The sequence below is a fragment of the Chrysemys picta genome, chromosome 2 (assembly GCF_011386835.1).
Source record: "Chrysemys picta bellii isolate R12L10 chromosome 2, ASM1138683v2, whole genome shotgun sequence".
In the NCBI taxonomy this organism is placed as follows: domain Eukaryota; kingdom Metazoa; phylum Chordata; order Testudines; family Emydidae; genus Chrysemys; species Chrysemys picta.
Window position 1 is genome coordinate 152626512 of NC_088792.1, and position 266044 is coordinate 152892555.

The 266044-nt window shown below is 45.4% G+C and overlaps 3 protein-coding genes across 4 annotated transcripts; 2 read left to right on the forward strand and 1 right to left on the reverse strand.

Annotated features, from left to right (window-relative positions):
• Positions 1-7347: 7347 nt before the first annotated feature.
• Positions 7348-54752, reverse strand: TGFA (transforming growth factor alpha). The gene is made up of 6 exons (XM_005285215.4): positions 54100-54752; positions 38737-38790; positions 19856-19973; positions 18682-18831; positions 15840-15949; positions 7348-12842 (listed from the first exon to the last, which is right to left on the reverse strand). The coding sequence occupies exons 1-6, from the start codon at positions 54137-54139 to the stop codon at positions 12835-12837; spliced, it is 480 nt and encodes a 159-aa protein (XP_005285272.1). The 5' UTR covers positions 54140-54752; the 3' UTR covers positions 7348-12834.
• A 79191-nt stretch (positions 54753-133943) lies between these two features.
• On the forward strand, positions 133944-235095 carry LOC101939408 (pyroglutamylated RF-amide peptide receptor-like). Of its 2 annotated transcripts, none has more exons than XM_005285214.3 (6): positions 133944-134777; positions 220154-220312; positions 222901-222962; positions 227083-227318; positions 229173-229270; positions 233004-235095. In XM_005285214.3, exons 1-6 carry the CDS (start codon positions 134435-134437, stop codon positions 233408-233410), a joined length of 1305 nt encoding a protein of 434 aa, XP_005285271.2. In that variant the 5' UTR covers positions 133944-134434; the 3' UTR covers positions 233411-235095. The 2 variants fall into 2 exon arrangements, with proteins under 2 accessions (XP_005285271.2, XP_065440492.1); XM_065584420.1 differs by lacking the exon at positions 133944-134777 and adding an exon at positions 181539-181677.
• Positions 235096-240114: 5019 nt separating this feature from the next.
• On the forward strand, positions 240115-242265 carry LOC135981541 (uncharacterized). The gene is made up of 2 exons (XM_065584419.1): positions 240115-241045; positions 241643-242265. Exons 1-2 carry the CDS (start codon positions 240508-240510, stop codon positions 242143-242145), a joined length of 1041 nt encoding a protein of 346 aa, XP_065440491.1. The 5' UTR covers positions 240115-240507; the 3' UTR covers positions 242146-242265.
• Positions 242266-266044: the final 23779 nt, after the last annotated feature.

Genomic DNA, 266044 nt, shown 5'->3' on the forward strand with positions numbered 1-266044 from the left:
GACCTTGGATAAGTTACTGTGCTGCTTTCTGCCTCGGTTTCCCCATTTGTAAAATGGGGATGATGATACCGATCTCCTTTGAGAGCTACCGATGAAAGGAGCTTCAAAGAGGCAGGTATTCTTATTATTTTTCCCAGCTCTGTTACAAACCTCCTTTGGACCACTCATTTCACCTCTGTGTTTCCCCTCCCACCCTTTGTTTAACATGGCTATTTAGCTTGTAAACTCCTCAGCCCCTGGACTCTCTCTCTCTGTGGCCCTGGTCCTGAAAGCTTTGCTTATGGGACCAAGGGCAGGCCCTGGATTCTAGCCCCACTGGGACCTGTGCCCTCTAGTCACCTGTAACACAAATACGAGCTTTGCCTGGACTTGTCTATGATGATTCAGCTCAATCCACTTTAATATAGCAGTTCAAACAGCCCATCCTGCTCGCTATCTTATCTTAGGTACTTATATGGCCCTCATTACCACAGTATCTGGTGATCCTTCCAGCACCCCCTTTACACATGGGGAATAGAGGCCCAGAAAGAGACTAAGGGTACGTCTACACTGCAATAAAAGACACACAGCATGGCCGGAGCTGGCCCGAGTCAGCTGACTTGGGTTTGTGGGGCTAGAAGTAGCAGGGTAGATGTTCAGGCTTGGGCTGGAGCCCAGGCTCTGAGACCCCATGAGGAGGGGGTGGGTCTCAGAGCCCAGGCTCCAACCTGAACCTCTACGCTCCTCATTTGAGCCCCCCAGCCTGAGCCCCGGTAAATCGGAGATGGGGTGCCCCAGGTTTTCTGACTGCGGTGTAGACATTACCCTAAGTGACTTGTCCAGGGTCAAACAGGGAGTCTGAGGCAGAACAGGAATTTGAACTCTGTCTATGGCCCTAACCACGGGCTCATCCTTTCCCCCCTTCTTGCTCAGTTACACTGGTTTAAATCCAGAGTAGCTCTACTGAAGAAGTCATTGCAGCCCTTCTAGATTTTTTTATACAAACCAGCATCCATACTGGTTCCTATCTTCTTCCGTCTCCTGGCTCTGCAAACCTCACCCCCTGCTTCTCCTCTGACAGCCAATAGCATGACAGGGGCCTTACTCAGCAAAGAATTAACCAGATTCAAAATGCATTTCCCGCCTAGTCGCTCTCCAGTTGTCAGTGCATCTGCAGCCGTTCCTCCATTGTTAGCCTCTCGCCCGACCGAGTAAAAAGTTGTTACTTCTTTGCCCCACCCCCAATGTCTGTTTTAGAGTCTAATGAGAAAGACAACTCCGCCCTGTATGTTACTCTGTACATTTCATATGGATGGTATTGTCATCATTAGGCCTGGGACTTCCCATGGCAACAGAATGCCAGGCCAGGCTAGGGGGAACCCGTGTAATTCTGCTTCAGTGGCTCTTCTCATCTCATCAATGCTAATGAGCTCCCTTGTGATTTAACAGCCTCTAACACCCGGCCCACCGGCTCCATTCACCGGCGCTTTAGACTTAATGCAAATTATTGACTGATAACGCACACAAAGAGAAAGTAGGGCAACCTTCCACTGGGAGGGGAATTAAAAAGGCTGCCAAGCTCCGAGCTGGGTGCAGGGATCTCTTGCTACTGCTTATGAGGCTCTGTCTATCTGCAATGAGCTTATTGATGTGACTATAAAAGGGAGCTGGGCTGCGTGGTTTGGCCAGGAATTTAGATTTTTTTGTTTTGTTTTAAAAATGGCGAACTTAATTGGGGCTTCATCTTGGGGGGAGCACAATGGGAGCTGATGCATGCTCAGCCCTTCATCGCATTAGACCGTGGGTCAATCAGGTACTTAAGCAAATGTCCAACTTTAGGAACCTGAGCACCGCCATTAACTTCGGGGGGCCTGCTTACATGCCTGCTTAGTGTTAGAGGGGGGAGGGATAGCTCAGTGGTTTGAGCATTGGCCTACTAAACCCAAGGTTGTGGGTTTAATCCTTGAGGGGGCCACTTAGGGATCTGGGGCAAAATCAGTACTTGATCCTGCTAGTGAAGGCAGGGTAGGGTGACCAGATGTCCCGATTTTATAGGGACAGTCCCGATTTTTGGGTCTTTTTCTTATATAGGTTCCTATTACCCCCCACCCTTGTCCCGATTTTTCACATTTGCTGTCTGGTCACCCTAAGGCAGGGGGCTGGACTCAATGACCTTTTGGGGTCCCCTCCAGTTCTATGAGATAAGTATAATCTCCATATATTAATTATTATATTACAGCTGCTCAAATGCATGGGCTAACATACCATTGCCAAAGCAGGGCCCAATCCTGCACCCATTAGTTAAAAAAACCTCCATTGATTCCCATGGGAACAAGAACAAACTGTCAAATTACAGGGGTTGTATGCAGTGATGTAACTTAGTGGGGAGTCACCGATCACGTAGACCTGCCTCTTCCCGGGGCTGGTGTGATTCTCTGGCCTGTCTCCGGTTCTTTCAGGTCCACAGTAACTAAGGAGGAGCAAGAAACTAGCAGCAGCAGCTAATCTTTGCCCTCCTTTGTTTGTGTCCAGTTTCCATGAGCTGTATCAGCAGGAGCAGCCAGGAGTCTGAACGTTGGGAACAATTATGATACTGTCTGCAACAAAGGGAGTGTCTGATGTCAGAGGCCTCCCCCATTGCTGGGAAGCTCTGGTTTGTAATCGTGCAGAGGGACAGCTTGTTACCAATTTCTCTCTTTTTTTTTTTTTTTTTTAAAAGAAAAACCCTCACCCCGATGTAGCTTCTGCCATGCTGTGCTGCTAGAAAGGACCCAGGTCACTGCTAGCAGGATCAAGCAGAATTCCTGGGGAGCCATGGGCTGGCTTTGCCACCTGAGAAAAGTCACTGTTGTGAGAAATCAGGCTGTTTTCTAGTCTCTATTTTAAAGTTTGAGAACCCCAGCTACAAACCTGCCCCCAGGCTAGGTTTAAATGTCCCAGCTGTCCTTATTTCATTTGCCATCATGGGTTAACCTGTGACTGAAAGACATAAGGGCTAGTCTACATTAGTGTAGCAGCATTGCACCTGTGCAAAGTACAGATGATGCAATGTAACTTCTCCCTGGGCCAGCCAGGCCCATGCACTGCATCGATCCCGGGGCTTTGCACTATCCTGAGACCAAAATCCCTGATGTAGACAACCATTAGTAACAAGCTGTATTCAAAGCGACGATCAAGGAGGCTCCCTCCGTCGCTTGGAGCGTTTCAGTTCCGAGCGGATGGCTTTCCAAATGGGACACGCTCAAGTTCCACCACATGTGAGCTGGTGGCCAGGTTGTATGGTTCTGCTTTGGATGCATTGGGTTCAGATCTCTCCCAGTCATGTGGCTCTAACCTTGACAGCCTGCCTTTGTGGCGAGGGGTGTGGTGGACACCCCATTGCTATGTCACTCTAAATGAAGAATGGCTGTCTTCCCAAAGGATCTGCTCGAGCCCAAGAAGCAGTTATGGCCTTGATACTTACACTATAGCTAAGCAAAGGACTCCCTCCTGCAAGGCTCTGGGGTCATTTGCCACCTTCCACCATCACTGAATTCCCTACGGGTACGTTTACACTGCAGCTGGGCACGAGCTTCGCTTTCATTGTGCTAGCGCGTTAAAAATAGCCGTGTAACACAGGTGGCAGGTAGGGCTAATCGCCTGAGTACAAACCCACCCAGAGCTATCCTGAGCTGATGCCCATGCGACCCCTGGCTACTCTGCTATTTTGAGTGCACTAGATTGAGCAGAGTTGGCGTGTGTGGTCCACCCACCCTGGGAAGCATGTACCTAGCTGCAATGTCGATGCACCCGATGAAAAATAGATCAACTGTTCATTAGAAGTGTATAGAAAGATGGAAGCTCTGCTCTTTGTTACGATCAGATTGTACATGATCGCCTTCAAAAATCCCGTTTGGAGGGTGTGGCTGAGGAAGGAGATCAGACTTTAAGGTCAGAAGGACCCATTACAATCATTTTGGCTGAACAATCCCTGCCAAATGAGCTCACCTGTTTGTAGAGCACTTAGCCCCGTGCGGTGCTGGTCCATGACTGGGGCTCCTGGGTGCTACTGCCAGATAAACAACAATTGAGGCTATAATTTAGCCAGCCGCCTCTTATACAATCATTCTCCAGGGCCTTGCAAGCCAAGAAGTCAGCTGGCTGAGCAAGGCCTATTCGACACCCATAAGGGCTAAGCACCATCAAAATGGTGTGGGCTGGTTTGTGATTAGTATCTCTTTGAAACAGGCACTGCTAGCAACCGTGGGAAACAACTCAAAGAGGAGAAAAGCCAGGCCAAGAATGAGGCCTCTAGATTCTCACCCACTTTTGGAGGTTGTTTAAAAAGTGCTTCAGGAAGACACCAACGTCTCAACTCCATTTTGTATTTCGAGATTCAGCAAGGACACCTACAGTACAGATGTCCCCTGCACTAGGCTGCTAAAGGACCTTAAACCTGGCCTGCAGGAAAGGACTGACCTCCAGGGGTTGAGAGGCTAGTTATTATTTATATACAACCATAATCCCAGGGTAATCCTGTCTTGGCCTTACTACTGCAACTCTCAGTTAAGACAAGGAGACTGGACAATTACAAAGGAGAGAGAGACCCTCCATCCATTTCAATGAGGGCACCAAATGAAATGCAAAAACTCACTCACCCCAATTCTGGATTGAATGGTCGTTGAGCTGTGAAAAGTTCTGTGCTTGCTTTCCTAAACCAGCTAACCCCTCATCCACGTTAATTGTAGATACCGTTGTTGTTTGTAGTGTTGGTCAGAGTATAAGAGACAAGGTGGGGGAGGTAATATCTTTCATTAGACCGACTTCTGATCCCATAAAAGATATTACCTCCCCCACCTTGTCTATGTAATTAAATCGCAGCACAGAACCAGGACTGGTTCTTTCCACCCAGAACAAGGATCATTCCTTGTAAATGAAGTCACTACAGTATAAGATTCAAAAGGAACCACAGTTGTTTATTTATTGGTGTATTTCAATTGAGGAGCATTTAGAGCAGGGCGATAAACCACACCATTTGGATCCAGATCTTGAATTCTCTCCGTGGATCTGAGAGGTGTTTGGATCAGATTCATGTGTGGATCAGAGGAAAGTCACACAAACAAATACACACCAGCAACAGAGGGTCCTGTGGCACCTTTAAGACTAACAGAAGTATTGGGAGCATAAGCTTTTGTGGGTAAGAACCTCACTTCTTCAGATGCATCTGAAGAAGTGAGGTTCTTACCCACGAAAGCTTATGCTCCCAATACTTCTGTTAGTCTTAAAGGTGCCACAGGACCCTCTGTTGCTTTTTACAGAGTCAGACTAACACGGCTACCCCTCGGATACTAAACACACACCAGCAGTCTCAAACCCAATTTGGTCAGATTGGGTCCATTTGCTCTTCCACCCCAACTATGGATGGTTTTCAACACAAGTTTGCACTATTCTCAATCAGAACCCAGAAGGGAAAAAAATGACATCTTTGGGGGAAAAGAGTGGGGAAGGATCAGCCAGAGACCCTAATAGGTAGGGGCAGCTACAGCAGCAGCCAATGTCTTTGGACATTCAGAGAACTTGCTACAAATTTGACCAGACTTTCACTGCGCTGCTTGCTCCAATCCTCTCCCACCCATTCTTTTCACTTCAGCTCCACTCCACACCTGCCCCTCACCCTCTGCTCTCCTGCCCTTTTCTCCTCATCCGCTTCCCTTCAGTGCCCACCCCCATCTTCACTTTTCTGTAGCCAATTGCCTCCCAACCAAACCCACCCTGTCCCCCCCCAGACAGTGTAGAACTAGCACGACATTTGCCATTCTCACATTGTACAGCCTGTTCATGTGTGTTATAGCCCTTCTCCCACCCACGTGCACCTCCCCCCCCCCCCACCTCAGATTTGCTGCTTGCCTGGTACGGAACATACGCACATGGACTGAGCATGCTCAGTAACACTGCAGAAGACAGCTGGGTGGAAGGGGGTCTTGGACTCAAAACTGAGTCAGACCCCATGCTTAGTGTATGGTGTAGACAGACCTTCAGGGGGCAAGCTTGGCCTGTACTCTGTGCACCAAATTCTGCGCTCCGTTACACCAGTGCAACTATGATGGCGGATTCAGAAGGGGCTGAATTAGGCACCTCCAGAGTTAAAAGCATAAACCGCTACACTTTAGGCTGAACAGCCAAGGCTCTCTCTACCCAGGGGCTGTAACAAACTCATGTCTGCTGTGGATAGGCACAGCCTGGGCCCTGTTACACACACTCACTAGCAGCAGTGCAGGTGTGCAACAAATGTGGCATTACACCTAATTTAAGACAGTGACTAATCGATTTTCAATTGCCTTCCTACCCTACCATCATTCACCATGACCCTCTAATTACCAGCTACCTCCATCCATGTTTTCTTCTCCATCATATTCCAATAAAGGGAGATGTGAATAAAAATCCTTAGTGTTTGAATAGTGCTTTACGTATCTTCCCAGGGATTGCACCAACCTTCGCAAACTGGCTCAGCTCAATCCCAACCCCGAACCTTTACCTATATCTGGAATTGAAACTCGGAGCTTGTTCAGATTGTATCTCAAAAGAGTGTAGACCTTTAGCAGCTAGGCTTGCCTTTACACATGAACCGGTGTGCAAAAAGGACCACCACGGTGGGCAGCTGCTGAACCAAACTTCTGCTTTGCTGGATTATAATTTATTTTAGTAGAGCTGGTCAACATTTCACATTTAAAAGGTTTTTTTGGTTTAAAAACAAAACAAAACCATGACCTGTTTTCAATTAATTTTGTGAAGAGCTTTGAATTGAGTTTTGTTTTTTTAAAATGGAAAAATGCTTATATGGTTGAAAATAACCCATTGAATGGTTTTGCCGACTCCTAAAAAAACCTCATGGTATAAAGAGCTATGACCAAGAATACTTGTAGGATGGAGCCCTTACATTGTAGGCTAGCGTCTTGGAGGAAATGGTGAAGTAATATTGGGTCATTTTAAACTGGAGTGAACATAAGCACTGAGGACTATACTGTAAGGAACAATCTCGCATTGTGCAGGCACGTGGACTAGACGAAGGGCTCTCAATCTCAAGAGGAATTCTAGAATTACTCACTTTCTGTATGGCTAGATGGAAGATTGAAGCTATTTTTACTGATGTAACAGTGGTTAAGAGCAAGGAAGAGATTGAGAACCATTGGAGAGACAAGCTGATAAAGAGTTTTAGCATCTCTTATCTCCAAGGTTCTCTTGTCTAATAATCCCTCTCAGCATATTTTAATATTGTCACACCACAGAAGAAAATCCATTCATTCTGGGACCAAGGAACATTCAAAGTTTCAAGTAATCCTCAGGTTGCTGGAGTTCCTTTCAAAGCAATAAAAATGCGACAAAAAAAAATCTGAAAAAAGTGTACTTTATCACTCTAAGTAACTAGAATTCAGGTATTAAAGAGAAAACAGCCAATCACAACATAGTACAGAAATCAAAATTAATTTAACCACACAAAATAAATTAAAACATTAAATATTAACTTTTTCAGTGCAACATATACAGATGACAGAGTAACCATGACTAGAAAAAAAAGCTTCAGGTTGGTTATTTATAATAAACTTAGAGACTAAAAAAAGGTTAACAATTCAACTGGAGGTTAGAGTACCAGCTGGAGGAAGTTTCCTAGAATTAAAGCTGATTTTATTATTAATAAGAGATCATCGGTCTCAGATGAGCATGGTCCCTGCAATGAGGTGGTAGTTCTGTCCTAGTGCCATAAAATTTCGAGACTGAATAAATATGTGATATTTTAAAAACCGAACAGCAGGTTTTTTTGGTAAAAATATCCAAAATTGGGGGGAAAATGCAAGTTACACATTTCAGGCAATTTGTCAAAACATCAGGGACACTGGGTGAAACGCACACATTATGGGTGCAAAAATGTTCCAAAAAGTGGGGAGATTTTCAAAAGGCACATGTAGAAGTTGGGTGCCCAACTCTCACTGACCTTCTGTGGACATTGGGCACAGATATCCTTTGTGACTTTAAAAATCCCCACCCCTCCCCACTGAATCACATTTATTGATCTTGAAATGCCAGCTCCAATGAGATTTTTTCCCCCGTAGTTAAATTATATAGACCCTAATTTTGCTGTTAAATCTGGATTAACCCCACTGATTTTAAAATATCTCCCCCATGAATGGAGTTACTCTGAATTCACACCAGAGTAACAGAGCGCACTCTAGGCCATGCGGTCTTCTTTTGTAAACGCTCAGGCTGAAATCTCGGCTACACGGAGGTTGAGGGCAAAACAATGGGACCAGGACTTAATGTGCTGAGTCACCAGAAGTGCTCATCTTTCCAACGTTACATTCAACGAGACCCTTTTGCAACATAATTCCAGATTGCCTTAGACCCATAGAGCCGAACCCCTGTGCCAATGAAGTCAACTTCAAAACTTCCATAGGTTTCAGTGACAGCAAAGATTCAGCCAGTAGCTTTTTGTTTTCCTACCGCCAAAAGTCCACAATTTATTTCATCTCCTAGCTCTCCCTCACCTTGCATTGCGACTTTACCAGTAAAGAAAAAGTCGAGGAACAAGCATAATTTTAAATCTCTTATCCTGGAACAGTTTCAATTAATTTAAAGCCTGCAACACAGCACAGGATAGACTATACTTATGTGTATGGAAAAGCCATTGTGGGGAAAGAAAAGAGGAATTAAGATCTTCATTTTAAATTGTGAACCTAATACCCATTGTCACACGAACCTTTATTTCTCCCCTGTCCTTTCCACTCCCTCTTCAACTAGGCAATGATTTTTTTTTAAAAGTACATTCCATATTAATGAAGTGTGATCCCACTTTTTGAGTCAAATATCTAGGTATCTTCTTAAAAGCACCACCATTTTAAAAATCAGATCCTGGAAGGTCAAATAATTGCAAGGAGCAGATCCCAGAATGGATTAGGAGATAGAATATACACATGGTCCTTTCGAATTGCTCTTTAGTGGGGTGTAATTGGGGGGGAGAGGGGGGAGGAGGCAAGGATTCAGTGCTGGAAAGTGTCTGAAAACCTAGATTAAATCCTCAGCTGGGATTGCTCCATTTAAGTGAATAGAAATATGTTAATTCACATCAGCTGAGGATCTTTCCCCCTTGTTTTTAAAGATCGAATTAGTGGATGCATGAACATTCCCACTAGTGGGTCAACTCAGGAGGCATGTGTGAGCTTCTTGCCTATCAATATATTTCTAGGTAATACAGAGGGACAGAGCTGCCCCTAGGGGAGACATGCCTAGTTGAGTATCAGATACCTGTGTGTTAGTGCCATCTTAACATGCGAAACATCCGAGTTGGATGTTAAAGCAGCAGTCAGGCTTAAAACCATGCCGCCATTAGGGATGGGTGAAGAGTGTCAGATCATCATCCACAAGGCAAATCTGACTCGGGCTTTTGAATGAATTTCTATGAACTTCTTGGGGTGCACCCAGCGCTAATGGCAATACATCTTCCTGAGAAGGACCATCCCTGGAAGGTCTGAGGACAAGGTGGGGCGGTCAGAGAACTACAAGCCCAACTGTTAGTCACAAGAACCATCCCTCTGCTCATGTATGTTGGTACGGGCTGCAGGGTCAGGTCTATGAAAGGAACAAGGCTTGTGAAATAAAGCATAACAGCCCCAATGGGCACGTGCATCAAGGCGTGAAGAGAAGCCTAAATAATTTAGGCTACAAGAAATCAATTCTTTAGTCTTATTCCCCATATAAAAAGCAAAACAGAGAGAAAGAGCACTCTCCTGCAGGGTGCGGAGAGCTGGCCAGAGGCAACATAAGGGACTTGGCCCCTTGTGGAATTGGCCCCTCAATGCACAGCTTCCATAAGACATTTTAATGCAATTTTTTTAAAAAGCATCAGCGTGCTAAAAACACCATCCCCCCTCCTCCTGGCTGGAGCATTCTGCATGTTTTACGGTGAAAAGGGACACTAAAAAGGAGGTTGAACTTTTCTTGGGAGCCCTATGTTAGAGGTTAACGCCCGTGTCCTAAAAAGCAGGGCTAAGCTATTTATACAGCCATGGAATTATGGCCATCAGCAACGCCGCTTCAATATTAAGGGCTGAATTTGCCACCAACAGAAATGGTCAGCGTGCCACTGATATCAATAGAATTTATGGCCACTTATGCCAGCAGGAAATTTGGCCCCAAGTTTCCTGAAGTGCTCAGAAACCAAGAACAGACCAATAGGGTCCCTCCCTACAAAACAGAGATTTAAGGGATCTCAGATGGAGCAGAATTATTAAGCTGCTGCAGGACAGTTACATGGCACTTCAGTTCAGATATTTCTTCTCCAGTCATTTTGAGCCAACAGAAGAGAGGGCCCTCGAATGTTTTAGAAGATATCGGAGAAATGTGGGTAATTCAGTAATTACTCCCCGATTCAGGAAAGCGCTTAAGCATCTGCTTAAAGTTTTTAAGCAACTGCTTAAGTGCTTTGCTGATCAGGACTGCTTTACAGAATCAGGACATTAGATGCGTTGGGTTTTTCCTCTTTGACAGACTCCTAGAATCACTGATGGAGTCACATGGACAGCTCAGAAATTGACCAGACCACACACCCTGCTGCCACACCCTCAAGATGCAGTGCCTGCAGCTTCACTGCCAAAGGGAATAATCCAGATCCACCTCTCAGACAGAGATGCTGCTATCTTAAAATTATTTTTTCAAATCAGCTTTAAAAATAAATCACAGAATTAAACTGAGTGGGGGAAAAAATCCTGGGCAGAGATTGACGAAAGCCATCTTGGTTGGGGGTCAATCTGCCTCCATAGGAAATCAAGGGGAGTGGACTTAATAGGTGTAGAATCAGGTTCATTGTAAGTCTGCGTCAGACTCCGAGTCAAGGCGCAAGGTCCAGCAAAGGGTTTAAACATGCTGATCTCTCTCAATTAAGATTATGGCGCAAACCATCACTTGTGTATATCTATTTTGAAATTTCCTCTGGTGCCAGTTGTTAGGTTGCTATATTATAGGAAACCAGAAGTTCATAAGATTGTCGTTTCCTTTAGGTAAGAGTTTGAAAATGAATAAGTAAGGCAGTTGTTTCTCTATACAAGATAAATGGGAAACAAAACTGTTGTTCCTATTTTCCTTACTATGATCTGGGTTAAAGTTGCAAGCATTCCTCCTGTAACATTTTGCTTCTAAACAAAAAGGATGAAATTATGCTCTTCAACAATCAGGACAAACCTAGGGACAAATTCCCCTGTTTACACCTGTTGGGAAACTTCACTGACATCAGTGGAGGGATAGGCCTCACTTAGGCCCATAAAAGTGAATTTGGCTTTAGGACTGTATTTTGCCAGGCAGATCTGGAAGGAAAGTTCAGATCAACATTCAGAAGAATATTTCACAGGTGGGACTGTCAAGTTTGTTATCCAATTGCATCATGTACAGTGTGTGTTTATCCTCTCAGACTCAAAGACCGACTAGGTGTGTGTAAACATTTACCTACAAGTTATAATCCATACTCCAGGGAATAGTCCTATTTACTTAAGAGGACCTGATTCTGATCTCACTCTAGAGTAAACTAGGAGTAACCAATGGAGTTACACCAGTGTAAGCAAGATCAAGATCAAAATCAAACCCCCCTTATCTTATCCAATTACATCTATTCCCATGTGGAAGGGTTTGCAGGATTGGGCCCTAGGTTTTCTGCTGTCATAACATAGCAACTCCTAAAGTTTTCTGAACGGTCCCTAGTGAGCATAAAGAAATGCAAAAAGCCACAAGTCTAAGGGCCTCATCCAAACCCATTACAGACATTGGAAAGACTTTAATAAGCTTTGGATCAGGCTCTAAATGCCTAGATTTCCACCACCCCAATGGCCGCCATTTTGTTATGGTTATCATCTCCAGGTCCCATTTTTTCAGCTTTCCAAGAACACCAAAGACATTTAACCCCCAAACACATTTTTCTGCCTCAATAACTTGGAATATTTTCTGCCATCACATTTAAAATGCAAAGGATTGTGGGGCGTGAACACATTTCGCCCCCCCCCCCCCCCCACACACACACACACTGGCTCAAGCGTTGCTATTTTTCTCTTGCAACTTGTCTCCTGATGAAGAGGAATTGAATATCATCAGAAAGGGACAGGATAACCCTGGCCAGTTCACCTCGTCCCGTATTACCCCCCAGATCTCATCTGGCAGGGCGAATGTCCCAATGGCAGCAGCAGCACAAAGGAAAAAAAAAAAAAAAAAAATCGCAGTCAGGCAAATAGGATGTTCCTTCGAAAGCGTTGGGTTCTCCCTTTTGAAAACAGAGACCTGCAACTGCTCCTCCCAATGAGTATGTAACAAATGCATGAACCAAAGACCCAGCCTTCAGGTAAGTTCCGTAAAGTCTCAAAGCAGGACAGATACTGACAGACTGTTCTCATAAGCTATCTCCAACCTGAACTGTACACACTTTTCCCCCCCCCAATCACTGGTGTCAAACCTACTCCCCACCACACAAATTGTCACATCTACATAAACATGAAGCTGACCCACGTGCAGTTCTCTTGTGTCCGAGTCTGAAGTCTTGTAAAACAGTCTTTAAGATTCCATGGTTGCGGAGACGTGGTCTACTCATTAGTTCATGGCTTCACATTGGGTAGCCCCATGGAGATGGTGCCCTCGATTTGGCAAGGTTCTGAAAGCTCAGCATATAATACAGGATGCATATGAAGAGTCAAGGTAATGTAGCGTATGCTTGATACTAGTCCCCTCCAGAGCATTTTCTTCCGTGGAAAAATGTTCTTCTCTGGAATGGGGTAGGCCTCCTTTATTATACTGCAGTAGTCCCATCTGGCCATGGCAATTAATATATTGGTCAGATCCAATTCTCCTTCAGACCACTGCAGAATAAAAAACACAAGGATTAACCTACTTCCGTGGGAGCAAACGAGGGCATAATTTGGCTCTAGTCTAGCATCAGAAGGCAAGAGTCATAAGAACGGCCATACTAAATCAGACCAATGGTCCATCTAGCCCAGTATCCTGTCTTCTGACAGTGTCCAGTGCCAGGTGCTTCAGAGGGAATGAACAAAAACAGGGCAATTTTGAGTGATCCATCCCCTGTCCAGTTTCTGGCAGTCAGAGGTTTAGGGACACCCTGAGCACTGGGTTGCATCTCTGACCGTCGGTGCTCCATGGTTAAACACATTAGAAATTCCATTACAGCAATAACCCAGAGGGGCTAAATAACTTATGATTTTGGGTGCCTAACTTATGGCATTTAAGAACAGTCTGATTTTCAGAGGGTGGGTGCTCAGCACTTTCTGAAGACCAGGCTGCTTAATTTGGGCAACCAAAATCACTCAGTCAGTCAGTCAAATTTTAATACAAAGGACAGGGAGTAGATAGCTTGTTTTTCCTTCTTGCTCATTCATAAAAGTTCACGTTCAAATGACATTGCTGTTTTACTGCCTAATCTATGGATAAGGGCTCCCCGTCTCTTGATGGAAGTCTAAAGCGCTCTCTCCTTCACCGTATGAAAAAGTACAATACCTCCCCCTACAATCTGTAGCACCTGATATAGCCACAAACCGCTCAGGAGACCACTATATAAATCCAGGACAAATAAAGGCACCTTAGCTGCCATTATAAATAGATCTAATAATCTAAACGCAAAACACTAACAATAAGAGGAGTACACGCTTTCTACAGAATTCTCAGTCTCCTTCGTGAGTGCAATGAATAATCCAGGCTGACTAAGATAAATAATTAGAGCAGAGACAAAATTAAAGAAAAACAGGAAAAGATCCAGAATAACTCTGGCCCCTGCCTAGACGGTATGTCATATGTCACCTTGAATTTATTGCAACGTGTTGTGCAAAAAACCCCTACGCTGACAAAGAAAACGTTGTACCGAACTGCCAAAAGCACAGAAGCTGTATTTTCAGAGATGCTAAAAAAGGTTGTGATTTATTTCAGTGTCATTGGAAATCTCTTGCAATCAATGCTCATTTAGTGCCACAAATGAGACTTGTCTACACGCAGATGCAGTAACCCTAACTAGGCATGCCAAATGGTTTGTAAATCAATTTTAAAGGGTGTAAAAAAACAAAAATCACTCCACATTCAAAAGATGCTTTACTATAAATTCAGGTGGTCTGTAAAAAGGGAGACTCTGAAAATATCCCCCTAAAGATGCAATTTCCCAAGGTTGGTAGCTACCATTGCACATTTGAAATCTTCCCTCAGTTAAATAAGATTTACTAATTTATTAGATTATATTACTTCTCACTCTATGTGCTTTACTATTTCCATTTCTCTCAGCATGGGGTCTAAGCCAGCAACGCTTATTCACATGACCAGACCCAATGGGGCCTGATTCAGTGTTACACCAATGCCATTTTACAATCACCTCCTTTTGATCCTTTGGGGATTAAACATCTTCATCTTTATGGCAACATTAAGATATAGTGAAATAACTTCATTAGGCACTGAACCAGGACTCAGGTGATCTGGGTTCAACTCCCTGCTCTGCCACTAGTTTGATAGGTGACCTTGGGAAGTCACTTCCCCCTCTGTGACTCAGTTTCCCTATGTGTAAAACTGAGAATGATACTGACCTCCTTTGCAAAAGAGCTTGGAGATCTATGGATGAAAATTGCTATATAAGAGCTAGGTATCACCACCCTGCATCTTGGAAATGCCAGCTAAACTCACTTAAGAAACAAAGTTGCTCAGCAGTTCTAACTTACCTGGTAAGTCAGCCTCACCTATCCCTCCCCCAAAAGGTAGGAATGCAATAAAAAAAAAATTTAAATGCATGAAAGGTTGATCTCAGATGCATTCCAAGAGGTAAACAGGGCCATTCTAATAGAGGACGCTGAAGGGTGAAGTGTACTGATGCTCACATTACCTTACCCCATTGATCCTGCTCCCATAACTGCCTACTGCAGATATAACCCCCTGGTAAGTGTGTTACAGGTTGTAGGCCCGGCGTGACATGAGTCATTAGACATAGGTGAGGCCTCATTTCTTGGGAGACAAGATTAGCGAGGTAAATGGAATGGGAGGTTGGGAACAGAATGTCCATGCTAAAACTAAGCTAGGTTAATGGGTCAATAAGATAAGAGACAATGTCTGTACTAGCTAAAATGAGGGGGAACACCCAGGGAGCCATTTACAATGGACAAAATAAGCCTGGAACGTAAAGAGGAAGTCATACATGGACAGTCCGTGTCTAGAGCACGCTGTACAGGGATTGGTACCTCTGCAGTAACCAAGCCAATCCCCAAAACAGTAAATGCAACATAATGTGTATATGTATATAAAAAGGAAGAGGTTTTTTGTGCAACTTTGGGTGTGTGGTATGCTCTATATCCACCCCCTATGCTTGAATCTGATCAACTCAGCACAGCTTTGCTGTAGGCCAAATAAAGATACTCAAGTGAAAAAATCTGGAGTCAAACTGAGTTCTTGGGCAGATGAATGGAAAAAAAAAAAGTCTTGGAGGGAATCCCAACACAGGCCCGCCTCCGTGCCTGATCCACCTAGGATAGGAGTCTGTTGCAGCGCTAGGCAGCCTGGACTCTTTAGCTCAAAAACTGTAGCAGCTCACGCTTTTAGCTGTAGAGGTCCCCGGGTCAAGTCCCCGGGGTGTTGACCAAGATGGTGGCACCTTCCTTTGAAGAATCTGATAATGTCTACTGCCAGGCTTCATACATCATCCATGGGTATGGAGAGAGACAAGTTAAATAATAATAGAAGAGGGATCATTTGGACTTTGCCTGCTACCGACGCCCGCTAAACGGAACTCAGCTCCTTAACAGGATCTCCATCTCCACGGCCAGCCAATGAAACTATTAGAAGGAAGCCGTTGGTACGACAATTGTTCCTCCTACCTGTCTCTGAATGGCAACAGGAAGTTCCCCCCTTCAGGAGCCCGCTGGGCTTCTCGTGTCTGCAGATGAAGGCTCGGCACCACTCACAATGTTTTCTTATCTGACAGCAGCTGAAATGCAATTAAGGGCAGGGGTGTTAGGACGGAGACAAGGCAAAGAGCTTGTGCACAACAATGAAGAGGTCTCTATTGTTCAGCAATAACCATCTCACAACATATTGGGTTTAGTTCTGCTCTCCGCTACCCCAAAAAGCTCCATTGACTTTAGTGAAGATGCCAATGCAGACTGACAGAATAGACTGCGGTCCATCACACACAGCATTCACTTCGCTTAGCACCGAAATGCAATTTCCCCACTGGGGGTGGGAAATGACAGGCGTTACTACAGCACCAACAACGCTACATGAGTGTCTTGATGTAAGGACAAAGGATTTGCCTAATAATTGCAAAGCAAAAGGGGAATTTAGATAGGCAAAAATGGGACAAACTCACCCCTGGTGTAGCTCCATTGATGCACAGGAATGAATTTAGATCTTGTTAGTTACCCGAGATCTGGAATTTGAACCAGACACTGGAGACTCAAAACCCTACTCTTAGGAAAAGTGCCATGAGATCTTTCAGGATCTAGTCTAGACAGGAAAGAATCTAGAGAGGAAGGACAGCCTGACGATGAAGGCACCGGTCCGTGACTCAGGAGATAGGGATTCGATTCCTACCTCTGCCAGAAACCCATTGTATGATCTTAGATAAGCCACCTACTCTCAGTCTTTGGCCCCATCCAGGAAAGCACATAAGCATCTGCTTGATTTTCAGCCTATGCTTAAATGCTCCCCTGAATCAGGGCCTCTGTTTCCCCATTTGTGAAATGGGGGTGATGCGAATACTTCTCTCTCACCCTTTATCTATCTATCTAGGATTGTAAGAAATTGACTGGCACTACGCAGCTGTACAGCTCCTACCGCAGTGTGATCCTGATCTCATTTGGGGCCTCTAGGTGCTACTTTAATACAGATAAATGAACCACAAGTGCTCAGAAACTCTGGTTTAGACCTCAGACAACTGGAGGGGATAAAAGCCCTCAATGAATTTGGAACAAAATGTACACAGCAGCCAATCGCACCAATGGATGTGCTGTTGAAAGATTTATTTACATTTATAAGTATATATCAGCCGCGAGAAAAGTGACAATTATGGCAAGACAAACACACTGGTTTATTGCAGCTGTACCGACTGGTTTGTTTGTTTGAGCCCATCGTGAATTAAGAGTTAAGAGCTAACTGAAAGAAGAGTTAGGACATGCAGAGAGACTCTGAAGCAATGTGTCTCGTAACACAAGCCACTTGAGTTGGGAAATCAACCACAACAACACTTCCTTTAAATTACACAGTGAAGACAGTATTGTTATCTTAACAATATACGCATGTTGCAACACGAGTATATTGTCCACCTGCCCTTAGAATTAACATTGAAGTACTTTACATCAATAGGGATGAGCTGTTCTGTGCAACTCCAGTTATCCACAGAAATGGGCTGTCAAAAAGTGGGGGGGAAAGACATGGCCCTGCACCCCCGGCTTCCTGCAATTCACCCTAACTCTCAGCCAGCCAGTAAAGCGGGTGGTTTATTTAGACGACAGGAACACAGTCCAAAACAGAGCTTGCGGGTACAGACAACAGGACCACCCCCAGTCAGGTCCATATTTGGGGCCAGGGATCCCAGACACTGGTTTGGGCTTCCCTCCCCTTCCCCAGCCAGCTCCAAACTGAAACTCTCCAGCCCCTCCTCTGCCTTTGTCTCTTTCCTGGACCAGGAGGTCACCGGATCTTTGTTCAACACCTTCAGTTGGCGCCTTTGCAGAGGAGGGGCCCAGGCCATCAGTTGCCAGGAGAAAGGGTGTTGGCCATGCTCTGTGCAGACACCATCACACTGGCCCTCTCAGGCTCTGCAACAATCACACCCCCTTATCCCACCACCTAGATACTCAAGAACTGCATAGGGGAAACTGAGGCACCCACACAGTATTCAGAGAGAACATTAAGAACATTCCCACTTCGTCACATGGGCATTCGCACAAGTAATGTTTCTTGTATCACAATAGCAACCAGAAAGCTTTCTACCCTCTAAGAGGGGCATGCAGCGGTCTGCATTTCCCCTGCAACAGTTCCATTCACTAGCACATTAAACGGAATAGGGAGCTTCATCTCATGCACTATTTTGTGTGTTAGTCGTGGCATCAACTTTGGCTGGGGGGGGGGAGGTGAGGGGGAGGGAGGAGAGGTCCAATCCTATTCAGGGGCTCAGCACCACGAAGGGTCAGGTCTAGAGTCAGCAGCTGCCATGAAAGCAATTTTCCACTGTCTACCTGCATAGGGCCAGTTCAGAGAAGAATCTGAAGGAGTCTAGTTCATGTAACCTATAGCTTCTTCCAGTCCTGTAGTATACAAGTTACACACTTTGGATGCCCTTATGTCCATTTACTGATGTAAACAGGCCCCCTCCCTTTTATACCTGTGAATTTGGCCCATATTTTGGTATGGCGTTAAGAACCTAACACCTAGTTTTTAAATTAGCTTTTCTCTCTGGCACTGGAGGTTTTTAAGAGCAGGTAGACAAGCAGGGATGGTCTAGAGAATACTTAGCTCTGTCTCAGTGCAGGGGACTGGACTAGATGACCTACCAAGGTCTCTTCCAGCCCCCCGTTTCTATGGGTCTGTAATGCACGGCAGAAGGGGACTTAGAGTCTGTGTGGATACTTATGCACGGCTAAAACAAATCAACAGAATCTCACCGAGACCCAGTAAAAGTAGTACGCTCGTCCACAACAGCATGTAACGCAGACTTACTGTATTAGTACACAAGCCACAATAAGGATGACGGACGCTACCACTGAAACCACCACTAAGGCAGTGATGGTTTGTTTCTTCTGATTGGCAGCTACCACTGCAAGGAGGTCTGCGTGTTCGCATCGTGTCCCGACGAACCCAGAATGGCAGCTATGAAGAGAGGAGAGAGGTGAATTAAAGAAGAAAGCACAGAAGCCCATGCGCACCCAAGAAATAATGATCCAGTCACTGGGATTCTCAAAAGGCATTTGGCAGTCAGATCCAATGGGAGTTAGGCACCTCAGTCCCCTAGCCAGAGAGTAAAGAGTGGGACAGTGACAGGCTAGCAATACTTCAAATGCCAATTAAGGGGTTGATCCTGCAGCCCTTACTCTGGCAAAGCTCCCACTGAAGTTGTACCTGATCAAAAACCTGCAAAGTAAAGCCCCGAGCACGTACTAAAGCAGCAGCTCCTTGCAGCCCTCCAGGCAAAGTTTTCAGGCCTCCAAAAGCCATCTATTTAGGCTAGATTTTTAGAATGCTGAGCCCCTGCAAACACCCATTCAAGTCTTGGGACCAGCTGGGGCACCACTGAAAAAAAAATCAGGCTAGTAATTTAGGTTATGTCTATGCTGCAGTTTAAAAACCCGTGGCTGGCCCTTGCCAGCTGACTCAGGCTCACGGGGCTGTTTAATTGCAGCATAGATATCTGGGCTCAGGCTGGAGCCCAGGCTCTAGGATCCTGTGAGGTGGGAGGGTCCCAGAGCTCAGGAACGTCTACACTGCAATTAAACAGCCCTGCAGTCTGAGCCCTGGGAGTCAGAGTCAGCTGGTGTGGGCCAGCCATGGGTGTCTAACCGCAGTGTAGACAGACCCTTAGGTAACCAAATATGGATTTAGGAGCCTAACTTTAGGCATCCAGGTTTGACCTTTTTCCCCTTTGTGCCATGAAGGACAAGGGAAGGTGGGTACTCCATTCTCTCTGAAAATTCCAGCCGGTGTGGTTTCCTTAGAGGTAACATGCGACTCCAAAGATAATGCAACAAGTTATATGTGCCAGTTCTCATCCCAAGGGAAATGCAATGGGCACTATACAGTTACATAGGCCTGCTGCCCTGAGGAACAGTGAATCACTTCTCTTCCGTTTCACTTGTGCTCACACAAGCAAAACACTTTGCCACAGGAAGAGACTTACACACATGCTGGCTTCTCCTCTTGCACCAGAAACCTGCAGGTTCCGTGGAAGCAGAACTGACTGTGGGAGTCGGGACAGTCGTTAAAATGGGATCGGACTGCGGCAGCCACTGGGGGACCTAGATGGGGTGAACAAACAAAGATACATTTTTAACTCCATGTGTAACCCACACACCTTCGGGGTGTGGTGTCCTGCCCCATCTAGTGGCACCAAGACCACTAAGAGAGAGCTAAATAAGTTTGCTCTACAGCCTTGGCTAAGAGCCAGTTGACTTTTAGCTCATGCAGTAGGGGCTCATGCACTAAGCTCCAGATGCCCCCAGGTTCAATCCTGCCCACCGACGACCGGGGTCTCTCGATGGGACACATGCATTAGCCAAGTCCGAGACAATTCTCTGCCCACCGGGTTGCGCTCAGCCATGGTTTAGATTTCGCATGATGCAGAGTTTCCTGGGCACAGCACACACATGTTCATAACCCACACAGTAAAGCCCTAAAGAGTTTACTAGGAAAGCATTAACCTCTTTAGAGGGGTTTTCCCCCCCAAAACCACCCTCTAAAATTTAAATAGATAATTGTATCCCTGCCACAGAATTCCACCAGATAGGTTTTCTGAACTATAGTGGTGTTCTCCTTTTCTATTAAGCACTGAAGAGTAATTTTTGTAGACTCCTCTTGGTTTTGCTAGACATATTCAAAGCTACCCAGGAGATTTAGATACCAGATTCTTGTTAGTATTAATGGAAACTGGACACCCAAATCCTTTAGGTGGCTTAAAATAATCTCAGCGTCTCTCTTTAATCAATTCTCCCATATAGGCAGGGCCCTTATTACTATGATTTATTTCTATTACTGTAGCATCTAGGGGTCCTAGTAACAGATGAGGATCGCATTGTGCATGGTACTGTATAAACAGACTCCTCCATTGTGATTTGAGCTCTAAGACTAGCGTAGTGCAGGTGAGGGGAAGGGTGGGCATGAGGGAGGGGCCACAGAAACCAGGATGCACGACTGGCAGCACCAGAGTTTGAAATCCTCCATGGAGCCACAAGAGAGATGCAAGATGGAGCAGAGTAAGGTTCCCCCATGCCACCCTGCCAAGGTGCTTCAAGTCGGTCTTGAAGGAACCACCTCTGGGATGAGAGGAGAGTTCAGTCTCCATGGCCCAGCCAGTTCTTGGTCTCTCTGTTTAGGCTGCCAACAGAAGGTGCGTTTTAGCGACAGCTTGGTGGTCGTTCTCTCTGATGGATGCTTGCCCATGGAGAACCAGACTAAGTTCCCCCATCTCATTTCACACAGGCTACCATATCACCCAAGTAACATTTGGGCACTGCTAGGCTGGTCTGAGTGGGTGATTTAGAGAACAGAGCCCTTTGTTTCTATTTACCAATTCCTTGAGCCAACAAGACACCTTCCTCCATAGATTCCTAGAAACATGGAGGAAGGGAAGAGTTCTGTAGGAGAAGAGCAAATTCCATTTCCCCTTCCAGAGAAGTCTCGCTAATACCACTGCAGGATTGGAGATTTTTAAATAGGTATTTGCAATCCTGCCATTCAGACTGGTGTAGATGGGACAAAGAAGCTGCATCTGTTGACACCAAGTGTGAATTTGGCCCAGAAGCTGTAATGAAAGTGATCGAGACTGCAGGCTGAGAAAAGTCGGGAGAGCCCAAAGGGAAAGGAGATTATCCACTGAACGGGGTCTGGATTTGTTCTTCCAACCCTATGAAATCAGAGGCAAGAAGCAGATATGTTTAAGGGGCCATTAGTGGATCATTTCTGATACACTCACAAAATAAGCCTTTGTAGCACTAGAAGAATTTAGTAAACAGCTTAAAGCTTAAAATTCTTAGCCTGGATGAACTTGATGAATAATCAAAGACTCATGCGCTTAGAGAGTACTTGCCAAAGCTTCACTGCACTCTTCCATTTGTTTTCTTGTTATGAAAGCACCACCACCACAATAGCGTGTCGCGGAGATGTTCTAGGTAGAAGACACTCACAAGAAAGGGGGTCTGCTTTAAAAGGGACCTCTTCCACCAAGCGTGATAAGCACAGTGCTGGCAATTCTATATAATGAAACATTGTGAAGTCAAGTCTCAGTAGTAAGGACAAAGCAGAGCAGAGGAAGAGAAGTGGGACAAGAATCCATCGGAAAATACAAAAGCTTCCCTGCCCCCCCTAATTGCTACACTGTTTTCCATTTTGTCCTGTGCTGTTTTAAATTATCGTTCACAGCCGATACGGAAAACCAATATCCTGCTTTTGGATTAGCCCTCGTAGAAAGCACATCCGATCTCCGTCATTTCAAAGCCCCCCTCGGGTTCCTGTTTCCACACATTTCTGTCGGCCATGGTAATTAAATCCACATCTCTCAAAAGCTCCGGGTCCCAGGGAGATTTTAAACCCGTTTGTGTGTTAATCAAGGATATTGCGCGTGAGAAAAGGTTTTGTTCAAATCACGTATTCACACAAGGTGGCGGCTGGCAGCCTGGTTTGGTACTTGCGCAGCAGTGGGCCAGTATTGCCATGTGGGAGAGACTGATCAGATTTCCAGCCCAGATTGTCTCATGACACGGGTTATAAGTTCTCCATAGATTTGAAAGCCAGAAGGGGCCAATATGATCATCTTGTCTGACTTCCTGTATACCAGACCTCAGAATTCCACCTAGTAATTCCTTCATTGAGCCCTGGGGAGGAGTCAGTCAAGGAGCAGGAGTGACTGCTTCAATCCCTCTTTTAGGGAAGGAGCATCCCCATCACAAAATAAACCCCCATAACGGAGGAAGGCACCACTGGTAACTCCATTGTTACCAGCAGCCAATACTGCGATAGCGGATTTTCTCAAAAAGGGACCGATCTCCCCCAACTTTACTGGCATGGAGAAAAAGCATGGGCAAGCCTTTAGATGGAAAGCAAAGAGGCCAGCCAGCCTCATATCAGGATCGAATAGATTGTACAACAGCTGGTTACCATTTTCGGAATCTGAATACATACAGATAAGAGTCAGGGGGTAGTCATGTTAGTCTGTATCCACAAAAACAACAAGGAGTCTGGTGGCACCTTAAAGACTAAACAGATTTATTTGGGCATAAGCTTTTGTGGGTAAAAAAAGCTCACTTCAGAAGCAGATAAGAGGTTGATCAAACACAAAATGGGTCTTATAAAGGTACTACATACAGATTAGGACAGAGATTGGTTAATAGTGGTGTGCAAAGTTCATGTAAGTTAACAATGAGAAAATAGGGTTGTCTTTAAAAATAAAAACCTCTAATTGGCAGGCAAAGGAATGAATGGGTCACTGTACCGGACTTCTCAGAAGCAGCCCCACACAGTCAGAGAAAAGTTTTTTTCGGAGCAGGGACTGTCTTTTTGTTCTGCTTGTACAGCACCTAGCGCAGTGGAGTCATCTAGGATTAAGGCTTCAAGGCACTGCCATAATACACATACAATAATAATTGACATGGAATGGCAAGAGTGAAGCTTACAATGCTTAGTCCTGCCATGAGCACAGGGGACCTGACTAGATGACCTCTCGAGATCCCTTCCAGTCCTACAATTCTATGAATGGCCAGGACCATGCTGGAACAGTTCTTTGGATAAATGGAGGACTTTAGAGCCATCAATCCGGCAGCTTTTGCCAACAAGCAATTCACTGAGCAGCAAGCAGCACAAATGGGCTTCTGAATGGAGTCTGGCCTGGCCTCTTTTAGCTAAAAGAACAGTGGATGTGATAAAACTGCCCCCCTTCTCATAGCCCAGGCAGTAGGGAAGCCTGGCTGTTTCTAATAAGGGTTCAGAGATACACACACCCCGACCCCCAAGGAACATCTGAATATGGAACTGAAACTTCAGAAAAGGAACATGAACTAAAGCGCATTGGTAGAGGTGGTCCGAAATTTTCCAGTGAAACGTGTGTGTCTGGAAGTGCAGACTTGTTGGAAGCAGAACTTTTTCGTGGAAGTCTTTTTATTTTATATTATTCATTCAAGAAAGTGTCTGAAAGAAAAATTGGGGTGGGGGAAGCTTTTTTTTAAGGTTGAAACAGAACGTTTCGATTTTCCATGTTAAATTTTTTTTTTTTTTACTATAGTATAAAATGAAAACAGAATGAAAATGTTTGATTTTTATCTAAGCAAAATGTTTCAACTGACCTGAACACACACTTTAAAAATTTCAGTTCATGGGAATATTTCAAAAATTGTTCTTTTAAATCCATTTCAGAATAAAACAAGATTTTGAAATCAGGGATTTTCCCGCAGAACAAAATAGCCAGTTCCTGCCCAACTCTGCTCATTACACACTTTTATTATTGTTATTTGTATTAGAATCATAGAAGATGAGGGTTGGAAGAGACCTCAGGAGGTCATCTAGTCCAAGCCTCTGCTCAAAGCAGGACCAACCCCAACTAAGTCAACCAACGCCAACAAAATCACCATAGCACTTCTCTTCCCCTCAAAAGGATGAGAGGTTAAATAGACTCTGAATCAGCAGAATACTAAACAGAAGGTCGGCTTTGTTGAAATCACCACTGTGGCTTGGATTCTTCTCAAATGACTAGCAGTCTATTACAACAGGGCACTAGGTTTTTAAGATATGTGACCCTCAAAGCAGCACAAACATCCTTTGCAGTTTGGATGCTTCTCTGAAGTTCATCTAGGCTTAGGATGACCAGATAGCAACTGTGAGAAAACAGGACGGGGAGGTAATAGCTGCCTATACAAGAAAAAGTCCCCAAAAACAGGACTGTCCCATTAAAAAACGGGAAATCTGGTCACCGTATCTAGGCTAATCAATCTGTCGTGCTTCTTTTTGGTCAGATAATAAACCACTGGAATGAGACATTTAAAACAAATCTTGTCCTCTTCTACAGTGTTCTCCACCTAGACATCTCATGAAACACCGATCAATTAAAAAGTGAAGAAAAATTATCCTCTTTAAAAAGGTGTGAAAGAGGCAAAGGGAGGGGGGGCGTGCGTATCCTCAGCTGATGTAATGTAGCTCCATTGAAGCATCAACATCAAAGGCTTTACATTGAGTTATGCCAGCTGTGGGTCTGTCCTAGAGTTTACAGCTTAGAATTTTCTAAGGTGCCTATTTCCTTTAGGTGCCAACTGAATCAATGGGGACTGTGGGTTCTCAGCTCCTCTAAATTAGGCCCAAAATGTCAAGTTCGGCAGCCAAAATTAGTGTCCGCTTGTGAAAATTTAGGCCTAAGTCACTTGCTGTAGATCACACTGAAAGTTTGAGGCAGAGCTGGGCATAGAGATTGTCCCCTCCACTCTGTTCTCCCTGCATTACCCACAAGGCCCTCCCGTCTCCCTTGATAGTAGCATCCTGGTTTAGCAAAACTTGGGACAGGCAATGCAGACCTGGATGTCATTTTACACCGATCCCCTCAAAGGGGTGGGAGAATTAGCAGGTCCAGTTTTAAGCCATCTCCATCAACCCCCTTGATGATGAGCCACATCGCACATGGAGATTAAATGTAACTTCCGTCCTCCAAACAAAACTCCAGGACATCTACTCTTGTGTGTAATGGCAGCAAGAAAGGAGCAGTCCCTACCGGGATACCTTTCGCCAAATGGGCCTTTAACTTCTTTGTAAGAAAGAATGAGAGGGCAGCTTTAGTTTACGACCTTGCCTCAAGAAGCTGCACCAACTGCAACTTTTATTGTTGTACCAGCCCACATCAAAGGGCTGGGACTTTCATTTTGTTCCGCCAAACCAGAGAGCTTTTCCCATCCTAATTACAATCCCTTGGGGACCATCCATAGACCAGCCGTTTAATCTTCTATTTTAGCTTCACTGGCTTTGCACCATAACAGTCTCCCCATGAGTATTCAGAATTTTAGAATAGAATTCACTGACCATCTGCTTCAGGATTCCTTTGAACTGTGTTGCAGACTGGTAGTTCTGAGTGGTGGAACAAGACCCTGCTGAAATGCTCGTCTACCATCTTTCAAATGGTATTCTATAGATAGTTGCCACATGCCTTTGTGGGCACTGATGGGGATAAGACTCATGTACTGACCTTGGGAAAGCAAGACGGACAATGATACCAGTGTAGCCTAGCCTCCCTGAACTGGTCTTCAGATGAAGCACCCTGCATGAGGCCCCCAACAACCTCGTTCTGTTCTTCATCATGCAATGTCCAACCATCTGGCCATCTCAGCATCTTCATTTCCGTGGTGGAGAGCATCCTGATTTCTTCTCCTGTGGCTGGGCAAGTCTCTCAACCCATCTTAATGTATGGAACACTTACAGTTTCACAGTCTTTGTCATGGAGAACTGGGGTTAGCTCCTACCATATGTGCCACACAGCTTTAGTACGATGCCAGGCATCACTCAGGAGGGCACCATTGTCAGCAACCATTAAACCGAAGTATTTAAATTCTTTCACTCTAAGGGCTCTGCCTGTGATATACTTCATGATGGGCCCTCCTCCCTTAGTTACCATAGCCTTGGTCTGACCAGCTGCACATTAAGCCCAGCCCACTCAAAACTATGTTACCACTATTCAAAGTTGACTTGTAGGGTCTCAATCTTCCATGCATCACTAAAACATCAGCGGACATCTTGTTCCAAGCTGGCTCTCTTCCATATTCTCACTTAGCCCATCCATGACAACCAGAGACAAAAAGGAGCCCTGACGTAGGCCAACATTTATGGGAAATCCTCTATTGTCCCCGATTTGGTTTTGATTGCAGTAGTCATTCCCTCATATGTACCCTGGAGCAGATGGACATATCCTTCTGGCATGCTTCTCCATCACAAGCTCTACCAAACTAGCTCTCCTGGTACATGATCATATGCTTTCTCCAGATCCACCCACAGTCTCTTTTCTCTGAGCTCCTCTATGAAGACTGGTAGCAAAAATTAGCCTCAGTTGTGCTCCTTCCTGGCATGAATCCATACTGACCTTTCCAAATTTCAACCATCCCATGCAGACGCTTTTCAATAATCTTCTCCCATACTTTCATCGCATGCAACATCAGCTTAATTGGATGATAATTAGCACATAAATATCTCCTTTATGTTTAAAAAGGAAACACACTACCAAGCTTATACACCGTTCAGCCAGCATTTTCCCTTTAAGAACACTGAAACTTTTAAGATACTTGAAGCCTTCCATTTCCAATGACTTCACCACATCCATTACTGCTTCATCTGGCCCAGGTGCTTTCTCCATTTCCTTAAATGCCTCTGCAACCCCTCCTTTTTATGCTATCATGACCGAGTTTGGCTTTCATATCCTTAATTCTTCCATTGGGTTCTGCTCCTTCATCCCTCTTTCAAAACGATTATTTTACTGATTGAGTCACCATTCATTTGCAATAGAACCATGTTCATTTATAATGCAGCAAACAAACTTGTTCAAATGCCTCATCGTTTTCTCGCTTGCCTTGGTGAGTCTATAGATGGTCTTCTTTCCCTCATGTCCACCTAGCCTGTTATATAGCTCATCACAGGCCACGCTTTTAGCTGTCAATGCTCTTTGCCTCCATGTATGACATCTTGTCGCTGCTGAAGCCACTGGCCTACCATTTTTCAAAAGTTCTCTCTCCCCCTTCCCGCCCCCAAATAAATTCTTTAGTTCAAGGACTGCACCACCAAGTCTCCCTTCTTATCCTTCCCAGCACTAGGCCCATTGCTTCTAGGACTTCATGTGCTATTTCTAGCAAAGCTGACTCCAGTTTGAACCAGTTGTCCTCCACACCTTGTGTAGACTTCCTGACTACACACACCATTCAGTGTTTGTGAAGATTCTCTCCTTGCCATCTTTAAGTTTCCCCCACTTGAGGCCCTCTGGCACACACAGCTTCAGCTACTTCTCGGGCTCTGCATTCAGAAATTCACCCGTCAGAGCCTGGGGGGTGGAGCTCAGAGCCAAGGCTCCCGCCGACACTTGAACATCAACACTGCTATTTTCAGTCAGCTAGCGCAAGCCCAAGACAGTTGACCAGGGCTTGGAGACGCGCTGCTGCAGGTCCTTTTTGCAGTGTAGACATTACTTCAATGAATACTTAAGGTATCATACAAATTTGAGTAAGTCAGGCTGTGGTCAAACTGGGTTCTAACAAGCTGCCAGTGTGATTGGCACCAAAATGTTTCAGACCACCTCTCCTCTTCCCCCGCTTCCCAGCAGGGTTCCAGCAGAACCTGGCCTTGCTTGTGCTAGACAATCAAACTAGGTTTGAATCCACAACCAAGCCACAGTCATGGTGCAATGACCAGGGACATGCCAGAGCCAAAAGTTTCATCCAGATCTAAAACCTCCCCAAAGTTCAGGGTGCAGCACTACATGCCAGGGCTTTGGATTGGCCCAATACATTGAGAAGAGCCAGAAGCAAAGCTCAACTGCTGATGCCCAAATTTCTGGGGAGTCTACAATGGACCTGTTCTCTAGAAAGTACTCTACGACCTGAAAACACCGCAAAGTGCTCTGTGATAGCACAAGATCCTTTTTCTGTGCCTCTTTTCTCAGCACTCAAGAGAGCAGCCTGTCCACTGACAAATGATGCTACGCAATCCGACAGTTTGTTGCAACCATGTAGTAACATTTGCATTGCCCTTGATGCTTCAGTGTTACAAGAATGCCCCAGCAGGGGAAAGAGTAAAAGATGTTTTGCCTCGTTGAGCCTGCATCCTTGGCAAAATGAGATCAGTGTGCCTAGTCTAGGTACCCACAGCTGACGGTGTTCTCAGACCACCTCTTATGAAAGGGAGGAGCAGCAGCAGAAGGAACATTACTGGGATATATTCAAGCTCCCAACCACCTTTGGGTTTCACACACCCATTTTCCTCCCACCTGATTCTCCCCCTTCCAACTGACCCACAGCATGGCTGATTCCCAGAGTCTGGGGAAGGTCCTTACAGCGGTGAGATCTTATTGAGTTTTCTATTTTCAAGTCCCCCACCCCTAGGGGCCCCTCACCTTCCCCTCTCTGGCTGTGTCCTAGGATGACCAGGTAGCAAGTGTGCAAAAATCAGGATGGGGGTGGGGGGGTAATAGGAGCCCATATAAAAAAAAGCCCCAAATATTGGGACTGTCCCTATAAAATCAGGACATCTGGTCACCCTACTGGGTCCTCTCCCCTCTTTTGCTGGTATATGCCCTTTCTTGGGATCTGATCCAGAGTCCACTGAAGTGCCTGGGACTCCTTCCACTGATTTTGGATCACGACTTTGGTTACTCTCATAGCAACATCGGAACTGCCACACTGGAATCAGGACGAGTAGCCCATCCAGTCCAATAGCGGTCTTAAAGCAGCTGGTACCCGATGCTTCAGAGGAAGGCTGATACTGTTCACAATGAACAATCTGCACCAGTGCCCCTCCACATAGGCCATTCCCAAATCTACTGGTCTAATCCCTCACATCTCTGGCTACAGTGGCTCCAACTCAGCGTACCAAAATAGGCTTAACATTGCTTCTTTCTCTCTCCCCAGATGGAAACCCCGCTCTCCTCCTTGCCAGCTCAAACTAAATCACGAATCCTTGGCATGAGCAGTCTGCTTGCAAGGAGAACAGCCAGGAAAATTCCCCACTTCTAAGCTATCTGATCCCTGCCTCTAGCCCCCTTTCCCCCTCTGCAACAACTTCTCAACCAGGGAATAGATTCCTCTTTCTCGCTCTCTCCCCTCTGCCTATCTTCTGTGGGTTGCATGATCAATGCAACCCCTCTTACAACAGGCCACTTCACTGTATGCAGTTTCAAGACCTTTTCATGGCTTCCCCTCTTTTGGGATTTCCACAAGTCAGTCACCTGCTCAACACTGCAAAGGGGCTGCCCATGACTGACATTGTTCACATAGCGCCAAAGAGGCATATATGGAGAAATCACTGTCTAAAGATCTAATCAGAGCTGAATGTTCACCAGTTTTCCTCCTCTAAGATTTTGAGACACCTAAAGCTGCCCACGTCATGGTACCCATCTGTCAGAGAACCAGAAGGCTCTGCCACTGACTCGGACCTTGAGCAATTCACTGCTCTTGTACCTCAGTTTCCCCATCTGTACAACAGAGGATATTGCTACTTAACTCAGGGGGGTGGAGAGGATGAACCTGTTCTTGCTTGCAAATCATTTTGAGTTCCTCAGGTGGAAGACGCTCTTAAAGAGCGTAGCATTGTGATTAAGAGAAAAGGGAGACATTGCAGGGTTTAGAATAGAATGGGTCTCTTAGGCTTTTGTTATCATGCAACCAACTCGGTCACAGTAACTATGTGAGCAGTCCTTCGGATCTCTCAGGTTCTTGGGCCTTGGCCACACTGGCACTTTACAGTGCTGCAACTTTCTTGTTCGGGGTGTGAAAAAACACCCCCCTGAGCGCAGCAAGTTACAGCGCTGTAAAGCACCAGTGTAAATAGTGCCCCAGCGCTGTGAGCCACGCTCCCAGCGCTGGGAGAGAGCTCCCAGCGCTGGTGACGCGACCACACTCGCACTTCAAAGCGCTGCCGCGGGAGCGCTCCCGTGGTAGCGCTTTGGAGTTTTGAATGTAGCCAAGCCCGCAATGAAATAGCAATTACCTCAAACTACCTTTGACCAGCCCCTCAACTCCTGTAAACTCAAGCTCTATTGAGTTCAGCTGATGGGAACTGAGGCTCAGGGAGGTGAAGTGACTTGCCCAAAGTCACACAAGGAGTTTGTCACAGAGCCAAGAACTGAACCTGGGTCTCTCAAGTCCCACTCCAGTGCCTTACTCACAAGGCCCCTCTTTTTTAGATTAGCATCACTATATATAGAGTAAAAGGAACAACCTCCCGCCCCACCACATAAACCACTGCATTATTGCCATTAATAAAGTGATCTTAAAGATAAGAAATTTACCAAGGGTTGTGGTGGATTCTCCATCACTAGTAATCGTTAAATTAAGATGGGATGTTTTCCTAAAAGCTCTGCTCTAGCGCAAAGAATTAATACAGGGACGTTCTATGGCCTGTGTTCCACTGGAGGTCAGACTGAATGAACACAGGGGCCCGAGGCCAGAAGGGAATCTGTGAAAAGGGTTTTGGATCAACCCATATCAGAAAAGGGCTGGAGCTGTGAAGTTCAGATCCAAACTGAAGTTTGGTTCGTGCCTCTTTCTAAACTTAAAAAAAAAAAAAAAAAACACTGTTTTCTTAGCAAGATTCAGATTTTTTGCTTTGCTAACGTCTGTCCCACAGTGAAATCGCACTGTGAGGCTACATAAACTCAAGGGCAAGCTCTCCGCTCTGCTCAGAGCACAGAGTTTTCTTTTACACACACTTTTCATTCAGCCGGACTCCCAATCCCTTCAGCCTAGAAAGGAGGTTTTATTCCATGGCCAGGAGTGATATTTACAAATTTAACTTCCAAGAGACACAAATGCCTTTCAACGTGGTGCTGGATAAATAATCAGGTACGACTGAATTGGCCCCTTACAAGCCTTCCAGAGTTCCTCCCCTCCCCCCCGCTTTGAACACAAGTAAACCATGAAAGAAAAAAAAAAAATAGATTACATCCAGCTTATTAAGTCTCCATCATTCTGGCCAAAGGACAGGACAAACCCCGTACACATGTGCTCTCCACACAAGCTGTATTTCTTAAGCTTCAGAGGATGCCAGAAAGAGAACGCGTTGACATGTTTGTAGCCCTTTTAAAACCCTACTCCAGCCCATTCATAAAACCCACTTGAGGTTCTGTGAAATGGAAAAGTTATTGGGGGGTGGGGGTGGGAAATCATTTTGTGTTTCAGATTTCACAGTTATTGTACCCGTTTTATGAATGAAGCCATTGATCTAGCATAAATCGATCGGTTACAATGCAAATCGGCACTGCCAACTAAGAGACAGTGCTGGAGCCATGGTGCATCTAGTGCACAACATCCTACTTCTGGCAATGCAGTCCTTGGAGCCAGGTCATTACACAGATATTTCCTTTTCTCCCTAGAAAGGCAGCCAGTGTCCTCCTCCTTTGGCTGCAATGCAAGCATGCAGACAGCAGGCTCTAGCGGGGGATTTGTTCCCCACTGTGGCTTGCTTTTGTTCTTTGGCAGCCGCATTAAGGGACTAGGGGGACAGTGGATACCAAATCACCTGCCATGATTTTCAAAAGCAACTGCTGGTTTTGGGTGCTCCATTTAAGACCTAGCCCTGCACGACAAATGTCCATCGGTGTAACGCTCCAGAGCGACAGTAATACGGACCTAACTCCCAGTGTAGACAGTGCCAGGTTGATGAGAGGGCTTCTCGCGTTCACCTAGCTACCGCCTCGTGAGGAGGTGGATTAACTACGCTTAAGGTAGCGTCTTCATGCTGCTTGCAGAGGTGGGGTTTTTTATGCTGATGGGAGAGCTCTTTCCTTTTGGCATAGACGTGCTGCAGCTGTACTGGTACGGCTGCACCTCTGCGGTGCCGTGTGGATAGACTTACCCCAAGTGGAGACAAGCCAGCAGTTTTCAGACAGTGCTCAGCACTCACTCTGAAATTCAGACCCCTTTATGGTACCTCCGCTTTGGCACCCAAATGGATAACTACAGGGCCTTCTTCCTTACGGAGAAAGCAGTATTTTGAGAGAGATAGATAGCTATAGAAGAAGGCAAAACTCCCATCAACTTCAGTAGGGCCAGATTTTATCTATCTGGTCTACGTCTCCCCGTCTTTGGAAACCAAGGAAATGAAAATAGTAGTACCTAGAGCTCTTTCATCAGCAGAACTCACAACACTTGACAAAGGAGATCAGAATCATTGTCCCCATTTTATAGATAGGGAAAACAGAGGCACAGGGTGGTTAAGTGGCTTGCCCAATGTCACCCAGGAGGCCAGTGGCAGAACCAGGAACTCAACTTGGGTCTCCCAAGTCTCAATCCAGTGCTCTGTGCAGTAGGCCACATTGCTTCCAATACCCATCTTCAGAGACCAGACTGAGTTTGCTCCAAAACACTGCCCATTGCAGGACCTGCTCCAGAAAGTCTGATTTGTGCAGAGGAAGACAAAACTAATTTCTTCTGTTCACCCACAGATATTACAAAGTGTTTGATTTCATGCCCTATGAAAGAGTCAAGGGGCAGTGACTCCCAGACGGCCTATCCAGTTATAAGAATAAACATTAAAAATACACACTGAGGTTGCGGAAAGGACACAACCCCTCATGCACCAGGGCACATGCCAAACTGCAACTATTGGGAGTCAAGAGGAAACTTCCCCGGGGAGTAGGTTATTCTAAACAGACTACTGCAGTCTTTGCGCCTTCCTCTGCAGCAGCTGGTACCGGTGTCTGCTGGAGACAGGACACTGGATTAGACTGACCCTGGTCTGATCTGATCTGGTCCTTCAGACATTCAGTTTGGGATCTCCAATAATACACGTGGTAACGTATCATCTTTGGGGAGTTTGGCTTTCTTAGTCTTGTCTAATGATTGATAAGGAAGATTTTCAAGGTGCCTAACTGACCGCCAATGGGAACTGGATGCCTACCGGCCACATGGGCCTGTGTGTGTGGGGGGGGGGGGGGGGGGAGGGGGGGGGGGAGAAATCACCTCCCACAACTTACGATATCTTCTGTCCTATCATTGGTTCTCCAATGTCAGGAGAAAGGTACAGGCAGGCAAAAGAGCATATTCTGCATAAGCAGAGGTTTTCTAATCGCCTCTCACACTCAGCCAGTGTTTACTAGCTGCCTTATCTAACATGGTCTTAATCTTGGCTGTATTTTTATCCCCTTCCTTACCTGATTACTCATAAGTCCATTTAGCCTTGCTCTGCATATTTCCTGATCGCATCTACACTCCCTCACTCTCGCTCAGAAGCCCAGAGCGACTCTGTGGCACCAGCTATTTCCCAGCTCTGCTTTCAACTGCCACTGAAAGTAGAATTTGGTTCTTGGGCCTTGCTCGAGCTAAGATCCCCACTGCTGGTGTAGCTGCACGAGCGCAAACCTCTAGTGTAGATGCCAGTGCAGCTCACGCTGGTTTCAAACTGGGGTGAACCAGACAGATGGGAAGGCTGCTGCACCACTTCAAATTAGTTCTCTGCTGGGGGGAAACCGGATGATTTACACGCTTTGTGAAGTTTTTGTAATGAAACGATTTCCCACTCACTGGTTACAATTTAAGGATTATACTTCTTTTTGTCGGGGGTGCAAGAATTCCTAGTGGCTGAAATGTACATGAAAACACTGGAAGCTATTGAAGCCACGGGGCTTGATTCCCCTCCCCACCAGCCCTCCCTTAGATGGGTGTAAGCCAGGAGCAGCTTCACCGAAAAATCGGTTGTGTTGCACAGGTGGAAAACAAAACAGGAGAATCGGGTTCATATTCCAATTCCTAGGCATAAGGGTTCCACTAAATGAATAAAAAGCAACCCCTTGCATTTCTCATGGCGATCCTGCCTGATCCTAAATGCAGGAAGCTGCTCTACCAGCCCTCAGTGGTGGTGTGGCATACGGCAATCGCTGTTAGCCAGACACAGCTTCTAGTGACCTATTACGAGGGACGAGCAAACCTTCCAAGGCTGGGAACTTCAGCTAAGCAGCCTCCCCTCCCCCCAATTCTGACCCTGAAATCCAAAGCGTGCAAGTCTCAAGCTCAAAACAGGATCGTCAGGGTTAGAGTTACCTGGGCCTTGTCCCTTAAAGTATTTGAAGTCTGCTGACCGGCTCAAAGGAGATAGCTCTGGAAGGACCGAGCAGCAGTGGGGCTTGTGCAAGCTCTGCATGTGTTTTTAAAAAAATAAAATACTAAGTTTAATAAAACACCAGTTTTTAAAAGACTTATGTTCCCAGACTAGGGACAAACCCAGACCAGAACGTTCATGAGAACAAACGCTCTTGAGGGATTTCCAACCCTTCGGCTGCTGAGGGAGGGAGTGTGGCCTAGTGGATAGAGCACCAATCTGGAACTCAGTACACCTGGATTCTGTTCCCAGCCATGCCACTGACTTGCTGAGTGACCTTGGGCAAGTTACTTCCCCACCTGTGCCTCAGTTTCCCCATCTGTAAAATGGGGATATGGACACGGACCTCCTTTGTAAAATACTTTGAGACCTACAGATGAAAAAATACTATGTATTGTTATTAATCGATGAATGGTCACCCTTCTGAACTAGGCTACTAATCCGTTACCCCCCCAAAATGGACTGTTTTTCCATAAAACCCCCTTCTTGCATTCAAGTGGCAACATTTGTTTTAAAACCAAACAGTCCCCTGCAGCATTTGCAGCCCAATATTGCAGACCTAGTTTAGTGCAAATGAAAAGGAAGTGGACTAGAAACTGATTGTACGCCAGGTGAAACTGACGCATCTGTTCTGGATGTCCGCATTCAGACCTCAACAAGAAGTGAGCAGATTGGATTTTTAAGATTCCTTCAGTCTTAATAAGCTAAGGCCGAATTAGTAGGGCAGGTAAGGTACAAAATTCTTTCCCCTACTGCATTCCCTTGATATTGTAGCAGTGTTGATTGATTTGGGGTGGAATTTTCAAAAGCACTTAAGTGACTTAGGACGACAAGTCTCATTTTCGAAAGCAACTTGGCACGGATGAGCCATTGACATCACTGTCGGCTGGGGCTGGGAGGGTCGCTGGCTGCCACTGGCTATGTAGACATATCTTAAATCACTTGGGATCCCAAGTCCCACATACAATGCTTTCCATCCTCGCGAGGCAGCCCCCCCCCCCCCCATCATAGAGGGCTGAATTTCAAACCTACAGAATTGACACCTCCACACCTTGTCTTATCTCCCCTTCTGACCAAACGCTGCCTATGCACCAGAGGCAGTTTCCCTAAGTTAAATTACTCGCATCACAGCAGCACCCAGAAGCCCCTACTAAGATCACAGCCCCACAGTGCTAGGTGCTGTACAGACACTGCTCCAAAAAGCTGACGGACCGGACAGACAAGGTGGGAGGGCAAATATAGGCACAGACATATGGTGACTCACCCCAGGAATAGCACCCAGGTCTGCTGGCTCCTTATCGGCCACCCTGTGCTGACTACACCAGGCTGTCGCAAACTTTAAGGGGTGCTCTCGCTTGTTTTGTTAGATGGTAATTTTTGGAGTTCGCTTCAAATCACAGGCAGGTGAGATCTATGGATGGTTGGTCTCTTTTGGGGCAAGCTACCGCCACTCCATATGAAAATCTACATGATCCTAACGCTGGGGAAAAAAATCAGCGTATTCAGGCTGAGATCTCCTGCAGGATTTATTGTGTAGACAACGAATGACTCCAACAGCTATGAGATATCCTCCCCCACCACTCCTGCACCCCCCCAGCTTTGTTTGAGAAGCCTGGAACTTTGATTATTACCAGACAGGCACAAGCGAGCCCAGAAACTACCTCTCACAAGTTAGATCTGGGCTTTGATCTCTGTGCCATTATTGACTCTAAAGGCTTTCACAGCTTCTTATGTCCCCCCCCTTAGGGAAGTCAGGCTAACCATAAACTGAAAACACAGCCGCTTAAATACAGACGGGACTCCCTTGTGATTAGAATGAGGTCATCACAAATGGGGAGGGGGAAATCTTTTACAACAAAACATCACCTCATCTCGCACCAGTGGTGACTTCTCAGGACTTTGTGTGTTTCCATTGTGGGGCAGTGCAAAGGGTGCTATCGGACAGAATAGAGCCCATCGTTATGAATGGTCATTCAGAGATAAGTGATCCTTGAATCTCGATACCAAATTACTTATTACTTGCCTCATGGTAGCGCCTAGAGGCCCCAAGAAGCATCCTGTTGTGCTAGGTGCTGTACATGCATAGAACAAGAGAGAGGTGCCTGACCTAAAGTGTTTAAAATGGGAGTTTTGCCCCAACTTCAATGGGTGCAGGATCAAGATGACAGGAGGTTGCCACAAATGGGGGAAAACACAACTAACAGTGGACTCAAACATCTAAACAGGAAGCTCTCTCCTTCCTCACCCATCTGAAATGCAGGACCCTGAAAAGGGAAAGGAAGAGCCCCACATGTACAACCAAAGAATCGCGAAGGGCCAATGATTAGAATCAGGCACAAAAACAGGGGGTGTAGTTTTGATTTGGGTTATCATTCTAAAGCCACAGGTCATTCTCATCCATGGGCCATTCTGCCTGGGTGGAATGAAAGAAGCTGTTTATTCAACCAACTGAACCGGAACCAAATGCTTCCTTTCTAAATTCACGAGACGAAAGAAAGCTGAGAGCTAAGAGGACTTGAGCGATGTAGGGCTTGACCCTCCTCTCACGCCAGTACAAAATTGAGGGCAACGCCACTGAAGTTAATGTGATAAAAATGAAGCAAGTACAAGGAGAATAAATGCATTTAGTATCTAGGGCATGGCAATTCCAGAGCAGGTAACACATACCTGCACAAGAGAGATAAGCTTTCTAATTTTAGCACAACTCCAGTGCCTTATGGGAGAAAACCCAGGCAGGGAATGGAATGGAGAAGTTGTCGGGAATTTGGAAAGGTGATTGTTGAGCAATAGTATCTCACGCACTGGGACTGGTGTCTGGCTGGCCCACGTTCCACCTATTTGCAAGGCAAAGTAGGTGTTGCAAAAATATCACATTCCTGAGAACTCCATTGCGTGCGTGCATACAACTGCATCCCCAGCTCGCAGCACTTCTCCCACATACTGGTTATCCTGGTCTACTAGGCAGTATTGGACCCAGGAGACTGGATCCAAGTCTCCGCCAGAACTTGGAGGACGTTCAGACCAAGATATGAACTTGACCACTCAGTCCCTTTCAGAGCCAGAATGAGCCACTCTAAGGGCTGTGAAGGAATGGCACTAGTAGTTCCCAAGTGTTTTTCAGTGTGTAAATCTAACAAATCCAATATAGACGCAGGCACTTAATGTTTGAGCTATGAAGAATCTCTGTTAGCAGTATGAGGACTATGACATGCAGTTGAGCAGATCTGATTCCATCCAGCAGAGGGTAGTCATGTTCCCCACACACTAGCCAGCCCACTAAAAGATGCATTCATGTAAAAGAAGGTAACCCAATCCCCTCTTTGCACCACCCCAGACACAGATACCATGGAACAAGGCCACATCCCAGGGGATCATTTACACATGGGGCTACTAGCATCCCATCCACACTGATCAGCAAGGCTCTTCATGGACCCTGTAATTAACACTACAGTAGATCTCAAAAGCCTCAACTGGGATTATGCGAGGTATTGTACAAATACATCAGAGATTGTCCCAAAGGGCTAGCAACAGCATTGTTTGCTCATGGGTACAAACCAGCACTCACCCTGGAGAAGACCTTATTTCACTACAAGCCAGCACTCGGTTAGGAGCTGGAGCATAGGAAAAGGCTATTCTGTCTGTTGGTTATTTTAAATAGCTAGCAGCAGGCTGGAAGTGAAAACCTTTCTGGGCTGGATAAGCAGCACACAGACTAAAGTGAATTCTCTCCTCTCCCAGTGGCTTCATGCTCAATAGGATGGAACGAGAGGCAGAGAAAAGAAATGACCTCTCCTCCACATGGTTCTCTTAAACCAGCCCTGCCACGTCACACATGTGATCTATCCACTTATTAACATGGCCTAGATTAATACATTGAAGGTAGGGTGTTAAACAAGAATCAAATTAGGCCCTGGGGAAGAGGCCAACATTACACTCAGTAAGATAACCACTAAACGTTTCTGGGTTGTTGTTTTTTTTGCACTTTCAAATACAGATCTCAACCCCATGGCTGAGCATTTTCCAAACATCTGTGCTGGGGAAGGGGTCATCTGAGCTGGAGGACTACTGGAGATGGCCAGGAAACAGAGTACAGGGATGATGCGAACATCTGTGGGGACCACTGGGTATGATTAGAAAAGCCAGAAGGGGTGGATGAGAGAGCTAATTCAGAGCTCTGGCTGCAGAAGACATGGTTGAAATTACTATGCAAGGTCTAAGGTTAATATATTAGATCAGTGAACTTACCACTCAAGGCAGATGTTGTGTTCTCCAAGGCATGGCACACAGCTAGTAAAATACCTAGGGAAAAATTTCAAAAATACAGGTCACATACAATACAACAAGCAAAACATTGATTTAAACAGTCAAAAGAGAGACACACAGAAGATCTTATTTCTAGCTGCAGGGGCAGAGTCAAAGATGCAGAAGACCTATAGGTTTTAAAAGGAATCAACAGCTTTTGGGACATATCCATATATTTTAAGGCCAGAAAGGATCATCTCTAACTATACACACACATACACCCAAGATATCCAAGTTTACATCCTTAGACATAGAAGGCAATATACACACACACACACCTGATCTATACATGAATCAGTGGATGGAAGTATTTTCCCAACACAACATACAGTAGTAGGAGCAGCAATAGTACTTTGAATATCCATGGAAACTTTCATCCTAGGATCCCAAATCATATTGAAATATTAAATCTCAGTACCCCGCGTGGTATTGTTATACCCAGGTAGAGATTAGGAAGCTGACACACAGAGAGGTTAAATAACTTGCCTAAGGTCTAGGGTTTGATCCAGTGCCCATTGTGGTCGAGGGACAAGTCAGTTGCAGAACCGGGAAAAGGACCTATGAGTCCTGACTCCCAGCTCCCTGCTCCAACCAGTGGCTCAAATCTATCCAGATGCAAAGAACTGTGTGTACCATAAGCTTTCTTATCCAAAGATACCCCACCTAAATTAAATATCCCTTTATTTGAAACCCGGTTTATCGCATAAATTCCACACTCCCCAATCCTGTTGAGATAAGTAGAGTTCCAGCTCTTATGTTACCAGTTGTAAACAACTGTTCATAAAAATGAATAAAATGTGCACCAGAAACGCAAAGTGGTGGCAACAATGTAAGCACTAGCCGAACAAGAAGCCTACAGAGCCATATGGGTCTGAATGTGAAGGAAGGATTCTAAACAATCCTTGTTTTAAGAGGATTTAAAGGGGGTGGAGGAGGGGAGAAAGCTAAACACACTATATATTTCTGAAGGTCATTCTTTTTCCATGTGGAGAGTTAGGAGGAGGAAATTGACCACCAGAAGCAGAACTAATAGCAAATCCAGAAAACAATCGGGATTAATTTAGATTCAACTTTCTGGAACTGCAGGCACAGTGGAAATGCAAAGCCAGGTTTCATTGCTCTAATAAGACGGGTCCCTGAGCTGGGGAAAAACAACAAAGGTTGGAGCCAGGTTTTGTTCAGGCTAAAGTGCTGGTTAGACCCATCAAGTTTAAAGCCAGAAGGGACCACCAGATCATGGAGTCTGACTTCCTGTGTATCGCAGGCCAGAGGATGAAGAGGGGTACGGTTTGGATGGCTTACATGATTTTGGAGCTTTTGCTGTGAGACTTCAGTCTGAAATGGTGGCTATTTCACCAGATCAGCTTCTCTGACAGAAGGTTAAGCAGGGCATCTCACATTATCAAGAGATGGGTCTCCTTGCAAGAACAACCCACCCTGGGAGATTTTTAATTAAAAAAACAAAACAAAAAAGCATTGGAACTGACTTTTATTCTCTCTTGAAAATAAGGCCATGACAGCAAGCTGGGATCCAGAAATCCGGATGCAAATACCCCTTCCTGAAATGTGGAGGGGTTCAGATTGGAGGTTCTTGTTTGGGCCCTAATTAAGCAGAGCCATGTGAAACTCAACCGTTTCCAGTCTGCAGGATTCTCTAACCTTTTCTTGGTTTCGGTTCATAAAGCATTTAAATCCCTCCCTCCTGAATCTTGGGTCAAAACAAACCCCAAACTTCAACCAACACTCAGCTGAAGCCAGCTAGTTCTGCTGGCTTGGGGTCAAATCCACCAAGACTCTCACCAGAAACCATTCAATGCCTCTTGCTCATTCAAAGAGCTCATAACCCCTAGTGAGATTGGTCTGAGTACTAGTCTGCAATGAAAAACACAAGTCAGATAAGCTGGGAATGTCACAGACAGGTGCCCAGTTATGAACATTCAACTGCCGAGTTGAGATTGGAGCTATGTTGCACCCACAAAAACAGAAGCAGAGATTCAAAGAACAATTGTATGAGGAGAAGGACAACTCACTCCGCCTCCTAGATGTTACACACGTTTGTTTAAAGATATGGCCCTCGGAATGCTGGCATTTCCCCAAAACTCAGCTAGATGGAGCACCCTGCTGGACTTCCTGGTGACAGCACACAGAGTGTTAACAACAAGCATATCCAAACTCAGCTGGGAACCTTTCCAGCACCACCTTTGCATGATTTGCTTCCCAACAGATTCTGCTTTTAGTCTTGGGGAAATGCCTGTTTTGACATATTGGGCCAAATTCACCCGGTCGCAACTTTCATGGAGTTGCGCAAGAGAGAACACTAGCTCATAGACTAACACCTCCACAAGTCACCCTCTGGCTAAGCCAAGCTGTGACCGATAGATATGCCACCAGCAGGTACAGACTTAAGAGCAGAAGGGTTTATACGTCCTTCAGCTTCGAGCTCACATACAGATAGGAGATCCAAGAGAGAGAGAGAGAGAGAGAGAGAGAGAGGTTCTCTCAGCTGGGCTTTAACTCCCATGAAGAAATATAAACAAGCAAAAATTATTAGCTAGATCAGGTGTTGGAACCTGTTAAAAACTGATCATCCCACCTAGTTCAAATATGTGCTGCTCTCTGTGGAGTTTTGTAGCAGGGGGTAGCTGTATTAGTCTGTATCTACAAAAACAACAAGGAGTCTGGTGGCACTTTAAAGACTAACAGATTTATTTGGGCATAAGCTTTCGTGGGTGAAAACCTCACTTCTTTGGATGCATAGAGTGAAAGTTACAGATTCAGGCATTATATACTGACACATGGAGAGAAGGGAGTTACTGGTTCTTCACTTGCGAAGTACCAGTGTTTACAGGGCCAATTCAATCAGGGTTGATGTCGTCCACTGCCAATAATAGATGAGGAGGTGTCAATTCCAGAAGAGGAAAAGCTGCTTCTGTAATGAGCCAGCCACTCCCAGTCCCTATTCAAGCCCAGATTAATGGTGTTGAATTTGCAAATGAATTTTAGTTCTGCTGTTTCTCTTTGAAGTCTGTTTCTGAAGTTTTTTTGTTCAATGTAACTTAAATCTGTAATAGAATGACCAGGGAGACTGAAGTGTTCACTTACTGGCTTATGTATGTTACCATTCCTGATGTCAGATTTGTGTCCATTTATTCTTTTGCGGAGGGACTGTCCTGTTTGGCCAATGTACTTGGCAGAGGGGCATTGCTGGCACATGATGGCATATATAACATTAGTGGATGTGCAGGTGAATGAGCCCTTGATGGTGTGGCTGACATGGTTGGGGCCTCTGATGGTGTCGCCAGAGTAGATATGGGGACAGAGTAGGCAATGAGGTTTGCTACAGGGATTGGTTCCTGGGTTGGTGTTTAATTGCTGGTAAGTATTTGCTTCAGGTTGGGGGGTTGTCTGTAAGTGAGGACTGGCCTGCCTCCCAAGATCTGTGAGAGTGAGGGATCATTTTCCAGGATAGGTTGTAGATCGTGAATAATGCGCTGGAGAGGTTTTAGCTGGGGGCTGTATGTGATGGCCAGTGGTGTTCTGTTACTGTCCTTGTTGGGCCTGTCCTGTAGTAGGTGATTTCTGGGTACCCGTCTTGCTCTGTCAATCTGTTTCCTCACTTCCCCAGGTGGGTATTGTAGTTTTACAATGCTTGATAAAGATCTTGTAGGTGTTTGTCTCTGTCTGAGGGGTTGGAGCAAATTCGATTGTATCTTAGGGCTTGGCTGTAGACAATGGATCGTGTGATGTGTCTTGGATGGAAGCTGGAGGCATGTAGGTACGTATAGCAGTCAGTAGGTTTCCGGTATAGGGTGTTGTTTATGTGACCATCACTTATTTGCACTGTAGTGTCCAGGAAGTGGATCTCTTGTGTGGACTGGTCCAGGCTGAGGTTGATGGTGGGGTGGAAATTGTTGAAATCCACATGGAATTCTTCAAGGGCCTCCTTTCCGTGGGTCCATATGATGAAGATGTCATCAATGTAGCGCAAGTAGAGGAGGGGCACTAGGGGACGAGAGCTGAGGAAGTGTTGTTCTAAGTCAGCCATAAAAATGTTGGCATACTGTGGGGCCATGCGGGTACCCATAGCAGTGCCACTGACTTGAAGGTATAAGTTGTCCCCAAATCTGAAGTGGTTGTGGGTGAGGACAAAGTCACAAAGCTCGGCCACCAGGCTTGCTGTGGCCTCATCAGGGATACTGTTCCTGACAGCTTGTAGTCCCTCTTGAGCAGATGGTGTAGTTTCTTTTGGTATTCCTCAGTGGGATCAGAGATTAGTGGCCTGTAGAATGTGGTCTTGGAGAGTTGCCTGGCAGCCTCCTGTTCATAATCCGACCTGTTCATTATGACTACAGCACCTCCTTTGTCAGCCCCTTTGATGATAATGTCAGTTGTTTCTGAGGCTGTGGATGGCATTGTGTTCTGTACGGCTGAGGTTATGGGACAAATGATGTTGTTTGTCCACAATTTCAGCCTGTGCACGTCTGCAGAAACACTCTATGTAGAGGTCCAGTCTGTCATTTCGACCGTCAGGAGGAGTCCATGCAGAGTTCTTCTTCTTGTAGTGTTGGTAGGAGGGTTCCTGTGGGTCAGTGCACTGTTCAGTGGTGCGTTGAAAATATTCCTTGAGTTGGAGACGATGAAAGTAGGCTTCTAGATCACCACAGAACTGTATCATGTTCATGGGGATGGTGGGACAGAAAGAGAGTCCCCAAGATAGGACAGATTCTTCTGCTGGGCTAAGTGTGTGGTTGGAAAGATTGACAATGTTGTTAGATGAGTTGAGGGTACCACTGTTGGAGCCCCCTGTGGGGGATAGAAGTTTAGATAGCTTACTGTCCTTTTTCCTCTGTAGAGAAGTGAAGTGTGCATTTTAAATGGCTTGTCTCATTTTTGTAAAGTCCAGCCACGTGGAAGTTTGTGTGGAAGGTTGGTATTGTATGAGAGTCTCCAGTTCTGAGAGCTCATTCTTGATCTTCTCCCATCTGCTGTACAGGATGCTGATCAGGTGGTTCCTCAGTTTCTTTGAGTGTGTGGCACAGTCTCTCACCATAGTCAGTGTAGTATGTTGATTGCAATGGATTTTTTACCTTCAGTCCATTTGGTATGATGTCCATCTGTTTGCAGTTGGAGAGGAAGATGATGTCTGTCTGTATCTGTGCAAGTTTTTTGTTGAGGTTGATGGATTTCCACTCCATACAGCTAAATTTAGTGCCTTGCATGGTGTCAAGTATCAGGGGGTAGCCGTGTTAGTCTGGATCTACAAAAACAACAAGGAGTCTGGAGGCAGCTTAAAGACTAACAGATTTATTTGGGCATAAGCTTTTGTGGGTAAAAACCTCACTTCTTCAGATGCATAGAGTGAAAACTCTGTGGAGTTTTGTAAGGCAGCTGAACACACACACACACACACACACACACACACAGTTTGATGTTAGACAGCCAGTGATCTCTTGAAACACTGTGCTGCTGACTGCTCTAATTACAGTTTGCAGCGTTGTTGTATGTATCTGCATGTTGGTCCCAGGATATTAGAGAGACCAGGTGGGAGATGGAATCTCCTATTGGTCCACTTTCTGTTGGAGAAAGACAAGCTCTCCTGCTATGTAGAGCTGGTAACTGAAGAGCAGCTCTGAGTAGCTGGAAAGCTGGTCTCTTTCACCAACAGACATTGATCCAATAAAAGATATTACCTCACCCACTTTCTCTCTCCAGCTCTTTAATTAGGTGGGGTTATAGCCCCCTTTGATTGTAGGAACATAGGGATTGCTAAATCAGATTGGGCTCATAATCCATCCAGACCAATATCCCATTTCTGAGAGTGGCCAGCACCACTTGCTGCAGAGGAAAGTGCTAGAAATTCCACAGCAGGAAGATGTGCTCTCATCCTAATCACTAGGAGTTAAAGATTAGTTTCAATCCCAAAGCATGAAGTTTCACATCCCTTCCAAATCTTTTAGCACTATTCTAATTCTTGATATTCTTGTTATCCAGTCAAGATTATTATTATTATTGCACAGTCCCTCTTCAGCAAGAGTCTTGCCCACCACAACATCCTGTGGCAATGAGTTCCACAGTCTACCATGTTCAGAAAAAAATATTTCCTTTTACCAGCTTTTATTTTCTCATCTCTTGATTCCACTCAATGTCAAGAGGGGGCTACTGGAGGGAGATCTTCTCTGTGGCTTTGGAATTCTATACGCCTCTTTGTCTGAAACAGCCCCAACAGGATTACTTTCAAAGCATGTCACAAAGCACATCTTTTCCACCGGCTGCTGGAAAACTGAGCACGTTTGGAAAAGTGGGGAATTGTTAGAGAGGGAAAGTCGAGCTTTTAACTTGTCTGGCTTGATGGTGGCAGGTTCTACCACATTGTATTGTACTGCATTATTTGTGATGCACTTTCAAGTTACATTAAGGACACAGAGTTTATGTATGGCTGCCCCTTATACAAACACTGAAAATAAGCCCCCAAAGCAAAGAAATGAATTAAGCCACAGTTGAAAAAGTTATCCCAATCCAGGACAGCACTTATGCATAGAATCAGAGAAATGTAGGGCTAGAAGAGACCTCAAGAGGTGAATTAGTTCAACCTCCTGCACTGAGGAAGGACCAACTATACCTAGGCCATCCCTGACAGGTACTTGTCTAACCTGTTCTTAACAGCCTCCGATGATGGGAATACTACAACTTCTCTAAGTAACCTATTCCAGTGCTTATCTATCCTTATAGGTAGAACATTTTTCCTAATATCCAATCTAGTTCTCTCTTGCTGCAAATTAAGACAATTATTTCTTGCCCTACTCCCAGTGGACATGGAGAACAATTGACCACAGTCTTCTTTATAAGACTTATCACCTCTCCCCAACCCCAGTCTTCTTTTCCAGACTAAACTGGCCAATTCTTTCAGCTTTTCCTCATAGGTCATGTTTTCTATACCTCTTATTTTTGTTGCACATGCCCAAGTCACACTGAAGTCAATGAGTGCTTAAAGTTAAGCACGTGCTTCGCTGGATGAGGCCCTAACACACTGCTTTAGAGCAACACCGTGCTGAAAACATACCAAGGCAGACAGCACAAACTTAGCACTATTCTAATTCTCGACATTCTTGTTCTCCATATTGACACCAAATCCCTCTTGGTAACCAGAGATGTAAATACACCTCATCCAGGATTTCAAATAACAGGACCTGCCAGGGACATTACCACCTTGGGCCACAGGTTCCTGTTTCTCATTAAAGGATGGACTTTTCCACTTCCTCCCACAAGTTAGGTTTTTATCCTCTCAGTATCCAAAAGCTTACGTTCACTAACCACAGACTGCCGAGGTTCAGTCACCCTGTGATTGCTTGAGGTCAGTGATTCACACAAGTGAAGCCTGACAGCTGAGTAAATATGGTTTTAGGTTACCTAGAGCAAACTATGGCAAACATACCCGACAACACGGCAGCTAGGGTGGTGAATTTAGGTATGTGCACTGTGGTAGCTGTAATGCAATCTACTGTGGCATCACACTTTCCCATGCACAGTCACCTAGATGGGACACCGGCATTAGATAGAAAGTTGAAAATACCAAGGCCGGGCTTTTCAAAGTAGCCTAATGGGATATTCAGTTCATATGGGATCTGGTTACCTAACACGCTTAAGGTTCTTGGAAAATCTGCAGCTCTCCCTAGACAGAGACTGAGTTTTACAACACGAAACCCTCACCACCGGTTGCTAGCGGGGATCGAACCCAGGATCTACGCCTTCTAAGTTACAAGTCTCTGCAATTTGAGCCAAAGGAATAATGTCACCTGTGTTGCTGGTCCTGAAGGGATAGAACCTCACTGATGACCTGCAATAAGTAGATGCAACAGATACATGGACATTAGGGATATACTGAGACCATCGCCCATGTGGTGAGGCCCTCAGAACATAAGTCCTAAGTAAGATGTGCACTAGAGTAGGCCACCTTCCCCAGAACTCACCCTCTGAGGGGTCTAGGTCTACCACATTAAGACTTAGCTGTCATTGGCTGCGCAAAGGAGGTTCCCTATTTGCATCCACTTATCACGTTTTCCATTTTAAGTGAGTGCAAATGAATAGCCCAACCTATCATTTACTGAATTACAGGGGTCCCTGCACACCCAAACTAAGATTGAGGTCCAAAGAAGTTACTCAGGGCTGCCCTACTCTAGAAAGTTAGGTCAACCTAGCTACACTGCACACAGGGGTGCGAAAAATGCACCCAAGAGACATAGTTAGGCCAACTTAAGCCCCAGTGTAGAAAGTGCTGTCAATGGAAGAATTATTCTGTTGGCCTAGCTACCGCCTCCTGGAGAGGTGGACTACCTACAGCAACGGGAAAACCCCTTCTGCGGCTGCAGCAGGAAGGATCTGTAATACAGCAGGGAAGCGGCAGCACTGCTGTAGTGCTTCTAATGTAGAGGTACTCTCAGAGGTCTAGCTCATTAGAAAGGGTCTTGCCTCCAGAGTAGAGCTCAGCTCCCTCGTGGGCAATGATTATTAAAACAGCAAAGTTCACTTGAAAGTACCACCGGGAATTAAATGCAACCACCACTTGGAAATCAGGCACTTCCCTCCTTTCAGCATAAAGGGCAGAGAGCCACTTGCTGGCCTGAGCTACCTTCCTTATCACAAGGGAGAGCAATCAGCTAAGAGTTTCCAAAGAAAACAAGTGGCTTAGAAGTCTACATCCCATTGACTTTTAATGGGGCTCGGGTGGTTTTGAAAATTGGGCCCCATCATTTAAGACAAGCGCATTGCCTCTTTGGAAAGAAGGGATGAGAGGATACAGGAAAGGGCCAGGGCTGGGGGAAAAGAGGTCCCGGCAGGAAAGAGGTGGTGGTTGCTAAGAGAGGAAGGGAGAGGAGGGGGACTGGGGTTGTGAGAAGAAGTTGAGCAGCAGAGGGGAGGAGGAGAACAGGAAGAAACATGGTGGGAGCAGAGCAGGGGTGGGAACAGTTATTTTTTGAGCACAGGTGCAGGAAAGGGCATCACCTTCGTAATCTATTGGTCAGTGCATTATATGTTCCCTTCTGTGCCTGAACCAGGGAGGATATGAGGCTGTTACAGCTGCCAGCAGCAGAACCAGCTGAGAACTGTAACAGACCCATCTCCTCGGTGTATCGAGCACAGACGGAGGGTGCGTAACATGGTGAACAGTGGATTATTCCTGCACCGGTGGTTGGTTCCCTTTGGGTCAGCCCACTCACAGCCTTAGCATTACCAAGCACAGGTCCAATCTAGCCAACCTTCTGCTGACCTTTTGCACCTGGCTTAGTGAGCCGGCTTCCCGGAGCCCGGGCTCCCTTCAGTAGCTTGTGGTTTGCAGAGCTGCTGAATTCCAAGCAGGCTCTGCCATCACTGAGCTGCACACAGGTTCTGCGCCAGCAAACCTATTTCAGGAACCACCACAGCGCGTGGGAAGTGGTCTTCGCGTAACAGTTCTGAGAGAAGATTCACACATGTTCGTTATGTGGCAGCCCAGAGGGAGACTCCGATGACTCCAAATCCTTTTATTTATTAAGAAAGGGAAAAGCCATAAGAGAAACCAGGAAATATTAGCCTTTGAACAACCCTATATAAAATTAAGAACAGTGATGCAGTCCACTTTAGAACAGTCCCAGGGAAATCATCTTGCAAGCAGTGACCGGCTTGGAAATATCTCCCCAATGCAGTCTTCCCTATAGAACTCCCAATTCCTAAAACAAACCTCAGACCACACCTTTTTGAAAGTTGTCTTGATCCATTGTATTCCCTCCGCTCCAGTTCTGCTCTGAATTTAGCCCTGTATTTGCTACCAAAGGTCTCTGGGAAACTGGCTATTAATCCTGGTGCAGCATGAAGGATTTCTTAAGGACCCTTCGCATTCTTTCCAAGACTGCGCAACATTGCCAGACAATTGTGGCACCCCACTCCAGAGGTGGCTGCATTTCAACGCTGCTGTGTGTGAGGAGTTTGTAAAGGGCTTTAGGATCGTTTGGAGCAAAGGGTGCTCTAGAAGTATACTAGATTAGTAATAATAATAAAAAAAAAATCTATGTATCCAGGCAGCTCCAGTAACAGGAGACCAAAGAAAGATGGATCTTTCTCCGATTCTTACTTCATGTTTCACTGACTCTTGTTAAGGGTTAGTTATTAAAACCTTAGCCCATCTAGATGAACTTTAGTGGGACACAGGGTGAAATTCACTCTTGAGCAGATCATCAGCACAAAGACCTAGGAGTCCAGTCTAAAGCCCTCTGAAATCAGCAGGGCCCAGACTCCCAAAAGGTATTTGGGCTCCTAACTTCCATACATTTCAATGGGAGTTAGGAGCCAAAATTCCTCTGGGGATTCCAGGCCCAGGAGTATTTCAACTGACTTCAATGGAAATTGGACCAGACCTTGTGTCTCCAATTCAAGATGAAGATGCAGATACAGTCTAGAAACAGTGTCATTCCAACATGTTTACTGTTCCCATGTAAAGGAACATGATATTAACATCCTGTCCTTTTAATTATAAGCAGACAACAACCCCTCATTAAATTAAATCTGCCTTGCAACGAATTAAGAGTCTGAGTGGCAGTTCTACTTAGCAATCCATCATCAAAGACCATCCCTGCAAGCAAGGAGTGGCTGAGCAAATAACCCAGAAAGGGACTGAAGCCAAGTGTCCATTGGGTCTTGAATCGAAGGAACTAGAGATTACTTATCTGAAAGTGCATTGTTCAGTTATTATATATTAGTATACAACACAGTAAAAGAAACTGGTTACAGGCATTTGTACAGCGGTGTGTTGGTGCCATAATTTTAGTTACCAAGTTTCATTAAATAGCAGTATTGGTGACAGTACAATAGGATACATACGAAATGATGGGGTCTAAATTAGCTGTTACCACTCAAGAAAGATTTCTCTCACGCTGCAATGGCTCCATTACATGTACAGCAATAAAGAGGTGGACAATAAAATATAAGGCACTATACAAAGCATCAATATAATACTACAACTCTTGTTTATTTAAACAGGGACACATTTTTTTGATAAAAAGAACAGGAGTACGTGTGGCACGTTAGAGACTAACAAATGTATTTGAGCATAAGCTTTCGTGGGCTACAGCCCAGTGCTATAAGAATATAGCAGACGGTAGCATTTTGGAGATTGCTTAGCGTATAGAATTTGGACTAGAATGAATTCTACAAATGAGTCTACAATTCTAATTGTAGCACCCAAGCTCTATTCCGCACACAAAGATGTTTCTCAGTCTCTCCCTCAGAGGCACGTAAACTTGCATTACAAGGCTCTCTTTTCGTGTCCAAAGGAACCAGCAGCACTTTTCACAAGAGCAGGCGTGTGGAAGCCTCTATCATAGCCAGACTGTAATGTGAAGAATTACATTCCTCCTGCCTGAAGTTCCCCAGAGAACTCAAATACTTTGCATATAATACCCTGGTAAACAAACAGTTCAAGTTCCCTTTGGAACAGTCCCTCTTTCCAGAGCTTGGGCTCCCTCATGCAAGATGCTGAATACCCTGCATTTCCTATTTCAATTGCGGGAAGCTGAGCAGGACCTCACAAGACTGAGCTCAGGCAGAGGATGGAATGTTGTTTTGCAATTAGGACTATAGGTAAAATATTAACCCTCTGATTGCTCTTTGGCTGTGGCTGCTGGGATAGGCAGTTAATTGCCAGCACCTCTCTGAAGTTCCATTGCTCTGGGAGATCTCTAGACCCGTTGCTCTGACACACGGGCTTCAGATCTGTAAGGGCAATTCTGCTAATCATACATTGGGATGCAGGTAAACTTACTTAACTTTGATTTTCTTTTTAACTTCCATTCTATTTTGACTTTTAAGCTCTGGAGAACACAACCCCATTTGCAGCAGCTGTAATTATGAATGATAAATGAACGCTAACACATTTAGGAGACACCAGCTTTTCAGAGCAGGTGCAGAGGAAATTCCTGGTCATCACAAGCAGAGACAATACATGAGAGAGCGCTGTGGACTGAAGCACCACACACGCCATGCTCGACAGACAATGATTATGCGGTGTGTTTTACAGTCTCATTGGGCTGAATCAAGCTCTTCTATTTGAGCCAGAAGAGTTCACGGTCCCTTTTAATAGAAGCAATAGAGTTTCTCTGGCTAGGAAATTCAGACCAATCAGATTTTCATTGCTAACAGAGTTCAAAGACCATCATCCTCTTTCCTCCTCTTCCATTTTTAAAGAAAATTATTCATTAGATGGCTTTCCTTGCTACAAGGCTACCACGATCTAACTATCAATTGCACAGATGCCTGGTCTGAACTTCCATCCTTACACAATGTACCTTATAAAAGCACGCAGAGCCCAGAGAACAGCTTTAGAGAGGTGGACCGCTACATAGGGACGCATTTTCAGAAGGGCTGAGCACCTGCAGACCCTACTGATGTTAACAGGAGCTGCCAGTCATCAACACCTCTGAGTAAGCAGTCCCGACCTACACATCATTTGGCAGCCTGGATCAAACTGCTGGCCCATCAAGGCAATACTTGATTCTTCAGAAGAATCAAATTGCCTCATCGTGCACCCAGAATTTTAACTGAGCTCAGTTTAAGTTTAGTACTCCCCAGAACTGGAATTCAGGCTCAAAACAGCAGTCCTAATTCTTCTCTCTCAACCCTGTATAAGTCAGGAGTAACTCCATTACCGCTGACCTACAACAGCTCAAGTGAGAGGAAAATCAGGGCCCACTTTCAACACTTGGCTTTTTTTTTTTTTTTTAAATATATAATCATCAAAGCAAAAGGCACATTCTGTGCAGATGCAGCTCTCCACAGAGTTGCACTCAGGGCTTGTATGCCCTGGTGAAGACTCCCAGCGTAGACTTAGTGCACTGATGTGGTTTCAGCCACAAAGATTTTGCATAGATACAGCTACCCTGGTACAAAAAAAAACAAACAAAAAAAACAAAACAAAAAACCCTCCTGTAGACCAAGTCTCAGTTACACAGAAATAAAACCAAAAGGGGCTGGAATTATTCCAGATTTACACCCCTGTAAAAAGGGATATCAAAATCTGACAGTGTCCCTAGAGGCTTCTGATCTGGATTTTCCTCACTGACCTCAATCGAGTTATTCACAATTTACACTGGTGTAAGGAAGAGGATGTAAAAACCCAACACAGCTAAGTAAATGAGGCAATGTTTGTACATCACCTAGTATACCAGGATTCCTGGTTCACGACTAGGGCTCTGAAGTGCTAGGGTAATACAAATAATAAGTAATACCTCTCTCCTTGGCAGAGCAAGAAGGTTATTTGAACTCCTGACAAGCACAGTTTTTCTAAAAAAAGAATGAAGTAAACTGCAGCAACTCATTGAAAAGTTCTTCCCGGTGTGAAATCCACAATTTCCATGACAATGCCTTCCTTGCAGCAGCCAGGGAGTCACAGAGCTTCCAGGCCCACTCAGGGGAGAAGCAGACAGATGCACTCAGCCCACAGCTTGGTTTCCAGGCTTTGGGGATTTCTAGCCATGTATTCTACCCCCAACCTACAAAGGCCTGCAGCAAAGGAGGGCAGGTGCAAGAACTGTGAAGACATTTGAGGCATTCACTCTACTCAGGAGGCAGTTGCTGCTAAGGAGACATACCCACTTGATAAGCTTTACCTTGCAATGTTTTAAAGCCGTAGGGACCAACCTGCCACTGTTCCTCAGTGTTTCACCTTCTGTACGCAAACCACTGTGAACACTCACCCTCAGTAAGACTGGGCCCAGCCAAAGAACAGACCTAGCTATTAAAATCTGACCCCTTCCAGAGTATAATGTTGAAACCAGCCATGCACGGAGCTCCCACTGACTACAGTGGGCACCAGAACATCCATTGGGCTCAATTCTGTTCAGAGTTTTTACACCAGTGTAACACAACTGATTTAAACCAAGTTAATCCAAATTGACGCTAGTCAAACAAAGAGCAGGATCAGTCTTTGGGGACTTCTAGGAACTCCTTGTGCAGTGTAAACATTCATGGGGTTAACCCTTTACAGGATTGGAACCTTAATATTCCACTTTTCACAGGGGCTCTTTCAGTTACAAGGGAAATAAACATACATGTTTCCAATGCAATAGGGGAAACATGCTTCAGTTCATAGACTCTTAGAAGATTAGGGTTGGAAGAGACTTCAAGAGATCTAGTCCAATTCCCTGCTCAAAGCAGGGCCAACACCAACTATGTTCAATATGTAACAAACTCTCCTCTTGTGGCTGACACACACACTAAATTTTGTGTCATGATCTTGCTTTAAGTTGCCCAGCGCTCATTACACACCTAGTTTAAATTTTAAATGAACATTGCTAATCATCTGGTGCCAACCAGACCCAGTGGAGAGCAAACATGCCAGGGGCAAGCCACACAGGAAATAAATAGGCAAGCAAAAGATACCTAAAGGTATTTGCGTTGTTAAATTCTCAGCCAACTGCTTGTTGACAAGCACAAACTCGAGGGGGGGGGGGGGGGGGGGAATCACAAGGGATCTCACACACACTGGACTGACATTCCAGCCTCCTTATTCAGCCTTGTCAGAAAACAATTGGGAGAACACCCTCTTAAAAGCCATCAAGGAGAGAGACACATTGCAAACTGGACATAAAGGTTTGGGGCACTGAATGGGCATAGGCGAGGGGTAAGGAAATAGTAGCTGGCTGAAAAAAAGTTAGATCTTCTAGATGAGTGATTAGCAAGTACCATATTCCATCTCTCAGCAATTCCGGAGTTTGGAGGGGGGAGAACCCCCTCCGCACACAAATGAGAACACCCCAAAAGCTTGGGTTCTCCCCCCCCCCCCCCCGCACACACGCACACACACACACAGAGCAAGGTTTTAATTTTGTTCTCCTGCTTATATAATTAACCCCCAAGTCCCCTTGATTCATTTAATCCCCCCCCGCCACCCCCACCCCTTAAAGGAGCAGCAGTTGAATAGGCTGGGGTCAGAGTTCTCCTTCCATGGGAACCAGAGAAAGAAGCTAAAGCAAGCGTGTGTGTTTATGGCTGTACGCAGGAGCGAAGGCATGGACCGGGACATGCCACCTGAGAAAGGGAGTTTGGAAAGAAGCGTGCGAACTGGGGGCTGGAACGGGGGTGGAGGGAAGGAAGAGGGGGAAAGGAGCAGAGGGAAAGGGAAGGAGCGAGGCAAAGTGGAGAATGCAGGAGTGGGAAAGCGGGAAATAAAGTGACCGAGGGAGAAGGGAAGGCACGAAAGAGGGGGAAAGTGAGGAAAAGGAGAGAAAGTGAGAGAACAAAGCCAGGCAGAGGCGCCCAGCGCCAAGGGGCTCGACCTACCCAGAGCGACCACTGCAGTCTCCCCGGCGGAGCTGACCATTTTGCAGGCGTCCCCCAGCCCTGCTGCGCCCGGAGTGGCGGTGCGCCGGCTCCCTCTACTCCCTGCGGTGGGCAGGGCTCCGTCGCCGGGCGGAAATGGAGGCGGATTCACCTTTCAACCACTTGGACCTGAGCGGAGCCGACCATCACTCTCCTGCCCTCTCCGAGAGGGGCGCGGCGGGTCTGGCGAGCGGGGGGCGCCCGGGACCCGCGGCTGCTGGGGACGCTCCGTGGAGTCCCGGGAAGGGGCAGGCGCCGGGGGAGAGGAGGAGGAGAAGTGGGTGGGTGCGGGGAGAGATTAGTGCCTAGGCGTGGGGCGCAGGGAGATGCACTAGCTAGGGAAGGGAGATCGGCCCCACATCACTAGCAGCTGGAGAAGGGGGAGAGAGCAGCGCGCACAGGGGCTTCGTGCGCCTCCGCCTCGGGGAGCCCCAGGGGCGCAGCGCGCTAAGGCGCACGCCGGGTCCTTGCCGGGATGATAGCGAGCGAGACTCCTTCACCAACCCACGAGCCCTAAAGTTTAGCAACTCCGGGGCCAGCAGCTGTGCGGGCGCAGCACATGGAGATTTTTATTGGGCAGCCGTGATCGGTTTCCCAGTGGCTCCCCCTCCTGCCACCCACGGCTCTGGCCATTACACCATAGATAGGACCAGCTGGGAGCTACCTCCCACGGTCCCTGTGAGTAGCTGGGATTGGGCCTTTAAGACTGTGGTTTGATCAGCCCGAGAGCTATCTCTCTCTCTGAAGCCTGCCGTGAACTCTAGGCGGCAGGAGAGGGTCAGAAATGTTCTGCCTCCTCTCATCTGCTCCCTCTCCTGACAGCCGGACCTATCTAGACTGGACAAGGCACTTTATCACTTGACTATCTACGGGCTTGTCTACACTTCAGATTGATTGACGGTCAGCCTGAGAGGTTTGGCGTTAAAGTGTCTGGCCTCCACCAACAAAATGTTGTGTTGCCACCCGTCTGGCCCTGGCACATAGGCCATTCACCTTCCTTTGGAAGAGGGTTTCGGGGTTTCACCCGCAGCCAGGCAGATGTGGATGCATCCTAAGGTTTGAGAATTAGAAGGGTTGGCGAATTGCAGGTCCTAAGGCGGTTTCCAATCCCTCTGATCTCTTCCCATGTGTACAAATAAAATAGGTGTTGTAACAATTATTTTAAATTGATTTTTACCATTAACATATAAATAGAGACCTACCCAAGAGTCAGGGGATCAATGCATCCTCCCTGAAACATCCATCAAAGAACATAACATCAACCTTTATATCCCGGTATTAGCAAACTCATCACAGGAATAACTATCCTGCATTCATTTTGCCTGGTGCTCGTTGCCAATGGGATTTGTAGAATTATAGTTTCAAAACTGACCCACTTTGATCTTCATTTTAGCACATCTTCCATTTCCACAGCGCTTTTCATCCTGAATGATCTCACAGTGCTTCACGGCAAATATACAGACATGCAGCCACTTCTGGCAACCAGCCGCCACATAACCCATTGCACAGGTGGGGTGGAGGGGAAATTTTGCCTCGAGACAAACGCCGCATCTCTCTTACAGAAAGTGCTCTGAAAACTTGAAAGTCCACCTGGGTCAGATGGGGTGGCAGCTGACAGAGAGCCCCCTGTCCCCCCAAAAAGCACAAAGGATGAAGGGCTAAGATCACCAAATGAGAGAAAAGAAGTTCTTTGGGTTAGGGTACTGGACCAGGGCTCAAAATATCTGGGTTCAGGTTTTTACTTTGCTATAGACTTCTTGTGCAAATCATTTAATTTCACTGGCCCTCAGATCCCCATCTGTAAAACAGAAATCATTTCTTTTGTCTGTTTTGATTGTAAGGTCTTTGGAACAGGGGCTGTCTCTTACTCCCTGTACGTGCAGCCCCTAGCACAATGGGACCCTGACGTTGGCTGGACTCCCAGGCACTACAGTAATACAAATAAATATGACTGATGCTGAGATGTAAGCTTATGCATCTAAGGTGTTTCAAAGCCAAAGGGTAGATGGTGCTCTTGTGACAAGGAGGTGGCACTGCTCTAATCACAAACCGTAGCTTTAGATACTGAAGTTGCTGAGAATAAATAGGAAATGCAACATGAGCCTGGCCCAGGAAAGCGTGTGTTATTGGGAAGCTATCACTAGGGTGACCAGACGTCCCTATTTTATAGGGACAGTCCCAATATTTGGGGCTTTTTCTTATATAGGCGCCTATTATCCCCCACCCTCTGTCCCAATTTTTCACACTTGCTGTCTGATCACCCTAGCTATTACTCAGCTTTGCTCAGGACTCTTGCAAATCAAATTTCCTTAGAAAAAGAGTACGCACTGAAAGGGCTTTGCCCTCTGTGGGCTGTGGTTAGTTTGTAGGAGGTGGGGATCAGGAGGAAACCAGGGAGCAGCCCTTCCCTTTGTGTATGTATCACAGATCCAAGACTCCCAGATTGCATAAGCCACAAGAACATTCTTTCATTTAGGGCTGGCCAAGTGACTACACCCCTTCCTCTCAGAGGCAGCTCTTACCTTGGCAATCCACGCCTTCGTTACCTCTAATGCAATGGGCTGGGGCTGGCCCTAGCCATGAAAGCCACCTGGAAGCTCAGGTTTATGCCAGAAAGCAGCCGCAGTCCTCCTGCGTGGGGCAGGCAAGAGCATGACATTTCATAGCTTATATGGCTGGATGGAACCAGTGTGATCATCGAGGTCTACACTACAGACCTACGTCACTCAGGGGGGTGAAAATCTCTCCTGCCGGCATAGAGCGGCTACACGGGAGACCTTACAGCGATGTAGCTACGGCTGTGCCACTGTGAGGACTGTAGTGCAGACAAAGCCTCGGAGTGTCTTCATTAAAGCGCTACAGCAGTGCAGCTATATTGATGTGGCTGTGCGGATGCAGCATTTTAAGTGTAGACATACCTCTAGTCTGATCTCCTGTGTAAAACGGGCCTTAGGACCACCCTGAATTAATTCCTGTTTGAATTAGAGCCTAGCCTTTAGGAAAGCATCTGATCTGGATTTTAAAAATTGCCAGTGACGGAGAAGATGCCAGCCCTCGGTACATTATTTCAGCGTTAATGACCCTCACTGCTAAATATTTGTTTAAACTCGTCCAGCTTCAAATTCCAGCCCCTGGATCTGGTTTTACATTTGTGCCCTAGGTCGATGAGCCATCTATCATCAATTCACTGTTTTTTTTACTGGCTGACAACTGACTGCTGGGTGGAATTCACGACATACAAAGCTCTGAACAGTGCAGACCTAGGTTACCTTTAAAACTTGCCTCCCCACTTTATAGACCAGGGACGGGCAAACTATGGCCTGGGGGCTACATCCGGCCCTTCAGACATTTAAATCCAGCCCTTGAGCTCCTGCCAGGGAGCGAGGTCCAGGGCTTGCCTCACTCCATGTGTGCTGTGACTCCGCGCAGCTCGCGGAAGCAGCAGCATGTCCCCCCTCCGGCTCCTACATGTAGGGCCAGCCAGGGGGCTCCGCACACTGCCCCCGCCCCAAGTGCTGCCCCTGCAGCTCCCATTGGGCAGCAACCGTGGCCAATGGGAGCTGAGGGGCGGCACCTGTGGACGGGGCAGCGCACAGAGCCTCCTGGCTGTGCCTCTGCATAGGAGCCGGAGGGGGGACACTGCTTCCGGGAGCTGCTTGAGGTAAGCGCCACCTGGAGCCTGCACTCCTGATCCCCTCCAGCCCCATGACCCCTGCCCCAGCCCTGATCCCCCTCCCACTCTCCGAACCCCTCAGTCCCACTCTCCTGCACCCCAGCACCTGCACCCCCAGCTGGAGCCCTCACCCTCCCACCTGCACCCCAACCCCCTGCCCCAGCCTGGAGTCCCCTCCCACACCCTGAGCTCCTCATTTCTGGCCCTACCCCAGAGCCCCCCAGTTTCATGAGCATTCATGGCCCGTCGTACAATTTCCATACCCAGATGTGGCCCTCGGGCCAAAAAGTTTGCCCACCCCTGGTATAGACTGTGTTTGTCTAGCATATCATATCTAAGTCAGCTGGATTTTGTGAAGCAGGGTAAATAGCAAATCCAGCACTGGACAAATTCATGCCAGGAGCTACAAGATTCCAGCAGCAAAGTCCATCTGGAACACCTGCTGGATTGTGAGATTGTAGGAGTGCAAAGAGGCTGCAATTTCCCCTGGGTCAGGGAGTGCTGCAGGCTGCCTGCATTACCCCCAAACTGGATTGTGCTAGCGGGAAAAAAGGGCATAACCGGCGTGGGGAAGGGGTCAGCATGTTTCCCCAAGAGCATCTTCCCCGGGAACAGTCCAGGAGTAGCATCTCCAGTGATGTGATGGTAAAAAAAAGAAAAAGAAAAAAGAAATGGGTAAACTAATCTAACCTCCATATTCCCCAAATGAGAAGTGGGTAAACCTGAAGTTATCCTTAACTCCAGTACTTCACTACTCTAACAGCAATGTCGGTACCACTGCTTCCCATCCTCCACTCCCCCCCCCATGGGTGAATTCTCTTCTGGGGTGCCCCATGCTGGCCTGTCTCACCTTGTGTGAATCCAGCTCCTCATGCGGGGCACTGAGAAACCTCCTTTCCACGCCATTGCCAGCTCCAGACATTTTCTGACAAATCTTGTGATATTTGGTGTTTTTCTTAATGGCTCAGCCCCTAGAATCATGTGATTACAAGAGAATCTCAGCTTTCATGTAAATAGAGAATAAAGAGAGTTTCTAGGCCTCAGGGCTAAGCAGAAAAGCCAGGGAATGTGAACCCTAAAGTCTCAGAAACTAGAAGGCAAATAATCCTCCCTCCCCCAATTCGAGATTTTTGCAGGCCTGACTCAGAATTTTGGGATGTTGGGGGCTGGCCCTATGACTTCCCATTGCAAGAATCTACTTTCCAACACCTACACCCTCTTTTTAAAAAATATTAGTAGTAGTAGTATGTTGCTGTGTTCCATTTCTTCCTTTGGTGAAACCCCACACGTCATCAGGAAACGGGTGACTATGGGGGGCGACTTTGGAGGTTACTGATGCCAAAGAAGTCCCCGCTGTGTCATGGCTTGTGTGGCCATTACGCCACTGAGGTAACTCCCTGGCAGGGCCGTGACATGAAATGTCTCTGCGCTGGATTGCCCAACAGATGCTCAACTTTCTAGCCACTGGCAGACAAGCCCAAAGAACCACCCTGATAACATCATTTAAAACACATACAAACACAGTTATGTTATTTCCCCCTGGATTTCCTTCCCAGCCCTGACCCCCTCACACATGCCGCTTGCCACACAATTTATTTGTAAATAGAAGCTTCCTCCGTTGCAATCAGCCTCCCTCTCTTGGGCTGATTCATTTGTGGAAGTGCCTGCTGCAGCCTCAGAATCACTGAGCAATACTCAGTGAATCAGGGCAGATTAGCGAAGCTGTTCAGAGGGGTGGGTTGGGGGAGATATCTTGATAACCAGCGGTGAGGAGGAAAGCATCCCCCCTCCTCCACAGCGTGGGAATGATACGTTGAATGGGGCTTTGATTGGGCAGAAAGTTTTGTAAAGCTAGCTGCAGTCTGTGTGTGTAAATCATAATGTTTATTTCTCACACACCACTTTTCATCCACAGATCTCAAGGTGCTTAACGAAAGGTCAGTAGCAGATGTCCGATTTTATAGAAGGGGAAACTGAGGCACGGGGGGGGCAGGGGAGAGCTCATGCCCAAGGTCACCCAGCAGATCAGTGGCAGAGTGGGTAACAGAGTGAAGTTCAGGCTCCATGGCCTACACTCAAGTCTCTCTGCTGGGCCTGCCAATTTTGGAGATGGTGTTTCTGACAGTAACAAATTCCTGCTCAGGACTGAACTGAAACTACTGACTTATTGCATGTCGGACCTTGCACAGCCTTCTGATGACCTGAGTTTGACTGAGTACCAGTCTGGGGTGCCTTTGACTCAGAGACCAAGACTTTCAAGGCACTGTAGCCCATTACCCGAGCAGTCCTTTTAGTTTTTACATTTATTTTGGATTTTTACAATTTATTATGAAACAGCGGACAATTATTTCCTTGTTTCGCCCAGTTCTTGGCAAGTCTTAATTAAAAGGCTAGAAGCATGCTCAGCTTTCTCCCCAAATACTTATGCCTTTGTTCATGGTTTGTTCTGTGTTTCTTGGTTAGAGCGGCTTCTTTTCAACAGGTAAGAGAAAACCTAAGGGCCAAGTTTACTTAGCTCAAAGGTTTGTTCCATTTCAGTGCTGACAAACTTGAGACCAAAAGTAACTGCCATCTTGTTGTCTAGTGAGCCCATGATTCTTTAAAAAACAAGGAAAGCAATTTTACAATGATGAGATTCGTTACTTGTATCACAGTAGTACCTAGAGGCCCCACCTGAGTGGGACCCCATTGTTCTAGGTGCCATAGATACACATAGCAAGAGGGATTCCTTGCTTGGAAATGCATACAATCTTTATAGCCCGAAGGTGGAGGATAGGAAGTAGCAGGGCCGCCCAGAGGATTCAGGGGGCCTGGGGCAAAGCAATTTTGGGGGCCCCTTCCATAAAAAAAAGTTGCAATACTCTAGTAACATATATTTGGAAATGTAAAAAATAACCAGTGAAATACATTCAAAAATTAATTTTTAATAATTTGAAAATACACAAAATACATTATTTAAAAACATTAAATGCTTTAATGGTATGTATACATTTGCAATTACATAATGGGCTGTCACTGGGTGATGGTGATGGTTGGTGCCAATGGGCTGTCGCTGCCTGGGGGTGGCGCTGCTATTGCCCAGGGCTGGGTGGGGAGCTGGGCTCTGGGTCAGTGGGTGCCCAGCTTTGAGCTGAGGGTCTGAGCTGTGGGGAGGATGGGGTCGGGGAGGTGCCTGGCTCAGAGGGGCTGGGCTCGGAGCTGGGGGTCAGGGCTGTGGGGGGATGGGGTCAGGGGGAGGTGTCCAGTTCAGAGGGGCTGGGCTCGGAAGTGGGGGGCAGGGCTGTGGGGGGAAGGGGTCAGGGAGGGCCCGGCTTAGAGGGGCTGGGCTCAGAGCTGGGAGTCAGGGGGTGCCCGGCTCAGAGGGGCTTACCATGCCGCTTGTCCCCACCTCCCAGAGCCTCAGCGGGCCGCGTCCAGGAGCTCCTGCCGCTTGGCCCGCTGGAGCTTGCCGCCCCGCCCCCTTACCACATGGCCCCGAGCGGGAGGACCTCGCCGCTACAGTGCTGCCCAGGGCCATTCCTGGACGCAGCGTGCTGAGGTGCCAGGGGATGGGGGAAGGTGAAGGCGGGGGAAGCCTCCGACATTCTTGTGGGAGCCCCTGTGGGGCCTGGGGCAAATTGCCCCCCTCCCCCCCCCTCCCCGCCCCCGGGTGGCCCTGGGAAGTAGTATCACCTCCAGTTCACAGATGGGGAACTGGATACTGACATGAATGGGGGTGACTCCTTTGCTCTGGAGAGTTTTAAGGAGACAGTCATCTGGGGACATTTCCCACAAAGTCGCTATCAGGTGACAATTATGCTATGTCCAAAGAAAGGGCCTCTCTGCAGTCTTATACTAATTACAGTCATAAGAATGGCCCTACTGGTTCAGACCAAGGGTCCATCTAGCCCAGTATCCTGTCTTCTGACAGTGGTCAGTGCCAGGTGCCCCAGAGGGAATGAACAGAACAGGTAATCATCAAGTGATCCATCCCCTGTTGCTCATTCCCAGCTTCTGGCAAACAAAGGCTAGGGACACCATCCCTGCCCATCCTGGCTAACAGCCATTGATGGACCTATCCTCCATGAACTTATCTAGTTCTTTTTTGAACCCTGTTATGGTCTTGGCCTTCGCAACATCCTCTGGCAAGGAGTTCCACAGGTTGACTGTGCGTTGTGTGAAGAAATACTTCCTTTTATTTGTTTTAAACCTGCTGCCTATTAGTTTCATTTGGTGACCCCTAGTTCTTGTGTTATGAGAAGTAGTAAACAACACTTCCTTATCTACTTTCTCTATACCTGTCATGATTTTATAGACCTCAATCATATCTCCCCTTAGCCGTCTCTTTTCCAAGCTGAAAAGTCCCAGTCTTATTAATCTCTCTTCATACGGAAGAGAGATTAATAATGCAGAGGCCAAGATTCTGCCTAAACTGCTCTCTGCTCAGTTGTACGGATGGATGCCCTAATCATTTAAACCTTATCAGATGGGATTTATCAACGTGAAGTAGGAGTGATATTATTCAGCTTCTTTGCATGTGAGAAGATACCAAATTCATGGCAGGGGGGTTGAGGATATGAGCTAAATGTCACTTATTCTGACTGTTCTCTTGGGGTGAAATTCACCTAGATGCACTACAAGGCCTATGCACTGCTTAAGTTCCACTTAAGGCGATATGATTGACGTGATGCAGTGTCATTGGGCTGGCTCTCAGCACACGGGTGAATGCCACGCTGTAGAAGAGCCAGCCCTCAAAGACAATCTCAATTTTCAAGACATAAGAACGGCCATACTTGGTCAGACCAATGGTCCATCTAGCCCTATATCCTGTCTTCCGGCAGTGGCCAGTGCCAGGTGCTTCAGAGGGAATGAACAGAACAGGGCAATTATCGAGTGATCCATTCCCTGTTGTTCAGTCCCAGACTCTGGCAGTCAGAGGCTTAGGGACATCCCCAGCATAGGTCGCATCCCTGACCATCTTGGCTAATAGCCATTGATGGATCTATCCTCCCCAAGACACAACTCCCTGTAATCTGTGTTTAAAATATTCTGAAGTGGCAGTAAAAGAAAAAGTCCGTCTCGACCCTGTAGCAAAGCAGCGCTTAACACGGGGGCTGTGTGTATTTGCCCAACATAAAAGACTCCAGCCGTGTGTTTATTTTGGATTATAAATGTGAAAATGAGGAAAAGCAAAAACACTGAGTTTTTCATTTTAACCCCCTCCCCCCAACCAACCTCTTGCACAAAAACAAATTGACGCCAGCTCGATTTTTTTGGCTTGCATCTTGAATCAAAAAAATCAGTCAGTCTAGAGCAACCAATGGAGTCTTAAGAAGTTCCCCCTGTTTATTTTTTTAATGTATGATTTTAGGTTAAGATAAATATTATGCCAAAGGTCAGGACACTGGTTGTGTTGCTGCATTGTCTATTTATGGGTACATATTTCCATCCCCTAAGCCTATCAGTATAGTGGCCTTTTAACTTCTGAGATAAAGGTCTCAAATGACTGTGCAGAGTTTTGAGCCATGTCATCCTCATTAAACCCAGTGAGGTTCATGAAGTTAAAGCACTGAGCAATGCCCTCAAAATGTACTGACTAGACTAGTCTTTGAACCAGTTTCATGCAGTGTAGCTCTCCCATGAATGAATTGTCTGTCACATTTACTCTCCTCCCTACTGGATCTCAAAGCACTTTAGACTATTCATAGATCTTAAGGTCAGAAGGGACCATCATCTAATCCAGGGGTTCTCACAACTAATTTTTTGGTGGCCTCAAAGTGCGGCCACCAGCTCTTGCTGGTGGTCACGCTGACAATTTTTCCTAAAATACTTAATTAACTTTAGGAAAAACAAATAAATATGGACATATACATGTCCAAATCATTGTAATTTATTTATATAGGGTTTTTTTTGAAGACTCAATAATAAAAATAATGTACAGTTGTCTCTATTCTTTACTGGACCTAAACAGAATAGAAACACAAATAAGGTGCTTTGCACATTCTTGTGTTTTTTGTTGTTTTTTTTTGCTCTTGGGTTTGTTTTCTTTAAACGTGCTGGCTAGTAAGCCTGCTGCTGTGAAAAGTGATACTTGTATGTTAATATCACTTTTCACAGCCTCCCAGCTAGCTACTAAGTCTGCTGTGAAAAGGGATATTAACAACACACAAATATCACTTTTCACAGCAGATTTACTCAGCCTCGGCAAGACCAGGGACAAATTAAGCCCTGGATGGGGAGGTGAGTAGGAAGGCAGCAGGGGCCAGAGGCGATGGGAGGGGGATGAGCCCCAGGGTGAGAGCCTGGGGGCCAGAGCCCAAAGCCCTGCACCTGGGGGGCGGGAGCCTGTCACCGCACTGTGGGACCCCAAAGCCCCGCAGCCTGAGCCTGCTGCCCGCCACCCCAGGGCTGAAGTCTGACCTGACCGCCTCCAGGAACTCAGTGGCTCCCTGCTCCTCTGGTGTTTGTCTCTTCAGAGGGGGGCAGGGCCTGCTGGTGGCCCCAGGGCGGGAGGGGCCACCCCCCATCACCACCCAGGAGACTGTGGCCACAAGAAAATCCCCTTGTGGCCACATATGGCCACGGTGGCCGCATTTGAGAAACACTGGTCTAATATAATCTCCTGTGTAAAACAAGCTATAGAATTTCACCTGGTTTCGCTTGTGTTTGACTTCAAGCATGTCTACCAGAAAGGCATCCAGTCTTGAGTTGAAGACATGAAAAGACAGAGAATCCATTACTTCCCTTGGTAGTTTGGGCCAGTGGTTAATCACCCTCATGATCTGAAATTTGTGCCTTATTCCTGGTTTGAATTTGTTTAGCTTCTACACTGGATTAAAGAGCCCTGGAGTAGCCAGTATTTTCTTCCTATGAAGATATTTTGAGGCTGTAATCACGTCACCTCTCAATCTTCTGTTTGACAAACTAGATGCTGGCAACATTGTTTGACAGCATTTCCTGAGCCCTTCAATAATTTTTATGGCTCTTCTATGCACCCTCTCCAATTTTACAGCATCCTTTTTAAAAACGTGGACACCACAACTGGATGCAATATTCTAGTGTCAGTCTCACTAATGCCATAAACAGAGGTAAAATCACCTGAGCCATCTCAGGATCAGTGGTCAACAGATTGGAATCTGTTCCCTCTAGGCATAATTCACACCAGTGTGGAAGGCTAGCATATGGCCCCTATAAACAAACACCCAAAGCCTCCAAGATATTTAGGCACCTAACTCCCATTGATATATCCCTTGGAGGATCTGGGCCAAAGAGCCTTTCATCTGTAGATTCCCCAATTTAAATCAGGTCCTGTGTCAGTATTAACCAAAAGTCATTCATCACCACTTGAAAGCTTTTTGCTGGTCCATGTTAAATAGATTGGTTTCAGTCCAGTATCTAATGAATGGTTTCAGAGTAACAGCCGTGTTAGTCTGTATCCGCAAAAAGAAGAACAGGAGTACTTGTGGCATAAGCTTTCGGGACTACAGCCCACTTCTTCGGATGCTCTAATAAATTTGTTAGTCTCTAAGGTGCCACAAGTACTCCTGTTCTTCTTTTATCTAATGAATGAATGTCAATGGTGAGAGGAACTGGTCGGTGTGTAAGCATATCCTGCCCTCTGCTGCGTGGAATCAGAACTGCCCAGTTGTGATTCATAGCTCCTATATGCTAACGGAGATTTTCCATCTACTCAAGGGGTAGGGGCTTGGGCTTTCAGAGAAGGATTTGAGCTCTAGCTGTTCAGTTGCCACCGAGTGGCCATGGCGAGTAACCAAGACGCCACTAGGAGACGGTGGGTTTTGTCACATCCTCACAGAAACCACTTCCGGGGGGTGGGGGGGGGGGTCGTGACAGCCTCAACACCAGGATCGAGGTCTGAATGGGCCATGAAGACTGAACTCCCTCCCACCCTTAGCAGTGCCAGGTTATGGTGCTGGAGTCCTTCCACCCAACACAGGTTAGTGGGACACTCACTACTACGGGGCCTTACACCAAGGCCCCTTTACACTGCTCTGGCACCCACTTTAAGGGCCCCAGCGTGGTGTAAAGGGGGCTTTGTGCACATGAAAGTCAGGCCCTGTGGCTAAACAGAGACCTTCAGTCTCCAGGTCTGTTAATCCAGCGCGAGGGAAAGGAACGGCCGTGGGTCACAATGCTGGGTGAAAGTTGGAGCTTTTTTTATCTGTCCTTGTCCTGCTTGTGTATCTGTCACTCACACTGTGCCTGCCTCCTTCCCCTGCTCCTGGCTCAGGCTGCTGACATAGCTCTGAGAAAGCCAAGTCAGCTAACTGCTTGAGTGCCCACTTGCCATGTGATGACCTCCTATACAGTTAACGAGAACCCTGTCCTCCAGGGGGCTAAGTACCTTCAACTCCCACTTCCGTCAGTGGGAACTGGAGGTGCTTGGCCCCTTGCAGGATCGGGCCCTGGGTTCCTGTGTCTCAATATTTCAGTGGAACTGCCTGTCCACCCTCCAAGCTGCATCAGCCCATTACAAGGAAACATGACCACAGCTGATGTAAGGGAAGGGACAGAGCCGCCCAGCGCTGAGAAACGTGGGAAAGGAAACACACCGCCTCTCTCAGGGCAGCGTGTTAACCAAGGGTTAAATGCTCCTTCTGGCCTGGCTCCAGCAGGAATGAGTCACTGACTGGAGCCACCTTGGGAGCAAAAAAGGGAGGAGCCAGGAGGATAACCGATGTGACTAAGACACACTGGAATGGTCGGAATTCCTGCCAACTATACATGGGCACCATTTCCAGCTTGGCAGGGAGTCCCAACCCTCGGCTTGCGCAACATGTCTCGCTGTGCCCTGAGAACTGACTCATCCGGCTTTGGGGTGGGGAGGAGGGAAACCCTAGAGATCTGAAAACCCTGGGCATTTCAGGCAACCTCTGGGAGCTTTTAGGGTGCAGCACATGCTTTCTCAAAGAGTAACAAACCACTGGGAGAGTCAGATGGTATTTGCTTTTCTGCAGCAGTCCCCTGAAGCTCACTGACCCTATGAGATTGGGGCCACAAAAGCACCCTTAGTGTAGACAAAGCTTTGGACTACCTCAGACCCATAGACACTACCTGTAGACTCATAGGCACTTGTAACTTACACAAATACTCTGAGTTTGGCCCACAAGGTTTGACTGAGACTAAAAGGTATGTCTACACTACAAAATAAATAAAAAAACCCTGTGGCAGCTAGCAGGGGTTGGAATAGGTGATCTCCTGAGGTCTCTTCCAACCCTGATATTCTATGATTCTATGAGAGCCTGGGTCGACTAACTCCGGCTTGCAGGGCTCATGCTACAGGGCTAAAAATGGTAGTATAGACGTTCTCACTGGAGCTGGAGCCCAAGCTCTGAAATCTGGCGAAGGGGATGGATCTCAGAGCCTGGGTTCCAGTCTGAACAGAGATGTCTACCCTGCTATTTTTAGCCCTGTCTCACAAGACCGAGACAGCTGACCCGGGCTCTCAGACTCATCACCATGGGGTTTTCTTTGGCAGCATCGACGTACCCTCAGGCCGGTTAAATTGGTGTAATTCACATTCTGTCGGGGCCAGAAGAAGATACAGCAGCGTAGCCTCCTTTAGAATCACTTTGGCCTTCCTTCTGCTGGCTCTAATCCAAGGGTTCTCAAACTGGGGGTCGGGACCCCTCAGGAGGTCACAAGGTTATTACATGGGGAGTTGTGAGCTGTCAACCTCCACCCCAAACCCTGCTTTGCCTCCAGCATTTATAATGGTGTTAAATATACAAAAAGTGTTTTTAATTTATAGGGGTGGGGGTGTCGCACTCAGAGGCTTGCTATGTGAAAGGGGTCACCAGGACAAAAGTTTGAGAGCCACTGCTCTAATCCGTCACTATCTTCCTAGGCAGGGAGCAGATTTTTTCTCCTCTCTCTTCTATGTCAGTGATTTGCTTTGGGCCTGATCCTGTAAGGCACTGAGCCTCCGCTGACTTCACTTCGGCCTGGAGGGCGTTCAGCCCTTCTCCAGATCAGACCCTGCGTTACGCCACCGTACTTACCTTATTCTGCACTTTGCAGTGAATTTCTCTGCTCTGAGAACCAGTCAGTGGCCGGCAGTGGGAGTGTATTTTATGTAAGCCAGAAGGATAATAAACTGCCCGGGACAGCGTCAAGGTAGGTGGGACCTGCCTGGTGGTTGATTTTGAAGCATCTGTTTGCAAAGTCCAGAAAGTGACGTGGAGGTTCTGGGCAGGAGACAAGATACAGGGAGCGTTTGCTGCCACTCAGCTGCTTTTCATTCAGAGTGCCTTTGAAGGCCTCTTGCCCACAGGTTTAAGGGGTGAACGTCACTGCAATGCAGGGCCCAGTATCAGGCCTGTGCCCCACTTGAGGCCTCAATATGAAGAAAAAAAATCACCCAGTAAGGGAAGACCCAGGACTCTGGGTGGAAACCTAGAAGCTGAACGGCCTATAACTGGTGCATAGAACAAAAACGTGTGCCTGATTCAGCACTGGGACCCTCTGGCTTAAGCTGCTGTCAGCACACTGAGGCCAAAGCATGACTGGAGTGATGTAGCAGTGAATTGGGCCCTGCATGCTTTGGTTTCAGAAGCAGATACAGAGTTCTTTATTAGCACTGTAAAGCAAAGGGGATCGGCTGCGTTTTTGTTTGCAATGGAATGGAGCACGTCTTCCTGAGATCAATGAAGAGCTTATTCAAAGCCGGAGCCAACCTAATGATATGTACCAAGTCGACTGTGAGTGCACTTTCATAGCACGGGGTGTTTTGCAGACGCACATCACGGTCTGACCCTCTCAGTGTCACATCCCCGTGTTTTTAGAAATGGAACAACAGCGAGGGGAGTTGGGAACAACATGCGAGTGCAAACATTTCAGTTGGAGCTGACGGGGAAAGCTGTGTTTTGTTTGCATGCTCACATAATTCAAAAACACTGCATTGATTTTGCTCGGAGTTTCAAAACAAAATTCACTCTTGGGCTGTGACCAAGCATGGAAAATTTCAGTCTGGAAGGAATTAGTTTGACAAGGTTAGGAGCAACTGATAATGGTGCACATGAGAATGGAAACTATATATAAGCTCTGTACACATTATTACGCTGCATTTTTAATAGATAGATAGATAGATAGATAGATAGATAGATAGATAGATAGATAGATAGATAGATAGATAGATAGATAGATAGATAGATAGGGTGTATGGGGATAGACAGATAGGGTGTATGGGGAAAGAAAGAAAGAAAGAATGGAGATAGATAGATAGATAGATAAATAGATAGAGGGGGTGTATGGGGATAGAAAGAAAGAAAGAAAGAAAGAAAGAAAGAAAGAAAGGGGATAGAGAGAGAGAGCGCGTGAGAGAGGGGGGGTGTATGGGGATAGATAGATAGAGTGGATGGGGATAGATAGATTAGATTAGATGGATGTCTATAGACACAAGTCACATTGCAGTCACCATTGAAACAGTCATTCTGAGCTGGAATGTACAATTTGAAATTGTGCAGCAACACTATACTGCAGTTTAGGACAGGAAGGGGAGAGGAATATTGACTTCAGTTGATGTGACAGGAGGAATTTGGGCAGGGAGAATGGAATAAACTCAGCTACAATTTGGACAGGGTACTGCTGCTAATATGGAATTATTTTAATGGCTACAGTTACTTGAACCTTGGGTCTGCATCTGAATGATGGCCCTGTCAGCACCCTTTCGCCTCCAGTACCATCCTGGAGTACTTGTCCATGCTGGTTATTTGTTGCTAGACAGACATCATCTAGTGTCCTGAGGGCAGGAGTGGGAGTCAGGAGTTCCACAGCTCCAATCCTGACTTTGACAGAGACACCCTCTGGGACTGTAGCTCTTAGTTTCTCCATCTGTGAAGCATCACTCGCATCTCAAGGTGCCGCAAAGCTTAGCCAGGTTAATTTGCAGCAAGGGAAATTTAGGTTAGATAGCAGGGAAAATGTTCTAACTATTAAAATAGTTAAGGGTACCAGTTACCTAGGGAGGTTGTGGAAGAACAGGTGAGACAAACACCTGTTAGGGATGCTCTAGGAATACTCTATATCATCCTGCCTTAGCGCAGAGAAATGGCCCAGATGACCTCTTGAGGTCCTTTCCAGCCCTACATTTCTATGATTAGTAATTAAGGTCCATAACGGGCTTTGAAGATGAAAAGTGTGAAATATCATCAGATGTAAGTGAAAAGGCAATTCCACATGTTTTGCTAATTACATCATGAAGGGTAAATCATCCAATTGGGACTTCCCAGCTGTCATGATTCTGCACACTATGGTTACCCAAGACTTCATGGTAAGGAGGGATGGCATTCGGGTGCTTCTGTTTCCAGTCTAAAAGAAAAAGGCCACTGTCATAGTTAAAAGAGAATTCTCCTTAACTGTAGCAGTACTGGGGCCAGGACACACATGTGCACAGCTCTGACATTCCGTCCCCCATAGAGTAGTGTTAACACATATGTCCAACGCTGTATATCACATCCAATAACAAGAGCCCATGTCACCAATTTCACTGCACCTTTTGACAAAAGTGATTATTTTCTCAAGTCGACAGCTCTGTTGGGCTGAAGGTGCAAATCCAACACTCTCCTTTTTGAACATGCCGTGGTGAGGGGGCGGACAATGGTAATCGCCCCCGAACCGGCTGTCTGGCTACCTCAGAGGTAGTCGTTTAAAACCACGGCAAAGAAACCAGAGCGCAAAACTCTGCAGACCATCACAAAAGGAGACCTGACGTCAATACGCTGGGAGGTGAAAGGCTCCAGGCCAAGAGAAGGGAGGCTGTGTTTGAAAAATGACAATTTTTGTCTAGGAAATGTACGGTTCTGAAAGGAGCCCTTCTTCATGGGTTTCCAGGAGCCAGAGACCAGAACAAGAAAAGCCTTTGAATAGCTATGTAAACTATTCAGCAGGCTGCCAGCAAGACTGGAGCTGCTGAAGCCTAGCGGAAAATCTATCTGCACGCTCAATTGCAAAGCTCAAAACACATCCTAAAGCGGTTGGGGAACTCAAGAGGCTACCTCCTGGGATCCTGCGTGAGGCTGTCCTTCATTTACCTTAGGAAGGGAAAGTTTTGGTCCTAAACAGACTGATACAGTGCTCCCCACTTTTAATTTTTTAAAATATTCTTTGATGGTTTCACATGCAGCTCACAGGTGCACGCAGCAGCAAGATAAACACTCTAGGAACAGTTTGTGGACAGAAAGCACTAAGGTCAATGGGCCTTAAGCGTGTGCAGGAAGTTCAGCATGTGGCTAAGGGCTTTCCCGAATCAGGGCCTCTCTTAGCATCCTCAATGCAACAGAGAAGAGTGTGGTTAGCTCTCTAAAAATTAAACTGTAGAAGATCATAAAAGGATTGTAAGCTCTTTGGGTCCGGGACTGGCTTTTCTGGTGTGTGTTTTTTACAGTGCCTAGTACAATAGAGTCCTGGTCCATCACTGGAGCTCCTAGGCACATATAATAAGTTCCTGGCCAAAAGATAATTCTGAGTAATACGTGTGTGTGTGTGTGTGTGTGTGTGTGTGTGAGAGAGAGAGAGAGAGATGGTACAGCACACATATAGGCCCTGATCCACCAAATCATGAAAGCATTTAAGCATGAGCATTTTGTATGTGTGCAACTGATTATTCCTTCCAAAGTACTCCACTTAGGAAGGAACAATCAGTTGCACACATACAAAATGGGAAATGACTGCCTAGGAAGGAGTACTGCAGAAAGGGAGCTAGGGGTCACAGTGAACCACAAGCTAAATATGAGTCAACGGTGTGACGCTGTTGCAAAAAAAACAAACATCATTCTGGGATGTATTAGCAGGAGTGTTGTAAGCAAGACACGAGAAGTCATTCCGCTCTACTGCGCTCTGATTAGGCCTCAACTGGAGTATTGTGTCCAGTTCTGGGTGCCACATTTCAAGAAGGATGTGGACAAATTGGAGAAAGTCCAGAGAAGAGTAACAAAAGTGAATAAAGGTCTGGAAAACATGACCTATGAGGGAAGATTGAAAAAAACTGGGTTTGTTTAGTCTGGAGAAGAGAAGACCGAGAGGGGACATGATAACAGTTTTCAAGTACATAAAAGGTTGTTACAAAGAGGAGGGAGAAGAATTGTTCTTCTTACCCTCTGAGGATAGGACAAGAAGCAATGGGCTTAAACTGCAGCAAGGGAGGTTTAGGTTGGACATTAGGAAAAACTTCCTAACTGTCAGGGTGGTTAAGTACTGGAATAAATTGCTTAGGGAGGTTGTGGAATCTTCATCATTGGGGATTTTTAAGAGCAGGTTAGACAAACACCCGTCACAGATGGTCTAGATAATACTTAGTCCTGCCATAAGACTGGACTAGACGACATCTCGAGGTCCCTTCCAGTCCTATGATTCTATGAGTTCTATTAAAGTCAATGGGACTACCCAGAACCTTAAAATTAAGCATAGATTCTTTGCTGGATTGGGGCCATAGAGAGTAATTATGCATAGGGACAACAGTCAGACACTACAATAATGGGGGCCCATGTCAGTATCTAGCCAGCCAGCCACATGGAAGAAGTAAAGGCCCTTCTTTCACAAAGAACTGCTCAAAACTTTTAAGCATGTGCATTAGTACCTTGCTGAATCAGGGTCTGCTGGGACATCCAGGCTCCTATGCTGAACAGAAGAGGGGGCAGCTTTCTCCACACTCCCAAGTTTATAATGTCCTCCCTCTCCTGAAAGTAACTTTTTTCATTTCATTTGCCACAGAATCATAGAACAACAGAAACAGGGGGAAAGACCACTAGGATTGGTAATAATAGCATAGAAATCAGCAGCTCTTACATCATGGTTTCATCCAAGCGCTTTACAAAGCTTTGTGATTCCTGTGTCACGGATGGGGAAACCAGTGACGTGACTTGACAACGGGTAACCAAGCACACTCATAAGGCTGGCAGTGGGGTTTGAACCCAGTACCTACAGAGCCAAAAGTAGGAGTCGTCTCCACTGCTTGAGCTAAAGAAAAAAGGCCAGTTAACTAAGGGGTGTAGTAAGATGCTCAGGTAGTGCAGCTATTAGAGGGGCACAAAGACCACCCCTGGGTTTGTACGGGATATACAGCAGGTCGATGGCAGAACCTATGACTCCTGACGGCCAGTGCAATGCCCTGAGCCTGCTGCCTCCCTATAATATATTTTCTAGGGCATTGACCAATCTAGGTTTAAATAACAAATAAGATGGCGCTTCCGCTTCTCCCTTTGGGAGATTGTTCCTCAGGCTAATGGAACTTGGGGTTTACAGCGTTCAGGCACTTCAGGATGGTTATCACATCCCCTTTCTACTTACTCATGTTACGTCCAGCCAAGCTAGGCATGTTTCGCTTTCTCAGGCCTTCCTACTCAGTTAACACCTACATTTTGTACAGCAGAGGGTGTGTGTGTGGAGTAACTAGGAAAGCAGGGGGCAGTTAAATGGCTTAGCAGGACCCAGACAACCACTGATTCCTGCAGCTGACAAAAGCCAATGGATTGTAGCAGCTGGGATTTTCAAAGGATGTGTAAGGCACTTGGGGGGTGGTCCTAATTCCCTTTGACAATTAATGGCAGCTGGGTGCCTAACTCCCATAGGCTCCTTTGAAAATCCCAATCTCAATGTCATAGTTGACACCAAAAATCATTAGGGTTTGGCTGGGCTTTTCCTCGTCAGAGTCATCTGGAGCACGGTCGCAGAGGCTGGAAGAGCCAGGCTCTCCTTGAGAAGAAGGGGCAACCAGAAGCATTCATTCAGCTCAGACATGAAACAAAAGGGGGGGTGGATTTTCAACTGAATGGAGCGAAGAGCATCCAGGCCCAGAGGAAGGGCAATGCAGAGTGTTGACAAGGTTCCCTGGGGAAGTGGTGGAATCCCCTTTGCTTGAAACATGGAATACAATAAAGGGATTATACCTGAGCTCACAATCCTGCACTGGCTGGGGGATCTATCATATTTATAGCATGCCAATCATTGCGTGCTAAGATATTCAAAGGTGCCTAGGGGCTTTGGATGCCTAATTCCCATTAAATCCCCTAGGTGGCTTTGAAATTTCAACCACAGGCATCTTGAACTGGAGGAGCTAATCATCTAGCAGGTTTTCCCTCTACAGTGTCTATGATTCTCTGCAGTTAAAGTTCAGGAGGGGCATATGAGAAGTACTTTGATGCTCCAGAAGTTCTCTTGTTTGTTACTTCTTTAATGTTATTTCTTTCATTGGCTATTGCAGATATTCTCAGCGGAGAACTGTTTCTCTCGGCCTTCCCAAAATAAAATACGTATTCCCTCGCATTAGCATGGCTGCTGTTGCATGGTATCTCAGCAGACCGTCCATTATGGCATTAATCACCCGATGCTGATACTTCGCCGGATGTTCCCTGCAGATAACAACTGAATTCCTGGGTCACGTTGCTTCATTAATCCACAAATTAGTAACTGCAATAACAGACCTGATAAGATTCAGGCCAGAGAGTCACAAAGGAGTAGGAGGTTTTGATATATGGAATGGGGCAAGAGGCATGAGTAAGCATGAGTACAGGAATGGATAATGGCAGAGTGGCTTTCCGTGCTGGGTGCTTTATCCCACTTTGACAGTAACCACATGTAGCAATGAAAGGTATTAGATCCAGTTAAAAACACACTTCAAAGAGCCCCCAGATTAAGCCATTATATTTGCAAGCTTTTTGCATGCATTTTTTACTGATACTGTATTCACTTACTTATGGGAGGCAGGCAGCGGAGTCTAATGGTTAAAGAAAGGGAACTCCGAGGTTCTATTTTCTAGGGTGACCAAACGTCCCGATTTTATCAGGACTGTCCCGATATTTGCTTATTTGTCCCACGTCCTGACCTACCTTCGGTCGGGACGCGAATTGTCCCGATATTTTGCCTCCGCTCACAGGTGGAGTGGAGCCCAGAGGGGGTTCGCGCCCCCCCCCGCCCCGACTCCGCCCTCTCCTTTCCCCATTGGATCTCTCCCCAAATCCCCGCCCTGCCCCCTCACTGCCCCATTGGATCCTTCCCCAAATCCCTGCCCTGACCCCGCCTCTTCCCCAAGCACGCCACATTCCTCCTCCTCCCCCCTCCCTCCCAGGCTTGCGCTGATCAACTGTATGGCGGTGCAAGCGCTGGAGGGAGGGGGGAGGTGGAGATGGAGCAGAGGCAAGCTGGTGTGGGGGGCGGGGCATGGAGCTCCAGCGACCGTTTTATTTATTTATTTGCTCTGCCGCCCGCATCCCGATATCTCACCTGTGTGATTTGGTCACCCTGTTTTCATCCTTTCCACAGATGTTCCTGGGCAAGGCAATTCTGTTCTTTGTACTTCAGTTCACTAGCTGTGGAGTGGGGATCTCACCAGTTTTGTAAAGAGAAATGGAGGTAGTCGGATGAGAAGTGCTACATATCAATTGGTGGAGGGGCATGAGTTTGAGTTCTCCTGGCTTGGATCAAGAGGGGGTTGGTTGGCAGGGCGTTCTCCATGAAACACCCGCTGTTGGAAGCAGAAATAGCTCTCCCCTCCCTACCATCTAGTAATTGTCCCATGGGCACCTCAGCTCTGATCCAGCAAAGCACTTAAGCACATGCATAAATCCACTCTGAAATCAACGGGACCATGCACATGCTTGAAGTTGTGCATGTGTTTAAATGCTTCCCTGGACTGGGGCTGCTGCTCTCCAGCTGAGGAGGTAGAATGAGTGAGCCCAGGGTAAGGAAGGGCAGGGCAGAGGAGGCACTGGGGTGCATCTTCCCCTCCCACCCACACTGCAAGCTCTGGTCTGAACTTGGCTCCGTTGTGCTTCCCGTTTCGGTGGCTTCCAAACCATAATGAAACAAGCCACCCACCGGGTCACAAAGCCAGTCCCCAGCACCCACCCCGAGCAATGGGACTGTGTGCTGGGAAATTCCACAGAGCTTAGGAGTGGGAGAGGGAATGGAGAATCCTACTTCTCTAGGCTATCCATGGGTAAATCCCTGGCCTTCCTTTATGGTATCTCAACCTTGGCCCAGATCCTCAGCTCCCTCCAATAGGAGTTAGGCACTCAAATACCTTTGAGGAGCTGGGCCCTTCTCTCTCTCTTTTTTTTTTAATAGGGAGATATACCTATCATAGAACTGGAAGGGACCTTGAAAGGTCATAAAGTCCAGTCCCCTGCCTTCACAGCAGGACCAAGTACCGTCGCCAACAGATTTTTTGCCCCAGATCACTAAGTGGCCCCCTCAAGGATTGAGCTCACAATCCTGGGTTTAGCAGGCCAATGCTCAAACCACTAAGCTATCCTGCCCCATGGTAGGTCTATGCAGCCACTGATCAACCACCCCTAGGCCTCACTGCATGGCAGTGAGCGATGGCTTGCAGGGCTCCCCAAATCCTCACAACATCCCTGTAAAGCCGGAGTGAACCCCACACCTCCCAAGGCAACAATGCTGGTCCCCTGCCTGGGTAATCCCTGCATGTGGGACCATCTGACCCTGTCACAGGCTTCTCTCCCATTGTCTGGTATGCGCTCCCACTGCATGGAAGAAGGAACATGCGGGGAATCAGGTGTGAAATGCTAGAGCCAGTGAAGTCAAATATTGGGTTCATTAGCCCCCTTTCAGGAGGACAGTATCAACAGGGGAGTTTATGCAGAACTCCAGTTACATCATCCCAGGTGTGGACGTTTAGGCCTGGTCTTCACTACAGAGTTAGATCAACGTAAGGCAGCTTATGCCAACTCAACGCTGTAATCATCAACGCTGAAATGTAGCTCCCGCCGATGTAACTCGCCCACTACACCCCCTGAATTAATAACCTCACCTCCGCAAGCGCTTCAGTGGATGGAGTTAGGTCAATGCAGCGTCAGTGCAGACACTGCACTGCTTACATCGACTGTTGCTGCCTTTCTGAAGCTGTCCCACAATGCCCCACACTGGCAGTTAAATTGGTGCAAGCGCTCCTGATGTGGGCGCGCACCTCCGACCCAAGAAGCGTAGTGTGGACATGCAAAAGCGACGTAACTACTGTGGTGGCCGTACGTAACTTAGGTCAACTTAATTCTGTAGTGCAGACTTGCCCTTAGTGGCTGGCAGTTTCCCAGCACTGGAAATCTGAGCGCTTTCAGTGGTACAAGGCGATAATGAACCAAGTCTTCTCTGGGAGCTTAAGACAAGCAGCAAAGAATTGTGTTAATGCCTGTCTGTCTCCATGTAACAGATGCCGGCCAGGGGAACATGAGAACCCTGTACCCAGTGTAACATTGCTCAAGGCTGGCACTGATGGGATACTCCAGTGAATTTGAACCACACAGATGAACTCGGTGTGGGGAGAGTGCCATCTGCTGGTGGGCAAGGGCGTGTTCTGTTACACAAATCAGGTTTTAAGACCAAAAGGGACCGGTTATGATATCCACTCTGACCTCCTGCATGACATAGGCTAGAGAAGTTCACCCTGCTCACACAGGTTTATTTTATCCCCAATGTGGGCACATGGGGCCCAATCCTCAGATGCTGTATTATCAGCATTACAGCGACAAATGCAGATTTGGTTTGACTGAAATATTTTGCCAACTCACGTTAAATTTGCTGACTTGATTCAGTTGGGGAAGGGGGGGGGAGAGATGCTAAAAGCAACAGAAAAGTTTCATCTGCCCATTTTCATCGATTTTTCAGTCTGACACAACTTCATTTTGAATTTTAGTTCAATTTAATTTTAAAAATAAAATGGTGAAACAAATGCAAAAATGGAATGAAACATTTTATTTCTGGTTGAATGAAAGTCCAGCCTGAAACATTTTTTTAAGAACATAAGAATGGCCCTACTGGGTCAGACTAAGGGTCCATCTAGCCCAGTATCGACAGTGGCCAGTGCCAGGTGCCCCAGAGAGAATGAACAGAACAGGTAATCATCAAGTGATCCATCCCCTGTCACCCATTCCCAGCTTCTGGCAAACAGAGGCTAGGGACACCATTCCTGCCCATCCTGGCTAATAGCCATTGATGGACCTATCCTCCATGAATTTATCTAGTTCTTTTTTGAACCCTATTATGGTCTTGGCCTTCACAACATCCTCTGGCAAGGAGTTCCACAGGTTGACTGTGCGTTGTGTGAAGAACTACTTCATTTTATTTGTTTTTCAGCATACACACTCACTACAGTGGCAGGAGAATCATATAATATCAGGGTTGGAAGGGACCTCAGGAGGTCATCTAGTCCAACCCCCTACTCAAAGCAGGACCAATCCCCAGACAGATTTTTGCCCCAGATCCCTAAATAGCCCCCTCAAAAATTGAACTCACAACGCTGGGTTTAGCAGGCCAATGCTCAAATCACTGAGCTATCCCTCCCCCACAACTAGTAGTCAGATCACCAGAAGAATTCTTATGTCAACCTAGTGCTGTCCACACCAGGGTTAGGTCAGCTTAACTGTCACGTAGGGGGGTGGATTTTTCACACTCCTGAGCAACATAGTTGGGTCAATCTAACTTTTTAGTGTAGAAATTTTGTGCTGATCCCCTCTGCACAGGGGTGAATTTCACCACATAGGCATGTGCCTATGATTATATGGTTAATTACACAATCCTATTAATTAATGGGAATGACACACATTACTAAGACAATATGCTTCCCCTAGTTTTTCATTATGGATTAGTTCAAGTTTCCTTAGGGGGAATGCCTTACCCCAATTTATAATACAAATCAGTAAACCAAACCACACCTGGGAATTTTCAGCCAAAAGTTTTTGTGGCAAAAAAAATCAGATTCAGCTACACTGAAACGTTTTGCAAATTTGTGTCAGTTTCTCCAAATTTTTTAGGTCCAAAACAAATTGAAATGTTTTGTTTCGGCATTTTCAAAACAAAATGCTTAGATTTTTCAATTCGAAAGGACTTTTCATTGCAAGTTTCTCTTTTTTTATTTTAAAAAATCATCAAACATATTTTAACAGAATGTTTCAATTCTGTCTAAATGAAATATTCTCTTTGAGCCAAACTGAATTTTTTTGTTTGGGAAGGGGAATAAGCGATATGAGTATAAAGTCCATTTCTAAACAGGTATAACTGGGTGCACACTGGCGATTGTATTGGTATAACCATTCAGTAAATAATCAGAGCCCTAACCAAAACAGTTACACAAAATCCATCCATAGTCCTCAAAGTGCTTTACAAAAGGGGTCAGTATCATTCCACTCATTTTACTGATGGGAAACTGAGACGTAGGGAGGGGAAGTGACTTGCCCATGGTCACCAAGCAGGTCAGGGCAGAATAGGGAATAGAACGCAGGTCAGTGCTCTATCCATTAGGTTACACTGTCTTCGCTTCACAGCGGTGCTGATAGAAAACATTCTGGCTCTAGTTAATTGCAGCCTCACAAGTATTTAGGGTCGGATCCCCAGATGGTCTAAACTGGCCTGCACTGACGTACACCAGATGAGGTCTGGCCCTTAAAGTCACTTGGGTTGACTGATGGGAATCTTCTGGCAGGATTTCTGTTGACAGTGAAAGATGGCTGTATTCATGTATTTGTAGCCTTCTTTCCTTTTCCCTATGCTACCTGCCACTTCCACACAGAATATCCATCCCGGATCTTCCATTCAGATCACCAGCTTAATTCACACCCACTTTTAAGGCCCTTTTAAGCTGCCGGAACGGGCTACAGGGGCCTTAAGTGACAGTCGAGCCCCTAGAGTGCAGCAGAGAACTGCTGAAGGAAGCTCTGCTATGAAGCACACTGCACATTTACTTGCTTTGGAATGTTGAAGCTCATTAGGTTGCGCTGTCTTGTCCCATCGGTAATACCCAACCTTGTCAAACCTGGGTGGCTAAATTGCAGCTTCTAACTCTGTATTTTGGCACCTAAAATTAAGCAGCCTGCTTCTCAAACGTGCTCAGAAACCTGGGGCTACCACTGAGATCACAGAATTAACTACAATTTGTCGGACGGAGTGAGTGGGAGGCAGTATTGTCCAATGGAGCAGGCCCTTGGCTGGGACTCTGGGACCTCAGTTCTTTCCCTGGGTCGGCCAGTGACCTGGAGTGTCACTTTGGGCAAGTCACGTCCCATCTTTGTTTGCCTTACCATGCTGTGTCTATTTAGATTGTAGGCATCCTGGGGTGGGGATAGTCTTTCACTATGTGTTTGTACAGGACCTAGAACAATCGGGCTCTTTGGTGACACTGGAATACAAATAATAACAATAAAGTAAAGCAGTAAAAACACACGTAAGAGACATATCCTCATGCCAGTTGCCCCAGGGCCCTAGACTTCAAAAACTCAAGTACAGATTTGCCAGCTTTCATGAATTAATTGCAAGAGACGCAACTTTAAAGTAAAATTAAGCCTGGCTCATGATCTCGCGATAGAACTCTCAAATGTCATGATTTTTTTTTCAGCTGGCTGTACAAGAAAAGTAACTTCTAGCCTGCTTGGTTGCAGATGAAACATTGAAAATGTGACCTGAGAGTGCCTTAAAGGCTCAGAAACCAGAAGGGAAATAAAAGGAACCCATATTTCATTAATAAGAAAATAGCCTCATGAGTTTTAAGTCAATCTCATTATTTTGGGGGTTTCACTCGTGATTTTCCAATGGCGAGGGTTCGCAACACTGCAAGTACATATGCATTTGAATCTCTGTCTGGACTCCAATGGGAGATGGGGATCTGGAGAACGCCAATACTTCGGCTCCCCATGCATCACTGTGACTGCACCCATATAAGCAAGAGCTTTTCTTAATGAGCTATTTACTGAAGACGGCAGGGCCGGCTCTAGGCACCAGCAAAACAAGCTGGTGCTTGGGGCGGCACATTTTTAGGGGCGGCATTCTGGCGCGGGCCATGCCGCCTCTAAAAATGTGCCCCGGCTGCCCTAACTCACCTCTGCTGCTGCCGCTCGCGCGCTGCTGCTCGCCCTCCCTCCCAGGCTCTCAAACCCGGGAGGGAGGGGGAGATCCCGAGCAGCTGCGGCCCGCGAAACAGCTGATTCACGCACCGCGGCCGCTCGGGATCTCCCCCTCCCTCCCGGGTTTGAGAGCCTGGGAGGGAGGAGGAGCAGCGGAGCGCGAATCAGCTGTTTCGCACACCGCGGCCACTCGGGATCTCCCCCTCCCTACCAGGTTTGAAACCCTGGGAGGGAGGGGGAGACCCCGAGCGGCTGCGGCGCGCGAAACAGCTGATTCGCGTGCCGCTCGGGATCTCCTCCTCCCTCCCGGGTTTGAGAGCCTGGGAGGGAGGGGGAGACCCCGAGTGGCCGCGGCACACGCGCTGCTTCTCTCCCTCCCTCCCTCCTAGGCTTGAGAGCCTGGGGGGAGGAGGCAGGGCTGGGGATTTGGGGAAGGGGTGGAGTTGAGGCGGATCCGGGGGTGGGGTAAGAAAAAAACGGGGGGGGGGGCGGGCCGCCAAAATTGTTTTTGCTTGGGGCGGCAAAAATCCTAGAGCCGGCCCTGGAAGACGGCAGCATCTGATTTATAGGTTAACTCTGACAAACCCCGATAACGAAATGTGTCATGCAAGGGATTAAGGGCTAGATTGTGACTTGGGTATCTTTACACTACACACTAAGCCTGGGGCTTGCTGACTCAATGTTTCCAAGGCTGTGCTTGAGCATCCACACTGCATGGTAAACCTAGGTTTACAGTTGCTGGACCTGGGTCTCAGCGCTGTGCTAACACGTCCATATTCCACTGCGTAACCTTCTGACTCTGTCTGTGGCTTGAGCCACGTCAACACTGCAAAATGACAGGGCTTGGACCCAAGTCATAGCAGGACTTGGGCTCTGATCCATTCCTCTAGCATGGTCCTGGGTAGAATCATAGAATACCAGGTTGGAAGGGACCTCAGGAGGTCATCTAGTCCAATCTCCTGCTCAAAGCAGGACCAATCCCCAGACAGATTTTTGCCGCAGATCCTTAAATGGCCCCCGGGAGGATTGAACTCACAATCCTCGGTTTAGCAGGCCAATGCACAAACCACTGAGCTATCCCTCCCCCCACTTAGTACTTGCTGACCACAATCAGATTGATCTGTGTGCGGACGGAAGGGCTCAAACCTGAGTCAGAGCCGGGGCTTAATGTCCAGTATAGACCTATCCTTGGACTCCACATATGTGCAAAACAAAGTAACAGCTCCCCTTAGGCCTCTGCCTGGGCTGCCCAGCCCTTAGTTGTGGTGCAAAACTCCATGCTATATGGTCGCTTACTCCCAGTGTGGAGCAAGTGGATGGGGAGGGGGCAGGGAGGAATGGGAAACAGAGTCTTGTCTCCACCTTTTGACTTGCTAGGCAGCGTAACTGAGCCAGCTTTGGGCTGGGTATCATAACTTATTGCTGGTATAGGCCAGCAGCAAGTCATTACAGCTGGAGGGCAGGGGGATTCACAATAAGGGGTGGTTGAAACTTCAGAGTGGAAAAATAATTTTGACAAAAAAATGCTGTGTGTTGAAAATGAAACGTTTTCCCAGAAAGAGCCTGTCTTCAAGGACATTTTCCATGTGTCTGACGAAAAACAGGAGAGGCCAAAATGTTCCGTGGGTTTTTTCAGTTTTTGGTAAAATAACAAAAGAATTTGGGTTTTCAAAAACAAAACGCATTTTAATCGAACACTGAACGTTTTACCAAAAATGGTTTTCGAAAACCAGACATTTTTCTGTTTCAGTTTTTCCAACGAAAACCAAATATCTTCCTGGGAAATGTTAATGAAAATTAAAATAAATAAATTAGAAAAGAAAATTGTACAAAGTTTCCAATGAAAAACAATTGGCATTTTCCAGCCAGGTTTAGTCAAGGTGCCTCCTGGGCTATCCCTGGATAAGTGCAGCCTACACAGACCTGTTGCTCAGTAACACGTAGCCGAATGCATCATGCTTGAGAATATGAATATATTTAAGGTACGCTACAATCGACATTGATGCTACAACAGCCCACCTAGATTTTTTAACCAACCCTACAATATCCTTCTGTTCACTCTGCAAGAGAGTCTGCTTTCATATCACAGTCGATCACCCAAATTCAACAGCCTTGAAGAAAAAAAGGAATCATTTCTTTACCTTGTCAAAATCTTCTCCATTCGCGAGGCCAGGCAAATCATAGTGCTGACCCCAAGGACGTGTGTCTGTCTTTGAAGACAAGACAGCATGGCCTCCTAATGCATGTTGTTACAATGTCGCTAAAATACTTCAGGACTCTTGGGAATCAATATGATGTCAAGCAATCTCCTAAATAATGCAGTATCCTTTCCCTCTTCAGAAGATTACCTAGCAAATTAAGGCCCTTTACTTATTTTTATCTTGTGTCTCAGGCATAATGAGGTGCTTGTTATGAAGACCATTTCCTCGGCAAGTAACATTGCTGGAAACCATTTAGGTGCACAAAATTCCCCCCCCCCCCAAAGTCAACGTGGTTAATGGACTTTCTAAAAGTTTAAGGCCCTGATTCTCACTTATGATCAGGGACTTTTACATTGTGCTATCAGTAATTTACTCCCATTTGAGAATCAGGCTCTGAATACACAATCACAGTGACTACAAAGAAGTTCAGTCAAAGTAACCCACAAGGCCTTTCAAAATGTCCCACAATCCACTGCTTCTGGGAGCCGCCGGGAATTGTGGGATATACCCCAGAGGGCAGTGCAAGCTGCTTAGTTCTCTAGTGTAGACATGACCTAGGAGTTTTGCTGGAACTCCCTATAGTAAAGTCATTCCCTTATAAGTCAGTATGAGTTTTGCTGGAGTAAGGCTTTTGAGATATGAGTCAGTGAGTTCCTATACATTGCTTATGAACTATTGCAATTTTGTCCCATGGCCCCATTGCCATTGTACTATGCTGCACTTGTGCCTCCCTCTGGGGCTGTAACCCACAATAGAGACTTTTCTCCAGGAGTGTTGTGAGGCTTACTCAGTGCCCATAGAACACTTTGAGAGCCTCAGATGAAAGGAGTGTAATGTATTATTGAAAAGTATCAATGAGCTATGCACACAGATACACTCCTTGGTTAGACTCTTCCTAGAGTTTTTACATTTTACATATTGGGATGGAAGTATAAGGGAGATAGAAGCTGGGATTTTCAAAAGTGCCTAAGGGAATTAGGCACCCAACCACCCATTGGACAACGTCAGTCTAAGTGACTTGTCATGGAGATACCGGGAGTCTGGAGCAAAGCAAGAAAATTGAACCCAGATCATGCGGGTACTAATACAATGCCATTAACACAAGGCCGTCTGTTCTCCAAGCTATGCCTATTACAGATCACTGCCAGTGTAGGGAATTATTTTGATATGGGAATAATATGATGTATATTTTTGCTTTGTTCTGAATTTGTTCTATAACCTTGGAGGGTTGATAAGAATCTATAATCTCACATTAACATTTATTTTATATAGTCACATTTTCCTATTTGGAATACATCATGCTATACTTCAAGGCAAGTTACTGTGCAGATCCTAAGAGAATACCTGATATAAATTAAATTAAACAACATTATTAAACTTGGAGGAGCACCACTGACTTCAATGGAGTTACTTCAGATTTACACTGGGATAAGAATCTGGCTCTTTGTCCTTATTTTGTCATCCATATTCAGTTGAGCAACCAGAACTTTCAGTTCCACTCATAAATCAAAGTTTGCCGAAATCTTTATTAGCAGGTTTTTAATTTAACATCTGAGGACTGTTGCAAATGACCAGTGAATGATTCAACAGCAACCGATTGATTTTCAATCGAATTGTACTTTTTTTTCCCCTTTTTCTTTAGCCTAGATTTTCCACATCTTTTACTCAGGTATGCAGGGAGATAGGTGGGAGCTACATGCCATAACTTCAAGTGAATCATAGTAGTCAGAGATGTGAAGCATCCGTGGCAAACCATTTAACTAAACTAAACTAGACTAAACAAAACAAGCAAAACCTAGCTCTTATATACTGCTTTTCATCAGTATATCTCACAGAATGTCAGTATCAACCCATTTTACAGATGAGGAAACTGAGACATAGAGAATGAGAAATAACTTACCAAAGGTCACCAGCAGACGGGGGAATGGGTCCCAGGCCAGTGCTTTATCTTCTACACCCCACTGCCTCCGCTCCTCTCTTCCCAGGGCAAGATTGTTCCCAGTAATATTTTCCAGTACAGCTTTAAGTAGATCAGATTCAATCCTGGTGTAAGCAGGAAAGCTCTCATTGACTTCAAGTGATGGGTCCAATAACATTAGCAATGGGTCTTCTAACTAGAACTGGTTGGAGAATGAGGGGTGAGTGTCTCCACAGAAAATGTTGAGTTTTTGGTGAAAAACAAAACAACCTCCCACCCCCAAAAAAACAGAAATATTTTACCCCAACTCAAACTCTCGATGAAAGAGCATGAGGGCATGGTGCATCATGGGAGATGTAGTCTGGCTGAGGAGCCTGGCCCATACATGAGAATGGGAGCATGAAGCAGCTGAACTACAAATCCCATGAGGCATCATGGAGGCATTTCAGAATTTAAATATTTAGTTTTTGGCCAAAAACTGAACATTTTTTTGGTTGTCAGGCATTCAGTTTTTCTATGAAAAGTTAAAATTTCTGCAGAAAAGCAGACACTTTTTGCAAATAAATAAATAAATAAATAAAAATAAAAATAATTTACACAAATTCCAAGTTTCCACTGATAAATAGTTTTAACAGTAAACTTTTGACCAGCCCTACTTCCAACATTTTCCAAGGGGGATTCAGATACTACAACAACGAGTGCAAGATAGATAGGTAAGTAGCTAGCTAGATGCCTAAATAAATAGGCAGATTGACCATGTTTTCAGGCAATGCTTCCTGATATTTAACTCATATTTTTTTCTAATTCAGGGTTCTCAAACTTCATTGCATCACAACCCCCTTCCGACAATAAAAATTACTACCTGATCCCAGCAGGGGAGACCGAAGCCTGAGCCCACCCAAGTCCTCTGCTCCAAGTGTGTGCATATGTGGGGGGGAGGGCGCAAAGCTGAAACCCAGAGGCTTCAGGCCCAGGCAGGGAGCCTGTAATCTGAGCCCTCCCCCCCCCCCCCCACACACACACATTCAGGGCTGAAGCCCTCAGGCTTCGACTTCAGCCCCAGGCAGTGGGATCTGGGCTTCTGTCCTGGGCGGTGGGACTTGGGCTTGGGCTTCAGCTCTGGGCCCCAGAAAATCTAAGCCAGCCCTGGTAACCCCATTAAAATGGGGTCATGGCCCAATTTGGGGTCCCGACCTACAGTTTGAGAACCCATACTGAAATTATATCCTATTACCTTTAGCAGTCACACTTTGGATTCAGGGCATATTTTTATATATAGTTTATTAAGTGTTAATAAATGATTAATAGGTGTTTCGGTAAATGGTTAATATGTGGTATCAAGTCCAGCATATCAACATAGTGTTGATAACTATTTAACACATTCTAGTGATATGCTGATAATCATCTGTAACACATACTACAATGTCTGTAGCATGCTTGTAACATCTATTAAGCATTTATTCACCTTTTATAAACCACTCATAAATGTAGCTATACTATAAAGTGTGTTCTTCTTAGTTAAACCCCCTTGTGCCATAAAACAATTAATCTCCGTCCTTGGCATCTTTAGCCTTTAAAAGTGTAAAGACAGACAGATTTTATGTTCCGTTAGAGGGAAAACTGGCCCCTGTTACCTCTGAGAAACTGTAACTCCAGGAAACATCTTCCCATACTATGATTTGGCATTTCCAACGAGAAGACAAAGGGTAAAATAAGGCACAAAAAGGTTAAATGAGCCACCCACGACCACACAGTAAACCAATAACAGAGCTGGGAATAGAACCCAGGTGTCCAAATTGCCAGTCCCCTACATTAATAACTAGAGAGTATTAGACTGCTGGTATGGACGCAGCATTTCAGAACAGGGCCGGCTCCAGGGTTTTTGCCGCCCCGAGCGGCAAAAAAAAAAGAAAAGAAAAAAAAGCCGTGATCGCGATTGGCAGCAGCTCCACCGCGCCACTTTCTTCTTCGGTGGCAGGTCCTTCCCTCCGAGAGGGACCGAGGAACCCGCCCCCGAAGAGCCCGATGTGCCGCCCCTTCTCCTTGGCCGCCCCAAGCATCTGCTTGCTGGGCTGGTGCCTGGAACCGGCCCTGTTTCGGAAACATTTGAACTATGGTTATTAACCTGAGTCACATTAATACAAGTCAGCTATAGGTAGGCAGGATTTTATCACAGGTTAGCTAATGTGAATAAAACACACACCATTTTTCCTAGTGAAGACAATGTGTGGGGGTGTCCTGACAGGACATCTTGGTTGAGATAACAGGGCAATTTGTAAGAATCCTGAACTCACTCACTCTCTCTCTCTGTTGTGGATAAAGAGAGGTCATCAGTTTCCAGAGCTGGCACCTGCCACAGGTGTTTAAAATAATAAAATAATTAGAAAAGTTTTCTAATTAGAGAACTCCGCTAATGATGTCATTTATACTGGAGATTCTAATAGCCTGCTTTAGCTAATTTTATTCAGGGTGGAATGGCAGGGTTTATCTTTCTCTGGTGGCTTTTCCTATACTTTGTGTTCAGTGGACATTTTGTTTAATAGAGTCATCTTAAGTGCCAGATTTAACTGAATTTACATTAATTACTCAGACATCAACTGTCCACCCTTGGAGAATGGTGGAACTAATTGCCAGACTGATTAATTATGTGTCTAGAGCTCTGGTTAGTTTTCGAGAGCCGGTTCTCCTCTCTGGGCATGGCTCATGCCTCTTGGGACGGACTGACAATTTCCTGCAATATCCTGAATGAATTCGATTGCATTAAGTTAAAGCTTATTGAATTAGGGCTAATACCTTTGGGGGGATCTATTGTATTAAAAATGCAATTGTGTATGTGTTACTGGGGAATTATATGCATCTCTCTAGTAGGAAGGGAATGCTAATATACTTCCTCTGTTGGCAGCTCTTTAATTCCCTCCCACCCCCTCGAGAGGTGCACCAGGACCAACAGCCAAAGAAAGGGTTTTTGGATAAATGGCCTGGTTTTAAACATACGAAGAAGTGAGCTGTAGCCCACAAAAGCTTATGCTTAAATAAATGTGTTAGTCTCTAAGGTGCCACAAGTACTCCTGTTCTTTTTACGGATACAGACTAACACAGCTGCTACTCTGAAACCTGGTTTTAAACTGGCTCATGGCCTTCTTCCCAATCCAGCAAATGGACAGGACCCCTGGTCCACAGAGGGCCCCAACTGTTAGGGTGTGGCTGGAAGGACTGGGCCTGCTGAGGCCCCATAAAACTGGGTGCTTGTTCGGAGCTGAAATTGTGATGAACCTGAAACCACAAGGAATCTCCTTCGGTGAGGATCTGAAGGACTGCCAGAATCCATGGTAGGATTGGGATGAACCCTATCCTGGTAGGCTTATTAGCAGGCGTCTAGGTTCTTGTATTGTTTTAAATATGTTTTCTCTGTAATGCTTTTACCTTAAGAATCAAACAGGCTTGCGTAGGAAGAGCTGTGTGGTAACTTGTAAGTGTTGACGATCACTCTGTTATCAGACTCTGAAGAGAAAACAAGCAAGTGTGCTCGGACAGCCTGCCTCTGCTGGGAATAAAACAGTCAAGGCAGGGAACTGTGCACCGGAAGATACCCCAGTGTGAAGGGAGTGAGACGTAGATCTCCACCCAAAAAAGGCAACCTCTGGAGAGCTGGCAGCCTGAGAGACAGAGCCCTTGCTCGACCAGTGAGGGGAAACATAGGCGCAGTTGCACTGTGACACCTGTCATGTTTTCTAACACAGCCAGCCAGCTGAGAGTATCTTCCTTGTAAGTATGCTGAAGGCTCTGTACTTCAGGAACCCAGAGTGAGACCTGGGACATTAAACCTTAAACCACCACACGACAGGATGACAAGACGGCTCCAACAGACACTGCCTGAATCATCAAAGAGAACCTTCCCAACAGGAGGCCCTCAGGTGACTAATTTTAAGGAGCACCACAATACACTACAATGCTGGACCCTCTCCTCTTGTTTTCACTCATTTCCTCGGGCTGAACACATCCGTGAGGCTAGAGCATTTCCTTTCTGCAACACGATCATTTAGGGCCAGCCCTACAACTAGTGTGACTTCATTGACCTCCATGGAGCCACACTGATTTGCACCAGCAGAGGATTTGGCCCTTAAAGAGGCACCCTTATTATGAGGCAAGGCAGATGTGGAAATTCATGGACTTGGTGTGCTAAATAGTTAGGTTTCACTTCCACAGTTTTCAGGGTCTATTCATTGACACTTATGCAAGAGACAAGAAGGGGTGTTACGTCGCATTCCTCATGAGACATCTTTGCAATAGCTTGGCACATCATGGTCACGAGTCACTAACAATTGGGTAGCATCGTTAACTAGCCTTTCCATGGTGGCTCAGTTCAAAAAAGGACTTAGGGAGACATTGTTTGATGACATTTGCCGGCACAGGTTGGGATCTAGAGAGCCAAAGAGAAGCACAGAGTCTGTCCAGGGCCAGCAGCCTAATAGAGGTGGATATGAGAGTTTCCCTATCTCATGAGAATTTTCAAGATTTTAATGCTTTTTCCCATCCCACATCGGGACAACGTCTCAAAACTTTTCACAAACTGATGATCCAAAAAAGAAAAAAAAATCAATTCTATGTGTTTTGAAATTAACACAACAAATTTCTTTAGACTTTGACCTTTTAAAAAAATAATCCTGGTTTTGAGTAAAAATTAACACAAATTTCAGAAAGCCAGGACTGTTCCTTACCCCTGTGTGGGAGGTCGGCTGGGAAGAAGCAAGCTCATAACAGTGAATCCTTCTAGACAGGGAGATTGGTGGAAATAGATACACTACTAGCACATCATGGGGAGCTGTAGCAGACAAATAAAATCTAATAACATGACTGGCTGCACATCCTCCCCTCTCCCCCCGCCAATCTTGCAAGCTGCCCCTTGAGGGGTGCTGTATATCAATTCAGCTTCTCTTGAAGTCAGTGGGAGCACTCAGCATGCCCCAGAATCCAGGCCTATATTTGCAAGGGAGCATTTCTATTCAGCACTGCGGAAAGAGGTGAATTAAAAGGCATCCAAGCAAGAGCAGGATTGCAATGTGGGAAACTGAAAGGAGCTCATGAGCACTGGGGTAATGGAGTTTAGAGACTCATTAAGTGAACAGTAATGGGGTCAAAGCCTTATATCTGGGATTCCAGTATCGAAACAGCACCACAGCGGGGCAGCAGTGACGGCCGTACGCTGAGCAATAAGGCCCTGAAATCTGTCTGATAAAGGTAGTGACCAAGTCAGATGAAAGAAGAACCAACACGAATGAGCTTTGTTCCCCTCCCCTGCCCACCCCCACACACAGTTCAAGCAGAAGCTGAAACAAGCCCTTTTCTGCCTCTTTTCGCCCCCCCCCCCTTTTTTTTCTTTTTGTGAATTTGATTTTTTGTCCACAGAGAACTGGGGCAGGGATGATCTCTGTGCTGGCAAGCAGTGTGGTCCAGTAGTTAGGGCACTGGCCTGGGAGTTGGACAGACTTGATTTTTATTCCCATCTATGCTACTGGTTTATTGTGTGACCTTGGACAAGACACTTCCCCTCCTCCCCATTGACTGCTTAGACTGTAAGGTCTAAGAGAACTCTCTCTTACAATGTGCCTGTGCAGCACTGCAGGGCCCTGATCTCAGTTGTGGTCTCTAGGTGCTACTGGAATATAAAGAGATAGAACAATGTGAGACCTCAGTGCCATCTGGAGATATTAGGTCCTCCCTTAATATAAAGGTTTAATAATAATACTAGAGCAGAAACTAATCTATTCAGAGGCTTCTGACCAACCATTCCATTGTAATAAATTCTGGCTACCTCCAGCCCAAGCTCCATTCAGTTAATACCTGTCTAACTCCTTTTTATCTCCAGTGCTCCTACTGCTGCGGAATCGACTTCCCTGTTTCATTTCATGACAATTCTCTGTGTAAAGTTCACTAAAGTTCATTCTCTGTGTAAAGCTCATTTAATCTAAGTTCATTTTCATGCCTGACTCTTATGTGTTCATTAGAGCCTGGGAAAAATCTCAGATCATCTAGCCTTCCAGTTCCCAGTGGTTTTCAAACCAGGGTACGCAAGCTCTCATCCGGGGGTACGTGAGAAAAATCCTGTAATGGCAGACAACTCACTTTATTTAGTAAGAGTTGGCCAATCTGTATTATGACCCTATCTTAGATGGGTGTTCACAGTGGACTACATTCAGATTATAAAAAGTCTGAAAACCATTGCCTTAAAATATTTGCTTCTCTCACACACAGCAATAGCAACGCTGAATGCAAATGATACAAAACCAATAGCAGCAATAATCCTGCTTTGCAACAGGCTTGGTACTTGTTCCAGATCAGACATTTCATTGTATGGTGTTGATTGAATTCTGTTAAGGCACCAAGCCACTCCAGGTGTTTGTGTTTCAGAAAAGAGGTATTAAATTCCTACTTATCCCAGGCCTTGTTCTCCTCCTACTTTAGCTGATGTGAATCAAGTTTCTGCATTGGAAAAAACCTGCCAAATTCTGTTCTTGGCTAGACTGGTGTAAATCTGGAATAACTCCAGTGAAGTCAGTGGAATTACTATCTGAGGATCTAGTCCTCTGAATGTCTGGGCATTGAATCGTGGATGGGGATATGTATCACATCATCTCTGGTTTCACTTAGCCATGTTCCAAACTGAGTTTCTAGCTACATTTTCTGGAGTAGATCTTCAGCTGGTGTACATCAGTACAGCTCCCACTGACTTCAATGCTGATATACACCCACTGAGGATGTGGTCTTATGGCTTTTTACAAGTGATGGATAAACCTGCAAGGGCTCAAAGTTTGGCTTCCGATGAGATAAGGATCCAAAAGTCTGCATGCTTTCCTGAACCTTGACCAAACTCCCTTGAATGTGGAGGGTGAAATCCTGGCCACACTGAAGTCAACGGGAGTTTTGCCATTGTGACTTCAGTAGCATCAAGATTCACTCAGATACCCAAGGTTCAAAATCCTCAGCTGGCGTAAATTGATGGAGCGCTGTTGCATTCAATAGAACTATGATGATTTATACCAGCTTAGGATCTTGTCCATCCAGCTTTTGAGGTGGTGTCTGAAAAATAAAGAAACAAGGATCGAGATAGATTTCACGGGCTTGAATGTCCAGAGCCTTGCACAGTCCTCTACAACCACCCATTCTGATCTGATAGCACTTTGCCCAGATATAACTCTAAGTTACTCATATGACCCCTGCCACTGAGCTATGAATGCCTCAGTCTTTAAGGGATCTCCTTTTGACAGATGGGCTACCGAGGCATGGAGAGGGTAAATGACTTGCCTGAGGTCACTCAGGAAGTCAGTGGACAGCTGGGAACTGAAGCTGGGTCTTTCAAGTCCCAGTCTAAATGGATTAGCCAAGTCACTAGAGAATCCAGCCCCAAGACTCCAGAAGAGGATTCCACCAGAGACAATCTGGAGCCATGTCATAATTAACTCATTTGTTAGGATTATGCCAATAGACTTTCTTATTACAGTTGGATTTCAAATATGAGACTACAAATACCAGATTTCCCTGTTTGCGGATTCGGCAATAAATCCATCGGAACCCTCATTCATTTATGAATGAGGGGCTGAGAAGCCTCGCAACGAACTTTCCAATCATTAATCCTTTCAGGTCTTCTCAATATTTATTCAGTGGTGGTTGTACTTTAATTGGTAGTCTTGGGAGGTTATTTCTGAGCCCTGCAGGAAACTCCTGATTCACACACCAAACGCCTGAACGATTCCCAGGTGGTGTTGATTACCTTGTACTGCTTAGTGCCTTGCAGGGAGCATTCACCACCTGGCAGGACTGCGGTCCTGAATTGCTCATAAATTAGGACTTAATTGTACGGCAGGATTTTTGGCCACTGACCAGGCAATTTGAGGTCTGTTTTCAGCATGCCCAAGGGAAATCAGACTCCACAGAAAGACTGGAGAGAATTAGCATTTGTTATATGTATAACACATCCCGATTTGTACAATATATACCTATGGCTGTTGAAAAGAAGTGAAACCACAGGCTATACCATAAGAGTATGGAGTAATACCAGCTCCATAGGGCTAATACGTGTGGGAATGATAGCTTTTGTGAGATGTGAGCCCAGATGCGAGTAGTACTGTAGCTAAGGTGCAGAGGTGGCTGCATTTCAGTGGCAGGTGGAATGACTCCATTACTTAGAGGGCCTGATCTGGAAAATCTTCCACATGCACAATCCTTATTGTCTTCAGTGGGAGCCATAGGATCAGAAGGCTGGTAGAATTTGCTCCCATGCTTTGCAAAGTGGGTAGAGATGCATTGAGACAAGACCCTAAATTGAATGGTTCACTTTTTGTGACTGTATTCTGAGACAACTCTGCTGGAGAAAAAAACAAATGGACTGAAAGAGGAAGGCGGGTTTCTGTTAAATAGAATCTATCCAGAAACCTACTGATCAGTCGATAAACCCATTGATCTATCTGCCCATGCAGAACTCAGCACTGTAGTGACAAAATACTCCTCATCCCAATATAGAGGTAACACATGGGCTCAGATCTTCTCTCCTCCCCATGAAGCAGCTGGGGGATTCTATCTAAGGTATTTACATGGCACCCATCACCATAGTATCTGGGCACCTCACAAAGCTTAATATGTTTATCTGAACACTCCAGTGCTATTATCCCAATATAACAGATGGGAAACTGAGTCACAGAGAGGCTAAATGATTTGCCGAAGGCAACTGAACTCTGGTCTCACAAGTCCTAAGCTGGCGTCTTAACAACTGGGCCATCCTTCCTCTCTGATCACTCTTCCTCCTCTTTGTTGCGAGGCTAGGAAAGCAAAGTTGAAGGCGTGAGGTCTTCACTTTGTTTTGAACATGGTGAGATCTGTGGCTACATCCATTGCAAGGGAGTCTGTCTACACTACAGGCCCTCTGCCATCATAGCTTCTTAATGTAGGCGTTTGGGCAGCCAATGGAAGAAGTTCTTCTGCCGACACAGTAACAGCAACACCACTTCCCTGAGCCTTGGCTACACTTGGGGATTCACAGCGCTGCCGCGGCAGCGCTGTGAAGCGCGAGTGTAGTCGCACTGTCTCGCAGTGCTGCAAGTACTCCACCTCTCCGAGGGGAGTAGCTTGCAGCGCTGCAAGCGAGCGTGCAGCGCTGCAGGCGCTGATTACACTGGCGCTTTACAGCGCTGTACTCGCTGCGCTCGGGGGGGGGGGAGGAGTTTTCACACCCCTGAGCGCAGCAAGTTGCAGTGCTGTACAGCGCCAGTGTAGCCAAGGCCTCAGTAATGTTAGCTCAGCTGATAGAAGCACTCTGTCGCCTCACTTGCATATAGGCTGGGGGTTCTGCCAGCAGAGTTAGGTAGCCTAGGGGGTATGAATTTTCGCAATCCTAGCGGACATAGCTATGCTGGCACAATTTCCTAGTGTAGACCAGGCCCTATAGCCGGGGGCATGCTGCTGAGATGCATTGTAAATTAAAAGAAGAGGAATCCGATCACCGCCCAGTGGGGTCTCTCTCCCTGCCTTTGTTAGCACATTAATTGGATTACTAGGGAATTCTTCTGGGTCCTCATCTAAGACTGAGACATGGGAAATGAAATGCCAAGTGTTTGACTAATAACAAACATTTAAATAAAATTCACCAGTGTATTAAGTAGCTAAACCTGACCTTTCGTAAATAGTGACCCAGTATTTACATCCAGTCCTTTGTTCCAGGCTCTACAGAACCAAACTCTTCTGTGGGATTGAGCCTTAGCAAGGGTGGGTTGGTTTTTTATTCCTTTCTGTTTGCATAAAGTTTCAAATGTCATCAGCGTTACTGCAGTTTTGCTTCAGATTCATTTCAAGGCTTATTTCATCCTGGCTGCCTGCTGTTCTCCCCCGGACAGCAGTAAATCAGCTTGATTGGTTTTATTTTATTGGTGTAAATTTATGGGATTGAAACTTTTCCCCCCAAGTTTTTTATTTATTTATTTATTAAGGTGATAAATGCCCGTCTTATGTAACCCATTCCCTGGGAAGAGGAGACAGGAAATAAACACTCGGCAAGATCTGTAAGGCCCTGTTCCAGCAACTCCCTTAAGTACGTACTTAACTTTCAGCAGGCGAGCCGTCCCATTGACTTCCTCCCATTCATTGTGGCAGTGAGAAAAGTAAGTTGAAGTTGTGAGTTCCCCACTTGACTTCAGTGGGATTGCTCATGTGCTTAAAGATAAGCATATGTTTACATGGGAATGTACTGATTACAATTTACAGTTTCTGGGGACGGATGATTCCAGTCGGTAGCAGTCCAAGGAGGAGGAAAAGCTCATCTTCAAACAATCAGGGATGGGAACAAGGGTTTCCTGTCTAGGGTTATCATACGTCTGGATTTTCCTGGACATGTCCGGCTTTTTGGTCATCAAATCCCCGTCCGGGGAGAAATTCCAAAAAGCCAGGCATGTCCGGGAAAATAGGGAGGGGTCGCGGGGATTGGATCTGCGCTGGGGCCGGAGCCGCTGGGGCTGGCAGTGCTCGGCCGGGGCCGGTGCCGGTCGGGCTGGTGCCCCGGGGCCCGATCCGACCTGGAGTCGCCGGGGCCGGAGCCGCTCGGCCGGTGCCCCAGGCCCGGAGCCGTTCGGCTGGGGCCGGGGCCCCTACCCCGGGGCCCGAGCCTAGCTGGAGCCGCCGGGGCCGCTCGGCCAGGGCCAGCGCGCTCAGCTGGAACCAGGGCCGGTGCCCCGGGGCCCAAGCCGAGCCGGGCCAGAGTCAATGCCCATGTCCCGGGGCCCGAGCCAAGCTGGAGCCGCCGGGGCCAGGGCGGACGTGCTTGGCTGGAACTGGGGCTGGCGCCCCAGGGCCCGAGCTGAGCCGGGCCCGAGCTGCTCGGCCAGGGGGCCAGACTGGGCCACGCCTCCTTGCGCCCCCCCCCCCCCCCGCCCCAGCTTACCTGCTGCCTGCCTCCCTGTTTCAGGCTTCCCGCGAACATTTGATTCGCGGAAAGCAGGGGAGGGGGAGGAGCAGGGGGCGGAGCGTTCAGGGACTCGCACTGTTCTCTCGACTCATATGTCCTGACACAGTTCTCCTCAGTCAGGTTTAACTCTGGCTTATGTCAGCAGAATCACATCCTAGTGTAAGTGAGAGGAAATTCTAGCCACATGCACTCTTGGGGCTGGTCTACACTGGGAAGGATTTTGTGTTTTTCAAGGGTGTGAAAAGCCCTCACCCCTGAGAGATGAAGCTATGCTGACCTAACCCCCAGTGTAGAGAATGCAAGGTTGATGTGATGGAGTTGGGAATAGGGAGTATTAACCTAGGAATGTTGCGTGGGAGTTTTACTTGTTACTGTTTGAATTAATACTGATGGTGGTGGGATATCAGAGTGTGACTTCACTTGAGGGATGATACTTGAGCAAGTAACCCGAGCCCAGGAGGGGGTTGGGGCCAGGTGATACCTTCTGCCCCCAGAAACTGGACAAAGGCTGGAGAAGGAGCCAGGGTGTTTGTCTGGGGCAGATTGCTGGAGGGGGTTTTAGTTTGGAGCTGGCTGGGGAAACAGAGGGAGGCCCAGCACTAAGGTCTGGGCTCCCTACCCCCAAGATGGACCTGACTGAGGGGTCCTGTTTTCTGTACCTACAAGCTCTGTTTTGGACTGTGTTCCTGTCATCTAATAAACCTTTTGTTTTACTGGCTGGTTGAGAATCACGGTGAATCACAGGAAGTGGGGGGTGCAGGGCCCTGACTCCCCCACACTTCGTGACACCACCTCTCTGGGGGAGGTGGATTACCTACGCTAGTGGGAGAACCCCTCCCATCGGTGTTTGCACCTACACTGTGCCCCTGTAGCATTTTCAGTTTAGACATGCCTTTAGTAAAAGAGATCTGGCCAACTACACCCCTAGGAGGAACTCAGTTTCCTCTAAATCCCTAACTCAGCGACAGCAGAGGAGCAGTCCGTGCAAGCTATCCTGGCACTGTCTTGCCAAGAAGTCTCAGGGTTGGTTCCTATCCTTGGTGTATTTGCTGCAAGTGCCAGCTGTGGAGAAGATTTCCATAACCTGACCACCTGTACAAGAGGCCCTGGATTGCCATCCAGCAAACAATCCTTCCCGCCAGGGCTGTTCAACAGCTGTCAGACAGCGGTGACTTTCAGACACTATTGAACCCGTAACCTACAAGTGAAAGGATCCATCTAGTTCCCAGGTGCCCTCAGCCATATCGTCCTCTAGCAGTATCATATTTATGTTTTCACGGGAGTAAAATGGCCACAGCCCAACATTAATGTTGTTTCTCTCTCACAAGCTACCGGGGGAAAGCCTCAATAACGCTGGAGCCGTTGAACTTTTATTTGCTCAGCAAGTCAGCTACTGATTGGCTTGAGCCAGCGAAAAGTGTTCCATAGAGCGCACATGGACTCTGCGTGATGCCTGCTACACATCTTCATGTGCAACGAGGACCCTATAAACACCACTAGCCTCAGAGAAATCAGGACAAGCCAACCCCATTATCTCTCAGACAAAGCATAATTAGAGATAAGCAAAACCCTGCTTCCCTGTATTGCTGAACTTTGGGTCTGGATGTGGTCTTTGTGCCTTTCTCTTCGGTAATCATTTCCTTTGAATAGCTGCTTGTTTGTGAGGCTGGTCAGAACACTGAGCCAGATCCTATTTAAGGTACTTATGTAGCCCCACATCACCATCGCATCTGAGCCTTTCACAACCTTTATCATCAAAACATTCCTGTGAGGTACAGCAGCGCTATTATCCCCATGCTGCAAATGGGAAACTGAGGCACAGAGGTTAGGAGACTTGCTGAAGGTCCCACAGGGCATTAATGGCAGAGGAAGGAACTGAACTGCTGCCTCCCTCATCCCAGGCTAGTAGGTTAACCGTTGGACCACCCTTCCTCACCCTTCCACTGTCAACAGGTGTAAGTTGGCGCTGGCCATTGATTTCAGCTGAAGTCCACTAGCTGGCCAAATCTCTTGCTTTGTCTGCACAGCCTGGTAACAGATACAGGTCCTGACTCTGCTTCTTAATTACACGGGTGTAAATCCAGAGTGATTCAGGGGCTTCGTTGTGGTCACAGAGTATGTCTACAGTACAGCGGCACAGCTACAGCGCCGTAGTGCAGTACATCGACAGAAGGGGTTTTCCATGGATGGCGTAATCCGACTCTCTGAAAGGCAGTAGCTAGGTCAAAGGAAGAAATCTCCTGTCAGCTAGCTGCGTTCAGAATGGAGTTTAGGTCAACCTAACTACATCTCATAGGGCACAAAATTTTTCACAGCCCTGAGCAATGTTGCTAGATTGACCTAAATTTTGGGTGTAAACCAGGCCTTACACGGCTGTGACTCAGATCAGAATCTACTCTGTTTGGCCTGCTTCACCTCTCATTCACACACGTTTTAGATCATGTAGCTCCGTGGGCATCCATGGAGTTACTCCTGATTCACACAGGTTTAAGTGAGAAGAGAGTCAGGCCCGTTAGTTGAATAATATGGAAGTAATTCCATTTATGCACCTTTCTCAGTGTGCTTACTTTACATATCTCTGGTAGGAAAGTATGCGATGTGGAGGACTCAAGAGGAGATAGTAGTAATAATATTCGATTACGTTATACAGCAACATCCCCAAAGCACTCTTAAAATGAGAAGCAAAACTTTCCAAAATGGACGTGCCAACAAAAAGTCCCGGTTCCCCCAAATCCTCATTTGAATCTAGGCACTTATTACCCTAATATTAAAGTGTTGACTGACATTTGCATATGCAACAGCTGAACCCATACATTGCTAATTGCTTATATAATTAGATGATATACATAGCCAAATGGCAGTGTGAGACTGTAGTAATCAAAGGCAGATCAAAGATACATTGTATTTGTAAGTGTATAGTGTAAGTAAGGCAGAGCAGGCAGTAGCCCTGTAGGGCATAATCCAAAGCCCATTGGAGTCAGCAGAAAGATACTTGTTGAGTTCAACAATCTGTGGATCATTGATATGATTTATTATTGTTTGTGTTCCACTAATGCTTAGTGGACCCAACCAGGTTGGGGCTCTATTATGCCAGGTGCACAACGAAGTGTGTGTCACAAAGAGCTTGTAGTCTCAAAGACAAGGCAGGCAAGCAAAGAGACACTGAACAAATAACTAAATAAGTGGGACTTTGAATAAGCAAAATGACTAAAGCTGTACTGATTTACACCAGTGGAGGATCTGGTCCTTAGTACTGTAACAAATTCATTCCAAATACAGGGGCCTAATTCTCCTTTCACTCACATCAGTTTTACATTGGCGTAACCCTCCACTGGTTTGAACTGAGTTACTTCTGATTTACACCAGTGCAGATATCAGAAGCAGGCACAATATGCTTTGCTTTAAAGCATGATTGTCCCTTGGTTCTATCCGCCAAATGACATTTACATATAAACAACTAATTTGATCAATATATATATATTTTCTGTTGCTGGAGTTACGCCAGAAGAGTAACATTCCTCAGGACTAAGCCTCACCTGCTGATGGCTCATGCAGGGAAGACAAAAATCCTTTGTTTATGACAGAACTGTCTGTGGTGTCACAAATCCAGTAGTCTGGCATCACAGCAGGATAGAATTGGAACAGAAGATTGTTAGAAAGGAAGCTGCTATTAAACACAAAAGAGACAGATCTTCCACTCCAATGAGAATCTAGCTCAAATACCTTTGATCATTAAAAGCCAAAAATAAGTATTATGTGACTGGAAGTGGATGTAAATTTCAAGCTGTGTCTGTCTGGAAGATTTTCTTGGGCTATGTCTGTACTGCACTTTTATCATTAAAACTTTTGTCGGTCAGCGGTGTGAAAAAAACACACCCCTGACCGACAAAACTTTGAATGACAAAGTTTGACAGCGTGGACAGTGCTTTGTCGGTGGGAGATGCTCTCATGCCAACAAAGTTACCTCCCCTTGTTGGGGGTGGTTTTATTTTGCAGGCAGGAGAACTCTCTTCTGCCGTCAAAGAGCGGCTATACTGCATACCTTACAGCAGTACCACTGTAGACATAGCCTTAGAAGAAAAATGGAAGATTCCATTTAAGAGCTGATGGGAACTTTTTCCATCAAAACATTTTTTAATAGAACATGCCGTTTTTGTTCTATTAAATTAGATGGAATTGTATTTAGAAACAAACTAAATGAAGCACTTTGATTTTTCATTTCAAAACTACTTTTTGAAACAAAATAAATTGCTTTTATATAAAACGGCATTTTAAAAAGTTTTAAAAGGCCCAGATCAGAAGGAAACATTTCAATTTTGTCAAAACAAAACATTGGCCTGAAACAACTTTTTTTAATTCAGAATTTCATTTCACAGGAAATTTTCAAGTTTTTTTTATTTTGTTCAGTTTCCCATGAAATGCAGAATCTCTTTCTTGCCCAGATCCATTTCATTTTAGGCCACCGTCCAAAGTGAGCTCTGGAGAAACCAGTGGTGATTCCTAACGAAATCAACTGGTAATGAAATCATGGACATCAGAAATGAACCTGGCCTTAAACTCCCTTTTCAGATGGATGCTTATCTATTTTTGTACCTACCTCAGAATCCTTATTTGCAAGCATTTCCCTCCCCTGAGCTCCAGCAGCTTTGATTTAATTCGTCATTTCCATGTTACTTTTAACAATGCCACATAAGGATATCAATTCCCTGTAGCTGCTTAAAATTTAGATTAAATTTTCCACTTACCATCCATGCAAATGAATAGTAAGACAGGCTTGTTTTCCTTTGGGGTTAGACACAGTAAATAAGAAGCTTGCCCCCTCGTTAATTTTTATTTTAAAAAGGTGGAAACATCGTCCAATTTCATTAACATTTCTTAAATGTTAACAAGACCTAAGGACGAATAAAAAATTTTTTTGCCTTTTTTTTTCTCCAGTTTTATGATTAAGATGACCTGAAAGTTTGTTGGTTTGTTTTAAAGTTTGTTATTTGTTTTATTTACATTATAAATTCAGGTCTTGTCTGCCTGGTTTTTCCTGGAAGACTCTAGGAATGACTGGAGAATTAGGAGGTTTAGAACCTCAATAATATGGGCCCTGATCCAGCAAAGGACTTGAACTGTGTTTAACTTTAATCACAAGAATAGTCCTATTGACTTCAATGGACTAACTACATGCTTAAAGTTGAACACATGCTTATGTGCTCTGCTGGATCAGTAAGCAAGGGGGTAGAGTCTAGTTAATTGAGAGGAGAAAGGATTTTCAATAAAAAAAGTGTTTTAAACTGTTTCTTGTTTGTTTTTAACTCAAATACCTCACAAGCAGCTGGAAGAAAAGCGGTCTGTGTCCATGATTCATCAATTCCATCCCTAGACTATCCAGTCCCCTTCTCTGGGTCATTCAAAGAGACCTCCAGCAAAAAGAGGGAGGAGAAGACTTACTTGTCCTGATATTTCTCGGGTAACCAAAAAAGGCAAACAAACTTTAAATAAAGCAAAATCTTCCTACCCTTTATACAACATGGAGGGACAAAAAAAAGGAGTGGGCTTAAACCATTTGCTTGCCTATTAACTTTCAACGTACAAAGCCACCTTTATAGAGAGACACAAACCCTTTCCCCTGAGTTGTACTGTGCACACCTCAGCTTTGGTTGAAGCTCAGGGTCATCTGAAAATATATTGTCACCACTGAAAAAGAGGATTAGTCTTTGAAGACTATCGAAAACAGAGTCAGCACTCATACTCGGGCAGGCCCAATGAATGAATCTTTCCCTGACCACCCCCAAGCAGGCTGTAGAAATGCAGTGCAGACCTGGTTCAAAGCTATGGGTTAGAGTTATGTTCTATGTCCTTCTGCACCCTTTATATGTTGACTTTGGACCATGTGCAAACATGGCTCCAGTCACCTTTCTCTTGACTTACTCTCCAACCATGCTGGCATATTTAAAGCTAATGAAGAGCCCCCCCGCCACCATCTATAGTGCATCAGGAATGCAGAAGCCTCCCTCTGCAGCTGGTTTGCCTGTGCCCACTCTGCACAGCTTTGGCATGGGGCATGCGCCAAGTCTTTGCAGAGGGATGAGCATTGCACATCAGGTATATTCTGTAAGATGCCAATGCAAAATAATGAAGATCCTGCTGCTACGTACAAACAAACGCTATGCATTCCGCGCTTGCTCCACTAGCAACCACAGCAAAATGGCTTTTAGTCACTGTGAAGAGAAGGTTCTTGCAATTTTCGTTAATGTCAGTGATTGTCACAAAACACAGATAAAAGTGAGTGGAAATGAAATCTCGGCTAAAAGCCTTCATTCTAAAATTCTCGATATAGCTGTTAATAGCAAAACAGGCTGATAATTAACGGCTGTAGTTGTTTATCCTTTAAAAAGCTTAGGTCAGTAATGGGTGCTCAAGATAGATGGACAAGACTAGCTAGGCAGATAGAAATCTAGCTTGCTTTCTAGATATATGGATGGATAGATGTCTAGAGAGATGGAAGTCTAGTTTTCTGGACAGATGGATGGCAAAATGTCTAGCTTGTATGCAGATGGATGGATAAATGTCTAGAAGTCTAGATGGATAGCTAGAAGCTCACTACATTGATGGATAGATAGAAAGGTGCCTCGATAAACAGAAAAGAAAGACAAAGACGGTAGCCAGATTATTATATTTGTTTGTTTCCTCAGATTTAGATTAAATCTGGACCACTTTTATTACCAGCTGAAGGCAGCTCGCAGAGTACCCGGTTCTCTTATCCCACTTTCTCCTAGGGTTTTTATACTGCTGCCCATATAAAACCAATAGTGAAGACCCCAAATCCCAAGCTGAGATCTCTTTAGTGCTTCCCTCAGAAGGCATAATGAATAAGCATAATTTGTAAGCCATTAGGAGGGCCTGTGAACTTGATCTACTTTCATTAAAATAACTCACAAAGAATGTTCAATTTTTTGGGCCCGTAGTATTGTTCCTAACATAAAACCAAAAACTGACTTCTGAATCTGCTTGGGAAAAGGCAACCTGCTTGTAATGCAAACAGCCATGTTTTGCCAAGGCTAAAACAAAAGAAGTGCCACCACAGCAATTGAGCTGCTGCCTAAGGAAATGTATTGCTGACTACAAGACAGCGAGATAGAATGTGCCTCGCTTAATTAATGGCTTAGCCTTTTCTGTTGTGCTGTATTTGGTTGTTTACGTTTCTTATGGACAGTGGGAGGAAATTTGTCGGGAGCCAGTGCCATGAGTGCTTAAATAAAGTAAGAGAGCCCTTTTAGATCAGGTTGATCTAAAAAGACTAGAATCATTGTGTTTATTATTGCAATAAATAAGGGCCCCAGCTGTGCCACCCTTATCCTGAAGTACCTTTGTTCTAATAGTACCTAGTTGTCCCATCCAAGATCAAGACCTCATTGTCCTCAGCTGTTCATACTTTCTACACAAACAATGGAGTAAGATACTATGAGTCATCACCTTGATGGTTAGAATTATGCATGCATACATGCTAGGAGGCACTGTGCTCTAATATACAATTCACAAAGTCCAGTGAGTAGGCCAATGGTCTGGGACTTAGGAGAGATCAATTCTATTATTGGCTCTACCACTGTCCTGCTGCATGACCTTTGTCAAGTCACTTTCTCTCTCACTTTCCCCCCTCTTACTCTTGTGTCTCGATTATTTGGACTGTTCGGTGCTTGGAGCAGGGATTGTGCCTTACTATGTGTTTGCACAGCACCTAACACAATGGAGCCCTGATCTCAGATCGAGCATCTAGGCTCTATCAGAATGAAAAAGAAGTAAATAAACTATAGCAGCTTTCTATGTACTTAGTACCTTTCAATAGAGCAGGGGTAGTCACCCTTTCAGAAGTGGTGTGCCGAGTCTTCATTTATTCACTCTAATTTAAGGTTTTGCGTGCCAGTAATACATTTGAACATTTTTAGAAGGTCTCTTTCTATAAGTCTATAATATATAACTAAAGTATTGTTGTATGTAAAGTAAATAAGGTTTTTAAAATGTTTAAGAAGCTTCATTTAAAATTAAATTAAAATGCAGAACCCCCCGAACTGGTGACCAGGACCTGGGCAGTGTGAGTGCCACTGAAAATCACCTTGCATGCCACCTTTGGCATGCATGCTATATATTGCCTACCCCTGCAATAGAGGATCTCCAGTCATACAAGCAAGCTCTTAACCTTCCCACTAAGATTGATATATTATATATAAAATATAAAAATATTGATTAAATATATCCCATAACAGGAGGAAAACAAACAGCATTTTCTAACACATTAAATTTTACCATCCAGTCTAGAGTTGTAACCAAGAATTTATTAGAGTATCTAATCTTCTGAGATTCTCTGGACTTAGCACCCAGCTATGATGCAGCCAGCCAGAGAACATTAGTCAGGTAAACATTCACTGGCTGCTAGGCAAATCTGAAAAAAACCTGTGCAGCCCTGAAAACAAACTTCTCATTAGGAAGTTGACAGAGCTCATTAGCTGATAACAGCAATGCAAATTGCTATCCTTCCTAATAAGTTCTGGTGGAATCCGTTCCAGGGATGAGTCAGAATGGAAACAGCTGTTTATTCTCCGAACCTGAAGGTTCACCTGAAAGTGATTAATCAAACACATAAAATGATTCTGACAACTAATGCACTCCTGGGGAAAATTATCTTCTCAGGCTGTGACAGGTTATAGGGCCCAACTGGAATAACTATAAGGTTGGTTGAAAGTTTTCCACTGAAACTGTTTTTTGATGGGAAAATTGGGTTTGTTTGGATTTTTTTGCGAAAATGAAATTTCATGCAAAAAACGTCTGCTTTCTGTGGAATATTTCACTCTTACGTCAAGAAACTGAAAACCAAAATACTTTGATCAAAATCCGGATTATTTTGATTCAAATTGGCACCACAGTGCCTCATGGAGGTTGTAGTATTTTTGCTGAAAAGTCAATTTTCTGCAGGAAAAAAAGAAATTATTTTCTGTCAACACTTGATCCTATTCTCTTATGTCCTGGAGCCATAAAAAAATCTCACATGCCCTGTAAAAAGGCAGTGTTTTTATTACAGAAACTCAGTGTCATTCCATGGAATTGGCCACACAGGACAAGAAATCCTCTAAAAGACTGGTGCCTTATCATAGAGGGTGAAATTCACTCCTGTGCAGAGGGGCCAACACAAGCTACAAACACCCACTTAAATCACAGGCAAACCTTCAAAGTAGGACTTAAGTGGTGCCCAGCCCTTGTGTTGGTCTTCTACACAGGACTGAACTTCATCCATAGTCCTCAACAGTATTTACACATGTAAAACTCCCCACCCGGCAGATCAGCTATGCATTTATTTAGATGTAGGCTGCCTGTGAACATTCTTTGATCAGCATGAGGCTGGAGTGCTGAGTTTTGTACTGACAAAATGCAGTGTCAGTGTAATACCTGCTGTACCTTTTGGCAGGAGCCTTGTATCCTGTCCTGGCAGTTGGATGGGTATAACAAGCAAACAGATCTTTTCCATTTCTAATTACTAGAGGATCCTTATAAATTTCCATTGCTAGGAGATCTCAGGCTGATATGCCGGGTTCCACATCAAGTCTAGTCCTTTATTGATACCAACAGCAGAGGCTTTTGCCCATGACAGTGACTCTCAACTTGCTAATCTTTCAGGTGACAAAGACATCAGACCTGAGAATCTGATGCTGAGAGATAATGAAGAACAGGAGTACTTGTGGCACCTTAGAGACTAACAAATTTATTAGAGCATAAGCTTTCGTGGGCTACAGCCCACTTCTTCGGATGCATATAGAATGGAACATATATTGAGGAGATATATATATACACACATACAGAGAGCATAAACAGGTGGGAGTTGTCTTACCAACTCTGAGAGGCCAATTAATTAAGAGAAAAAAAACTTTTGAAGTGATAATCAAGCTAGCCGAGTACAGACAGTTTGATAATAAGTGTGAGAGTACTTACAAGGGGAGATAGATCCTTTACTCTCACAGATCTTGGGAGACAGACCTGTCCTCGCTTACAGACAACCCCCCAACCTAAAGCAAATACTCACCAGCAACCACACATCACTGAACAAAACCACTAACCCAGGAACCTATCCTTGTAACAAACCCCGATGCCAACTCTGTCCACATATCTATTCAAGTGACATCATCATAGGACCTAATCACATCAGCCATACCATCAGGGGCTCGTTCACCTGCACATCTACCAATGTGATATATGCCATCATGTGCCAGCAATGCCCCTCTGCCATGTACATTGGCCAAACCGGACAGTCTCTACGCAAAAGAATTAATGGACACAAATCTGACATCAGGAATCAAAATACTCAAAAACCAGTGGGAGAACACTTTAACCTGTCTGGTCATTCAGTGACAGACCTGCGGGTGGCTATATTACAACAGAAAAACTTCAAAAACAGACTCCAAAGAGAGACTGGTGAGCTAAAATTGATATGCAAACTAGACACAATCAACTCCGGTTTGAATAATGACTGGGAATGGCTGAGCCATTACAAACATTGACTCTATCTCCCCTTGTAAGTACTCTCACACTTATTATCAAACTGTCTGTACTCGGCTAGCTTGATTATCACTTCAAAAGTTTTTTTTCTCTTAATTAATTGGCCTCTCAGAGTTGGTAAGACAACTCCCACCTGTTTATGCTCTCTATATGTGTGTATATATATATCTCCTCAATATATGTTCCATTCTATATGCATCCGAAGAAGTGGGCTGTAGTCCACGAAAGCTTATGCTCTAATAAATTTGTTAGTCTCTAAGGTGCCACAAGTACTCCTGTTCTTCTTTTTGCGGATACAGACTAACACGGCTGTTACTCTGAAACCTGAGAGATAATGGTTCCTTTCTAGTGTATTTCATGACTCAACATCAATGGGGAGCGTACATTCCAAGCTGGTTACTCACTGCAGGTTCTATTTATCAGCCTTGAGCAGAATCACCAGAGAACACGGGGTAACTTTAATCTCAGCTGTACCCTGCACAAGCACACAGCATGACACGGTACAATGAGAAACAGAGGTGCTGAAGTTACGGGCCGAGTCGTGGAGTAGCAGAGTCTCAAGCGAAGTGGAGGCCCGGGAGCTCTCACTAGACGGGTACACTGACAAAATGGCTGTGGAAGGGGCAGAGGCATAGCACACCCCGTCATATCAGGATAGCTTTGTCTGTACTTGCCCAAATAGAGGAGTTTCTCAGGCAGTGCAACAGTCTCCCCCACTTAGGGTCTGACCTAGCACTCACTAACATCAAAGGCAAAAGTTCCCACTGAATTCAATGCGTGCAGAATCAAGCCCTTATCACTTCAACACTGGATGGAGAGCTGCCACTTATTATTTGCATTACAATCCAAGAGGCCCCAGCTGAGATTGGGACCCTGGGGAGCTAAGAGCTATACATGCAGGAGATGGTCCCAAAGAGTTTACAGACTAAGCACACTCAGGGCTTGTCTACACTTACAGCGCTGCAGTGGAGAACTCCTCCAGTTGGCGTAGGTATTCCTTCTCCCTGAGAAGTGGTAGCTATGTAGACAGGAAAAACCCTACCATTGACATTGTGCTGTCTACACCATGGGATAGATCAGTATAACTATGTCACTCAGTGATGTAGTTATGCTGACATAAGACAGTAGTGTAGACCAAGCCTAAGATTGGAAGAAAAGAAAGGAAAGATTGTTACCCCCAATTTATAGATGGGATCTGAGGCCCAAAGATTGAGGGTCGGATTTTCAAGAGTTCAGTAATTGCCTAAGGCTGGGTCTACACAACAAAGTTAGGCTGACGTAAGCTGCCTTGAGTCGACTATTTGTCCATGTTTCTACACTAAAATTTGTCCCCAGTTGATATAAGCCCCTCATTACCGTGATGCAATAACGCCACCTGCCTGAGCAGCGTTGGGCCATGGTTGACCTTCTGACGTTGACACAATGCAAGTGTAGACACTGCGTGACCTTCGTCGACCTTAGCAGTCCTCCAGTAGCTGTCCTCCACAATGCCTGACAATGACTCCTTGGGTCACAACTGTGAACTCCACTGCGTGGAGGTCATGGAGACCGGAAGCCACTCCCATGGGGCACTGCATTGTGCATCAACACATGCACTCCTGGTAAGTATGTGCAGTGCCAATGCAAGAAGCCAAGTGTGCACATGCACAAGTGATAGACCAACTGTGGCAGCTTTACATCTATGTATCTTGTGTCAAGGAAAGTTGGTCTAACTCTACTCACATTGATTTCAGCACCAAGTGCTTTGGAAAAATCCCATGCTAGGTGACTTGCCGAAAAATCCCACAGAGAGTCTGATAAAGAGAGGAAGTGAACCCACAACTCTTAAGTCCCAAGCCCCTGTCTTAGCCACACACCCATCCTTCCTCTTGCTGCTGGATGTTGGGACCTGCAGGCTCCGAGGTAGAGTTTCACCACTTTTTTTTCAGCACACTAGGATCATTTATTATTTCTTTTGCAACCTTTTTGTTCACACCATGCAGCATGTTGAAGAATTCTCCTATTTTCCTCTTGCTGTAGCAGCCTGGCCCCAGCCAGGTGTTCCTGCAAAAGCATAACTTGAAACTTGGTCTCTGCAGCAAAACCAATTCGCCCAGTGAGAGCCTCTCTCTTGTTCTCTGCAGCGGCACAGAGTATGAAATATTTAGCTGTGAAGAGGATTAGATGAAATAATGTTTGGATAGTATTTGGAGCTGCAGTTTCCTGGCCCTACAATATTACCTTTAATTCAGCTGATGGGCTTCAGGGTACAAACTGTGCCACTTCAGGCTATTTTTGCTGTCCTATACTCTGTGGGCCAGATGTGTGAAGGTACTTAAGCACCCAAAAATCCCCATCATTGCTTCTGTATATCTCACTAGGCCCTGACATGAGTTAGGTGTCTAACTCCCATAGGCTTTCAATGGGAAGTTAGCCCAAAGCAATTTAGGGCCTTTTGGAAAATCTCAGTAGGCACCTGTCTGCAGCTAAATACCTTTCTAATTCTGGCCCTACCTTGTCTAGGGGAAAAGTTGGTTTCAACAATCTCAGTTTGAGCCTAACAACATCATATGACTCCTGGTTTCCCTGCCTACTTTCCTAGTGAGTTCAGAGCCTGATCCAGCCCTTGCAGAAATTCACTGGCGTCTTTCTATTGATTTCAGTGGGAACAGGATCAAACCATTTGCTCTTACGAGAGGTGCCATGTTGAAACTGGAGAGTGGAGAACTTTATCAGCACAGAAGCATCTGTAGGCAATGGGGGTGCAAAATGAGGATCTAACCCACTGCTAATAAATATCTCAAGAAATAGGCAACTGGGGACCTGCCATGTGAAAATGGTCATGCTGATTTTCACCTAGCTGAGGATTTGGCCTTGAATGTCTAGGTTCTGATTCTGCTCCCACTTGCACTGGATGGATGTAAATCAGGAGTAACTACAATAGCACAAAAAGGATGTAAGTGAGAGGAGAACCCCTATTAATGTATATTTCCCATCCCCTTACGTATCAACTATTAATCTGGCCCCTGAGTCTAAGAGTCTGAGCTGGTGTAAGTCCAATGGCTGGAATGGGAGAAAAGTGTAGCAAGAAGAATAAATAGCAGGAGGTGGTAAGAAGGTGCGAGGTTAAAGTAGGCCACTTCCTATGGGAGATTTGCCTGAATTAACTAAGTGAGGACCTCAGGATCTGGCCATTACTATGACCTGACCTTGAGTCACTGCTATTCACACTGCCTCATGTGGGTATTTGTGCAGCCTGAATGGTTATACTTGACTTTATGTCTTTTAGCATGTTTGTTTGTTCTTCTTGATCATACTCCTGCAGCGGAGTCAGACTTGTCCTTTCTCTTGATTTATTCATCTTTTGCCCAGATTTCAGCCTCTCTGGGGTTTGTCCATCAGTCTGTGGATGTATTCACCACATAGTTCCATCCACTGGGTTTTATGACTTGGTTCCACTGCTCCTTGCCCTGGGGAAGTCTGCTATAGTTTCATGATGAGCTCATATCTGAGGTGTGGCGATTGAGTAGAGACCCTTCTGTGTCTGAGAGCAGAAGCAAAACTGCAAAGCCTCTCACTCTATCTTTCTTTTGGCAGCCTCTACAGCTCCTGACAGTGGATGGGGAGCTTTCCTGGACCTACTCACCTGTCACTTTCTTTGACCCTTGAAGTCAGCAAGTTCTGTAATTGGGTCCCTCGGCACCTCCCTTGACTAGATAAGTGGCATTGCTTCTTTCTGGCCTGGGACAAAAATCTGCACAGATCTGCTGCTTGTTTCTCGGGATGCTCATTAAGCATGAGCCAGACCCCCAGCAGGTGTACATCAGCATCGCTCGAGTGCAGTTCATGGAATTACACCAATTTACTCTAGCTGAGGATTTGGTTCAATATCTTAATGCCTCATTACTGTCGCTCATTATTATGGATATCAAGTTTATCCAGAATTGTTATAATTAACAACAACAAAAATTGTAGAATATTGTAGATCTTAAACCTCATGCTTCAGGACTTTAGCCTGTCTCCAACTAATAGAGACCAGGATAAGATGTAATGTAAGGACTGTATCTGCCTCTGCTGCATTCTTACACCCTCTAAAGCATCTGGTGCTGGCCACTATCCGCGACAGGATAGATGCGCCCCTGGTCCGATTTATTATGGCAGTTTTCCCGTCTAGACACTCCAGGAGATCAGGGGGTCTGAACCCCAAAGAATAAGCAAATGAATCAACTGGTTGTGTACAGTATTATTGTACTATACAAGTGAATTGAGTAAGGTATCATAAAAAGTGGTGACACGCTAATCATGAAATCATTGTGTGATGAGCATATGGATGGTGTGTAAAGAGTTGTGTGTGTGCTGGAAATAGGTTCCTAAGATATATTTTGTGGCCAGACTTGATAAACAAGTTCGTCTAAACAAAGAATGTTGTTTTGCTTGTGTCTCCAGTGTAAACGGAACAAGGTGATGCTAGAGACAATGGAAGTTACATTTACATACGCGTCACCAGGGGGATAAGAAGTCAACAGGAAACGGCAATCAGCAGGGGAGAAGAACTTTATCTGGGGATATCCTTCAAAAGAATACATTTCAGAGGTTTGTTGAACAGAATCAGGGCCGGCTCTAGCTTTTTTGCTGCCCCAGGCAAAAAAAAAAAAAAAAAAAAAAAAAAGCGGCCGGACTGCCAAAGCAAAAAAACAAAACAAAAAACAAACGGCAGCCGCAGGAAGCGTGTGGAGGGCGGTCAAGGCGGCTTGCAGGGGGGTGAAGGGCGGCACCTGCCCGCTCCCTCCGCCCGTGGGCAGCCAGGCGCTGCAGTCCGCTTGCAGCCGGGCAAGAGGGGCTCCCCTCTCCGGCCTTGGGGTGCCTCTCCCAGCCGGGCAGGCTCCCAGGGGGCCGACACAGGCAGTGCTGGCTGGGATCTGCAACCTCTGCGTGGGGTCGGCATTGCAGTGGGACTCGCACAGTGCAAACGGCGCTGGGATCAGTGGGGCCCGCCTGTCCACTGCCCACCGGGCCGCCACAGAATCCTCCCTCCCTCCAGTGCCCGGGGGCTGCAGGAGGTGCTGGCTCAGCCGCTCCTTTAAAGGCGGCTCAGCCGGGCCGGGCTCAGAGCGGCGTGGGAGGCGAAAGCCGGTGCAGGCGGCGGGGAGTGGCGCGTCCCGGGGAGTCCGGTGGCACGATGAGCAGTGGGGATCACTAGTTCCTGTCCCCTGGGTCAGGGTCTGTGCCCCTTCAGGGCTGGGCTGGCCGCCCCAAGATTGGCCGGAATGCCGCCCCTTACAACGTGCCGCCCCAGGCACGTGCTTTCTCGTCTGGTGCCTGGAGCCGGCCATGAACAGAATGAGGTACGCTTGTGCAAATCCAGTGTAAGCAAGAAGAGAATCAGTCTCTGCTTTCTCTCACACCAGACAACAGATGTGTATTTTTGTCTGAAATCTTTTCAGAGCTCATTGCTGTCTGAAAGCCTCTATCTATATTTTAATTATTGCTGGTTGAATATGTAGTGGTAGCATCACATGAATGGATTCCTAGCAACCAGGCTTTTTTGTAACCACTGTCCACCTGCTCTCTTAGTTAATGGAAAGTCTTGTTATTTTTGAAGATTTCCTTGCAGCAAGAGGATTGAGTCATCTCTCTCTAGCACTAGCCATAACAGACACTGTACACACAAGCAAGACATCTTTGCCCTGCTCAGTGGCAGGGAAGAAAACTGGGCATGAATGGAAGCTTTTTTAGAAAGAACATATACATTTGGGAAGTGGCTGTTAATACAGTGGGTTTAAACTGATTGGGGCCAAATTGATACCTTGTGTTATTTGGCATTGCTCCATTGACATCAATGGGCCAGATCTTCAGATGATGTAAGTTAGCTCATTGACTTCAAAGGAGTTACACTAAGTACTCAGTTGATGTAAATCAGCATAGCTCTACTGAAGTCAATGGCTTGATTTACCCTAGCTGAGGGTTCGACCCATACTTCTCTCATTTCTATAATTCTGTTATATATAGGAAGTGCACACTTCTCTGTAAGGCTGTATTTTCTACAAATTTTGCCAGCTTTGACAAAAGTTCTCATCTTCTAATGGCTTATGAATTCTGTGAAAATCATAGAATCATAGAACTGAAAGGGACCTCGAGAGATCATCTAGCCAGTCCCCTGCGCTCATGGCAGGACTAAGTATGATCGAGACCATCCCTGACAGGTGTTTGTCTAACCTGTTCTTAAAAATCCCCAATGATGGAGATTCCACAACCTCCCTAGGCAATTTATTCCAGTGCTTAATGTCTCTGACAGTTAGGAAGTTTTTCCTAATGTCCAACCTAAAACTCCCTTGCTGTAATTTAAACCCACTGCTGCTTGTCCTATCCTCAGAAGTTAAGAAAAACAATTTTTCTTCCTCCTCCTGGTAACAACCTTTTACATACTTGAAAACTGTTATCATGCTCCCTCTCAGTCTTCTCTTTTCCAGACTAAACAAGCCCAATTTTTTTCCATCTTCCCTCATAGGTCATGTTTTCTAGATCTTTAATCATTTTTGTTGCTCTTCTCTGGACTTTCTCCAATTTGTCCACATCCTTCTTGAAATGTGGCACCCAGAACTGGACACAATACTCCAGTTGAGGCCTAACCAGCGCAGAGTAGAGCGGAAGAATGACTTCTCATGTCTTGCTTACAATACTCCTGCTAATACATCCCAGAATGATGTTCACTTTTTGTGTTATTTTGTGTTTATTGTGCTACAAGACTCAGACATTTCCAAGAATCTATTCAATCTTAATACCCAGCCAATTATTTGAATAGGAATGCTGTATTTAGGTAGGCCCCATAGCAATATTATTCCAGTAATTATTTCTTTGAGCAGATGTTGACATTGTGAAGGCTCTTCCCCATACCTCCTTTTTAACTTGGAGTGAAATTAGCATCTTCATGGAGGGTAGAAAATTGTTAACATCAAGGAGGGCCAGCCTTGGGAATGATTCTTCTGTCACACTTGCTTTATACCATTGGAACTCCACTTGGTCAAATCCTCCATGTAAGTCAGCGTAGTTTCAAGGCTCATTGACAGTTTCAGCCCCTTGCTCTTCTCTCTTTAAAGACCTGATTTTCCTCTCTCTGTCTTCACATCACCAGCTATAGTGCATGTTCCCCCGATTTATACCGCTGCATGTGAGAGAGGAGAAATGGGCTCTAAGGCTTTGCCGTCATAGAAACACTGCTTGATTCTCCTTTCTCACTGACTCCAATGTAACTCAGGAGCAACTCCACTGAAGTCATCGATGTTACTTAGGGCTTGTCTACACTTAAAACGCTGCAGCAGCACAACTGTAGTGCTTCAGTGAAAATACTACCTGGCCTTAGAATCTATGAAAACAAAACCAGGAACTAAAGGCACACTAAATGTACCAGAAATCACTCAACATCCACGTGGGAGAGTCTAGCAGGCCAAAGTCCTTCCAACCCAGTCACATGGTTTGGGACCTCCTTAGACAAAAGAGGCCATCCATTGGCTGAATCAGAAAGAAGACCCGGACCGCATTCAAAACTCAGCGTTTTATGCCAACCATCTTGCTTTATCTCTTGGCTTCCTGAAACTGTTGGGAATGGGCCACATCCATCCTAATTGAATTGGCCTCATTAGCACTGACCCCCCACTTGGTAAGGCAACTCCCATCTTTTCATGTGCTGTGTATTTGTACCTGCCTACTGTATTTTCCACTCCATGCATCTGATGAAGTGGGTTATAGCCCATGAAAGCTTATGCCCAAATAAATGTGTTAGTCTCTAAGGTGCCACAAGGACTCCTTGGTTTTTTTTGCTGATACAGACTAACACAACTACCCCTCTGAAACAGGTAAAATCAGTCATTGTCCCTTTTCCCCCAGGAGATCAAATTTTATAACTAGCCTTGGGATTTTGCATTAATCACCTGTGACAGGTTGGATCACAGAAACCCCCTTGGGGCTGCCAACTGATGTGCCAAGACTACTTATGCCTCTGCTTTCCTGCCCTGGCAGCTTAGGACTTAAGCGCCCTGTCTTGTTGAGCCAGACATGCCCGTCTGCTCCAACACAGACCCAGGGTCTGAATTACTTGCCCCAAAGCTGCAGGCTTCACTGAAAGCAGCTTACAGAAGTGTTCTCGTCATTAACACTCAGATGCTCAACTCCCAATGGGGTCTAAAACCCAAATAAATCCGTTTTACCCTGCATAAAGCTTATACAGGGTAAACTCATAAATTGTTTGCCCTCCATAACACTGATAGAGAGTTATGCACAGCTGTTTGCCCCCCAATCCACCCCCAGGTATTAATACATACTCTGGGTTAATTAAATACAGAAAATAGGATTTAAGTGGTTCCAAGTAGTAATAGACAGAACAAAGTGAATTACCAAGCAAAATAAAATAAAACATGCAAGTCTATGTCTAATACAGTAAGAAACTGAATACAGATAAGATCTCACCCCTAGAGATGTTTCAATAAATTTCTTTCACAGACTGGACGCCTTCGTAGTCTGAGCACAGTCCTTTCCCCTGGTACAGCCCTTGTTCCAGCTCAGGTGGTAGCTTAGGGGATTTCTCATGATGGTTCCCTTCTTTGTTCTGTTCCACCCATTTATATATCTTTTACATAAGGCGGGAATCTTTTGTCCCTCTGGGTCCCCCATCCAATGGAAAAGCACTAGGTTAAGGATGGATTCCAGTTTAGGTGACATGATCACATGTCACTGTAAGACTTCATTACCCACTTGCCACCACACACGTATACAGGAAGACTTGCAGGTAAAACAGAGCCATCTGCAGTCAATTGTCCTGGTTAATGGGAGTCATCAAGATTCCAAACCACCATTAATGGCCCACACTTTGCATACTTACAATAGGCCCTCAGAGTTATATTTCATATTTCTAGTTTTAGATACAAGAGTGGTACATTTATACAAATAGGATGATCACACTCAGTAGGTTATAAGCTTTGTAATGATACCTCACAAGAGACCTTTTGCATGAAGCATATTCCAGTTACATTAGCATATTTTTATAAAATCATAGAGTGCAATGTCACACCGCCACCTAATGATTCCAGATTCTTCAGGTAATCTCTCCACTGAGTCAGGGACACACAAATATATTAACATGCATTGGTACAAAGGACTATGAATATTTCATGGGCTCATACCATCTGGCTCATCTCAATATAATAGTCTTCGAAGTCTTCATACTTTCAGTGTAAAATACAATAATGACAAAATAGGCCTGTGTTCATCATATCTCTCAACTACATAATTCCATCTGTTCTTTAATTTCAGCCATCAAGGGGGTGACTTTTACAAGCATATTGTGTATATTCTCTCCACATTGAGGGAGAGGCAAACTGAGTAATAAATTCATACTGGTTGGGGTTTGGACCGGGTCAGGACCTCTGGGGTCCCAAGCTGGGAAGCTGGTGGTAATTTTGGCTGTAGCCCCTCTATTGTTGGTTCATGCAGTAGCTGGCCAAAGAGCACGCATGTAACTGGAGCTGGGTGTGTCCCTGCCTGTGTGAATGCTGATGGGTGTATAGAATCGGGAGCGGGTCTGCAGCTTATCACAGCAGCACAGTGTGAGCGGGAGCCCAAGCTGGTAAGTCAGAGGGCTCATTGGTAGCCCAGTTTCAGGTGGCACCGTGGGGGTACAACCCTCACACTGCATTAAGTCAATGGTCAGTTGTAAACTCTTGAAAGAACAACCATAATGTTTTGTTCAGAGTTATGAACAACCTTTCAAATCAGAAGGTCTTACGTGGTATTTGCAAATGGTAAAATAATGTGTTGTCCATCCCATGGCCTACAATGTTTTCAGGCCATTACTGAAAGGGGTGAAACAATATGGCTTCTTGAGTGCCCCCGCAGAGCCTTAGGTCACTCTGCAGCACACTGCTTCCTTTTCCCCCTCTTGGACTATTCAAATAAAGTGTCACCCAGGCTTTTTGGGTGGTCGAAAATACCCTGACTGAGGGACTGGGTTTAATAATACAAAATAAAATCCAAATAAAACTCAAAATTCCAGAACAAAGTCCATCCCAAAGTTCACCCAAAACAATAGTTTCTCTTCTTCCTTTCCTGTTTTGGCAGGTCATGCCCAGACCCTACCTGGTGGACGTCTCAGGTCTAGCTCCCAAGACTCTCTGCTACAGCCTGATCACTCCCTGCAGTTTCTGATCCCTGAATATTCCATCCTTCCCCTTGCAGTTTCCTGCTGCTCTTTATAGAGAAATCACCCGATCACTCCCAGATCCAGGCCTTCCAGCCTTTAGGGGCAAGCCACCCTGTTACAAATACCCACCTCTTACATAGCACTTTTTATCAGTACATCGCAAAGTGCTTTACAAAGGGTGTCAGTACTATCATTATCTCCATTTAAAAGTAAAACCATTTGGGAGGGACTACGGAAATGAAGCCTTTCATATTTAGGCCATTGGCACGTTCAGACCAGACCAGGAGCATTGGAACAGGGAGGGGACCAGGGGGCCATGGCCCCATCACTTTTAAAAGTGGACGGGCTATGCCCTCCCACTTTTTACCAGCCATAAAGGTGAGTGATGGGGTGGGAGGGGAGGAGAGACACAAGCGAAGGCAGGGCCTCGGGGGAAGAGGCGGCGTGGGGGCAGGACCACGGTTCAGGCACTCCACTTTTAGGAAGGTTCCACTGCTCCTGGACCAGATTGGTAGTGTCTGAAAGTTATTACCAGACAATGACTGGTTGATGGCCTATATGAACATAAGAATTGTCATAATGGATCAATCAGCTTGTGGCCTCAGTCCAGTTCCTAGTGGTCCTTGATTCTCTTTGTAGCTCTGCTGGCTTCAATGGACTGAGTGCTGGTTTACACCAGTGTAAGTATGAGGAGAATCAGACCCAAGGTGTCTATACCACAAGTGGTGCTCTGGTGGGCTGAATGATGCCACAGAAAGGTCTTAGAGATTGAAGTATCCTATCTGCACTAGGAGAGTTTTTTCCAGGGTCACTGTGGAGGTGGGTTTTTGGGGACTTGATGAAACTTGCATTACGAGTACAAAACAGCCCTGCTCTGTGGATAAACAGAAGAATGTAGTCTCCAGGGCTATAAATCACCAGTATCAAAATTCACTTATGGCTCCAATCGAACAAAGTAATTAAAACCTGATCCTAACCCCACTGATGCTAATGGAAAGAAGCCCTTTGACTTCAATGGGCTTTGGAGCAGGTCCTGAAGATTGTGCATTGCCATTAACTATTTATGTGCAAGTGCTTTGCTGGACCGGAGTCTAAAATATTTAGAGACACTGTAAAGAAAACTTGAAAGCATTTCATTACATTCTAGCATTCCTGTTAAAAAACACAAAACAGCCTTTTTGTCTGCACACTTTTCCTAATTTTGGATTTGATTACATGCCTTGTCACAGATTCTGCTAGCCTGGGAGCTTGGCTGTCTGAGTTTTATTATGTACACTGTGGAAGTTAAATATCTTATTTGTGGAAGCATGAAAGCCAATATATTTCGAATGTACCCAGTGCTGTTTGCATGGCGGCTGGGATGATTTATTAGAATTACTGCACACAAGGTTTGTGTGTTTTTTATTGCTCCCAAATCTTTTCGAATTACACCAGATCGCAAGACCATGTGCTCCTACCAAGGCATCCATGTCTAAGTACACAGACTCTAAAACCTGAAATCTCCCCCTATTCCTTTGCCAACCATAATTAACGTCAGTCAAAATGGTTTTATGGAAAATAGATCTTGTCAAACAAACCTGACTTTGTTATTTGTTGAGATTGGTTGATAAAGTTAACGTTGTGGATGTAATAGACTTTTGTAGACCTAGTACCACATGGCGTTCTGATTAAACAGCATAGTACAATAATGTTCCAATAAAGCATATGTTAAATGGATTAAGAACTAGCTAACCATGATCTCAAAAAGTAGCTGTCAATAGGGAATCATCATTGAATGGGGGTATACCGACTCATGTTTCACAGGGCTCAGTATTAGGCCTGGTGCTATTCAGCATTTGTATCAATGATCTGGAAGTAAATATAAAATCCCCGCTGATAAAATTTGTGGATGACACCCAGGAGTGCCTGCACTAGGAGGTTGGGGGATCGTTCCACAGCTGGCGTAGACATCTTCACGCTGGCTCTCATTGAGCTAACATGCTAAAAACAGTAATGGTAGCACAGGCTGCTGCGAGCAGCGGCATGGCTACAAATCCACCTGAAACCCGTGGGTACTTACTCAGCACAGCTAGCCTGTGCCGCCGCTGCTAGTCCACGCCCATGCTAACCTTGGCTACACTACTATTTTTAGCTCGATGAGAGCTAGCGTGAATATGTCTACGTGAGCTGGAATCACGCCCCCTCGCTCCATAGTGTAGATGTAGCCAAAGACTGACAAAGGTGAATAATGGGCGGGACAGATCTGCATCACTTGGTAAGCTGGGCTCATTTAAACCACATTTATTTTAATGCAGCCAAATGCGAACTTATGAATCTAGGAACAAGGAATGCAGGCCATATCAACAGAATGGGGGACTCTCTCCTGGAAAGCAGTGACTCTGAAAAGGATTTAAGGATCATAGTGGACAAGCAACTCAGCTTGAGTTCCCAGTGGGATGCTGTGTCATAAAGGGCTAATGCAATCCTTGGATTACAAACAGGAGAGTAGCAAGGGGCAGAAAGGAAATGATTTTACCTCTGTACGCCGCATTGGTGAGGCAGATGTTGGAATACACTTGCAGTTCTGCTGTTTGGATTTTTAAAAGGACGTTGTAAAATTGTAGATGGTGCAGAAAAGAGCCAAAAAAATGATGCGAAGGCTGGAGGAAGTGTCTTAGGCCTGGTCTACACTGGGGGGGGGGGTCGATATAAGATACGCAACTTCAGCTACGGGAATAGCGTAGCTGAAGTCGATGTATCTTATTTCGACTTACCTCCCATCCTCACGGCGCGGGATCGACGGCCACGGCTCCCCCGTCGACTCCGCTACCGCCGCTCGCCTTGGTGGAGTTCCGGAGTCGACAGGAGTGCGTTCAGGGATTGATATATCGTGTCTAGACTAGACGCGATATATCGATCCCCGATAGATAGATCGCTACCCGCCGATCCGGCGGGTAGTCTGGACGTACCCTTAGAGTGAGAGACTTAAAGAGCTCAGTCTGTTTTGTTTATTAAAATGGAGTCTGAGATGTGACTTGATTACAATGCTGAAGTACCTTTATGGAGAGAAAACACCAGGTACTAAAGGGCTCTCTAATCTAGTGGAGAAAGATTGAACAAGAACCACTGGCTGGAAGATGAAGCCAGACAAATTCAAATTCGAAATTAGACACAAACTTTTAACAGTGAGGGTGAGCAGCCACTGGAGAAAACTCCAAAGGGAAGCAGTGGATTCTCCATCTCTTGGTGCTTTCAAATAAAGACCAGATGCTTTAGTCAAACACAAGTTACTGGGCTCAATGCAGAGGTAACTGGGTGAAATTCTATGTTCTGTGAGATACAGGAGGTCAGACTAAATAATGTAACGGTCCCTTCTGGCCTGAAACTCGAATGTATGAAAGGGCCAGATCGCCAGCTGCTGTGAATCAGCATAGCTCCGTTTACTTCTGAATTACAGTGATTTACACTTGTCCTGAAAGGTCCTTAGGTCCTACTGGCATCTGTGTGAATGGAGGGCTCTCAGCACTGTGCAGGATCTGACCCTACTGCCCGTTCAACATGTGCCCCTCCTCTCAATTCTCACCTAAGACATCCCTCTCCTGGTCTTAATTTCTCTTGCTCTCTGTTATTGGCTTCATTATGGCTAAACGCCTTATTTATTCATCACACAGTCTCTTAAAATAATTGTTTTCTTCTAATGATGCTGTATGCCGCCCTGCTGTTTTGCTTTAAATTTGTAAAGTGTTTTGGATTACAGTTTGCCTGAAAGACAGTCAGGCAAGCTGAGTGGTGAATTGTCCTTTCTGTTGTCCACTGGAGAGTGCACTGGAATTTGGACTCGGGAGATTGGAGCTCTAACCCATCTCAGGCACCGACCTGCTGGGTGACCTTGTGTAAGACTTGCCCAGCAAAATGGAGCCCTGATCTCAATTGAGGTATCAAGATGCTACTGTAACATGTAAGCACCAAGCTCCAACAACATGTGACATCAGCCAACTTCCCAGATGCCTCATGATTGGGATTCAGACCAGGGCACAGCACAGAGATGGCTCTACTGGCACTAAAAGACAATCTCCACACGACCATGGACACAGGTAAGATCTACTTACCTGGAAGTGTTATTTACTCCTTCTCATAATACAAGAACTAGAGGTCACCAAATGAAATTAATAGGCAGGAGGTTTAAAACAAACAGAATGAAGTATTTTTTCACACAACGCACAGCCAACCTGTGGAACTCCTTGCCAGAGGATGTTGTGAAGGCCAAGACTATAACAGGATTAAAAAAAAACCCTAGATAAATTCATGGAGAATAGGTCCATCAATGGCTGTTAGCCAGGATGGGCAGGGATGGTTTCCTAGCCTCTGTTTGCCAGAAGCTCGGAACGAGCGACAGGGGGATGGATCACATGATGATTACCTGTTCTGTTCATTCCCTCTGGGGCATCTGGCATTGGCCACTGTTGGAAGAGAGGACACTGGGCTAGATGGACCTTCGGTCTGACCCAGTATGACCGTTCTTATGTTTTTATACCACTGGACCTCTCTGGACCATCAGGGGTTACTAACATCCTGACATGCCAGAGCAGGAGTAGATGGCCCAGCACTACACTGGCTCCAATCATTCCTCTCAAACAGAATTCGGAGAGCAGTGACGGGTAACTGCTCCTCATCTCTGAAGCCTCTAAGCTGTGGGCCCTGCAAGGATCCATACCATCCTCTCTTCTTTTCAATGTTAACATGAGACCACTCAGGAAGAGTGAGGGGCTTAGCTGCTGACAGTATGCCAATGACACTCAACTGATGCAACCACCACCACCACCAACCCGTCAGAATGCCTGCAGGAAATCAGCTCTTGGGTGAAGAGCAGGTGGCTCAAGCTGAACCCAGGCAAGACCAATGGGATGCCAGTTGGAAAAAGGAAACGCTTTGAAGTGTTGGCCAAGTCATTACATTCCCCTCTATCACGGGCTCACAGCCCCCATTTGTCCAAATGCTGCTAAGCCCAGGGGTCCTGTTAGATTCCTCATTAAACTTGGATGACCAGGTAGCATCTGTCTCCAAAACTGCCTTCTGTCACCTCCAGATCGCTAGGAAACTTCTTCCCTTCCTCCTGGAGAGAGGCCTGGCCACAGGGATCCCTGCATTTGTCGCTTCCAGGCTGGATTCGTGTAACTGCAATTAGCTCCAGTGATAATGAAAGAGGATGGACAGAGTCCAGCTGGCACAGAACGGGGCTGCTCGCCTTTTCCATGGCTCAGGCCACCATGAGCACTTCAGGCCTGGGCCCAAGTTCTTCCACTGGCTCCCAGGCAACTTCTCATGCCAGTTTAAGGTCTAATTTTCAAAGTAATTAATGGATGAACCCCCCCAGCTACATCAAAGATGGAAATTCGATCTATGATTGGCTGAGACAGCTGTGTTCCACTGGCAGCAATGCAGAACGCTGAGAGCAGGAGGAAGTGTGTGAAAGCTGGGGACATCTTTGGGGCCAGGATCTGCGCATAGAACAGTTTTCCAGAGGAGACCAGGCAAATCTAGTGTCTGACTATCTTTTGACTATGTTGCAAAGCCTTTCTCTTTGAGAAAGCCTTTCTGCCATAAGTGACACTCACGATCTGAACATCCCTTTTATTCCCACCCCCAAACCCTAATAAAACCAAACAGAAAAACCTACCCCAGATAGAGTTCTGAGCCTTTCAAGGGAGCAGTGCCAGGGACTCCATGAAGTGCACTAGTGACTTCACTATTGCTATTGATTTTACATGGTGCTCAGATCCTATGTTGATGGGCAATAAAAGCAGATTAGATAGCTATGTAAACTGATGGTCAATATCAAAATCGGCCCCCATACCAAGCAGTTAATTATTATTATTAAAGATTCTTAACAAGCACCAGTATAATGTTCATCTGAGGATCTCAAAGCACTTTACACAGGAAGTATTGTTATCCCTGTTTTACAGCTGGGGAAACTGAGGTATGGAGAGATGAAGTGACCTGCCTCCCCAGGTTCCACAGTGAGACAATGACAGGGCTGGCAAAAGATCCCAGGAGTCCTGACTCAGAGTCTGATGCTCAGCCCACTGGACCATGGTGTGCGTGTGTGCGGTGGGGGGCAGCACAGGAAAGGTGTGGGTTGGGAGAAGGAAGGTGGAAACAGAGGCAGACTGGGCTCTCCAGAAGCGTCATGGAGCACAAGATGAGCATCGGACAGGATCTGAAAGGCCTCCCCCATCTCCTGAACAGGAGAGGCAGCATGGGCTAGTACATAGGGCAGTTGAGTGGGACTCAGGAAACCTGGGTTCTATTCCTAGCTCTGACACTGACCTGCTGGGTGACCTTGGGCAAGTCACTTCCTCTGTTTTCCCCATCCACTTTTTGTCAGTCACACTGAAAGTTCTTTGGGGCAGGGACAGTCTCTAATTATGTGTTTGCACAGTGCCTAGCACAATCAGCCCTCCTATCTCCATTGGCACCTCTAGACGCTATTACAACTAGTCAGAGATAGGGGGAAGTGAGGATGTGCAGTATTCTGGAGACAAGGGGAAGGCTCTTGAGTTTGCCGCAGTAAGAGCAGAGCCAATCTCAGGTTTGTTTAATGCCAGGCTAACTCTATTGCCTTTTTGTCAAACCTCGCACACAGGCACTTGCTGTTCTGCTGGTGCTTTATGTCTGACAAACATCAGAGGTTCTCAAGTTCAGCTCCTGACTGATAAATATATCTATGTTCTTAATCTCCCGTCTCCATATGGTATTAAAGAAATTTAGTGATGCGGAGAAGGTCACTCAGCTGAGAAAGTCTATTGTTCTGAGAAATGAGGGAGGAAAAAAGCCACTCAGTGCCTTCAGAAAAGCAATAAGAAGAATGCTATTCCCATTACACTACTTCATTGATTTCAACTAGGTGGCCAAGGGAACTGGTAATAACGAGATTTAGGCTGCCAATTCAAATCCAGGCTAGGTAGGGAAAGGCTGAAAGTTATTACCGTCTCATGGCTGTTCTGTGGCCTATGTGAAATGAGTCTGGTGGGTCTCTGCCCGGTTCTTAGTGAACATGTGGCTACAGCACAAAAAACAAACAGCAGAACTGGCACCAATTGTTAGTCAATAGGACCAAAAAGGCCATGGTGACTAAACTGTCCCGCTAACCCCACATCAAGTGTGGACTATACTAGCAGGGCAGTGCAAGGGAAGCCCACCCTGCTGCTACCTACACGCTCGGTCTGATGTGACTAAAGAGCGGGGAGGCTTGCCATTTGGTGCCTTCCACCAGAAATCAAATCACACCAAGAAAAAACAACAAAGCAAAGTCCAAACTCTCCCATTTGAACCCTGACACTTCGAGGCACTCCCCATAAACACCCGCCAGGCTACCTCGCTGTCCTCCTTCAAATCTCTTCTTAAATCTCATCTTTGCTGTGAAAACTACAAAAAAAAAAAAAATCTTGACAATGGTTAGGCAACTGGCATGCTTAGATCACAGCCTATCATGCTGACCAATATTGACCCTCTGTTCCATCCGTCTCTCTCTACCTGTTGTCTCTTTTCTTATATTTAGATTGCAAATTCTTAGTGGCAAGGATCTTACGGTGATGAGCATGATATAAGAATCTAAGTAGACTAAGTCAGTGTAAATTAAAAAAGGATCATCTTTTGTTTGTACAGCACCTAGCACAACAGAGTCCTCATCCATCACTGGGGTGCCTAGGTACTACTGTAATATAAATAATTAAAATAACACTAAAACCATGCTGGGAATTTTAAGAAACATCAGTGTTGCCATATGGATCAGATCAATGTTTCACTTTACCTGGTACCTGGCTCCAAAAAAATCACCAGTATGGGATGCTTCTGAAGAAAGTGTAAAACGCCAATAACATACACTTGAGTAATAACATGCTGTGAAGGTTCACGCCCCTCACTGCAGGGCAATACGGCCTAGTGGCCAGAGTCCATAGAATTGCCCCCGGTTACAGGGTAGCATGGCCTATTGGCCGGAGTCCATAGAATTGCCCCCGGTTACGGGGTAGCACGGCCTAGTGGCTGAAGTCCATAGAATTGCCTCTTACCGCGCCGTAGGGCCTTGCCATGGGCTCAGCTGGGGGGTCCTACTGAAACACGCTGAGGCTTACTGGGGTCTAGGTATCAGTCCATCACCCCCTCCCGGGTCACTTCCTACCGGCCTGAGAGTTGGGGGCTCCCGTGAATCCCTAGGTCCCCCGTGGATCTCCGGGTCCATTGCCTCCTCTGGCTCCTCCCGCAGTAAGGCTTCGTGCCGGCTAGGCAAGGCTTCAGTTCCCAGCAACGTCAAGAATGGTGGCTGGTCCTCCACAGGAGCTTCCCAGTTAGGTCCTTCCCCTGCGGCCGCCAGCCTAGACTGAACTGAGTTCCCTCCCTTTTATACTCTCAGAGCATTTGGAGCATGCCCAGTACGAACGGGGCGGGACTTCCTCCATCAAAGCTATTGATCTGACGCTGCCGGGGCTAGTGCAGGGTGGGGCTGCCCCGTCACACATGTCTATGGGGGAAGTTTTTTCCCAACCACAGAGAGTTAGTGATTGGGTTATGCCTTGAACCATGAGAGTCAACAATCATATGTATTAATCTTAGCTAGTATTACCATGGAGAATATTTGTATTTATATAAATGTCTAATCTTTTATTGGAATTGGCTAAACTGCCTGCTTCCGTAATATCTTGTGTCATTGAGTTCTACAGGTTCATTGTTTACAAATAAACATTTTAAATGTGTTGGTTTTTAATCTGATTGCGCATTCCCCCTATTCTTTTATCATAAAAATGGTAAATGGAAGCATGTGAATGTCATTCTCCACATTGTCTTACATACAATTATCATGGTTTTTCTTATTCATCTCTTCTCTCAGCAAAACAGTCCTAGTCTCTGCAATCTCTCCTCATAACAGAGTCTTTTCATGCCTCTCATTATTAACAATGTCATTCTCTGGACCTTTTCTATTTACACTGTATCCTTTCTGAGATGTGATAAACAAAAGAGAGCACAGCATTTAAGTTTATGTCATAACCCCAGCTGATACCACTGAACAATAATATTTCATCCTTAGTCTCTCTCTCTCTCTCTCTCTCTCTCTCTGTCCATATACAGTCTAACTTGTTTACTTTTATGACCACAGCAGCATGTTCAGCAGATGTTTCACTGAGCTGCACATAACAAGCCTGCATAATTTCTGGAGGGGATTTAAAAACTCCTCGTTGTATGTGATTAGTTCAAATTGTTTCCATGCTCTGCTAAAAGGCTAAAACTTAGATGTTCAAAGGAGCTTTAGGGACCCAGGACCCCAAATCCAATAGGCTTTGGGAACCTAATTTCCTTAGGGACTTTGAAAATCCTACCATAACTAGTTAGAACTGTTATACATGAGTGACATAGTGTCTTGTAATTTCAGTTAATTATTAGGGGCAAAAACTTCAAATTTAGGTGCTTAACTTTAAACACCTAAGATTGAAAATGTTGGATATATATATACACAGAGAGAGAGAGAGAGAGATACACTGTATATTAGTGAAGTCTAGCTCTCAGTACATTTTGCATACTGAGAGATCATGGCATGAACCGGACCTCTTTCCTTAGAAACACTATCATCCTCATTTAAAATATTTTTTTTAATTTTGTATCTCCAATGTAATTCCCTTCCCTTCATGGAACTCTACGGGCTCTCTCCAGGAGCCAAAATGACACCTTTACATTCCTACCAAGTGGGCTGAGTGGGCCCAAGAGAGAATGACTCTATAGACTGTGGTTAGAGGACTCACCCAGGATGTTGGGTTTATGCAGGGATGGCCAAACTTACTGACCCACCAAGCCGCATATGACAATCTTCAGACGTTTGAGAATTGGGGCATGTCTGTTGGGGTTCGGGGCTTCAGCCCCGCTCCCACTGAATCCCCAAGCCCTGGTAGGCACCCCCTCCGGGGCTCAAGCCCCGTGACCCCCCTCCTTGCTGGGCAGAAGCCCCTAGCCCCACCACCCAACTGCAGGGCAGAAGCCCTGAGCTCCTCCAACAGGCTGGTAGGTGGAGATTGCAGGGAAGGAGTGTGAGGGGCTCTGCGAGCCACACTTTCACTGTAAAAGAGCTGCATGAGGCTCACAAGCTGTGGTTTGGCTATCCCTGGGTTTGTGTGTGGGTGCAGGATGGGGTTGGTGGCCTGTGACAGAAGAGATCAGAATAGATGAACTCTGGTGGTCCCTTCTGGCCTTAAACTCTGTGAGGATCCAGCCCCTCTGCAACAATAACTCTAACTATTTATCCATACTGGAACAGCTACATCATGAGACTGTGAGGGGACAGCCCAATGGTTACAGTGGTAGATCATTGTTCAAGTCCCTTCTCCTTATTAGGGGGTCTCCAACATCCTATGGGAGTACTCTGACCCCTGGCTAAAGGTTATGGGGGAGTTCCTTCATGCAAAAAAACACCTTCGGTGCTTAACTCCAAAAAAGATGCTCAGCTGTGACTCACTAGCAGAAATAACCCCCTGTTGCCATGGGAGGGGCAGGCTTAGCATACATCCTTCTCATTATGTTTTCTCATTGCCTAGTTTAGGAAGCTTCTTGCCTAGCATCCTTGCTTTTGTTAATCACAATCAAAGGTGCCTCTCTCTCCCCATTCATTTTATATGGAGCCTAGGTACCTAATTTGGGCTTTAGGAATTGCAATGCATTCCTGTGGTTTTCTAAGCACCTAGAAGTCAGTACCTTTGTGAGTCTAGGCCTAGGTCAGTGGTTCTCAGCCAGGGGTAGACATACCCCTGGGGGTATGCAGAGGTCTTTCAGGGGTACATCAACTCATCTAGATATTTGCTTAGTTTTACAACAGGCTACATAAAAAGCACTAGTGAAATCAATACAAACTAAAATTTCATACAGACAATGACTTGTTTATACTTCTTTATATACTATACACTGAAATGTAAGTACAATATTTATATTCCAATTAATTTATTTTATTATATGGTAAAAATGAGAAAGTTAACAATAACAATGTCAGTAATAGTGTGCTGTGACACTTTTGTATTTTTATGTCTGATTTTGAAATCAAGTAGTTTTTAGGTGTGGTGTAACTTGGGGATAGGCAAGACAAATCAGACTCCTGAAAGGTGACTTGTAGTCTGGAAAGGTTGAGAGCCACTGGCCTAGGTGATTTCCCCACAGAACAAAGAATTGAACTCAGGCCAGGCTAGCACCATAACCACTGCACCATCCATCACCTCCATAAATTCAATGAGATTATTTGCATAGTAATGTACATATCAACATAATTAAGCATGGAAGATCATATCATATCATCCAAAAATGCACCATAGTTAAACATATGTAAACACTTATTGAAGAAAAAAAAAGTACAATAAATGTTAACCCTTAAACTTCTGACATTTTCTAGGCTGCCAGTCAACTGAATTCTTAAAAGGACATTTGTGTGTGTAAAGTAATCAGAAAGATCTCAGTTTACCAAGAAACTGTGAATAAGAGTTATGCGACTCAAAGCATCCATGGCCTATACATTTCCATTATACATAAATTTAATTAATAGGTGGTTTTAATTGCTCATCATCATGCATGGAATAAAATACCAGGAATAATCAATCAAACAAAATCACGCCAACAAGAATAAGATTTTCCTGATCTTTTCGGCTGCCCACTCATCCAGATAGATACAATTGCAAATCAGAACTGTGGTGCTTGAGCAAGATGCTCTCAATAGGTAGCTAAGTAGCCGCTACCTTGTGTGCCCCACAACTGCCAAGGACGGAGGAAAACAATCAAAGAAAACAAAATCTATTTTTTAATGGGACTAAACATTCTCAACATAGATGATGAATAATTTCATCAATCTGATGAATCCCACATGGGGAAATAGAGGAAATTAAAGCCTATTATTCAAGAATACTCTCTGTATTTCTGGGTTCTTCCTCTAGCCATGCCACCCGCGAATGCCTTTTTCTCCAAGACGTCTTCTCTTTAAAACTTATTTGATAAAGGCATAATAAGGAGCAAAATTAGTCATAGACTAATACTGGTTTAACAAAACTGTAGCAAATTCTAACTTCTCTTGGGCAGTGTAAGTGCTTCCAGACATCCTTGAAAATAATTGGCTTTGTCTGATTTTAGCCCTACAGGTTCCTGTAAGTTTTGATGATATCGTTTAGACTAGTATGAAAAAAAATGCATTTTCCCCCTTCATCAATGCAGCTAAAAGGCTAAGCTCACCCAATATTTATGGCAGATTCCACTGCAGAGGTACACTGAAGGCTGCACAGCTAAAATGCAGATGCAAATTCCCTCTCACCGGGGAACCTGACACTCAGACACCCTGGTGATGGGCTGGGCTCATAGAGCTGTGTGAAAATTTTCTGATGAAACAGTTTTTCCATCGGAAACTGCCAGTTCAACAAAATCAAAATGGAACGTATGGATTGTCAACATTCTGGATGAAAAATTATTGAAATTTTATTTCAACAAAGTGAAAGTGCGTCATTTCAAAATAAGGCAAAGCAATTCTTTCCCACTCTCCTTTTGATTATAATGACATTAGATGCCAAAATGGTAATGTCAAAAGGAAGTGCTTCAATTGTATTGAAATGAAACCTTTCAATAAGGTTGTTTCAGTATTCCTGAAATGAAGTTGGGGAATGTTTGTTCTGAGGGACCTTTCAAAATTTTAAATTTTGGTTCAGAATTGAGAGAAAAGGAAATGTCAGAATTTCCCACTAAATGGACATTCTTAGTTTTTACCAACCACAATAAGAACCTGAATAAATTGCAACCAGAGAGAACACATCTCAGAATATGAGCAATGTAGGCCTTTTTGGAGCTGTAAGCATAAGTAACAGTATGAACCAAAGGCTGTGAGCCAGAGTAGGCCTGGCTTTGGCAAAATAGCACCAGGTGTCAGCTAACCAAGTAAGGACATTCCTGACCAGAGAGGATGGTACAAAAAAATACAGTTACTTGAAAGAGCCATGTGAACACATTCCTAAGAACAAGAACACATCAACCCCTCCTAAAATAAGGAGGGAATGACAGGATAGTGAATGAGGATATTTTGTTCCAACTAGCATAAGGATGGTAATTAACAACATCTGGAGTGTAATACATAATTTGTTTGTATCAGGGCCGGCTCTAGGTTTTTTGCCACCCCAAGCAAAAAATTTTTTGGCTGTCCCCCAGCCCAGCCCTGGGCTCTCACCCCCACCACCAGTGCCCTCCCCCACCCACACCCCAGTCCTGGGCTTTCTCTCCCCGCCCCACACCCCCTGCTGCCTCAGTGCTGGGCTCTCCCCCCCACCCCACCCACACCCCCTGCCACCCCAGCCCTGGGCTCCCCCCCACCAGTGCTGACTCTGCCCGCTCCCCCCTCGCCTCCAGCTGGTTGGGGGCTGGCAGGGTCGGGGTAAGCAGCGGGGCTCCCGGACCTTGCCTCAGCCCAGGGTCCCTCCAGCCAGGGCTCCTGCCTCCAGGACTGGCTGGGACCCAGGAGAGCAGAGCTGGGGGACTGTCCCGGCAGGGGGCTGAGGAGCCAGGGCAGGGTAGCCCCAGAGGGAGTGGAGCCCTGAAGAGCGGGACGCGAGCCCCACACAGCAGCACCCCGCCCTCTATGGCCCCGCTGCTGCTGCTGCTTCTGGCCACCCTGCCGCAGTCCCTGGGCAGCTCTGGCGGCTTTGCCCAGCCCTGGCTGCGGCACTGGGGGGCGGCCGCCCTGCAGCACCTGCAGGTGGCTCTGTGTGCCCCGCAGGGTGGCCCCCAGCCCGAGTGTTCCCTGCTCGGAGCCTGCCCGGCCCAGCCACAAGTTGTGGGCGCTGCTCCCTCGCGGCGCGAACTGCAGTGGCCCCAGGGCACCCCCCACGCATGACGCGCTGCTGCTGCCAGGGCCGGCTCTAGGCTTTTGCCGCCCAAAGCAAAAAAAAAAAAAAAAAAAAAAAAAAAGGATGGTGGCCAGAATGCCACCCTGAAAATGTGCTGCCCCAAGCACGTGCTTGGTTTGCTGGTGCCTAGAGCCGGCCCTGGTTTGTATGAACATATAAAAGGAGAAGTCATAGGAGGAGCATCTCTGTTCTTGCCGAGGGAACAGCTGATTGAGCTGGTACCATTGTCGTAAGCATACATGCATTAGTACACTGTAACCACTGAGCTGGGGCACTAGTACTGTGCTTCATCAGCAATAAACCTGGCCAAGTGCCTTCACACCGAACGGAGCCTGTGGTCTTTCTTTATGAACAACACTGAAGTCTGCTGAATCAGCCAGCTGCACTGTCTGTTAGTGCAGCTGACAGCAGAACGCCAAAGACAACAGCACTTCGCATCCTTAACAACACTCTGCAGCACTAACCACAGGCAGCATTTGCCAAAGAAGGGTGGTGGTAAAGGCCAACAGAGAACATGCTGATTCAATGACTCTTGGGACTGACCCACCATTGTGTGACTCCAGTTTAAGAACTAGAGTCACAGCAGTGAATGAGTCTTCTTTTGAACAATCTCTACTTTGGGGCCTGCTATGGAGCTCTAGCCATCCTATAAACCTTGATAGGAGACTGGGAAGTAAGCTGGAAGTGGTATCAGTTTATCCCTTTGGAGTGAATCCCAGTCTGCTAGGATGAGGGAACCAGGCTGGCATGGAGAAGTTTAGTTTACAAGCCTTCCAGTGCTAACAAGTGAAACTGGCCCAAATACTTATTTTCTGAAGGAAAAGTCAACCCTTTATCAACAACAATTCATATTCTAACAGGGCAAGCCCTCCAGAGCATCTCAGTGTGGCCAGAGGTGGTCCTGCAGTGCCCCTGCCTCTGTTTCTCTTCCACAGAGCCTTTTATATCACACACACACACACACACACACACACACACACACACACACCATAATATTTCTTGTGGTTGCCCCATCCACCCCTGCCTGGGGCCGGTTTAGTAAGCGCAGCAGTTCAAAACTAATTCTCGAAGTCCCACAAATAAAGTCCATCATCATAACACAAAGATTCATACTCAGCTGCGGTGTGCCTCCCAGACACAGAGATATTCTCCTGTCCCAGTTTGCTCTTCGCAAACCACCACTCCCAGCCCTTTTTACTTGGAGGCCAGCCTTCTGACTCCAGCTCCCTTCTCCTGCCTGCATCTCCCCTGTTCAGAGGAAGAAGGAAGCATATACACTGCTCACCTTGGGAGAGCTCCTCCCACTTGGATTCTTTTACATTATGGATCAATAGGGCAGAATGCTTAAGAGAGATTTAAAAGCAGTTTGACAAGCTATAGTAAACCACAGTACTGTCATATGATTCTTAAATGCTCAAGCTGCCTGTGTTCCCTTTAAGTGTCCGTAATTTTAAGGCGCTGACATGATCAAATTCTCACCTGTGATAGGAGGGTTCAATTCCATTCAATAGAATGTCATTGGCTTACACCAGGTAAGAATTTGATCCATAATGGCCAGAAACTCTGAGCTAAATCTTAGCAGGTGTAAATGAAGCTAATTTAGGGCCTACCTCCTGTACTGCTATGGCTGCCAGTCAAAACAACAACGAAACCCTACCAAAACAAACCACTCCACTGCATACACTATTCTCACCCTGAGGAGAGAACAAACCATATATGACAGATATTAATCACATTGCTTTATGCATGACTGAAAGAAACTCAAATACTACAATGACCAGGGTGGCATTAGAACCTATATAGAACAGATACCTTTTATTCTGAAATCAGAAAAATAATTTAAATATTATTTTAACATAATTTTCAATATTTATTTTTTAAAACTTTTAAAATAATAATCAACACTTGGGGCTTGATTCATTACAGTGTTACTCCAGTTTTACACTGGTATAACTCTACTAAAGTCAGCGGAGATACACCAGTGTAAATCTGGAATGAAATGGTGTAACACAGGCCCTTGATTCAGGGCATCTGAGCAAAATGTTTTGCATTCAGTGTCCCTAGGCTACATGTGACACTAGTTGATAAAGAGGAGTGAAAGATGGATTTACAAATCAGGCTTTATTGCAGAGCAATAACCAAGCTAATTACCTGAATGATTTGTTGGGGAAGTCATTAATAAACCTTTAAGCTAAAAACAAAACAAAACAAAATCAATGACCATGCAGGGATTATTCATGATGCAGCTCAGAAAATATTGTCCCCATTGCCTGTGTGTTAATGGAAGTTGGAGGCTGGAGACTTTATAGAGACTTTTAAGACTTTTAATTTGATGCCCCAAAACTAAGCTGTGCAGGCTTTTGTTAATTCCGGGCTCGGGCCAGAAGTTGCAGTGAACTGTGAGGTCTCCCCCAGGAGTTCTCACAAGAAAATTTTTGGTGGCCTCAGAGTGCGACAACCAACTCTTGCTGATGGCCATTCTGACAATTTTTCCTAAAATACTTAATTAACTTTAGGAAAAACAAATAAATATGCACATATACATGTCCAAATCATTGTAATTGGGCTATGTAGGGTTGCTTTTTGCAGACTCAATAATAAAAATAACGTACAGTTGTCTCTATTCTTTCTGGACCTAAACAGAATAGAAACACAAATAAGGTGCTTTGAACGTTCTTGTCTTTTAGATAGATAGATAGATAGATAGATAGATAGATAGATAGATAGATAGATAGATAGATAGATAGATAGATAGATAGAAGACAAGAACGTTGTATATTTGCTAGCTATAAGTAAGTCTGCTGTGAAAAGTGATATTTGTATGTTTAATATCACTTTTCACAGCAGACTTACTCAGCCCCAGCAAGCCCAGGACAAATTAAGCCCTGGAGGAGGAGGTGGGTACAGAGGCAATGGGGACCAAGGGCGATGGTGCACTGGGGGAGGCAGCAGGGCCAGAGGTGATGGGGGTGAGCTCAAGCCAGAGCCTGGCTCCACACAGCCAGTGAACGGAGCCCAAAGCCGCACACCCAGGGGACAGAGCCTAGGGACAGAACCCAAAGCCCCCTGGCTGGAGCCTGCCACCCGCCACCCCAGGGATGAAGCTCAACTCCAGCTACCCCAGGAAGGTGGGGAACTCACTGGTTGCCTGCTCCTCTGGCTTGTGTGTCTCCAGAGGGGCCCAACCACTGCTGATGGCCCCTGGGGAGGGGCTGCTGCTTCCCCCTCTCCCCCCAAAAAATCACTGCCCAGGTAGCTGTGGCTGCAAGAAAATCCCTGGTGGCTCCATGTGGCCAAGGTGGCTGCATTTGAGGTTAACTGAAAGGAGAGATTATTCGAGCCCTGCTTTCTTTTTCTGACTGGAGTCTAGAGGTCTGCACGTTTAATGAGCCAGGATTGACAGCTGCCTACTCTATCATTTGCCTGTGATCTCCTCTGCCCCAGAGGAAACTCCTGGTGCCACCAACTTGCCAATCATCCCAGGGCGCATGGAAATACCATGGGAATGTGTCATGCAGCAATTTCTGTTTCGGGATGGGAATGAGGCTTACTCTGTGTCTCCCTATTCCTGGGAGGAAGAGAGAAACTGCTCTGCCAGAACTGGAGTGATAAGCCATCACTCACGTCTTCAGATCTCAGAAGCGAGGCTACTAAAGGAGAGAGAGACACAGAGACAGAGAAAAGCAGGCTGCAGAGCACCAAGGCAGTGCTGAGTCCAGCAGCACAACTCCCTAGCAAGCTGCAGCTGCTCAGGAACTCTTCTTCGCCTGACAGGGTGATGATTTTTGCCCAGGGGGCAGTGGCAGGAGGTGCTGTTTCAATCCCAGAGCGCACGCTGGAGCAGAAGGCAGGGCGCTTGCAGTTTGGTTCGCTGGCTGCGCGGAGCGCACAGTTCGGCAGCATGGAGTGAAGAGCGAGCTGAGCAGCCAGGGGAGAAGACAGATGCGGGCAGCAGCACCATGGACAGGGCTGGGACGCGGAGTCACTCCAGAGGTCAGCACCATGGAGAGCGCACCGGTCCTGCGTTAGGCAGCGGGATACAGCCCTGAGCTGAGCGCGCTGGGTGCCTGGATTCAGCACCAAGGACAAGGCTCCGGCGTGAGAGGAATCCCACCAGGGACCAGCACCATGGAGAGGAGACTGAACGTGACCCCGGAGGCGCTCAACAGGCTCCTGGAGGAGCACAACATGACCAGGGAAGAGTTCATTGCCGCCTACGGCCTCAAACCCCTCGTGTACATCCCAGAGCTGCCTCCCAGTGCCAAGGTTGTCTTCCTGGTGATCTACATCATCATCTTCGCACTGGCTCTTCTGGGCAACAGCCTGGTGGTCTACATCATAATCCGGAGGAAAGCCATGAGAACAGCTACCAATATTTTCATCTGCTCCCTGGCTTGCAGTGACCTGCTGGTCACTTTCTTCTGCATCCCTTTCACTCTCCTGCAAAACGTCTCCTCAGAATGGCTAGGTGGTAAGTCTGTCCAAGTGGGCTCACCCCCACCCTTCCCCTTGCTTCTTTCCCCAAGGCTTGAGACCTGCCACAGGTTGTCTACTGCCCATTAACCAATCGCCCCCCCCCCGCCTTATAGCTAAGTTGTAGACCATGTCCATATTTTGCTGTTTTAAAACCAGATGTTCCTTCTCTTTAGCTGAGTAAGCGGAATCATTTTAAAAGTTGTTGGAATAATTCAGTTCCTTCCACACTTAACAAATCATTCCATCAGCCTCTGGGTGTGGGAGGGAGTTGTACTCCGGCAATTGCTTTTGCAAACTCTGTCACAACGCTGTCATGTTGCAAATGGCTCAATAAATTGTGGCTATTTCCCGTTTTTAAAAGAAATTATGGTCACATGCAGAAAAATGAACCTTCATAACCTTTAAAAAAATAAAAATGCAATAAACTCACACAAGACGGTTTTGTGTTTTGCTAACAATTTGGAATTTCCACCTCTTTGTTTTCTGTTATCTTTGTCAGCTTGTAGTTTTCTGGGTCTCTCTTTGTAGTTGCAATTAGGAACCTGTCACTTAGCCTGGGAAAACATGTTATTGGGTCACAAATGAGTTATGCAGGGTATGAAAGGTAATGCTAGTATCCACATTTTATCATTTAAATGTGCATGTATGTGACTATGGTGTTGTTATATTATTTATTTGTATTACCAGAGTACCTCTGAGCCCTACCCATATATTAAGACCTCATTGTGTTATATGGTACCTAGTTATACAAAAGAAAATGTGGCATGCTCTGACATTCAGAAAGGAGGAGTAAATAATCAGCAGGACACTGGTCAAAGGGTGGTTAATACTCACTGAAATCAAGCTATGTGTATAAGGCATGATAAGAATATGATAACTGAATCAATACATCAAGATACATCACACTGGGGTCTTCACAAATGGGTCTAGAAGTGAAGTTTTCATTAGGCAAGACCAGAGTGAGTTCAGTCACATTGCTATTGCTCTAAGTGGCATGCCCACAAGTGATAACATTTCTAGTTGCTGCTTACTGTCAAAAAGTATTTCCCTTTGAAAGCATGAGGGAAAACCAGGGAAAATGCGGCCAATCTGATTGTTAAAATTTGAATGCCCCACTGTTGGACTGAGGAGCAAAAGTGTAGTCATAAAGTTAGATAGATATGTAACTGAATAATCACTACAGGATCAATGAGGAGGATGTCATCACTAAAACCAAACTCCAGGGCATCCTCTTAGATTCATGGGCCTGTTCTACATTACAAAGTTAGGTCAACATATGCCATGTTAGGTTAAGTTAATAATGTGTCTACACTACCGAGTCCTTTCTGCCAACCTAAAGGGCTTGTAAAGTCGACTTCTGTACTCCACCTCCGCAAGAGGTGTAGTGCTTTAGTCGACATCCACTCGTCAACATGGGAATAGTGTAGACACTGCGCTATGTTATTCGAAGGAATTGGCCTCCAGGAGGTGTCCCATAGTGCTCTTCTGTGACCGCTCTGGAGAGCACTTTCAACTCCACTGCACTTCTGCCAGGTACACAGGAAACAGCTGCCCACCCGTTAAAGCACTGGGAACTTTTGAATTTTCATGTCCTGTTTGATCAGCGTGGAAAGCTCATCAGCACAGCTGACCATGGATACTCAAGGCCGCAAACGTGCTCCAGCATGGAGCACACAGGAGGTGGTGGATCTTATTGCTGTGTGGGGAGAAGAGTCTGTGCAGGCAGAGCTCCGAATCAACAGAAGAAATGCTAATATCTATGCCAAAAATCACGCAGGGCATGGGGGAGAAGGGCTATACCAGGGACACACAGCTGTGCCCCATGTAAATAAAGGAGCTTCAGCAAGTGTACCAGAAGACAAGGGAGGTGAACAGTCGCTCTGGTTCTGAGCCACAGACGTGCTGCTTCTATGAAGAGCTGTATGCAATTCTAGGTGGCAACCCCGCCACTACCCCAAAACGCTCTGTGGATACCTCCCAGGAGCCCCAGGCGACCTTGGGCAACAACGAGGAGGACATTGTTGACAAGGAAGAGGAGGAGAATGCGCAGCAGACAAGTGGAGGATCCATTCTCCCTGAAAGCCAAGAACTTTTTTTAAACTCTGGAGCCCATCCCCTCACAGGGCCAGTTGGCGGCAGAGCATGATGCTGGGGAAGGCACCTCTGGTGAGTACACATTTCCAATCAAACTGTAGGGATGAAATGCTATTATTTTAAATGTTGAATCTGATTTTAAAAATTGGGATAGTGGTTATCGGTGGCCATTCCAGCTATGCAGAGGGTGCGCTCCAAAAAAGACTACTTATGTGCCCGGGGATGGCCCGGGAATCTTCCATGGAGATCTCTAGGAAGCTTTCATGGAGGTACTCTGCAATTTTTGCAGAAGGTTTCTGGGAAGGGCTGCCTTATTTCATCCACCACCCTAGGACACTTTCCTGCGCCACTCCAGTATTAACTCTTCTGGCATCATTGCGGCACCCAGCATTGCAGCATAAGGACCAGGTCTGTACCCAGACGCTTGTAGCATCTGCTCCCTTTCTGCCTCTGTTACCCTTAGGAGAGTGATAGCGCATATGGTTACCTAGGAGAAATGGGGGAAGTTTTCAATGCTAACCCTTAAACCGCAAGCAATTTGATAAGTAATCCACCCCTGTTTGGTGAATTCTGGGTCACACAACCACACTTTCCCGAGCGTGACCTGGTTGTGGTTGGAAGGAATCACTGCGTACTGCAGCCAGCATTTAAAGAAGGGGAGGCAACACTTCCTGTTCGTCTCCCTTCCACCCCAACCCTGTGCTGCTTTTGTAACAATGAAACTATTTGCGGGGCTTTATGCTGGTGCCTGTCCTTAAGCATCATACAGGTTGCTATGGGAAAGGGGGTTGTGCTGAGGTTGGAACCATTGATCCCAAGGATTTCTTAATAAAAGATGCAGCACAAGACCTCTCGCCAATGCCTCGTGGCCTTACCATGGCTGGAGCAGCAAACCGACTCTTGCAGTAGCCAGCAGTTCTGCTTATGTTGTGGCTTGCAGGGAAGTGCATTGAGGGGTGTTTCTTTTATAAAAAGATTTAACCTTGCACCAGAAACAATGTATGCACTGTCAATGCTACCCTTGTGCTTTGTATTCTTTGCAGCTGAAACCTTGTCCGCCGGTGCATCCTCCAAGCCGGGACAGAGACTTTCCCAGATTAGAAGGTGTAAAAAGAAGACTCAGGAGGACATGTTCAATGAGTTAATGTGCGCCTCCGAGAGTGACAAGACGGAGCTCAGCGCATGGAGGATTGCATTGTCTGACAACCTGCACAATGACCACATGGACAGGAGACCATGCAGGGAACACAGGTGTGACATGCAGGATGAGATGGTGTGGATTATGAGGGAGCCAACAGACAAGTTGAGGCATCTGGTTGAGGTTCAAGAAAGGAAGCTGGACACTAGAGTCCCACTGCAGCCTATGCTGAACCTGCTTCCCTCATCGCCAAGTTCCACATCCTCCTCTCCCAGACATCCTAGGATGCAGGGGGAGGAGGGGGAGAGTCTGGTATCCCTTGCACTCAACTCCAGGGGAGGGTACAAGGACCAGAAGGTACCCATTCCCACACCTTTGATTGTTATTGCAGTGCAGTTGTAAGCAAGTTGTCCTGGTTTCTCTCTCTAAGCCCTCTGCCCCCCGGTGTTATCAGCCCCTTAGCCCCAGGTTATCTTTGCTGTCTCTCTCTGTTTGTGAGCATAAAAAAATAAATGGATTGAGGAGAAAAGGTTCTTTATTCATTCAGCACACAGCGGTTAGTGGGGGAGGAGTTTACAGGGGAGGACATGCAATGAAGGGGACAGCTAGGTAAGGAACAACACACATAAGTGTCACATTACTGTGGGTCATGGATGAAACTAGTTTTCAAAGCCTCACAGAGACACAGTGTGCCTTGATGTGCTCTTCTTATTGCCCTGGTGTCTGGCTGCTCAAAACTGGCTGCCAGGCAATCTGCCTTAATGCCCACGCCACTGGAAACTTTTCTCCCTTTGTTTCACAGATATTATGGAGCACACATGAACAACAATGGGGATATTGCTTTCATTGAGGTCTAATCTAGTAAGCAAACTACACCAGTGGGCTTTTAAACATCCAAAGGCACATTCCACCACCATTCTGCACTAGCTCAGCCTATGGTTGAACCACTCCTTACTGCTGTCCAGGCTGCCTGTGTACAGCTTCACGAGCCATGGGAGAAAGGGGTAGGTTGAGTCTCCCAGGATCACGACTGGCATTTCAACATCACCAACAGTTATTTTGTTGTCTGGAAAGAAAGTTCCTGCTTGCAGCTTTCTGAACAGACTGGTGTTCCTAAAGATGTGTGCATCATGCACCTTTCCCGACCATCCCACGTTGATGTCAGTGAAACGGCCCCTGTGATCCACCAGTGCTTGCAACACCATTGAGAGGTACCCCTTTCAGTTTATGTACTGTTTGGCAAGGTGGTCTGGTGCCAAGATAGGGATATGCATTCTGCCTATCACCCCACCACAGTTAAGAAACCCCATCGCAGAAAAATCATTCACTATGTCCTGCACGTTGCCCAGAGTCACTACCCCACGGTAGATTTACCCACTCCGAATTGATTCCCCATTGACCGGTAGCAGTCTGGCATTGCAAGCTTCCACAGAGATATTGCCACTTGCTTCTCAACTGTCACAGCAGCTCTCATTTTAGTATTGCTGCGCTTCAGGGCTGGGGAAAGCTCTTCGCACAGTTCCATGAAAGTGGCCTTGCACATTCGAAAGTTCTGCAGCCACTGCTCGTCATCCCATATCTGCATAACTAGGCGTTCCCACCAGTCAGTGCTTGTTTCCCAGGCCCAGATGCGGCGCTCCACCGTGTCAAGGTGACGTGTGACTGTCACCAGCATCTGCAAATTGCTCCACTCCAGGGCTTCCAGCAGGGCCGCTTGCGTGGCATCACTTTATTCTGCACGGTGGCTCCTGCTTCGGCTGAGTAAATACTGCAGGGTAAGGCATGAGGTGTTTGTAATGCTCACAACAACAGTGTACAGCTGAGTGGGGTCCATGCTTGCCGTGCTATGGCGTCTGTGCGGGTAACCCAGGCTTAGGGAAAAAGACGCAAAAAAGGTGTGGTTTGTTTGCTGTTGAGTTCAGGGAGGGAGGGAGGTAAGTGCATCATGGGAGGCTAATGCCATGTTCCCATAACCACCCGCACAAATATTTTGGTCCCATGAGGCATTGCAAGCCCAACCCAACATTCCACTCGGCTACTGCTACCCACAGTGCAGCGCTCCGTGAGTTGATGCAAGCCCTACTAGTGAGGATGCACTCTGCCAACACAATGAGCATAGTGGGGACATGCAAAATCGACTTGCTTAAATCAGAGACTCAATGTCAACTTAAATAAAATTGACCTAATTTTGTAATGCAGACATACCCATATATTCCATTGTGATCATCTAGTCTGACCTTCTGTATAGCACAAAGGATAGAAATGCCCTAAAAATAATTCCTAGAGCATATTCTTCAGGTTATAAATGTGATCAAGTCATGATCATTTGTACCTAAATTACTGTTGATTTTTGGTTCTATAATCAGTTCCTCTTTATCTGTTAAGACAAAGTCTAATAAAGAGTTCCCCCATGCTGGCTCCACAACTTTTTGAGTTAAGATATGGTCATCTATTAGTATGGCAACACCCATTTTTTCATGTCCTCTGTGTATATATATCTTCCTACTGTATTTTCCACTGCATGCAGCCGATGAAGTGGGTTTTAGCCCACAAAAGCTTATGCTCAAATAAATTTGTTAATCTCTAAAGTGCCACAAGTACTCCTCGTTCTTTTTGCTGATACAGACTAACGCGGCTACCCCTCTGAAACCTGTAGCCAGTGTGTGTTATACATATACTCCTCTGTATCTGATTCACAGAAGATACGGGCTTTTACAGCCCAGAGCTACAGAGCCTGGCTTTTCAGCTATAGCTGGAGAGGCTAGGGCTGGCAGGCAAACAAGAACTCCATTTGGTGAACAATGCTGAGATTTTGGAATCTGTTTTCATACTGATTCAGAACGAAAACTGAGACCTTTTGAAAGTGATGGAAAAAATGTGAGAGGGGGAAAGAGACTCCAGCAAGCTCACAATAACCCATAGCCTGGTGGTTATGGCATTCACCTAGGATGCGGAAAAAACAGGTTTATGTCCTAGCTCTGCCTGATTTGAAGCAGGAACTTGAAGCAGAATTTTGACATCTCCAATGAAAGCCTTAATCACTGGGGTAGAAAGTCAGTCTCTCCTATTGGAGCTGTTCCACTTTGTATAAAAAATAAAATATTTATTGGGGCAGACCCAGAGACTGATGTTTAGGGCATTCATACAAGTTGTAGGAGACCCAGGTTCAAGACCCTGCTCCAAATCAGAAAGAGCATGTCTATGGCTAGGGCAACTCCAAATCAGAAAGAGCAGGGACTTGAGTCTCCCCCAACCTGGGTCAATACCTTCACCACTAGGCTATTAACTATTCTAGGGTCCCTCTCCTTCCCCACAGAAATTCCATCCCGGATGTGAAAAACCTTCATCATGAACATTGGTGGAAAGAGATATGTTTCCCCACAATGTTCTTGTTTTGACAAATTGGCATTTTCCAATGGAAAAAAAACACACATTCAAAAAAATCCCAGCCACTCCAGTAGATACTCATGTCCATGGTCCCCAGTTCATCCCCACTTTTTGGCCAAGATGCCAGTCATCCCTGAGGAGTGCCTTGACACAATGTTCCCTGTTCATCTCTGCTTAATAGTGACAATGTAAATTGCCTTAAAGGGCCTGATGTACACGAGTTTACTTCTGCAGCGCCACTGATCATAACTGAGCTATTCCTGATTTACTACAGTGCAAATGAGGGAGAACTGGGCCCAAAAAATTGCCTGTGTTGGTTATCTTTCCACTCGTTTTGTTTCAGGGATGAATCACAGAAAGAAAAACTGTATTTGTTTCTTTTGTTTAGGCAGTATGGGAAGTGAGAACACATTTTATGTTTATGCATCATTCACTTTCACCTTTCATTTTAAGTAGCAGTCCATGTGAGTTACTCACTACATCTTTTTATTCTATTCTAGGGCTTGATTCATTCACCAGAGTGATGAATGTATAATTCTGATCTGGTGACATTTTACACCCATGACAAGGCAGGCAAGAATTAGTCTCAGATTCCTGTCCTAGAGTTGCATAGACCTCTATGACTAATTTATATCGCTTGTTTGCCAGATCTTCCACTATTTCTAGCAGTTGTTTCAACATGGTCAGGATTTTTGATTTCTCCCTGGGCTTCTTTCTGATCCATGTAATTATTTGGTGTTACTGCTGTTTTATTTTGCTGAAAATAATGTTCCCTCAATATTTCCTTTGGATAAGCCTCCAGGGCTTTCCAGCATTGCAGGTACGGTAACAGATTGGTCCCACTTTTCTAGATGCCTATATTCTATTTTTATATTTTCTTTTAATTCCAGATTAAAGATACATAATTAAGAAAAGTCCAAGATAGTTTGTGGACTTAAGTTAATGAGACTATTTACATGAGTGAGACAACAGAATTTGGCTGCTGATCAACATGAACAGGGAGTCCTCACATGCGGGTCCTTGTCATAGTCCTGAATTCAGCAGCCCATCGTTCAGCAAAGAGTATAAGCACATTTTGACCCTTTAGCTTAATTGACTTCAATGGGACTTAAGACACATGCTTATACTTAAGACACACACTTTAGTGCTTTGCTGAACGGGCTGGACTTATGCCATAAACGTTTTGCTGAATTGTGCCATGTTTAGGGCAGCGTCCATTGAAGTCGTCCCCAAAAGTACATCAGCCCATGCTTCACAGGGTGAGTAAGGCAGAAGCTGTCCACTCGCACTTTTACAAAATGCTCCTCTAACCCCAGGCACTTGATCCATGTTTAACATGGCTCTCTGCCATTGCTGCCTTCTTATTGTGTAATGGCGCTTTCTGGAAAGGAAACTGATTAGTCTCCATGACATGGTCCCCTGGTTCTATTTACCCTCTATTGAAATAATTATGAACTCCCACTTAGGCCTTCCTATGTACTTGCCTGCCCACCACAGTACACTTCATCTCTACTTGAAGGGTACCTCTATACTGCAGTCGGGCGGGGGGGGGGGGGGGGCAGTGAATGGCAGCCCATGTCGATGTACCCAGGCCAGCTCACTAACAATAGAAGTGAAGATGCCACACGCTGGCTGAATAAGCCCACCTGGGCCTCCAGATATGTACTCACTTGTGCAGCCCACATTGATGCCCACACTTCTGCATCCTCACTTCTATTTTTAGCAAGCTAGCACAGGGACTTCTACACCAGCTGCCATTCAGACCCCTGGCTGCAGCATAAGCATAATACCCTGACTGAGATCCTCACTTTCTCACCCAAGCTATATCAAAAAACCCTGGGTGAAATTCAACCCCGTACAGAAATCTATGCACCACACAAGTCCTTACGCTGGCCTTCTGCACAGGAGTGAATTCCACATTCTCAGTATCATCTCAATAATTCTTTCATTCTCCGGTGTTTCCCAAAGTCCCATCCATCAGCTTTAAATGGTTTCTCCTCTTTCCCTCAGTTCTCTGCCGAACGTTTTCTCCATGTTAATCTTAAACTGGAATGACCTGTGCCAAGGTTTCCTGCTGCAGAGGAAAGACTCAGCTGTTTTCTCTCACTTTTAATATCTTTGATCAATGGTGCAGTAGTTTCAACTGTAATCGTGCTCAGTACTATGATCTCTTCTTTGGCAACTGGCAAAACAGTTTCTCTTGTTTTCATTATTGGTTCTTTAATCCCTTAAGGCACATAGAAATATCATAGAATTCCTTATGTTTTAATCAGGCCTTTGTAGCCCTGTCTACAAAAGGTATATGGGTGAGATCCCCAGCTAGGGGAAATCAGTGTACTCCATATACACACACACTTTTCATATTAATCCAGGAGAGGGAAAAAACGGAGATAACCTAACATCAGGAGAACTTCTTAAAACATCCATTGTATCCCACATGCCGCCTGCTCATCCTCCAGTCCAGAAAGGCCCCAAACACAACTGAACCACTGGGACTCTGCTGCATTCTGGAGCAGGATGCTAGGAATCCGTGCTCTGAGTTTCTGCACTCCCTATGCAGTATGAGGGATTGCTCCTTGAAAGGCTCCTTTAATGGACAGTGCTGGGCTGGAGGTTCTCCTGCCATTGCGGTTCTCTGCTCCTCTCCTCCAATGGAGGGGGCTCTAGGGCTGCAGAGACCTCCCCTTCTCCAAATTTGAGGCTGGAAAGTCCGCAGGCTGTACTTATTTTCTTGTATAATTCGATTCAAATCGGGTTTTTTCTCCCTATTGCTCTGAGTGCATCATCAGAAAGTAGCTTCCAGCCAATTTGTTCTCTGTTTATTACTAAATGAGGTGATGCATCTCATATGTGGAAACACAACTCTCTCCTGTTTAATCATGCAGACCATGTGCATTTTTAGGGTGGTAAATGAGTCTTGGGAGCTGGTGTTTCATCTGAATCATTGCAAGTAACGCTCTAAATGAGCAAATCCTGGAAATCCTCTCTGGTCCTTATATCTAAGAAGAATGACTGAGGATCAATTATATTTCCCACGACTAGGAACTCTTATTCTAGTGTCCTCTATGGAGCCCAGCTGTAGATTGTGGATTGCAGGGCTGTTCCATCCCATAATTTATCTAGTCTGATTTTCAATCACTCAAGTGTTGGGGTTTCTAGCACTTGAGAAAAGGAAGGGTAGGTAAGGCACAGGACTAGGAGTTCTGTTATTTGCCTAATCACAGACTTCCTGGGCCTGATCCACTTACCCTGCACTTTTGGGGTCATTCGCACAGTGCAAAGTAGCACACTAGCAAATCAGACTGGCAGCATTTTAACTGCACAAGGCACAGGGCAATGGTGAAACATGCCCCTTGTGAGGCCAAGTCACATCACCTCTTTCTGCTTCAATTCTCCCCTCTATAAAATGGAATACCACCTCCCTTTCTCACAGCAGTGTCGTGAGGCTAGATTCATCAACATTTGCCAAGTGCTCTCAAATCCCTGCTGCACTGTGCTAGATAACTACAAACCACAAATAATATTATTCCCTTGGAGAAACTATTCCACTCTCTAACAGATCTAGATTCTCTCCCATACCTATTGCAATGATACAAGTTGTTATAAAACTCTTAGCATAGTTGTAATTAGAAGGGAGTCATAAAGGGGATCTAAGGGTTCAAAAGACACCAATCGTGACAGCCAGAGCATGAAATGTTGGCAGGAGAAGAGGCCAAACCCAGTTTTCACTGCCTTGAAGATATGTGGCGCAAGACATCTGTTGCAACTAAAGTTTCCCCAAGCAATAATACCCAGGGCCTAGTTTGTCAGGGTTGCTAAGCACGTCGGCTTCAATGGGAGCTGCAGGCGCGCGCAGGAATTCTGAAAATAGCCTTGCCCCAATTCAGAAGGAACCAATCACCAGCTCTCTCACAGGGAGAAACCGAAGAGGAGAGTAACGTATTCTAGGAGTAAAGGCTGAACCTTTAACCTTGCAAGTTACTTGGATACTACGCTGACAAGTGCCACCGAAAGAGGGAACAGATGTGGCTGTAACAAAGGCCGCGGCTCAGCGATATGAAGCTCAGCTTGTCTTTTGCAGAATGTCAAGTTCAGCATCTCGATCAGTTCTTCAGCTTGAACACACTCTCCGCACTTCCTATCTGCTTCCCCCTTCTGCCCAATCACACATCCAATTATGATGCACACCTGCAGTGCCCTGAGCCTCAGCCCCCTGCACCATAGGTTTTGCTACAGCACATGCATGTCAGCTACTGTTTGATGAAAGAACTTACTTTTGATTCCTCCCTGACCGGTAGATCTTCTCCCGAACTGTAGCTTGTCCCCACTGAGAACAATTTTTTACATCTTTTCTAAAACCCATAAAAATCCACTTAGTCCCCAGGGGAGAGCCATTTTCTTTGGCACTGGTTCACTCGTGCAGTTCGTTTGTTTTCTCTGTGTGTGTGAGAGAGACAGAGAGAATTGTTGCTGGTAAAGTCTGCTTGCAAAACTACTATTTCCCCTTGAGCATGAAGGGAATTGAGACTGTGTCTTTGGGAAACAATCGAGTCCTAGAAGAGTAGCAAAGGCTACCAGAGAGTGCACCTCCTCCAGCATCCCTGGAAGGCATTATTATTTCTCCTGACCTCTTCAGGCTGCCTCCAGCTAATGTCTCAGGCAACGTATCCCCTTCAGCCTGGCTCTGGAACTAAGTGCCACTCAAGAGCCCTAATTCAATAAATATTATTTCAAGTTTGATTTATTTAATGATTGGGCTGAGCCAGAGATCCAGAGGCTCTGAAATTAATTCTTCTTTTATACAAATCCCAGGTATTATATTAAAAGTACACACTATTTTTGTTTGATTGGCCAAATAGACTAGTTTAAAATGTCTAGTGCCTCTGAAATATTCTGTTGAGATTCAGCTGAGCCAGGGGAAATGTCTTTTTAAAGCAGCAGCTGATGTTTTATAGAAATGTGTTGGGGAAAAATGCTTATGCAGGAACAATGCTACTTTCGGTTATGATATATTTTCTTCTTGGTCTTCATTTTTCTCTTCTCTGTCTTAGAGCTTATTTACATGGGGAAAGTAGTGCAGAATAAGTTAGGATATGAATTTAAAGCACAATAGCTATTCCAAAGTGGACTAAACTAAACCGAACAAATGCACTCAGTGCGGAATAGCGCGCCCACAAGGAAAGGTAATGCAGAATAGCTATTTTGGGCTATCTCCCCATGTAGACAAGCCCTTATTGTTGTATAACTATTCGTCCGGGGAAGGAGAATAAGCTGAATAAGCTATGCTGGTTTAGGGCACTTTTATACAGGTATAAATGCATCCACACTAGTGAATTTACTGGTTTAGCTATATCAGTAAAAAAATCATACCCCTTACTGACATAGTTATACTGGCATAATTTTTCTAGTGTAGACTAGCTCTTAGGCTCAGGGAATCATAGAAATGTAGGGCTGGAAGGACCTCAAGAGGTCATCAAGTCCATCCCTCCCCCACACTGAGGCCGAATTAAGTATACCTAGATCAGTGATACTCAGACTGAGGCTCGTGAGCCACAAGTGGCTCTTGAATGTGTCTCCTGCAGTTCTTTGCAGCACATATTAAAACACTGTGATTGAATTATTAACCAAAGTTATTAACCAATCAGGAGGCTTCTGCTATGTTATTAACCAATGGTACTTGATAAAATACTTGATCAGTCATTTTACTGTGAGAATGAATATATATAGGTAAAGGAAACAATGAATTCACACAACTGTGGCTCTTTTGGGTAATGCTAATTGCTAATTTGGCTCCTGAACCACTGAGGTCTGAGTATCACTCGACTATCCCTGACAAGTGTCAGTCTAACCTGTTCTTAAAAACGTCACAAACTCCCACAAAGCACAGCTTCATCGTTCACAGGATCTCTCCTGTCCTGTTACTTCCATGAGCTAACCCTACCTATATCCCGTCCTCTCACTTAAGATCAGAGCTGGTTGAAATTTTTTGAAATTTCAAAACTAGTGGTACGGGGGGAAATCAGGAAAAATACCTATGACAGTTTTGTGATTTCCCCACCCTCTTTTTTTCTACTTAAGATTGTCTGGGTATTTTTTTCTTCACATCGAAGCAAGAAGAAGTTAATACCAACTTTTATCTCCACTTCACATCCAGCTAACTCAAACCCCACAAGCAGGCATCTGCCATCTTCCCTGATGTGCATTTGCAGAGCCCAGCACTGCGTGTAAATGGTGAGCCCTGAACCCCTCCAGCCACCTCCCACATCTTACAGTCAATAGTAGCTACTTCACACAAGTGCCTGGAATTGAATTTACCAAGAGGAGCTGCAAAGATTGCCTGTAAGAGCACTCTGAACCTTCAGAATGCACTCTTTCAGGGTAGGTCACTAAGGTCCAGGTTAGGTGGCCATCAGGTCACGTGTATTGCTGCTGACGTTGGATTAGTTTATTTCCTCTCTGTGTGTTCGCCTTGCCTTTGTGTCGCTCTGGCTGGTGCTATTATAAGGGATGCAACAGTGAGAGTAGTTTTGCAGTCTGTGACCTCGTATACGCTTAAAATTTAGACCGATCTAGCTACGTTGCTCAGGGGTGTGAAAAATTCTCAGCCCCAAGACACATAATTAAGGGGACCTAAGCTCCAGTGTAGACAGCGCTAGGCTGATGGAAGAATTATAGCTACCGCCTCTGGAGGGGGTGGATTTACTACAACGATGGAAAAAACCTCCCGTCGCTGAAGCAAGCGTCTAGGCTGTGTAGCTGCAGCTGTGCCACTGTATTGTAGACACAGCCTGGGTCTATTTTAGGTAGCTTGCCCCTGCTTGTAACTAAGGTCAGTGGGAGATACACATTCCAGTATTAGGCCATTTATACATTGGTTTAAAAGTCTGAGGATCTCAACGACATTTAAAGTGGAAATCAATAAAAATAAATAAGCCAACTGATCTTTGCCAATAGAATATTTTTGTTTCCCTGGAGGCACCAGCGGTTGCAAAAATCTATATTGGCAACAGTAACTTCACTCTATCTGAACCTTTCCCAGCTTGAGGAGAGCATCAGTTAAAATGTTTGGATTGGTCTCAGGAGGAGGGTCGTGAGTAAAATGCAGGGGGGTAGTAGCTCCGAGCTGTTGAAGCCGATTAGCACTTTTGGACTGGGAGCAGCATGTTTTTATCCAGCATTTTGATCCTCTTTGAACCAGAATCCCTCAGCAATTTGGAAAAAAAATATTGTCAGAAAATTGCTTTGCTGGCCAAGGTATCTCCAGCCATGAAATCCAATTTCGGGGGAGTATTAGAGACTTTGAAAGATCAGATAAATTGTGACTGGGCCCTTTCTCTGGTGGAGTAACCAAGTGGACTCTTGATATAACAGATTACAGTCTGAGTAAGGACATACAGCACCAGTGGTCTCTAACTCTCTGTTCAGTGGCAGATTTAACTCAACCTTTGCGGTAAAGGATCAATCCACTTTTGTTTCCAAAGCTCCCATTTAAAACATCGCCTTACCTGGACTGGGAAAATGCATTAACTACATCATTTGATATAATGAGGTTAAACATGATTTTGCCCTTTGTGTGAACAAGGATAGTTGCGTTTCAGTGTGGTTAACTCCGGAGATCCACAACCAGCCAAAACATTTTTAAACACAACAGATCCCTGCCTACACTAAGAGTATGTCTACACTGGAAATAAAATCCCACAGTGTCTCAGAGCCTGGGGCAACTGATCCAGGTCACGGGGCTAAAATTAGCAGTGTAGATGTTTCAGATGAAGCCCAGTCTCTGAAACCCAGCGAGTGAGCATCTATTCCCAGCTTGGCCACTGGCCTGCTGGGTGGCCTTGGCAAGTCACTGCCCCACTCCATGCCTCAGTTTCCCCACTCTGTACCTCAGTTTCCCCATCTGACAAATGGGATAATGACGTTAACCTCCTTTATAAATTACTTGGAGCCCTACTGATGAAAAGTGCTATTTAAGAGCTAGGGATTATTATAACATTAAGCACAGGTGTAGTAACAGTAAAGTCAATGATACTGCTCATGTGCTTAACGTTAAGTATGTGCTACAAGGCTTTGCTGGATTGCGGGGGAGAGCAGGAGGGTCATGAGCCAGATTTTGAAAAGTATTTAGGTGCCTAAAGAAGCAGAAGGGCACCTAGTGGAATTTTCAAAAGTTCTTAAGACCATCCATGGGGAGTTAGGTACCTAACCTCCTCTGATGCTTAGGAAAATCCCTCTAGGTGCCTCTCTGCATCTTCAGGCACCTAAATATCTTTGGAAATCTGGCCCCATATGACCAAGGATAAGTTATTTAATTGTTCTGTGCCTCTGGAAGATTCTACATCACAGAGGTGTTGTGAAACTTAGTTAACTGCCTATCATGCTGGCCACTATTGTCTTGATTCCTTGTAGTCCCCCATCTGTCTGCACCCATCTGTCTCTTGTCTTGTACTGAGGTTGTAAGCTCTTTGGATCAGGGAAGGTCTTCTGTTTTATATAGTACCTAGCACAATAGAGTCCCGATCCATGACTCAAGCTATGATAATACCATTAATTGTTTGCAAAACACTCAGAGATAGGTAAGGAAAGGTGCCAGAGACATACGGGTTATTATGAATTTATAATTACAATATTATCTGTATTCATATTTCTCCACTCTGTTCAAGATTTTTTTCCCCTTGTACGCTGACAATGTGTTTTTATTTCATCTTTTAATTTTTTCCCCCTCAAATACGAAAAGGAACAAAAGAAGCAAAACCATAAATAGCACAAAGGCAAAAAACTGCCTGAGACTAGGAGATGGAAGATAAGAGTGCAATTCAAGTTTCCAGTGCATAGTTAGAACAAATGACGTACACCAAGGACAGCTCTAGAGCAAAAGTTCCCTAACTTTTTTCAACGTTGCCCCTTGGACACCCATGCCCATGCATGCTCTGCCGCACCCCCAGCCTGGCCCCACCCAATCCCCAACATTCCACCCCCTCCTGCAGCCTCAGCCAGTTTCCCCTGCCTTGCAGCCAAGCCCCATCAGACTGCACCCGCTGCCCCCAGCATTCAGGGTGGGGTGCAAGGCAGAGGGGCAAGAACAGCAACAGGCAACCATGGGGGCTGGCCTGCTCCCCAACAACTCCCCGCTGGATACCCCTGGCCAGCATCAGGCCATCATAGATTCATAGATTCATAGATTCTAGGACTGGAAGGGACCTCGAGAGGTCATCGAGTCCAGTCCCCTGCCCGCATGGCAGGACCAAATACCATCTAGACCATCCCTGATAGACATTTATCTAACCTACTCTTAAATATCTCCAGAGATGGAGATTCCACAACCGCCCTAGGCAATTTATTCCAGTGTTTAACCACCCTGACAGTTAGGAACTTTTTCCTAATGTCCAACCTAGACCTCCCTTGCTGCAGTTTAAGCCCATTGCTTCTTGTTCTATCCTTAGAGGCTAAGGTGAACAAGTTTTCTCCCTCCTCCTTATGACACCCTTTTAAATACCTGAAAATTGCTATCATGTCCCCTCTCAGTCTTCTCTTTTCCAAACTAAACAAACCCAATTCTTTCAGCCTTCCTGCATAGGTCATGTTCTCAAGACCTTTAATCATTCTTGTTGCTCTTCTCTGGACCCTTTCCATCAACAGGGCTGACTTGCTCCCTAGCCACTCTGCTGGATGCCGTTCCCCAGAAAGCAGCAAGGACGTGGAAATGCTCCATCCCATGCTTGAGCCCTGTCAGCCCAAGTCTTTTTACCCGGGCTGGGAGCTTCACGCCCAGCTGCAGTGCAGACACACTCATATAAGCCCACATCCAGCAAAAGTTCTGCACGTGCTTTCCTCTAAGCCATTATTAATATATTACTATAATGCCCGGAGACCAACTGAAAACTGGGTCCTATTGTGCTAGGCATTGTAAAAACATACTCATAGACAGTCCCTGACACAAAGAGCTTATGATCTAACTAGACAAGGGGTCAGGGAAAGGGGGAAATACCATGAGTAATCCCACTGATTTCAATCAGATTTCAAGTTAAGCATGTGGCCTGAGTCTTTGCAGGTGTGAGACCCAAGTGCCTAACAGTAGGTATAAGAATGTGGGACTGATGGCATCCTGAAGTTAAACATAGGGTTAAATGCTTTTCTGGGTCAGGACCATGCTTTCTGTAACCCATGCTTTGAAACAATTGTCTCTTAAAGGCATCAGCACTATTAGCATATAACAAAAGCTGATTCTGCTCCAGTCATCTGGCAAGATAATGTAGGGACAACTTTCTATTGGGCACACATAATCTATCATAGACCTTAGCTCCTCCTGCACGGCTGACACATCGGGCTGTCCAGTTCCTCCACTGATTACGATTGCTCACTACTTGTGATACGTCTTCCCAGGTAATGCCAGAGCATTCACTATCCTCTGTCACTGTCTACTGCCAGTTCTGCCTTGGCCTTCCTTGCTTTTTCATTCCTCCCTTAGGCATCCAATTCAATGCTTGCTTAGCATGTCTCCCATCCCCATAGAGTACATATCCCTCTCCCCTGAGCCATCTTTCTTTGATGATGTTTTCTAACATGGCCTGCTCCACCAGCTCCCTCACCTCTCGCATTTGTTATTTCGTCCTTCCATGAAAGGTATTCTATCTTCCTCGGCCCTATGTGGCAGGCAGCTTCCAACTTCTTTTTGTCATTGGCCTAGTTTCTGCTTTGGCCAGTAGCATGCTCAGTACAATTGTACTGTATAATCAGACCTTCAGTTTGGTGTGGAGACCTCTGTTTCACCAGATGATGTTCATCTCTCCAATGATGATGCCTGCTTTTCCTGATCTCACATGAACATCTTTATGGCAGCCACCTTCAAATGTCATCACACTCCACAGGTATTACCATTCCTATAAATTGTACCCTGTCTTCCCTGCCAAGTTCATGAAAAATTAACCCCAAGATCCTGTTTTTATCCTTTCCCCTCCTTCACCTTTTCTTACCCTTCGTCTACTCTGTCCATTACGACGGTCCAGCTAAATTTGCTAAAGTGCATTCTTCGAGCAGATCTTTATCCGGGTTTATAAAAGGGTTTAGCATGGAAACATACATTGCAACAAAACCCACATGGCTGAGGAGCTGGATGACTTTCAACTCCTCATGGTTAGTTTAAAACACACACACACACACACACTCTGAGGTGCTGTGTTGTGAGCTGCTAGCACAAAGTTTGTTCCAGCCAGAAAGCTGTTTTTTTTTTTAATTAGCTGGTTTAAGACAGACAACACAAGACCCTACTCATCAAGACCCTCAGCAGGTACAAATCGGCATAGCTCAGCTGAGCCTATTGGAACTATACTGATTTATACAAGCAGAGAATCTGGCTCTAAAGTGTTTTGGAGAAGCTCAGTGAAAATTCAAAATGTGATTCACTCTTCTTCTTCCTCCCTTGTTACTACTAAAAGTGAAGAACAGGTGCTGCATTAAGTGTTTGAGGCTAGGGATTAAGGGCTGGATTCTGATCTCAGTTACTCTGATGCAACTGCAGAGTCAGTGGGATGATTCTGGGTTTACACTGTGCTCAGGATCCAGTCCCTGCGTCTGCAGCATTTGCCCTGTTTCTTCGGAGTCTCGGCTAATTGTACATGATCTCCTGCCTTGAGAAAAGAACCTGTAAGGTACAGAAGTATGCAGTGAGGGCTCTGAGTTTTATGGAGAACTCCGAGGTTAATAACCTTATCTCTAGTGCTGCTTCCCCGCCCTGAATGTCACACACTGGGTTGAAAGTATCCTATTTACACGGTGTTTAGGGAAATAGATATTTGCTACCTGCTGAAACTTGGTCAACAAGATTCTCTGCTAGTAACACTGATTGTTATTTTGGCGGCAAGAGTACGTGGCTGTGTCATTGGGGTGCCTGGCCCACTGCCCTGCTCAGAACAATGCACAGAGTAATACTTCTGTTCATCCCGGTTCCATGTACTTGTCACAGTTATTAACGTTAGCTGTACAGTGCACATGGCCCTAGGGAGCTCCCGAACAGCCGTGGCAAGAATCCAACAAACAGCCTTGGCAATAGAGCTTTGCTAAGCCAGGAGTCTCCACACTTACAACGTTTGCTTTCATTCCAAAGCAGAATAAGACATCAACATTTGGCGCCTCCCACAAGATGAAACCTTCCAAGCGATCGCTTTTGGGGTCAGCTGAATCATTTTGTTTTGACATCAGCAAAACATTTTGCTTCAATGGAGACTTTTTATAGTACATTATAAAGAGGATATAAATGATCATACAAATATTAAAGTCAATGCTAAAAAGTCATTTTGAAATGGAAAAAAGTCTAAAACGAAACATTACGGGTTTTTTTCCCCTAAACGAAATGTCAGTAGAATTGACACATTCCCACAGAATATTTAATGTAATTGAATCAGTGTTTTCCCATGGAAAATTTTCAACCAGCTCTACCTACTAGCAGATGATTGAGAGGCACTTCCAAAAGACCCCTTAACTTGGGACAGATTGCACCCAGCCTCCATGAAAACGGGGTGGAGCCTTCATGCACCTGCCCTATTTCAATCTCTGTACTCCCCCGAGTACAAGGACAGCTCTGCAAAAGGGGTGGGACCATGATGGCCACCTCCACTACACACTTGCCAAGACAGCAGGGCACACTTCAGCCTTCTAAGGCCCATGGTGCCCCAGCTACATGATTATTTTTAGTACGCGAGCTTGCTGAGAGCTAGTACGAGTCTGTCTATGTGAGCTGGGAATCCCAGTCCTACCTCATAGTGTAGATGTAACCCATGAGCTGGTACAGCAGGCATGCTCCCCTAGAGCTCTAAGTGTCTCTAGGAGGTGTTCAGCTTGCTGGTGGCATCATCTCTCCTGAAGCTCACCCTGGGGGAGTACAGTTTCATGCCACCCACAGGGAGGGGCTATGTATGAATGTCACAAGTAGGTCCTTAAAGAGCTTCTTTGGCTATGATGCAAGGATGATGTCTGCCAAGGGGGTTCACTGGTGAGTTTTTAAGTGGCTGAAGAGCCCAATTCTTGCCCTGCAGATTTTCCCACAGAAGTGCCAGGTGTGATCTTGGAGGAGATATAGTTATCGTCTGGAGTGTTGTGCCTTTTTCTTTCCTCCTTTGTTGCTTCTCTGTCTCATGAGCACGTCTGTTCTCCTCAAAGTGAGCTGTGGCTTGGTGTCTGGTGTGGCACCACCATATTCTGTTCTGCGCTGAGTCCTCCCAGTTTGTTGGGTTGATGCCTCCCTTTTTAAGATGTACTTTCAGTATGTCTTTGAAACGCTTCCACTGCCCTCCGCAAGCCCTTCTTCCCTTACTTAACTGAGAGAAGAGTACTTGCTTCGGGAGGCGAGTATCAGGCATACGTACACAGTGGCCAGCCCAGTAGAGTTGGTATTTCATGACCGGCACTTCTATACTGTTGGTGTTGGCTGCAGAGAGAACACTGATGTTAGTGTGTCGTCTTCCCAGCTGATCCTGAGAATCCTCCTGAGGCAGTGCTGCTGGAACCACTCCAGCTGTTTGAGATGTTGTCTGTAGGTTACCCGGGTCCCACACCCATAGAGAAGGGTGGGGATGACAACTGCCTTGTAAACCAAGATCTTGGTACCTGTTTGTAGATCCCTATCATTGAGTAGTCTTCCATAGGATGTGCTGGCACAGAGGATCCTGTATTCAATTTCTCTGTCAATGCTGGCTGTTTGGGAGAGGTGGCTGACAAGGTACGGAAAATGATCCACATTTTCCACGGGTTCTCCGCTGATGGTGATTTGTGGAGTATGAAGAGTAGTTTGTGCAGGTGAGGGCTGGTAGAGTACCTTGGTTTTCCTGATGTTGAGAGAAAGACCCAGGCTGTGATAGGCATCTGCAAAAAGATTTAGGGTGCTTTGCAGGTCAGCCTCTGCATGTGCAAGAATGACACAATTATCTGCATACTGAAGGTCAGTGATGCCAATTCTCATGATCTTAGATTTTGTTTGGAGATGTCCAAGATTGAGGAGATGGCCATCCATACAATACTCAATCCCGATTCTGTCAGGAAGGCAGTCACAGATGAGAATCAGGGTCATGGTAAGGTAAATGGAGAAGAGTGTTGGAGCAATGACACAGCCCTGCTTGACAATGGTGCAAATGGTGAATGATTCGGTCTCTGAGGCGTTGCACAAAGTGGCTGCAGTCATCCCATCATGGAGTAGTCTGATGATGGAAATTAATTTCTGTGGACAGACAAACCTACACAGCACCTTCCATAGGGCATCACAATTGATAGAGTCAAAGGCCTTGGTTAGGTCAATGAATGCCATAAACGGTTCCTGGTGTTGCTCTCTGCACTTCTCTTGAATCTGTCGTGCCACAAAGATCATGTCGGTTGTGCCACAGGATGGCCTGAAGCCACACTGTGATTCGGGGAGAAGTTCCTTGGCAAGGGGGAGGAGGCGGTTGTAGGATCCGGGCAAGAATCTTCCCTGTGATGGAGAGGAGAGCAATACCTCTGTAGTTCCCGCACAAAGATTTGTCCCCTTTCTTGAATATTGTAACTATGTTGGCGCTCTTAAAGTCAGGTGGAATTTCTTTGCAGATCCAGATTTTGTCGAGGAGTTAGCAAAGTTTGTGTTGGAGCATTGTTCCACCAGCTTTAAAAATCTCAGCTTAAAGAGCACATGGACAGCTAAGGCAAGTATAAGCAAAGAGCGTTCCCATTCTTCTCCTAGCACAGCGCATACACACTCTATTAACCTATCAAGATACACCTAAGCTTTCATCAATGCTTGACTGTTCCTCGAAAGTTTCCCATGCAGGACCTCCTCTATCCTTGTCCCTTTCACCTTCTGCTTTGGAAAGAGAAACTGTTTTATGCACCCAAGTTGGATCTAATAGGACCTACCTGTTCTGACTGCTAGGGTAAATCAGCAGAGTACCAAGCCCTACTGGTTACATTACAGGCCCCACTCAGCCCGAGTCCCATTGCGCTTTGCACTGTATACACATGTAAGAGGCAGCCCTGTCTTCAAAGAGTTTAGATGTCACAGTGAACTGGCTGAATAGCTCCACAGCTCCCAGGAAGGTCCAGGTATTTAAAAGGCTGTTAGAGCAAATTATAGCTGCCCACTGGTAGCAAGTAAAATAATTAATCCATTTAGACACATTTTATGCTATGCTCCTTTGACTCACACACACAGTTTTTGAATTACAATAGAAAGCGAATGTGGCCTGAAACTATGTTGGACTTAATGCAATAATCACATTAAACCAGTTAAGCAGCCAAACAATTTTCACTGAACAAAGCCTCCCCATTAAAGGACTGTATCAAAATACTTCTAATTACAGAGCCAAAATGCACAGAGCTTGCTTAATTCATGACAGTGTGTCCTGGGAATGCTGGATGATGCTCGGCACTACAGGACTGATAATGCCCACTCTAGGGTGACCAGATAGCAAGTGTGAAAAATCGGGACTGAGTGTGTGTGTGGGGGGGTAATTAAAAAAAAGCCCCAAATATCTGGACTGTCCCTATAAAATCAGGACATCTGGTCACCCTAGCCCATTCCCTGTTTGTGAGGCCAGTGATTAGCAGCTCAAAGTACAAAGTCATTAATTTTAGACAAGCCCAGTTCCAATGGTTCTCTCACATTAGTCTCACAACAGTGTAAGTCTACCCTCTTCAGTGGTACGACGGTAGCAAAGAGAGTCAGGGACTGTATCTCCAAAGGCTCTGTTTTATTTTACTGTGGACTTTTCTCCAAAGTCTGGGGGTATTTGGAGCCACCTCTAATTGTCATAAAAGCGGCCAGTAGAAATATCCCCCAAGTCAATGGGGGCTAGGCACCTAACCTGCTTTGGCACGTGTGAAATCCCCCAAGGTATCTCTCTGCCTCTTTAGGTATCCCATTAAGCATCTCTCTGTATCTTTAGGTGCCTAAATACCTTGGTCAATCTGGCCCTACAGCTTTTCTTGACCGTGGATTGAATTTATAGATTATTAGGGTTGGAAGGGACCTCAGGAGATCATCTAGTCCAACCCCCTGCTTAAAGCAGGATCAATCCCCAACTAAATCCCCAAATGGCCCCCTCAAGGATTGAACTCACAACCCTGGGGTTTAGCAGGCCAATGCTCAAACCACTGAGCTATCCTCCCCCTTAGTAAAGCTAACAGAATTTTCCCACTTCCACCTACTCTGATCTGGTACTGTCAGAGGTCTCTGGCACATCCTAATGTGACTGTCACTGGTACAATTACATAGGGAACCTGTACTGCCACACATGGTTTTGATCCTTAGGTGGTGTCGATCAGCATAGTTCTATTGACTTCAGTGAGGTGAGGTTAAAACAGGGCCAGAATTGTCACACAAGTTTGGGATGCATTTAATCTGTAACTTCCAGAAAAACAGAAAGAAAGAAGCCACTCTCTGCTTCTTTGGCAATCTAGTTCCCCATGGCTGAAGATTAAGCTTGGTTTTATAGCCAACAGAGTTCAGATCCACTCTCGGCAACCTTGCTGCAGTCTCATTTAAATTTAAACGTAAGGAACGCGGCTCTCCAAAAGAAAAAGAAAAAGTGCCTGTACAGCTTCTAAATGTGCTTGTTCTAGTACTATACAGTTGCCACTTCATCAAAGGCTTTAAAAATGGTTTATGGCCATTTCTTTTTTCTCATTAAGTGCATTGGTTGCCATTAAAAAAAGAAGCATTATACTTCTGCTGTGGTAGAAATAGAGGCTATCCCATACTGCAGTATTTGCAATGATTTCCCCTGTTTGTGTTTCAGGAAAACTGTATCAAAGCCATCAGCCTTATGTCAAATACATAAGATATGGGAAAGGGAGGGGCGCTGAGAAATAGCAAGGAGCTGACTGGACGGGTGGTCTTGTAGTTAAGGCACTATACTAGGACTAAGGAATTATGGGTTTAATTGCTTATTTAGTTCCATGCGGATATGTGCAAAGTCATGCACAATGGAAAACATAATCCCAACTATACGGACAAAATGATGTGGTTTAAATTAGCTGTTAGCGCTCAAGAAAGAGAGCTTGGAGAGTTCTCTGGAAGCATCTGCTCAATGTGCAGCAGCAGTCAAAAAAGCGAACAGAATATTAGGAACCATTAGGAAAGAGAGAGAATACAACAAAAAATATCAGAATGTCACTATACAAATCCACAGTACGCCCACACCTTGAATACCGCAGGCGGTTCTGATCGCCCCATCTCCAAAAAGATACATTAGAATTGGAAAAAGTACAATGAATGTCAACAAAAATGATTAGGGGGATGGAACAGCTTCCATATGTGGAGAGATTAAAAGACTGGTATTGTTCATCTTGGAAAAGAGAGGACTCAGAGTGGATATGATAGAGATCTATAAAATCATGAATGGTGTGGAGAAAGTGCATAAGGAAGTGTTATTTACCCCTCCACATAACACACAAACCAGGGGGTCACACAATGCACAGTCAACCTGTGGAACTAGTTGCCATGGGATGTTGTGATGGTCAAAAGTATAAATGGGTTTTAAAAAGAATTAGATCAGTTTATGAAGGTTAGGTCTATCAATAGCTATTGGCCAAGATGGTCAGGGACACAATCCCATGCTCCAGGCATCCCTAAACATGTGACTCTCAGAAGCTGGGACTGGACAACAGCGGATGAATCACTTGACAATTGCACTGTTCTGTTTATTCCCTCTGAAGCATCTGGCACTGGCCACTGTGGAAAGCCGGGATACTGGGCTAGATGGACCATTGGTCTGATCCACTATGGCCATTCTTATGTTCCTGGCTCTGCCACAGACTTCCTGTATGACCTTGGGTAACACACTTAATCTAATGTGTGCCTCAGTTTCCCCATCTGTAAAATGCAGATGATCACACTTCCGTTCTCCCACTTTTTGTCTATGTAGATTGTAGGCTCTTTAGGGGCAGGGACTGCCTCTTACTGTGTGTATGTACAGCATCTAGCATAATGATGCTAGTGTAATGAAAATAATAAATAATTAATAGTCCGATACCCCCAAGCCGCTGAACTATTAAGTTCACTTGTGGTGGTGAGAAGCTAAATCTGTTTCTTTGGCTTCTCTGCCAAGCATTATTGCCAGGTTTGGTTGTGGTCATTTTAACCACTTAGACCTCTCTCCATTGCAAATTGGATTGAGACCATAGGTCACTAAACAGCTACCCAATAATGGTAAATTCCAGTCACTGCAGACTGGGGCCCTGTACTAGATTCAGATCAGAATTTAGGAATGAAAATTTTTACCTTCCATTGCCAATTCATGGAGCTACCCAGTCTTCCCTGTGATTTATTTAATCAGTGTTTATTTCCACAAGCCAGGAATTTTATGTATATTATATAAATTGAAATGAAAAATACAAGAGAATTTTTACAGGCATTTCAATCAGCTGATCCCAGTGCTGACCCAAGCCAAACAGCATGAGAATAGCTAGCTGTAACATCCTTTTGTCTGGGTACAGTCCCAAGAATAATAAAGCATTACAAAAAGTTTGCAGAAGAGACTTGGGATTTCAGGTGTCCCATACAAGACACTGTAGAAGGGCTTGTTTTTCAGAAAGTGCTGAGCACCCACCTCTCTGAAAATTAGGCTCCTCAAGGTGGGGACGTGAAAACGGAGGGCACCCCAAGTCGCTAGGGCACTTTTCTTGTACATATTCCAGTAGCTTTAGCACTCAAAATAATGTAACCCAATACAGGGCAGTGTAGCTCATAAGGACAGCATAGGATACAGAGTGATCTGTGATCATAGGTGGTTGCTAGCCCCAGTTCTGTAAATCATTGAAGAAAGGCTAACTACATTGCATGTGCCCAGATCCCCACTTCTGCTACTGGGATAGTGGCTTTGTCTAGTGGTAAGATGTGAAAACAGAAAACTTGGGTTCTAATCCCATCTCTGCCATTAACTTGTTATGGGACCTTGGGCAAGTTGCTTATAGACAAAGTTTTAAGAAAAGAAAACCAGCTGCTTATAAGTGCTTCATTTTCCTGCACAACTTTAAGGTGGACACCCAAAAAAACAGGCATCAGAATCGATAGCCACTTCTGACAATGTGCGCCTGCCTCTCTCTCTGTCACATGGGGATGGTCCCTAGTTTCCAGGGCCAGAAGGGTGCACTGTGATCATCCAGTCCTGGATAAGACAGGCCATGGAGCTTCCCCCATTTTGTCACTCATTCAAGGACTTTGGACGAAAGCCATTATAGGTGTGCAAAGTATGTCACTGAGCTACTAACGGGCACCAGGAAACGCATCATCAGGTGACGAAAACCACAACTACTTCCTACTACTGATTACTGTGCCGTACTATTACAGAATGGAGGAAAATACCTTCCCACACTACTCAATTCGTCTTCAAAAAGAGAAACAAGCTGTCCTTTCAAGAACGGGTGTCAGCTTGAGCTGTCTAACATTAAGGCTAACATTCCCAAAGAGTTCCTTCAAATCCCGACATGGTGCCATCAAAGCAATCTGACATCCGCGAATCCAGGCCTTAAGTTGTCACAGAGACGGACAAGATAATTCTAAACGAGCCAATGCCTCCCCAAACTGTACCCCAGGTCTGCAATGGGAACATCTGCCCTGGCTGGAGTCATCAGTCAAGGTCCCTGCATCCACATTGCACTGATTGTCTATAAGTTCTTTGGGGCATCTCTTTCTCTGTTTGTTCAGGGCCTAGTGCAATATGGGACCTGTTCTCAGCGGGTGCCTAGGCACTGTCATCACATATAATTTTGTGTTTCATGTTGACCTTTAAAAATCTGATTCTGACCTAGCTGCCCTGGTGCAGTGACTCCACTGGAATTAGACCTGGGTAAGTGGGAATATAGCAAGACCCACAGATTGTAAATGTTGAACAAGCTTCTCTTGTCCTGTCTTGCCAATGATTTCTTAGTAAGAGAAAAGTGCTAAAGAACTCACTTGGCAAATGCTTTCTGTCTCCATTCCATTGGACGAGTTAAAGATCCAGTCTCCTAGAGGCAATAAATAAATAAATAAATACATATTTTTATCACATTTCCAAGCTGTAATCTGCAGATGACTAAAACCTTTGCCACCCATCTCCTTTGATAATAAGCTGTCACAGTGATCTTTCCTACACACAGTTCCAATTCTCTTTTCCAGCCTGACAGGCACTGACCTAAGTTTTAAACCTGGATTTGTACTGAAAGTTTGGTTTCCCATGACAGTTCTCTACATCTGTGATGTGCAGCCTTTCCGAGCTGGTTTGTCGCTGCTCTGCTCCACTAACTCTCTCATGGTTGAATGAACTGAATCTGTCCCATCCATTGCTGAAATAAATATTGCCTTGTTTTCCATTTGCTTAAGGGGAATGCTGTTCAACTGAGGCAGCTAGGTACTGCATGCACCTACTGGCTTCATTGGCAGTTCTCCTGATTTCATAGAATCACATAACGTAGGGCTGGAAGGGACCTCAACAAGTCATCAAGTCCAGCCTCCTGTGCTGAGGCAGGGCCAGGTCCCTGATGGGTGTTTGTCCAGCCTGTTCTTAAAAACCTCCATTGATAGGAATTCCACAACCTCCCTTGTTATTACAGTGTGTAATCATTCTCCCATTTACACCAGTGCAAATTTGCAGATGACACCTCAGCTATAGTACTGCATCCAATTCTGGGCTCCACATTTTAGGAAAGGTGGACACATTGGAGAGAATCCAGCTGAGGTCTCACCAGTGCTAAGTAGAGTGAGACAGCTACCTCCTGTGTCTTACATACAGCACTCCTGTTAATATACCCCAGGATATTAGCCTTTTGCACAACTGCATCGCATTGCTGACTCATATTTAATTTGTGATCCACTATCTACCCCGGATCCTTTTCAGCAGTACTGCCACCTAGCCAGTTATTCTGCATTTTGTAGCTGTGCGTTTGATTTTTCCTTCCTAAGGGTATGTCTACACTATGAAATTAGGTCGAATTTATAAAAGCCGGTTTTATAGATATCGGTTTTATACAGTCGATTGTGTGTGTCCCCACATAAAATGCTCTAAGTGCTGTCCTACTGTCCCACAGTACCAAGGCTAGCGTTGACTTCTGGAGCATTGCACTGTGGGTAGCTATCCCACAGTTCCCGCAGTCTCCGCCGCCCATTGGAATTCTGGGTTGAGATCCCAATGCCTGAATGATGCAAAACAGTGTCGCAGGGGGTTCTGGGTACATGCCGTCAGGCTCCTCCCCCTCCGTCAGAGCAACGGCAGACAATCGATTCACGCCTTTTTACCTGGGTTACCTGTGCAGACAACATACCACGCCAAGCATGGAGCCCGCTCAGCTCAGCTCACCGTCACCATATGTCATCTGGGTGCCGGCAGACGTGGTACTGCATTGCTACACAGCAGCAGCTAATTGCCTTTTGGCAGTAGATGGTGCAGTATGACTGGTAACTGTCATCGGCTATCTGGGTGCTAGCAGATGTGGGGCTGCACTGCTACACAGCAGCAGCCCCTTGCCTTTTGGCAGTTGATGGTGTACTAAGATTGATATCCATCATCATTGTATTCCAGTTCAATCAGAGGCACCTGGGCAGACATGCTTTGTCTCCTGGAGACTCAGTCCTATTGAACCGTCTTGACGATGATGGCTAGCAATTGTAGTACAGTATCTTCTGCCAAGCACCCAGAAGATGCCGAGGGCTATCAGTCATGCTGCACCGTCTGCTGCCAGCTTAAGATGTAAAAAATAGATGTATTCATTTGCATCCCCCTCCCTCTGTGAAATCAACGGCCTGCTAAACCCAGGGTTTTGAGTTCAATCTTTGGGGGGGCCATTCTGTGTGACAGTTGTTTGTGTTTCTCCCTGATGCACAGCCACCTTTCTTGATTTTAATTCCCTGTACCTGTATGCCATGTCGTCAGTCGCCCCTCCCTCCCTCCGTCAGTTTCACGCCTTTTTTCAGACCAGACACCATAGCACTGGGATCATGGAGCCCGCTCAGATCACCGCGGCAATTATGAGCACTATGAACACCACGCGCATTGTCCTGGAGTATATGCAGAGCCAGGATATGCCAAAGCAAAACCAGGACCAGCCGATGAGGTGATTGCAGCGCAGCGACAAGAGTGATGACGAAATTGACATGGACACAGCCCTCACACAAGGGCCCCAGCATTGTGCAAATCATGGTGTTACTGGGGCAGGTTCATGCCGTGGAATGCCGATTCTGGGCCCAGAAAACAAGCATAGACTGGAGGGACTGAATTGTGTGGCAGGTGTGGGACGATTCCCAGTGGCTGCGAAACTTTCGCATGCGTAAGGGCACTTTCATGGAACTTTGTGACTTGCTTTCCCCTGCCCTGAAGCGCCAGAATACCAGGATGAGAGCAGCCCTCACAGTTGAGAAGCGAGTGGCAATAGCCCTGTGGACGCTTGCAACGCCAGACAGCTACCAGTCAGTCGGGAATCAATTTGGAGTGGGCAAATCTACTGTGGGGGCTGCTATGATCCAAGTTGCTAGGGCAATCAAAGACCTGCTGATATCAAGGGTAGTGACTCTGGGAAACGTGCAGACCATAGTGGATGGCTTTGCTGCAATGGGATTCCCAAACTGTGGTGGGGCGATAGACGGAACCCATATCCCTATCTTGTCACCGGAGCACCAAGCCACCAAGTACATAAACCGCAAGGGGTACTTTTTAATGCTGCTGCAAGCCCTGGTGGATCACAAGGGACGTTTCACCAACATCAACGTGGGATGGCCAGGAAAGGTACATGATGCTCGCGTCTTCAGGCACTCTGGTCTGTTTCAAAAGCTGGAGGAAGGGACTTTCTTCCCAGACCAGAAAATAACCATTGGGGATGTTGAAATGCCTATCGTGATCCTTGGGGATCTAGCATACCCCTTAATGCCATGGCTCATGAAGCCGTACACAGGCAGCCTGGACAGGAGTCAGGACCTGTTCAACTACAGGCTGAGCAAGTGCCGAATGGTGGTGGAATGTGCATTTGGACGTTTAAAAGCGTGCTGGTGCAGCTTACTGACTCGCTCAGACCTCAGCGAAAAGAATATCCCCATTGTTATTGCTGCTTGCTGTGCGCTCCACAATATCTGTGAGAATAAGTGGGAGACATTTATGGCGGGGTGGGAGGTTGAGGCAAATCGCCTTTCCACTGATTACGCGCAGCCAGATACCAGGGCGGTTAGAAGAGTACAGCAGGGCGCGGCGTGCATCAGAGAAGCTTTGAAAACCAGTTTTGTGACTGGCCAGGCTACGGTGTGAAACTTCTGTTTGTTTTTCCTTGATGAACCCTCCGCCCCCCCAACCCAGTTCACTCTACTTCCCTGTAAACCAACCACCCCACCCTCCCTCCCCCTTCGAGCACCACTTGCAGAAGCAATAAAGTCATTGTTACTTCACATTCATGCATTCTTTATTAATTCATCACACAACTAGGGGGATAATTGCCAAGGTAGCCCGAGAGGGGTGGGGGAGAAGGGAAGGAAAAGGACACACTGCAGTTTAAAACTTTAAAACTTTAACACTTATTGAAGGCCAGCCTTCCGAAGCTCGGGCAATCATCTGGGGTGGAGTGACTGGGTGGCCGGAGGCCCCCCTACCATGTTCTTGGGCATCTGGGTGAGGAGGCAATGGGACTTGGGGAGGAGGGCTGTTGGTTACACAGGGGCTGTAGCGGCAGTCTCTGCTCCTGCTGCCTTTCCTGCAGCTCAACCATATGTTGGAGCATATCAGTTTGATGCTCCAGCAGCCGGAGCATCGACTCTTGCCTTCTGTCTGCAAGCTGACGCCACCTATCATCTTCAGCCCGCCACTTGCTCTGTTCATCCCGCGATTCAGCCCGCCACCTCTCCTCTCGTTCATATTGTGCTTTTCTGTAGTCTGACATTGACTGCCTCCACGCATTCTGCTGTGCTCTTTCAGCGTGGGAGGACATCTGGAGCTCCGTGAACATATCATCCCGAGTCCACCGTTTTCTCCTTCTAATCTTCGCTATCCTCTGTGAAGAAGCAACATTTGCAGCTGGTGGAGGACAAGGGAGAGGTGGTTAAAAAAGACACATTTTAGAGAACAATGGGTACGCTCTTTCACGTTAAATTTTGCTGTTCACATTACACAGCACATGTGCTTTCGTTACAAGGTCACATTTTTCCTCTTATATTGAGGGCCTGCCGGTTTGGTGAGAGAGATCACTCACGCGGTGCCAGGCAACAGAATTCGGCTTGCAGGCAACCATGGTAAGCCACAGTCTTTTGGCTTTTTTAACCCTCATAATATGTGAGAATGGCTTCAAACAGTAGCGCCCTCATTTCCCATACCAAGGACCCGTTGGGTTGGCCATTTAAAATGGGTTTGCAATGTAAAAGGAGGGGCTGGGGTTTCCGGGTTAACATGCAGCACAAACCCAACTACTCCCACCCCCAAACACACACACACACAATTCTCTGGGATGCTCTCTTCACCCCTCCCCCCCCCCCACCGCGTGGCTAACAGCGGGGAACATTTCTGTTCAGCCGAGCAGGAACGGGCACCTCTGAATGCCCCCTTAATAAAATCACCCCATTTCAACCAGGTGACCGTGAATGATATCACTCTCCTGAGGATAACAAGGAGAGATAAGGAATGGATGTTGTCTGCATGCCAGCAAACACCAGGACCATACGCTGCCATGCTTTGTTATGCAATGATTCCAGACTACGTGCTACTGGCCTGGCGTGGTAAAGTGTCCTACCATGGCGGACGGGATAAGGCAGCCCTCCCCAGAAACCTTTTGCAAAGGCTTTGGGAGTACATGAAGGAGAGCTTTCTGGAGATGTCCCTGGAGGATTTCCGCTCCATCCCCATACACGTTAACAGACTTTTCGAGTAGCTGTACTGGCCGTGATTGCCAGGGCAAATTAATCATTAAACACGCTTGCTTTTAAACCATGTGTGATATTTACAAAGGTACACTCACCAGAGGTTCCTTGTGTGCCTTCAGGGTCTGGGAGTACGCCTTGGGTGAGTTCGGGGGTTACTGGTTCCAGGTCCAGGGTGATAAACATATCCTAGCTGTTGGGGAAACCGGTTTCTCCGCTTCCTTGCTGTGAGCTATCTTCATTGTCTTCATCATCATCATCATCTTCCGCGTACCCCGAACCCGCTTCCCTGTTGCGTGTTTCTCCATTAACGGAGTCAAAGCACAGGGTTGGGGTAGTGGTGGCTGCACCCCCAGCATGGCATGCAGCTCCGCGTAGAAGCGGCATGTTTGCGGCTCTGCCCCAGACCTTCCGTTTGCCTCTCTGGCTTTGTGGTAGGCTTGCCTTAGCTCCTTAATTTTCATGCGGCACTGCTGTGCGTCCCTGTTATGGCCTCTGTCCTTCATGGCCTTGGAGACCTTTTCTAATATTTTGCCATTTCGTTTACTGCTACAGAGTTCAGCTAGCACTGATTCGTCTCCCCATATGGCGAGCAGATCCCGTACCTCCCGTTCTGTCCATGCTGGAGCTCTTTTGCGATCCTAGGACTCCATCATGGTTACCTGTGCTGATGAGCTCTGCGTGGTCACCTGTGCTCTCCACGCTGGGCAAACAGGAAATGAAATTCAAAAGTTCGCGGGGCGTTTCCTGTCTACCTGGTCAGTGCATCTGAGTTGAGAGTGCTGTCCAGAGCGGTCACAATGAAGCACTGTGGGATAGCTCCCAGAGGCCAATAACGTCGAATTCCATCCACACTACCCCAAATCCGACCCGCAAAGGCCGATTTTAGCGCTAATCCCCTCGTCAGAGGTGGAGTAAAGAAACCGGTTTAAAGGGCCCTTTAAGTCAAAAGAAAGGGCTTCGTCGTGTGGACGTGTGCAGGCTTAATTTGATTTAACCCTGCTAAAATCGACCTAAACTCGTAGTGTAGACCAGGGCTAAGTGTAGTACTTTGCACTTGAATTTCATCTTGTTGATTTCATATCAACTCTCCAATTCATCACAGTCGTTTGGAATTCTTATCCTGTCCTCCAAGTCCTTGCAACCCCTCCCAGCTTGGTGTCATCTGCAAATTTGCACTTGTGTAAATGTGAGACTGATTACACGTTGTAATACCAAAGTATCTCTAATTCCTTTCAAACAGTAGATGTGTTTATTTTTAACAGTATCCACTGCATAGAACATTGTGCCTGCTCTACTTAATGTGTGCGTTGCCTTCTCTCTACATGCGAGTGTGTGACTGGAAAGCATAATTGGGAGTGCAGGGCTGCAAGAACCATTCTCAGCTTATGGGGAGTTTAGAGAGAGAGAGAGAGAGAGAGAGAGAGAGACAGAGGACGAAATTCCTCTGACACATATCACAGGGCTATTCACATGAAATCCAGGATGTAGTAGAGAAGGAGCCTGGAGCATGGGGCCTGGTGCAAGGCCTGAAGCCTGAACCAGAAGCTGTGAACCAAAGTCAGGCCACATATTAAAGCAGATGCTTACAAGTTCACTGTCCGATACATGACCTTGGCGAAGGTCCTGCTAGTGTTGCTAAAACACAGGCACTTCTAAGAAGCAACAGACCCTGCATATGTGTGTGAATACACTCAAAAAGATTAGCCCAGGTATATCCTGACCTACCACCAGATAAGCGGGGTTTACAGAAGTGATGAATTGGGAAGTTTTTGCCTGAGACATTTGGAGCAAGGTACAAGGGGAGGTAACAAGCAGATGTCATGAAACACGCAAGGTGGTACATAAGTTGTTTGTCCTATTTTATACCTCGCCCTAACTCTTTATCCAGCCTAGGGGGCAGTGGAAAGTCCCGCTGCTGACTGAGCTGAGTCCAATGTCACAGACATACACATGTTAGTGTGCAGCACATATAGGGCACTAGGACCATGTTTTGTTGACAATACATGCGCCTTCGCCACTGAACCTTGTCTGTGGTCTTTCTGGGTGATACTACCAAGGTGTGCTGAGCCAGCTACCTGCACAGAGCTGGGACAGCACACTGAGGGAATGCACACACTCCAAATGACAACATTGCTTCCTCTCATTTACACTGGTCTAAACCCCGAGTAACTCCACTGCAGTCAACTATGCATGAATTTTCTCCCTGGTATTTAAAACACAATAAAGTACGATTCTCTTTCATATCTTTCAGACGCACCAGACAGCTCATAACCCAGAAAAGAGAACTGAGTTATTATAATCAGCACTGATGTGTTTTCTTTAGCAGAAGTAAACCAAAGATCCATAAAGGAAGATGTTTGAAATACTAAGCTCAAATCAGAGAAGACAGATTTTTATTAGAAACGGGGAAAAGTCACAAAGGAGATTCAGCAGCCTTGAAGAATTTTTAAGAATCTGAATCTCTGCATATATGAAAACTGATTGTGCAGAATCATTCTGCGGGGCCTTCAGCACAAATCAGTCATCAGCATACAGCTGACATAGCTACCAGTGTAAAGAAAACTTTTAAAGTACCAATTAAGTGCATGAGACATGTGTTAAATGAGGCTGGCGAGACAGAATTACTCACTAGAGGATACTAGTGTTCTGCAGCTTAATTCAAAAATGCTTGCAAAGTGCTTGGAGAACTTCCATGGGAAGGAGCCATAAAAGTGCCTAGTGTTTACATAGTTCCACCCTTTTGCATTTTTTAGGGCCTTGTCTATAGTAGAAAACTTCACCGGCATCAATAAATTGATTTAAAAATCAGGTTTTTTTAAACATTACAGGTTGCTTAACGAGATCAGTGCATAGGCTCAGATTTCTAGTACAGGTAAGGTCAAAGGGCTGATCTACACTAGCGTCTTGCAACCTGACCTGAACCCAACTACAAGTGTCGGGTTTGAGTCTGGTCTGAAAACAAACCAGACCTCTCAGGTTTGGGTCAGGTCATCTCTGATCACCTCTTCCTGCAACTGTGAGTGCTGCAGAGCATGTGCTGATGAGTCGCACCTTTCCTATGTGCACTGTGAATTCTCCTCCTTTGTAAATATATATATATGATGTAAGAAAATATCCAGTTATTAGAAAACATTGCAAGTGGAACAAAACATTTTGTTCAACCCAAAACAAAACATTTTGTTTCATTTTAAAGCTTTATCATTTTGGGATTTTTTAAAAAAAAGATAAAATTGAAGTACATTTCTGAATCAAAAAGTCATCTTGAATTGAAAATGTTCATGTTTAGAATTTTTTCTGAAGGTTTTTTCCCCCGACTGAAACAATTAGACGAATCTGATATGAATTCACTAAGTATTTTGATCGACTCACATCTGCATTTTCAGCTACAAAAGTTTTGGTCCAGCTCTACAGAAAAGACTGAGCCCAGGAGCTGTACTTCTTGGGCAAGAGAATAAGGAAACTGAACAGATGACAGCACAGGAATAGCCATTGAAACTGGAATCAATCAGGAGAATACAGTTCATTTAGAAAAGGTCAGCTACATGCTCAGAGCAATGCTGCTGTGATAAATTTATGGCACGGCCACATCACAGTACGGCTGCCACAATAATACACTTAGATAATCCACCCGAGCAGTGTTGGTGTCAAAAGCAAGCTGCCCTGACACGTCATTACAGCAGTGCCAAGGGAATACAGCAGCAGGGCAGGGGATTGTTTCTGATCTCCTGGGTGATTCTATTTGGATGAATTCTACATTAATGCGCCATGGGTTTGAAGACATTGGTAATGCTGAGCCAGTCAAATCACTGCAATTAGATGGGGAATAGCAGTGATGGTGACTGAACTGTACAAACGCCTGTGAGTTTTGTGCAAAGCTGGGCAGTTAACTCTTTATTGGGATGCTACAGTTTAACATTTGACTCCAGCCCTCTGAGACCCATGACTCTAGCAGCAGCAGGGACCTGAAAGTGGTCAGAAATAGCCCCCTGAGAATAGACCCTGTACAGAACTGGTGTCAAGATTCTACCACTGGCTCTGCTCCCAGTCCCCAGCATAAGGGGTGAGACTAGAGTGCACTACAACACAGTCAGTCTGTTTCTCAGGGGTGCTGGGAAGCAAAGCATAACTTAGAGTAGCCACAAGGCTGCTCTAATTTGCACAAGGAGCCAGGCAGGGCATGGTCCCAGAGTACCGAGAGCACAAAGGTGGCTTAAAGCCACCTTCACCTCAACCCCCTCCATCTCTGCCCCCACACAGGTGATGCATAAGTGATGCCTTGTCTACACTACAAATGCAGAGTTATCTAACGTAGATGCAGCTGATGCGAATAGACAGTTTTTCTGTCCTCATTACAACACCCCTTCCCTGAAGGATATTAGCTGTGCCGAGAGAAGCATTCCACTGTCACCATAACTATATCTACATTGGAAGTTTTGCTGGCATAGCTGTCAGCTAGGGACTGAGCGGGGTTTTCACACCCCTGATTGACATGCTACACTGACAAATCTTTTTACCATAGACCTGGCCTGAGAAAGGGCTACCCCACCAAGCAAACACTGTCCAGGTAACTGTGGGAGCTGTATTTGTGAATGTCCCCTGTTGTACAAAAGCATTCGGGCCTGGTCTACACTAGCTGGGTCACTCAGAGCTGTGAAAAATTTCTCTCCCTGTGCAATGCAGTTCAGTCTAATCCCCGGAATAGACACAGCTAGTTTGATGGAAGAATTCTTCTGTCGACTAGCTCGGAGAGGTGGATTAACTATATCAATGGGAAAAAACCCTTCCGTTAACATAGGAAGTGTCTACACTATGGTGTGATAGGAGCCCAGCTGCAGCACCATAGCTGTGCCTCTGTAGTGTAGACATGCCCTCAGTCTCTGCTAAGGGCTCCAAGTTTGCAACTGAGCATTTGTGCTCTGAATTATACGGACTAAGGTCTGATCAGGGACTATCCGTTAATTCTCTTAAAAGATGACTAGTAACCTCACACTTGAATAAGGTTTTTAAGGTGAGGCTTGACAAAGCCCTGACTGGGATGATTTAGTTGGGGATTGGTCCTGCTTTGAGCAGGGGGTTGGACTAGATGACCTCCTGAGGTCCCTTCCAACCCTGATATTCTATGATTCTGCATGAGATTAATCAATTCAATCCTTGAAGGGGCCATTTAGGGAACTGGGTTAAAAATCTGTCTGGGGATTGGACTGCTTTGAGCAGGGGGTGGGACTAGATGACCTCCAGAGATCCCTTCCAGCCCTGATATTTTATGATTCTAAGTATTTTGGTCATTTCTACATTGCTGTGCTATGTAAAATCAGAGAAAGAGTGGGTTCTTTATTTCTTTGCAGTTGTAACAGTCTGAGCTGTCTGTGTCACATAGATTTTAACGCAACGTTAATCAGCTGGGAGTCATTTATACTGTAATAACAGGACACACGTTCTATAGCAAACGTGCTTCTAAATTTGCCAGCGATCCGGGTCCAAAATAACCCCCTGGGGAACGTTCAGGTGCAATGATTCCAGTCCAACACAGATGCAAACTTCACAATTATGTCTTTAGTTGCTGGAAGCTAAACATTAGTTGCTGTTAAACATCTTTGCTAAGAATGGATTTGCAGTTGCTGGACTCCAGCTGGTATGCAAAACCATAGGTATTGCTAAAATGCCTGCATTTCTGGTTAGGCCCAGCACAGACTTGAATCTCCTGCGTGCTCAAGCCTAGCACCTTTCATAAGCAATAAAACAGGCTTGGAAATATTTACAGGGAAAAAAAACAAATATCCGATGTTTTTCTAGACTCACTTTAATAAGGTATCCAAGGGAGTGAAAGCAAAGTATAGCCTTAGGGTTGACATTGTATGTTTTGGTCTTGCTGTAGGAAGAACCTGTTCCCGGTCTTTAGAAATGCATTGTGTTCCAGTGTGAGCGGGTGCTATAAATGAATAGACTCCAATTTGTTCTACTGCAAAATCATTGTACCTCTGTGGGTAAAATGGTCCCCCCCATTGGAACTATAATGGCATCACTGTAATCTGCCCCGTGTTATTTATTTATTTTTACTCCATACATTACTGAACGGTTTCAGAGAATCGGCAAATTGCAACCTGCAAATAGCACGCATGTGCCCTCCAGCTTCTCTCTCCTCCTCTAGGATTATTGCCAAATAGCATAATGATTAGAATTCCACAACTGCCAATAGGTGGCTGTTGCTAATGTTTCGCAGCATTTGGAGGATTCATAATTTGAGCTGGAGGAGATGACAGAACGTTAGAATTCCCTGGTTTGTTTTCCTCTCTCACAGAGCCTTGATGCTTGCCAGAGAACAGCATGTTTTCCTGCCCGATAAATGGCTGTGGTTGTTTTCTCCCATGTCAGTCAGCCCCATCTCTATGCCATTTTTCAACTAATTTGGTTTTAACTTCAAGAAGACGCGAGGGGAGAAAAGACATCTCATCAAAGCACTGAAGTGTCTGATTCTAAATTCCAGGGTGTCAAAGCAAGCATTCAGAATATTATCATTTTGAGAGAGACAAAGTGGGTGAGCTAGTATCTTTTATTGGAACAGCTGCTGGGACCAATACGGCTACAACAACAGTGCAAACATCATTTTGAGAGTCTTTTCTATGGTCTGCTTTAAAGATCAATCAAAAGGCTTTTTTAACCTTCAAAGACCAGAGATCAGGGCTCTGTGTTTCCCATGAAACAGGTAACAAGGAGACGAACTGCACTGCAGTGGGAGGGCAGATTCCCAATTACGCTGAGGGTATGTTTACACTGCCGTCACTGATGTGATTGCAGCTTGTGTAATACGTCTCTGAGCTAGCTAGACCAAAGCGAGGATGGGTTTTGAAGCAGTGAAGTCACGGCACCATGGGCTCCCCCAGCACAGATGTACAAGTCTGCCTGGAACTTTGGGTAATTACTTGAGTGACTAACCTGCATTGCAATCCATGCTAGCTAGATTAAAGCTAGCTCAGGTATGTCTACATCAGTGGTAGGCAACCTATGGCACGCATGCCGAAGGCAGCACGCGAGCTGATTTTCAGTGGCACTCACACTGCCCGGGTCCTGGCCACCGGTCCGGGGAGGCTCTGCATTTTAATTTAATTTTAAATGAACCTTCTTAAATATTTTATAAACCTTATTTACTTTACATACAAAAATAGTTTAGTTATATGTTATAGACTTCTAGAAAGAGACCTTCTAAAAACGGTAAAATGTATTACCAGCATGCGAAACCTTAAATTAGAGTGAATAAATGAAGACTCGGCACACCACTTCTGAAAGGTTGCCGACCCCTGGTCTACATGAACTGCAATGGTGAAGGCATTACAGACAAAACACATTAAAAACACTAAAAGAACCTCCCCACATCCTAATAAGTGGACTAGAGATCACCACCCCCACCCCTATCTGCACAAAGGCGGTGGCTGGCATCATTTCCCCCAACCTTTCGCTTAGGATTGGGCCATCCCTTTGGACAGAAGGTCCTGTCCATTTGCTAGCTCAGAACAAAGGCCAGCAATCATTTTAAACTCAGACTATGTATCCAAAAGTCCTTTCTTTGTCTGCTGGTCTCTGGAGAATCCAGTTTGAATCAGTACATGGGAGCCTCCGTGGGTGGTGGTACCTCTTTGGAGGAGTTACTACTGGAGTGAATTTATCTAATCACCACTCACTGCTTTTAGCTCTTGCCCACAATGATACATAAACTTAATGCACTCAGATCTCCCAAAGATATTGCAGGAAATTGCCATATGTGTCACAGGTATCCTTTACAGGCTCTGAGGAAGAGCAACTAATTACTGCAGTTCTTTCCAGATGTAATTATCTGTGTGTACATCATCTGCGCTCTCATCCTTCCAAAGTACACTCCAGTCTGCACAGTAATTTGAAGGTTGTGAGGCACTTGAACAAGGGCTCTCTTGTTCACTCTAGAAACCTTATCATTTGACACCGAACAATAGTGGCCCCTTTATGTATGAGCACTGGTTAATATAAAGGCTGCCAATGTTTCCCCAACATTATTGATTTCCTGTGTCAAATATGCCTAGAAAGGCCTGTAGAATAGGAAGGCTGTTTAAAAAAAAAAAAAAAAAAGACGCTGCTTGTAACAACAGCATGGGAGTGATCTAACATTTTTCAAAGGATTAAAACAACGTTTAATTCAGTGGTGCAGATTCAGACCTGGTATAAGCACATGCATCTGTATTGAATTACAACAACATTTGGCCCAAGGTCTTTGGCCTGGTCCATAAGCAAATTTTATTCTGGTATAACTATTGCGATTAGGGGGTGATTTTTTTTAAACCAAAATAGCTATAACAGTACAACCCCTAGTGTATACAGAGTTACACTGGTATAAAGGTGCTTATTCCGCTTTCTGTATGGAGTTGAATACTGTTTTAGCTATACCGGTATAGTTAAAGCAGTACAACTTTTGAGTGTAGACAAGACCTTTGGCCCACTGTTTTCAGAGCACAGGCATACACTTATTATTTGTACCGCTCTTCTGTGGCATCATATTGGAGGGGATGGCCTACAGGACTAGGTGTTAGGTTAGGGCAGGGGTAGTCAATAGGCAGCCCGCAGCCCAAATCTGGACCGCCAGAGGCTTTTCAGCGGACCGCAGAATGTGCCCGGACTCGGGGCTTCAGCCCTGTGGGAAGCAAGCCGGGACTGAAGACACACACACACACACACACACACACACACACACCCGCTGAAGCTGTGAATTCCAGTGCACCTCAGATGGGGCTGAAGCTGTAAGTCCCGGTGGGGATGAAGCCCCGAGGGTGTGCCTCCTGTGGGGCTTCAGCGTATTAGGACATGGGGCTTCAGCACCACAGAGACTCACAGCAGGACGCGGGGCTTCAGCCTTGGGGGACTGGGGGGGGGGTGTCTTCAGTCCTAGTGCACCTCCTTTGGGGCTGAAACCCCGCATCCTGGTGCATCCCGCAGTCTGCTGAAAAGCCTCTGGCAGTCTGGATTTGGACCATGGGCTGCCTATTGATTACCCTGCATATAGGACTATAAACATGAATTACAAGATTTGTGAGAGCACGTGGGGGTGGGTAGGGGCAGAGAATTATTTTTCAATTGATGCAATGGGGAGAAACAACAACAAATGTATCGGGGGGAGTTTTGGCGGGGGGAGGGGAAGAGGAGTTGTTTTTTGGAGCACTGATGCAGAATACATGGATTTTAATTAAAGACAGAATAATGAAAATCTTCAGTAGAAACACCACGACCAAAATAATTAAAATGTCAATATCATCAAGATATGTTTGCTGGAGCTGAGCAAAATTCAAAATGTTCATCCCACATGTCATTGCAATGTTGCAATATTGTTTTCATCCCAAATCAGGACAAAAAGTTGAAATTTCCAAAACGGTCATGGAATGGAAACAGGACAGTGATTTTATGGCTCATTACAGTCATTTGTAACACACCCTCTGCCTGTTACCCTTAGTTTTGGTCCCTTTATACATAACAATCGGAGCCCCCATTTGCTCTCTTCATTTCAGAGTGATCACCTCCCACGTGTGTTACCTGTTCTGCTCAATAATCTGCCCCAATTAGTATTTAGTCCAATGCTCTGCTTCCTTCCCCAGACCTGAAGAAGAGCTCTGTGTAGCTCGAAACCGTGGACCTTCCACTATGAGAAATTGGTCCAGTAAAATATATTACCTCACCTACGTTGCCTGTCTCAATTTTACCTTCTTTCAAATGATAATATTAACCATCAGGAATTAGACTGTTCAACTTTTAGTCATGCTTGGGTGCAATTCATCCATGTGCAAAGGGTCAATGCTAGGTCTATGTGCTACTTAAGCCTACCTGGATTAGGCCCTAATTGTTTCAAATATTTCCCGCCTAATAAAATATAACAAAAGTCCATAAGCTGCTTGAAAAAGGCATTGGAACAGAAGTTGAATCTGCCTGATCTGCTCTTCCTTTGCTTTGTTCTCTCCGAGCAGCATTATTGTTTCAAGCATATTAGGAGTCATAGCTGCTGTTAGCATCACTTTGCTTCTTATTCAAATAAAGTGTTGCTAATTATCTCTACCTATTAATATCATGTTGTGTACGTTACTGTCATCTGAGTGCTAAAGCAATCTGTGGGGGGAACCAGCCATTAGCTAATTGCTATGCAGTTTCACTGTAATATTTCTCTCATTTTTTTAACTGAATAATGTAACATGCTCCAGTAATAGCACAGAGCTCTGTTATTTGTGTTACAAAAACAAACAAACAAAGAACGTGCTGAAATTCACTCCCGTGTAATGCCATGGGGCTTCTAGGATGCCTAGATCTCATGCTGGCTCCACTATACAGGGGTGAATTTCATTCATGCTAATGTCTCCAGACTGAGAGATCTGCTGACTAAAGACTTCTGTTTATGCATAGAGTGGATGCAGCATAAGCCTCTCCCTAAATTCTCGACTATTTCCTAAGGAGCAAAGGGCATTTCAATTTCATTAGAATTAGTATTCAAAATGACCTGGACAAACTGGAGAAGTGCTCTGAATTCAGCAAAATGATATTCAAGACAGACAAGTGCAAAGTTCTTCACTTAGGAAGGAAAAATCAAATGCACAACTATAAAATGGTGAATAACTGGCTAGGTGGCAATACTGTTGAAAAGAATCTGGTGGTTACAGTGGATCACAAATTGAATCTGAGTCAACAGTGTGATGCAGTTGTGAAAAACCTAATTATGGGGTGTATTAACAGGAGTGTTGTATGTGAAACATGGGAAAGAATTGTCCCACTCTACTTGCACTGGTGAGGTTTCAACTACAGTATTTGGTCCAATTTCTGGGCACCACACTTTAGGAAAGATGTGGACAAATTGGAGAGAGTCCAGAGAAGAGCAACAAAACCGACAAAAGTTTTAGAAAACCTGATCTGTGAGGAAAGGTTAAAAAAAAAAAACCTGAAAAAAGATGCCTGAGAGGGGGCCTAAATGAGAGGGAACCTGATAAAAGTCTTCAAATATGTTAAGGGCTGTTATAAAGAAGACTGTGATCAGTTGCTTTCCATGTCCACTGAAGGTTGGTCAAGAAGCAATGGGCTCCGTCTGCAGCAAGGGTGATTGAGGTTAGACATTTTTTCCTAATATCTAACTGTAAGGAGAGATAGACACTGGACCAGGCTTCCAAGGGAGGTGGTGGAATCCCCATCATCAGGGTTTTAAGAACAGGTTGGACAGACACCTGTCAGGAATCGTCTAGATTTACCTGGTTCTGCCTCAGCGCAGGGACCTGGACTTGATGACCTCTTGAGGGCTCTTCCAGCCCTACATGTCTATGATACCTCATTCAGTTCTCAGCACCTCTGTTGAGGCTGCCAACAGGCATGGTGGGAAGATGGGGACCAATTATGATCTAGACAGAAAGGGCCAACTCCTTTCACACAGGACACTGGATAGCCATTGGTAACTCTCTGTCACTAATAATCTCAGGCTGATTCAGCCCAGCAGCCTAGAGGCGAACAGCACTGTGTGTTACCAACAATCCCCCGAGCCACCCAGTCCCCCTGTGCAGCACTGGTGTATAAAGAAAACTGAAACTTGAGGCTAATCTTGCATTATGCTGCACCAACAAACCAAATGCTCTAACTGCATCCTACATATAAATGTGAATACAGACGTTGACTGGCAATACACATTGGAAGCCCAGGCTGAGATTGATCAAAGCTACCAAAGGGCTGTGGCTGTCCAATTTTCAATGGGAAATAAGTGCCCAACCCCCCCAGAGGCAGCTTTGAAAATCCCACCCAAGATTTTTAAAAGCTAATCTCCCTTTTTGCACCCACAAATTGAAAATACAGTGATCAGCAACACCACTCACCTGTTGTGTTCTCTTCTGTTAACGCTGCTGTGCTGAAGCGACTGCATAACACGCTAACCAACATTGCCTCATTGTTTCCTTATCCTCCCCTGTCTGCCTACATCCACCTGTTGTCTCTTCTCTTATACTTCAGCTGTAAGCTCTTTGTGGCAAGACCATCTTTCTGTTTGTACAGAGGCTAGCACAATGGGCTCCTGGTCCATGACTGGGGCTTCTAGGCGTTACTATAATACAAATAAAGGTTATTATACCACCTTCATCGCTGTAATATCTGAGCACCTTCCAGTAGGTCATGAAGTGCTATGACTATAACCTGGCTGTTCATCTTTCATGTTATTTTGATTGAACACAGTGAGCCAAATGCAGCCCTGACCTAACCTGGCATATTCCAAACACCATGGACAATGGGGAGAGATTTCCTATTGCAGGACCAATGAAGTCCCATGCTCAGCCACAAACATGGATACTAGGGAGTTCTCAGAAGTGACCACCAATATCTAAAAGGCTTCACTTTAACTTAAAGTTATTTTCTTGGGATAAGGCACTATTATAGGTCACTTTATAATTAGGGGAAAATTTTCAACATGCTTCCTTAGCTATGCCTTCAATATTTGGAAGTGCATTCCCCGACCCTGCCCTCCCCCTCCCCTTTTTTTTGCATGCAACAATGTTGCACTTGCCCATTTTGCAGGTGTAATTAAAGCAGCCTGCTGAAAATCCAGCCTGTAAAGTTATGGGACCTGATCCTGCAAGCTCTCACAGATTCAAGAAAGCTTTACTCAAAATACTGCTGTGAACAGTCACATGTACTCACATAAAAATAGGCTTACAGGACTGATGGAACACTGCATTCTTTTGAAGCTAGTTTCCCTCTCTTCTTGGCTTCAAAGCTGCCCCAGTTTCAGACAGCACAGCCTGAGACAGGCTCTGAAACACCAGTTCCTTTGGTCAGCAACAGCAACAGAAAAGCAAATGTGTTGCTGCTAATTAACCGAAGGAATGGCACAGATTCATGCCTTTTCTTCAATCTGTCCTATTGAAGATCTACATGCTAATGAGTATTAGCTAAGCACGTTAGAATTCATTCGGACCCTAATCTTTTAATTTTCTGCTTTATTTCTGATGCAAATGAGAAAGAACACAAACTGCTGTTACATAAATACACAGGGGCTGATGCTCACCTGCTATAAATCAGCAGAGCTCTGTTGAAGTCCATGGAGCTACCCTGATTTACACTGGCTGAAGATCTGGCCCTTAGTGCACACACTGACAAGTAAGGCAGAGGTGTGACTAAATGTGTGTGTCTCTCCGGAGATTTCTAAAACATCTCTTTATGTCTAGCGGAGCCCTGGGGCTTAAAATTCTTTACAGTCTATTCATGGCAAATTGGCTCTTGTGATGATGGTCTTTGGTGTCTGCATGGTGCCTGATGCATTAAAAGCTATACTAGACAGAACACTACCCAAAATACAATCAGAAATAACCTGGCACTGATTCTTGCATCTCTAGTCTCTATGGGCTCAATCCTGCTCACACTGAAGTCAATGGGATCTTTGCTCTTTGCGGCATCAGGCTATATGCTTCTGTAATCTGCCTGCCATTGTAAGCATGGTGCAGAAGTCATTGGTGCTGTAGGGTTTAAGGTTATAGTAGATCACCTGCATGACTTTCCTCTTTGTAGAAGTCTTTCCACCACAGCAAGAATGTCACTCACAACATTACTTGTGGCACCTTAGAGACTAACAAATTTACTCCTGTTCTTTTTGCGGATACAGATTAACATGGCTGCTACTCTGAAACCACTCACAACATTGACTCTCTCCTCTGCCTGGACAACCCCTTCTCCCCCCCAAAAGAAAGCAATTAATTAAAAACAAAAACCTGTAGCAACTAAACAAATCAACTAACCCCCCGCCCACACACACACACAAAAAAAAAAGGTAAAGAAACAAGCCAAAAAAGAAATACTCCAAAGCAGAGGTTTTTATCCTAAAAAGGGAGACGTGCCAGAGATTCCACTCAGGTCTTCACTAGTGTTATTGATTTTAAGGTGCTCAGATGGATGGCAATATCAAACTCTAAGACAGATAGAACAGCTGTTCCATTTACATCACTCAAGGGAAACTTTGGTCCAGCAAAAAAACCACAAAAATTTGTGGGGGGGGGGTTGTTTTTATTTTTTTGTGAATCAGGGTGGCTAAGTGGACAGAGTGCTCTACTGGGATACATGAAAACTGGATTTTGTTCTATGTTAATATAATTCCTTTTCAATTAATAACACAGCATCCATACATCATTTGAAATGTTCAAAACGCTTTACAAATATTAACCCTCCAACCCCTCTGTGAGGTAGGTATTATCCCAAATTTTCAGATGGGAAACTGAAGCAGAGAGCAATGAAGAGACTGGCCCACAGACAAATGGTGGCAGAGCTGGGAAGAGAATCCAAATGTTTCGATTCTCATTCCCGTGCTTAATCTGGTAGGCCGTTGGGCCTCTCAAAATACAAATATGTAGCTGCTAGATGTGTCCCCAAAGCATCTAACTTCTGTAAATCTCTCTGTAGTTCCTCTTTCTAAACCACCATGGCAGGAAGACTTGAATGTCAGCACTTGCTTTTCAGCTGATTTAAATCTGCCAACAAAGTTTTGTTAGGCTGAGTGAAGATTCTTATCACACATGGAAGTTTCTTATCAGTAACTACAGAACTTCAAACAAATGCAAGGAAATAATTTCAATTCCTGGACTCAGGCAAACTTTCCTCACTCTTCCTTGCTTTAAGCAGATTTCTGATTTCTTCAGTCATCTGCCATCCTTGACCAAGCAGGAGTCCAGGATGATCTGTCAGATTTCAACTCAGTGTGACACCCAAGAATGCACCTTGATTGAAGTGTTCACTCTGAATAACTGTAAGAGCTTTCCCTGTGATCCTTGCAAGTATCCCTATACTTGCTCTGTAATTGACCTAGTTTCTAAAAGTCTTATGAACCCACCACGGACTCTTTTTCTCACTGTGATAACAGCGAGAGGGCAAACTAGAGCAATCATTAATTCAAAGCATTTCCAAAACATTCTCAAGGTTTCATGGAATATGATTAAACTTTTAAGGCTACCGGAGAAAAAAACAAAAAGACCAAGATGACTAGAAATGGATGCCTAGTCAGACACTTAGGTCCACATGGCTCCTGATTTTCAAAACAGCTGAGCACCGTTGAGCTCCCATTTACATAGGAGCCTCAAGTTAAGCAGCCCACAAAAGTGCCTTGACCTAAGTGTATTCAGAGTGATTCATATGGTGGTAAGCTTTGAGGACCTAATCTTGTCCCTAGATGTGTTGACACATGTCACCCACATGCTTGTTTCATGTACCTCCAAGTTCCAGACAGGTTGCCACAGTGCTGGTGGGTGGTTGCATATAGGTTGTGTCACAGGGGGTGCTGACATTACTGAGGAAAACATCAAGGGCCTGAAGTGCTGAGCACCTAATTAGAGGATTCATCCCTGATTATGTATCTCAGATACTTCTACAACTCCCATCCCCACACGGAGCCCTGCACAGTGTTCAGTGCATTTATCTTCAAAACTCCAATGGGAGGTAGGAGAATGTTATTAGCCTCATTTTACAGAAGGGGAACAGAGAGATTAAGGTTTCCAGGGGAAGGGATAGCTCAGTGGTTTGAGCATTGGCCTACTGAACCAGAGTTGTGAGCTCAATCCTTGAGGGGGCCACTTAGGGATCTGGGGCAAAAATCAGTACTTGGTCCTGCTAGTGAAGGCAGGGGGCTGGATTTGATGACCCTTCAGGGTTCCTTCCAGTTCTAGGAGATAGGTATATCTCCATATATATTTAAAAAAAGCCAAGAGTTTCAAAAGTCATTAATGATTTTGGGTGCTCAGATTTGGGCACCCAATTTGAGACACCTAAAAGGGGCCTGATTTTAAGAAAGTCTGGCTTTGTATAAAATGCATCAATTGCCCCTGGCCAGGTAGGTGGTAAGAGAATGACTCTATAGCATGGTGGTTGTGGAGAAAGACAAAAACCTGTTTTCAAATGCCTATTCCAGAGCAGGGATTCAAACCTGGGTCTCCCCCAGCCTAGCTGAGTGCCCCAACTGGTGGAGTATTGGGTGAATGGTGCCTAAATCAGTAGTGAATGATTTGTTGAAACATTTCAGATTTTTTTTTCCTTTCTGGTTTGGACCAAAACAATTTGCCCAAACTGACATGAATTCACAAAATGTTTTGGTCGACCCAAATCTGTATTTTTAGATGGTTGGTTTTTTTTAAAGTTGTAACTGAAAAATTTCACTCAGCTCTACCTATGGGGCTTAATCCTGCTCCACTGAAGGCAATAGGGAGTTTTGTTGCTGGCTTCAATGGCAGAAAGATTTGGCCTGCAGGAAGGTCTGATGGCTACCACATTTCTTCCCTCCCCTCCCTCTCTGCACAGCCTGGCTTGGAAATGACAAAGGAAAATATTTATTTTTTTGGTGCTGCTTCTTCAACTGATGCCTTAGAGCTCAGAAGGCCCTTTGGCAGAATAGCAGGGGGAAAACCCTACAAGTGAATATACCGCATTGTGTGCTGCTTTGTGGAAGCACAGAACCATTGGATGATAAATATAAGAAGCACTGTGATCTGCAAATCAGTATTTAGGGGGAAATAAGCAGCAGCCTAGTGCAGGGGAGATAACAGGCTTGGCACACAACCCTCCAACTGAACAAAAATCTGTGACATACTGGAAGATACAGTACTAGTTTGGGATGCAACAGGAGGGGTTAAATATTAGGTCACCCGCAACCCCCTCCGAAATTAATCATAGAATCATAGAATATCAGGGTTGGAAGGGACCTCAGGAGGTCATCTAGTCCAACCCCCTGCTCAAAGCAGGACCAATCCCCAACTAAATCATCCCAGCCAGGGCTTTGTCAAGCCGGCCCTTAAAAACCTCCAAGGAAGGAGATTCCACCACCTCCCTAGGTAACCCATTCCAGCATTCATGAGCTGTTCTGTGATACAGCTTTTGTTCTAAGTTGCTGGAGATAGAATCTTTGGTGAGAAGTGATTTAGGGGCCTTATAACCAGAGGAAACAATTATTTATATTTCTTTAGATTTGAAAGAAAGAAAGAAAGAAAGAAAGATGCTTATACCAGAGTTCTAAGCACCCTGACACTAATTTAAATCTAGAGCATAATACACCCAAGCAGCTTTAAAAAACAAGCATTCATTCAAATAGGAATAAATAACTCAGCCAGCCAATTAGTTACAAAATAATTCCTTTTCACCCCCTCCCTCCCTCATTCCTGGAACACACCCTCAGTGCACCTTCAAACTCCTGCCAAAGAAATGGCTTTTGCATCATGTTTGGAAGGTCATCAAGCTCAGGTTATTTCAGGCCCAATTGGGATGGAACTAGCTTCAGATTTCTGGGTCACTCCGAGAAAACACCCTGCGAGCAGCCCACTCTGTTTTATAACAAGAGGGTGTCAGAGATCCACAGGATCGGTGCTATGCCCCCAGCTTTGGCACAGTCTCTGGGAAGAACCCCTTCAATGTGCCAGACCTCAAAGGGTCTCACTCATCCTCAGGGTAGGTCACGTGGCCACAGTACCTCCTGAGACTGAACCTCTGGGACTTCAGCTCTCCTACTTCACACTGTGAGCTCTGCCCAGTGAGTCCAGCTGAAACACTCCTGGCAGAGACTTGTCCACTCTTCAGGGATGAACGCACCTCACCAAGTATTCACAGTGACACCAGGGACCCTTTTCAAAACAGCAGGGTTTATTAGTTAGCTGGAGCACAGCATAGGCAGTCCTTAGGTTAGCACAGAGGAATACAAATTAAAGCTCAATCCATTCTGGTCAGCCCAGAACCCCAGCCAAGCTTGGTGAACTCCAGGTCAGGCTCTGTCTATCTCTCATTCTGACCTCCTTCGTCAGTTCCTAGATAAGAGCTCCCAAGCTTCTTCCATATTCTGGTCCTTGTTCTCAAGCTTTGGGGGCTCTGCTCTGCTTCCATGCTGAGAAGCAGTGAAATCCATGAGTCATCGGCGCTTCCATTGTCTCTCTGGCCCCCTTATTGATCTGGGTTGGTTTCAACCATCTCCTTAATGACTCTTCATTCCACCTAGACAGGGAGGTGACCACCAACCTATGTCTCTTAGTCTGTCCTGAGAGCAAACTTAGTCCTTTCCCCCCAAACTGGGTAGCCATGCAACATAGGGGAAACTGAGGTACACAGAGGCTTTGTAAAAAATATTACAAAAAATTCCCACTTCATCACTGTCAAGTGCTTTTGACGACTGCAGCTGCTCTCTGTACTTAGGGCAGAACTCCCTTTGAGACTTCAGCAGGAGATTTCCCTGAGTAAGTAAATCAGGACGTTGCCCCGGCTCATGAAATTACCCAGTCCTCTTGATTTTAAGGCCAGAAGGGACCACTGTGATCTTCTAGTCTGGCCTCCTGCGTGACACAGGCCAGAGAGTTTCATCCTGTGATTCCAGCTGTGGTCAGAGTCATTCTTGCCTCCTGCATAACTGAGCTCAATCATTAGTAATTACCACGACATTCCACCTCATTTCACAGACTCCTAGTCATGATGCCTTTCAATCCAAAGCAAGAGCCATTCCATTGATGGACAATCTCTGGGTTAAATTGTTTCTAAAGACTCGTAAAGCCCTTTTCAATGGGAGCTTAAGAAATACAGCTGAGGGCAGCCCTAGCACATATTTACCATCTCCAGTCAAACATTTGATGGTATTATGCTCAGACATATAGCACTAAGAACAAAGAGGAACATTGTTTTTGAGTGGAAAATTAAAATGAACTGCTAGCAAAAATGTTGAATATACTGCATGGCTTGCTCCTGTGTCACAGCAAGTCCTTGAGAGGCTAATGGATAACATCCGGGCAACGGTTTACCAACAGCTAACAGAGCATCTTTTGTTCAGGGTTAAAACTTTGCAGACATTCATCAGAGCTGACAGAATTTTATGTAGCTCAGTTCATGCCCAGTGGCTCACCCTGTTGCAGCATTTTAGGTATAAATCGTGTCTGAGGGCTTGTCAGCACTTGAAAACGCTACAGTGGCACAGCTGCACCACTTAAGCGCTTCAGTGTAGACACAACCTACAAAAATATAGGTGGGGCTCTCCCATGCTCATAGTTAATCCACCGCCCCAAGAGGTAGTACTAGGTCCACAGAATTCTTCTGATGACTTAGTGGTATCTACAACAGGGGTTATTTCAACATGACTACATCTCTCTGGGGTGTGTATTTTTCACGCTTCTGGAGCCATGTCTCCACTACCAAATTGAGTCAACCTAACTTACATCAGCATCCAGCCACCGGAGTAGTCACATCATTTGTGCACGTCTACACTTTGCTCCTTGTGTCAGCAGTGTGCATCCTCACCAGTGCTTGTACTGTCAGTGTGAGGTGTCGTGGGATGGCTCCTGAAAGCCAGTAACAGTCAACGTAAGCAATGCTGTGTCTAGATTGATGCTGTGTCGACCTAAGTATGTTAACCTTGACTCTACACTGCTCATAGAGGTGGAGTTATTAAGTCAGCGTAGAGGGGAAGTTACGTCAGTGGGATTCAAATTTAAGTGTAGATCTTTCCATCGTTAGGTCGACATAAGCTGCCTTGTGTCAAACTTAAATCTGTAGGGTAGACCAGGCCTCAGAGATGTAGCTATGTTGATGCCTTAAACATGGATCTCAGCCTTAAAAAATGGATCTCAGAGAGCTTCTAGTTAGCCTTAGGATGGCAGCCAAGCAAGTGTTCCTATTCATACATAAAACTTCTTTTATTCTCTGAGGCCCTGCTCTCATTGAAGTTAGTGGCAGACTCTCACAGGCTTGACTGATGCAGGATCAGGCACTTAGTAGAGTCCACATTTGGTTTAATTCTTCCCACAAGGTCCCTGGGCTTGACTCAAATCTCCTGTTCCTCCAACAAGGTAGCTCCATTGACTTCAGTAGATTTACTCCTGTTTTACATCAGTGCATGTGAGAAGAGAAACAGGCCCAAACAGTTCTTGTCTATTAATATTCCCTTGCTCTTATACAGGGTTTTTCAGCAGTTGAGCTTAAAGTGCTTTATAGAGGCAGGCAGTGTCATTATCCACATTTCACAGATGGTGAAACTGAGGCACATAGAGGTGAAATGACTTGTGCAGGGCCACCTAGCAGGACAGTGGTCAAGCTGGGACTAGAACCCAGGTCTTCTGAGTCCTTTATCTGTTAGATTGCGTCTCGACCGACATATCCAATACCAAGATGGTTATTCCATTTACAATATATGTTACGTTGAGTACTTAGCTGCTCCTATAACCATCACATCTAAGCACCTCACATCCATTAATATATTTATCTACAGAAGAACCCATTTTACAGCAGGGGACCTGAGGCACAGAAAGGCTAAGTGACTTTCTCAAGGTCACACGGGAAGTCTGAGGCACAGGAAGGAATTGAAACCAGACTTCTGAATCCCAGCTCCTGTGTCTTAATCACAAGGCTGCCCTTCGCTCTCTGATTTTATATTCTTGGGGGCAAATTCATCACTACAATAAACAGATGTCACTGAATAGTGGTTATGTTCCTAAGCGCCCCCCAGTGCCACATGGCATGTAGCAGTGAGCCTAGCTGGCCTGAGCAGCTCACTGCACCTCACACACTGTTGCCATGATATTTATTGAAAAGGTGGCATATAACATATCCTTGGAAAATAATAACTCATTGATCATTAATCCTCTTGCATGAAGTATGTACAGTTATCCTATAGATAATCATACGGCCGTGCTGGAAATATGTGACTACAATGCGTTTAAAGCAGGCATGTCAGTGGGAGTTGGGACACTGGTTTTCTCCAGTCAAAGGAAAGGTGTCGACAGCTCAAGTCAGGAGTGGCCAGGGATGGTGGGCTATTCGTTTCATAGATGCCAACTTCTACTGTGGTGCTGGTGAATGTTCGACCCCCCTGCCCCGCCCCGACTCCACCCCTGCCCTGCCCCCTCCTGCCCCCATTCCAACCCCTTCCCCAAAGTCCCCCCCCCCAACTCCACCGCCTCCCTGCCCCTATTCCGACTCCTTCCCCAAATCCCCGCCCTGACCCCGCCTCTTCCCTGCCTCCACCCCTTAGTGCGCCACATTCCCGCTCCTCTCCCCTCCCTCCCGGAGCTTGCTACAGCTGTTTGGCGGTGGCAAGCGCTGGGAGGTAGGCGAAGGAAAGGGGACTGGGAGCGTTCAGGGGAGGAGGCAGAGGAGGAGGTGAGGTGAGGCGAGGCAGGGCAGGAACCTGGCTGCTGGTGGGTGCAGAGCACCCACTAATTTTTCCCTGGAGCACCCACAGAGTCAACACCTATGATTTGTTTGTACTGGTGATTGCAGGAAGATCATTTGCATTGTAAAAATCACAAGTGGAGGATAAGCCAGCCTGGCATCTACACGATAACATGGGGTCTACAGCCAAAAGGGGAAAGGAACTTTATCTGGGGAGACATGTCAGAAGAATACATTTCAAAGGTTTCCTGGACTCTAAAGAGAGGACGGAACCCTGAAGTTATCCTTCACCTGAGGAGACAGAGAAAACTAAGCATTTTGGGCTCTGTGATTGGATCCTGGCTAAGGCCTAGACAGCTATGCAGGAAAAATGGCTAGGGGGAGAAAGCTTAGAACAAAAATCTCTAGTTTGTTAAGTTGAATTTTAGTGTTAGTAGCATGTTTTCACTTCATTGTTCACTTGTAACCATTTCTATCCCTATTACTTCTACCTGGTATCACTTAAATATGTACCATTTTGTTAATAAACTTGTTTCACTATAAACCAGCTCAGCGCAGTGATTGAAGGGAAAGCGGTGATAACCCCAGTTAGACTAAAAGGCTGCTACCTACTGCCCCTAAATAAACAACAAACTTGATACGCTTTAGTGAAAGTGGCTGTGCCCTGCAGAAAGATGTTTTCTGGGGGAGAACTCAGGGCGGGAAGAGGCTGTTGCAAAGAGTAACTGAGCGGAGAAGCTAGGGTTGGCAACTTGGTAATATTTAAAAACTGACACTCCAGCAGGAGTGCCGGAACCTCCCCTTCCCCCTGAGGCCCCATCCCTGCCCTGCCTATTCCCCCAAAGCCCCGCCCCTGCCCCACCTCTTCCCCCCAAGCCCCTGCCCCTCCTCTTCCCCTGAGGCCCTGCTCCCATCCACTCCTCTCCCCTCCCCAACCCAACCCAACCCCCATCACTCGCTGATTTTCCCCTCCCACTCCCTGCCACCCGGGTCAGGAGGGACTTGCCTGCAGAACCCGACTAAGGTAGGAGGTGGCTGGGAGCTGCAGCCACCCGACTAAGGTAGGAGGTGGTCCCAGCTGAGTAGGGGCTGGAGTGGGCGATGACCCCGCACCTCCCCATCTCCCTTGCTCGCAGTAACCAGACTTTGGGTGTCCGGTCAGTAGATCTGACCGAACATGGTCAGGTCCCCTTTTCTACCAGACTTTCTAGTCGAAAATCGGGCACCTGGCCACCCTAGGGGAAGCCCAGACGAGAGCTATGCTTGTAGGCTGGCTGTTGATTTCAGGGCTGCAAGCCACAGTGGCATGACATTCTAGGCACTCAGAGTTGCAAAAGCAGGTGGTGACTGAGTCCCTTATGCCAGGGTGAACCCCAAAGTGTCCCAGCTGTTCCAATGATTAGTTACCCTCCCTTTAAAAATGCCTGCCTTATTTCCAGTCTGAATTTATCTAGCTTCAACTTCCTTTCATTGGACCTTGTTATATCTTTGTCTGCTAAACTGAAGAGCACATTATCACATTTTGTTCCCCATGTAGGCAATTATAAGCTCTGATCAAGTCATCCTTTGTATAGTTAAGTGGACAGATTGAATCTAGCTGAAAGTGTTTTAATGTCATATACATGAGAAGTGACAAGGTGCACAGTACCTATTATTAAGCTTGCCTGACGCCATTAAAAGACCCTAATTTTAATCACTCATAACGTTACCAAACTGCCAGTATTTGGGTTGAAATTTTACATTGCAGGTGTCTGCCTCAGGTTGCATTTTTGGGGGGGAAATGTTATTTCTACATAGAAAGAAAGGGTTAGATGTTTTGCTCCCTGAACCCTGGAAGATTATGGCTGTTTTTGCTAATTGTGAAGTAATGAAGCACTAGCAGTTAAGGAAGAACAAAGTTATCAGAATAAGATGTGTGGGAGTATAGAGAAGGCCTGAAGGACTTGTAAAAGCCATGTAGTCTACCAAGTGGGTAGTATGCTATAAATGATTAAGCCAGAAATATTTCTTCCCATAGGTCAGCAAAATAATGCGCCTTTTGGCTGCCATTCTGTTCCCCTATTGCAGAACAAGAATGAAGTCTACATGAATAGTCTATACTGCTTTCTTTAGCTTAAGAGCAGAATGTTTGTACCGAAACCAGAATGGGATACAATTTGTCATCACTTTTTTGAGGGAACAAAAAATGGCCTGTCTTCTAAACTTTCACACACAAAAGAAGTCAAAATATCATACATTTGACATTTGGAAATGTTTTGGACGTCAACAAAAAACTGGAAATGTAGGAAAAAATAGTTTTTTGTGCTGTGAGTTTAGAAAAAAGGCCATTTTTTGTCCAAAAAAAAAATTGGATGAAAAATTTTATCCTTTTCTGGTCCCAACTCAGCATTCTGCTCTTAAGCTCCATTGCCAGTTTACACCAGCTGAGGATCTTTTCCACTTTCATTTGAAGCTTCCATGAGATTGGGCCAGATATTAATCTGCTGTAGATCAGGACAGCTACATTGAAATCAGAGTCACATTTGGGTTCCTAGAACACAGACTGCTGTATCCAATATGGCTGCTGTTGGGGAGATGCCCAGCGAATCCAAGCCATTGAATATCAAGAAGGAATGTTGTGACAAAGTGGGAATTTTCTGTAATATTTTTATGAGTCCTACATGTGCCTCAATTTCCCCACTATAATTTGCACTGTTACCCAGTGAGGGGAAAACGTTTAAGTTTGCTCTCAGGGTGGACTAAGAGATATAGCTGTGTGGGTGTCACCTCCCTGTCTGGGTAGGGTGAATTGAGTTGTTAAGGAACTGATTGAAACTGACTCAGACTACAGAGGTAGGAAATGCAGAGAGGAAATGCAAGTTCCAATGACTCAGGAACTGACATGCAACAGCGGAAAGCTCCATCCAGGGGGGCTGTGAACTCAGCATGGCCCTGCCTGGAGAACAAAGGAACGACGTGTCCAGTGGAGAATACGTCTCTCTCTGCACTAACCTAAGGACTTCCAGTGCTGTGTTCCAGTTGACTAATAAACCCTACTGTTTCAAAAAGGCTGCCTGGTGTCACTGCAAATACTTACTGACGGGCATTAGTCCCTGAAGAGTGGACAAGTCTCTACCAGCCGTCCATCTCAGCTGGACCCAGTGAGCAAAGAGCACAGAGAGAAGAAGCAGGAATGCTGAAGCCCCAGCTGCCTGGCCTCCCCTGAAGGAAGAGTGAGACCTGTTGGGGTCTGGCACATTGAAGGGGGGTCCCTCCAACAGTCTGTTCAAAAGCTGGGGCACAGCACCAATCTGGTGGGTCCGTGACAGACGTCTGGGGCCCCAATCCTCCGGCAAACAATGGAAGTTAGGAGTCTAGATATCTTTGAGGATCTGGGCCTATGTGCCTAACCCCCTCCTCCATCTTCATTACCCTGGATGAAATTCCTCTAGCCCCAGAGAGCAGCTCTCTGATGGGCAAGAAGGGGGCAGGGCTCCTTCGCTCCCAGAGGGCAGAGGAAGCACAAATTGGCTCACTGTAAGCCTACAGAGTAAGTGTGAAGAAAAGTCAACTTATCCCTCAGAACAAAGTGTTCCTGGTAACATGAGTGATAAGATACAGGAAGGCTCTGATCTGCTTCTGTTGCTCAGCAACACTTAAGGGCACACTGGAATTTCATGCAGAGACCAGGCTGATAGGAATCAGCTTTTAATATCTTGCTTGCATTCCAGACGCCACCATAATTGTTGCTTTCTCTTTGCTAATGCCCTCTCGGGTAGTTTGATGCATAGACCCCACTCTGCTACATCTTTCACTGTGCATGGAACATGCTGTATTATCCCATCCCAGCAGGGCATTAGGATGGACTGATGAAAAAAAATACTGATGAAGATAAGAGAGAGATCCAGGGGAATTCAGCATCCCTAAGGCCATATCCACACTAAAGAGCTTAGCGGGGTGCTTCTGCTGGCATAGTGACACCTCCATGAATAAAATTAGCTATGCCGACAAAAGCACTCGTCTGTCTGCAGTTGCATCCACACCGACATAGTTGCTGTGGGTTTTGTCGGCATCACTATGTTGAACATAAGAACATAAAAACAGCCATACAGGGTCAGACCAAAGGTCCATGTAGCCCAGTATCTTGTCTTCCAACAGTGGCCAACGCCAGGTGCCCCAGAGGGAATGAACAGAACAGGTAATCATCAAGTGATCCATCCCATCACCCATTCTCAGCTTCTGGCAAACAGAGGCTAGGGACACCATCCCTGCCCATCCTGGCTAATAGCCATTGATGTACCTATGTTCCATGAACTTATCTAGTTCTTTTTTGAAGAACTAGATGTTGGCTATGGTGTGTGATTTTTTTCCACATTCCTAGCTGACACAATTATGTCAGCACAACTTTGTAGTGTAGACCAGGCCTAGGTTAAAAAAAAAAGTAAAAAAACCTAAGATGAGGAGTGTTCTGGTCCCCTCCTTTCCCTTGGGGTTAAATTAAACACACCCAGGAAACTCAATCCCAACCGAGAGTGCTGCTATAAATCACAGCCGTCACAAACAAACTTTTTTTTTTTTTTTTTTTGACAAAAAACTCATCTTGACATAAAATGGCAAGAAATGGAACAGGTGAGGCATTTTCAAAAATTGAATGATAGTTGTGGTGGTGAATGGGGCTGGAAGCGACAAGAATGAATGAAGTCTTCCGATTACAGCCCTAATTCACCACTGCCTTCTACCGTGTATAATCATTCTCACTTATGCCACATGCAAAACATTACCAGATCAGAATGGTAGCAGTATCGCCAACCCCAGTTGTTCAAAATTCATGAGTTCGACCAAAGAAAAATCATGAGATGTTTTAAAAGCATAACATTGGGGTTCTTTTTATTTGTCTTCAGGTGTCGTCATCTTTAGCGATCACATTTTCAAGCTTCTCCCCACAGAAGTGTGGGCTAGAAACTTACTTTATTTTAAAATGAAAGCTGATAGTCTCACCTAATAACAGGGCTCCAGGAGCTGGATCTTCAGAAAAAGCACCAAATATCAGGTGAAAATCACAAGAATTGGCAATACAGTGGTAGTTCTTGGCACTCTCTTTGCACAAGTGTGAATGATGATGCAAGCTTCAGGGCAGAAGAGAACTTTGATTCTGCCCTCTCTTTTAACCTACATATCCTAACTGTATCCAAGTCTTGTCACTTTTTCCTTTGCCACATTTCCAAGATCAGACCTTTTCCCTTCCCATTCTGCTAAAATGCTTGTCTAAGCCCTTCAATCTATTTGCTGCACACACTTTTTGCATTTTGTCTTAACCTAAGCTATAGGTGGGGAAAATCAGGAGTAAGGTGATGAGGTTTTAGACCCAAATCTCCTTTTCTTTCTCAGGCTAGCTAGATGCTGCATATCTCTTTTCTCCTCCTCCATATTTACTTTGCTACCATCTGGTTCTTTCAGGACTGTTTTCTATGCAGAATAAATCAGCCCCCACAAATGGGTTGCTACACAATGTACTACAAAGCCTCTTGCAATTGGGGTCACCTCTCTATATTTCTCATCTATGATGCTTCCAGTCTCTGCAGTGCTGCATAATAAGTCAAGTTGGCACCCAGTTCAAGAGCATTATCCTTGAACGGCGCCAGAAGCAGATCCCATGTGCATCTCATCCTAAAAAGAAGCCTTGATTATTCCCTTGGCTTTCACTGTACATCACGAATCACCGTGGAATCTCTTGGTGACACACACCCAACCTTGTAGTCCTCCTTCAGTCAGAACTCCCACAGAAGTCAGGGCTAGTCTAAAATGCTGCATTGACCTACACCTAATGCAAACCCACTTATTTCACTGGAATCACATGGAATATGGCTCACCCCAGAATTTGACCTCAAAGTTTTGACTGTGTGTTAATACAGACTCCTAAAAACAACTAGGCAAGAAAGAGAGGAGTATTTTGCTTTTAACCGGGGATGATTTAGTGGTTAAGGCATTAGTCTGATCTATAGGAGAACTGGGTTTGACTCCCAGTCCAACTACAAGCTCCCTATGTCACCTTGGGCAAGCTGCTATTTCTCTGCAGTTTTGAGATGTTCAATTTTATGAACACTTCCACTTCCATTTAGTTTATGAAATAGGGGGTCTACTGTAGACAGACATAAGGGAAGGATTTGGCCATTTTTCAGCTATACAATATTCACCACAGTAACACATATGGTTTAGGGGATTTTAAATAACTAGACATTTTAGCAGACTCAGCATGGGTAGGAGATGAAAAATTAAGGGCTATTGTCTCTTCTGTAGAAGTTAATATTTTGTTAGATTTTCAGCAAGTAATACAATCCATAGAGAAAGAGAGTGTACAATGCCCTTCAGTGATACAACGCAAGACCATTATTAATTCATATAGAGTGCTAACCACCAGGCAATAAATACAGCTGACATTTGAAATACAGTCTTCTATCATTTCTCCTAAATCCAATATTTTACTGAAACTTATGGCAGAAACTTGAGTAAGGACAGACATTGAATGGAAATGTCATTAGATTTTGTATCTGTATTCGTTATGCAAATGTTTCATTTTCATTCTGAGAAGCTGTCATGGCCAGCAATAAACTTTATTGTCCCAGAAGAAAACCTCACATGATAAGAAGCAAAGGCGGGGAATGAGGAAGATAATGAAATTCTTCCTTATATGAAAAAGCAAAACTGCAGTGAAGCGTCTAAAGCAAAGCAAACTGCAAAGGGCTGGTCCAGAGTCAAGAGCATAAACACTTGGGAAGACACAAGCGGGGTTAGATGCTAGCTCCATTGATGTCATGGAACTCCACTGAATTCAATGGACCTATGCCAGCGTATCCCCACTGGGGATTTGAGCTGCAATTCCCAAACAAAAAGAAAAGGCAATGCTTGCACATGTTAAAGTTCAAAGAATTTTGAGACACTGATCTCTAGAGCCTTTACATTTAACAATCACTGTAGGGATCAGCAAAGTTTGCCTCTCACTAAGCGCTTATCCAACAAACCCAGGTTCTGATTTTTGTCTCAGGTACACTGGCATAAATCAAAAATAACTCCCGTAAAGTCCATGAAGTTACACTAGTATAAAACCAATGTGTGAAGAGAATCAGATCCCTAGTTTGTCTAAGAGTTATACAGATATATATTTAAACAGAAATCAATAATGCTCAGATTTCTACAGAACTTTAATCCAACTTTCAAACAAAAGAAACTTCCCAATTGTTTCCGCTAAAAGATAAGCAATAGGGTTTTAAATTACAGGGCCCAATTCTCTTTTCCCTCAAACTGGTCTGATGCTTCGGCAGCACATATACAAAATAGTGAGAACTCAGTTTTTCTCCGACACTCCACTGATTTCAATTATGTAAATCAGGAGTAACTCCACTGAGGTCAGTTGTATCAGTGTCAATGAAAAGAGAATCAGATCCTAATACTGCTAAGTGTTAAGACTTTTAGGATATATTGGCCAAAATTCTGCCCTCACGCTGATCTAAATCTGGAGTAATTCTACTCAAATCAATGGGTTTACTCTGTATTCACACTAGAGTTGGCACATCTTGGTTCTGTGGTCTCTTCCCTAACTTACTTTAATGTTTTCTTCTTCTTCCCAACTCAGTATAATATTGAGCAAGGTCACTCTGACCGTCTGCAATTTTGGTGCATCTGTAAACTGTGGGCTGTAATTAAATCATTAATGACAGGTTTCAGAGTAACAGCCGTGTTAGTCTGTATCCGCAAAAAGAAGAACAGGAGTACTTGTGGCACCTTAGAGACTAACAAATTTATTAGAGCATAAGCTTTCGTGGACTTCCGAAGAAGTGGGCTTATGCTCTAATAAATTTGTTAGTCTCTAAGGTGCCACAAGTACTCCTGTTCTTCTTTTTAAATCATTAAGTGTTTCCTGTATTAATCCAGTGCCACCTAATGCAAAAGAGCCACATTCGTTACAGAACGGAGCGATGTGACTAGGTTCCATTATAAAGAGTGTTATTAGCGGCATAAGTTCACTTTAGAGTCAGCTGGTAATTGACTCATCTAATGAAGACAAAAGAAATCTTACACTCTACAAAATGATACGGGTCGTTATGAAGTCCAATAGCAAAATAAAAAAATAATAAAAAAATTGCTCAGGGCTATTTATAATGAATCACTGATTGTATATTGTAATATGTAACAGCTCAAAGCAGCTTTCCAGAGAGACTGATTAATTATCGGTAATATGAGAATTAGAAGTAAGAGGCCTGGTTTTAACGTCACCTACTGCAGCATAAATCAAGAATAATTCCAATAAAGTCAAAGGAATTGCACAGGTGTACGTAGGATTAGAATCATGTCTGATGTCCTGCTAGCTTTTTCATCATATGCCTGGGCTGCTTTGTAATGTTGGCGCCATTTATACTCCTTGAAACATATAAATTAAAATCAAAATCAGACTCAGAACATCATTAGAGTTATTTTTCAGATAGGCCCTTTTGTCATGGGAGTTTGGGTGGTGACATGGATTAAATGGATGGAGTTGACTTACATGTGATCTCCCTCTTGTCTGGGACTGTGGTTTGAGTCTGAAAGTCATTTCCAGGAATGAATTAGGCTAATCACTGATTATTAATATAGCTCCCACTGGCACAACCCAGCCACCTATTTACATCTGAATCCAAAGAGCCCAAACCTGCGAATGTCCCACACTGCCTGATCTATAGAGGAGGCAATCTGTTACCACTCCCAGCAAAGAGACTTTGGCCCCTGCAAACTCCAGTGAGGATGTATCATATAAAAGCCCTAGAGAGGGTGGATGCACGGGTGAGAAATTAAGAGAAGTTCAGAAGATCCCCTGACACCAAAGGGAGTTAGGCACTTAATTACCTTTGAGGAGCTGGGCCTAAGTCCTTTAACTGAGACCACTGCCTACCATGCCAACCAATATTATCTCATTGTTTCCTTACATTGCCCCTGTCTGACTGTCTGTCCCCATCTGTTGTCTCTTGTCTTATACTGAGGTTGTAAGCTGCTGCTCCTTTGAAGTCCATGGGAAAATGGCATTTTACACCAGCTCATGATCTGATCCAAAATCTGTTTTACAGAGGACAAACATGTCTCTAGATTACATGGATGTACATCATTGCATCATGCTAGGTCTAGAACAACAATTTTCTATTTGTAAACAAAATGAGGAGTATTTATGACTCCATTCCTATCACTGAAACTTATTGCGATGGCCTGCATTACTGGAAGAACATATTCTCTGGGCAGTACTCCAAGACAACCGTAAAGACATTGGGTAATGGGGTATATATCAGTGCATATTTGACCTTGATTTCATAAACGGGAAAAGGACGCCCATGTAAAGTACAATGCACCCATTAGTTATGATGTAATATCTATATTTGCCTAGCAACATGAGCTTCCATGCACAGGACACATGCAATACAAATCAATCTTCCGCCTATGAATTACCACATCAGTTTCAACTGGATACTGCACTTCTTTAATCATAAAAAAGTGATACACTCTTGCAATATGTTATTGAACAGTTGCAATATTCCACCCTAGAGTAACCCTTGCCTCCACCACATACATTCCTTTGTATCTTGTTTGTATATTTGTGGGCGGGGGGGAAGGAGCGGGGGAGGGGAGGTGGATGCTGCATAAATGCAGTATCTCAGCAATCTAATCCCTATCCATTTGCAAGCCTTGAACTTCTCTTAATTTCCTTCCCATGTGTCCAGCCTCTCTAGGGCTTTTTATATAATAAATCCTCACTGGAGTTTGCAGCTCCTCCTATTTTGGTATTGTTAGTTATAAGCTGGAATGGCCCTTTAAAGGAGGTGAATTTAGCCTCACCTATGACTAATTAGCTGCCTCCCCATAGTGGGATTTGGTGCAGATAAAAGGGAGTCAGCTCCCTTGAGTTGAGGGAAGGACAGTGAGACCTGCAGGGAGCAGACAGGCTTCTTCAGGAGATGCAGTGTCAGGAGTTTTTCACATCAACCAGATAGAAAGGCCTGGCTGAAGCTACCTGCAGTGAAGGGCAGGGGCAGAAGCCTTAAAGAAGAAAAGGATTGAGGAAGCATTGGGCAGCAGGAGCTGGGTCTGGGGGAAAACTGTTGGAATTGTAGAGTGGGACAAAGATTTGCTCGGGTTTAAGTTAGTTGTTGAATCGTGATGTTATCGCTTACAACCAGACTCCAACGTAAGAGGGTACAGTTTTTGAGAACTTCAAGAAAAGAAAACTGAGGAGGGGCAGGGTATGAAAACAGATTGGGTCTGACCCTGTTCCAAGTAACCTCCATTAACGGCTGTTAATTCATCTGCCACTCAGAACTTCACTGCAGTTGTTAAATAAGACCAAACCTACCACAAACCTTTGCAGTTCTCCACTAGATAGATGTATACATTGGCTTTTGTTTAAGAGGGTAGTGTGATCCAGTGGACACAGCACTACCCTAGGATTCAGGAGACCTACGTTCAATTTGCAGCTATGCTACTTATGGGCCGGGCAAGTCACGTAACCGCTCTGTGCCTCAGTTTCCCCATCTGTACAATGGGGATAATGATACTTGCCCTCCCTTGCAACATGCTTTGCAATCTAGAAAAGAAATTGCTATGTAAGAGCTAATTATTATGGATTGCAGCCAGTTTTCTGTCCAAAAGGGAATGGGCCAAATCCTCGGCTGATGTAAATTAGCATAGCTCCTTTGAATTTATGCTAATTTGCACCTGCCAAATTCTCAGGTTATTTTATCAAAGTAAATTTTAATTATAGTTTTGCAAGAAAAATACATCAGTTGTTCAAATGTTTTACTAAACCCCAAATATATTATGTCCACTGCTTCCCCTGTATCCATTAATTTTGTAAATCCATCAAATGTGTCTAGGGTGACTAGACAGCAAGTATGAAAAATCGGGACGGGGGGGGGGTAGGGGGCGTAATAGGTGCCTATATAAGAAAAATCCCCCCAAATCAGGACCGTCCCTATAAAATTGGGACATATGGTCACCCTAGATGTGTTTGGCAAGATTAGTACCTTGGAAATTAATTCTGTTTATTGCTCACAGTTCTTTTATGCTCAAGGAATTTTAAGAGGGTATTTTTTTCCTGCCTCCTAATATTTTAGATTTGACAGACGCTTATCAAATATTCCATGCCTGAAGGGTCATTCAGAACTCATCATCTTAAGTGAATTAGGCATGGCATTCTACAGTATTTCCACCTGCATTTTAACAAATGTGAGGTCAGTTTCAAGTGCTAAGTTCAGCACATTGGTAGGAAATGAGTTTATTAAATTACTCATCATTTTCCATTCCATTTGATCCACCCAGCCTATGAGGGGGTGGAAAGTCACTGTGTCTGAATAAAGAATGCAATGGAAAAGGTTGAGATGGGATGCATAAAAATCCATTTGATGTATCTCTCTCTTGTTGAGCAGGAGACAAGAAATATCCCATTGCGTTTGAGTTAAGAAATTAGCCACGAGAGTAAAAAGTCCATTCCTCTTTCACAAACAGTTCCCCACTTTATTTAAAAGAATAATACTTAGCTCCTGTCATAGATCCAGTCCCCTACTGGTCACCCACTGCACTGCTGTGACCCTCCATTCAGATCAGAGGAGGAAATATCTTTTCCCATCTTGAGCACACCCATTTAACAGCTCTATTGGCCATTTAAAGCACCATGGTTAATATTGACAGGTTTCAGAGTAGCAGCCGTGTTAGTCTGTATCCGCAAAAAGAACAGGAGTACTTGTGGCACCTTAGAGACTAACAAATTTATTAGAGCATAAGCTTTCGTGGGCTACAGCCCACTTCTTCGGATGCATATAGAGTGGAACATATATTGAGGAGATATATATATACACATACAGAGAGCATAAACAGGTGGGAGTTGTCTTACCAACTCTGAGAGGCCAATTAAGTAAGAGAAAAAAACTTTTGAAGTGATAATCAAGATAGCCCAGTACAGACAGTTTGATAAGAAGTGTGAGAATACTTACAAGGGGAGATAGATTCAGTGTTTGTAATGGCTCAGCCATTCCCAGTCCTTATTCAATCCTGAGTTGATCGTATCTAGTTTGCATATCAATTCCAGCTCAGCAGTCTCTCGTTGGAGTCTGTTTTTGAAGTTTTTCTGTTGTAAGATAGCCACCCGCAGGTCTGTCATTGAATGGCCAGACAGGTTAAAGTGTTCTCCCACTGGTTTTTGAGTATTATGATTCCTGATGTCAGATTTGTGTCCATTAATTCTTTTGCGTAGAGACTGTCCGGTTTGGCCAATGTACATGGCAGAGGGGCATTGCTGGCACATGATGGCATATATCACATTGGTAGATGTGCAGGTGAACGAGCCCCTGATGGTATGGCTGATGTGATTAGGTCCTATGATGATGTCACTTGAATAGATATGTGGACAGAGTTGGCATCGGGCTTTGTTACAAGGATAGGTTCCTGGGTCAGTGTTTTTGTTCAGTGATGTGTGGTTGCTGGTGAGGATTTGCTTTAGGCTGGGGAGTTGTCTGTAAGCGAGGACAGGTCTGTCTCCCAAGATCTGTGAGAGTAAAGGATCATCTTTCAGGATAGGTTGTAGATCTCTGATGATGCGCTGGAGAGGTTTTAGTTGGGGGCTGAAGGTGACAGCTAGTGGTCTGTTATTTTTTTTGTTGGGCCTGTCTTGTAGGAGGTGACTTCTGGGTACTCGTCTGGCTCTGTCAATCTGTTTTTTCACTTCAGCAGCTGGGTATTGTAGTTTTAAGAATGCTTGATAGAGATCTTGTAGGTGCTTGTCTTTATCTGAGGGATTGGAGCAAATGTGGTTATATCTTAGAGCTTGGCTGTAGACAATGGATCGTGTGGTGTGTCCTGGATGGAAGCTGGAGGCATGTAGGTAAGTGTAGCGGTCAGTAGGTTTCCGGTATAGGGTGGTAATTATGTAACCATCGCTTATTAGCACAGTAGTGTCCAGAAAATGGACAGCTTGTGTGGATTGATCTAGGCTGAGTTTGATGGTGGAATGGAAATTATTGAAATCATGGTGGAATTCCTCAAGGGCTTCTTTTCCATGGGTCCAGATGATGAAGATGTCATCAATGTAGCGCAAGTACAGTAGGGGCGTTAGGGGACGAGAGCTAAGGAAGCATTGTTCTAAGTCAGCCATAAAGATGTTGGCATACTGTGGGGTCATGTGGGTACCGATAGCAGTGCCACTGACTTGAAGGTATATATTGTCCCCAAATGTGAAATAGTTGTGAGTGAGGACAAAGTCACAAAGTTCAGCCACCAGGTTAGCTGTGACATTATCGGGGATACTGTTCCTGATAGCTTGTAGTCCATCTTTGTGTGGAATATTGGTGTAGAGGGCTTCTACGTCCATAGTGGCCAGGATGGTGTTTTCTGGAAGATCACCGATGGATTGTAGTTTCCTCAGGAAGTCAGTGGTGTCTTGAAGATAGCTGGGAGTGCTGGTAGCGTAGGGTCTGAGGAGAGAGTCCACATAACCAGACAAGCCTGATGTTAGGGTGCCAATGCCTGAGATGATGGGGCGTCCAGGATTTCCAGGTTTATGGATCTTGGGTTGCAAATAGAATACCCCTGGTCGGGGTTCTAGGCATGTGTCTGTACAGATTTGTTCCTGTGCTTTGTCAGGGAGTATTTTTAGCAGATGGTGTAGTTTCTTTAGGTAATCCTCAGTGGGATCAGAGGATAATGGCCTGTAGAATGCGGTGTTAGAGAGCTGTCTTGCAGCCTCTTGGTCATATTCCAATTTATTCATGATGACGACAGCACCTCCTTTGTCAGCCTTTTTTATTATGATGTCAGGGTTGTTTCTGAGGCTGTAGATGGCATTGTGTTCAGCATGGCTGAGGTTATGGGGCAAGTGATGTTGCTTTTCCACAATTTCAGCCTTTGCACAACTCCCACCTGTTCATGCTCTCTGTATGTGTGTATATATATCTCCTCAATATATGTTCCACTCTATATGCATCCGAAGAAGTGGGCTGTAGCCCACGAAAGCTTATGCGCGAATAAATTTGTTAGTCTCTAAGGTGCCACAAGTACTCCTGTTCTTTTTATGGTTAATATTAAGTATCTTCCCATTGTCCTCAGCCTGAGGAAGACATGTTTTTCAGGCTGGTAAGACACAGGGGATACACATAGAGAAGAAGAGCTCTAGGTAGCTTGGAAGCTTGTCTATTTCACCAACAGAAGTTGGTTTAGTAAAAGACAATACCTTCCCCACCTTGTTTCTACAGACAGATCCCCGAATGATCACAGCTCCTATATAGGCTAGGGTTACCATATCTAATAAATAAAAAAAGAGGACCCTCCACGGGCCCTGGCCCCGCCCATTTCCCCACCCCTAGCCCCGCCCCAACTCCACCCCTTCCCCGCCCTAACTCCGCCTCCTCCTCCCTCCCACTCCCAGCCACGGGGAAAGGGCTGCCCCAGCGCTACCGGCTTCAGGGTTTGCCGGGCAGCCCCCAGACCCTGCGCCCCCGGCTGGCGCTTCCCCAGTGCAGCTGGAGCCCGGGAGGGGAAGCGCCCAGCTGGGGGCGCAGGGTCTGGAGGCTGCCCGGCAAACTGTGAAGCCGGTAGTGCTCGGGCTTTGGGTAGCCCCTATGCCTCCGGACCCTGCGCCCCCAGCCGGGCACTTCCCCTCCCGGGCTCCGGCAGCGCAGGGTCCGGAGGCACGGGGGCTGCCCGAAGCCGGTAGCGCTCGGGCAGCCCAGCTCTTAAACAGAGCCGAAGAGTCGGGGAGGAGCAGAGCCGCCATTTTCCCGGACATGTTCGGCTTTTTGGCAATTCCCCCCGGACGGGGGTTTGACTACCGAAAAGCCGGACATGTCCGGGAAAAAGAGGATGTATGGTAACCCTAATATAGGCACTTGCCTTCCTTAGAGCACAGAACATGTTACAAAGAAAAGTCAGGACCACTTTGCCCATGGGGAAACTGAGGCACTGTGCAGGGAAGCAATGTGCCCAAGGCCACCCAACAGGTCAGTGACAGAGCTGAGAGTGGAAGCCAGGTCTCATGACTCCCAGGCCAGTGCTCTAGCCAGGGAACCACAGTGTCTCCTCCTCAGAAAGCTTCCTTATGTTAGAATAATATTAATGGAGGAGAATGGCAACCTTTAACTGCAGCCCAAGAAAGACTATGTGACAAAAGAGAGAAAACTCAAGACAAGAGTGTATGAAATCAGCCGGTCACAAAATACAATATATTCCTTTTTTATAATACATTACAATGAACTTGCTTGTGTGCATCTGACTGGCCTCTCCAGGATGAAAACAGAACCGCTCAATTGGGTGTCATAGGTCCTATATAGCTAGCAGATAATGGAGATTTTCCTTTAGGCATCAGTGCTTTTGGAAGTCTATTTTTGCTGCCATTGCTGTGTGGTACTGCAATGTGGATTATGAAGAAATGTGATGCTTTAAGTGGGCATGGATTTGTTATAATATTTTTATTATTATCTAGCTCTTATACAGTGTTTTTAATCAGTAGATCTTAAAGCATTTTACAAAGGAGGGCAGTATCATTTTTCCCATTACAAATGGGGAAATTGAGGCATGGAGAAGGAAAATGACTTGCCCAAGGTCACCCAGCAGGCCAGTGGAATAGCCAGGAATAGAACCCAGGGTTTCCTGAGCCCCAGTCCAGTGCTCTAACAACTAGATTCAATATTAAGCCATTCATAATTACTGGTAAGTATTTCCAGTCCAAAATCAAGAGATGAAATAAAGCAACAGCAAAAAAATTAGTAATTAAAAAGCAAATATCATTAATTACCATATATTTGAGTTCATTTTATAAAATAAAATTTAAAGGATTTTATCTTTAGACCAATTGAAACAGAAGATCATTGTAATTTAAAAGAGCAAAAGATGTACCCAACTGCAGTTTGGGGCCAGATCCGCAGCTGATGTAAATCAGTGTAGCTCCACTGACATCAAAGGAGCTAGGTCTGTTTACTTCTGATGAGGATCTGGCCCATAGTTTCAGATCAATAGATGGCTTAATACTCTAACTGGATGCCTGCCTTGCACCATGTGGAGTCACCTACGCCAGTGCAAAGTGGATGTAAATGGACGTGATTATGACGTGGTAGCATTTTACACTCACTCTGCCCTGGTGTGAACACCACCCAGTGCAGTGCAGAGGAGAATCAGACCCTTTGGTTCAGGTTCTGAACCACTAAATTGGGAGTAAATCCAGTGACGTTAATGGGCATGCTCACTGGGTTGGCGTAAATCAGGGCAGGGCTGCCCAGAAGGGGGGGCAAGTGGGCCAATTTGCCCAAGACCCTGGGCCCCGCAGGGGCCCCCACGAGAGTTTTTCGGGGCCTCTGGAATGGGGTCCTTCACTCGCTCCGGGGGCCCCGGAAAACTCTCACGGGGCCCGGGCCCCCGGAGCTTCTTCTGCTCCAGGTCTTCGGCGGCAATTCAGCGGCAGGGGCCCCCTGCCGCCGAAGACCCCAGACCCCCTGAATCCTCTGGGCGACCCTGAATCAGGGTAGCTCCACTGCAGTTCATGCAGCCACACTGATATGCACTGAGGATTTGGCCCATTATATATAACTCCTGGGCAGAGCCAGTGCTAGGCATAAACAGATTAAGCAATTAGGGCCCCAAGCAGCACAAGCAGCCCCTTATTGCTTTTTTATTATAAGAACTTGCCTGTTTTAGTATGGGGGGGTCAAATATATTCCTGCGTAGGGCCCCCCAATGGGCTAGCACTGCTCCCGAGGCCAGGTCCCCAGCTAGCGTAAATCAGCATAGCGCCAGAGAAGTCAAAGGAGCTGCACCAATTTACACCAGCTGAGGATCTAGTCTTTGGGCTTTGTCGCGCTCAGCTGTTTATCTGCCTTTCTTCCCATCTCCTTTGATTCTCTTCTCCCCTTGCCTTAGCCACTCCCATCCCTGTTTCCTGCTGGGCAGACTGTATTCCCTGGCTTTGCTAACAAACACCCCCTCCTCCCGCCCCAAGGAATCACTACACTGACAATACATGTGCCTAACAGCCCTTTTCACTTTCAAAGCAAATCCCCACGCCTCCTAATCTTCACAACAGCGGTGGAAGGGAGGCGTTATCCTATTAAAATAGCGAAAGAACAAACGCTGAAGAAGAATTGGACTGCATTATCCATAAACATCTGGTCAAGTATCAGGGGGTAGCTGTGTTAGTCTGTATCTACAAAAACAACAAGGAGTCTGGTGGCACCTTAAAGACTAACAGATTTATTTGAGCATAAGCTTTGTGGGTAAAAACCTCACTTCTTTATAATTAACTTTAATAATACATTTTTCTATTCCAAAAGTCTTCACGTACATCCGTTAACCCTTGCAAAACTCCAGTGAGGTAGTTAAGGGTAGCTATCCCTATTTTACAGATGGGGAAACTGAGGCACAGACAAGCGGTTAAGCAACTTGCTGAATATCCCAGCGATTATCTGAGAATGTAACTCAGGAGTTCCCGCCTCTTGATCTTCTGCTCCAACCACTAGATCGTGCCTTAGACCTTTTCTACACTGAGGACAGCCCCTAGTGCAGACAACAGAAACCCTTACAAACTGCAATTTGCAATGGTGCAGCTGGCTTCTGTGTCAAGCAGGGATTGTCTCCACTGGTGAAAACAGGGGCTTTGCCTGTCTGCGCTAGAGTTTGGGCTGGTGCAGCTAGGCTGGTAGCTGGTCAACGATGACTGAAATCAGGGCAAATCTCCAATGCTGACGAGTTCTCAGTCTTGCCAAACAAGGGAAAACACCAGGTTTGTAAAGGAAGAGGAAGGTATGAAAGGCTGGGAACAGCACTGGAGCAAAGAAAGACAGGGACCACCCCTGCCAGAAATGGAATTGTGATTGCTTAAACCAATATCAATACATTAGAAGCAAGAGGAAGACCAAGGACAGGGTAGGCCCACTGCTCAGTGAGGAGGAAGAAACAGTAACAGGAAACTTGGAAATGGCAGAGATGCTTAATGACTTCTTTGTTTTAGTCTTCACCGAGAAGTCTGAAGGAATGCCTAACATAGTGAATGCTACTGCTTTGAGCAGGGGATTGGACTAGATGACTAGATGACCTCCTGAGGTCCCTTCCAACCCTGGTATTCTATGATTCTAATGGGAAGGGGGTAGGTTTAGAAGATAAAACAAAAAAAGAACAAGTTAAAAATCACTTAGAAAAGTTAGATGCCTGCAAGTCACCAGGGCCTGATGAAATGCATCCTAGAATACTCAAGGAGCTAATAGAGGAGGTATCTGAGCCTCTAGCTATTATCTTTGGAAAATCATGGGAGACAGGAGAGATTCCAGAAGACTGGAAAAGGGCAAACATAGTGCCCATCTATAAAAAGGGAAATAAAAACAACCCAGGAAACTACAGACCAGTTAGTTTAACTTCTGTGCCAGGGAATATAATGGAGAAATTAATTAAGGAAATCATCTGCAAACACTTGGAAGGTGGTAAGGTGATAGGGAATAGCCTGCATGGATTTGTAAAGAACAAATCATGTCAAACCAATCTGATAGTTTTCTTTGATAGGATAACGAGTCTTGTGGATAAGGGAGAAGCGGTGGATGTGGTATACCTAGACTTTAGTAAGGCATTTGCATGATATTCTTATTAATAAACTAGGCAAATACAACTTAGATGGGGCTACTATAAGCTGGGTGCATAACTGGCTGGATAACCGTACTCAGAGAGTAGTTATTAATGGTTCCCAATCCTGCTGGAAAGGTATAACGAGCGGGGTTCCGCAGGGGTCTGTTTTGGGATCGGCTCTGTTCAATATCTTCATCAACAACTTAGATATTGGCATAGAAAGTGCACTTATTAAGTTTGCAGATGATACCAAACTGGGAGGGATTGCAACTGCTTTGGAGGATAGGGTCATAATTCAAAATGATTTGGACAAATTGGAGAAATGGTCTTAAACAGGTTGAAGTTTAATAAAGACAAATGCAAAGTGCTCCACTTAGGAAGGAACAATCAGTTTCACACATTCAGAATGAGAAGAGACTGTCTAGGAAGGAGTACAGCAGAAAGGGATCTAGGGGTTATAGTGGACCACAAGCTAAATATGAGTCAATAGTGTGATGCTGTTGCAAAAAAAGCAAACATGATTCTGGGATGCATTAACAGGTGTGTTGTGAGCAAAACACGAGAAGTCATTCTTCCGCTCTACTCTGCGCTGGTTAGGCCTCAACTGGAGTATTGTGTCCAGTTCTGGGCATTGCATTTCAAGAAAGATGTGGAGAAATTGGAGAGGGTCCAGAGAAGAGCAACAAGAATGATTAAAGGTCTAGAGAACATGACCTATGCAGGAAGGCTGAAAGAATTGGGTTTGTTTAGTTTGGAAAAGAGAAGACTGAGAGGGGACATGATAGCAGTTTTCAGGTATCTAAAAGGGTGTCATAAGGGGGAGGGAGAAAACTTGTTCATCTTAGCCTCTAAGGATAGAACAAGAAGCAATGGGCTTAAACTGCAGCAAGAGAGGTTTAGGTAGGACATTAGGAAAAAGTTCCTAACGGTCAGGGTGGTTAAACACTGCAATAAATTGCCTAGGGAGGTTGTGGAATCTCCATCTCTGGAGATATTTAAGAGTAGGTTAGATAAATGTCTATCAGGGATGGTCTAGACAGTATTTGGTCCTGCCATGCGGGCAGGGGACTGGACTCGATGACCTCTCGAGGTCCCTTCCAGTCCTAGAATCTATGAATCTATGAAACTGAAAATCAACTCTTGAACCTCAGGGATTCAGCTTCCCGACAGAACTTATGCAAAAGCCAAACAGGGCCACAGGAGCCCAATTCCAGACAGAAATGATGGGCCAGATTTCAGCTGATATCACTCCCTTGCTGTCCATTTACACCTGCTGAAGACCTGGCCTTTTAATTTCTAGATTACATTAGAAATGTTGGGGCAAATTAATCATTGGCACACCTCTGTTTAAGTGGATGGAGTGACACCAGGGATTTATTTGCTCTGGAGCCTTCATAGACTCATTAAAAATCAATTTGATTCTCAGCAGCGGAATTTTCTTGTGTTAGCAAAGGGAGAACTGTATTGTTCACTTAACTGGTGACTTAATGCCTTACATCACGTGGCCAAAAGTTACCATCCCTTCACGTATAATCCCCATACTGAACAGGTCAAAGGCAAGCAGCCTATCCACAAATGCATCGTGGCCTGCAGCCATATTGTCTGGGAGTTGGATCTTGCAAGCTAGGCAGGACTGGAGTGAGCTAGTTTGCGTACTCACTGCAGAGTGGGTGGGTTAGCAGCCCGAGTGAAAGCAGCACCCAGTCTCAAGCCTTTACCCACAGCCGGGCCAGCTAGCTTGGCTTTAAAGCAACACCAAACTTGAGCCACAGGATTTTGTGTGTGTGGATGGGGTCGGTGAGGGTGTTAGGGGCAACATCCAAGTAAGAGCCCGTGTTAATGCTGCAGTGAAGACAGCCCCTAAGTGGCTTGTCCACGTTCACACGGCACGTACTATGGCAGAACAGGGAACCAAAAATCATGTCTCCTGAGTCCTAGCCCAGTGGAACTTCATCCATCTCCTTCCACCCCGAATTATATTTCTTGTGTTGAGGTGAGTCCCAGCGGCCTGCCCCTGTTCTGTTCCCCCAGGGTCATTTAGGGGACATTGTGCAGCCTCTCTTCCTATAGTGCAGCTTGGGAGATGTACCAGGTCAAGCCAACTCTCCTCCCCAATGCAAAGGTTCTTCAGCATAGAGTAGAAAACCCCTGGCTTTCCCAGCTTCAGCCACAGCAGGTAGTCAATTCTATTAGCCCCTGGCACACCCACTGGGGACAAACTTTCAAAGGTGCCCAATTCCCTTTGGCAATTATTCAGAGAAAAGTATCAAATTGGTGCCTTTGACAATCTCCTCACTGTGGTTATCTTAGCCAGCAGCTTTAGGAATAACTCATCTCCGGATCCAGGGCTAGGAAAGGACTCCAGTTTCAAAGCCCAGAAGCGTCTGTGCTAAAAACAATCTCTCCACCTCCACGTGTCGGGACTGTGCTCCAGAGATTTTGCTACTTGAGAAAGCATATATTCAGCCTCACGTCGCCCCGTTGGGTTCTTTCAATCTGCATCCACAATCTTCAAACCTCTATTTCCTTAACACTGCCATATAAATCAGACGCGAGGCTCAGAAAAGGCAGCCTCATGTGTCCCCGTCAGTTGCTAGGGAGCCCAGCAGATGAGCAACAGATTAGATGAGCTCCCTTGAAGTTCTTTCATCTCGGGAGAGAGGCTGTAAAACGAGCAGAAAATTGTTTAAACCCCGACAATTTCATTGGATTCTGGGAAAGTCTCAGATGCAGATAAATCCCCATCAGCCAGCAATAGCACCAGATGCTGCTGCCAGTCCTGGCTCTAAGAAAGCAAATGGGCTTAGACGGAAACTCATCCTTTCCAAAGAAGTGGGGGGTGTTCATCCATGCAGCCGTGTAAATATCCTGGGTGTGATTTTTGCACTTCTCTTCTTAGAGGCACAATGCACAAAGTCCACAGCCCAGAGGAAGTGAGGGAGCAGCCCAACTACCCCAGAACTGGAAGGGAAGAACCCCACCTGGGCCCCGGATATGCTAGCCAGTGCTGCTGCGGCTTCACTGCTATTGTTATTCGAGCTAGCTAGATCAAAGCTAACTCAGCTCTGTCTCCCCACGATGCAGCCACATCTCTGATTGCAGTGTAGACAGTGTCACCATTCAAGTTAACTGCACCTGTATTTCCCCTCCATGGTCCAACAAGGACCTTCGCTCTTGGGTTTCCAGCTCCCTCAGGCGTTGCCTTTCTCAGGTGAAGAGCTGTCTCTCTCTCCCTTCTCACTGGGGTATTTCCAGCTGGGCCAGTTCCCGGCCTTCACTGTGTTATTCCCAGCAAAAGATGGTCTGCCTGAGCAGGCCTGCATCACTTCTCTCCTCAGAGATGGGACCAAGTGCAATTGCTACAGTTATAAGTTACCACAAAGTTCTTTCTGTGCAAGCCAATTTTATTCTGAAGGTAAAAGCACTATCGAGAAAGTGTGTTAAACACTAGAAAAGAACCTACACACCTGCTAGTAAACTTTTCTGAGATCACCCCCTGCTCCCTTCCACACTGGGTTAGTCCTTCAAACCCCACACAGGGCACAAGTTCAGAACTGCCTCAGCTCAGAACTAGCACCCAGTCTTATGCAGGGTGACCAGATGTCCCTATTTTATAGGGACAGTCCCAATATTTGAAGCTTTGTCTTATATAGGTGCCAATTACTCCCCACCCCTTGCCCCACCCCCGATTTTTCACCGTTGCTATCTGGTCACCCTAGTCTTATGGTACTTAGTAAGCCAAAGTCCTTCCAACACTTCCTTGAGGTTTGAGGCCCTCTGTGGACCAGAGGTCCTGTCCATTTGCTGGATCAGAACGAGAGCCCTGAGTCCGTTCACCACCAAGTTCTTTTTTTTGTCAGCTGCTTTCTAGAGAATCCAATTTGAACCTCTGAAGAAACAGTGACTAGGTCACCAGCTCACCAATGGCAAAGCTACAGAGGGCTGATAACAGGAGGAATTATTTCAGCAAACCTCCTGCTCCTAGGGAAGTTACATACAATCTCACAATAACAAGCACACACACACACGCGCGCGCTCACACGATTGCATTTTGAATACAATGGGCCCCCCCGGGTATTAAACTTGATTCAATAAGGTTTATCCAAGATATTGCAGATCTGTTGCAGGCAGATTCTAAAACAGCCCAGCCCACCCAAGCTATCAGTGGGTGGCAGCGCCACTCAAAATTGCCATCGTTCTATTTGCTAGACCCCCTTCCACTCCCACCCTGGCATGGCCCCGGGGCTATCGCAAATAGTGGCTGCTTTACACAGTGCCTGCACTAAGGGAATTCTTCCCCTGATATTTCCTGGGCTTTCACAGCTCTGGTATGCTTAGGGTGACCATACATCCCCTTTTGTCCGGGACAGTCCCCTTTTTCAGCTCTGTCCTGGCCATCTCTACTTTTTCACCAGAATTGGGCATTTGTCCTAGTTGCAAGGCAGAGCGGAGAGCTGCTACCAGGGGGGTAGGGGGGAGCTCAGCTGAAGGCAGTGTTGCCTGCCAGCAGGAGAGCGGAGAAATTTGCTGCTGGCAGGCAGCGCTGCCTTCAGAGCTGACTGCCTGGGCGATGCAGAGGTTGGTGGGTCAGCCCCAGCCACGGGCAGCACGGGGCTCGGGCGCTCAGCATCAGCCCCAGGTGGTGTGGAGCTCAGCAGATCAGCCCTGAGGTCTGTGGGTCAGCCCCAGCCCCAGCTACGGGCAGCTTGGGGATCGGGCTCTCAGTCCCTGCCTCGGGCGGCATGAGGAGGGCGGCTCTGGCGAGCCCTGTGTGCGGGGAGGGCGGGGGCAGCTCAAGCGAGCCCCAGTCCGTCCCATTTTTACTTTAAGAAATATGGTCGCCCTATTTGCTGCAGCAATGTAGGGGGACTGCAACAGGGCCCCAGATCACACCCTCCATTTCTAGCTAATAAAATCATTTGCCGTAAGGGGCCACTCCTGCTCCCACTGAAGGCTGGGGGAGGTTTGACATTCATTTCAGTGGTGGGGTGATCAGTCCAGAAAAGAACTTCTAATGACCATGGGGACTATTCACTATTTGGCGTATGCAATCCGGTCAAGTCAAGCCACAGCGTTCTTATCAACAATGTTCAAGGCACAAAGATCCCCAGGAAGTTGAGTCGGTTAGTATTCATTTCATGCAGATGTCTCTCAATATTCTAGCATCATATTGGGAGATTGGTAGTATTGTATCCAGCATCTGGCATTGGGAACAAAACACAATTTCAACTGATTCTCATGCAAAAGAAAAACCAGATAAAACCTCCATCTACTGACGCCAGCATGGCTGATCCTTGTGTCTGCTTTACACAAGGGCCATGTGATCAGATTCCTTCAGAAGGCCATTCAACTTTTACTGATACGATCAGACTTCAGTGTCAAACTTTCCCCTCTTCTCCAACAGAACTAACACTCTTTAGAGCTTCTCATTCCACTGTTATATTCTGCTCTGTTATACTCATGTAAATCTGGAGTCAAGTGGTGGATTTACACCAGCATAGCTGAGCAGAGTTTGACCCCAAATCATCATCCTAAAACTTGGCCCTCAATCAACGGAGCGGCACGCTAAAAAGAGATTCAGGAGCTGGGGAACGCTAACCTAAAAACAGTGTTATAATCCTTCAGAGTAGCTTGCTTAACATCCCAGCACGATGACTTTGGTGGCCTGATGAATGATACATATTCCATAAATTATCTGCCCTAAGTGCCTGATATCCAGTGGCTCTGTTCCTGCCTTTGGGAAGGCTCAGGGAACATGGCTGAAGGTGGTTTTTAAGCCACCTTTGATATCTTATTACCCTGCTGCAAGTAAAAGCAGCCTTGGAGCTACTCTACCTTATGCTCTGCTTCACATGGTCCCATCAGCCCTGGAAGGCAGAAAATACCCAGAGTACTTCTGATGGGCCCCAACACCAGGCTCTGGGAGCAGGTCGGACATAGAGACCTGAAGGCAGCTCTACACTGGCTGTGAAGGCATTTGCAAAAGGGGGTATTTTCAGGAGACTGTTTCTGACCCCTGCACGCTGCCAGAGACGCAGGAGGCTTTAATAACACACCACCTCCTGCTTATATAGCACTTTTTGCCCATAGATCTCAAAGCACTTTACAGAGGTGGTCAGTATCATTATCCCCATTCCACAGAAACTGAGGCACAAAGAGGGGGCGTGACCTGCCCAAGGTCACCCCAGCAGCAGAGCTCAGATCTCCTGAGTCCCAGTCCAGTGCTCTATCCCCTAGGCCACACTTAGCTGAAAGGTTAGTGTAAATGAGAATCAGACTATAAGGCTAAAATGTTCAGTCCAGCCCTGGCCTGAGCACAAGGCAGGCCTTGCTCTCCCCAGTCTGTGGACCCCAATGGCTGGAGATAGGGTCAGGGGACCCATGCCTGCCCAGATCTCTTTGGGCGGCTCCAGTGGGCTTTTCCATGGGGCTGAGCTCTGTGTACCACCATCCTGCCGCTGTTTGTTCCATGGAACCATACGGACTCCACTGCCTGGCGGCATTTCAGACCTGCAGAGCCTAGGGCTCAAGATATGCTCTAGCTTTGTGCACTATATTTAATGTCTGAGCGATACTTCCCTATTACCATTACACTGGGGAGGTCTTGGCTGCTTCGGAATATTGGTCTGACATCAAAGAGGCTTGCTATAGAACAGGGGTAGGCAACCTATGGCACGCGTGCCAAAGGCGGCATGCAAGCTGATTTTCAGTGGCACTCACAGTGCCTGGGTCCTGGCCACTGTTCTGGGGGGCTCTGCATTTTAATTTAATTTTAAATGAAGCTTCTTAATGTTTTAAAAACCTTACTTACTTTACATACAACAATAGTTTAGTTATATATTATAGACTTATAGAAAGAGACCTTCTAAAAACATTAAAATGTATTACTGGCACGCAAAACCTTAAATCAGAGTGAATAAATGAAGACTCGGCCCACCACTTCTGAAAGGTTGCCGACCCCTGCTATAGAAGTAGCTATATTTAAGGTGGTGCGTGTGTGGGAGGGGTTTTAAAGGTGCTACTATTAATTATTATTGGGTTTTGGGGGTTACCATAGTACCTATGAGCCCCAGTCATAAACCAAGATCCAATGGTGCATGGTGCTGTACGGCTCTGCAGGAAACTCTACCTTCCTGCATCGTGTCGTGGAGTCCAGTGCATATCTCTGTAGCCCCCATCCTAAGGGCTATTGTGTTACCCGGTGCTGGGGGAGCACTAGAGCAAAAGCAGTGCCTGCACTAGGACATGTTTGCTAAAATTTCCCTTCTTTCACAGGGGGCTGGAAGGGATGTTGAGAAGTCATCACACCCAGCCCCTCGCTGATTGTATGTTTTAGTTCTGAAAGGCTGGGCAGATATCCAGTGTAGGGTTACCATATTTCAGCAAGCAAAAAAGAGGACGGGAGGAGCCCCGCCCCCATCCTGCCCTAGCCCCGCCCCTGCCCCTCCCACTTCCCGCCCCCCCTCAGAACCCCCAACCCTCCCCCCGTTCCTTGTCCCCTGACTGCCCCCTCCTGGGACCCCTGCCCCTAACTGCCCTCCAGAACCCCACCCCCTATTTATGTACAGGCGTGACTACCTGCCCTTTCCTGGTTACTATACGCGGCCAGTCCGCATCCACATCCAGTAGTTAAAATAAATAAATAAATAAACTAATGATTTAAATTGGAATTTCATCCATTAATAAGTATTTATTATATAGTTAAAACCATTCTATTGAAGGGCAGATATTAAATAACACTAAATATGTTAATGTTCAAAGCAATATTAAAAATTTGAAAATTTAGAGCATGGAAACCAAAATAGCTAAAATTTAGTTTTGGCAAGATACACGGAATGGAAACTCTGGGATCTTTACCTGTCACTGAATATAGCCATCATACCAATAGTGGAATATAAAACAAGTCTACATATACTCTCCTTAAAATTTTTACTTCTGTCCATTCCCAATAATTGTAACAAATCATTATTACCTTCACTCCACTTGCCACGCGCCCCAAGCACAAAACCAAAGAAGTGGATATTTTTACCTCCCGTTAAGTTTTTAATTTCTTCCTCTAACTCAAGATAATAAGCCACCTTCTCACTGTGGGCTTGTTCCAAACTTCCGGCATTATCCTCCCATCGTACTGTAACATCAACCACCACTGCTGTATCTCCTTTTATAAATATAATATCCGGCTTTCTTAACTCACCCTTACTATTTCTCAAATGGGGCTCTATCATTGCCTTCCACCCTAATTTACCAACCTTATCCACAACTGCAGACACTACTCTATTATGCCTTTTTATCCTAGCATTCTTAGTCTTATAACATTGTCCTGAGATATGGGGAACAGTCTCCCGCACTTTACCGCACCATCTACAAAGAGCATTCACACCTCCTCTTCCTCTTGCTAATGTCTCCCTAGTAGGATAAATATTTGCCCTAAGCTGCAATGCTGCGATATACGCTGACGATTTAACTTTACTAGAGTTTCTAAAAATCAAATTACTAATTAAATCATTTTTAAAATATTTTATCCCTATTCCCTGACATCTCAGTTCCGACCATCTTAAAAATTCCTCTTCCCTCCATTTCTTGGGATGAGATGTTACTGCACTAAATGACAATATTTTATCCACAAGATTTTCTCCTGCATATAGATAAGATAGGTCCATCCAATCATCTCTCGAGACAATATGTCTCCTCCATTTACGAATTAACATATTTGGGATTTGCACACTAAACTTAGTGAGAGCTAAACCACCATCCCTACCTCTAGAATAAAATATCCCATCTGTGGTACACTGAGGTAAATGTAAAATCTCTTTAACTATTTTTCTAACTAACACATCAAGATCGTCTAAAAGATTAAAAGGGGGTTCTATTAAAAGAAGATTATAAAATAGCTTCGGTAAGATGTATGTCTGTAAAATTAATATTTTTGGGGCCGGTTTTAATGGGGCCTTAATTAAATTCTCACTCCAATCTTTCAATTTTTCTTTAAGTACCGGTCCCCCTACACCTATCCAGGGATCTATTCTAGCCCCTAAATATTTTTCAAAATCCCCTGGTTGAACATATTCAATCTTCTCTGACCCTATCTGCCAATTATCCTTAGGATTAACTACATAGGTTTTATGTTTAGTTAAAATGTGAAAGCCTTTCGTTTTCTTCACATTAACAGAGAGATTAGTATTTTTACAAAACTCCTCTAAGATACCCAAATTTTTGATCATTCCTTTATATGAGCTACTTAAAATTGCCACATCATCGGCAAAAGCCAATGACGTGACACTATTACCCTTAACATAAAAACCACTTCCTTCTACTTCTAATCTAGTTAAAAGGGGATCCATAGCAATATTAAACAAAATTGGGGACAACGGGTCACCCTGCTTGACCCCCCTCCTAATTAAAATAGACTCAGTAGCTTCATCACCCACCCATACCCTAGTTGTGCAATTATCATAAAGGTCCCTAATAATATCTATAAAATGTTCATCTATACCAAATCTTCTCAACCCGGCTATTATATGTCCGTGTCCCACAGAATCAAATGCTTTAGCCAGATCTACGAACACTATTGCAATTTCATTCCCATTTCGTTTAGCCCCTTTAATCAAATTATCTAATATAGCAATATTTTCCTCACACCCAGGGGCGGATATAAACCCTTTTTGTCTACTACATATCTTAACTGTTTCCACCAGTCTTTTTGCTAATATTTTGGTATAGATTCTAATCCAAACTGACCCAATTGTCAATGGTCTCCAAGATGTTAACTTCTTCATTTCCTCCTCATCTTGTGTCTTTGGTATTAAAATCGTTCTATTTTTCTTAAATTCATCTGGTACCTGTCTATTTAGAAACCATATATTAAAAATTTTTGTAAGTATTAAGGAGTCTAAATTAAAAATATCCCACAAATTGCTCACTTTTACTTTATCTGGGCCAGGAGCACTATCTTTTCTTATTTCTGTTAAAGCTATTCTAATCTCATCCACAGAGATCGGACTCATTAATATATCATTATCCGCATTCTCTGTGGATGATGGCCACCCTATCATATTACCATGTCCAATTGTTCCCAAAATATTTACATAGTATTCCTCAATTTCTTTCATAGGGATAGCACACTTAGCCTTATCTGGCTCTCCCATTATAATGCGAGTCAATCTTCTTCTATCCTTATCAAATAATTGTTGATAGAATTTATACTTAGCTTTCTTTGTAGCATATCTCCTAATTGCATTAAATTGCTTCCTTCTCCCCTCCTTTCTAATCTTCCCTTTTCCTTTATTCCTCAACTCTATTTGACTTTCATTTCTAGGGTCCTGTCCCTCTACTAATGAATAACATAATTTTTCCAACATTGCCCATCCGAGAGCTTTTGTTAAATCCTCCTTTAATAATCCTTCAATTTCCCCTAAACTATTTATTATTTCTCTTCCCTCCCTACTTTGTTTTCCCCGTTTACATATTTTCTCCACTAAATCCACTTCTGGATGTCCTTTTAGTGGGAAAATCCTCTCTCTTGGGGGCGGAATTTCTAATATATTTACTCTAATGTCCTCTACCTCAGTCACTTCCTCCCTATCTCCTGTTACCACTAACTTCTTCTTTGCTAATTCTCGTCTTTTATCTGATATTTGTTTATTCGTTTTGGTCCTCATCTCGCTCTCAATACATTTATTTATATTCCTTTTCCCAATATATTTCCTTTCCAACTGTATAAGCTGCGCAACCTCATCTTTAGTCCATATATGAGATCTAGTCGATCCCTCTTTGATCTTACTTTTAGCAGCCATATCTTCTTTTCTTTGCTCATTCCTCACAGCAGGGTGTCTATGTCTACAGTGTTGGCTCAATCCAGATCTAGTATGAAAACCAAGCCCACAGACCGAGCACGTATGGCTCTTCATTGGGGTATCCGCCTTCTTGGGTATGCACTTGGGGTAGTGGCAAGCTATATTATGATATTGAGAAGATTTTCCACATTTACTACATACAACTCGTATGGCTTTACTTTTATGAACCACATTAATGTGTTTGGCCCATTTACCAAATGTTGGTAATATCTGGGGACATATTGGACAATTAAAACTATCAACGGGATACTCTAAATAAAAAACCCCATCCTTCCACGAACTACTTTCTAATATATTTATATTACTACCAATACTGTTAAGATCCTTATTACGATCCCTATTAAAATCAGTACTTGATTCCCTAACATATGGATCATCAAATGTACTTAAATACTTAAAATCTGGATTAAAACTGTCCATAGTTAAATCATTAAAAGTGTCCCTTGTAAAAACCATCGGTAAGATAGATAAAATCTCCTCACCATGATCATCACAAACATTCTCCTCTACCTCCTCTCCATGCTCCACTGGGAGGACTTGATTCTCACTCTCATTCTCATGAGACTTCATTATAGTCCACACCATTTTATCCATTGGTCCAGCGACCCTGATCACATCCCTAATATATTTAACACTGTCAGCCGGGGCATCAAAGCCAACAGCGGGGGCGTTATTAACCCGGTCCAGCGCCAATCCGGTATAAAAATATAAATTACTTTTTTCCATAGCTAAAAGATTTACCCTTCTCAGGGGGAAACTAACCCTTTCCAGGGGGAAACTAACCCGTACCTGGGGGAAACTAACCCTTTCCAGGGGGAAACTAACCCGTACCTGGGGGAGACTACCCTTACCAGGGGGAATCAACCCGTACCTGGGGGAGGCTACCCTTACCAGGGGGGCATCCATGTGGCACCATATGGGGCTGCCCAACCCCGTCCCACACCCCACTGAACGTGGGATGTGGGTTCGTCCTCCGCAATCCGCCTGGCTATCCAAGCCAGTTACCGACTCTCACCACGAGGAGGTAGCGGTTGGACTTGCAATCCAGAGGCTTTCCTCAAAGAGGGGTCCCAAACAGCATAATGTCGAGCTCTAACGGGCGTGTGAGAAAAGGCTCAGATCTTGGTAGGGGTTGCCCCTATTGACCGGGCTCACGCCCACCCCCACCTCACCGATAACCCATTCTCTCACTACCCTCAGGCAATGTTTCCGTCCAAGCCCGACAGCTGAGAGGGTCCAGAGACGCATGGAGAGCCATTAAGAGAGCCATTAAGCCTCCCTGCCTCTTGTCCCCTGACTGCCCCCTCCTGAGACCCTCCCCCCATCCTAACTGGCCCCCTAGGACCCTACCCCCTACCTGTACCCTGATTGCCCCAACCCTTATCCACACCCCCACCCCCAGACAGACCCCTGGGACTCCCACGCCCCATCCAACCACTCCCCACCCCCTGACAGCCCCCCCCAGAACTCCCAACCCATCTAAACCCCTCTGCTCCCTGTCCCATTGACTGCTCCGATCCCTCTCCCCACCCCTGCCCCGACAGCCCCCCCCCAGAACTCCCAAACACCCCCCCCCGCTCCTTGTCCCCTGATTGCCCCCTCCTGGGACCCCTGCTCCTAACTGCCCTCCAGAACCCCACTCCCTACCTAAGCCTCCCTGTTCCTTGTCCCCTAACTGCCCCCTCCTAAGACCCCCCCAAACTGCCCCCCAGGACTCTACCCCCTACCTATACCCTGACTGCCCAAAACCTTCTCCACCCCCCCAAAAAAGCCCCCCCCCGAACTCCCGACCCCCCCCATCTCTTGACTGCCCCCTCCAAAATCTCCCTGCCCCTTCTCCTGCCCCCTGGCCCCCTTACCCTGCCGCTCAGAACATGGTGTTGGGCTCTGTGCGGAGCCGGACACGTGGCTGCGCTCCCCAGCGCAACACACAACCCGGTCCCTGCCCCTGCACAGTGCTGCCGGAGCGGGGCGCTGGGCAGCAGGGGAGGAGGAGCTGCCGAGGCCCAGTGCAAACGGCCCGGCAGGCCGGCCGGCTCAGAATGCAGGGAGGGAGGGGAGGAGGAGCTCTACAGCTGCTCCGGAGTCCAGCCCGGCTGCGGGGGAAGGGCTCTGGCTGCCAGAGCCCCATGCGAGTGGCTGACTTTCCTGCAGCCCTCCCAGCCGCGCCTCGCTCTGCATGGGGGGGAAATCCCGGACATTTTTAGTGATTTACAAATTCCCCCCCAGACGCTATTTTTAACACAAAAAGGAGGACATGTCCGGGTAAATCCGGACGAATGGTAACCCTAATCCAGTGGTCGAAAGTAATGTGTCAATTGCACATTATCCTACACCTGCGTGCAGGACAGAAAAGCATTGAATTCATATTGCAATTAAGCAGAAGCCTGCTGGACATGTGGCTGGATTCTCTCCCCTGTTTTCCTGCCACTTTGCAATGCTCAGGTGGTGCCCAGTGGCAAGAATCTGTCTCTAACTGGCTCGCTGAGATTTTCCCAGCATAGAAATGCCTGCATACTCCTACTGACCCCACAGTCTGGTGTAGGAGCATGTCTGGGCGGGGGATAGAGCACACCTGAGCTTGGCCAGTTCTCAGCTGATGCCTGGTCCCTCGGGGACCATACTACCTAGTGTATTTTAGAGTAGCCTTTAGGCCTGACTTAGAGCAGGGCTGGGCCAAGGCAGCTAGACGGAATCAGGATTTTTCTGTTTGCTGGCAATTAGAAACAGAAAAACAACAACCAGCCACCGCCACCTGAGTGGGAGGGTTGTTTGGGGTTGAATGCAAAATGACATTTTCTGAAAAGTTGTGGCAAATCCAAAAGTCAAAAAAATAGTTTGGGGTCAAACTACATATTTTATTTTGACAAAATTATTTGGACAGTTTTTAAACATTTTTGATTTAAAAAAAAGTAAAGAAAATTTTGAAATGGAAAGTCATTTTGAACTGAAAAATTCAAACCATTTGCTCTGTTCCAATTTTTCCCCCCGATCAAAACAATTTGGCGAAACCTGCAGGAATTCGTGAAATGTTTCCGTGGTGTTGAATCTCCATTTTTCACCAAAAATAAGTTTTGGCTGAAAAATTTCCCCTAACTCTAGTTATCACCAATTCCTTGACTGTCCCCTCCTCTCCTGAGCTAAGTAGCTCTCTGCACAGTAAGGAACCTGGCTCAGGTTCTTTGACAACCCAAAGATTAAAAAGAAGTCCATGCATAGAGGATAATCTGAGTTAGAATTGAGCCACCAGTGTGAATGAGGGGCCTGCTGAAATTTGCTCCCAGGCCTTAGGGTTAGGGTTTATTTCTGCCATGAGCGCCAGCACACTAAAATGTGTCTTTCTTTTCTAGGCCCCTTTGTGTGCAAGATGGTCCCCTTCATTCAGACCACCGCAGTTGTGGCCAGCACCCTTACCATGACATGCATTGCTGTAGAGAGGTACCAAGGAATAGTTCACCCACTGAAGATGAAGAGACAGTACACAAACAAGAGAACCTACAAAATGCTAGGTATGGCTGTGTATATATGTAGGGTAACTGGTAATGGGGCATGGAGATAGCCCAGTACAGACAGTTTGATAAGAAGTGTGAGAATACTTACAAGGGGAGATAGATTCAATGTTTGTAATGGCTCAGCCATTCCCAGTCCTTATTCAATCCTGAATTGATTGTGTATCAATCTGTCTGTACTGGGCTATCTTGATTATCACTTCAAAAGTTTTTTTCTCTTACTTAATTGGCCTCTCAGAGTTGGTAAGACAACTCCCACCTGTTTATGCTCTCTGTATGTGTGTATATATATCTCCTCAATATTTATTCCACTCCGTATGCATCCGAAGAAGTGGGCTGTAGTCCACGAAAGCTTATGCTCTAATAAATTTGTTAGTCTCTAAGGTGCCACAAGTACTCCTGTTCTTTTTGCGGATACAGACTAACACGGCTGCTACTCTGAAACAAGAGGAATCCGTAGCTAATGCCACATTAAAAGGGGATATGTTGCAGAAGGAGACCTCACACAGGAAAGAGTCCAGCAGAATACCCCTCGGGCTACTGGGAGGAATGTACACAAAAGCAGCAACTCCCCCATTTGTTCATAGGGGACTCCCTCAGCACTACTCTATCCTGCTCTGGGGTGCTCCGTACTACTGATGAGTCTCTGCTGGGGGAAGGTGGTAGGTGCTCTCATGGGGGAATGCAATGGTTCCTCCTGCCCAGGCAAAAGAGATTGTGTGTGTGTTGTGGAGGGGTGAGCAGGGCTTCCCCAGCCCACTCCCTAGTCCCTAAACACCCATTCATCAGCAGGCAAAAGATAGCCCAGCAGCACTGCAGTTATCTAGTGTGATTTTTGGCTTTACAGCATTCAGCAGCTTGGCTTACACAATGCTTGATCCTGCCTCCTCTGAATCAATGACAAAGCTCCCGTCAGCAGGGCAGGGTCGGGCTCACCATAAGAAGAACTTGTTGGTTCGGGACTTCTTGCATGCTTACGGGGTTTTCTGTTTCCTTCCCCTGCCTGCATAGAGGGCCAGCATACATAATTCTGAGAACTATGTCAATCCTCAAAACAGGGCTTAAGTGGGACTTCAGGGTGCTTAGTCCTCACGCTGGCTCTGCACAGGGCAAAGTTCATCTTCCAAGAGAAAAAGAATCTGTATTACCTGTGAGTTTGTTAAAGGGAAAGAAAATCCTTCAGCCTGAGTTACACCATGCCAATATGACCCCACTGATTTCAGTGGATGTAAAAGGGGGCAGGGTATCTCCCTTTGTTTGCATCCCATATCTGGCTTTGTGCTGGCTTCAGGCAATTTTTCTGAACGATCGATGAGTATTTAGCACTAGACAAAGGATGAGACACAGAGCTCAAGAGGTGGGGAACTTTGTGAGCTCTTAAATCCCTCTGAAATGAAAACATAATCCAGTTTCCTGGCACTAAAATAATCTGTTGGGGTCTCAGAAACACACGCCCTCACAAAAGGCTGCGGGGAGACCTGGGTGAACTGCACAGGCTCCATTCATCTTATCTCAAACCCCACAGTGGGATGACATTTCTTGAACAGTTGTACAGCGGGTGCAATTAACAAGAAAATGCCCATTCACCACCCCCAGTAGTTACATCTAAGGTTTGATCCGACGCCCAATGAGGCCAGTGAAAAGGCTTTTGTTGACTTAATTGACATTTCCTCACACCCACACAGTTATTTCCCAATATAACTATATGGACTGTTGTGCAGATGAAACAATACAAAGTTAAGCAACATGGAGTGAGACACTTTTTTCCAGTCCTTTTTTAAAAAGTATCCAATATATTGGGCCAAATTGGGCCATGATATACAGTAGCTCCAATGGTATAAATCAGGGCAAAACTCATATTTACAAACACAATGACTTTCCCCATAACCAAAATTTCATTGCACGTGAAATTCACCCCTACGCAGAGGGCTAACGCAAGGTCTATGCAACTCTTACATCCCATTTGAACCATATTTTGAGCACTTAAATGGTGCATGACCCATAGTAGAATTTCAGCCTTCAATCTTATTCTGCTGATTTATCAGTCTCCTTTACTCACACTGAGTAGTGGTTTTCTTTAGGATAGCTCCATTTAAATCAATGGCACTATTTCCAAGGCAAGATATTACTAAGCATGAGCAAGGGAGGCAGAATGAAAGCATCATGTGATTATTAGTTTGGAACAATTTCCTTACTCTGAACATTTGATTTCAAGTGATTAACATCTGGAGTTGGCTGGATCTGGAGACTGAAATACCTTTCATTTTAAATCAGGAAAGGTGTAAAGGATTAGATATTAGATTTTTAATCTGTAACTGATTCACCTTGACAACGAGTGAAGAATTCTCCACAAAGAGAGGTAGAAACGCCGTGTGAGCCCTGCAGTTATGCATAATTAACAAAGTGAAAAAACAAGATGCTTTTTGATTCGCAAGCTCTCAGTTATTAGAAATCTAGAGCCTCCGCTCTTTCATTCTAGCCAATTCACTTGGCAAAAGTAAACACAGACAAATGCCTTGAGATAAATGTTGAAAAGTAACTGTCATAATTGAAAGAATTAATTCTTCCTTTCTTCTCTCTTTAAACAGGATTCGTATGGACGATTGCAGTCATTGTTGGGTCGCCCATGCTGTACGTTCAGACTCTGGAGGTAAATGCCAGTCACCTATTCATGGAAGAGAATGCTCATCTGAAAACTGCCACCAAGTGTTATTGTTAGGGTATGCCCACCTGCAATAAAACATCCAGGGCTGGCCCGTGTCACCTGATGTGGGCTGTAGGGCTATGACATTGTAATGTAGACATTCAGGCTTGGGCTGGATATGTCCACACTGCAGCACCTGTAGGCATACAGAGCTAGCTTTGATCTAGCTGGTTTAAATAACAATAGCAGTAAAGCCATAGCAGCCTGGGCTAGCTGCTCGAATACACACCCTGGTGGGCTTGTATAGTCCGTCCTGCTGTTGTTCCACTGCTATGTTATTCGAGCTAGCTAGATCAAAGCTAGCTCAGATATGTCTACACGCACTGCAGTCACACCTCTGACTGCAGTGCAGATAGGCCCTATGAATCCTTGTGCAATAGTCTGATGGCTTCACTCGCAAAATTCTTTGACTGAGATCTTGCCACTAAGAAGCTTATGACAGTAGGATTGGCAGGCAGTATATGTAGCACTGTTATCAGATAGAGGGGCCTGATTCTCCTCTCCAGAGTAATCCCAGTGACTCCCGATTTACACTGGTGTGAGAGGAGAATCAGGCCCAGAATGAATAGTAAAATTTTCCAGGGGGAAATCAGCAGGTAGTTTCAAAGAATGATGCTTCTACTGGATGTGAGTCAAGCCACCATTGCCCACGGGTTTGTCCCTGACACCAACTTTAATCACAGTTAATTGGGGTGTCTGAATACAAAACAACTGGGAACTCCTCTCCTTTCCCTACTTTCCAATGTGTCATTGTAGAAGTGGGAATTATCCGTGCCCAGTGGCACTGCGCATTGCTGTTTTATATGACAAACAGAAGTAGCATGATTTAAGATATCAGCACTTAAAATCTCATTCTGCACTACATTTAATACAGCTTAGACAACGGGCCAGGTTCCCTGCAGTCATATATCAGTATAGCTTCGTTGTCTTAAATGGAGCTCCACCAATCTACACCAGCCAGTCCCTTAGCTCTGTTCTTCTAGGGTGAATCAGGAGGCGCTCCGAGGGTTGGACCCCAGCCTAACTGAGATCAGAAACTGTCCAGATGCAGTTAAATCATTGTCAAGGTTCCTTCCCCACTCTTAACTTTAGGGTACAGATGTGGGGACCTACATGAAAGCCCCCTAAGCTTATTTCTACCAGCTTAGGTTAAATTTTAATACTCTGCCACCACCAAGTGCTTTAACAAGAAACAGGGAAAGGACCACTTGGAGTTCCTCTTCCCCCAAAATATCCCCCCCCCCAAGCTCTTACACCCCTTTCCTTGGGAAGGCTTGGTAATCCCCTCACCAATTAGTCCTGGTGAACACAGATCCAAACCCTTGGATCTTAAAACAATGAAAAATCAATCAGGTTATTAAAAGAAGAATTTTATTAAAAGAAAAGGTAAAATTCATCTCTGTAAAATCAGGATGGAAAATAACTTTACAGGGTAATCAGATTCAAAGAGCCCAGAGGAACCCCCTCTAGCCTTAGGTTCAAAGTTACAGCAAACAGAGGTAAATCCTCTAGCAAAAGGAACATTTACAAGTTGAGAAAACAAAGATAAAACTAACACGCCTTGCCTGGCTGTTACTTACAAGTTTGAAATATGAGAGACTTGTGCAGAAAGATTTGGAGAACATGGATAGATGTCCAGTCCCTCTTAGTCCCAAGAGTGAACACACCAAAACAAAGAGCACAAACAAAAGCCTTTCTCCTCTCCCCCCGCACCCCTCCCCCCAGATTTGAAAGTATTTTCTTCCCTTATTGGTCCTTGGGGTCAGGTGTCAGCCAGGTTACCTGAGCTTCTTAACCCTTTACAGGTAAAAGGGTTTTGGTGCCTCTTTGCCATGAGGGATTTTATAGTATTGTATACAGGAGGGTTGTTACCCTTCCCTTTATAGTTATGACAATCATTATGGCAAATGTCAAGTGTGTAAAACTAGTGAGTTTTCATAGAGGTAATGAACCAGTGAGCAGATATTTGGGTGAAATGGACAGTGTTACATTAGTTACATGCATAAAACATAATGGGAAAAAAATCCCATTAGCAGACAGAGAGAACTATATCTCAGCTGTGCAGCTTCACTGAAGGCATACTCCATTTCATACTTATACCAATGGACCAATGCCAATTTACAGCAGATGACGAGCTGGCCCAGAGTAATTTAAATGCCCTGCTAGGAGAAGAGCTTTGTGTATGTTCGAAAGCACATCTCTTTCACCAACAGAAGTTGGTCCAATAAAAGATAATACCTCACCCACCTTGTCTCTACTATGAGAATTAATTTTACAGATCTGAGTGCTTATTTAAATACCTTCCTGCCAGTAGCCTTTAAAAAAGAAGGTATTTATGTTTTCCAGACAGACAGCAAAGATGGGCATGAAATGCGTGATTAACTCCCATTCCCTCTGCAAAGCCAGTTTCTCTGCTGCATTTTGCATTGTTCCCTCTGCCTCTTTATAAGCATCGTATCTTAGCAATTAGGGGCTTCTTCAGCAGTAGCACATCAGTTTGTAAAGCAGCATCCTCACTGATAAACCATGTCATTCATTTTCCACTTTACATGGTCATCAATATATGCCAAGTGCTAGGCCTGTCTGAGTTGTATCTCACTATAACTCTACAGCAGACAGAACTATAAAACAGATACTCTAGTCTGTAACAGAAACTTCCAAGACGCAGTATGTAAGTAAAATTAAGTAGGGAGCCAGCAGAACTAAGCTATTGCTGTATTCATCAAGGGGTGCCATGCAAGGGATTTGACATCTAGAGCAGGGGAGACAGGGAAGGCAAGATTCCTGGGTCTATTTCCTGGTTCTTCTTGTGACTTTGAGCAAATCACTTGGCCCTGAAAATGATTCAAGGGCTGAAAAAAAAAAAACCTTCCGGCAAGAGACTTAAGGAACTCCGTCTGTTCAGTTTATGAACAAGCTCAAGAGTTGACTTGATTACAGCGTATAAATACCAACACTATAGGGCTCTTTAATCTAGTGGAGAATGGCATAGATAGAACAAGAATCAATGGCTGAAAGCCAAAGGCAGACAAATTCAAATTAGAAATAAGGCACATATTTTTAACAGCGCGTGTGAATAATCATTGGAACAAATGGAAAAGGTTCAAAAAAGGACAACAAAGGTGCTCAAGGGTATGGAATGGCTTCCATACGAGGAGAGACTAAAAAGATTGGGGCTGTTCAGTTCAGAAAATAGAGGGGCAGATTAAAAAGGTCTATAAAATTATGAGTGGTGTGGAGAAAGTGAATAGGGAAATGTTATTTAACCCTTCACATAAACACAAGAACTAGGGTCACCCGGTGAAATTAATAGGCAGCACATTTAATACAAATAATAGGAAGTACTTTTTCACACAATGCACAATTAACACCTGTGGAACTCCCTGCCTGGGGGGAAGTTATGATGGCCAAAAGCATAACTGGGGTCAAAAAAGAACTAGATAAGTTCACGAAGGATAGGTCCATCAATGGCTATCAGCCAAGATGGTCAAGGATCTAACCTCATGTACGGGGAGACCATAAACCTCTGATTGCCAGAAGCCAGGAGGGGAAGACAGGTATGGATCTCTCCAAACTCCCCTGCTCTGTACACTTCCCCTGAAGTTTCACTGCCAGAGACAGAATACTAGTGGACCATTGGTCTGACCCTGTATGTCAGTTCTTATGTAAAGTGACAATTTAAATATAAGCAACAAAAATCTTTTAAATCTTGGTGTTTCTGGTTTGGGTTCAATTTCAAGGTGTTGTTCTATCTATCTACCTACCTAGCTTGGGGTTTTATACCGTGGCCCATCACCATGGTATCTGAACATTTTCTACGTAAAATCAATAGCAATAGCAAAGTCCACAGTGGACTACATAGTGTCTCTGGCACTCCTCCCCCCTTCTTGGCTTTTTGTTCGTTTTAGATTTGATTCGTTTCCCCTTTTTTTATTTATTGTCAGTGTTGTGTCATTCTTGTTCACATTGATGTTTATTTTCTCTGCCATTCCCTATCTGATGCATTGATCATCTCCTGTAAGTCTCTGATCTTGTATCTTTCTCCACTCCACCCTCCCCCCCTTAGGTGAAATATGACTTTCTCTATAATATTCATCACGTCTGCTGCCTGGAGTCCTGGCAGAACATTGAGCTGCGCCGAGCCTATGCAATCTTTATCCTGGTGGCCTTGTTTCTGGTCCCACTCACTGCCATGCTGATGCTCTACTCCCGGATAGGATACGAGCTGTGGATCAAGAAACGGATTGGAGACTCTTCAGTGCTGAATGCCCTGAGTCGCCACGAAATGGCTAAAATAACAAGGTGGGTAGCCGCCTGTCCTGCTGGCTTTAAATGGCACAGAGATAGGGTATGTCTACACTACCCACCAAATCGGCGGGCAGTGATCGATCCAGTGGGGATCGATTTATCGCATCTAGTCTAGACACGATAAATCAACCCTCGAACGCTCTCCCGTTGACTCCTGTACTCCAGCTCCACGAGAGGCGCAGGCAGAGTCAATGGGGGAGCAGCAGCAGTCAACTCGCCATGGTGAAGACACCGTGGTAAGTCGACCTAAGTACGTCGACTTCAGCTACGTTATTCACATAGCTGAAGTTGCGTAACTTAGATCGATTCCCTCCACCCCACCCCACCCCAGTGTAGACAAGGGCATAGGGTTGCCAACTTTGGTTGGATGAATTCCTGGTTTCATCACATAGCATTATCTTTAATTAAAGATTCATCTTTAATACCTAGAGACTCCAGGACAATCCTGGAGGCTTGGCAGCCCTAGACCAGAGGAGAAGCATCACAGCTTAAGCGTGCATGCGAGAACTAGTAGGCAATGTTGGCAAGTGGTTAGAAGAGAGGACTAGTCATCTGGACTACTGGGTTCTATTACTTGTTTATTGACTTACTGTAGAACCTTGGGCAAGTCCTGTAGGGCTGATCCAACACACACTGAAGTCAATGAGAACTCTTCCCATTGACTTCAGTAAGTGTAGGATTAGACCTTTCATTCACGTAGTACCTAGAAGCTCCAATCCTGGGTCAGGACCCCATTGTGCTGGGTGCTGTACAAACACAGAACAAAAAGAACTCACAATTTAAGGAGTCGCTCTATGGTTCAGTTTCTCTCTCTGTTGCATAGGCCTGCCACTTAACTCCCATGGCTGTTGGGAAGCTCAACCCAAAGAACCTTCCCCAGAATTTTGGCTGCCGTTTGTACTACACCTGTGAAATTCTTTTAGGAGGTCAGATTCCCACTCCCACCCTTTGCCCAGGAGACCTACAGAGTGATGCTCAAAGGGAGAGGCATGAAAGCGGCACAGTCAAATGGAGAGCATATAGTCGTGGGCACTACTAGTGGGCACTGATGCACCATAGAGGCCTATTCGGCTAACCCTGAAGAAACAAAGGGAGAAACAAAGAGCTGTCAGAGGGAGGGAGGAAATTTGGAGTGTCCCAAGAAGGAAATATCCGGAGCCTGGGAAGCCTCTAGGGATTCAGCAATTCTGTTGAGGCCCAAATAAACACCTTGTCCTGATTCTCCTCCGACACCCGTTTTGCATCAGTGTAACTCCATTCGCTTCCGTGGATACCTCCAGATTTACATCAGAGTCAGTGAGAGCAGAATTGGGCCTCTGAGCTTTCTGGGTGCTTATCCAACTGGAAGCAAAGTTGCAAACCTTTCAGGCATTATCCAACCCCTCTAGAAATTATATCAATTTCCTGGCAGATGAAAAAAATGTTAAGCAGGCTGGTATAATGGACTAAAGTGGTTGTGATGCAGTCAGAAGAATTTCCATACTAGTAAACCAGTGTTCAATCTACTTCAGAATTCTGACTCTGACAATGGCCGGTATTAGCTGCTTCAGAGGCCTTGTGGCAATGAGTTCCATGGGTTAATTTTGCATTGTGTAGGAAAAAAGTGTTTCCTTTTATCGGATTGGTAGGGGTTTTTTTATTGCCACCTTTCAATTTCATTGACCATCCTCTTGTCCTTTATCAGGAATGTGAATGCTTTACAGTGAATGCTTTTTACTCTTCTAGCATCTGAATGCAACTAGCCTATTTCTCTCAGTACAAATGATCAGGTGCTGAATTTCTGCTTGCCTCCTGCTATAAATGTCTCCTTGTCAGCTCTCGCTCTCTGTCTCCAACGGCTTCCTCCAGGAAGAAGAAACGAGCCGTGATGATGATGGTTATTGTAGTGCTGTTCTTCGCTGCGTGCTGGGCACCTTTTCACGTTGTCCACATGTTGTTTGAATACAGTGAGTAGATATAAATTGAACTGATAAAAGAGTGTGTGTGTGTGTGTGAGTGAGAGAGATCCTAAAATTCCTGAAATGACCAATACAAATAAAACAAGAGACATTCCCTTGAGAGAGTAGCTTTGCTGCCATTTCAGAATAGTCCATTAGCAGCAATATATGCTTAGCTCTTCTAGTCATTCTTCATAACTGCATTGCTTAAGCCCCTTGATTTTTTTTCTTAATGGTCTTCTCTGAACTCTTGTCTGTTTGTCCATATCTTTCCGATACCACATTGTCCAGAACTGACTGCAGTATTGCAGGCATTGGAGATGATAGCTAAGGGATAGTGTACACAAGGAAACTATTCTGCAAAAACTATTCCCAAATAACTCCCTATAAGGACACTGTATTCTGGAATCACTTTATTCCAGTGTAATTACTGCATTTCCAAAAAGCAGTAATTATTCTGGAATAAAATCCCTTTAGGCTCAAGAGAAGGAGCAATCAAGTCTCTTTATGGAGTAATGACAGCTGGGAGGCTACTGCCCAAGGCTCTAGGCTGCATGCCAGGTTAGAGCTATGCCGTGTGGACTGAGGGGTTCCCTGATGCAAACACATGGCTAGGATATGGGCAGCAGACTCTGTGTTGGAGCAGAAAGCCTGGGGATGGAGTTGTGAATGTGGCTCTGAGAGGAAGCAGAGAGACAGAGCTTCTTGGGCACAGAGCTCATTAAAGTGGCAGACTTGGGAACTTCTGAGCAAGGAAACTGTCTACTGTTGTTTCAGAGTAGCAGCCGTGTTAGTCTGTATCCGCAAAAAGAACAGGAGTACTTGTGGCACCTTAGAGACTAACAAATTTCCAGGGAGATAGGACTTGGTGTTGTCTGGTTTATTTACAAAAAATGTACACAAAGAGTTGACCTGACTTGCAGTAGCAATTTCTCAACCTAATGGAAACAATCCTACAAAGTCCTGAACTTTAGCTAACAGCTTGGGCCAGAGGGGAAACACTATTATCTAAATTGAGTAGAATGCCTGATCCATTTGTTTTTGCCTGGCATATGACTTTGAGGACAGCCAAGAGCACCCACTGTTTTGGAGTTACCTGCATTACTCCTTGTATTTAGACATGAGCTTGTCCAAAAACCTAATTCCAAATAGCCTTATGCTCTTTGGGTGGCCTGAAATCTAAATCCATTTGCAAATGTTCCAGTTTCTATAATGGGCGGGACCCATACACTGAAGGCAAGATCAAACCAGATCCAAATTTTACAGCTTGAGTCCAACTCCAATTAGGGGAGGTCTCCAGACAGAGTGGTCCTTTTGCTCTCTTAAAAAAACAACAATACTGCTATGGCTAAGGACTAAATACACCAATTACACCCACACACTCTAGCTTCTCAGCAGAATTCAACATAAGAATTGAATGCATCGGATGAATGAATATGATGGATCATTTCTGCTCTCAGGTCCACCATCCTAAATTCAAAGTAATTTCCCCTCCCCACACCCCTGCCATCAGTGGTGTTATTCTGGCTTTGTGCGGACGAGAATGAGATCTGAATCTGGCCCAGGTTTACAAGTAATTGAAAGCAGTAAATCACAGAACAACGAGCCAGATGGTGTAAATCAGTGTAGCTTCACTGAAGAAAATGCAGCTATGCCAGAAGAGGAGGAACTGGCCTGATATTTGCCAAACTTGTCTTTCCGCATGCACAGCTGAGTTCTCCTTCCATCCCCTTGGGGATGTTGAACATTATAAAAGAGAAGATTCTCAGATAGCTGGCAAAAGAGGCTGCCTTGCCTCAGAACAGCATGTAATTCACTGATTAGTACAATGTGACCATAGACAGCTCCTCAAAATCCTGCCAACTCAACAAGGTCTCACTCCACACATGAATGATCAGAACATCAGCTGACAGCCTCTGTTACACAAAAGCCATTCCAATTCATAAATGCAGCCTATCTCCATATATAAAAAAAATGTATTCAGGCACATTAGTCAGTCTGTGGCGGCAAGGCAGCGATGGGTGGTTTTGTAACAATACCCATACATGCTGTGTTATTAAAGTTACTTGAAAAAGTGGCTTGAACTTAGGGATGGAAGCTAGGGAGTTTCCTGCAGTCTAATACTAGTTCTGCCACCGATTCACTGCATAGCCCTAGTCAAGTTCTGCAACTTCTCTGCCTCATTTTCTCTAGCTGTAATACTGTGATAACATTTTCCCATTGTAAGTGGGGTGTTGTGGAGATTAACTGGGTTGAAATTAACACTATGCAGACAGGCAGCACAGTCCTATTTTGAGGGATTCAATGGGACTTCAGTAGAGGATAGGCCAGCGCTTAACAGCCCTGCCATAAACACTCCCTGGAAGGTCCAGTTGTGATGCAAGTAGTGTTGTGATCAAGGGGGGAGGGGGAAGCAACATTTTCCCAATTTAGCCCTCAATATGTTTGGCTGGGCCTGTGATCAGTTTCCCAGTTCTCTTCAAATATCCGCATTCCCCACCTCAGCACAGTACAGACATAGGGCCTGATCCTGTAAACCTTTACTCAAATGAGAAGCTCAGCTAGTGTCAATGGGACAACACATACATGTAAGGGCTCTAGCCCTTGTTGGTACACCACCTCTCCTAAAAACTAGATCAAAGTTAGGATTGGCCAAAAATTTAGCAACAAGCCTAGTTTTCAGCAGAAAATTGGGTTTCTGACTAAACAAAAACAAGGAGTCCTTGTGGCACCTTAGAGACTAACAAATTTATTTGGTCATAAGCTTTCATGGGCTAAAACCCACTTCATCAGATGCATGGAATGGAAAATACAGTAGGCAGGTATAAATACACAGCACATGAAAAGATGGGAGTTGCCTTACCAAGTGGGGGCATCAGTGCCAACGAGGCCAATTCAATCAGGGTGGATGTGGCCCATTTCCAACAGTTGACAAGAAGGTGTGACTATCAACAGAGGAAAAATTATTTTTTGTAGGGACCCAGCCACTCTCAGTCTTTATTCAGGCCTAATTTGATGGTGTTAAGTTTGCAAATTAATTCCAGTTTCACGTTGGAGTCTGCTTTTGAAGTTTTTTTGTTGAAGAATGGCGACGTTTAAGTCTGTTATTGAATGTCCAGGGAGACTGAAGTGCTCTCCTACTGGTTTTTGAATGTTACACTTCTTGATGTCTGATTTGTGTCCATTTATTTTTTTGCATAGAGACTGTCCGGTTTGGGCAATGTACATGGCAGAGGGGCATTGCTAGCAGATGATGGCATATATCACATTGGTAGACTTCAACGAGAAACAGCAGAACTGGAATTAATTTGCAAACTCGACACCATCAAATTAGGGCTGAATAAAGACTGGAAGTGACTGGGTCACTACAAAAAATAAGTTTCACTCCATGCATCTGATGAAGTGGGTTTTAGCCCATGAAAGCTTATGCTCAAATAAATGTGTTAGTCTCTAAGGTGGCACAAGGACTCCTCATTGTTTTTACTGATACAGACTAACACAGCTGCCCCTCTGTAACCTGACTAAACTAAGTCCTGTCTGTAAGTAATGCATAGGCCTCATGTTGGCCTCTTGCACAGGGGTGAGCTTCAACCTACTTGCAGTGGGGGCATGTTGAAGGACTGGAGACGAGACTGGTGAATGATAAGGGAAGGGAGCACGTAGTGTAGCAAACAGAAAGATGTGGTCCTAATAGATAAGACCCTCTGGTTGGTTCTTTCTAATCCATTCCCTTGCTCCCCAGATAACCTGGAGGAAAGCTACGATGATGTCACCGTAAAGATAATCTTTGCCATCGTCCAAGCCGTCGGGTTCTTTAACTCTTTCAACAACCCCGTGGTCTACACTTTTATGAACGAGAACTTCAAGAAGAGCTTTGTGGCTATTCTCTTCTGCAGCTTGCGGAGCCCCGAGCCAGCCGACAAGCAGGAGAGCCAGCAGCTGGAAAGGACCAAAATGGGACCCTGGAACTGTGGCATCAGGAAGGAGGGCAGAAGCTTGCACAGCCACCTGAGTGCAGAGAACCTGGAACTGAGACTCTGTGAGCGGGTGCCGTCAGCGAAGCTGGAGTCAGTGCTTTCAGTGGCGGTCGTTACCTACCCCATGGTGAGCGCCCATAAGGAGATACTGCCCACTGGACAGTCAGCGTGATCGCTACTGACTTCAAGTACACACTGTGCTTCATGGACCAGAATAACTTTGCTTTAGGGAGCAGTATCCAGTATGCAGCTCAAAGTAGTATCCAGTTCAATGAGAACCAGTAACACTGAGTGCTTTACTATTTCCAGGGTTCTGTTTAGTCGTTGGTTTCTATATTTCACTCTAATTTCTGGCTGCCCAACTCTCCAACTCAAATGTAACCTGTGGAATATGGGACCAGGTATGGACGGATTTCAGAGGATAAAAGGCTGCCAGGTTTCCAAATGGATGGGAAGAGAGGGAGGTAGAATGTTCCTTTTTTAATTATTGTTGTTTTATTCATCTTCCTTCTTGAGCTGATGGTTCCATCCAATCCCAAAGAAATCAGGTTAATTGGGGCTGGACCAACAAGGCTTTGAGCACCTTTGGCTCCTTGTCTTTAGTAGGTGTTGAAGGTGCTTTGCACCTTGCAGGATCAGACACACACCCCCGTAAATTAGAAGCTGGAAATGCATGAACTATGGAAATCTAGTTTTAGGAACCATCTGCTCTCGCCTGACTCACAGACATGGGGCTGGGGGTTAGCATGCTCTATGCAGAGGGCCTCTTTCACGGACTTTGCTCAGGAGTCCACGCTGCTAACAGCTGCCTGAGCTGACAAAACGATGTTGCATCCCATGGAGCCTGCTGCTGCTCTCACACAGATCTGACACCAGTGTGTGGAGCTGGGCAGGAAACGGTTTCTCCAGCCCAGGCGTGTTTCTGAGATTTCAAAATTTTTTCCCATTCCGAAAAGTCAAAATTTCCAAAATTTTCACGAATAAAAAAAAATCTAAAAAAATTAATAAATTCAGATTGGAACCGTTGAAATATTTTGTTGTGATCATTTTTCCCCTAACAATAAAAATACTTGATGATTTAGCTAATAACAAATTTAACTAAAATTTCACACACACAAAAAAAAGCCTTTTTGAACCAGAAAATGAAAACTTTCCTTGTCAAAACAGGACTTTCCAACCATTTTGGAAATACAATTCACAAATGTTTTGAAATGGGAGATTCCTCAGCAGCGACCCTTTCCCGGGTACAGCTTCAGTTTTGACGAATCAGCATTGTCAAACAAAAAGGTTTTGGCTGAAAATTCCTGACCAGCTCTACAGATGTTGCCCCATTTACTTCAGCGAAGTTACTTCTCATTGCCACCAGGATGAAAGCAGACTAAGGCCCCATAATTCTGAATGCCCGTGAGGCTGTTCTGAAACAATAGGGAATGACCAGCTTGCCATATCAGCACAGACATTCATCATGTGCCAGGAGGAAAGGCTGATGTCGGTTTTACACTGGAAGCTACTCTTCTAGTGCATATTGCTGCTGCACTTGCCTGCATACTCTAAAGTCAATAATGTACCTGCCTCGCAATGCTACATAGTAATTACTGGTTTGAGGTGGGTTTTAAGTGTATTGAGATCTTTTCCTTATTGTGAACATTCACTAGCATCCATGCCTCTTACTGTTGTAAAGCCTTTTCTTTCCAATGAGAAGAAAAACTTGCTTTTGAAATGCTACATGGAATTGGCCCCTGAAGTAAAAGTTTACACATCTTTGAGGCTTTTTTTGTTTGTTTGTTAGGTCAATTGTTATTTTGGGTTCTATGTCAGTTACATGTTTGCAGAATAAACTGATGACTGAGAACACCAGCACCGGCCATGTAGACTATTTCATGGGTAGATCTCAAAGGACTTTACGGAGGTGCGTCAGTGTAATTTTCCTGATTTTACGGTTGCAGGGAGTTATGGAAGGAGGAAATGAAACACAGGGTGTTTGGGACATTTAAAATGATGGATGTCAAGGAACAATCCTTGCTACCTCACCCCTTCACAAGGAACTTTCACTAAGGAAAGAACCATCACAAAAAAAATCAGACAGAGAAAAAAATCCAGTATGGATTAAATGTTATATGTATTGTGGTAGTAACTAGGAATCCCAGTCATGGACCAGAATCACACTGTGCAAGGCACTGTACAAACACAGAATAAAAAGGTGGTCCCTCCCCTAAAGAACTTACAGTAAGTAAATATGTATTCAGAGGTGATGTATAAAATGACAGATGGATTAGGCCACCTTAGGGTGGGGAACTGTTACCACAAGGGGCCAGAAGAAGGTGGCTATCGAAGTAGGAGATGCCCTACTTTAACTCCCACCTTCTAACACCTTCCTGGTAGCTGCTTTTCCTGCTGTCTCCTGCTTTTATTCTCGTCCCTTTGGGACAGAGTTTCACAAGCTCAGTTCCCATTTAGGGTACCTCTACACTGCAATAAAAGACCCACTGCATGGCCACAGTGGGCCTAGACTCAGGCTCCGAGGTCTTGGGCTGTGGGACTAAAATTTGCAGTGTAGACATTCCGGCTTGGGTTGTTGTTTTTTATTACAGTGTAGGGGTACTCATAGGTACCACAGTGAGTGAGCAGAATTCCACAGCTCAGTACAACTGGTGCAGAATGCTTTTGAAGAAATCGGTCCCCGGTTGTGGGAGCTGAGAACTAGAAGAATCTGACTGTTGGTATACAAATTACAGTACAGTGGTTTAGGTCCCCTTTGTCCCATTCCCACATCACCTCTCCCTTGCTCCCCTCATCACACACTCTCACAGCCTTTATACCCATTTGGAATCACTAGGCCAGATCTCTGGCTGGGGTAAGTCGAAATAGCTCTAATGAAGTCAGTGGAGCTACACCAATGGAGGATCTGTCTCCACTGAGTCTCCATGTTTCTTTCAGGAAAAAAAAAATCAAAAATTTATGGAACAAAAAGGGGGAAAAAAGCAGGGTCTGGAGTGGGAGAAAAGTGAAAGGGTGCAGAGGAGGATCTCAAGAGAAGGAAAACAATTCAAGGTTTTTTTCCTGGTCCTGCTTTCAGGCAGAGGCTCTGGAGGGAAGCCTGTGATCAGAGTGCATTCAGCAGACAGACAGCCTGGAGTAGGATGGGGTGAGTTTTGCCTCTCTGTTTTAAGGAGCAGCCTGCTTCATCTCTCTCTGTTTTGGGTGGTTGTGTGTGATCGTTCTGAATTGAGACAAGATGGGTGAGAGGATATGTTTCAGTGGACAAGTTTCTGTTGGAGAAAGAGACATGCTTTCAAGCTCCACAGAGCTCTTGTCTCTCTCATATCCTGGGACCAACACAGCTACAACAACACTGCAAACATCACTCTGAATTATAAGAAATAAAGTAGTGTTACATTGCAAGCTTCCAACAAAAGTACTTTTATCTATCTCTGTTTGGTATGCCAGGAACATAGCAGACCCAAAGGAAGATGGAGAAAGAACAAAATAAGGAGGGAGTTAAAAAAAAGTAGAAGGAGAGAAAATGGAACTGAGAGAAGTGGGGGAGTAGAAGGTGAGGGAAAGGAATAGAGAAAATAGGAGAGCACTCACTCATAGACTTTAAGGTCAGAAGGGACCATTATGATCATCTGGTCTGACCTCCCGCATGATGCAGGCCACAAAGCCGTCCCTACCCTTTCCCTTGACTCTGCTGTTGAAGTCCCCAAATCCTGTGGCTTAGAGACTTCAGTTAGCAGAGAATCCTCCTGCCATCGATCCCTGCCCCATGCTCACCTACCTCTAAGGTTAGTCATGTGTATTTGTATTCTGTTTACTGGTACTCCTGAGAGATCTAACACTCAGGCTGGCAGGACAGAATTTATTACCATGCACTGCTGAGCCTTCTTCTTCTTCATGCTTTTGCATGGTAGATGCCAAAATATTCATTGCCCAGGACCCCTGCAAATGGCCCTGTCTCTCTCAAGCTGCTTCCCAGCACTGACAAGTAGCAACAGCTACACTGCTGCAAGCGGCACTAATTGGTCCTTATGTTGGTAGCCTTAGAAATCTAGCTATTTACAGTTACTTGTGCTGTAGAAGGACTCGGGAGGCCATACCTGAGGCACATCAACAGTTAGCAGAAGTGCAACCTGTTATCTGGAGAAACAGAAGACATGGGGCACATCTACGCTGCCATAAAAGACCTGCAGCACAGCAGTGTTTGGCCTGGGCCAGCTGACTCAGGGTTGCAGAGCTCAGGCTGCAGAGCTATACAATTGCAGTGACTTTGGGACTTGGGTTGGATTCTGGTCTCTGGGAACCTTCCCCGTCATGGTGTCTCAGAGTCCAGGCACCAGTCCAAGCTCGAACATCTACACTGCAGTTTTATAGCTCCACAGCCCAGGCCCCCGTCAGCTGATCCAGACCAGCCGCAGGTCTTTTATTGCAGTGTAAACACGTTGTCCCCAGGTCTCTCAAGCCAGCGCTATTCTGCAGCACTGAATTCACACAATTTTTAAACAATAAAAAGTTAGAAAAGAATCATCCGTTTCTTATCTGTATTAAGTAGCCCCTAGATGCCCCAGCAAAACAGAACACCAGCAGCCATCCTCAGTGGTTACAAATCACAACTGTACTGGAAAATATTAACTGTTCCTAATTCAGCGCAAAGCCCTGTTATCTCATATAGACGCCCATATCAATGAATCTGCACACCCAAAGTTATATCTGTATTACGATAGCAATTATAGACCCCAAATGAGTTTGGGACCCCATTGTGCCAGGCATTTCACAGACACATAGGTCTAGACAAGACAGACAAAGATGTATAGACTCTTGGGGGCATGGGCTGTCATTTACTATGTGTTTGTATAGGGCCTACTACAATGGTGGCTGTGACCTTTAGGCATTAAATGTTAAGTAAGAAAGGGAGTATTAATAGCCCCATTGTACAGATGTGGGAACCAAGGCACAGGGAGACAGTGACTTGCCCAAGGAAGCCTGCCGCAGAGCTGGGAATTGAATCCTGGGTCTCCTGGTCCCAGTCCAGCACCTTAGCCACAAGCCCCACCTTCCATTTGGTTTGCCTATGAAAATCCTTGTTTCGTTCCCACTGCGAGGGAAGCTGGCATTGAAGCAGGGATGGAAAATGTATCCCTCTGCTGCTCTATAACTATGCAGAGGCCACGCACAATCTGAGCCCCCATCTTTAGAACATGCTACGCATTGAGGTTCTGTTGTCTGTGAGCACTAACACAAATTAGAATTGGGGTGATGTTAGTGAGTGTGGTGAACAGCACCGGGCTCCGGTATCCACAGGAGAAGAAAGCCCATTTGTTTTGTTCCACAAATTCAGAGTTTTTTTGCTCGGGTGGTTCTGGACTATTACCGGCCTCTAAGGTGCCTTAGAAATGCTCTTCTACATCAGTTATTGGACTGCCCTCATTACCAGAGTATCAGAGCACTTTCCAGTAGTGCATTAAGCGACGTGACGAACATCTGTCATGTGAGGTTCATTCTCTTTCTCTCTCATTTCACTCAGAATTGCTTGTGCAGTGGAGTGGTTTGTTTTGGTAGGGTTTTCTTCTTCTTTTTTTTTTTTTTGGATGGCATTGGTTTTTTTGGTTTACCTTCCCATGTTCTCAAGCTCCAGTGTTCGCATGCAGAGCCCTTTCCCTAACTGCCAGGGTGGCACCTCCTTTCCCCATGAGAACGGGGGAGCACACCAAAATAGAATTTTCATCTCCTGGTTCAGGTGCTGCTGATCTTCAGAACCGTATGCTGGATGGATCTTAATGGCATTAAGGCATCAACATAGGGCCAGATTCTCCTCTCACTGACACCCTTGTAAATCAGCAGTAACTCCATTGAAGTCAATGAAGTTAACCCACATCTAACAGAGAGCAGGGCTGGCTTTTAAAGTTTTAGATGCGAGACAACTCTTCCAGTTAGCTCTCTCTGCGTCAAGGAAAATACAACTGGAAGGAATATGAGTTTGACTCCCTGCCAGATGTAGTGTCAGCTTCCCATTGTGTAGCCTGCCAGCTTGTACAGACACTGCTCTCTATACCTTCTGGGGAATGAAGAGAACTGCTAAATCCTACTGCCTGCTTTGCCTGCTGCAAACCCAAAGTATGAGCAAGCTCCTGCAGCTCTCCACTGCCAATCAGTCCCCTCGCAGAGTGAATTCTTTTCCATATTCAGCAAAAGCCGGCTCATTTTTTCACTGAGCCAACCCAGTCCATCACTCTTCACTGACTTTCCAGGTTTCATCACAAGTGAGAGAGCTGCTATTTCTAGCTTAGATTGCTGCCTATTGTGTTACAGTAGGATCTCTTCGAGTTGAATTCACTCCTGTGCAAAGAGCAAGCACAAGGCCGATGAAATTCCACTTAAACCTTCAAAAATGCGCTTGTGTGGTGCATTGGCTTTGTACTGGCACAGGTGTGAATTTCATCATGTGTGCCCCTGTGAGATGTGGGTCAAAATTACCAAAGCACAGTGATAGGCACTACAGAAACACATCAGAAAGGAGTCATTTTATATTGCATGTGTATAAACCCAGCTCCTCTTCTGGGTAAAGCTGCACTTAGTTAACAGGGTTTCCTTCTTACAACCTGGAAAACAAGAACCTAAAGGTGATGTATTTTTAAATTCTGCATCCACAGACGTGGGAAAGAAAGGCACCCCACTATCATTGGGGATCATCTCTATCCCCCTGCCAATGCAGGATTAAGTCTGTTCCCATATGTGCATTAAATGGGTGGGGGGAGCAATCCTGACCCTACAAGCTACTATCCTTTCCATTCAAAAATCAAATCCCTCTTTTTATGGGCATTGCATAAATTGATTGGCCGCCTTCAGTACCAGATACTAATCACAGTAACTGAGGTATCATTAGCTGAGGCCTGGTCTACACTACGGGTTTAGGTCGACTTTAGCAGCGTTAAACCGAATTAAGCCTGGACACGTCCACACAACGAAGCCCTTTCTTTCGACTTAAAGGGTCCTTTAAACCGGTTTCTTTACACCACCTCCGACGAGGGGATTAGCGATAAAACCGGCCTTTGCGGGTCGGAATTGGGGTAGTGTGGACAGAATTCGACGTTATTGGCCTCCGGGAGCTATCCCAGAGTGCTTCATTGTGACCGCTCTGGACAGCACTCTCAACTCAGATGCACTGACCAGGTAGACAGGAAAAGACCCGCGAATGTTTGAATTTCATTTCCTGTTTGCCCAGCGTGGAGAGCACAGGTGACCACGCAGAGCTCATCAGCACAGGTAACCGTGATGGAGTCCCAGGATCGCAAAAGAGCTCCAGCATGGACTGAACGGGAGGTACGAGATCTGCTCGCCATATGGGGAGATGAAGCAGTGATAGCTGAACTCCGTAGCAGTAAAAGAAATGGAAAAGTATTAGAAAAGATCTCCAAGGCCATGAAGGACCGAGGCCATAACAGGGACACACAGCAGTGCCGCGTGAAAATTAAGGAGCTACGGCAAGCTTACCACAAAGCCAGAGAAGCAAACGGAAGGTCCGGGGCAGAGCCGCAAACTTGCCGCTACTACGCGGAGCTGCATGCGATCCTAGGGGGTGCAGCCACCACTACCCCAACCGTGTGCTATGACTCTCTCACTGGAGAAACACACAGGGAAGACGGTTCGGGGAATGAGGAAGATGAGGATGGAGGTACTGTAGGTAGCTCACAGCAGCAAGGAAGCGGAGAAATCGGTTTCCCCAACAGCCAGGATATGTTTGTGACCCTGGACCTGGAACCAGTAACCCCCGAACTCACCCAAGACCCTCAGGGCACACAGGAGACCTCTGGTGAGTGTAACTTTGTAAATATTTGTAAACATTACAAAAAAAAAGCAAGCGTGTTTAATGATTAATTTGCCCGGGCAATCACGGCCAGTACATCTACTGGAAAAGTCTGTTAACGTGTATGGGGATGGAGCGGAAATCCTCCAGGGACATCTCCAGAAAGCTCTCCTGGTTGAAATGGGGTGATTTTATTAAGGGGACATTCAGAGGCGCCCGTTCCTGCTCTTCTGACCAGAAATGTTCCCCGCTGTTAACCACGCGGTGGGGGGAGGGGTGAAGTGATCATCCCAGAGAATCGTGTGTGTGTGTGTGTGGGGGGGTGGTTTACTTGTGTTTGTGCTGCATGTTAACCGGGAAACCGCAGCCCCTCCTTTTACATTGAAAACCCATTTTAAATGGACAACCCAATTCATCCTTGATATGGGAAATGCGCTGCTGTTTGCAACCTTTCCCGCATGTTAAGAAGGTTAAAAAAGCCAAAACACTGTGGCCTACCATGGCTGCCTGCAAGCCGAAATATGCGACCTTGTAATGAAAGAGTGTACCCATTGTTCTCTAAAATGTGTCTTTTTTAACCACCTTTCCCTTCTCCTCCACCAGCTGCAAATGTTTCTCCTTCGCAGAGGCTCGTGAACATTAGAAAGAGAAAACGTAGGACGAGGGACGATATGTTCACGGAGCTGCAGATGTCCTCCCACGCTGATAGAGCACAGCAGAATGCGTGGAGGCAGTCAATGTCGGAGATGAGAAAAGCCCAATATGAACGAGAGGAGAGGTGGCGGGCTGAATCGCGGGATGAACAGAGCAAGTGGCGGGCTGAAGACGATAGGTGGCGTCAGCTTGCAGACAGACGGCAAGAGGCAATGCTCCGTCTGCTGGAGCATCAAACTGATATGCTCGAGCGTATGGTTGAGTTGCAGGAAAGGCAGCAGGAGCAGAGACCGCCGCTACAGCCCCCGTGTAACCAACAGTCCTCCTCCCCAAGTTCCATAGCCTCCTCACCAAGACGCCCAAGAACACGGAGGGGGGGCCTCCGTCCACCCAGTCACTCCACCCCAGATGATCGCCCAAGCATCAGAAGGCTGGCCTTCAATAAGAGTTAAAGTTTTAAAATGCAGTGTGTCCTTTTCCATCCCTCGTCCCCCACCCATCCCAGGCTACCTTGGCAATTATCCCCCTACTTCTGTGAGGAACTAATAAAGAATGCATGAATGTGAAAAAACAATGACTTTATTGCCTCTGTAAGCGGGAGGGGAGGGTGGGGTGGGGTGGTTGGTTTACAGGGAAGTAGAGTAAACTGGGTCGGGGGGGGGTTGGAGGGTTCATCAAGGAGAAACAAACAGAAGTTTCACACAGTAGCCTGGCCAGTCACAAAACTCGTTTTCAAAGCTTCTCTGATGCGCACCGCGCCCTGCTGTGCTCCTCTAACCGCCCTGGTGTCTGGCTGCGCGTAATCAGCGGCCAGGTGAGTTGCCTCAACCTCCCACCCCGCCATAAAGGTCTCCCCCTTACTCTCACAGATATTGTGGAGCTCACAGCAAGCAGCAATAACAATGGGGATATTCTTTTCGCTGAGGTCTGAGCGAGTCAGTAAGCTGCGCCAGCGCGCTTTTAAACGTCCAAATGCACATTCCACCACCATTCGGCACTTGCTCAGCCTGTAGTTGAACAGGTCCTGACTCCTGTCCAGGCTGCCTGTGTACGGCTTCATGAGCCATGGCATTAAGGGGTAGGCTGGGTCCCCAAGGATAACGATAGGCATTTCAACATCCCCAATGGTCACTTTCTGGTCTGGGAAGAAAGTCCCTTCCTCCAGCTTTCGAAACAGAGCAGAGTTCCTGAAGACGCGAGCATCATGTACCTTTCCCGGCCATCACACGTTCATGTTGGTGAAACGTCCCTTGTGGTCCACCAGGGCTTGCAGCAGCATTGAAAAGTACCCCTTGTGGTTTACGTAGTCGGTGGCTTGGTGCTCCGGTGACAAGATAGGGATATGGGTTCCGTCTATGGCCCCGCCACAGTTTGGGAATCCCATTTCAGCAAAACCATCCACTATTGACTGCACGTTGCCCAGAGTCACTACCCTTGCTATCACCAGGTCTTTCATTGCCCTGGCAAATTGGATCACAGCAGCCCCCACCGTAGATTTGCCCACTCCAAATTGATTCCCGACTGACCGGTAGCTGTCTGGCGTTGCAAGCTTCCACAGGGCTATCGCCACTCGCTTCTCAACTGTGAGGGCTGCTCTCATCTTGGTATCCTGGCGTTTCAGGGCAGGGGACAGCAAGTCACAAAGTTCCATGAAAGTGCCCTTACGCATGCGAAAGTTTCGCAGCCACTGGGAATCGTCCCATACCTGCAGCACGATGCGGTCCCACCAGTCTGTGCTTGTTTCCCGGGCCCAGAATCGGCGTTCCACGGCATGAACCTGCCCCAGTGACACCACGATTTCCACATTGCTGGGGCCTGTGCCTTGTGAGAGGTCTATGTCCATGTCAATTTCCTCATCACTCTCGTCGTCGCGCTGCAATCGCCTCCTCGGCTGGTCCGGGTTTCGCCTTGGCATGTCCTGGCTCTGCATATACTCCAGGACAATGCGCGTGGTGTTCATAGTGCTCATAATTGCCGCGGTGATCTGAGCGGGCTCCATGATCCCAGTGCTAGCTATGGCGCCTGGCTGGTCAGAAAAAAGGCGCGAAAGTAGTATCTGATGGACCAGGAGAAGGAGGGAGGTCGGGAGGGAGGGAGGGCCGAGTGACGACATGGCGTACAGGTACAGGAACAGGGAATTAAAATCAAGACAGGTGGCTGTGCATCAGGGAGAAACACAAACAACTGTCACACAGAATGGTCCCCGCAAAGATTAAACTGAAAACCCTGGGCTTAGCAGGCCGTTGATTTCACGGAGGAAGGGGAAGCAAATGAATACAGAACAAATCTATTTTTTACATCTTAAGCTGGCAGCCGACGGTGCAGCATGAGTGATAGCCTCTCCAGTACGATGACGACGGTTACCAGTCATAATATACCATCGTCTGCCAAAAGGCAAGGGGCTGCTGCTGTGTAGCAATGCAGCCCCACGTCTGCCAGCCCCACGTCCGCCAGCACCCAGCATCGCCCTCGGCCTCTTCTGGGTGCTTAGCAGACAATACTGGGCAATTGCCAGAAAATAGTATATTACGACTGGTAGCCATCATCATCAAAACAGTAGCATGTCTGCCCAGGTGGCCATGATTGACAGCCACTCCAGTACGACGATGATGGATACCAGTCATAATATACCATCTCCTGGCAAGGGGCTGGTGCAATGCAGCCCTACGGCTGCCAGCCCCACGGCTATTACTCATGCTACACCGTCTACCGCCAAAAGGCAGTTAGCAGCTGCTGCTGTGTAGCAATGCAGTCCCACGTCTGCCGGCACCCAGAGGACATATGGTGACGGTGAGCTCAGCTGAGCTGAGCGGGCTCCATGTTGTCTGCACAGGTAACCCAGGTAACCCAGGTAAAAAGGCGCGAATCTATTGTCTGCCGTTGCTGTGACGGGGGAGGGAGGGGCCTGACGACATGTACCCAGAACCGCCCGCGACACTGTTTTGCATCATCCGGGCATTGGGATCTCAACCCAGAATTCCAAGGGGCGGCGGAAACTGCGGGAACTGTGGGATAGCTGTGGGATAGCTACCCATAGTGCAATGCTCCGGAAGTCGACGCTAGCCTTGTACTGTGGACGCGGTCCGCCGACTAGAGCACCTAGAGCATTTTATGTGTGGACACACACAATCGGCTGTATACAACCGATTTCAATAAAACCGGCTTCTATACATTCGAACTAATTTCGTAGTGTAGACATACCCTGAGTGACGTGAGACCCACCACTCACCATGATGACCCTTTTCTCTTTGTCTATAACACGATAAAATCAAGATGATTATTTCCAATGATTTTTTTTTCTCCCTGCTGTTTTCATTTAATGGTTTTAATGGAGTGTGGAATGCCCTGCGGCACGGCCTTTCTGAAAGGACTCTCTCCTTCCATTATGTCGATAGTTTTCACCTGCTTCCCGTCCATTCTTTTTCGTCAATAGCAACCTCTCCCAGCATTAATACAATAGCTTGATCTTTTGAGGCTATAAAATAAGCCTCAGAATCTTGACAGCCTTAAAAACACAACAGCACCTTATGACCAATGAGTTATGATCCTTTTCAATAGCTTTTGTCTATTTCACTGCTCTGATGACACCTCGTCATATTCTGTGCATTTAAAATGAATTTTCAAGAAGGGAGCAGCTTGACTTACAAGGAGATTTTTTGCATTTTAAGGACACTAGGCCAAATGGTGCATTCTTTCTATCCAATGTGGGGCATAGGAAAGAGTGGGAAACCGGTACCTTTTAAGCCACCTTTGTGCTTCCCCAATTCTGTATCCAGCCCCTGGGGCAGCTCTCAGCTACACGGATTTTGCATGACTGCCGCCTGAGAGGCACAGTTCTGGAGCACAGGACTAGAGCCAGTCAGGAAATGGTTTTCCCATCCCAGAAACATTTTCCAGGTTTCAAAAATGTTTCCCACTCTCCCTCAACCCTTCAAACCAAAATTCTATGAAGTGAAAGTCTGATTTTTTTTTTCAGATCAGTCAAAATATTTCATTCCCATCATTTTGAAATGCTTCCTTTTGATTCGGACCTTTTTAATTTCTTTTACTATAAAGTAACTCCCGTTTCTAAACCAAAGGCCATTTTGAACCCAGAACAGAACTTTTCCTTTCAAAATGCGAAGTTTCCACGGCTTCTAACCATTTTCCAAAATGGGGAATTCATCAGCGTCGACCCTTTCCCAAGAAAAGTTTTCATTTCGACAAATTGGCATTTTTTTGGATTGAACACACAGAAAAATTCTCATCCTGACCACACCCCTTCCAGCTATTCCCAGCCACTCCCTGCAGGGGAAGTTGCATGGCTCTCTACCTGCCCCTAGTGGGGGACTATTCTGCATGGAGAATGTGCTCTCTCCTTTGCAGCCCCTTTATACTACAACAGCAGTACATCTGTGTCTATACTGCAGCTGGAAACAAGTGGCCCAGTCCAGGTAGACTCAGTGTTTGAGCTGGCACACCAAAAATAGCAGTGTGGACACTGCAGCTCTGGCTCTCGAGCCCCCCGACCTCCTACACTTGAGAACCTTTGTTCCAGCCTGAGCAGCAACGTATCATTCTCAAAATAGCAGAGATGACACTAGCAGGGCTTGAGTTGTGTCTGTCCGCCTACATAGCCAGACTCGCAGACTCAGGGGCAGTGTAGACCTGCCCATGTGGTCTGGCCCATTGAGTGCTGTATTTTGTGTCATCACTACAGTCCAGGTTGCTCCCTTCCCATGGGGGAACCCACCAGAAAGGGCCTGAGAGAAGGATAATGGTGCAAGAGTGTCCATTAAGTGGTTCTGTGGGGCCTCTGCCCTGTGGAACGAGCTGCTGTTCTGATCATAGACTCGATGGAGACTAGGGGCAAAACGGCCTCCCACGATGGCTCTGGAAACCCAGGGATTCCCTCTACGGTAACTGGCATCCTGGGCTTTGACAAGGAAGTTTCCCCTCCTATGGACCGGGACAGAGGGAAAAGGTATGTTTCAGAATAGATGGGAACCAAAAATCTGCCCTTACCAACCAGGGTGTTCTCCTTTTGCTGTGCTCCTGGGTGTGCTATTGTAGGGTTGCTCAGGAATGTTGGGCTGCTGGCGCTGACCTTTTAAGAAAAAAAAAAAAGGAAGCATTTGAAGAGGTGGGAGAGCAGGGGATGTCACCAAAAGCTTGAATGGAAGGGTGGTGTTGTAGGGAAGATATCTAACCCTACCCTTGGGACTCCTCTTACACTGAGGCTTGGACCAGAGTCTAGGTTTCTCAAAGATGATAAATATAGTCAGCTTTGCTCCCCCCTACCCCGCAGCGACACCAAGATCAGTTCGGTGCAGTTCACAATTGGTGCCCTCTCATTGCGATTTGGGAGAGTTGCACACCCACTTTGCACGAGTGTGAATGACCATCCCAGTCACAAAGCAGAGGGGACCGGGGACCAGTGAGCGTCAATCTCCACCGCCCTGCAGCTAGTGCACTTGTTTACATCAGTGCAAAATGGGTGTGAAGTGCCACCTGATGAGTATGGCAGCATCTCCCCCTCAACTTTGCAGTGGCATAAGTGACCACACAAGGTGAAGTGTAAGAAAGAACCAGGCTGAAATGGATCTGTGCAGAAGAACAGTGGATCGATCCATTGTCCCTGATATATTTGCCTAGGTGGCTCTCATCACAGCACCTTGTGTCTTATTACTGAAGATGCACTTTGTATTTTATATGGCCATTTAATAGAACCTATTCACAATTATTATTTTTTACTTTCTTGCTCACCAAAAGCCTTGTTTACCCCAAAGCCTGAGGCATGTTGAATCATCAGATGAGGAGGTTTCGATTGAGCATCTACAAGTAGGGTAATAAAAAGCTGGTTAATTTCCCGTGTCTACAGGAATGACTCTTGCCCTTTTTCCCTTTACTTTGCCATCGTCTGGGTAATTTTCCAATAACAGGCAATGTAGAAAATGTGTCATGTGCAGGGCCGGCTCCAGCTGACCAAGCACGTGCTTGGGGGGGCACCTTAGAAGGGGCGGCCAATGTTGGGGTGGCGGGGGGCGCGCGCGATGGGGTTTTTTTGTTTGTTTTGGCCGGGCAGCGGGGGAGTGTTTCGGTGGTGCAGCACTGGGGGAGGGTCTTGAGTGGTGCGGCACTCAGGGCGGGGGTTTGGGCGGCCTGGTGAGGCACTCCGGGGGTTTGGCCGGCCCGGCCCGGCGCTCAGGGGGGCGGGGGTTTGGGCGGCCCGGCAAGGCACGGGTGGGGGGGGGGGTTGGGGCGGCCCAGTGCAGCGCGCGGGGGGGGGGGGTGTCGGTGGCGCAGCGCTCGGGGGGGGCGGGGGTTTGAGCAGCCCAGCGAGGCGCTCGGGGGGGGCGGGGCTTTGGGTGGCCCAGCCCGGCGCTGGAGGGGGTTCGGCAGCGCTCGGGGGGGGGGCGGGCGTTTGAGTGGCCCAGCGCTCCAGGGGTTTGGGCGGCGCGGCGCTCGGCAGTTGGGGTGTTACGGCAGGGCGGCGCTCTTCTTTTTTGCCTGTGGCGGCAAAAAAGTTAGAGCCGGCCCTTGTCATGCATATTTTCCTAGAAGCAGTTATGTGCAGGTTTGGTGTAGCATTTAATACCTCAATAAGATATTGAACCCTTTTAGCTTGATCAATCAAGTAAGAGCTTCTCTTTGCCAAAGTTGATTTAAGTTGTTGTTGTCGGAGCGGGGAGGGGGAGATATATTGATTTGTTTGTGTGGCAAACAGAGGAGGAACAAACTGTTAAGGAGGGGCTAGCTCAGCAGCTAGGTAAGGGGGCTCTAGACTCTTTCACATCTAAGTTGAGGGTTCAAATTCAGTCTAGGGAAGTAGTGAGAAAAAATTCCACTTGGTGAAGACTTAGGATGGATTCTCTAGAACAGGCCTTCTTCTCTTCTTGTTCCAAAGTTCTGAAAGTGACACCCCCTGGATTCTACATCTGGCCCTAGAGCAATTTAGAAAGCATTCCTCTTCTGCTTCATGCTCTTCAAGACCAGTCCTAGGAACAGGAGTTAGGGACTATGGGACTCCAAAGACTTCTTATAAAATAGCAACGAAGATATTAACTTCTTAACACCTGCAGTTTTATGCATAGAATCAATGGTGATTCTTTCACTTGACTAGATAGAACTAGCAGCAGGGCAAGCAATACAAGGATATTTTTCTTATAAACTTTTCCTAGTCTTACGTTAACTAATGTTATAAAAGCAGAGCAGGTAGGTAACGGGGAATGAGGAAGAAAGGAATTGGCTGACGTGGTCTCACGCAGAGCCCTTGAAGGAGTTTAATTTACATAAATACTAAATCCAGTAATGAATCCTCCCCTCCTGTTTTCAAAGGAAAATCCACTCCATGTTCGTAATGGGGCAGAGCAGCTTTTTGCTTATCATTGAGTCTTTGCATTGAAGTCAATTGCAGGCTGACATCTATTAGTGCTCCGCAGAGGTTTCCTGCCATGATTACGCATGCTGTTTGTATGCCTCGTCTCTTTAAACGTTTATGGTGGAGCCAAAGAGCCTTCCGGCTTTCAATCCTTTGCCACATCTAGGAGATTAAGTAGCGGAGGGGTAGCCCTGTTAGTCTTTATCCACAAAAACAACGAGGAGTCCGGTGGCACCTAAAAGACTAGCAGATTTATTTGGGCATAAGCTTTCGTGGGTAAAAAACCCACTCCTTCAGATGCATGGAGTGAAAATTACAGAAACAGGCATAAATATATATTGGCACATGAAGAGAGCTCTTCATAAATAAATCTGTTATCCATTTATTTTGAGGTGCCACCGGACTACTCGTTATCTAGGAGATTGGTGCATTAAGAAGGTGGTGTTCCAGCATCCTGGGAAAGGTGTGAATTAATTTCACATAAGCTTTCAGGCATCCTTTTAGTAATTTGTAAATTACAAGTTACTAAAGGTTTGTTTTAAAATCTTACTTCACAAGGGAGAAGGGATAAAGATCGTGCATTTATGCCTCGTCTTCACTAGGATTTTAGCTAACTCACGTTCAGGGCCGGCTCTAGGCACCAGCAAAACAAGCTGGTGCTTGGGGCGGCACATTTTTAGGGGCGGCATTCTGGCACAGGCCATGCCACCCCTAAAAATGTGCCCCGGCCGCCCTAACTCACCTCTGCTGCTGCCGCTCGCGCAGCACGCAAATCAGCTGTTTTGCGTGCCATGGCCGCTCGGGATCTCCCCTTCCCTCCCAGGCTTGAGAGCCTGGGGGGAGGAGGCAGGGCTGGGGATTTGGGGAAGGGGCGGAGTTGAGGCAGGGCCAGGGGTGGGGTAAGAAAAAAATGGGGGGGGGAGGGCGGCCAAAATTGTTTTTGCTTGGGGCGGCAAAAATCCTAGAGCCGGCCCTGCTCATGTTAAGAACATACCTTTTTCCTTGAGAATTCAAAGACTGCGAGGGTTGTCAGTGCTGTGTGGATATACATATAATGCAGATGTGATCAGCATAACTCAGGCCAATTTTGCCTTCCTAAGGTCATCCTTCCTGATCAGATTTGTGGCATAGCTGTAGGACTGCACAGGGGAAAGTTGCCAGACTTTATCCCGTGGATAAACAAAAGACTTGAGTCTTGAGAAAAGAAGAACAGGAGTACTTGTGGCACCTTAGAGACTAACAAACTATCTAACACCTTTTGACAACTCCCCATAGAATAAAAGCCAAGTAGAAGACTCCACAAGTCTGGGAGATCTACCAAAATCCCTGCTGTCTGCAGCAAGGGAGAATTCGGAAGAAACCATCTCTAAGCAGCACTGTAAGCTATGGAATGTTCCATACCACATTCAGTTTTATTCATGGCAGTCTTGTTACATTTCAAAACCCAAAATAACTTCCTGAGATTCTCAGTTTTAACCAAACTGCTGCAGGTAGAATTTAAAAACTCATGCTGTCAGTCAAGGGGTTTCCAGGACTATGAGAAACCTCTTTCCATTTGACCTCAGCAGCCATTGCCAAAATGCCTGTACATGGCCTTAAAAGTTCCTGGATGATGCCAATTGGTAAGGCAAAAAGTGGGCAAGCAAAGGTTGCTCCTGAGATATAACAGGCACCATGCACAGTGATTGAGTAACTGTCAGACACTTACTGACCATTAGCATAACCATTTTTCTGTTTATATTTTGCAGACTATCAGCAACTGCAAAAAAACAATCTTTGTTATACTTCAGCGCTGGTAAGTTTTAGAGTAAGAGCTGATACAGGAGCAATAGTTTAACATGAGTCAGTTCTATTAACTGCAGAGATTAGTACATCAGAAGTTAGATTGTAACTCTATTACAGGAAAACAAAATCCCTGTGCATCCCAAGGCTGTTAGTTTCCCAAAGGAAAATCACAGTTAACCCTAGTGCAGCATTTTTCCTCACAACATGCACTAATTGCATGTGGAACTCATTGCCACAAGATATTGTCAAGGCCAAGAGCTTAGCAGGATTCAGAATGAAGAACTGGACAGCAGGAAAGATCAAGAATTAACAGTAAGGGCTAAAAAACAAAACAAACAAAAATCACTAGTGTCTTGTGATATATATAAAAAACCCTTCGGCTTCACAGTCAACCTCTAACTAATGTGGCATTGGAGGTCTTTGCAGGCACATTGTCCCTTAAATGCCTTCTGTAGGGTTGTTTCTTCTTCTGTAGGATATGTTAATAGTGACAGTCACCAAGCTATCCCAGGCAGTCAGAGACAGGATCCAGTCTGGCAATTCCTGTATTTCTATATTCCTTGTTTACTGAGGACAAGGTGTGGTCCTTGAAACCTCTCTTGCAAATACAGATGGCCTGGAAGCTCTGAAATAGCCACTGTAAGCTGTACATTGCTCAACTAATTTGGCCAGTATTAAACTGATATTATTGACCTTAGCAGGAGAAAGTAAGAATAACTGAATCAGGGAAAGACTGAGGAGTTTATCCTGCTGTTCTTGATGTCAGACTAATTCTTACTTATAATCCTCTTAGCTTTATACATTTATCAAAGAGGTATTAGCAGGCTGTAATTTTGCTTGTGGTTTCTTAAAGCCTTCAAGTAGGTAATGGAAAGAGTTTGAGAAAGGGAAATAGACAAGTTTTAGGAGACCTTGATAATGAGCAAATGTAGGTTGGGTGTTCTGCATCAGGATCTGAAAGACCTATTTCCTGGCCCTGGTACAGCAGATCACCCTGCTGGGAGTGTCATCTAGAGCTAAGCGAATATTGATTTTTCAGAGGAGTGGCCAAACTGAAAAAACTGGCAAATACAATCAGTTCTTGTCACTGATAAACCAAAAAATTCAGGTGGGGTCGAACAAAACCTTTCAAATATCTTTCAAAATGACATTGTGTTTTGATAATGTTTTTCCAAAACTAAATGTCACATATTCATTTAGAAAATGTCTAAAAGAACCATTTCAACATTTTTGAAAAAAGAAAAATTATTCCCTAGTTCTTTATTCAGCCAAAACTGTTCACTGAGTTTGACCCAAATTTGTAAACAATTTCACTCATCCTGAAATGACATTCTTCCTCAAATTTATTATTCAGCTAAAAAGTTGCTCCGTCTGTGTTAGCAAATGAGCAAATATTTGTTTGATTCCCAGTCGATAGTCCTGCTCTAAGAGCTTACTGGAATGTCTGAGCAATGGAAAACATTCTAACGGATTATAATTATTATTGTCCCGTATTATGGTAGCACCGAGATGACCCAGTCATGCATCAGGGCTCCCTTGTCCTAGGTACTGTACAAATACAGAATAAAGAGATAATCCCTCCCATGAACAGCTTGAGACAGACAGACAGACGGGGGAGTATGAGGAAACAACACAGGTCTGATAGGGCAATGGCCTTGGCATACCAGTTACCTAACGATAAGCAAAGTTAATAGCAAAATGTCCATTGACTTCAGTGATGCAGCATCTAGTCCATACTATTGTGGGAGACCGGAGTTTAGCAATGAGATTTCAGGGTTGCAGCAATTCCGCATGGAAAACACAATCAGATCCTCCGTGGAATAGATAAATAACTTGATCTAGACGGGGTCAGATCTACTTTAATGTTGGAATATGGGTGTTTGTACCCGGGAGAGAAGATTCCAAAGCTGCCTAGATAATTTAGACACACATCTTCCATTAAAGTTAGTGGAAGACTTTCTAAATCCCCTGAAAATCTCAATCATGTATTTTTAAATTTCAGAGACAAATGGAGTCAGATGGGGAAAAAAAAAATCTGTATTCTTTAGTCAGGGAACTGTAATTGGCATAAAGCAAACAGCACAACAAAAGCAGAGTTTGTCCTATTATGAAGTGTGATCGCAATGAGCTGCTTCTGTTTAGCAATGACCCTGACGTTGATTAAGTACATTAATTTGGAGATATACTGACATAATCCCTTTTAATTTACCCTAAATTATTCCCTTTGCTGAGAACAGAAAGTGTTATGATTCTGGAAGTGCAGTCTCTCTTGAGCGGGGTGCACCGACGGCAGACAGAGTGCATTATTAAAGTGATGCAGTAAATACAGCTTGGTTTGCTGAGATAAAACATTGAGACAGTTCAGAGCATCAAGGCTGAAGCTTCTGGATAGCAAACTGTGGGAGTCCAGGGTTCACCCTCCCAGTCTCCTGCCTGGCTCTCATCTGCCTGCTGTATCCTTGTCCAACACGTATGGGGCATATCCTTGGCTGATGTAAATTGTCGTTGCTTCACTGAAGTCAATGAAACGATGGCAATTTATACCAGCTGAGTAGTTGCCCCATCAATTTGAAGCTCTCCAGGGACTCTCTTCTTTGTTACTTGATTGTGGTTCTAGGCACTGTACAGTTGGTGCTACCATAATAGAATAAATACATTATAAGAGTGGATCTTTTGAAGAACAAGAGACTGGAGCTATGCTAAGCAGAAGCAGGGGGGGAGAGCCAGGCCTGGCTGTTTGGGGAGGCACAGCCTCCCCTAGCCTATGATACCCACCTGTAATAGTCTCTGCCGAGGTTCGGCCCTCAGCGGGGCTGTGGGGTATCCCACCGCCTCGCTCTGGTCCGCCGTCAGTCCTGGTCCAGTGGCAGTCTGGGGCAGCAAACACACTGTTAGGGGCTCAGGCCCCTAAGCAGGGGCTGAGCCAATAGGTCAGAAAAAGCCCGGGCCCTCAATCAGGGCGGGGCAGCAACCACGCAGTCTGGAGCTCAGGCCCTCAAACAGGGGCTGAGTCAATAGTTCGGGAACCCAGGCCCTTAAGCAGGGGCGGAGTCAAGGAGCAAGAGGTCCCAGCCTCTCTAGGCCACGAGAAAGGGGGAAGTCTGCCACCCAAGGAGTGGGTGGCAGGGGGGATGCAGGCCCACCCACTCCACTGCATCCCAGCCCGGGGCCCTAGCAGCGGCGGAAACTCGCTGCTGTCAGTGGGGATCCTGGCCACAACACACTGACATAGGTTCTGGCAGTGCAGCAGCCAGACTGGGGTCGGCTGCCCCCGGGCTACTTCCACACTCCCCCTCGTACGGTACCTGGGCCGTCTTGCTGTCGTCGGTGCTCTCCACCAGCATGGGCTCCTCCGGGTAGGTAGCGAAGGGTACGCTCGGCTCCTCCTCGGGGTAGCTGGAAAGGGGCAGGCTCAGCTCCTCCTCGGGGTAACTGAAAAGGGGCAGGCTTGGCCAGTCCTCCTCAGGGTACCGGGCAAGGGGTAGGCTTGGCTGGCCTGGTGAGTCAGCAGGCCGTTCGCAGCCTGCTGCTGTCTCCCAAGCGGGAGCTCGGCCACAAACTAGGGTTACCATACGTCCGGATTTTCCCGGACATGTCCAGCTTTTTGGGCTCCAAATCCCCGTCCGGGGGGAAATCCCAAAAAGCCGGACATGTCCGGGAAAATCGGACATGCAGTGCCGGGCCGGGGGCTCGGGTGCCGGGCCGGGGGCCCGGCCGGCGGTGTCGGGCCGGGGGCTCGGGGGACGGGCTGGGGACCTGCGGTGCCGGGGGTGGGCCGCGCCTCCTTCTTCCCCTCACACCCCCCCTTACCTGCTTCAGGCTTCCCGCGACTCAAATGTTCGCGGGAAGCAGGGGAGGGGGCGGAGACTTTGGGGAGGGGGCGGAGTTGGGGCGGGAGCGGGGGCGGGGCTGGGGCCCCTTTAAAGTGTCCTCCTTTCGGAGGCACTAAATATGGTAACCCTACACAAACGTCTGCTCTCTCCGCCGGTTGGTTCTCCACTGAGCTCTGCAGGCGGGCTTTTATACTTCCGGGTCGGCGCCGTGACCTCTGAGGGGTGGGCGCTGGACCTGGTGGCTCCGCCCATGTTGGTGTTAGGGGAGGTTCAGCCCTCAGCGGGACTGTGGGGTATCCCACCACCTCACTACAACACCCCATATGGCAGAGCTTGAAATAGAGCCCAGCAGTCCTGGCTCAAAGCCACCTGTAAAACTCAAAGGGATTTGCAAGGGAGATCAGTTTTATTAGCCCCATTTTACAGATGGGGAAACTGAGACAGAGAGGTGCAGGGCCGGCTCTGGCTTTTTGGCCGCCCCAAGCCAAAAAAAAAAAAAAAAAAAAACCTGCGATGCGGGCGGAGCGCAGGTGCAGGGGGACTGGCTGGGGGGGTGGGGGAGGGAGCAGGCGGGAGAGAGAGAGAGAAGGGGGCGGCCAGGGCTACAGCAGGGTGCTCCCGCTGCACCACCTCCTGCTGCCTGCCGCGAGGGCTCCGCTCCGGTCGGCGGGAAGGAAGAGGACTTCCCTGCAGGGCGCTCTGGTTCTCCGCGCCGCCGCCCCCTACAGGGCGACCGGAGCAGAACAAGAACAAAATAAATAAATAAATAAATAAAGCGGCCGTGCCGCCCTAGGATTGGGCAGAATGCCGCCTCGAACAGTCTGCCGCCCCAAGCACCAGCTTACTCAGCTGGTGCCTGGAGCCGGCCCTGGCAAGGTGAAATAACTTGCCCTAAGTCACTCAGCAGACCACTGGCCAAGCTAGGTATAGAACCCAGGTTTCCTCACTCCCCGGCCACTATGCTTCCCACTAGCCCGCTCTGCCTCCTAAAAAAAGGCTTTTTGAAAAACAAGCAGGGGGACACAATGAGTCAGGGCAGCGCTTGAACCAGAACCCGAGTCCTGGCTCTCAGTCCTCCCCCTTTTCCACTAGATGGACAACGCTCTCCTTCTCTTACATTTTATGCTTGTTTAGCAACTAGTGCAGGGAAAAAACAATCAAGGACTACTGACAGCTGCAGTTAGAGAAGCTTAAAATTACAGAGGTAGCTGTAGGGTCTTTTGATGCTCCTAAGGGCCCCAGCTGGAGACTGAAAACTGTTCAAGCTTGTAATCTGCTCCCCCAGCATGAAGAGAATAAACAGTACCTTTCCCAGCAAGATGTCCAACCAACTGAATTCAGTTTATCCACTGAAATCCAGCAAAAGCAGAGAGAGAGAGAGAGACCAGGGCGTAGTCAACTGCTGTCATTTGAAAATGCACCATTAATGGACAGTTTGGGGAGTTGGTTTTAAAGTAACAAAGCCCTTGTAGTGTATAGTCATCCCCCGTCCAAACAATTTATAGAAGTGCACTTAAACTTGTCCCTCCCTCTCAATTTTCTGTTGATGAAATCCAAATCAAACCTGCCTGACTTGCACAATAATTTCCCCCCTTAATTCACAGTGCTTCATGTTGCTTTTGGGCTGTGAAAATCCACCTGTATTCTTTTCATTTCCAGCATCACCGCTAGTAACAAAGAGCCCGCAATTAGAACGTAGCTGCTATTTTTTGTAGTTATTTTAATAGGCGGCAGGTTTAAAACAAACATAAGGAAACACTTCATCGTAGGGTACCTACGATGGGTACCCCAGCTGGGTACAGCTGGGAGCTGGAACTCCTGGGTTTTAATCCGGCTACTAACAACAAATCTGTTTGCAGCCTTGGGCCCCCACCATACACTGTTCTTACTCTGCTGCAACTCCTTTGGCTTGTTGCCTAGTGGTTAGAGCACTGGACGAGGACTCAGGGTTCCATTCCCAGCTCTGCCAAGGGATCGCTAGGTGACCTTCGGCAAGTCACTTCAACTCCCTGTGCCTCAGTTTCCCATTTGTGTAATGGCGATATTGCTACTAACCTCTTTTGCAAAGCACTTTGTGATCTACAGATGTAAAGCACTAGATATGAGCTAAGTATTATTATTCTACAGAGTTTTCCCCCCACGTATAAGCGAGAGGGGAGTCAGCTTCTGTTTACCTATGGCCATTATTACCATAGCAAAGTTCCCAGAGGAATCACAGAGCTGTTTATAGAAGATGTGTTTTCTAGGCTTAGGATATGTCTACACTAGAAACACTACAGTGAGAGAAGGGGCTCTTCCGTGCCTGTAGAAAATTTGCCTCCCCAAGAGGCAGTAGCTAGGTTGATGGAAGAAGTCTTCTGTCCACCTAGCGCTGTCAATGTTTGGATTTAGATCAGTTTAACTGCAGCTTTCAGGGGTGTGAGTCACAAGCTAGGTCAGCCTAACTTTCTAGTGTAGACCAGCCCTATGAAAGCACTCTCCATTCAGAAACCAAATCTCAAGCTATTTTATTTTTTTTAAGTAGTATGATGTGAAATACCTCTGTGCATTATTTGTTGGCCTACCAGTTACCCTTCACAAAGCACTGGTTTTTGCCCCACCACAGGAGACGGTTTAGAAGGATTCTAGTCTAGTTCCTGCTCCACCTCTTAAGAAACATGCCTGGTGGAAGGTCCCGTCTAGAACACTTATCAGGCATGTGTCACTAGAGCTGTAACTTTTGCACGCCTGTTCACAAGGAAAGAGTGACTGTCTCCTAGATGCTACAGTTAAACTTAATAATAATCATAAAATCTATGAATTGGAAAATGTAAGGCCAGAAGGGAACCATTAGATCATCTGAAGTGTTGAGAGTCTCTGGGTTAGGCTAAAAGGGGTAAAAAACAAGGGAGATGTCATGCTAGGAGTCTACTACAGGCCACCTAACCAGGTGGAAGAGGTGGATGAGGCTTTTTTTAAGCAACTAACAAAATCATCCAAAGCCCAAGATTTGGTGGTGATGGGGGACTTCAACTATCCGGATATATGTTGGGAAAATAACACAGCGGGGCACAGACTATCCAACAAATTCCTGAACTGCATTGGAGACAACTTTTTATTTCAGAAGGTTGAAAAAGCTACTAGGGGGGAAGCTGTTCTAGACTTGATTTTAACAAATAGGGAGGAACTCGTTGAGAATTTGAAAGTAGAAGGCAGCCTGGGTGAAAGTGATCATGAAATCATAGAGTTTGCAATTCTAAGGAAGGGTAGAAGGGAGAACAGCAAAATAGAGACAATGGATTTCAGGAAGGCAGATTTTGGTAAGCTCAGAGAGCTGATAGGTAAGGTCCCATGGGAATCAAGACTGAGGGGAAAAACAACTGAGGAGAGTTGGCAGTTTTTCAAAGGGACACTATTAAGAGCCCAAAAGCAAGCTATTCCGCTGATTAGGAAAGATAGAAAATGTGGCAAAAGACCACCTTGGCTTAACCATGAGATCTTGCATGATCTAAAAAATAAAAAGGAGTCATATAAAAAATGGAAACTGGGACAGATTACAAAGGATAAATATAGGCAAACAACACAGGAACGCAGGGGCAAGATTAGAAAGGCAAAGGCACAAAGTGAGCTCAAACTAGCTACGGGAATAAAGGGAAACAAGAAGACTTTTTATCAATACATTAGAAGCAAGAGGAAGACCAAAGACAGGGTAGGCCCACTGCTTAGTGAAGAGGGAGAAACAGTAACAGGAAACTTGGAAATGGCGGAGATGCTTAATGACTTCTTTGTTTCGGTCTTCACCGAGAAGTCTGAAGGAATGCCTAACATAGTGAATGCTAATGGGAAGGGGGTAGGTTTAGCAGATAAAATAAAAAAAGAACAAGTTAAAAATCACTTAGAAAAGTTAGATGCCTGCAAGTCACCAGGGCCTGATGAAATGCATCCTAGAATACTCAAGGAGCTAATAGAGGAGGTATCTGAGCCTCTAGCTATTATCTTTGGAAAATCATGGGAGACGGGAGAGATTCCAGAAGACTGGAAAAGGGCAAATATAGTGCCCATCTATAAAAAGGGAAATAAAAACAACCCAGGAAACTACAGACCAGTTAGTTTAACTTCTGTGCCAGGGAAGATAATGGAGCAAGTAATTAAGGAAATCATCTGCAAACACTTGGCAGGTGGTAAGGTGATAGGGAACAGCCAGCATGGATTTGTGAAGAACAAATCATGTCAAACCAATCTGATAGCTTTCTTTGATAGGATAACGAGCCTTGTGGATAAGGGTGAAGCTGTGGATGTGGTATACCTAGACTTTAGTAAGGCATTTGATACGGTCTCGCATGATATTCTTATCGATAAACTAGGCAAATACAATTTAGATGGGGCTACTATAAGGTGGGTACATAACTGGCTGGATAACCGTACTCAAAGAGTTGTTATTAATGGTTCCCAATCCTGCTGGAAAGGCATAACGAGTGGGGTACCGCAGGGGTCTGTTTTGGGACCGGCGCTGTTCAATATCTTCATCAACGACTTAGATATTGGCATAGAAAGTACGCTTATTAAGTTTGCGGATGATACCAAACTGGGAGGGATTGCAACTGCTTTGGAGGACAGGGTCATAATTCAAAATGATCTGGACAAATTGGAGAAATGGGCTGAGGTAAACAGGATGAAGTTTAACAAAGACAAATGCAAAGTGCTCCACTTAGGAAGGAAAAATCAGTTTCACACATACAGAATGGGAAGAGACTGTCTAGGAAGGAGTACGGCAGAAAGGGATCTAGGGGTTATAGTGGACCACAAGCTAAATATGAGTCAACAGTGTGATGCTGTTGCAAAAAAAGCAAACATGATTCTGGGATGTATTAACAGGTGTGTTGTGAGCAAGACACGAGAAGTCATTCTTCCGCTCTACTCTGCTCTGGTTAGGCCTCAGCTGGAGTATTGTGTCCAGTTCTGGGCACCGCATTTTAAAAAAGATGTGGAGAAATTGGAAAGGGTCCAGAGAAGAGCAACAAGAATGATTAAAGGTCTTGAGAACATGACCTATGAAGGAAGGCTGAAAGAATTGGGTTTGTTTAGTTTGGAAAAGAGAAGACTGAGAGGGGACATGATAGCAGTTTTCAGGTATTTAAAAGGGTGTCATAAGGAGGAGGGAGAAAACTTGTTCACCTTAGCCTCTAAGGATAGAACCAGAAGCAATGGGTTTAAACTGCAGCAAGGGAGGTCTAGGTTGGACATTAGGAAAAAGTTCCTAACTGTCAAGGTGGTTAAACACTGGAATAAATTGCCGAGGGAGGTTGTGGAATCTCCATCTCTTGAGATATTTAAGAGTAGGTTAGATAAATGTCTATCAGGGATGGTCTAGATGGTATTTGGTCCTGCCATGCGGGCAGGGGACTGGACTCGATGACCTCTCGAGGTCCCTTCCAGTCCTAGAATCTATGAATCTATGAATCTGGCCTGAGTCTGACCTCCTGTAAAGCACTGGCAATCTTCTCTCTGATTGTCCCATTGCATACAATTGGTGGCTGCAAATTTGCCCTTTATAAAGTAACAACTGAAGCATCTGTTGACATCTCCAGCAATTTGGTTATTCTTAAAACTTCAATATTTCCCTGTAGCACAGATCCAGCTTTGAAGAATATTATTCATGATGTCCCATCAATGGCAATAACAGTCTCCATGAAACATCAGAAAGAAGCAGGAGAAAGACAGCTGTGAAAGTTTCAGCAAAGAGTTTGGCAAGAGGTCTTGCTGGGACCTCAAGCCTGAGAACTTCTTTCTTGATCTCCTTGTGTAAGATGGTGTTAAATTTGAAAACCCTGGTACAGAACTATCACTGTATATCCTGAGAGTTAGCTAAGAGCATTGAGTAGGTTACTAGCCGTGACTTCAATCTGACAATACAAGAACAAATCCCTCATATTGACAACTTGGGAAGAAAAGATCAAACATGTTCCCAGACCACCAGTAAAGAGAGAAGCATACTAATGATACCGAATGCCTTTATGCCCTGCCTACAGTCACAGAGATGGTGCTTTCAAGTAGTTCTATGCACACTGATTCCAGTTACACTCATGTGTCACTTCAGACTATAGTCTCCAAGGCAAAACACAAACAGTAATAGAGAAGCAGATTTTCTTTGTGCTATCCACACTGCATAAAAATAGAATAGATTTCCTGAAAGAAACAAAAAAGGAGCTAGCAAATAGAGTTGAATGAATGATTGATTTGTCAGTTTGGTGGCCAAACTAGGGGGTGGGAGGGTAGAATCTAATTTGTTTAGACCCCAAACAGTTTCCCCCACCCCCCTCACTGAAACAAACAAAAATGTTTCAGATTAAAAAAATGGTTTGATTTAAAAATTATTTTGTCATTGTTGTTACTTTTCACTATATTTTTGAGGAGGCTGTATCCTTTTTAAAAAAATAAACAAATCTAGTTAAATTTTGAAACCTCGTTTCAAAATGAAAAGTGAAAAAAATTCATTTAGAAAATGTTGAAACAAATCATTTGACTTTTTTAAAAAAAATCATTTTTTATTCAGAAAACTATTCACTGAGTTCGTGAATTGCTTTGGTCACTCTGACACAGCATTTTTCAGCAAATTTGACTGAAAAATCCCACCCAGTTTTACTAGCAGACTAAACCTTGAATGTGTGATAGCAAAGGAAAGAATTCTGGCTAGTAGAATGAGAGAATTATAATACAGAATAGCAGTTCAGCAATGAGGCAAAGAGTGAAGAAGTCAGGGTTAAATTAAGAATTCAGCTGGGCCAAAATTTTCAGACACCACTTTTTTTCTGCCAAAAAATGCAGATTCGTGTTGACAGAAACATTTTGTGAATTTGTGTAAAATTCACCTAATTGTTTCAGTTGAAAACAAAAACCAAAAAAAAAAAAATCGCCAAACCAAAATATTTTGTTCTGATGTTTTCGAAACAAAATGTTTGGATTCAAAATAACTTTTTATTTTGAATTTCACCTTAACTTTATTTTTTCAAAAGTAAAAATACCTTCAAAAACAAAACAAAATATTTCAGTTTGGTCACACAAAACATTTCTTCCCACATATATATATTTTTTAACTTTTACTTTTTCGGTTCACCAAAAACTTTTCATTTCCGGTCACCTGGAACTGATTGATTGTTTCTTCTTCCCCCCCCCCTTTTTTTTTGTGTGTGGGTTGTTGCAAAGAACCGAAAATCAGTTTTTTGCACCCTTCTAGTTAAAAACCATTATTCAATCAGTCTCATTAAGCAGGTGTAATGACTGCCATCTTGACCAGTACAGTAGAGATTGAATTGCAGACCCCCAGAGCTGAAAGCATAAGTATATCTACACGCTATGTACGATTTCAACTCTGAAGGTCTGCAGTAGCTATGCCACTGTAATGCCGATGCTTCCTACATCGATGAGAGGGGTTTTTCCTTCCATGTAGGTAATCCACTTCTTCGAGAGATGATAGCTAGGTCAACAGAAGAATTATTCCATCAACCTAGCTGCACCTACAGCAGAGTTAGATCAATTTAACTGTCGCAGAGGATGTGAAATTTTTCATAGCCTTGAGCAACGTAGCTAGGTCAATCTAATTTTTAGGTGTAGACAGGGCCAAAGTCTCTACAGTTTGAGCTAAAGAGCCAAGATTCCCCAACTGGGGGAGGGGGACAGTAACAGACTCATTTTCTTTGCATATCTGGCACAGACAGGGACACTGTCACATGCTCCCACCCACCAATAGGTTACAGACGTATTATGTGTCTGCTTTTCAGAGCATGAAGTTTCTTGGTTTGGTTTAAGCTTCAGTTCAAGTCTCTTATTACATGCAAATCATCTGACTTACTTGTAACAAGCAACTCAGTATCTTTGACTGAATCTTTTGCTATTGCAAGGCATGCATTGCACCTAACAAATCTAGTTAAACAACAATATACATCTAATACTCAGTCATGCCTAGCATTGGCTATTGGCAAATTAACTCCAGATTATGCCTGGTTAATGTTTATGGAGTGAAAGGCACAATACCTGTGATTGATCTCAGTTGTTGACTCTGGGCAAGTCACTTATCTTGCTGTCTCTCAGTTAATGGCACCTCCCACTCACAGGGGTGTTGTGAGGATAAATACATTAAAGATTGTGAGGTGCAGAGATACTGTGTGTTGACGGCCAGATTATGTACCTTTGATTGGTACATAAACTGACTGAGGTTCACTGCAGCATATTCCTGGCTACAGAATCATTTTTGCTGAAAGCTTCAGTGATGGATTTTTTTCATAGTGCTTCCTCAGCCTATTTCCACAATTGTAGATACTTATCTCTTCAGATTTTTCTTTAAACAGCTTTGTATTTAAAAAAAGCAAAAGGGGTGGTGTCTGTCTGAAGTTATGAGTTGATTTTACATCAAGATGGTTTGGGAGTTAAGGAACAAGGAAACCCCACCTTGTTCTCTTACCAATATGATCAGACAACACCCCCCATCTATGCTTCAAGTTAAAACCCGAAGACGAGCTCTGTGTAAGCTCAGAAGCTTGTCTCTCTCACCAACTGAAGTTGATCCAATAAAAGATATTTCCTCATCCACCTTGTCTCTCAAGTTAAAGTTGTCAGTACTGGAACAAAGCATCAACCACTAGTCATAAAATAAGCTTAATTTTCTCTTTTAAAGGAGGGCTGTCATGTTTGGAAAATCTTGCAAGTACATCTGACTGCAAATGTAACCATACCACAACTACTCAACATTTATATTAGGTAGATCACAAGTAATGATATATAGCATTACTCCATCTACATATAGCCAATGCAGTCAATTATTATACAGCATTTTCCATGTATAAATCTCTAAGCACTTTACAAAGGAGCAATCCTCATTCCCATTTTACAAATGGGGAAACTGAGGCATGGTGAGGTGAAGCGTCTTGACCAAGGTCATGCAGCTCAGTGGCAGAGCTAGGAGGAGAATCCAAGTCCAGGGCCCTCTCCACTGGCTACATTGATTCTCCCTTTACAAAGCTTTTCACAAAGATGTATAGTTCTCTCTATATTTTACAAATGGGGAAATTGAGGCACATGGAGCTTAAGAAACCTGTGTCATTGGCAGAGTCAAGAATAGAGCTTAAGACTCTAGGGTTTATGTAGGCATTATTCATTTATACCATTCGTCAAAGTTTGAGAATTTGAAAGTGTTTTTAAAATTTACTCATGTTCTACTACTAAATATATTTGAGACTGGCATCATAAAAGCAGACAGCTGGGAGCTGGAACTCCTGGGTTTTAATCCGGCTACTAACAACAAATCTGTTTGCAGCCTTGGGCAACTCACTTTACTTTTCTGCCTCTATATCCCATCTGCAAAATTGGGATATTCACCTACAGTACTCACAGGGGTGTCTTGAAGATGACTTTATATTTGCAAAGTACTTTGAAGATTAAAAGACTATTTACATATTACTGTATCACAGGGAGAAGGGGGAAAATTGCTGGGAATTAAGAATTTGCCAAGAAAACCAATTTCTTATTTGAAAATTTAAAAACATCTCAAAGCTGCAGTTCACTTAAGGGTTTAAAAAACTTTTTGCTACAAAACTGATGACTTGGTACTTGCTTCAATGCAGATCTATTATCTTTCTTGTCTTACAATGTGATTTTTCTTCTACTGTCCTTGAGTTAAGTTCCTTCCTTCACAAACACGTTCAACACATTCAACTGACCCTTTACGTTTATAAAGATCTTTAATTCTCTCAGATCTTTTTCACTCATGCCCTTTGACTGTCAGACATTACTTATCAGTATACTAGAACCTTTACTGATAATGACAATCCCTGGCTGAATTCCTTTTAAGAAGGCTGAGGCAAACCTTTCCTCAGAAGTAGAAGAGGTCACGAAAATCTTCTCTTTTCTTTGAGCCAGCGAGATTTCCAGAAAAACACTCCTAGTCGGTAGGTCTGGTTCTAGTTTCCATTAAGCTGATAGTCTTTTCAAAGTACACCACGTACTATTGCAATGCTTAAGTTCTTATATGTAGAGCTTTTTATTTATTGAAATAAAATTTTTTAAATAGGAAACTAATTACTAAAACTATCCAAAAGCCCAATGCAAGCCTGTCAACTTAACAGGTGTTGGATCAATTTGGCACAGATTTTAAAGCCAGAAGGGACTGTTATGAACATCTAGTCTGACCTCCTGCAAAGCATGGGCATTAGAATTTAACCAAGTTTTTCCAGCATTAAGCCCTCAACTTCTGGCTCAGCTACAATAAAGACATCCAGTCTTGATTTAAAGACTCCAAGTGGCTGAGAATTTACCACATCCGTAGATAAGTTGTTCCAATTATTCATTATCCTCACTTAATAATTAGCATCTTCTTTTTAGTCTAAATTTGTCTAGCTAGGCTTCCAGCTACTGGATCTCATATCTTTTCTGCTAAATTAAAGAGCCTTATGATCACACATCTTCTTCCCATGCAGGTAATTATAAACCATGATCTCAGCTTGTTAGTATACCACACACTACCATCCCATTAATTTTTGTATTATTAACACAGCAAACCTTTCATAGCTAATTATGGTAATCATGCGCAAGTCTAAACCTTCCAGTTCAGTACTAGACACAGAATGAACAAGCTTTAATATTTACATCAAGTGGTTCTTATGCAAGACCTGAGTATTTAATAAATATCACTGCAGCAAGTTGTTTTCTTAATATATGTCGACAAGCAAATTTCAAAATAATCAGCTTTAACTTTTAACTGTAAAGTATTATTTCACATAGTACATCAATACATTTGTTGCAAGAATCACTAGGATGCTGTGCAGAATGACTGGTGCAGCAGAAGGTGCAGCCTACAACTAATTTTACATAGGTCGTCGCCTTGACTCTCCTCCAGGAGCCACCTGGGGAGATGGGGAGGGTCACATTTTTCAATGAAGTTTAGTAAAAAATGCTTATGTTGTGCTTATTTTGGAATGACCAAACTAGCCTGACTCCGGGAAGCTGGTTAAAGGTTTTTTTGTGCTGGTTTTTAAGAATCCAGTGTTCACCACAATTCTGATCAGCGCTAGTCCTTGCTTTTTACAAACTGCTACTTAAAATGATCATTTTCCTGAAAACACCAGCTACCTACTGTGTGAAATAACATTCGCTCCCAGAAGACGTTGTTATGCTATGATTGAAACTGAAGGAACTTAACTGGATGGAAAAGCCTTTTGGAAAGTGATACTCTCAACAGCAGCTGATAATTAGTAGCATTGATAGGGAGAATCCAGTCCTAGGATTCTATACTCACAGTGTGTAACTTAAGCAATTACATTAGGCACCCATGGAATCGGTCTCGCTCAATACTGAAAATCTCACCCCTTCTGATTATAAATATTAAATAATACTGCAGAGTAG

Bases quoted from the DNA above. Each gene is read 5' to 3' on its own strand.
- TGFA (XM_005285215.4), bottom strand. From the start codon at position 54,139: ATGGTCAGCTCCGCCGGGGAGACTGCAGTGGTCGCTCTGG. The intron at 19,974-38,736 runs GTAAGTTCACTG...CACCCCATCTAG, and splicing joins CACAACATCTGCCTTGAGTG to GTCCCCCAGTGGCTGCCGCA. The intron at 18,832-19,855 runs GTAAGTCTCTTC...CTCTCTTCATAG, and splicing joins GAGGAGAAGCCAGCATGTGT to CTGCCATTCTGGGTTCGTCG.
- LOC101939408 (XM_005285214.3), top strand. From the start codon at position 134,435: ATGGAGAGGAGACTGAACGTGACCCCGGAGGCGCTCAACAGGCTCCTG. The intron at 220,313-222,900 runs GTATGGCTGTGT...CTCTTTAAACAG, and splicing joins GAGAACCTACAAAATGCTAG to GATTCGTATGGACGATTGCA. The intron at 222,963-227,082 runs GTAAATGCCAGT...TCCCCCCCTTAG, and splicing joins TGTACGTTCAGACTCTGGAG to GTGAAATATGACTTTCTCTA.
- LOC135981541 (XM_065584419.1), top strand. From the start codon at position 240,508: ATGGAGTCCCAGGATCGCAAAAGAGCTCCAGCATGGACTGAACGGGAG. The intron at 241,046-241,642 runs GTGAGTGTAACT...CTCCTCCACCAG, and splicing joins GGGCACACAGGAGACCTCTG to CTGCAAATGTTTCTCCTTCG.